The sequence below is a fragment of the Elgaria multicarinata genome, chromosome 13 (assembly GCF_023053635.1).
Source record: "Elgaria multicarinata webbii isolate HBS135686 ecotype San Diego chromosome 13, rElgMul1.1.pri, whole genome shotgun sequence".
Classification (NCBI taxonomy): domain Eukaryota; kingdom Metazoa; phylum Chordata; class Lepidosauria; order Squamata; family Anguidae; genus Elgaria; species Elgaria multicarinata.
In genome coordinates, this window is record NC_086183.1 from 8,968,070 (window position 1) to 9,232,446 (window position 264,377).

General features: G+C 46.3%; 4 protein-coding genes across 8 annotated transcripts; 3 read left to right on the forward strand and 1 right to left on the reverse strand.

Moving 5' to 3' along the window:
* The first annotated feature begins 78,659 nt into the window (after nt 1–78,659).
* GRHL3 (grainyhead like transcription factor 3) lies at nt 78,660–137,036 on the forward strand. The gene is made up of 16 exons (XM_063140812.1): nt 78,660–78,765; nt 102,041–102,227; nt 103,010–103,062; nt 105,689–106,025; nt 107,589–107,668; nt 109,713–109,866; nt 110,740–110,851; nt 111,966–112,060; nt 113,929–114,087; nt 115,983–116,061; nt 118,193–118,326; nt 120,142–120,179; nt 120,893–120,981; nt 122,211–122,296; nt 126,073–126,137; nt 136,526–137,036. Exons 1-16 carry the CDS (start codon nt 78,749–78,751, stop codon nt 136,638–136,640), a joined length of 1,800 nt encoding a protein of 599 aa, XP_062996882.1. The 5' UTR covers nt 78,660–78,748; the 3' UTR covers nt 136,641–137,036.
* A 3,628-nt stretch (nt 137,037–140,664) lies between these two features.
* Nucleotides 140,665–190,013, reverse strand: STPG1 (sperm tail PG-rich repeat containing 1). Its single transcript, XM_063140819.1, has 8 exons — nt 189,883–190,013; nt 186,367–186,470; nt 174,290–174,391; nt 169,225–169,398; nt 163,996–164,107; nt 161,796–161,967; nt 154,124–154,314; nt 140,665–140,873 (listed from the first exon to the last, which is right to left on the reverse strand). Exons 1-8 carry the CDS (start codon nt 189,968–189,970, stop codon nt 140,797–140,799), a joined length of 1,020 nt encoding a protein of 339 aa, XP_062996889.1. The 5' UTR covers nt 189,971–190,013; the 3' UTR covers nt 140,665–140,796.
* Nucleotides 190,014–195,238: 5,225 nt separating this feature from the next.
* NIPAL3 (NIPA like domain containing 3) lies at nt 195,239–222,949 on the forward strand. Of its 4 annotated transcripts, none has more exons than XM_063140712.1 (12): nt 195,239–195,374; nt 200,844–201,122; nt 202,048–202,116; nt 202,236–202,407; nt 206,199–206,258; nt 207,225–207,370; nt 209,398–209,494; nt 210,735–210,870; nt 211,858–211,946; nt 212,660–212,723; nt 214,778–214,872; nt 217,685–222,949. In XM_063140712.1, exons 2-12 carry the CDS (start codon nt 201,030–201,032, stop codon nt 217,882–217,884), a joined length of 1,221 nt encoding a protein of 406 aa, XP_062996782.1. In that variant the 5' UTR covers nt 195,239–195,374; nt 200,844–201,029; the 3' UTR covers nt 217,885–222,949. The 4 variants fall into 4 exon arrangements, with proteins under 4 accessions (XP_062996782.1, XP_062996783.1, XP_062996786.1 ...); XM_063140713.1 differs by having other exon boundaries at nt 207,249–207,370; XM_063140716.1 differs by lacking the exons at nt 195,239–195,374; nt 200,844–201,122; nt 202,236–202,407 and having other exon boundaries at nt 202,080–202,116.
* Nucleotides 222,950–235,738: 12,789 nt separating this feature from the next.
* Nucleotides 235,739–250,297, forward strand: RCAN3 (RCAN family member 3). Of its 2 annotated transcripts, none has more exons than XM_063140821.1 (4): nt 235,739–235,988; nt 246,242–246,415; nt 247,475–247,646; nt 248,992–250,297. In XM_063140821.1, the coding sequence occupies exons 1-4, from the start codon at nt 235,794–235,796 to the stop codon at nt 249,198–249,200; spliced, it is 750 nt and encodes a 249-aa protein (XP_062996891.1). In that variant the 5' UTR covers nt 235,739–235,793; the 3' UTR covers nt 249,201–250,297. The 2 variants fall into 2 exon arrangements, with proteins under 2 accessions (XP_062996891.1, XP_062996892.1); XM_063140822.1 differs by lacking the exon at nt 235,739–235,988 and adding an exon at nt 236,123–236,176.
* Nucleotides 250,298–264,377: the final 14,080 nt, after the last annotated feature.

Below are 264,377 nucleotides of genomic sequence, written 5' to 3' on the forward strand. Positions count from 1 at the left end.
TTTAGCTATAATTTTTGTAATAAACTCTTCTATATCAGAAAGAACAAGAACATAATATCCAGGATAAAAAGTGATTAATGGATTAATTAATTCGTTACAGAGATCTCAGGTAAAAAAATACCTTACTGAATCTTATATAGGGTGACCATATGAAAAGGAGGACAGGGCTCCTGTATCTTTAACAGTTGTATTGAAAAGGGAATTTCAGCAGGTGTGATTTGTATATATGGAGAAACTGGTGAAATTTTTTCTTCAGCACACCAGTTAAAGCTGCAGGTGCCCTGCCCTCTTTTAAATCTGGTCATTCTAGTATAGCTCCTGCACCTTTAGCTGTTGTAATGAAGGTGGAATTTCACCAGGTTCTCCATATATACAAATATATTCCCTTTTCTATGCAATTGTTAAAGATACAGGAGCCCTGTCCTCATTTTCATATGGTCGCCCTATCTTATAGCACTGAGATAATTGTTTCCAATTGCTTTTAACAACACTTACATTTCACACTAGGTCCCGGGCGCTACTTAATATGAAATTCAGGGTCGCTTCCCCTCTAGTTCCATCACAGCTGTTTTAAGGCCTAGTTGTTCAAGGAATCTAGAATACCTGTGACACTGTTAGGTGTTTTTATTTGTCCAAAGTGGCTGGATGGGCAGTATTATGTTAACTTTTCCCCTCCTTTTTGCTAAATTACACTCGTTGGATGGTGACTTATAGGACTTCTTTGATTAAGGGGAAATTGCTTTGCCTTCTCAGGGCTCTGCTTTCTGCTTCTCTTGAGCAATTGTAATGGGCTGCATTACACAGGCAGAGAGACGCCATCATGTAGTCCTCTCCTCTTGGTGCATATAGTCTTGAAAGGGACAGCATCCTCTAGTGGGTGTTTGTAGAACAACTTCAGCTGCACACAGTAGGACATCCCGCAATACTTCAGAAGAATTGGGATATCCAGGTGGACTTCTTTCAGAAGCCTCTGAATGAGCTCTAGCTGGGTCTTGTACAGTATGTGGGCTGGGTGACTTGGCTCTATAAGCCTTCAGTTGAAACCTGCTGGCTGCTGGAACTACATCCTTATTTCAGCTTCCAGTACCTTTACCCTAGCTTTCCTGACCCTGCTTCTTTCAGCTGGTCTCTTATGCTGATGACCCCTGAATTCCTGACAAGACCCTGTTTCGACTGTCTGCCTTTTGACCTTTGAGGTGGATTTGCCCCAAGGATTGCCTCAGGAGTGAGCCTGAACCAGCTATAGCAGGACTGTGGCAGCCATTTTATCAAAGGACCACCCCCCGGCCATTTTGTGAGAGTACCCATGACACTCTCAAAATTCCAAATGTGCCCAATAACCCCCAAAGTTTTGGGATCTCTGGAATGGAGGGTGTTCCTCTGGCAGAGGACTGCCTTCTGTGAAAGAGGACGCATAGCCTCCCTATCTTCAAGGGCAGCCCCATGTAATGAGGCATTACAGTAATCCAATTGTGAGGTTATCAGGGGAGGCCTAACTGCAACCAAACATGTTATGGGTGAACTCTAACTGCTATTTTAAATCTGTATTTTTAAATCTGTATTTTAAATTTCTGCATTGCTGTTTGGTTTTATTCTGGTTGTACTTTTATATTGTGGGTTTATATTGACCCTGTTCAGACAACACACTAAGCCCTGGTGATTAGCATTTTGAACTAAACATTTTGGCTTAGCATGCGTGTGAACTGTCCCTAACCATGGTGGCTACAAAACCATGGTTTAAACACGCTCACTAATCATTTGATGCAAAAGGGTTAGCAGCCTAACCATGGCTTAGTATGTTGTCTAGGGTGACCATATGAAAAGGAGGACAGGGCTCCTGTATCTTTAAAGTTGTATAGAAAAGGGAATTTCAGCAAGTGTCATTTGAATGCATGTAGCACCTGATGAAATTTCGTCTTCATCACAACAGTTAAAGCTGCAGGAGCCCTGCCCCCTTGACCAGAAAGAAAAGAGAGGAGGGCTACTACAGCTTTAACTATTGTGATGAAGAGGGAATTTCACCAGGTGCTGCATGTATACAAATTACACCTGCTGAAAATCCCTTTTCTCTACAACTGTTAAAGATACAGGAGCCCTGTCCTCCTTTCCATATGGCCACCCGAATGTTGTCCGAACAGGCCCAGTGTAGTTTAAGTTTCCATGGCCCTGTTCAGAAGACACCTTAAACCACAGCTTTAACCACTGTGCTTAAGCCAAAAAAGCACTGTGGTTAAAGCTGTGGTTTTAGGTGTTGTCTGAACAGGGCCCATATTTTATACTTTAAGCTGTTCTTTGTGGTTTTAATTTTTGTGAACAGAGAGCTTCGGCTATTGGGCGGAATAGAAATGAAATAAATAAAATGAGTAAATAATAAATCCTCCCTCCCCCACACATGTTTAAGCTGTTTTTGTCCCCCCACCAAAAAAAGTAAATGCTTTGGCCTTCCCTCATAAGGAAGCCAAAGGCCACAACCGGGGAATGCCTTTACTACACCAATCGGGTACTACTACACAACCGGGGAATGCATTTCTACACCAACCTGAAAATGCAGGCTGGTCGCAGCCGAGTCCTTGTGCGTTCAAATGTTGCACAGGGACTCCTGGGAGAAAGGAGGGACGAAAACGGGTTTTCCCAGGGATAAGTGCTCCCTGGGCAAATCTGATTCTTCCTGTGGTCTGGGGATTGTCCCGAGACCACAGGAGGTGTGGCTGCCCGTCCCGGCTTCTTCTCTCCTCCCCGCAAGTAGCGGGGATCAGTAGAGGGAAGGAACTGGGCCGGGAGGAATTGGGGTCGGGGGGGGGGGGGTCGGGCCTTCTTTTTTTAACCCTTACATTTAGTTGTAGTGCACGTGCACTCACCTCCTTTAAAAAGATATATTTTAAATGGCAGGTGCAACACCTTCCTTCCTCCCGGGATGTCACGCCCGCATGTGGACTAAGAGGAGGATCTCGCGGTCAGGATCTTGCGAGATCCTCCCCACTCCCTCCCTCTACACCGGGCTGCTGTAGAAATAGCCTAAGTAAGTCCAGCTAAAGAGCTTCATCCCACGTACCTGCTTCCCTCGGATTATCCCTGTAGCGCTAAGCTTTCTCCTTTGTGTTGTTTTGCTACCAAGCGACAGCGATCATTTGCATACCAGGAAGTGAGTTTAAGGGGGGAATGTAAAAAATCATTAAAAAATCAACGGATGACCCAATTCAATTCAAACTTGGTATGCTTAAAGCTCTCCCTAATATCTATTACTGTGCCAATTTTTGGTGTCTTTATCTTTAAAGCTTATGCAGATGTAAGCATTTCTTTAAAATCCTGCTCCTGCACCCCAGCGGTGGCTCGGAAGATACGCTCAAAAAGTAGGGGTTAAATACGGCAAATCTTTTGGCTTTATAGCATAATTAAGGCAGGATGCATGGGAGTACTTCACAATCCAAGCAGATTATAAGGTGGAAAACTTCGGAGTCCTTTGCATGAAATTCGCAGTGATTGCACAGTGTAACGCTGGTGTGATAAAGCTCAAAATGTCACAAAATAACAAGCAAGCTTTTGCGTCCTCCAGATCTTGCCCCGCTCAGCTTTCCGCTTGCTTCAGCTGCTCCTTTCTGTACATTTTCCAGCACCGTGCAGGCCCGGTGCTGCCATAGGGGCAACTCAGGCGGCCGCCTAGAGCGCCAAGCAAACGAGGGCGCCGAACAGCATACCCGGAAGCTGCTCTCCTAGAGCAGCTTCCGGGTGTGCTGTTCCAAAGCCGCCGCCCCAGCCTCCGCCCAACCCCAGCGTCCTGGCTCCTTCGAAGCCAGGATGCTGGGGTTGGAGGCGGAGGCTTCAGTACGGCGCGCCATGAAGCCACTTCTGGGCGCGCCGCTTCAAAGCCTCTGCCCTGTCCCCCGACTCCAGCGTCCTGGCTTTAAAGCCAGGAGCGGGAAGGAGCGGGCGGTGAGTGGGCGAGCAAGGGGGGAGCCGTAGCGGTGAGTGAGCGAGCGGGCGGCGGGCGAGCAATGGGGGGAGCCAGAGCGTGTGAGCGAGGGGGGAGCCGGAGCGGCGAGCGGGCGGGTGGGCGGGCGAGCGGGCGGGGGGGAGCAGTGAGTGAGCGAGCGAGCGGGTGGGCAGGCGAGTGAGGGGGCGGTGAGTGAGCGAGCGGGGGCTTCAGAACGCGCCTGCCTAGGACGCAATATAGTCTGGCACCGTGCTAGAAAAGAATGCGTTGGGAGGACGTTGTTCCTTGGGAATCCTTTTGCGTGTCTCCCTCCTCCTCTGGCGTTTTTTCCTCCCCGCAGCCACGCAGCAGTGTCCTTAATTCCGGCCATGACAGTTTAATGCTTTTTATCTGATGTGATCCACTCCCATCTCTAGGGCCTGCTTTCGACAGCAAGGCAGGAAAACAGCAACGGGGGGGCGGGGGGCTCATCTCAACCAGCCACCCAAGAACGCACCCCTGGTCAAAGCAGCGAGAGAATGAACTAGCCCAACAAGAAGGGCGACTGTCACGGGAAGAGTGCTGGGAGGAGAACTGAGCAAGCCAAGCTGAACCCTAGCAAGCCAACCCTACTTACGGAGCGCCTCGACCCAAAACCCGAGTGGTGTTTACTAATTTCATTTGGGTTTTGTCTTTCGTCGTGCCAATAATAAGCTTTGCATAGTTTTATTAAAAAGTTATTGTAGAGCTGGAAAAAGAGCAGGAAAGGGCAACTCCAATGATCAAGGGGCTAGAGCAGCTCCCCTTATGGTGGAAGGGGACAACAGCTGGGATTGTTTAGCCTGGAAAAAAGGAGGCTTAAGGGGAGACGTGATAGAGGGGTACATAGCCATGCATGGTGTGGAGAAGGTGGAGAGGGAGACATTTTGCTGCCTCTCTCATAATACTAGAACCCAATGGGGTCACTCATCCCATGAACCTGGTTAATGGAAGATGCAGGACAGATAAGGAAGTCCTTCTTCATACAGCACACTGTTTAACTGTGGAACTCACTACCACAAGATGTAGTGATGGCCACCAATTTGGATGGCTTTAAAAGGGGATTGGATACATTCCTAGAGGAGAAGGCTATTTATTTATTTAAGCATTTTTATGCCGCCATCAGCCAAAAAAGGCTCTCACAGTGGCTTACAAAAGGCTATCAACGGCTTCTAGTCCTGATGCCTCTATGTGACCTCCAGTAATCAGAGGCAGTAAGCCTATCTGCACCAGTTGCTGGGGAACATGGGTGGAAGGCTGCGTTTTTTGCTTGTGGTTTCCCGATCAGTTGCTGCTTGGCCACTGTGTGAACAGAGTGCTGGACTAGATGGACCCTTGGTCTGATCCATCGTGCTTCTTCTTATGCTTTTAGAACATATTTATTTATTTATTTATTTATTACATTTTTATACTGCCCAATAGCCGAAGCTCTCTGGGCGGTTCACAATAATTAAAACCATAATAAAACAACCAACAGGTTAAAAGCACAAATACAAAATACAGTGTAAAAAGCACAACCATTTTTAGGATGTTTTAAGCATGTTTTAATCATGTATACTATGTTTTTAATCAGTTTTTATGTGTTTTGTATTCACTATTGTTCCCCACCTCGATCCAAGTGGAGAGGCAGGTAAGAAATATTATTATTATTATTATTATTATTATTATTATTATTATTATTATCCCATGCACATGTGCTTTCTCATCCCAGAACTATAGCCTTCTTCTTTCTCTCTCTCCCCGCCCCCCCCCCCCGCTTTTTCTCTGATGAGCCTGCACCTGTCCCCTCCCTTATCCGGCACTTCTTCCTGTCTCTCCTTTGGCTTTTGGGAAGCGTGTTCTGTACAAGGATGGGGAACCCTCGTGCTGCGGGCGTCCATCTCCTGGGGCACTTGGGAGAGATGTCACACGAGGTTGCCTCCGGCGCATGGGGGCACATGCAGGACATGGAGGCTCTGACGTCAGTGGGGCGGTGAATCCACTCCGGGTTTCAGTCCGAACTCTTGGAGAGCTCCTTCAGAGTTCCGACCAATTCTGACTAAAACCCGGAGCGGATTCACAGCCCCACTGGCATCGGAGCCGCCAGCCCCCACTGAGTTGGAGGAGTGCCCCACCCCACCCCGCTTGCCACAGCTATGCAATGTGGCAGTCTCTCGTGCAGTAGTTAGCCATGGCTGCTCTCTTACAGATGACGTCTATTAGGAGGGCTGTTTGAAACCGCCCTCTCTTTGAAGCAGTGTCCTCTCCAAATCCTGTATAAAGATTCAGTGCAAAACGGGGTTTAGGGCAGAATTCTATTGACGGCACAGTCAGCTCTTGGAAGCCTCCAAACCTGGGGCTTCCGAGCTTCCTACGCCCGCTTGGGCTGAAGTCAACAGGGTGGGTGGAGCAGCGGAGGTGACCTTCGCCTCCCCATCCTCTGACCTCTGGTGTTTTCACTAGACAGGCTTTTCAGCTTCGGAGGAGGAGGGAAGGAAGGAAGCTGGAGAAGGCTCAGGATAACTCGTATCCTGGCCTCTCCAGTCTCCTCGCCTTCCTGCCCCTCCACGAAGTCGGCTTTCTGACCTTGGTGGTTCTTCCAGAGGGTTGAGCAGCCCTATGGTACCTGGGACATCCTCCCAGGAACCATAGGGTCGCTTTCTCTGAGCATTTTAACCGCCATGGCCTCTACCATTGATTCCTGGGCGTCTTCCGTTTTAATGAGGACGCCTAGCATTCTCCATTGCAAGACTTGCAGTTCTCGGTGGGAAACTACAGCACCTATTAAACTTACGTCTGTAGTGCCATTTTCCCCAGCCCTGCACTGTGAAGATGGCCAGCCTATCTATTTTATTATTGCATTTATATCCCGCCTTTTTCCTCCAAGGAACCCAAGGCGGCGTACATAATTCTCCTCCTCTCCATTTTATCCTCACAACAACCACCCTGTGAGGTAGGTTGGGCTCAGAGTCTGTGACTGGCCCAAAGTTACCCAGTGGGTTTCCATGGCCGAGTGGGGACTAGAACCCCGATCTCCTGACTCCCAGTCCAATGCTCTAACCACTACACCACCCTGGCTCTCTTGGGAAACAAGCCCCTCCCTATGGAACGAGAGGGGCTTGTTTCCCACCCCTTCCCGTGTGCTCCCCTGCTACTGCACTCAGAATTAAGGCTACATGCATATTATGAATCACCAAAGCACGCACTGCACAGTTCCGAAGAGGAGGAGAAACATCCTTGCGGCGATTTTATGAATGAGAAGGGCAGGCTAGAGACTCTCCCTAGAGAAAGCAGCTACTACGGGTAAAAGAGGAAATGGGGGGAGGGGCAGCCGCACCCTTCCACCATGTCACTGCTGGGTCACAGCCATGTCATAGAGGCACACTCAGGACTTAATGAGGAGGGATGCGGCACACTGCAGCGGAACCGCCTGGGAGCCGCTTTAAGTACGGACCAAAAGGATTTTCAGAAAACGTGGCTTTTCAAGAGGGAAGCGGCTGTTTGGCTGCGGATTGGTCACAAGGCCATGCATCACAAAGGACCTCAAACTGCTCTCCCGTCACACCAAACTGCTTGTCTAGAAGGCTCCCAAAGGAGAAGGGATTCTGTTTACCGGCTTGGACTCTGTGTCATTGGGCATATCTACACCATGCCTTACCTGGGGATTGCTCCGGGATCATCCCTGTGCATCCACATGACGCCCAGGGGATTCCGGGGGCAGGGAAAATGATCCCTCCATTTCCCCAGGATAACTGGGATGGATTTTAGTCCGATTTGTCCCGAGACCGTGGGTGGTGTGGGCAGCCATCCCGGTTTCGTCCCGGCTCTTCGTGAGTAAATGCAAGGAGCCAGGAACCGAGCACAGAGCTCTTCAGGCGCTCTGTGCCCATCAGGGTGGGGTGGGGGGTGGAGAGTGGGATCGGGGGGTTGTTTTTGTTTTACCTTGTAATTTTCGCTGGAGCCCTCGTGTGCTCCAGCTCTTTTTGTGTGTGTGACGGCCACGATACCTCGGATGTCATGTCAGCATATCGTGAGATACTCCCCCTCCCCTCCTGTGGTTTAGACATGTCCATTGTCTTTAGAGGGCAGCCACAGAAACAACCTTAGATACCTCTTATTGATGGAAGGAATTACTTAAACATTTGTGTGTGTGTCTGGTTAGTGTGCACACATGTGTACTTGCACTGACAAATGTTTCTATTGACAACAGGTTTCACCTCCCTCTTCCCCGGCCTCCAGACATTAAATCTCTGAGTGTGCAGTACTGCATCTTGATTCTGGTAATGCACAAACTGAAGTTGAAGACAGAATTAACGTTTTGAGAGCAGCGGAGCTGTCCTAGAAGCACCCTCATTGCGCTCAGTTCAAATGCACCTATTCTTCTCGAAAGTCAAACTCTGAGAAATCTGGTTCTGCAAACCTGAAACAGAAGCCAGGTCTGCATAGCGCCAATTTGCTGGCACCTGTGATGTTACCAAAACAAAACAAAAAAACCTTTCCCCACACCCTAGAACAGTTTTGCACTGTTATTAAAAGAAGAAGTGTATTTTTAAAATAAATAAATCATAAGGTGATGATTGAATAGCTAAAGGCATGGCTGTTCTTTTGGCATTACAGAAACATTAAAAGGCAAATTACTTGCCGGAAGTTAGGTGGCCGGGCTGAGCCAGGATTGGGAAAGCAGGCAGGAAGCTGTGCTTCATCGCACCGTGGTTCAGGGCTGTGCAATGAGCTGTTTTGATATTTTGTCTTCCTTTACTGAAAGACTGTGCCTACTTTGCTGCAATTTTGTGTGTTACATCTGAACTGACTCAAACACAACAGTTTGTGCGCAGGGTCTCGTACTGTGGTCCGCGGAAAGGTTGTGGAGCAATCCCGAATATCTGTCCTTGGCATTGCCCTTGATTTCCCCCCTCCCTCTCTCTGATGATTACGGAGATCAAATGCGTTTCAACCACATCTGGATTACCGAACAGGCTAACAAGGATTCATAGAACTTTGCTCACACAAACATGCACATCTGTTGCATTAGGAAGTCAAGGCCACACTTATCAAAATAAGAGCTCCGTATGAACTTTGATTTGTCAACCCCCAAAAAGGTTCACTAAGGGTGCAATCCGATGCACATTTAGACAGGAAAATGTCATACAACTCCCAGCATGCCCCAGCCACCCATGCTGTAATAATTGAGTGTCTGGTTCTAGGACAGGGTTGTAGAACTTCTTTCAGCCTGAGTAGGGTGACCATATGGAAAGGAGGACAGGGCTCCTGTCTCTTTAACAGTTGTATAGAAAGGGGGAATTTCAGCAGGTGTCATTCGTATGCATGCAGCACCTGGTGAAATTCCCTCTTCATCACCACAGTTAAAGCTGCAGGAGCCCTGCGTAGTAACCAGATACAAAAGAGGGCAGGGCTCCTGCAGCTTTAACTGTGATGATGAAGAGGGAATTTCACCAGGTGCTGCATGGTGAAATTTGTATGCTGCATGCATGCATGCATGCAAATGACACCTGCTGAAATTCCCTTTTCTATACAACTGTTAAAGTTACAGGGGCCCTGTCCAAGCCTGAGGGCCATCTTCCGTTTTGGAGAGGCTCTGCAGTGATGGGCGTGGCCAAAGGCAAAAGGGGTGGGGCCAGAAATCCCAAAATACCAGCATACTATAGATTAAAGCTCTTGCTACCAATAACCACGCCTTAGGAGAAGCATTTCAAATGTTTAGAATGGGTGGGGGGAAAGCACGAAAAGCCAGGAAACCATAAAATGGTCGGTGTTCGAGGTTAAGGGGGTGGGGTGGTCTGGGAAACCCCAGAGGGCAGGACTGAGACTCCAGGTGGGGGCAGATTTGGCCTGTGAACTTGAGGTTCTGCACCCCAAGTTAAAAGCCCTACTCACTTGCCTGACAGACAGTGAGCCAGTAGGCCATGGTGGCACCTCCTGTTCCACCACCTTTTCACACCACCACCATTGTCTGGGCCAGGACGAGAGGTGGAGAACAACCAGGTTGCCATGATGAAGTGGAGGAGCAATTCCAGGGTGATCTTGTCAGTGGGCCCCTGATAGGGGATGGGCCCTCAGCAAGTGCCCAACCATGCCTACTCTTGACACTGTTGCTGGTGCTGGGATAAATATTTACATATGCACACACGCAGGGGCCGTTCGCACAGCACACTAACCCACACTCTGTGGCTGAGTGTGGGTTTTTGTTGAACAAAGGGTTACCCTGTTGTCTGAATGCAGCACGTTTTGCGCAGGGTGGCTTATTAATTAATTAATTAATTAATTACATTTTTATACCACCCAATAGCCGAAGCTCTCTGGGCAATTCACAAAAATTAACCATGCAGTTAACCACCCTGAACAACCCAACAACAAATTGTGGTTCTCAAGGTGGCTTGATCGAGAAAAATAATCCACACTGCATGGCTAACAAGCCACTCTGTGGGAAATGTCCTGAATTCAAACAACATGCTAACCTATGGTTCAACAAACAAGCCACAGTTCAACCCCAACCCACATTCAACCGCTGCGCGTGGGCTAGCGTGTTGTGCAAACAGCCCCATAGTGTGGCTATGATGACTCTCATGATGAGCACCTGCATTTTGAAATTTACCACAGAACCTGACTGGAAAACCTCCTCATGATAGTGTGATGGGTGTAGACATTATGTTCTTTCAGTGCCAGGTCAAAACCTATTTGTTTACCCAGGCATTTAAAACTGGGATATTAAGTTGGTTGACATCCCCATTTTATGTGTTTCTTGCCTTTGTGTCGCTGTGGTTGATCAGGTTGTTCTGTCGTTTTATTGTGCACTGTGGTAGGATTTTTTATTAGAAGGTGAAGAGCGGTATAAATACGTTTCTAACAAAATAAATAAATAAAATGCAGCATTGAGAGAGCTGAGTAGTGTACTCAGGCAGTGAATTTGAGAGAAGGGTGCCTTCAATTTCACCAGGAAAACATGTGCATGAGTGCACCAATATACCTTTATGTATAATACATTTGAGCGTGTTCAGAGGAGGGCAATGAGGATGATCAGGGGTCTGGAAACAAAGCCCTATGAGGAGAGACTGGAAGAACTGGGCATGTTGAGCCTGGAGAAGAGAAGATTGAGGGGAGACATGATAGAACTCTTCAATTACTTAAACGGTTGTCACACAGAGGAGGACCAGGATCTCTTCTCGATCCTCCCAGAGTTCAGGTTACGGAATAACGGGCTCAAGTTACAGGAAGCCAGATTCCGGCTGGACATCAGGAAAAACTTCCTGACTGTTAAAGCAGTACGACAATGGAACCAATGACCTAGGGAGGTTGTGGGCTCTCCCACACTAGCGGCCTTCAAGAGGCAGCTGGACAGCCATCTGTCAGGGCTGCATTAAGGTGGATTCCTGCATTGAGCAGGGGGTTGGACTCGATGGGCTTATAGGCACCTTCCAACTCTACTATTCAATGATTCTATGATTTTACTCTGAGCATTTGAAGGAATGCTTCTTCTTCCATGGCCATGGCTAGACCAGGCCTATATCCTGGGATTGTCCCGGGATCATCCCTGTGCACCCAAATGACACACAGGGGACCCCGGGAGCAGGCAGGGAAGATCCCTCCATTTGCCTGGGATAATCCTTAGGTCTAGCTACGGCCATGTTCCTTTTTGTGCTTTAAGAATATTCGGCAGGTTGGGCAGGGTCTGCTTCAGGTGGCTCCCCTCCAGCGAAGTTTTGCTGAACGTCTTCTGGCCCAGCCATGTTTACTTTCTGGCCATGCCATAGAGGTGCGAGAAAAAGCACACCCACGCCCACTCCGCAGTACGAATTCCTGGCCATTTTAAAAATGCCCCGTCTCATTAAAGTGATTGCTTGATTACTTTAATCCACGCAAGCTTGCCTCTGGCACATGGCGAGTCGGGGTGCAAATGTTTAAAATAAATAAATTAAGGACCATGTGTTTCCTCTGTAACCGCTCTCTGTCTTTCTAAAAAAAATCCAGCAGCTTGTACGAGCACCCAATAAGATAAGGGCGTTGTCCTTTATGACGCCCCACAGCCAATATTCTTCAGTCACCTCCAGGACGCTGTAATAATGATCTCAGTATAATGTAATACAGTAATTCCAACTTACAGCAACATCACCTGCTGTTATGCAACAAATTCCTGCTTCCTCCTCTATGCAGATGGCTTTTGTCAAAAATAAATAAATAAAATATGACCCGCGAAGGCAATGAAGCAGCTCATCCTGGCTTTAATTACTGGATTGGTTTTAATTAAGTTGTTTTTTAATCTCTGTACTTTCTTTACCTCCATCATGCTACCTAGATTGGGCAGCAACCGGATAGCCTCAGGTCGGCCTCGTTGCCATCTGCTGATTATGACTGGCTAATGACAGGTTGGGGCCAGTGTGTTTTGGCTCGCTCTCCTTTGACCTTATTTACAGCCCTGTGACTTAACGTTAAAGACAAGCTGCTCTCTCTTGGCCACCAACGGATGAGACTGGCAAAACAACCAGACCTGATTTCACAGGCAACAGCGCAAGGTGCACCCATTTTCTACACAAGCCACTGGATTTAATTGTAGCAGGATAGATCTTGAGTGGGAAAAGATGAAGCCTTGTGGATGGACACCACAGACTACTGCAGACCTTTATTTATTTATTTATTTATTTATTTATTTATTTATTATTAATTCAATCCCACCTACCTACAGAATACCCTAGGCGGCACACAAAATACAAACAATTTAAACAAGCTAAAACAATCAATAAAATACCATAGGCAGCATAAAAATTAGGGCTGTGCACGAACCCCCCGAACCGCTTCGTGGCCTAATCCGGAACTTCTGGATCGGGCCCGAACCGCTTCGGGTTGGTCTGTCCATCCCTGCTGTGCTCCGTGGGGTGAGATCCGGCTCCATCACCATATGGACGGTGGCGGCGGCGCCAGGTAAGCCAACCCCGCCCTGCCCCTTCCCTGCCTCCGTAGCGGTCTGTCACGGGCTTGAATTGAGGCCCCAGTTGAAGCCGGAAGAGAAGGCTGTGGCCTCTTCCAGCTTCAAGCTGGGGCCTCAATTGAACCCTGCGACAGACTGCGATGGAGGCAGATAAGCCCCCCTCCCCCTGCCCCCTTCTCTGGCTTCGCCACCGCTGCACAGTCTGTGGCGGCAGCAGCAGCGGAACCAGGTAAGTGAAACTCCCACCCACCCCCTTACCTGCCTCCATCGTGGGCTTCAACCGAGGGCCAGGCCTCAAAGCGGAAGCAGGCCTGCTTCCACTTTGAGGCCTGGCCCTCAGTTGAAGCCCACGATGGAGGCAGGTTAGCCCCCCTTCCCCTGCCCCCTTACCTGGTTCTGCCACCATTGCCGCATGGACGGCGGCGGAGCCAGGTAAGCCCAACTCCCCCTGCCCCCTTACCTGTGTCCGTTGCGGGCTTCAATTGAGGCCCTGGCTTGAAGCCGGAAGAGAAGGCCGCGGCCTCTTCCGGCTTGAAGCCGGGGCCTCAATTGAAGCCCGCGACGAACACAGGTAAGCCCCCTGCCCCCTTACCTGGCTCCATCGCCGTCGCCGCACGGACTGCGCTGCTGCCACCTCCACCAGGTGAGTCCCCCTCCCCCCCACTTACCTGCATCCGGAACTCTGGATAGAGACGAACCACTTTGCCTTGATCCGCAGCCCCCCGACCCGATTCGTCTCCGCCTTTGTCGGAGGCGAATCAGGCCACTCCGCAAAGCGGAGCACAGCCCTCATAAAAATGTTAAAAATGATTTTAAAAGATAAAACAATCAATAAAACCACAGAGCCGAAAAACAATATATAACAGTCAGCAATAAGATTCTAAAAAGGGAAGTCCTGACAGAATAATAGAGTCTTTAATGCTTGTTTAAAGACATTCAAAGAAGTCAGCAGGCACATTTCAACCGGCAGGTCATTCCACAACTGAGGGGTGGCATTATTATTATTATTATTATTATTATTATTATTATTATTTCTTAAAATATTCCTATCCCACCTCTTCAGATGTGGCTTGCGTTGTTTAAAAAACCCACAATTAATAGTTGAATCCAATAAAAGCTTGCAATGCATCAGGAAGCATCAAGGAGCGTCTCCATACGAGCATTTTATCACACGCTTGTGACTGGCCACTCACAGATCTTCGTGAGTCATTTTGACGACGCAGCGATCCCCCTTTGCGCCTCCCACTTCTAGATCGACCTGTGCGCCGATCCAGCATGGCACTTATGTTCTTATGTTCTTATGTTCTTTTGTTCTGCTGTTTTTTCCGCTACAAAATGCTACCCAGAAAATCCGTTTCCTCTTGGCGTTGACAATAATTGCAGGAGAAGCAGCGGCATTAAACACGCCCACTGGAATGGGCCACGTGACCGTCGCTTGCTTCCTCTTTCTTCCCCGTGTGAAGTAAGAGGAAGCTGCTCATCCCTATTGTGGAACAGAAGCGGGAGGCAAAGTGACGGGAGGGAAACGTGATTCCGCCCCATCTAAAAACACTCAAAGAATCCTTGCCCTGTCAATGATGTTGGGAGCCCTTCAAGATAACTCCCCGCACCCAAAGTAGAATGGGTGATCTCATGAAGCTCATTGGTGAGAGATGCAGGACAGATAAAAGGAACGACTTCTTCACACAGCGCAGTTAAACTATGGAACTCACTACCACAAGATGTAGTGATGGCCACCAATTCGGATGGCTTTAAAAGAGGGTTGGATAAACTCCTGGAGGAGAAAGCTGTCCATGGCTACTAGTCCTGATGCCTCTATTTTGCCTTCAGTAATCAGAGGCAGTAAGCCTATGTAAATCAGTTGCTGGGGAACATGGGCAGGATGTTGCTGTTGCACTCACGTCCTGCTTGTGGTTTTCCTGTGGGCAGCTGGTTGGCCACTGTGTGAACGGAACACTGGACTAGATGGACCCTTGGTCTGATCCTGCATGGCTTTTCTTTTGTTCTTAGATGCAAATTTATAAATATTTATTATAATTTAAATGGAAATACGGCCCATCTCACCATAGTTTGGAAGACTGTGATCATGTGAGCTGTGTGCCTGTCCATGTGCTATCTATGGATGCCTTCAGAGGACGAGTTGAAACAGAGAACAGCCCTGTGTAAAAGAGGGCACACGGCCACCCTAAGCCGTGCTTCTTCCTGCCAGGGCAGATTGTTCAAGATCACTATCACCCTCATGCTTAAGTGACCCTGAAACCAATCCCCCTTTAGCTACGGTGACCCTAAGCACTGCTTCAAGGGGGCAACTAAAGGAAGTTATTATACATTTAAGGAAGGTGCTCATTATAAGCTGGTGAAAACTCCTGAACTTTCAAAATAGCTGTTCTTATCCAGTGTTCTGATCCAACGTGAGCAATTCGCAGATATTAAAATCAACATTTGGGCTTGGTGACAGGGTTGTAGGGTTTTTTTCTGTTCCTTATGAGCAATGTCAGGCCAAGACCTTTTGCTACTGAGGCGAAGGACAAGATGGCGCCCCCTCCCATTCCATGTACAAAAGCCAATTGGACTGGCAGATGGATCTGTCTTCAACTCTGGGACAGGATCCTCCATTGTCCCGGGAGGCTGCAGGCTAATTTAGGGAGCACAGAGCAGGCCTCCAACACCTTGCCGCCCCCTCCCAGTTGCCTACCACCTGAGACAACTGCTTCACTCTGATTAATGTAGGGCCGCCCTGCTTATGAAGCACGTATGGATTCTCCATTCATTTCTGTGGAGCCCCACCTGGAAACCTGGCAGTCCCACGTAGAAGAAGACAGGTTACAGCCCTGCACGCTGTAAGGCGGGCCTCTCTAACTTGGGGGCATTCCAGATGTGTTGGGTTGTATCTCCCATCACATCTGGCTGGAAACGCATGGAGCTGCAGTCAACACATGTGGAACGCCCCAGGTTGGGAAGCTGCCATAAGGTATTACACAGCATGATCATTGCACATGGAGCCTTACGGAGAAATAGCAAAAGGAAATATAAGGTCTCTGCCCATGGGGCTTAAACATCCTTAGAGATTTTTTTTTTTAGTTTTTTTAGGTGGCATACAAGATCGAGCTGACAGCGGTAGGATGGAGGAATCACTACTCATGGTGTGGTTAAGATCCTTTACTCCCATTATCCTTTCTTGCCGAACAGGGTTTTGTTTTGTTTTGTGTGAGGTGGGTTGGTAGTGCATTTAAAAACACAACCCTGCAAAACCTGTTTGATTTACTGACAATAGCGGGACAACAACAACAAAGAATGTGTATTCCGTGGACAACATCACTGTATCATACTATCTTCAGCTGACTTTAAGACTGCAATCCTATGCATGTTTAGACAGAAAAATGTCCTGCGACTTCATGGGACTTTTTCTGTCCTAACTGGCTGGGGAATGCTGGGAGTTGTAGGACATTTTTTCTGTCTTAACATGCACCAGACCTGAGGCTGGTAAGGGAGAAGGCCCTCTCTCAGGTATCCTGGTCCCAAGTTGGTTACGGCTGTATACCCTAGTACCAAAACCTTAAACCTGTCAAGGTAGCGAATAGGCAGCCAGTGCAGTTCCCTCAGCAAAGGAGTGACATGCTGAAAAGGGGCAGCTCCTGACATCAGTCGAGCTGCTGCGTTCTGCACGAGCTCCAGCGTCTGGAGCAGCCTTAAGGGCAGCCCCGCATAGAGTGTATCGCAGTAATCCAGTCTTGAGGTTACTAGCACCTGTACCACTGTGGCCAAGCTATCCCTGTTTTCTTTTTATTATTATTATTTTAATCATCACCAACACAGACATCACATATAATACATATGAACAAAGCTATACATAAAACAACTACACTTACAATAAAAACATTTAAGGGTAAGGTTAAAGAGGGTAAGCCCTCTTCATGCCAGAAATGCTAACTAATTTCTTAATTACCATTTATATGTCAATCCAATTCAGTTCTTTCTTATGACTTATCTGAGTCTCATACATTGGATTCACAGAATCGTACTTCATTTCTCTCTAATCCCTCCTTTTTTCCTCTCTTTCCCTTTTCTACTAAAATCCACAAACAAATACATCATTTTCTCTATCTCTTTCAGAAGTTCTATCAAAGGTTTCCATTCCATCGTAAACATAGTTGTTGACCTTTCTCTCATTATCGCTGTGAGTTTTGCCATCTCTGTGAGTTCCAACATCTTCAACATCTATTGTTGGTATTGCTTCACTCTTCCAGTTTTGTACATATGATTATGATTCTATTACAATGTAAGCCTATGCGGCAGGGTTTGCTATTTTATTGTTTTACTCTGTACAGCACCATGTACATAAATAAATAAATAAATAAATAAATATATAACAACCCTGCTGCTGCTATCATATACAAAAATAAAGTTCCCTCCTTCTCTTTTAGTTGTTTATCCATTAGTACAAGTAAGAAAACTTCCAGTTTCATTTCGATGTTTGTCTTTAATATTTTTTGAATTGAGGAATGTATTTGAGTATTTGATGTGGACCGCTCTGAGTACTATTGTAGAAAAGCAGGTTATAGATTTCTTCGTTCTTTCCTTCCTTTCTAAAGTATTTATTCTGACTGGCAGCAATTATCTAAGGCGTGGGGGTGGGAGAGGACTTGGGCCCTTCAGATGTTTTACCTACAGCTCCCATCAGCCCTCAGCGTTGGCTACGCTGTCAATGGCTGATGGGATTTGTAGACCAAAAACATCTGGAGGGCCACCAGTTGCCCGCTGCTGAACCTGGGGCCTTTCCACTGCTGGGACTATGGCCTCTCCCATGCTGAGCTTCCATCATTGCTCCCATGGGAGTGGTCCTGCTACAGCATGTCCCTGTTCAGACAACACAGGTCATATCTACACCTTGTGTCAAATCATTACGAGTGTGGAATAAAAAGCAGGAAATAATACTATGAAAGCAGAATGTGGAATGTGAATTGTGCCCCAACAGTTATCAGTGCACATCAATGTCGCTATAAAGCAGGAGTGTAGACCTATCCACGCTAAATCATGGTGGTTAAACATTTTGAGCTAAGTATTATGACTTAGTGTGTCGTGTGAACCATTTCTAACCATGGTGGCTACATAACCATGGTTTAACACATTCAGTAACCATTTGCTGCAAAATGGTCAGCAGCTAACCATGGCTTACCGTGTTGTCTGAAAAGGCCCCAATACTCCCTCACCCACCGCTGAGAAGAGGCCCCCACTCTATTGCTTGACACCCAATACTTGGCTTGCAACATCAGCCAAAGCAATACCTGGGGTGGTGTCAGTGATGAAGGTTAAATCCCGTCAGAATCCGCTCGGGCTGTTGAGCAACGGCTGGGCATGGGTGAAGCATTCCTTTTGTGTGCCTGTAGGCTGCCACTACATGCCCCATGGCAGGAGCTTAGGTTGCCTGCTTGAGTTCTTAAGCTAGCCTTTGATCTCCTATACAAGTGTTGTTTTGCGGTTGTAAAAAATTTCCAGCCCATTTTGTAAATCGTGAGACACAGTTCTTGTTTCTGTCTCTCTCGTTGCAGTGACTCTCCTGCGGCTGCGAATTTCACAGGTTGACACGGATGAACTCCACGTGTGCCAATGTTCTTTGTCTACCACCACCATCATCCCCCGCCTCGCTCCGGAACTCCCTTGCTTCAGATCTCTCTCAGGCATTATTGTGCAAAAAGAAGCCAACAATCCCTCCTGTTCTTGTATGATGCTGAGGGAAGATAATGGATATTTCTAGCATCCTTACAAAACAAAGGTCCCCTTTAAGAAATTTGATAGTGGAAAGGATGATCCTAAGAAAGTTGTGGCTGGTGCCCTTTCCAGTTTAGAGAAAGTTGTGCCCTTTCCAGTTTAGAGAATATTAGGTGAAATAATAAGTTTCATCATTGAGAAGGCCCCTCTCCTTTGTTGCCATCCTACAAGCCTCACTCAGAGGCAGACCTGAGATGCTGATGATAATGTACAGGTAGGCTCATATGGGGAGACACGCTCCACCAGGTATTGCATGATGGAGCTGTGTAAAGCCTTATAGGTCAAAGCCAGCACCTTGAATTCGGCTCAGAAATGTAGAGCCAGAATAGGTAACGTATGCTCCATAGGCGTGTGGACGGGGTGTGCTGGGTGTGCTCAGGCACACCCTAATGTCTCGCGAGGCTGCCATACATGCTTCCTGGCTAGCCGGGCAGCTCATAGATGCTCCCTACTCAGCCTGGGTTCCTTCTTCCTGCAGTACAAGGGGACAGAGATAAGCAGTGGCGCTGGGAGACTTGCCACGTTTGGGTCACTTCCTGTGGGCTCCATCGCTGTGGTGGTGATCTCAGCCCTAGCAGAGCTCCAAGTGCTGTTGCAGCAGTAGCTGCTGCTGCATTGCTCCAGTCCGGCCTCTCTGCCACAGTGGCAGGGAGGGGACCAAGCCCCAGCCCCACTCAGGGAGTAGGATGCTTCTCTGGTCAAAGATAAAAATCATGCAAATTGACTGTACCTTTGTATATGCCTGATTATGAATAGAGCAACAATTTGGTATCTTGTGTCTAATTTTTTAAGTTTGTATTTTTTAAGTAAAGATTAAGAGTTCATTAAACACAAGTTTAGTTAAGTTTTAGTTTCTTTAGTTTGATGAATCAAAATAATGTCCTTTAGGACTGAGTATTCAATAAATGTTTGCATTTAAATATATATATATATATATATATATATATATATATAATATCTCCCTGGGTGCACACCCTAATGAAATGTGCTGCGCATACCTATGATATGCTCAGACTTTCTGTTCCCCTTGCTACCAATCTGGCTGACACATTTTTCATAAGCTGTTGCTTCTGAACTGTCTCCAAGGCCAGGAAAATTACTTGTAAATTTCTGTATATTAGGTAAGATTGCATACAAAAATGCATGTATTAAGAACATAAAAACAGAAGAAGATATGTGCTGGAGCAGACCAAGGGTCCATCTAGTCCAGCATTCTGCTCACACAGTGGTCAACCAGCTGTTGACCAGGAACCCACAACCAGGGTACACTTATATTAGGAGAAATGCACACAAAAATGTGTACAAATTTTCATGCAATCTTCAAAATGAAAGTTCTCAAAGTTCAAGACGAACCAAATTTAGGATCGAAAGAAATGAAAAGAAAACACAATTGACAGATACGCCCATATCCCTACCCGAGTCCAAGTCAGGCAAGACCACATTCACTCCAAAGCAAACTCTGTGAAATGGGGGCAATCCGGCCATTTCTAGAGACCAGAGGTGTGCAAACATTGGGTTTGTGGGATCTGCTCTGTTTTTTACTAGAAGCCAAGGAATCACCAAGCAGAGCCAGCTGGAAGGAGGAGCCAGAGGCAATATGGTGGTTAAGGGATGGAAGTAAATTCCGAATGGACCCCATGAGTTTTAAACAGAGGCCTCAGCTAGACCTACGGGTCTAGCGCGACGGAGGGGTGAGGATCTCGCGATATTGTTATCGCGAGATCTGCCCCTCTGTTTACATGTGGAACACGATGACCTCAGAGAGAGAGGACGTCGCGCCCGCCATTTTGTGTTTTTTAAGAAAACAGAAGCCGTGCACGAGCACTCGTGTGCTAAAAAGTAGGGGTTGTTTTTTTTAAAAAAACAATTACCCCGCTCCCCCTACCCCACCTCTGATGGGTGCAGAGCTACTGAGGACCCTGTGCGTGGTTCCCAGATCCTCGTGAGTAACTGCAAGGAGCCAGGACAAACCACGATGCCCGCCAACACATTCCGGGGTCTCGGGATCATCCCGAGACCGCAGAAAAAGCAGGCTGAAAGGGTAGGGCGATATCCCAGGGAAAGGGAAGGATCATCCCTCCCTGCTCTTGGGATCCCCTGTACATCATGTGGACGCACAGGGACGAGCCCAGGGATCACCCTGGGATATCGCCCCATCTAGCTATGGCCTGAGATAACCTGTAAAATAAAATATCTGATCAGGGATTCTAATGTAACTGGCCAGCAGTTCTGTTCACCACTCTGCTGCTAAGATCATCTTCTTGGCTCGCCGCTCTGACCATGTTACTCCACTTCTGAAATCTCTTCATTGGCTTCCAATTCACTTCAGAATCCAATATAAACTTCTCCTGTTGACCTACAAAGCTTTTCACTGTCTAGCTCCTTCCTATCTTTCCTCTCTCATCTGCCCCGCTCGTGCTCTTCGCTCCTCTGATGCCATGTTTCTCACCTGCCCAAGGGTCTCTACTTCCCTTGCTCGGCTTCGTCCATTTTCTTCTGCTGCCCCTTACGCCTGGAACGCTCTTCCAGAACATTTGAGAACTACAAGTTCAATCGCAACTTTTAAAGCTCAGCTAAAAACTTTTCTTTTTCCTAAAGCTTTTAAAACTTGATTTTGCTCTGACTTTTATACTGCCTGTTTGGTGCATTCTCTTCCCCTCCTTATTGTTTTATTATGATTTTATTAGAATGTAAGCCTATGCGGCAGGGTCTTGCTATTTATTGTTTTACTCTGTACAGCACCATGTACATTGATGGTGCTATATAAATAATAATAATAATAATAATAATAATAATAATAATAATAATAATAATATGATTTGCACAAGGCCAGCCATATTTGTTCTTTATCATCAAGTATACAAAATAAAAGGCAGCAGTTGGAATAAACAGATCAAAGTGGTGCTAACCAGCATACAAACTGCAATACTAAATATGAACAAAAATTGGGGTAATGGAGTCAAAGAAATATTTTCATTAACAACAGTGCCACAATTTATTAACAATGTAACAGCAGGGAGTTAACAATAGAGACTTAACCAAACAAAAGTTGTTTTGTGTTGAGAAATGCTTGATAAGACAGTTGTTTAGTTGACAGTATCTGGCACATACTATTTAGTGTTCAGACCAGACAAAAGTATTTTATAGCATTGAAAAGCTTAACATAAGACACTTGTTTTGTTTACAGTATCAGGCACATAGTATTTAGTGTTTAGAACAGACAAAAGTAATTTATACTTGGGAAACGCCTAACAAGAAACATAATTGAACAAAGTCGTTTATAGTTGCAAAACTATAGCTTGATAAGGAGCTTATACAATAGCTTGTTTAATTCAACTAAATAAACAAAAGTTGTTTATGGTTGCGAGACACTTGATAAGAAGCTTGTTTAATTTAACAGGCTGCCGGCTTGATATAAACCCATTTCGCTTAATGCTTCTTCAGACTGAAAAACATAATAAGAGATGATCTATTATCTTATAAAACCCCACCAAGGGTTTTGTTCATATTTAGTACTGCAGTTTGTATGCTGGTGAGCACCACTTTATTCTGTTCTTTATCAGCATCAGCATCAGCATCATTAACTATTGATCAGTTACTGGGAGTCAGAAACCCTTGCCAATCTGGTGAAAATTGTCCACCTTCTTCCCACCTCCGCTTAGAGATGTCAGGAAAATCTGCAATGGATTCAAATGTTCAGATTACTGTGAACAGGACCTTCAGGTTCTGCAGCTGAGCGGTTTTTCTCAAGTTGTGCAAATTCCACAGACTCTCAGACATTTTTTAAACTTTTGCGGGGGATTTGTGTAATTTTGTTCATTTCTAAAGGCAGACTTGTGCTGATCTGCATTCGCGCTAACATGCATTAGTGCAAGTGCTTATTCACGCTATTGCACATCCATGAAAGTGTGCATTAGCCCAAATGTTGCAGACCAGCAGCATCTGGCAGGCCACATGTTCCCTATGCCTGAAATATGGCCGGCCAGCATCAAAATCAGAACGTTTTTACAAGGTCCCTGGTGGACTGGATTTCGTTGGGTTACACAATTGTGCATCGGGACGTTGGCGAAATCCACTTGAGGCTGGAGTTCAACGGGTTTTCCTAGGTTGACCCCTGCCCCTGGACTTCTTTTCAGTTCCTGCTGTGACACCTAGCTCAATCTGCAGTGAATGAGGCCAGTTTACAGATTTTCCAGGCATTTTGTGCATTTTTTCCCTGCAATTTGCCTGAATTTCTAAGCAACTTGCGTACCCAGCTAGCTGGGGGAAAGGTAGCCATGACTGGGGAAGGCAATGGCAAACCACCCCACTACAAAGTCTGCCAAGAAAACGTCAGCGAAAGCAGGCGTCCCTCTAGGAGTCAGCAATGACTCAAGTGCTTGCACGAGAGGTTCCTTTCCTTTCCTTTCCTTAGGATGACCATATGAAAAGGAGGACAGGGCTCCTGTATCTTTAACAGTTGTATTGAAAAGGGAATTTCTGCAGGTGTCATTTGTATATACGGGGAACCTGGTGAAATTTCCTCTTCAACACAACAGTTAAAGCTGCAGGTGCCCTGCCCTCTTTGAAATCTGGTCACAGTATGGCTGCAGTATAGCTCCTGCAGCTTTAACTGGTGTGATGAAGAGGAAATTTCACCAGGTTCTCCATATGGCGCAGAGCGGTAAAGCAGCAGTTTCTGCAGCCGAAACTCTCCCCACGGCCTGAGTTCGATCCCAGCGGAAGCTGGTTTCAGGCAGCCGGCTCAGGTCAACTCAGCTTTCCATCCTCCCGAGGTCGGTAAAATGAGTACCCAGCTAGCTGCGGGAAAGGTAATAATGGCCGGGGAAGGCAACGGCAAACCACCCCGCTATAAGGCCTGCCAAGAAAACATCAGCAAAAGCTGGCGTCCCTCCAAGAGTCAGCAATGACTCAGTGCTTGCACGAGAGGTTCCTTTCCTTCCTTCTCCATATATACAAAGGACACCTGCTGAAATTCCCTTTTCTATGCAACTGTTAAAGATACAGGAGCCCTGTCCTCCTTTTCATATGGGCACCCTAATATAACTGTTAAAGACACAGGAGCCCTGTCCTCCTTTCCATACAGTCACCGTACTGTAACACATCCAGCAACCTGCTCCCAGTGGGGCGGAATTCACTTTCTTGGGCTCTCTTGGCCTTAATTGGTCTCAGCCTGACATGACACAACATTTTGAAAAGGGAGGCGGAAGAAGCCCCACCCAGGCCAACAAGCACCGTCCTGCCCAGCTACCTGAGGAAGTCCACCTGTTGTCGTAGATCACAGCAAGTACTACGATGTGTCATGCTTTGGCCTACGATTGAGGATTGGTCACAGTTCATGAAACAAGGAAAGGGAGGTCATTTAAAAGAATGCAATTTCTTCTGGAACCAAATTCATTAGTACACCTCCCCATGTTTCTTTGATCGTATCAGCTGCTTGCCCCCCACCCCCATTTACCTCTTGTTCTTAGAATCATAAGAAAACAATTATTATTATTATTATTATTATTATTATTATTATTATTATTATATTTATTTGTATCCCGCCTTTTGCCCAATGCTGGGCCTCAAGGCGGCCTTACAAAGTTTAAAATATACATGGGGGGGGGAGGGAAACAAAACCATAAACAATTAAAAAATACACAACAAAATTATAAAACATTAATATAGATGGAGGGCTGGATTATTCTCCAAAGGCCTGCTTGAACAAAAAAGTTTTAGCCTGCTTCCAAAAGCCCATCAAGGAGGGAGCCAGCCTAACTTCCCCAGGAAGAGAGTTCCAGAGCACCGGAGCAGCCAATGAGAAGGCCCTCTCCCATGTTCCCACCAAGCGTGCCTGTGAAGAAGGTGGGACTAAAAGAAGGGCCTCTCCAGAAGATCTCAAAGCACGGGCAGGCTCATAAGGGAGAATACGTTCTTTCAAATAACCTGGACCCGAACCATATAGAGCTTTATAGGTCATAACCAGCACTTTGAATTGTGCCCGGAAACAGACTAGAAGCCAGTGGAGCTGTTTTAACAGGGGAGTTGTGTGCTCCCTGTAACCAGCCCCGGTCAGCAATCTGGCTGCAGCTCTTTGAACCAGCTGGAGTTTCCGAACACTCTTCAAAGGCAGCCCCACGTAGAGCGCGTTACAGTAATCCAATCGGGATGTAACTAAGGCATGTGTCACCGTGGCCAGGTCCGACATCTCTAGGAACGGGCGCAGCTGGCGCACTAGCTTTAACTGTGCAAATGAACTCCTGGCCACCGCCGAAACCTGGGCATCCAGGCTCAGGGCTGAATCCAGAAGCACACCCAAGCTGCGGACCTGCGTCTTCAGGGGGAGTGTAACCCCATCCAACACAAGCTGAATCCCTATTCCCTGATCTGCCTTTCGACAGAGCACTCAGGAGTACTCTGTTCAATTGGATTTCAAATATCCCAGGAATTTAGCAGTGAGCTAAGCTCTGGATGAAAACCAGCAGCAATATGTGCTCTGTACAAGGAGGAAATGGAGCGGGAATTATAGACTTCAGTGGTTTGATGTTCAAGGAGACATATTGATATTATTTATTTTTATTGTGTATTTTTTAAACGTATTTTTATCCTGTTCCTCAGCCAAATAAAAGCTCCCAGAGCAGCTTACATGCAATCAGTGAAACAAGACGGTCCTTTATATCAGGTTTACAATCTAAAAAGACATGACACACAAGGAAAAGGGGATGTGGAGGGAGAAGGGGGGAAGAAGTAGTCTCTCAGCAAGGCTGATGGAACGGCCCTACGTCTCCCTTTCATTTCCCTCTGTACAACCTGCTGGAATGGCTATTGATGGTGACAGTTGAGGGAGGACAAGACTTCATGGTCTTTCAGCAGGGCTGAAAATATCCCTATTATATAATAATATAACATAACATTGGCTCTGAACAGGTTTCTGTATCTCTAGGCCACGACAGCCTGTAAGCTGCCTGATACACTCTAATATTGTATGATTATTAATTCCATTTTTATCCCATCCTAACTCCAATTGGTTCAGGGTGGCATGCAATTTATCCTCACAACAACCCTGCAAGGTAGGTTAGGTTGAGAGACGATAGTGGCCAGTCTAAGGCCATAGCTAGACGGGGCTTTATCCCGGGGTGAACCCCAGGATCGTCCCTGTGCGTCCACATGACGCACAGCAGATCCCAGGCTCAGGGAGGGATCATCCCTCCCTTGTCCCGGGATATAGCTCTCCCTGAGACCGTGGAATGTGTGGCCGGGTGCTGCGGGTTGAACTGGCTCTGCACGATTCCTCGTGAGGAGCCAGGAGCTGCGCCCGGAGCACTGTGCCCATCGGGGGTAGGGTGGGAGGAGCGGGGAAAATAATTTAAATTAAAAAATTACCTACCTTTTGCGCACAAGCGTTCTTGGCTGCTGCCCCTTTAAAAATAAAAAATGGCGGGCGCGACACCTCTCCTTCTGAGGTCGTTGTGCGTTGCTGTAAACAGAGGAGGGATCTCACGTTAAACACGATGCAAGATCTTCCCTCCTCCGTCGCGGGACAACAGGTAGGTCTAGTTACGGCCTAAGGTTGCCCAGAGGGAATTTGAACTTGAAGGATCTCCCTACTTTAAATCCAGCACTCTGTCCAATAAACCACTCTGGCTCTCAATATCTGTGCTCTGTCACGTCCCGAGATGTCATTGTCTTCTACCACCTTTTATCCACCTTGATGATTATGACAGAAACACAGGATATAAATTGAAATAAGTTCTTGTTATTCTAAATAAATATAATAAATACATATATAAATCATTATATTCAGGGTTGCAAAGTCTAGAAGTCAACAGGCCTGTTTGCATATCATGACAATCCACCATGGCTTAATTTACCCATGAGGCCAGTTGTGTGGTGCCTAAAACAAGCCATGGGTTATTTGAGCATCTAACCCTCAAACAACCCCTGCTGGCCGGGTTCACATGACAAACCACAGCAAGCCAGGCACCTACAGGGCCAATGCAGAAATGGCAGCCACAACAGAAGAGCCCCCACGGATACATTAAGCCATTGTGTTGTGCAAGCCAAGTATTTCTGGTGACTATTCCCTCCTCTGGATTGACCAAGAAATATATAACTACACCCTATACACACACACACACACACACACACACACACACACACACACACACACAACTATTTGCAGGGTTTTACACAGGTGTGCCTCCATGTATGTGTCATTTTGGGAGAGAAAGGACAGAACTTCACCTCACACATGCATAAATCCACCCTGTCGCACCCTCAGAGGTTTGTAATATTCGTCGTCTTTATTTTCATGAAGAGATGGGGGAAGGGAGGCTGTCGGTAGCCAAGAAGGGCGTCACCAGCTGCCCTACATACAGCCTCCGTGATCAACAGATTCATGCAGGCGCCTGGGGCGATAGAGGAGAATTTTTCATCTCAGAAAGCTACAAGGTTGTGGTTCGCGATAAATAAGGGCTGGTGTTTATTGCCCCCCTCTTACTACATTCTCCTGGGAACCGTAGATGATGAGGAAAGATGATCAAAGATACACAAGGTGCTTTAGGCACCTGCCTACAAGTCACAAGGGGAGAGAATGCAGAAGCGGATCTCTCATTTTCATGCCTTTGGAAAAAAAAATCCCATTTCTTGTATGTTGATCATGTCTCTTGTCATCACGGCCTGCACCCACCACACAGGCCGAAGCAATGTCTCGCATACAATGACCAGTGGTGTGAGGGAGTTAGTATGCCTTCTTTTTTTTCTTCTTGTTGTTGGCAGCATAAAATAATTGCAGAGCAATTAGTTTTGCTTTCACAAGGGGTGTGTGTTATAGTTCCTGTGTTTATTAAGCATTGTTGGCTGTATCTTAACATATAAATGTTAAAAGGGCTATCATGGATCAGATCAAAGGTCTATCAAGTCCAGCACTGAGATCACACAACGGCCAAACATATGCCCCAATAGGAAGTGCACAAGTAGGATATGAGCACATGTGCACACACACACACATCACACTCATGTTCCCTAACAATTGGTATTCAGATACTAGAGGTAATGTATAGCCATCATGATTCATTGCCACCGATCCTTATCCTCCACAAATTTGTCTAGTCGTCTTTTAAGGCTGTCCAAACTGGTGGCCATTACTACATCTTGTGGTAGTAAATTCCATAGTTTAACTAAGGGCTGTGTGAAGAAGTCCTTCCTTTTCTCTGTCTTGAATCTCCCAACATTCAGTTTTGGTGGACAACCTGCCTGGACCCTAAGGTCATCCTCATGGGTCTTTTTCCGTGAGCCCCTGCCAAAGGAAGTGAGGCAGGTGGCTGCCAGGAGGAGGGCCTTCTCTGCTGTGGCACCCTGGCTGTGGAATGAGCTCCCTAAGGAGGTCCGCTTGGCACCTACATTATATGCCTTTAGACGCCAGGTGAAGACCTTTTTATTCTCCCAGCACTTTAACAGTCTATAAAATTTTAATTGGTGTTTTAAATTTGTAATTTTGCATTGCTGCTGTTTTTATCTGGTTGAGATTTTGGTTTTATATTGTTGTTTTATACTTTGAATGTTTTTAATTTTTGTGAACCGCCCAGAGAGCTTCAGCTATTGAGCGGTATAGAAATGCAATAAATAAATAAATACCAGGTTCTAGAGCATTACCTTGTACTACTAATTTTTCGAGCTCAAGCGAATCTTCACAGCACTTGGAACTGTGCCCAAATTTCCAGTTTTGCCATTCATGTTTTGAACCAAGGAACTGGATTTTTGTGTGAAATGTGAAATTTTACCTCAGAATGTGAGTGAAATGTGAATTTTTGAAACTCAACGTTCAAGTGTGCAAAGCCCAGGTCAATTCTTTGAAAACATTTGTGCTGTGAGAATTTCGACTGTGGACGGCGAGATTGATTTTTCACACATCTAAACATATTCCTTTCAGCCGTTGGCTGGAGTGCGTGACGCATGAGGAAACGCTGAAGGGCACATGCAAGGATGGAGAGAAGATTAATGTGGGGTGGGGGTGGGGGGAGGGGAAAGGTGGCAGCTCTTTGACATATCGAAGAGGATAAGAGCGGCTGTTTACTAGAACCATAGAGGGAAGGACCAGGGGTAATTGGGTTCAAGTTGCAACAGTTTTCAGGAAATGCTTTGTAACACACCAAGGTTGGAATGGAGTCATAGGGAAAGAGTTGTCCAAGGGAACGGTGGAATTACCTCCTCCAGGTCTTCCTAAGGGGCCAGTTCATAGCCTATTCAGGGCTGTAAGTATGGTAGAGCAACAAATGTAGCTGCCCTGGGCAAGGGGGACGCTCTCAGGGACTGGGGTCTGTGAGTGGACATTAGGGAAGAGGAATGAAAGTTGCTGGGGCTGTTGAGTGAGAAATGTTTGCGCATTCATCAGAATTGAGTGTCAAAGCTTTTCCTGGACTGCATTTCTTCAGGCTGCAGGTAGAGGAGAAGAAGGAGAAAGAATGCCTCTCCGCCCATTAAGAACCCAGCCGGTCAAGGAGAAGGATGTATGGCCATCTCCCTGAAGCCAACGGGATAGCCCTGGACACACATGCGTCCATAGACATCTTTGTTGGCATTCAGCAGACTCTCTGCCCCTCCTGGTTTTAATTTTATTTCTTAAGATTTTTTTGTAATTACAAATAATAATAATAATAATAATAATAATAATAATAATAATAATAATAATAAATGGGAAGGGGGCATTCTGCAAAGCCAAATGCTGCCATCTAGCACCATCTTTCTTTGGGTTCCAGAGTGTGGCTTCGTGTTTTGGAGCACAGACCTAACCTCATCCTTTTATTTAGCATCTTGGGGAGGTTAGTTATCTTTTAGTCTTAACAATTTGCCTTCCGGGAAATGAGTGTTTTTATGACCAGTTCTATGCATTATAGCAGCCATTTTATGCATGGGCAAGGTGCCCCACCCCATGGTGGCTATTTTATGAATGGGCAAGCCCCCCTCCATCACAGCAGATGTTTTATGAATAGGGAAACTCCCCCTCTCCCCCATGGCAGCCATTTTATAAATGGCAAAGCCCCTCCTGCCCCCATGGCAGCCATTTTTATGAATGTCCAATTCATTCATTTATTGCATTTCTACACCGCCCAATAGCCAAAGCTCTCTGAGCGGTTCACAGAAGTTAAAACCATCAGACATGAATCAAAGTATAAAACAACAGTATAAAAACACTACATAAAAATACTATATAAAAGCACAACCAGGGTAAAACAGAGCAGCAATGCACAGAAGGTCTTAAAACCCAGGGACATTTTTATGGGAGAAGGTAGTTTGGTCCCAAGCCGTATAGAGAAAGAATCCACACATGTATTAATACCGTTTAAGAAGAGTCCTTTTAATGGTGAATTGAAATGTTTCAAAAGCACTAAAACACTAATGAAGAGACATACCCTGCTTGGTGTGCCCCACCACGCCGGCTGCAAACAGAATTGTTCGGTCGCTTTTCCCTCCCTCCCTCCCTCGGCAAGCCTGCGGCGGGTGCTTCGGTTTTTGAATAAATATTCAATTAATTGTTACTGTTTCAAATTTTATTGTTATTATCTTCATTAGTGGGTCGTTGAAAACCGCTATTCTGGGTAATGATTTTAATAGGGTAGGGTAGGGGGCACTGGGCATGAGTTTGTGGAACCCAGGGGGCAGTTACCTGAAAAAGTTTGGGAACCACTGCTCTAGGGTCATTCCAATGAGCCTTGTTGGATTTTAAGGAGCTGGTGATTTCATGCACAGATTTCAAGTCCTGTAATTTACATCAAAAGGCACAGCTATGCCAGGAGGTGACCACACCTCGGCTTGGAGTGAGCATAGTTTGCTCTGTCCTGCTTTGAGGTTCTTCTGTCAACACTAAATTAATTGTTTGATTTAAAAGGCAGATGGGAACAGTTCCTTCTCCTGAGGTTTCTTTCCTAAATGTTTCATGACTGAGATGACCCAGAAGCTCATTCACAATCCAATCCAATGCCTATCTACTCAGAAGTAAGCCCCACTGAATTCAGTGGGACTTGTTCCCAGAGAATGGGGCTTACTTAGACATGCGCCTAGGATCGCACTGACGGTTACTGCGGGCCTGTCACGCTTTCTTGGCTTGAACTACCTCATAGGGTTGTTGTGCAGATAAAATAGGAATTGTGTTTGCTATCCTAGGGTGGCTATATGAAAAGGAGGACAGGGCTCCTGTATCTTTAACAGTTGTAGAGAAAAGGGAATTTCAGCTGGTGTGCTTTGTAGGCATGCAACACCTGGTGAAATTCCCTCTTCATCACAACAATTAAAGCTGCAAGTACCCTACCCTCTTTTGTATCTGGTCAAGGGGGCAGGGCTCCTGCAGCTTTAACTGTTGTGATGAAGAGGGGATTTCACCAGGTGTTGCATGCCTACAAATGACACCTGCTGAAATTCCCCTTTCTGTACAACTGTTAAAGATACAGAAGCTCTGTCCTCCTTTTCATATAGTCACCCTAATTATCCTAAACACCTTCGATGGATTTTTAAAAAAGAAAGAAAAAGAAATTATAAATAAGAAAACCTAGAGATTTTGTGGTGGGTTTAAGAAGAGGCTCAAGGTGAATTTAAAATAGGTCTAAGGAAAGGGCCGGTTTAATTTTAAAATAGTCTTGGTCTTTGGACTGGGTTTATTTATTTATTACATTTTTATACTGCCCAATAGTTGTGGCTCGCTGGACAGTTCACAATTAAAACCATAAAATACAGCAAGTTAAAACATAAAGCTTTAAAAGTTTTTTAAAAACACACACCATATAAAACCAAAATAAGTTACAGCCCAGGGAGAGCCTGTTTAAAAAGATGTTTTCAGGAGGCATTTAAGGGATGTTACATTTTCCACCTCCCGAACCGCACAAGGGAGGGTTTTCCAGAGGGTGGGGGGCCACTACAGAGAAGGCCCCTCTCTCAACCATGAAACTCACAGGCAGGACATTGGGAGTAAAAACTAGTGTTGTAAGGAGGGGAAGGAGACGGGTCTCCAACAGAACTTCACCAGCATCCTCAGCAAACTGTAATTCCCAAGATTTTATGGGGACTGCTGTGGCTATGAAGTGGTATAAAATGGATGTGTCCTCTTTTACAGTCCTCTATTTGAAGAGCTGGTTTCAAAGTAGTGAACCGTAAGAATTGTTCCCCATCCACACTTAGCACCTGGTCAACAGACTGATGAGACAGACACACAGGTCACCTGGACCCAGCCTTCCACACTATGGCGAGATGGGCTGCATTTCTACTTAAAGTCGATTAACAATTTCTAAATTTGCATCTATACATATAAATTAGCACCTGCAAATTTATATGGTATGCATTTCCTCTTTGGGAGGGGGATTCATAAGTGGCCATCCTACCATGGACTCCCAAAATGTATTCTCTAGCCTAGCCTTTCCCAACCTGAGGCCCTCCAGATGTGTCAGACTACAACTCCCAGCATGGTGGCTGGGGCTAATGGGAGTTGAAGTCCAATACATCTAGAGAATACCAGGATGGGGAAGAACGCTCTAGTCTTAACTATAAAAGGGGGGAATACAATCCTGGGAGGAAAATGTGCAATGAAACGTGTGTGTTTCTCAAACACAGAGGAAAAGTACAGGATCCCTGATTAGCTATTTTCCATTCCAGGTATGGAGCAAGTCTCCATGAGGCCCACTGACTATTTTTGTTGTCGTTGTTGTTTTGACAAGCGTCGCAGTAGCTCCGTGGTTTCGTTGTGCGGATGGAGCAAATTCCACGCAGAGCTTGGAGCTCCTCTGATGGCGATGGCGATTAATTGCCAGCCCTTCCAGAGAGGAAATTCTGCTGGTTAACTCAGTTGAGGCAAATTGCAGCTCTTGCCAAAAAGAAAAAAGAAAAAAGGAAAGGAAAAAAAAAAGAGACGCCCAAATTGCATTGGTGAGTTCAGAGCAACCCTGTGGTACGCCACACCGGAAGTTCACACACCCTCTTGTCCTATTTCAAAATAACCCCAGATGTTTACTCACTGGGCCCAATAACATGTTTATGTTTCTCCCTGGAAATCTTTTAAATACAAAGTTGCAAACAAAGGTAAGAGTGAGATAAAGGGATAGGCTAGGGTGACCACATGGAAAGGAGGACTGGGCTCTTGTATCTTTAACAGTTGTACATAAAGGGGAATTTCAGCAGCTGTCATTTGTATGCATGCAGCACCTGGTGAAATTCCCTCTTCAAAACAGCAGTTAAAGCTACAGGAGCCCTGCTCTCTTTGGTATCTGGTCAAGAGGACAGGGCTCCTGCAGCTTTAACTGTAGTGATGAAGAGGGAATTTCCCCAGGTGCTGCATGCATACAAAAGACACCTGCTGAAATTCCCCTTTCTGTACAACTGTTAAAGATACAGGAGCCCTGTCCTCCTTTCTATAGGGTCACCCTGCTTTAACAGTAGTAGAGTCATTTGTACGCATGCAGCAACGAGAGAGCAATGAGAGTGGGGTTGGAGCAGCGGAATTACATTCGAGCGACTCAGCACGCCCTCCTTATTCGTCAGCAAGACCGCCCTTCAACGCAGACGCCCCCAAGAAGGGAGGTTCTGTGACATAGTACAAGGACGGCAATACACGGGGACAGAAGGGTGATTCTATCCCACGCACTTTCCCCACCCTAGAAAAACAGGGAAAATGGAGGGGGAGAGGTGAAGTGACTGCAGGACAGGGACGGCCTCGTGTCAGGGTCGCGGGGCAAAATGGTAAACAAGGCAGGACGACAGTGCGCTAAAAGGCTGGTGTAATGGAGCTCTTTCTGTCATTTAAACAGACAGAAAATATGTCTCAGTGGGGGAGAGACTGTGACCAGCTGAGCTTTGTGGCTGCTGCCCAGTCGTGCCCAGGAGCTAAGAGTGGGTGGGGGGCGCTTCTCCGCTCTCCCTTCTTAGGGTTCTCTCTGTTTAAACTGGACTTGGACTGGACAGCCCTTCACAGGGAGCATGCCTTCAAATTGTGGCACTATGAAAATATTACATTGGCCCTGTTCAGATGTCACACTAAGCCAGTGGTTCCCAATTGGGGGTCCGTGGACCGCAGGGGGTCTGTGTAACCCACCCAGGAGGTCCGCGGCGCCATTCACATATTCACCACTCATTTCTGGAGTCCACTGACAACGAATTTCTACCAGAAGTAAAATATAACATCACTGAGCACCTGCGACTGGCTTCAGAGATTCCTTCCCTGCACCTAATCCTGAAAACTCATGGAGAAGGAACCCTTTTGAATGTGGCGATGTACAACTAACAACTCGAGCAAGATGCACTTGTTGACGTGACTTGTGATGGTTCATTGAAATCATTTTTCAAAGAATACAGACTGGACCAATTCTGGGTGACGGTTTTTCCTGATTATAAGAAGTTAGGTGAAAAAGCTTTGAAACATCTAGTTCCCTTTTGTGCCACATATCTTTGTGAACAAACATTTTCGACATTTTGTTATATGAAGAACAAGCATAGAAATTGGCTCGGTGTTGATCCAGATTTGAGATTAAAAGTACGAAATATTGAACTGGATGTGGAAGGGATTGTTCGGGACAAAAAGAGGCACGATTTCTCCCATCACATTTAGGTTTAGTAGCTGCTATACATGTCATAATTTTTTCAATTGTAAACTAGACATTAGTAAAATTAAATTCTTTATATTCCTAACTAAATCATTGTCATTTTTTGCATGATAATATCACAGATATCACAAATTTTATGGTCTGTTTTTTAGTATACATAAAATCCTTTGCTTATTAGGGGCTACCCCTTATTTTCTCCAAAAAATTGCTTCACACAGGTAACTACCATAGAGATAACAATTTTTTTCAAAAGTAGGGGGTCCATGGCTTGGCATTTGAAAAACAAGGGGTCCACAGTACATAGCTAATTGGGACCCACTGCGCTAAGCAATGATGGTTAAGCATTTTGACCTGACCATGATGGCTTAGCATGTTGAGTGAAAGGCGCTTTTCCTAACCATGGTGGCTACATAACCACGATTTAACCATGCTCACGAACCACTTGCTGCAAAAGGGTTAGCCACCCTCACCGTGGCTTAGTGTGACATCTTACTAGGCCCAATAAAAACAATAACACTGGAATCAAAATGATACCAGGCAATGCCCTCCCCCCCCCACAAAAAAAACAAGGCCAATAAAAAAAAAGAGGGCAGCCTCCCCCAGTTTTCTTTCTAGGGCAGATGGCAGGACTCCCCTACACAAGCCTGCCCTCTTGCATCTCTTCTGAGTACAGCCCCACCACCTTAGACAGTATTAGGTGAACCCAGACCGTTTCTCTTGGGACACGTGAGGTTTAGAACAGAGGAATCTTATGGACTGCGGGACGGGCTGTGCGAATGAGTCAGGTCCTAGAACAGAAGGCTGCAGCTTCGCCTTCCAGATGTGGCTAGGCTTCCATTCCCATCAACCCCAGCCAGCATGGCCAACGGTCAGGGTTGATGGGGGTTGTAGTTCGACATCTGTCATAGCCCAACGACAGGTTACCCATCCCTCGAGTACGGGGTTAAGGCACGGCTATTCAAGCTTGTTCAGCCTGAAGGCTGGATTCCCTTTCTGGGAATCTCTCAGGGGGTGGGGTGGGGGTGGGGGTATTTTAGCAGTAGGTGAGGCCAAAGGCAAAAGGGGCAGGAATAAAAGCAAGGGGACAGGACCAAAATGCCAAGAAGGCCAGGGTAGTTTAGCTTAAAGCGCTTACTGCCAGTAACCCAGCCTTCGGAGAGGGGTTTAAACGTTTTAGAATGCAGGGGCGGGCGGGGGGGGGACCGTGCAAAATCCAGGAAACCATCCAATGGTTGGTGGTTGGTGGGGGGAGGGAAGGTTTTGGCCAGGAGTTTTACTACCCCACACACACATATAGGGATTGCCAGAAGCTAAACGGGATGAGGATCTGCTTTGATAGTTATGTAGAAGAGGAGATTTCAGCAGGTGTGGCTTGCACGACATGCCAAGCTACAGCGAGAGATGCTTTTTCTGGCCAGCGGGTATCCCTGGAACATGCTTTCTCGGTTGTGGCACCCCGGTTGTAGAATGCCCTCTTGGAGGCCTGACGGGCAGTGACGCTGGCTTCGTTTCGGCACCTAGTTAAAACATGGCTTTTTTTCAAAGCCTTTACTTTTGCCTAAAGCTGCAGATACTTTTAATTGTTTTTTTTTACTGCTTTTTATTTTTTCTACTGTTTTTAGCTTGTTTAATATAGTTTTTAGCTGTGTATATTATTTATTGTTTTATACTTTGCTTTTATCTGTACACCACCCTGAGATCCCACTGATATAGGGAGGGGTACAAATGTTTTTAAGAAATAATCAATAATAATTGGAGCAAATATAATTATACGCACTTGGTTGGTGGGGGTGATAGAGCCACAACACAATTTGATATTTCTCAAATTAAACTTCACCCCCAACTCAAATGGCAGTAATTAAATTCTACAATGAATTTCCCCCCTCCCTTAAAGGTGATGTGTGAAAGGGCTAAGGAAAGCGTTGCAGGTGTCCAAGCCGAGAGGGGGGGATCGTCAGGCTGTGTGTGGTCGTGTGTGCAAGGGTCGCTTTTGTCATACGCTGAATAGAAAGGTTAGTCCCCTAAATTAGCACTAATGTGAGGTCATTTCATTTAACCCCAATGGGAGGTCTTTTGGAAGTGGAGGAAAATACAAATCAGAATCGAACCATGGGGCAGCAAGGCCAAGCCAGAGACTGGAGAGGTGTTTTGTGTGCGTCCCTCTCCAGCACGGGCAAAATTAAATGATTGTCACAGAAGTTTTTAAAAAATGTAGCTACTTAAAACAGCTGTGGACACACCTAGATTCACCTGCTGGGATTAAGCAAATGCAAGGCCACCTACTGCTTAATTTATCACTCATTTTGATATAATTGCATTATCAATTGCAAACTGCCCTGGGTGTTTTATACTGAAAGGGTGGCATAGGAAGTGTGTGTGTGTGTATGCGCACGCATGTGTGTGTGTGTGTAATACTGCATTCCAACCTCTCCACATGCCCTCCAGATGTGCAAGACTACTTGCGACCAATAAGATTCTATATTTCTAATAAAGCATTTGGCAAAACAGGAATACATGGCTTCCCGTACTGTGCTTTCCCTGGCCTTTAACAGCAGTGCTGCAAGCACAAGTTGAACAGAGGAACAAGCTTTATTCAGCAGATGCTGACGAAGTGCCAGGGGAAAAGCTTCCCCTGGTGAATTTTTGCCTGTCATGTCGCAATTAAAGTCACAAGAGTTCCCCCAGGGAAAATAGCAGGCAACCATTTCATAAAATATGGTACGTAACTCCTTCCACATCCTCTCTCTCTCTCTCTCTCTCTCTCTCTCTCTCTCTCTCTCTCTCTCTCTTGCACAGGGTATTTTAATAACACATTCCTGCAAATATCAGCAGCCTCATTCATTTTCTTCCTAGCTGACCCAGTATTGTAACCAGGGTTGGGTGATAGGGGCACTTGCCTCAGGCACAACGTGGAGAAAGACACAGAAGTCGGCCCAAAGGTCACGCATTGCTGTCAACGTGTATTAAAATACTGTTTTCTTTTCCAGCTTGAAATAATTTCCCCATGTTTTCGTTCTGAGGTGGTAGATGAAAAGCTAGATTTTAGAGGCATAGCAGGGGGCAGAACCTGCTCATTGTCTCTATGCCCGCAGCCTAACACAGCCCAGCGCATTTGACCACTGAGTGCGACAACTCCTAGAATACCGCTGGTGGAAGAATGTCAGAGACATGTGACACTGGCTAGTGAAAACGTACGATTTCATCGGGAATATCTCTTAAATGTTTTCAAGAAAAGGAAGAAAAAGGACACATGACCACCCTGCTTGTGAACTTCCAAGAAGCACCTGGTTGGCTGCTTTTGAAAACAGGGTGCTGGACTCAGTGGAGTCCTTGGCTGCCTTCTCCAACACGGCACCCTTAAACCATGATTTGGATCACAAGCCTAGCCATTCCCTTATGAGAGCAGGTTTCAACAGCTAGGATTGTTCAGCTTGGGAAAAAGGAGGCTAAGGGGAGACCTGATAGAGGTGTACAAAATTATGCATGGTGTGGAGACTCTGGGTAGGGAGACATTTTTCTCCCTCTCTCAAAATACTAGAACCCAGTGGGGTCATCCCATGAAGCTGATTGGTGGGAGATCCAGGACAAATACAAGGAAGGACTTCCTCACACAGTGCATAGTTGAACTATGAGATTCAGAACCACAAGATGTGGTGATGGCCACCAATTTGGATGGCTTTAAATGGAGGTTGGATAAATTCCTGGAGGAGAAGGCTATCAATGGCACCTAATCCATTGGTGCCATTGATAGCCTTGGCTATCAGTGGCATATCTTGCAGCCATAGATATGGCTGCTAGAAAGGCAAATGCTATTTCGGGCTGCATTAATAGAAGCATAGCTTCCTAATCACGTGAGGTACTGGTTCCTCTCTATTCGGCCCTGGTTAGGCCTCATCTAGAGTATTGCGTCCAGTTCTGGGCTCCACAATTCAAGAAGGACGCAGACAAGCTGGAGGGGGTTCAGAGGAGGGCAACCAGGATGATCAGGGGTCTGGAAACAAAGCCCTATGAAGAGAGACTGAAAGAACTGGGCATGTTTAGCCCGGAGAAGAGAAGATTGAGGGGAGACATGATAGCACTCTTCAATTACTTGAAAGGTTGTCACACAGAGGAGGGCTAGCATCTCTTCTCGATCCTCCCGGAGTGCAGGACACGGAATAACGGGCTCAAGTTAAAGGAAGCCAGATTCCAGCTGGACATCAGGAAAAACTTCCTGACTGTTAGAGCAGTGCAACAATGGAATCAGTTACCTAGGGAGGTGGTGGGCTCTCCCACACTAGAGGCCTTCAAGAGGCAGCTGGACAAGCATCTGTCGGGGATGCTTTAGGGTGGATTCCTGCATTGAGCAGGGGGTTGGACTTGATGGCCTTGTAGGCCCCTTCCAACTCTGCTATTCTATGATTCTATGAATCCTGATGGCTAAGTGCAACCTCTAAATTCAGAGGCAGTAAGCCTGTATACACCTGTTGCTGGGGAACATGGGTGGGAGGGTGCTGTTGCACTCGTGTCCTGCTTGTGGGTCCCTGGTCAACAGCTGTTCACTGTGTGAACATAGGGCTGGACTAGATGGATCCTTGGGCTGATCCAGCCTCAGGGCTCTTCTTATGTTCTCATGCTGTTCTTCCTGGCCATTGACAGTGCTCCCTTGGTCTGATGGTAGTTGGGTGTCTGAAACATCTGGAGGACACCAGGTTGGAGAAGGCTGGTTAACACAGTCTGACTAGCAGCAGTTCTCTAAGGGAGGTGGGGAACCTGCAACTCTCCAGATGTTGCTGGATTCCAACATCTATAATTCCTGATGCTGTATGAGACTGATGGAAGTTGGAGTCCAACAACATTTGGAGAGCCATACATTTCCCATCCCTGCCGGAGGGACCTTTCCAGCCCTAACTGGAGACGCTGGGCATCGAACCTGGGACCTTCTGCTTGCAAAGCAGACACTCTGCTCCTGAGCTATGGCCCTGGCCCATAAAAATGCCTGCAAAACCTCTGCATAGGAAACTGCCTTAGGCCAAGTCTGACTTTGGGTCCATTTGGGTTACCTGTCTGCACTGACTGGCAGCAGTGGGCTCTCCAGAGTTTCAGGCAGGGGGCGTTTCCTAGGTCTACCTGGTGATGCTGGGATGGAAACTTGGACCTTTTGCAAGCCAAGCATGCACATGCTGTGCCCCTGCATTACCGCCCTTCTCCAAAGTGTTCCCTGCCACCATGAGAACTAGAGACTTGCTTTTTTAAAAAAACAACAACACAAAACTCTGAAAAATGGGGGAAGCAGGCAGAGCCAGAGAAAGGGCAAGGAACTAGACAAAAATATCAGCGATGTTGCGTTCTCCTTCAGACCGAAACTTGAGCGAGCCGATAAGAATCGACGGATGGGATGCTACTTAACGGCTTCCATGCAGTAGGCTAGACCTGTCGCCCAAACGCTTGTTTATATGAAGCTGTTGTCTTGCAAATGCTGCTATCGCAGACTGCATTTGCGTATTACATCAGCTGTTCATCTAAAAAGGAGAGGCAGGCTGGGATGGGCTAAGAAAGAACGAAGTGTGATCATGAAAACATGATAATGGGTTCGCATTTTTAGCATCACGTGATGGCTGCGGGGCCTAGGGCAGATGACTGTAAGAGGAAGGATTTCATCACAGTGCCTTAGCGTGTCACTTTGCCTTTGGTTTCCTTCATATTTGTGACGGCGAGGTTCAGACTGTTTTGAGGCCACGCAAAGGGGTCAGAGAGATCTGCTCGGAAACCACCAGGAGCAGGGCCTTTAGGACAGTGGCCCCCACTTTGCGGAATACCCTCCCAACTGAGATCAGGCATGAACCTATGTTACTTTGTTTTTGGCATTTGCGGAAGTCTTTTCTTCCCAAGCAAATGCCTGCAAAGGCTGCTGAGTAACTTCCAGCCACCGTTTTATTGATGTATTTGCTTTTATGGAGCTTAGATGATTAGGTGGTATAGAAATGTAATAAACAAACAAACAAACCTTTTCTATTTGATTTGGTTTGGTTTGGTTCTGATTTATTTTATACCTCTCCTATGACTCTCAAGTTTACACATTTAAGAATGAAAAAACTAAATCATAAATAAAATGGGTTTGCTGGATCAATCCCAGGTGCATTTCGTACAGCAGCAATGCCAGATGGCTCTCCCATAAGCAAAGCGTGATGGTGATGCACCTCTCCTGCGGTTTGTTCCCAACGTCTCCATCCCAGTACATGGAGATATGATTTAGCTGTCATGAGTAACCATGATTAATAGACCTTTCCTCTTCATGCCCTACATTTAAGGTGTGTGTGTAAGGCACAAGCATAGGATAAAAACCCAAGCCTATGTATGCTTAGACCGGAAAAAGTCCTACAACTCCCAGCATTCCTCAGCCAGCCATGTTGGACTTCTTCTGCCTAAACTTGCATAGGGTTGTGCCCTTGGTGGATGATCACAGCATAAACATGAGCCAGCAGCAAGAGGTGGCTGCATTCAAAGCAAATGCAGTTTGGGTGCATCATAACAGAAGCACAGTGTCCAGATCACAAGTTGTAATTGTTCCACTCTGTTTTGTGCTGTTCAGGCCGCGCTGGTCCACTTCGAGGGGAAAGGTGCCGGCACCTACAGAGGGAATATGGCCGAGGCTGTGGAGGTGAGCGAGGCCACGTGGGTTTGGAGGTAAGGAGTGGGGGGTGGGCTCCCTCCGAGAGCAGAGGCTTCCTGTGCCGTCGGAGGGCTGAGCATAGCAGTTGGCAGCTCGTTGTTGGCAACGTTGCTCCAAGGATGCAACTAGGATCCATCATCCGGGGACCTCCCTGGAGCATCGTGGATGGGACTTAAGAACATAAGAACATAAGACTTGCCATGCTGGATCAGACCAAGGGTCCATGTAGTCCAGCACACTGTTCACACAGTGACTAACCAGCCGTTGGCCAGGACCAACAAGGCAGGACATGGTGCAACAGCACCCTCCCACCCGTTCCACAGCAACTGGTGCACACAGGCTTACTGCCTCGAATACTGGAGATAGCACACAACCATCAGGGCTAGTAGCCATTGATAGCCTTCACCTCCAGGAATTTATCCAACCCCCTTTTAAATGGGTGGCCATCACTACATCTTGTGGTAGTGAGTTCCGTAATTTAACTATGCACTGTGTGAAGAAGTACTTCCTTTTATTTGTCCAGGATCTCCCACTAATCAGCTTCATGGGATGACCCCATTGGGTTCTAGTATTTAAAAAGAGGGGGACAAATGTCTCCCTATCCACATTCTCCATACCATGCATAATCTTGTACACTTCTATCATGTCTCCCCTTAGTCTCCTTTTTCCCAAGCTGAACAATCCCAGCTGCTGTAACCTTCCCGCATAGGGGAGATGCTCCAGCCCCTTAATCATTTTAGTTGTCCTTTTCTGCACTTTTTCAACTCTATAATGTCCTTTTTTAGGGGGGGTGGCCAGAACTGTACACAGTATTCTAAGGCTTCAGCTAGACCTAACGGGTCTAGTGCGACGTAGGGGTGAGGATCTCGCGATATTTTTATCACGAGATCTTCCCCTCTGTTTACACGCGGCGCGTGATGACCTCGGAGGGAGAGGACGTCGCAACCACCATTTTGTGGGTTTTTTGTTAAAGGAGAAGAGCGCACGAACGCTTGTGCGCTCAAAGGTAAGTTTTTTTATTTAAAATATTTTTTCCTGCTCACCCCACCCCACCCCCAAGGGGCGCAGAGCTCCTCAGGAGCTCTGTGCCCCATGCAAGGGTCCCGGAATATCGCCCCGTCTAGCTATGGCCTGAGTGTGGTTGCACCATAGATTTGTATAAGAGCAGTATGATATTTATTTATTTATTTATTTATTTATTTATTTATTTATTTATTTATTACATTTCTATACCGCCCAATAGCTGGAGCTCTCTGGGCGGTTCACTGGCCATCTTATTCTCAATTCCTTTTATAATGCCTAACATGGAGTTTCCTTCTTTACAGCAGCTGCACACTGGGTGGACATTTTCATCGAGCAGTCCACCACAACCCCAAGATCACTTTCTTGTTCGGTCACCGCCAGCTGGGATACCGTTAGGTTATACTTGAAGTTGGGTTTTTTTGCCCCAATGTGCATCACCTTACACCTACTTACATTGAACCGCATCTGCCATTTGGATGCCCATCCTCCCAGCTTGGAGAGATCCCTTTGGTGCGCTTCACAACCCCTTTGTGTTTTAACAACCTTAAATAATTTGGTGTCATCGGCAAACTTGGCCACTTCACCGCTCACTCCTAATTCCAGACTGTTTATGAACAAGTTGAAAAGAATTGGTCCCAATACCGATCCCTGTGGGACCCCACTATTTACTTCCCTCCATCGGGAGAATTGACCATTTATTCCTAGTCTCTGTTTCCTGTGCTTTAACCAGTTATTGATCCATAAGAGGACCTCTCCTCTTATTCCATGACCACTAAGTTTGTTCAGGAGTCTTTGTTGGGCGACTTTATCAAAAGCCTTTTGGAAGTTCAAGTAAACAATGTCCACCGGATCACCCCATCTACCTGTTTGTTGACACTCTCAAAGAATTCTAGTAGAGTAGTGAGACAGGACTTGCCTTCGCGGATGCCGTGTTGACCCTTCTTCAGCAGGGCCTGCCCTTCTATATGCTTACTAATTTTGTCTTTAATAATGCTTTCAACCAATTTACCTGGAACAGATTTCAAGCTAACCGACTTCCATTCCTTCGCAGAGTGGAGTTGTTTTTAACAGACCCTCTGTGCTGATACCATGCTTAATTAAAACACACACACACACACAAATATTTTGGGCAGGTTTATTAAAATTGATAATATTTCTGCTTTCGAAGATGGGGTGGGTGGGTGGGTGGCCTCTTCATTAAATGGAAAATAGGGGCAAATGGTTTCCCAGTTCACCAAAAAACCCAGCCACCATCTGCCCTTGGGGTTTGGGGGTAGGGCGCCAATTGCATCAGCTGCTGGCACCTTGTCTAGGGCTGCCCCTGCTCTTTGCAAACCCTACCCAAAGATCAAACCTGGGACCTCCTTGCAACTCAAGCATGTAGTTACGGTTCCTCCCTCTGTGCCGTCCTTCATTATCAGGGCGGTGTGCAAAAGGCGTTAAGACTCCAATTAAAATGAAGTGCACAGATAAAAGCGATGGTAACGAAGATCTGCCAAGCTAGCTATTAAAAGCAGCTAATGGCCGGGTATACAGATAAGCCTCGCAGGAGCCCTGCCAGCTCTTCCGATTTCCAAACTTTCTCCCAATTTGATTCCCAAGCTGCTGTGTGTCACCATGAGGGACAGAAACTTGGTGTGTGTCTTTTACGGAGGGCCGGGAAATGAAGGTAGAGAACCCGGGCCTGATCCTAGGCTCACCTGTATGCACATCAGCGGCTGCCTCGCCACCTTGGTCATCATTTCTCAGTTGCAAAGCGTCCCTTGGTGGAATATATAGTTGCACAAATTCTTCCCCTGCTATCTAATGTGTGAAAAACGGAGGGCCCCCGTGATGTCACGCTGAACAACACCGATGCAAATGAATTCATGCTGACTAGGAATGAGTAAAAGTATGTCGAAACCGAGGCCTTCCTGGATCGATTCCTAGTATCGCAGTTTGGGAAATGCCAGCTTGCCGGCGACTCAGAAGGGCTGGAGCCTCCAGACACCCTTGGCGCTGGGAAAGGGTTTCACAGCTGCGCAGCAGAAGGTAGAACATATAAATCTACTCCCTATCAGGTCAGATGAGCAGAGTAGTGCTTACTCCAGGAGGTGAAGCTGCAGTCACCATTATTTATTCATTGGCCTGGTCTCCAGCCATTGCCGCCCCAAGCAGTGGAGGCTGGTGGCTCTGATGTCAGTGGGGTGAGGAATCTGCTCCAGGTTTCAGTCAGAACCAGTGAGAAATCTAAAGGAGCTATCCAAATGGGGCTGTGAATCCGCTCTGAATTTCATTCAGAACCCGTCCGAACTGTAAAGGCGCTAGGATAGCCCCTTTAGAGTTCTGAGGGGTTCTGAATGAAACCCAGAGCGGATTCACAGGCCCACTGACATGGGAGCCACCAGCCTCCAATGACTCTCATTGCATCGTAATCATCAGATGAATTAGATGCTCTCTGCCTTCAGGCTTAAAATCTAAAAGACAAGGACACAAAAGGAGAAAGGACTGGGAGGGAGAAGAGGCAAAGTGGAAGAAAAACTCAGGCACCAGTTCTTAGTTTCAAAGCTCTTATCGATGTTCTCTGTTTAATTTCTTTCTAATGAGTCAGTCTCCAGGCTTAATTTCCAAAATGCAAGGTGCCAAGGCTCCTTCATGTCAAGTAAACTTTTCCTGTGGACCAGAAGGCTGTGCGCTCCGCTGTGCTATTGTGCTATTGTGTGGTTCATTCCATAACAATGGAGGGAAGCACTTTACGTACTCTCAGAGGTCCTCTTGTCTCAGTTACGTCACCCATTCCAGCGGTGCGCTCTTGCACTGAAAATAAACCAGTCCCAATGAATTGTGTTTCAGTCCAGTCTCAGAGGCAGTAAGCCTATGTACACCAGTTGCTGGGGAACATGGGCGGGAGGGTGTTATTGCACCTGTGCCCTGCTTGTGGGTCCCTGGTCGACAGCTGGTTGGCCACTGTGGGAACAGAACTCTGGACTACGTGGACCCTTGGTCTGATCCAGCATTAGGGCCCTTCAGCTGTAAGAAGAAGAAAAATTTGCTTGAGGTTTCTCTGCCGGGCTTTAAGCATTCAAGAATGATGTCTGGAATCCCTGCCTTTTTGGCCACGGCATTATCCCCATGGCGGGTGTAATCCTGAAGAAGCAAAATCAGCAAAAACACGATTGATTTATACTGGTAACCTGTTTGCCTATTGAAAGAAATTTATGTCAGCCTATTGAAAGAAAATTCTGTTTAAAAAAGCTTAAAAGTCTATTGAAAGAAATCTGTTAAAAAGCCTATTGAAAGAAAATTATGTTAAAAAAGCCTATTGAAAGAACATTTATGTTATAAAAAAGCCTAAAAGCCTATTGAAAGATGTTTATGTTTAAAAAGCCTATTGAAAGAAATTTGTTAGTTCAAAAAATATTGTGACATTTTGTTATTCTGTGGCCACTGTGTGAACAGGATGCCGGACTACATGGACCCTTGGTCTGATCCAGCATTAGGGCCGTTCTTATGTTCAGTCAAACACAGACTTGATTTCCATGGCAGGGACACATAATTTATTGTACCTGGCAGACAGGTAGGCATGCCTCGCAGCAGAAGGTTGAACACATAAATCTGTCTTATTATCAGGTCAGATTGACAATGTAATGTCTGTTTCAACTGTCTACCATCCTCCAGATGAATTGGAATACAGCTCCCATTATATCAGCCAGCATGGCCATTGACAGAGGATTCACGCAATCTCCTGTACACATTTGAGTCATCAGGTATTTAGGAGAAAGCATTGTGCGGTCAGAAAACAGTGCTCCAGTGGTACAACTAGGACATTTTAGACCCTGGACTTAATGGTTCTTTTGGGGAGCAGAGTGCCGGGGGGGGGGGGATACTTTAGATTTAGACGGCCCATGTGCATGACTTCATTTGTGCAACACACAGCTAACATGTCTCCCCTTCCTCCTGCGTTTTATGCTTCTACTGTTAGAGCTAATCCCCTTCCAAACCCTGTTTGGAAAAACTGGTTGTTGTTGTTGTTGTTTTAAAAAGAAAAGAACATCAGAAGAGCCCTGCTGGATCAGACCGAGGGTCCATCTAGTCCAGCACTCTGTTCACACAGGGGCCAACCAGCCATCGGCCAGGGACCAACAAAGCAGGACATGGTGCAACAGCACCCTCCCGCCCATGTTCCCCAGCAACTGGCGCATACAGGCTTATAGCTTAGAATACTGGAGATAGCACAAAACAATCAGGGCTAGTAGCCATTTGCCTTTGCCTCCAGGAATTTATCCAACCCCCTTTTAAAGCCATCCAGATTGGTGGCCATCACTACATCTTGTGGCAGTGAGTTCCATCATTTAACTACTCAAAGAAATGTTCTGAGCATGTGCAGTTTGCATTTTAAACCCTTTTAAACCATTGTGACTGCAGGAAGAAAATGGGCTTTGCTTCTGCTGCTGGACCCATTCAGTTGAGGGAAGGAGCACCATTTTGTTGCAGAAAAGAATCATATACTTCAAACGTACAGATAATCTGCACAGGCCTGACCGGCCGCACCTTGGCATTAAAACGTTTTAAAACATAAAGAAGAAAGGATGCTGTGGTGCCCGGGAAAAGCTCTGGTGCGTCTCAGTGTGACCATGAAGGCCCAGTACACTAAAGTTCTGGCTGAAACCTGGAGTGGATTCACAGCCCCATTCACATCGGAGCCACCAGCCTCCGCTGTCTGAGGGAGGGGCCTCTTTGCTGCTGCCCCATCATGCTTCCTAGGTGGTCAGCCCCAAGTTCCAGCCATAGCTGCACCGTGAGGGGTGGCCAAGTGTAGGGTGACCATATTTTGGAAACGAAAAAGGAGGACAACATGGTCGCCCCTAAGGGGGCGTGTCCAGTACCAAGGGGACGTGCCCACCCAAACATAGCCTTGGTCACATGTCTGATTTTACAGCACACATTTAAGACAAATCTGTTCTACATAACATCTTAATGTTAAAATCACTGAAATAAAGAACAAGTGAGAGATTCAATGTATCTGAAATTAACTTCACTCACTCCTACTTTTGTAGGTTTTGCTGTACTTGGAACTTTTGCTATACTCTGTGTGTTACATTCTCCCCTTCCCTCAAATATCTTTTCTGACTGTATCTTCACTCATTGCAAGCTGCTGTTTTGTTAACAGGGTTTGCTACTGGCCCCAGATGTTTCAAATTTGGTATGGCTAAAGCTCTACCTAAAAGCTATCATGGTGCCAACTTTCAGCTCTTTATCTTTAAAAATGACAGTTTAAAAAATAATAATTTTAAAACCTCATTTTAAAAAAAAATCCTAAAAAATCAATGGATGAATGGATCTGTTTCAAATTTGGTGTGGCTAAAGCTCTACCTAAATCCTTTCATGGTACAAAGTTTCACCTCTTTATATTTAAAAATGACAATTTAAAAAATAATAATTTTAAAACCTCAATTTTTAAAAAAATCCCTAAAAAATCAATGGATGAACGGATCTGTTTCAAATTTGGTGTGGCTAAAGCTCTACCTAAATCCTTTCACGGTGCAAAGTTTCATCTCTTTATCTTTAAAAATGACGATTTAAAAAATAATAATTTTAAAACCTCAATTTTTAAAAAATTCCTAAAAAATCAATGGATGAACAGATCTGTTTCAAATTTGGTATGACTAAAGCCCTTCCTAAGAGCTACCATTGTGCCAAGTTTCATGTCTTTATCTTAAAAAATGACGGAGTTATAAGCATTTTTGTTAATTCCCATTAGAGCTGTTCTTCGAAAAAAAATCCGGGTTTCCCCTCCCCCTCCCGGATTTGCCATCAAAAACCCGGGCAGATCCGGGCAGATCCGGTCATATGGTCACCAAGTGTCCTCCTTTACAGAGGGCCGTCCTCTATTGGAAGACACCCTCTGTTCGAAGGGCTGTTCTGTCCAAGTCCGGTTTAAAGATAAAGGACCATTAGGACGCTTGCCCATTGCCTGGACAGAAGACTGAACAGGCAGGCGCACAGATCACTCGGGCACAGGGGTCTGCACTAGGGTGTATTCCTATTTAAATTAAAATAACTAGTTCTAATATATATATATATATATATATATATATATATATATATATATATATGCGTATGCAAATATTGTGCAAATGTGTGACTTCTACTCGTTTCTTTTTTGATGATGCGTTCCCTCTTTTGGGGGAATATTTATTTCTTTATTACTAGACTTATATCCCACTTTTTCCCCTCTTGCAAGGAGCCCGTGGTTCTCCTCCTCTAAATCCCATCCTCGTGAGGTTTATTTATTCGTTTGTCACATTCGCATCCTGCCTTTCCTCCAAGGAGCCCAAGGAGCGGTACCTGATTCTCCTCCTCCCCCTTTTAGCCTCACAACAACAACCCTGTGAGGTAGGTGAGGCTGAGAGTCAGGGTCTGGCCCAAAGTCACGCTGTGATCTTCACGGAGACTGGAACCCAGATCTCCCCAGTTGCAGCCCAACACTCTGCACCGCGCTGGCTGCTAAAGCCTGCAAAGGGTCCATGCAGGCAGGTGAGCAGTGGCGTGTAGCAGGATATAGATTCAGCGCTGGTCTCTGAATCCTTGCATCTGCATCCTTGGGACTAGGAGGCTCGATTGCTCTGCATTAATCCCACTCACATCTCAGTGCTTATGTCCTGCAGGCACCCTTCTCCCTGCCCTTTTGTTGAACCAATGCAAGCAGACAGAAAGGCCGATAGGGGCCGTGGGGTGACCCTCCTGGCCACCAGCCTTTCTGTCTCCTATTGAGAGATCAAAGAAAACAGAGTGGACATCAACAGCAACTGTATAGCTGGACCTTCCTATTGCTGTGTGGTATCTGCCATCCCATCTCCCAAACCTTTGGGGCTGTCTGGTCCCAGTGTCCACCCTGTCCCTGGAGGCTGTGGATATCCATCCAAGGGGCTTTGCAGGAACCGAAGCATGGCTGGCTGGGGGACGGTGGAAGTTGTAGTCCATCACATCTGGAGAGCTCATCTGGGCCAGATCTGCACCTTGTGTCAAATTGTTACGAGTGTGGAATAAAAAGCAGGAAATCACACGATGAAAGCGGTCTATGGAATGCGGATTGTGCCCCAACAGTGATCAGTGCATTTCAATACCACTATAAAGCAGCAGTGTAGATCTAGCCTAGGTTGGGAAAGGTTGAGCTGGGTGCAAATTGCTGGATTCACCCTTGGCAGCATAGCTAAAGTAGGGAACGAATCAGACAAGTAGGTAATTAATTCACATAATATTAAGGGGAGTGAGAAGGCTGCAGATGAAGGGTTAAGAGCAACCTAGAAAAACCCACCCTGCCTAAAAAGAAGACTGTGACCCGGTTCACACGACACGGAGGGTTATTTTAGGATAATTAGCCCAGGATTGGCCGCAGTGTGAGTGGGGCACATGCAGCCACAGTTCTGAATATGGGTGATTCGGCATTGTGGCGTGTTGTGCGAACCTGGCCACTGTAGGTTAATCAAACAACACTTAACTCTCGTTTGGTAGATAGCTTAAGGGTGGGTTGTTTAATCTTCAATTAACCTGGGGTGACCCTATGAAAAGGAGGACAGGACTCCTGTATCCTTAACAGTTGGATAGAAAAGGGAATTTCAGCAGGTGTCATTCGTATGCATGCAGCACCTGGTGAAATTCCCTCTTCATCACAACAGTTAAAGCTGCAGGAGCCCTGCCTTCTTTTGTATCTGGTCCCTCTAGCTAAATTCTAGCTATACTAGGGTGGCCACGTACAAGAGAGGTCAAGGCTCCTGCAGCTTTAACTTTTGTGATGAAGAGGGAATTTCACCAGGTGCTGCATGCATACAAACGACACCTGCTGAAATTCCCTTTTCTATGAAACTGTTATAGGAGCCTTGTCCTCCTTTTCGTATGGTCACCCAAGGGAGAGGAGAGAGAGAGAGATTAGCCAGTCACCCAGTGAGTTTCATGGCGGAGTGGGGATTTGAATAAGGGTCTCCATGATCTTAACCTTGACACCCTAACTACTACATCACACTGCCTGTTTGCAGCAGAGTGGAGCAGGGGGTGGGGAACCACATGCTGATGAATGGTTCTGGAGAATTCAAAAGCTTGCACACTCACAGTGTTGTCTAATGGCATGTCTACACCTTCCGGCAATCCGGGAGGGAGGGGGGAGGATCTCGTGATATGCTGATCGCGAGATCCTCCCCCTGCGTTCACACATGGCAACATCCAGGGAGGAAGGAGGACATCAAGCCTGCCTTGTTGGGTTTTTTTTTAAGAATACAAGAGCTGGAGCACAACCTACTCCTCACCCCACCCCCGATGGCCCTGGACCCAGCTCCTTCCCTCAGATGACACCCGCTACTCGTGGGGGAGAGGGAAGAAGCCGAGACAGCCGGCCACAGGGCTCATCCCTCCCTGCTCCCGGGATCCCCTGTGTGTCATGTGGACGCACAGAGACGATCCCAGGACAATCCCCGGGATATCGCCCAGTGTAGACATGCCCTAAGAAATAATGGCTCATTACTGCTGCTGGTTTAGAAGTGGGGAAATTGCAGACTGTTGTTATGTCAATTGTATTAGCTATTACACAAAAGGAAGGGTGGATTCAATAGAGGGTTGCTGGTTTTGATGTGAGCCACAATCTAGGGGTAGATCTACACGTCGTTGTGAAGGCGCTTGCGTGCGTCTGGAGTGCGCCCCGAAGCTCATCGAGACACACAGGCTTACTTTCAAAGCGCATTTTCCCGGCTTTTGGGCGCTGTTATTTAGTCCGTCTTAAGTGAATTTAAGGCGTCCCTTCTTCCAATGTGTGAAACAATTATTCGCTCTTTCCTCCCCGCCCCGCTCCGCCCAGACTTATTTTGTTGCCTTTCGACTTCCGATACCATTTCCGGTGCAAACAGCAGCATCCATCTTTAATCATCACCTTTCCCGCGTGCGAGGACAGGTGAGGTCGGTTCCATTTTCCTCATTGCATTCCTCGGTTGCCTTTCCCATTTTTAATTTTTTTTTTTACTAGCTAATAGGGATGCGCATATGTGCTTGTTTGGTTAGGGTTAATCTGCTTTTTACAGAGCGGCGGCTATTGTGCTTTAAAGTCTATAGCCAACCCACGAATCCGGCGCGAAAAGCATCGATCTTTACTCTTTTATTTATTTATTTATTTATTACATTTTTATACCGCCCAATAGCCGAAGCTCTCTGGGCGGTTCACAAAAATTAAAACCACAGTAAAACACCCAACAGGTTAAAACACAATTATGAAATACAATATAAAAAGCGCAACCAGGATAAAACCACACAGCAAAGTTGATATAAGATTAAAATACAGAGTTAAAACAGTAAAATTTAAATTTAAGTTAAAATTAAGTGTTAAAATACTGAGTGAATAAAAAGGTCTTCAGCTGGCGACGAAAGCAGTACAGTGTAGGCGCCAGGCGGACCTCTCTGGGGAGCTCGTTCCACAACCGGGGTGCCACAGCGGAGAAAGCCCTCCTCCTAGTAGCCACCTGCCTCACTTCCTTTGGCAGGGGCTCACGGAGAAGGGCCCCTGTAGATGATCTTAAGGTCCGGGTAGGTACATATGGGAGGAGGCGTTCCTTCAGATAACCTGGCCCCAAACTCTTCACCTTTCCCGCGAGCGAGGAGAGGGGAGGTGGGTGGTTTCCATTTTCCTCATTCCTTTCCTCTGTTGCCTTTCCCATTTTTAATATTTTTTTAGCTCTTAATAGGGATGCGCATATGTGCATGTTCAGTTCATCTGCTCTTTACAGAGCGGCGGCTATTGTGCTTTAAAGTCTCCCCTCCACACACAACCCCCCCTCCTTACATTACCCTTTAATTTTGATGTTTTTATGTCTGCTGATGAATGCATGTTCTCTTTTTAATGAAGTGCTATTTTTTATTTACGTACATTATTAATTTAAATAAAGTTATTTTTTAAACAAAACTTCATTTTTGGAGACTACTGGTTGAAAAGGGAAGTACAGATGCCAATACAAAAGGTTTTTATTCAATATGTAACAACGTAACACAAAACATAAAGTCGCAAAGAGAGTGAAGGAATATACAGCAACAACATTGCAATTATGTGTTCCATCTGTGGCTCCGCAGGATCTCCGAAATCCCAAAGCTGCAAAGCCGTCCATTACCTGTATTAAAAATTGAAAGACAATGTTTAAACCAACAGGAATGTTTACATTGAAACACATAGCAGTTCGTCTCACATGCGCACGTGTACCGGCAACTTGGGGCCAAAGGGAGACACATAATTCCTATACGTAGCACTAGTTCGTTCATCACACATGCGCACGTGCGCATCCAACTACGGGCCAAAGGAAAAAAATCTTATATTCATAACAGGCATTCGATTGTCTCACATGCACACGTATACAGGCAACTTGGGGCCAAAGGGAGAAAAAGTTTTGCTTTACAAAACTCTCCTTCGATCGTCTCACATGCCTCACATGTGCACGTGGACAGGCAACTTCGGGCCAAAGGGAGAAAAAACCTTCATATACAAAACCCCCGTTCGTTCGTCTCATATACGCACGTGGACAGGGAACTTCGGGACAAAGGGAGAAAAAACCGTCCATAACTTACCACTATCCATGGACTCCATCTTCTCCACAACGACCCAAACAGGGAATTCTGGGATTGGAGGGATTTTTTTAAAAAGGGGGAGGAGCAAGGGAGAACGTCACAAGCATCCCCCAAAGCCAGCCTCTAAGAAACGCCCACTTGCGACGGAAGGGACGGAAGGGACAGAAATTTAGAAGAGTGTGAACCGCTCCGACGAAACGAAACGAAAGAAAAGGCACATGAGGCAGTAAAGAAAGAGGCGCTTCATTTAGGTACGTATTTAAAAACGGCGCACGGAAGCGCCTTCGCAACGACGTGTAGATCTGGCCCTGTTTGGCCCCCTAGAATGTGTAGAAACACAAAAGGAAAAAACAACAACACAGTATATATAGCAAGAAACAGACACCAGAAGCAACCCTGAGCTGAGTTCATGCCAAATTGGCTGTTTATCCCGCAGAATTTGAAAAGAAAACATTCTTTTCGCAACATTGGTAGACCCACAAGGAAGGAAACTTTGAAGGAAGAGCAACCCTGAGCTGGGTTCACATCAAAACCACCTGTTTATCCCTCAGAAGTTAAAAGGAAAAGAAAACATTCCTTTTGCAACATTTGGAAGAGAGGGGAACTATAAAAAAACAGCCGAGGTGGCAGTAAGCAAGTGTCACCGCTGGGCCCTGAGGGAGCGGGGATTTTCCCTCCTGGTGGAAAATGCCCTTTACAGGACAACACAGTCATGATTACAAAACAAGGGTTGCGAGAAAGAGAATGGTTTTAGTGACCTCCATTTTTTCTCCCCATAGGGAAGCATCCTAGCCTGTTGATGAACGTGTTAAGCCTCACCTTTCTGACCCAAGCCCCAAACCAAATGTCCTTGAGGAGAAGCCCACGAACGTTGCATGAAGGTGCCAGGGTTCCTTCCATGACCTGGACTCCATGAGCGGCTCTTTAAGGACCTCTTGCCTCTTTCAGGGCCCCCACCTTCCTGCTTTTTGCCTTCCCTTCCCTTAGGCTGTAGACGTGGGGTGAGCGACCCTCCAGACACTGGTGGCTTAACACAACAGTTTACTAGTGAATTAAAACAACCCAGGCCTCAGTTAGACCTACCTGGTCTAGCACGACGGAGGGGTGAAGATCTCGCAATATTTTGATCATGCGATCTCCCCCTCCGTTTACACGCGGCGCGCAATGACCTCAGAGGGAGAGGCGTTGCGCCAGCCATTTTGAATTGTTTTTTCTTAAAGGAGAGGAGCAGATGAGCGCACGTGTGCAAAAGGTAAGTTTGGGGTGGGTTTTTTTACAATTTCCCTCGCTCACCCCACCCCACCCCCGATGGACACAGCGCTCCTGAGGAGCTCTGCGTCCCATGCGTGGGTTCCGTCTCCTCGCGAGTAACCGCGAGGAGCTGGGAGAAACCGTGACGCCTGCAGACACCTTCCGCGGTCTCGGGATCAGCCCGGGACCGTGGAAAAAGCAGGCTCAAAAGCTAAGGTGAGATCCCAGGGCAAGGGAGGAATCATCCCTCCCTGCTCCCGGGATCCCCTGGGGATCACCCCGGGATATTGCCCCATCTAGCTATGGCCTCTATTGCAGTAAAGGTATTTAGTCAATAGAGCTGAGTGATATAAACGGCATTAAAAGAAAATAAAAGTTGTAAAAACACAAGCTCTTTTACCCTAAGCTGCCTCAATCTGTCCTCACTCGGAGCCACTCTGGGGGGCATTCCCGGGTGGAGGGCGAACTCCTATTGGTTGCCGGAAGCCACGGTAGGGGGAGGGGGCAGGCCTGGTGAAAAGGCCCGCCCCTGGCCAATGGCCGCCGGAAAGCCTCCCCTCGTGAGGCCAACTTGCCGCCACCCACCATGCACCAGCGATAGCGCGGGATTTGGCAGTGGAGTAGTGCCAACCCAGTGCCGTAAATACAGGGGGGCCCACCCGTTAGTCATTTGGTTAGACAAGCAGCTAATGAGAGGTAATAAATGTTGGTCCGTAAATGTTTTATTTAATTTGGACCGTAGCATTTCCCTTGGAACAAGCTCAAAAAGCTGACTTAAGACCAAGGAAAGCGGAGAAGAGCTCACCATCAGGAACTGGGGTATGTTTATCTCCGCCAGGTGAACTAACAGACAGCAGAAGCCAAGAATGGAGCGACCTGCTCCAAAGCCAAAGGGCTATTTCCCAATTGTTGATCCAGGTCCGTTTCCAAGCTTTTAGAAACCCGGCAGAGGGCAACAAATAAGCCAACAATGAGCAGGTGTTGTCCTGTCTTTCCTTTCTTAGCTTTGTTCCAAGTAAAAGTGAAAACAACCAGAACTCGGAGCACCCGCCATTTTGGATTAGATTCTAACAAATCAGTTGGTCTAGAATGACTAGGGGTTTGGGCGTCAGCTGATTTACGTCCAACAATTTAACAGTGCAATCCTACACGAGTCTACTCAGTGCAATGGGACTTACTCCTAGTTAAGTGTGTGTAGGATTGCAGCCTAAATCCGAAACAGAAGTTACGAGTTGCCATTCTGAAGCATTAATAGATTGTTGGGTGTTACCGTATGCAGAAAAGTTGGCAGAGAACAAATAGCTTTTCCTAACCTATGTGGGAGTAGAAGAACAACAGGCTGGCTAAACTATGGACTTGCTAGCTAAGGAAGATCAGTTTGGCCTCCCCTCTCTCTTGGCACAGGCCCACTCAGGCCTCAGCTAGACCTAGTAGTCTAGTGGGATGAAGATCTCATGATATTTTTATCGAGAGATCTCCCCCTCTGTTTACATGTGGTGCGCGATGACGTCGGAAGGCAAGGACATGGCGGCCACCATCTTTTAATTTTTCTTAAAGAAGAAGAATGCTCATGCGCAGAAAGGTACGGTTTTTTAAAAAAAATTAAACTTAATTTCCCCCTACCCCACCCCCGATGGGCGCAGAGCTCCTGAGGAGCTCTGCACTCTGTGTGCGGGTCCCGGCTCTTCACGAGGAACTGCGAGGAACCGGGACAAACCGTGAAGGCGAGCCACACTTTTCACGGTCTCGGGAAAAAGCGGGCCTAAAGTGTAGGGCGAGAACCCGGAGCAAGGGAGGGATTATCCCCAGGCCCGGTGCCAGACTATTTTGTGCCCTAGGCAAGGTGAGCTACTTTCACCACCACCACCCCAAAAAATGCCAACTTTGATTTTTAAGAACGTATGTTTCGTGGAAAAAATAAGAAGCACAAAACTTGAAACTGCTAAATTTATTTTAGAGTGCAAGAAATACATCATGCCAATTATAGCAAACAAATTGGAAAGGAACGTCTATGGGTCTAAAATGCATGATTTAATAGGAATATCACCTCCAAATCATCCCCCCCAACTCACACACACGCGCACACACACACTCAGCATCACTCATTCCAAACAAACACACGCATGAACACATGTATTCACTCAAAGACCCCATGCACCCCATTCACCCACACATTCTCTCTCTCTCTCTCTTCCGGGCACGTTCCGGAAGTCCGAATGTGGAGCTGCCCCCCCCCCCCAGCATCCCTGGCTTTGCTTCGGCCGGGCGGGAGCGGGGCGCCATCTTGCCTGCCCAGGCCCAGCTGAATCCTCGGGCCGGGCTGGCTCACAGACAACGCGCGTGAGTGCTGCGCTTGCACCCGGCGTCCCTCTTAGCTTGGCGCTCTAGGCAGCTGCCTGAGTGGCCTCTATGGTAGCACCGGCCCTGATCATCCCTCCCTGATCCCGGGATCCCCTGTGTGTCACGTGGATGCACAGGGACGATCCTGGGGATTGCCACGGATTTCGCCCCATCTAGCTAAGGCCCTAATTAAAACATTATTGTTTTGGCTGGCATTTAACCTGCCTGGTCTCTAAATTATTTCTTGTTGTTGTTGTTTTATTCTTGGGTTGCTTTTGATGGATTATTTTTGCATATTTTTAAGCTGTTGCAAGATGTTTTAAGTATTGTTATGGCAATAGACGGGTGGCCATGTGTCCTCTTTTATCCGCTTGTTATTAAAGCTCAATTGGAGCAATATAAAGTGACTGTTAATTATAGTGTCAGCATACTATATTTTACTAATGGTTTATGCTTATCCATATTGTTCATAGTTGACAGTTTTGACTGTTTCCATTGTTGGTTATGCTAATCTCCATTGTTTATTGTTTAATGTTTTGACTATTACACAGGCTGACTGTGATAGAGACATATGTACATATTTATTTGTCCATTCATGATAGTTTATTTCGCCTGTTGTTTTATAGTTTAAATCCTATTCAACCTATTATATTGTTTTTTCAATTTTTGATCGCCTTTATACATTCACACATTACGATTCTTAGGTCCTCTCCTTGCGTTTGTTCTACTTTTGTGGGGGCTCCTCTCTTTCTCTGTTCTAAGTATTGCCATGGCAGTAGACAGGTGGCCCCGTGTCCTCATTTATAGAGGACAGGCCTCTATTTGAAGTCATCCTCTGTTTGAACAGATGGCATGTCCAATGCCAGTGGAAAGATAATGATCCATCAGAACTATGGCCAATTCACAGTTAGTACCTGAACAGCTGACAGGAAAGGCAGGAGCACAGATTACCTCGGCAGGATCTACATTACTGCTTTAAAGCGCTTTTTAATAGTTTTGACAACTGTTGGGGCCCAGGACACACTCCATATAAAGTTGTCAAAACTGTTAAAAAGCGCTTTAAAGCAGTAGTGTAGGTTCGGGGCTGGTCACAGTCATCAGCACTACGATGAGTTGCACTCTATTTCTATTTAAATTATACTATTTCAACATTTGCATCTATAGCTACAAATTTATTATTATTATTATTATTATTATTATTATTATTATTTATTTATTTATTTATATAGCACCATCAATGTACATGGTGCTGTACAGAGTAAAACAGTAAATAGCAAGGCCCTGCCGCATAGGCTTACAATCCGTATCCTCTTTTGTCCTCTTTTTTAGGGTTGCATTTCCTCTTTTTTAGCGATTCATATGTGGCCACCCTAATAGAAGGACAAAATATAAAAATCTCACCAAAATATGTAACTCTCATTTAAATGAATGGAACAGAGTAAAGCCTGGTCTATAAGTGCAGGATGATGACACGGTAGAATCCCGAGGTAGTAAAATAGGCTGCATCACTTCACAGTACAGATTGGGGATACCAATTTTGTAGTTCCTTATGTGGGGGGAAAAAATCCTTGAAGGTAAAAATCTAGCCCACCAGGAAGAAAGGTCCTAGCTTAGAGCCTGCTCCTTACATGCTAGTTTTCTACTTGCAGGATGGGTGTTTTTTTTAACCCCAAAATAGGAGAGCATTCAAAAACGTGATCCTCCATCTGCAGTCTGAAATGGTATCATTCATGCATTTTAGCAACTATGCCAATGAGATTTAAGGGCAACTCAACTAGTTTTTTGTGAACTGCCCAGTGTAAAACACTTGCTTCGTGGGAAATGGCTGGTCAAAATGAGAAAGACACTTGGTTTGCGGGGGGGACGGGGACGGGGACGTAAATCGCTAAAAAATTAAGAATGAAAGAGGCCACTGTTTTGCATAAAATTTGCATATGTTTCCGTGTATATATGCAAATGTAGAAATAATTATTGCAATTTAAATCTCACTAGATTGCAGAAGACTGTGGCCAGGTTATGCTTGACTATTCAGCCTGCTGTCCAGGTTCTCACCGTGGATGGGCAACAATGCTTACGGTGATCTTTAATCAGATTCAGACAGGATGGCCCTTCAAATCGAGGACTGTCCTCTGTAAAAGAGAACACATGGCCACCCTGTGCTTGCTGCCTTGCTGCCTTTCTGTCTCATAGGTGCCAGATCAAAATTATTTTATTCTCTTGTGCTTTGAGCGAGTGAGACATCAAGTATGTGATCATGCTGCCATGTTCGGTTGCTTCTTTGTGCCTGTGGTTCTGTGATTCACGTGGGGGTTATTTTACCTTGTTTTATTATTATTAATAATATTTATTTATAAAGCGCCATCAATTTTCATGGCGCTATACAGAATAAAACAAAACAAGACAATCTGCCATATGGCTTACAACCTAAAATCATCGTAACAGACAGGGGAGGGACATTAAAACTAAATATAGACTAGTATGACCACGCTACGGTTAAAAAGCTTTTGAGAAGAGAAATGTTTTCAAGCGAGATTTAAAAACGGTAAAAAAAATTACTTCGGATTGTTCACCGCTTTGAAGATCCTGTGGAGGTATAAAGTCAGGCCTCAACTGTTCAAAATGAGTAGAAAGACATAAATAAATTCACGCCGACGCTGTGAATTTCTTCCCAAACGCCGCTTTTGACCACTAAAATTAGGTGACCTGATTTTGCTCTATTCTGTGTTCTTTGGCCTAAAAGGAATCTGGGATGGATTTCCCAATAATAGCTACATTCCAGTCTCTCCAGGCCTATTTCTGTTTGAGCTGGGAGTTCAGGGTAACGGCTTTTGATGTAAATCAGCCTCCAGCCAGACCCATTATGCCAGAATAAATGTGTTAGTCTTTAAGGAGCCACAAGACTCTCTGTTGCATTTGTCAAAGAATAATTCCACCCCCACCGCCCACCTTCCTCCCAGCTTCTGAGGGCTGCAACACAACAAAAGGGAATTAGACCGAAGGGTGTGAGGACAGAATGGTCCCAATTTGCATGCTTGAGAAAGGATTTGCAAGAGGCCCTTGTCTTCATCTTCTCCTCCTTCCCAGGAGTGGCTGAGGTTTCAGCAATCTGTTTTGTGCTTCCTGATCTGGCTCAGATAGGAACCATCCAGCTGATAAACGTTGCTGATGATGAGTCACCCGAAATCTTTTGCAGGGATTCCCGGGCTGCCGCTTTCCATATGGGAGAGGCAGAAAAGATGATTCAGGGCTAACGCTGCACGTGACTCGATGCCCTTCCTTCCTTCCTTCCTTCCTATCTTTCTTAACCGAACGGCACAGTGAATGGGGCTAATAACAAATCACTGTAATTAATTATGATCGTCATCAGTATTGCACAGGGCTGTCAGTGAATACAGCTCTTACAAAACTGGAGCATATGTACACACTTAATATATATATATATATATATATATATATATATATATGCTTGACTCGCTCAGAGAGTATCGGTGGGCTAGTATTTTATTGCTTAGTATCACAGATTTCTTTATAACCACAGCGGCTGCTGTGGTTTTCTGGGCACCCATGGGGGCCCAGGAAAACCAAGTGTGAGGCGGACTGGGAGTCCATTGGACTCCCTCCCCTCGCCTCCCCGCCATCCCCCATCCCCCCTGTTCCCCCCACTCACTCACCCTACCCCACCCCACCCCACCCGCTCACTTGCCCATCGACCCACAGGACTTAGTAGTCAACCTACTATGGCAGCTCAGAAAGGAGGCCGGGCACTTCGCCACAGAAGCCACAGGTAGGTCAGTGAGTGGGCGGGAGGTTGCCAGCGGCTAACCAATGGGCCAAATCAGCCCGAAGTGGTTCGGCTGCTTCAGCAATGATATGTTTCGATCCCAGCTGGATCAGCTGTGTTTATCGTATTGCTTAGCAACGCAACACAAAGTTCTTCTCACAGTTCAGCACTTCCATTGTGCCACCTATTGCTGTAGCATCAGCCAGCCACGCACACGCACACACAGAGAAACGGTCTGTCCCCAAGGAACTTACAATATAAATGTTGACAACGGGGGAGAGAGGGCAGAGGTAACAAGGGATAGAAATGTGAACAAATGAAGATGCATGGATTTATTTATTTATTTGTTTGTTACATTTATATACCGCCCCATAGCCGAAGCTCTCTGGGCGGTTTATAAAAGTTAAAAACAGTAAACAATAAAAGAGTACTTAAAAACAACAGTTCTGGGGGTCCGTTAGAAAACAAACTTAGCATTGTTAAATGGTGTTAAATCCTGGGAGAAGAGAAAAGTTTTGACCTGGCACCTAAAAGATAACAGCGTTGGCACCAGGCGAGCCTCATCGGGGGGGATCATTCCACAGTCGGGGGGGCCACCACCGAAAAGGCCCTCTCCCTTGTTGCCATCCTCCGAGCTTCCCTCAGAGTAGGCACTCGGAGGAGGACCTTAGTTGTTGAGCACAGTGTACGGGTAGGTTCATGTTGGGAGAAGCGTTCCGTCAGGTATTGTGGTCCCAAGCCATGTAGAGCTTTATAGGTTAAAACCAGCACCTTGAATTGGGCTCGGAAACATATAGGCAGCCAATGCAAGCGGGCCAGAATTGGTGTTATATGTTCGAACCTCCTTGTTCCAGTTATCAATCTGGCCGCTGCATTTTGCACAAGCTGCAGCTTCCGAACTGTCTTCAAAGGCTGCCCCAGGTAGAGGGCATTGCAGTAATCTAGGTTACCACAGTATGGACAACTGAAGCTAGGTTATCCCTGTCCAGATAGGGGCGTAGCTGGGCCACCAACCGGAGTTGGCAGAAAGCACTCTGAGCCTCAAGTGACAGAGATGGTTCTAGGAGAACCCCCAAGCTACGAACCTGCTCCTTCAGGGGGAGTGCAACCCCATCCAGAACTGGTTGAACACCCACCATCCGGTCAGAAGAACCACCCACTGCCTTCTTGAGCAGATTAAAAAAAGAGAGCACGGCTCCTGCATCTTTACCTGTTTGTGATGAAGAGGGAATTGCACCAGGTGCTGCCTGCATACAAATGACACCTGCTGAAATTCCCTTTCCTATACAACTGTTAAAGATACAGGAGCCCTGTCCTCCTTTCCATATGGTCACCCTAGCACTAGCCAATCGGCGGCAATCATAGTTGCGTAAACACATTCCACATAGCACCTATGACACCAGTACACATCCTCGCTGGAGACAGGGAAGCAGGAAATGTACTTTCCATGAGATGCAGGAATTTCTCCACCCCAGAAGTGTTACCTTGAGAAAAGACGCCTGAGTCCTGCAGTGCAAGCAACACAACTAGCTAGAAAGACACTGGCCATTTTCACAGGCAGGAGCCACTTCTGTGTTGAGATCCCATTCTGCTGCATAGGGTGGCAATTTAAGAATCACCCCCAAAAGGGGGGGAATGCATCACCAAAAATAGATGGCAGTGGTTTGCATAAAATTTGCATATGTTAATTTTTAGGTAGATGAAAATTTAGAAATAATGATTGTAGTACATTGATCCATCAATGGATTGAGATTTGTAATATTTATATACCGCGAAATATAATAATTATCCAAGTGGAAATAGAAATACAATCCATCTCACCTTGCTGTAGAAGACTGGCCAGGTGAGCTGTGTGCCTACCTGTTCGGTCTGCTGCCCAGGTGCTCATTGTGGATGAGCATCTTCAAGGCCCAGCTCTTCCTACCGATGGTTCTTTATGTTTAAACTGGACTCTTCCTTACAGGGGAGACACAAAACTATGTTCAAAGGGCCAGACCCAGATATAGTCATAGGGGAGACCCATTGAAGTCAGTGGGACTTGAGTTAATCATCCCATTGGTTTCAATGGATCGGCTGTAGGTTATGACTAATCCCAGATCTGGCCTCTCATCTGCTGCAGCTGCTAAATATGTCAGATGTCTGTTGCCTAGGAAATGACAACACAGAACTAGGGAAAAGTGTGTATCTGAAAGTAACCCTAAACTGAAATGTGCTCCCTCTGTGTGCGCTATTATTTGTTTACACATTTAAACCGAAAGCGGTTGCCTCTAAGACGCTTAAGCTGTTTACAATCCAAACCTTTTACACTATGAAAACTGGTAGAACTAGCTGGGGAAAGAGAGCAAAAAGACACCAGGAATTTTCCTATTGCCAATCTTCTACCTCTAACCCTGGTAAGATAGGAGAGTAGCAAATAGGACATTAGAGCAAAGAAAATGTGTATTGCGTGGGGTGTGGGGGGAGTTCACCATGTTTGTTCCATCTCATAGCTTCTGGCTAGAATTTGTCCATTTAAAACAGCCAGGGCTACTTCTCAGGTTGCATTTTTCAGATGCCAGATCACTCCGAAGTCTTGTGCTTATGTGTGTACATCGGCTTCCCTCAACCTGGTGCCCCCCACCAGACGTGTCGGATTGCAGCTCCCACAATTCCAGCCCCCATGGTCAAACGGCTGGGAATGACGGAGGGTGCGGGTAGAGTTGTACGGATTTTGCTAAATCCTTTCCGTCTGTATTTCATGGACTGGCAAAGTGTCTTTTGTCCACTCATTGATGGGATCGGATTGTTTTGCTGGATGTACGAGAATTTCGTTCCACTTGCACAAGTGCAAATTTGCACAAATCATTTAGGCTGACCATATGGAAAGGAGGACAGGGCTCCTGTATCTTTAACAGTGGTAGAGAAAAGGGAATTTCAGCAGGTGTCATTTGTAGGCATGCAGCACCTGGTGAAATTCCCTCTTCATCACTAACAGGTAAAGCTGCAGGAGTCTTGCCTAGCGTGACCAGAGGGCAGGGTTCCTGAAGCTTTAACTGTTGCGATGAAGGGGGAATTTCACCAGTTGCTGCAGGCATGCAAATGATACCTGCTGAAATTCTCTTTTCTCTACAACAGTTAATGATACAGGAGCCCTGTCCTCCTTTTCACATGGGCACCCTATGCAAATCCACCCAAAGTAACACACACACACACACACACACACACACACACACACACCAGTCTGCGAAATCCTTGTGACTGGGTAAAGGACAGTCCATTGCAGAATCCACAGGTCGGATTCATAGAAATTTAAACTCATTTGAGTCTATTGTGTATTTATCTGACATCCTTAGCGCTCAATCCTATGCATGTCTAGACATGGTCATCTTTTCGGCGCCAGGCCAAGACTTTTCTCTTCTCCCAGGCTTTAAGCAATATGTAATGGCCGTGGGTCTGTGGGGTTTTTTTTTTGGCTCATCATTTTTAAAGTTGTTATAGTGGTTTTAAATGTATGTGTATTTTGCTTGTTTTTGTGGTTTTTAATCTTTGTATATTGTTTTTAAGTGTTTTTATCTTATGTGAACCACCCAGAGAGCTTTGGCTATGGGCTGGTATACAAATGCAAAAATGCAATAAATAAATTCAAAAAGTCCTACAACTTCCAGCATGATCCAGCCAACACACTGGCTGAGGAATGCTGGAGGTTGTAGGCGCTTTTTTACTATCTAAATATGCATAGGATTGCACTCTTATAGCTTCATCCCACAAGCCTTATATTGTGCCATTGAGTGCTCGCTTACAGGGATGGACTCCTCAGGAGAAAGTAACTCCTCATGAGTAGGGCTTTGACCAGAGTGCTCTAATGTACTGCAGCTGAGTCCTGGGTGGGGCTCAGCAGGCTTTAGTGTTAAAAGCCTTCAGGGTCTACCTAGCCAATGCTGGAAATATTATTTTGACCAGTAGCTATTACACAGTATCCTGTTTTCTTGATCTGCCTTGAGATGGAACCTCCATACCAGTGATCTTGGACTCCTGCTTGATTTTGTGTCTTGGGCTAGGTCTGGTGTCTGGCTGTTGATCTGTGTTTTAATCTTGGCTGCTCTTCAGGCCTATCTCTTTTGGCTTGCGTCTTCTTGCCTGATAAAAGTGTGCTTCTGACCATTGCCTGCTGACTGACTTGCTTTTGCATGGCCCCTTAGTTTAACCTGAGCCGGATCCCACCATAGGTAGGGCAGGAGCTACTACAAAGCTGTGTGCCTTACCTGTTCGGTCTCCTGTCCAGGTGCTCATTATGGATGAGCAATTTCAAGGCCCACATCTGGAGAGCGTCATGTTGGAGAAGGCCAGTATACATGTTGGAGCAAAATTCCCAGATCTGATGACCTGTTGACATTTACATGTAAATATTGATGCCGCCAGACAAATGTGAGTTTGGGATGCTCCCCCCCACCCTTTGTTTTTAATCTGTGTGAGATTATTGCTGTTTGATATTGTATTTTTATTGCATTTTACTCTTTGTACTCTTGTTGTAATCTAAGCTCTTTTGGTGCTCTTGCGGTGAAAACCTGTATGCAAACAAATGCAATAAAATACATAAATAGATAAACATTTGAAAACTCAAAATACACACAGGTGAATGTTGATAGACATCTAAATTCCAGAAGGGTAGTCTGGTGTAGCAAAACAAAACAGAGACTTGTGACATCTTAAAACACGTAGGGTGCAATCCTATGCATGTTTAGACAGAAAGAAGTCCTACAACTCCCAGCATGCACCAGCCAGCCATGATGAAAATTGTAGGACACTTTTCGCTCTAAATATGCATAGGATTGTAGAACTTTTTCAGTCTAAACATACATAGGATTGTAAAACTTCTTCTGTCTAAACATGCATAGGATTTTGCCCTTAACACATTTACTTTGGCATAAATCTTTGTAGATTAACGTCTACTTCAATAGAAGCATGGGACGTCATCCTGCGTTGCCAGGCATATACGTATATGTAAATATAGAGGGAGGAAGAAATTAAAAGGTGGTCAAATGACCAGGAAATGCAAGAGGCATAGTAGGCGGTGACGTTTCTTTGCTGAGCCCAAAGATGTACAAGAGAAGCATTGCGGCCAGTCACCCTCCTGCCCTCTACTTTTGATGTTCGGTGCTTATTAGTCACAACAGCTGCACCCATGGACAAGCGGAAAGGCAGCAGGAGCCACCAGGGAGCCCCCCCCCCGACCCAAGTTTGCAGAAGTACTCAAAGAACATTTTAGGGTGGGGAACCCTAAGTAGGGAACCCCAAAAACAACCCAATGAGAATTGAGTTTGATCACTAGCTAAGGAGTGCTAACTGACAGTTTGGGGGTGTGGGGCAATGGAGTCCGATACTGAGTGGAAGGAAGGATAAAATAGTGTTGTTGCTTGTCTGGTGCCAGATAGGCACCAGAGCAACGTCAGATAGCAGAAGCATTGTATTGATGTTGCTTCAATTGAAACTATCGGGGCAAATCCCTGACTTCTTCAAACCGCAGTATCACAGGAAAGCCCCGCAGTGGCTGTGAAGCTGCGCGTGTGTCGTCTAAGCGACGCAGCGCAGATCCGCAGCCCCCGCGGGGCTTTCCCCGCATATAGACAGTCTCTGTGATCGTTAGCATTCACTGGTGCATGTCTGAAAACTAGGGAAATGGAGATATGATTTTTTTCAGGATTCCACAAAATTAATCTAGGAATGGATTGTCAGCATGTACATGGGAATCCCCATGTTCACCGGACATTGGGCTTCTGCTGTCAGTAGAAACGTTATTGCTCACAGTCACTCCTCCAGTAACAGCTCTAATTGAGCAAAATGGCATGGACATGAATACCACAGGCAGCACTTGCAGATCCCCTCCCCTCCATGCAAAGCATGAGTTCGTTCTCTCATTTAGTTGCCAGTCATTCAGGACACAGTACTCAAGTGAATTCCACATAGTGATGGCCACCAATTTGGATGGCTTTCAAAGGGGGTAAGACGAAAGCATGGGGGAGAAGGCTATCAATGGCTACTAGTCCTGATGCTCCTACGCTACCTCCAGTATCAGGGGCAGGATGCCTCTGTACACCACTTGCTGGGGAACATGGGCGGGAGGGTGCTGTTGTACTTAGGTCCTGCTTGTGGGTTCCCCATGGGCAGCCAGTGAGTAAACAGAATGCTGGACTAGATGGACCCTTAGCCTGATTCAGCACAACTTTTCTTTCATTCTTATCTGTGTTGTTGTTTATTCGTTCAGTCGCTTCCGACTCTTCGTGACTTCATGGACCAGCCCACGCCAGAGCTTTCTGTCGGCCGTTGCCACCCCTAGCTCCCCCAAGGTCGAGTCCGTCACTTCCAGAATATCATCCATCCATCTTGTCCTTGGTTGGCCCCTCTTCCTTTTGCCTTCCACTTTCCCTAGCATCAGCCTCTTCTCCAGGGTATCCTGTCTTCTCATTATGTGGCCAAAGTACTTCAGTTTTGCCTTTACTACCATTCCCTCAAGTGAGCAGCCTGGCTTTATTTCCTGGAGTATGGACTGGTTTGATCTTCTTGCCGTCCACGGCACTCTCAGAATTTTCCTCCAACACCACAGTTCAAAAGCATCTATCTTCCTTCGCTCAGCTTTCCTTATGGTCATTCTGTTTTGCCTTTTGAATTGCATGTGGGCATTGCAGGGGGTTTTTTTGTAACCCAAATTCTGCATATTCCTTCATGTGTGAACAGACCATCTCGTGGAACAGAACACTCAGGGCTGGGGCCAGGATACCTGAGAGAGCACCTTGTCCCTTACCAACCTGCCCGGTCACTGAGGTCGCCGGAGGGCATGTTCCTGGTGGTTCCACATGGACCTATGGCCCAGTTGGAATCCACCAGGAGAAGAGCCTTTAGTGTGGTGGCATCAAAAGCATCTATCTTCCTTCGCTCAGCTTTCCTTATGGTCCAGCTCTTGCAGCCATAGGTTACTACGGGGAATACCATTGCTTTAACTATGCGGACCTTTGTTGTCAGTGTGGTGTCTCTGCTCTTAACTATTTTATCAAGATTTGTCATTGCTCTCCTCCCAAGAAGTAAACGTCTTCTGATTTCCTGGCTGCAGTCAGCGTCTGCAGTAATCTTTGCGCCCAGAAATACAAAGTCTGTCACTGCCTCCACGTTTTCTCCCTCTATTTGCCAGTTATCAATCAAGCTGGTTGCCATAATCTTGGTTTTTTTGAGGTTTAACTGCAACCCAGCTTTTGCACTTTCTTCTACTAGAGTTATCCGCTGAGACGCCCAGCTCCACCAACCACCCGTGTATTTGCCCCCTAACTTGGCCAGTGGTTGATTGAAATGCTGCTGCCACTTTTGGGAATGGTACAGGTATCACAACACTGCCATTACCACGGCCTGTTCTTAGCAGCTGCTCCCGCAATGCGGGGTGCCCCCTCCACCCTCACCGACCCACGCTCTCTCGCCTTTGCGTACAACAGAGACATGGCAGAACCGTCCGTGCTGCAATTTGACACGCTCTTAACTAAAGGCCCCGCCATGTTCCGCAGACTTGGGATTTGTTACAAAACGTACCAGAGTGTTTTCATGAGTGTTGAGATTTCCTTTGTACCACCAGCTCTGCCCTCCTGCAGTTCATCTTAACTGCCTGTCTCGCTTTTATTTTTAGAATGTCATAAAGGGCTTTTGTCCCAAGGTATATTTAGCAGGGGAGTGGAAGGGGAGCCATGAGATGGAGAGTGTCTCCTTTGCACAGTGCCTTTCGTCCCACCCATTACCCCCCCCAAAAAAAAACACTCCCAGAAGGTGGAGTATCCGTTGTTGGGTGTGGGTGTGCGCGCGTGCGCGGTTTTTAAGAGAGAATATACTAATTTAAAATGCCAAAATCAGAGAGAGAGAGAGAGAGAGAGAGAGAGAGAGACCAGACCTAGAGGTGTCTTGCAGTGGAGGCTGGTAGCTCCGATGTCAGTGGGGTGATGAATCCACTCTGGGTTACAGTCAGAACTCTAAAGGAGCTCTCCAAGGTTTCCTGGTTCTGACTGAATCCCCGGAGTGAATTCACTGCCTCACTGACATTGGAGCCACCAGCCTCCACTGGTAGCATGGCAGCATTTTGCAGAAGTGATTCCTGCAAGATCCCAATCAAAGGCAGAGCAGGAACAGCCTTGGGTCTGTTTGTCTGTTCCTGAGCGAGTCTTCAATTAACAGTGATTGCAAAATGTTACTTGGATCTCGTTTTTTCCTGACCACAGCTCTGTGTTTTCAAGAGCTGCAGTGTGTGTGACCACACGTGTGTGTGTGTGTGTGCGTGTGTGTGTAAGTAAGTAATTCAACAACCATTGCTTCCTGGACATGGTGGTCCTATGCAGGGGGGACTTCTCCTACCCAAATTCTGCCAGACATGCAGAATGATTGATTGATTGCATTTCTATACCGCCCAATAGCCGAAGCTCCCTGGGTGGTTCACAAAAAAGAAAACCATTCAAAGTATAAAACAAGCAGAATAAAAACATGATAGAAAATACAATATAAAAGCACAACCAGGATAAAATCAGCAGCAGGATGGAAACCACGCCAACTCCAGGTTTTGGAGGGCCTTTGGGTACATAGGTGTGTGCAAAGGGTGTGCCCAGGCACACCCTAATGTCTCAAGCAATAACCGCCGAATTGAGAGGACTATTGTGTAGGGATCCAGAGGGGGATCCAGACACAGCAGGAATGGCCACCCAGCTGCCTTCCAGATGCTCCACTGCTGAGCTGAAGAACCTCTGCCTTCAAGAGGGCACCACTGCTCCTGGCAGCTGGAGCAAAAAGGAATCGTTCTGCTGGGAGCCACGCTTCAAAAAGGCCAGGAGGAGGGCCCCAAAGGCTAACATCGCCTCGTCAGCCCCTCCTCTGGCCAGTGTCACCAAAAAGGCCCCCCAGTGCTGGGGCGTGAGGAGCATCTGCTCATTCCTGCCCCTCACCTGCAACGGTCTTCCTGTGGACAGGCAAGCCGAATACAGTGGTTAATTAAGTAATTAATAAAAGTAATGTCCTGTATGATTGAGTATTCAATGAATGTCCACCTTAAAAAAAAATACCCCTGGGTGCACACCCTAATGAAATGTGCTTCGCCCGCCTATGCTTGGCCAAGACACCCTCCCTGGGGCCCCTGCCTCAGTGCGTCTCCCTTCTCACTGCCAGTGTCTGCATCTGCTCTTGCTTCTCTGCCTCTTTCTCATCCTTGCTCCCGCCTGCTTGCTGGACAAGCAGAGAACCAGGAAGCAAGTAGGCCGCAGCATCCGGCGCTCCCCCTTCTCACCACCACTATGATCTGGGCCAGAGCAGGAGGCAGGTGAACAAGCAGAGTGACGAGGAGGAGGAGCGACTCCAGCGGGCTTTGGCCAATGGTACCCAGCTGGGGTAGTGGGCCCTTGGCAGGTGCCCCATCATGCCTACCCTTGACACCAGTCCTGGTTGTAAGAATACCCTGGCTGGATCAGACCATGGTCCCCCCACCCCATTCAGCATTTCATTCATAATAGAAGCCAGCAGGATACATCTCCGTGGTCTTAAGCAGGGCAAGGAGAAATGGCTTGTCCCCAACTTCTGGCATTTAGAGATATACTGCAACTTTGCAAGGAGATTCTGTCCAACCATTATGACTAATAGCTGCTGATAGATCATGAGCTTACCCCCCTCCCCATTTTAAGCGCCATCTCAGCTAATGGCCAAACCATCACTTCTTCTTGCAGAGTTCTGTGAACACATACATACGCGCAGCTGGGAAAGCCACAGGGGCCGTGTCAAAGGCAAAAAGTTGGAAGCTGTATCCCACAGCCGTAGAAGAGGACGAGGTAGTGTGTCAGAACGTGTTCCGTGTCTCTGCGGCCGCGGGGAGAAACACAGACTTCGGGCCTGTGAGCATCTGACTGGCCGCATTTTCCATAGTTATTTATTTTATTTTTACATTTATATCCCACTGTTTTTCTTCCATGGACCTTCTCCTCTCCATGTTATCTCCACAACAACCCTGTGAGGTAGGTTAGGCTGAGAGACAATGACTGGCCCAAAGTCACCCAGTGAGTTTCATGGCCGAGAGGGCACTAGAACCCGGATCTCCCGACTCCCAGTCCAACACCAAGCACTGCACCACACTGGCTCTGAAATATTTATTTCAGATCTACCCTAGCAACTGGTCTGGCCCTACCATTAGATAATGCTGGGTGGCCAAAACTCTTAAGCCATCCCTGGCCACGTAGGATTCTTGGAGGTACCTGAGGCGAATTCACTTCACACAATGACCAGGAGGGCAAGAAGGAGCAAATAACCCTGAATATTCTTCGCGGCAGGGAAATGCAAGCAAATCAGAGCTCTGCCGTTCCCCTTGGAGCCACACATTGCTCAACGCCTGCTCTGCTCTGCTTCCATCTCACAGCTTCCTGACCAAGGAGCGGAGTGTTCCAAACACAACCGCCCCCCCCCTCCCACGACTCCAAACTCTGGTCCGTCAACAACAACATCACCTCCCTCGCCTGCTGCCGCTGCTTGCTCCTGGGCCTCTTAGGAAATATGTTTTCCTCTCTTTTTGTTTGCCTTCTTTGATCTCTGCACATTCCCACACCTCCGTAGCATAGGTAGATTTCTCCTCAATCCCCAAAGTGGAAGATGAACGCCGGGCCTGAGGTCTGAAGCTGTGAGCTGCAGCTCCATCACACACCCTCCTCCTCCTCCTCCTCCTCCTCCTCCTCCTCCTCTTCTTCTTCCTCTGTTGCTTGCACAGGAATTTGTTCAGTCTGTTCTGTTCGTGTTTTGCAGATTATCAAGCGTCTTTCGTCCCATCGTCCGCTTGTTGACGGAATCGCAATTGCTTTGCAAGAATTTCATTTCTCTTGCGCTAATTCGCATTAGTGCACCTATGCACATTAGTTAATGCAAACTAGCCCTAATTATTATTTATTTATTATTTATTTATTTATACAGCACCATCAGTGTACATGCAAAGGAGCACAAGTCCTTTGCATCCCCCCAAAGTGAAAAACTGGTCCCCAGAATCTGCGTGACTCGGAAAAAGCCAGCCCACTGCCAAAATCCAAACTCATTTGAATCCGTTCCGAATTTCTCTGACACCCCTAACTCCATGTTCCAGTATGTATAAAAACGGCAAAAAAAGCGTTTTCAGTCTGAAGCTGTGTCTAAATGATGCCGCTTTGCTGCCTGATTTCACCTGAACCCCACATCATCCAGGTGAACTCCAGTCGGGCCTCAGGTCCATGTGGATCCACCAGGAGCGTGACGACCTCACTGACGACCTCAGTGACCGGGCAGGTTGGTAGGGGAGAAGGCCCTCTCTCAGGTGTCCTGGTCCCAAGTGGTTTAGGGTTTTTTACACTAGTACCAGAACCTTAAACCTGTCCGGTAGCGAATAGGCAGCCAGTGCAGTTCCCTCAGCAAAGGAGTGACATGCTGAAAAGAGGCAGCTCCCGACAACAGCCGAGCTGCTGCGTTCTGCACGAGCTCCAGCATCTGGAGCAGCCTTAAGGGCAGCCCCGCATCGAGTGCATTGCAGTAATCCAGCCCTGAGGTCACTAACGCCTGTACCACTGTGGCCGAGCTATGCCTGTCCAGAAGAGGCCGTAAAAGGCAAGCCAGCTGAAGCTAGTAAAAGGCACTCTCGGCCCTTCCTGCACATGCTGGGCATTGAACCTGGGACCAGTGAAGGCTGGTGGCTCCAGTGTCAGTGGGGTGGTGAATCCACCTTGAGTTCCAGCCAGAAACAGCCATAACTGTAAAGGAGCTATATCCATGGGCTGACCCCAGTCCTTCAGATCGGTTCAGCACTCTGGATCGCTCCTTTAGAGTATGACTGGTTCTGAACAGATTCACGCCCCCACTGACATCGGAGCCACCAGCCTCCAATGCCTGGGGCCTGCTCTTGCAGGTGCATTCTGGTCTCTCCTCACTGCTGCCTTTATTAGGGGGCTCCGGCCCACCTGGAATTCATGGGAGAGGGAATGGAGCAACCTCTTCCTCCTCCACCAGCCCACTCGTCTGCATGGAAGTCCTGGTCGCCAAAGGGGACCAGGTGAGTCGTTGAATATAAAGCTGATCTACTTTCTGCATCAAAGTGTCTCTTCCTAAGTTTATAAATGAATTTTTAAACTGTACACTTCCTTGCTGCTCCAGCAACTGTAAGACGAGAGATTCAGCAGGTTTTGCCCTCTGAACAGCGAAAACCCGCCCTGGTCTCTGCCCACTGTCCGGGTATTTTAAAAATCTTACGTCGGCAACTCTAGAAAGGTGCTGCTATCCAAAACCCAGCTCTAGCCTGTCCAGCTGTTTCACGAGGCTGCAGGAGTGGGCTCAGCAGCAGCAGCAGCAGCAGCGGACAAACCATCTTCTGCTAGCGAAATAGGCAAGGCTACCAGTTCGAATTCAATACAGGGTACAAACTCAGTGCATAGCAGCAACTTGTAGATGACAGCAGCCATGAAATAGGTGCAGCTGGAGGGTGAGTCAGTCTGTTTAATACAGGGGAATTTGCCTCTTTCAGCTTGGGGGCTGAATTCCATGGGTGGGCGGGGCCAAGGGCAAAAGGGGAGGGCCCAAAACACCAACATATTTTAGCTTAAAGCTTTTGCTGTCATTAACAAGGCGTAGGGGAGGCCTTTCAAACTTTTGTGATGGGTAAAGTGTTTCGGGGGGAAGGGGTTAGGGCCAGGCAAGGGGTGTGATAATAGGGGGACTTCTGGCTCGCTGGATTTAGCCCCCAAGGCTGTGCACCCCTGGTTAAGCAGATGCGGTATCTCTTCTTCTCATTAGACATGCCCATTCGATGTGTACCTACCTCCTTTACCTGTTGGCTATGATACTGCTGCAATGTCTCTCTAAGATAAGCCTGTGTCTGCTGGTGGGGTGGGAAGGGTTTGCAGGTCACAATCCCAAAAAGTTCCCTCTATTTAGAAAACAAGAGCCAGTGTGGTGTAGTGGCTAAAGTGTCGGACTGGGAGTCGGGAGATCCGGGTTCTAGTCCCCACTCGGCCATGGAAACCCACTGGGTGACTTTAGGCCAGTCACGGACTCTCAGTCCAACCTACCTCACAGGATGGTTGTTGTGAGGATAAAATGGAGAGGAGACTTATGTACGCCGCCTTGGGTTCCTTGGAGGAAAAAGGCAGGATATAAATGCAATAAATAAAAGAGATGTTTAAAGCAGTGGATGGCTCCACTTTCAGTGGGACAGTGAATCCCCCACTGAGATTCAGTCAGGACCAGTTAGATCTCTAAACGAACTATCTAAGGTGCTGATCCCTATAGGATTGCTCCTTTATTGCTCTGACTGGTTCAGAGTGAAACCCAGAGCAGATTCCCTGCCCCACTGACTTCGGAGTCACCAGCCTCCACTGGAGGTGCGTTAGGGCTGATTAAACATCTGGAGGAGGAGAAGGAAGAGAAAGAGGCAGAGATGAACTTTTTTCTCCCTTTACTGATGGGGCTTGTTCTGACACATCCTTTGGAATCCTCCGCTGCCGTTCTATCCCCAACCAAAGTGAGTCACACGCCAAGCCCATCAGTTTTTGGCCTGCTCTCGCTGCAACGTGTGGGTGACAGAAACTGCAGCAAGATAGGAATTGCTGGAATATTCACCGAGTTTTGGTTCTGTTGCATAAATCTGGCTTCTCAATAGTAGGGTTGGCTGATGCAAAGCTGCTTTGGGGTCAAGCTCACACAAGGCCAATATTAATATAAATATTAATATTTGAAATCCATTCGCTGTTGTAGAGGAGTGCAATTTATTTAATCGGCTAATCCAATTTTAATGCATGCAGATTTAATCCATTGAGTGGTCCGTGTGCATGTGACTAAAACACTATAGATGGGGGAGGGGGGTACATGCTTTTTTGCTGTTTGGATGGTGTATGCCAGCTTTTCCCAAGTTGGTGCCCTCCAGATGTGTTGGACTACAAGTCCTATCATCCCCATTCACCATGCTGGATGGGAATGATGGGATGTATTGTCCAAAACATCTGAAAGGTGCCAGCTTGGAGAAGGCTGCTATTGCAGCTGACATCACCTTGAAAGAGGTCTTCCCTCCCTGTGAGGAATGCCTCTTTTCCTGTAGTTTTAATATGCAGCGGTATAAAAATACCTTTAAAAATGATATTGCAGCGGTGGAAAAGGTGCTTCAAAGGGCAGCCCAAATGATTAAGGGGCTGGATAAATTGTCCTATGATAAAAGGGTCTCTATTTGGGGCTTTTTAGCTTAGGGGGGGGGGAAGCCAAGCAGGGGAGATATTACAGGGTTATAAAATTAGACACAGTTTGGTGAATGTGGATAGGGAGACATTCTTCTGTCTCCCTCATGAGACTAGAACCTGGTGTTGCCCAATGGAGCTGAAAATTGGGATATTCAGGATAGGGAGGGGAGGAAAGGACCTCATGACACAGCGCGTAGTCCAACCATGACATTTGCTATCACAGGAGGGTGACTGTGGAATTTGCTGCCACAAAATGGCTGCCAAGCTGGATGGTTTTAATGGGCGGTTAGACACATTCGTGGAGGATAAGGCCTCAGCTAGTCCTACTGGTCTAGCGTGACAAAGGGGTGAAGATCTCGCGATATTTTTATCGCGAGAACTCCCCCTCTGTTTACACGCGGCACGTGACGACCTCAGAGGGAGAGGACGTCGCACCTGCCATTTTGTGGGTTTTTTTAAGGCGGAAGGAGCGCAGAAGTGCTCGTGCGCAAAAGATGTGGGTTTTTTGTTTTGTTTTTCCCACTCCCCCCACCCCACGCCCGATGGGTGCAGGTGAGTAACTGCGAGGAGCCGGGACAAACAGTGACGGTGAGCCACACTTTCCGCAGTCTCCCGAGACCACGGAAAAGTGGGGCTAAAGTGTAGGGCCATATCCCAGGGCAAGGGAGGGATCATGCCTCCCTGATCCCCTGTGCGTCATGTGAACGCACGGGGACCCCCAGGGTAAAGCCCCATCTAGCTATGGCCTATGGCTACTAGTCTTGATGGCTATATATTGCCTCCAGTATCAGAGGCTGTATCCCTCTGTATGCCAGTTGCTGGAGAATACTACCAGGGGGGTGCTGTTGTGCTTGTGTCTTGTTTGAGGGGTTCTGGTTGACCACTGTTGGAAAGAATGCTGGACTAGATAGGGGTTGGGTCTGATTTGGCAGAGTTCATTTTATGTTTTGGAGTACAGCTCCTAAAATCCCTAACCATTGACCATGTTGGCTGGGGCTGATGGGAACTGTACTCCAAAACATCCAAAGAGCTCCAGATAGCCTCCCCCTGGATTAATCGAAGAGATCCATCAATTAAGGCCAAGCACCTAAACTCACTTACTAGGAAATGAATCCCATTGAATTTAGTGGGGCTTACCGCTGCTGAGCAAATAAGTAAAGGACTTCACCACATAGATCCCAGCCCTGTTGTGTTTTATTTGGTGTTATCTTATTTAAAATATTTACGCCCAGCCTTTCCACTACCACGCCTTCAAGGCTGCTTAGAAACCAGAATAGAGCCACGAACAATTAAACCGAAAATAACACGATCTAAAAAACAATCAAACATAACAATGGAATGACAAGAAAGAGAGCTCTGACCAGGTAGTCATAAAGGGCAGGGAGGGAAACACCAGAGTGTTGTGCATAAAAGATAGAAAAGCAATTGTCCAACAAATATTCCGTAATTGGGGTGCTCCCACCAAAAAGGCCATGTTTGTGGTCCACCTAAAAAGACCACCTAAAGTGGGGACAACTGGAGCAACCCATTGGATAGGGATGTTAAGGAATGGGCAGTGGGCAGGTCCATGCAGGAAAAGTCAGTCCTTCAAACGCTCTGACCCCAACCCCCTTACAGTTTTATATGGGTGGATGTGCTTAGACCTCCACCACCGAAGGGCTGGCAGAATAACTCCCCTTGGCTCTGCCAGAAATCAGGATGAAATGCACAAGTATCTTTGTTGTCCAGAAGGAAATCCTCATAAACTTTTCGTCCGAACCGGTGGATTTCATAACCAAGTATGCATTCAAAAATGGCATGCTAGTGCTAAAATCAAACGCTCTTTTGATGAAGATGGGGGGGCTGACCCATGGAATCCTATATTTGCCTGTAACACAAACATTAGTTCTGATTTCTGGCCCAGAAGCAGAAGTCGCTTTAGCCCGGCTTTCCCCTCCAGGTGTGTTGGACTTGCAACCCCCATCATCCCCAGCCAAGGAATGATGGGAGTTGGAGTTCAAAACAACTGGAAGGTGCCAGGTTTCAGAGGGCCCTTGGGCAAGACACGTCCAATGCACACGCACACACCCCGGTGTGTCTGCTTCCCAACCCCCAGGGTCACCAGCCACTCCTCCTCCTCCTCCTCCTCCTCCTCCTCCTGGCTCCCACTTGCTGGCTTGAGAGTCAGAGAACCAGGAGGCCAGGGTGTTTTCTCCTGCTCCTCCTTCTCACCACCACTGTGGTCTGGGCCAGGGCAAGAGGCAGTGGAACAAGCAGGTGGAGAAGAGGAGGAGCAACTCCAGGGGGTGGGGGCCCCTCGGCAGATGCCCAAACCTGCCTGCCCTTGACGCCAGCCCTGCACGCTGCACACTTGGCTGCAAGGTCTCTACAAGCCTCCCTTGGCAACGACCCACTGCTGGGGCATTGACGGCCGAGCTCTAGAAAAGAGAGCCATCTAAACGTGATGGTGGGCAGGCTAGAAGGACCTCCTTGTGCGACCTTGCCCGTGCCTGGCCTCTCTCTTTAACGGTGCCCTTGACTGCTGCATGGGCAATGTGAGCGCAACCATATCACACCTGTCCAGGCTCCCGATCTTCACCATGACGGCTCCAGGTTTTTGAAGGTCCGTGGGGGCCCTCTCTCAGGTGCATGTCTACCTTCTCACTGCCATGGTCACCAGCTGCTATTGCTCCTCTTCCTCTTTTCCATCAATGCTGTCGCTTACTTGATGGACAGCCCCAGAACCGGGGAGCAAGCAGGCCGTGGCGTCTCCCGCGCCTCTTTCTCACCCCCACCGCCATGATCTGGGCCAGCGTGAGAGGCAGGTGACCAAGCAGGTCATAACGGAGAAGAGATGGGGCACATCCTGGGGGCTTTGGGCAGTGGGACCTGGCCGACCCTTGGCACTGAGCCTGGATCCCTGGATGTGTGATCGTGCGTGCTCTGGTGAAGCAACCTCGTCCAGACAAAACACGAGGCGGTGCACCTTTGCACGGGGAAGTTCCGGCTAGCGGGTGCTTTGAGACAAGGCTTTTATTGTGCACTTGGCCCGTCTCCTTCATGGAATTTTACAGGGGCTGGCGATGTCCATTGCAGCCCTCCCGTGTTGCCCTGCTGCTTCCTTGGCCTTTTCTCCAAGCATTGAAAACTCCATGCAAGAAGAAAAGAAGCAGTAGCTGCTCAGTGCCATTTGACTGGTAGCGCTAGGAGCCCTCTGTATGGAAGCACCAAAGACACCTGGCGGGCAAAGAGGAGGTGTCTGAAGGAGACGGCTGTTGAGCCACAGTTCAGTGGTGGAGTGCAGGCACATAGAAGAAAGAGAAAGGGTCCCAGGTGCAAGTCCTTCTATCTTCAGGTACAGCTGTCCAAAGCCCATATAAACCAGTCCTTCTCCAACCTGCTGCCCTCCAGATGTGTGAGACTACAGCCCCCATCATCCCCAGTCAGCCTGGCCCTCATGGGAGTCATAGTCCAATACACCTAGGGGGCACCCAGTTGGGGAAGGGCTGATTTACATGGCCTGGCTGCAGCTTCCTAGGGGTTTGGATAGGTACTTTCCCTAGTCGTACCTGAAGCTAGCAGGGCACGGGATAATAGTGAGCCAGGTGGACTAATGGTCTCAATGGGGGGGGGGGAGGGAGGAGCTGATGACAGTGTCTTGTGGGAGTCACCCCCATCGCCCTGCAGATGGACTAGATGCAATGTGGGGCGGAAGAGGGTTGCGTGGGGCAGGAGAGGGTTGCAAGGAGAGGGAATTTCAGCTGGTGCAGCTTCTCCAGTGACAGCACAGAAGAGGTGAACTGCCCCTGTTAAAATCCCTTCTTCCGCATAGTGGGAAAAGGCTCCAGGGACTTCTCTTGCATTGTGTCACTTTTATTCTGCACATGCTGCATGATGCACATGGCTAGGGTGACCATATGGAAAGGAGGACAGGGCTCCTGTATCTTTAACAGTTGTCGGGAAAAGGGAATTTCAGTAGGTGTCATATGTATACGTGCAGCACCTGATGAAATTCCCTCTTCAACACAACAATTACAAGCTGCAGGAACCCTGCCCTCTTTTATATCTGGTCAAGAGGGCAGGGCTCCTGCAGCTTTACCTGTGGTGATGAAGAGGGAATTTCACCAGGTGCTGCATGCATACAATTGACACCTGCTGAAATTCCCTTTTCTATGCAACTGTTAAAGATACAAGAGCCCTGTCCTCCTTTCCATATGGTCACTCTAATGTCGCAGGGCAAATAGACCGGGGACCTGGTTTGTTGCAGGCCAAAGAAGCACGCTTCCTCACCTTCCATGGAAAACCAGCACTGTGGACACCTTCTCTGTGGCATTGTCTAAAATCCATAAAGCCGCTTATTGTTTCTCTAGTCTAGAGCATCCCTTTCTCCCCCCCTCCTCCTCCTCAAGGAATGTCCCTTTCCTGTTCTTCTGCCCCCTCCCCTCTTGGAAACGGTCGGTCCTTCTTGCTGCTCAGTTCAGAAGGGGTTAACTGCTGCACCTGCTGAGGTGTACCTGTCTTCTGGCACCTGTCTCTTGCAGCCAATCAGAAGCGAGCCTCTCGGAGAACCAGCCTGTCAGCAGAATACCTGCCCAACATAAACCTCTAACTTGAATCCAGCCCTTCACTTTACAGGTGATGTCTCTGTTTAGAAGGGACTAGGAGCCGGTTAGAAGAGAAAGTCGGACGGTCTGATTGCTGGCAAAGGGGTTGGAAAACTTTGGCGGAACATGTCTAATGAGATTGAGTAAGTCGATTGCTTTTTCGTACTCTGAGTGGTTCCCTAAAAAGGTACGCGGAGGATTTCCACGGTGGCTGCTCCGTCTCGCGATTTAAGCCAGGCGCTTCTTTAACGAACGATAAAGCAAAAAGGTTTTGCCTCGTTTGGCGTTCTGTGTTATTATCCTTAATCACAGCAAGCATCTGGGACGCGCGCGGCTTCAATACCTCGTTTTCTTCGTTGCAAATATGCAGCGCCAGTATTTTCTGAGCAAAATCCGGTCGAAGCTAAAGACCTTTTGAGCAGTTTGTTCTATGGGAGAAAATCAAGAATAAGTGTCAATCCCCCCTTCTTTCCTTTTGAATGTGGCTTGCGTAGAATTGAAAGAGATGTGTGTGTTTTTCAGTTTCCATCTTCTTCTTCCATTTCTCTGAAATCTTAGTTGATGGTTATTTTCTCCCTAAGAATCCTCATGGATGGATGTAAATTTGGATAGGACGTGTATTTCCCACGCCGACTAAAGCGTTAGATGGGATTTAGGGTTCTTTCCGCTCCACAGTTGAGTTTTTGAAAAGTTGTCGTGGGTTGGTGTGTGTGTGTAGGGCTAATTGGGAATAAATACTTTCAGAAAGTCCATCACAAGGAAACTGTGTGTTCGATTTGAAACACCCTAAAATTTCAGATCTCATATATTGTTGAAAATATGGATTTGGGGGACTCTTGAATCTCACTGCCAGCTAGTCACTGTGAAGTTAACTGGACTGCAACCCTGCTCCCACTTACTTAAGAGTAAGCCCTATTGAACTTGGTGGTATTTACCTCTGAGTAGACATATGCGGTTAAGAGATGCAGGCTTCCTGTAGAGTTGCCCCGATGTCTTCAACAGATCTACTCTGGAGTAGATGGTTTGTGGGTTATATTGATGGGTACTTTTAGGTAAAAGTTTTTTGTTTTATTTAATGAATGGCACGTTATGGACTAAGGCAGTATTTAATCAGAACTAAATTCCACTTGAGGTTAATGGGACTTCTTTCCATATAAATGGTTATAGGACTGCCGCCTTAGCTTTGTTGCAGCCCATTCGACAAAGATCCTTGTGGTACCTTAAGGACTAACCCATTTCTTGTGGCTGGGGTGTTTGTCAGGAAGAGTCCTACTTTATCAGATGCATATGGAATATTGCACTGGCGGAATTCCAGAAGTGAGGGCCCGCCCCCTCTATTTCTGTTGACTCAGATAATAACATCATCTGAAGTCAAAAGCAGATGTGCTGGCAGGTTGGAAGTTGGCTCACATGTGATTCACCCGAAAATACTTCCTTAGAAGAACTGGGCTATGAAAAGTAGGCTTTTAATTGCCGGCTGGATCCATGACATTTTGTGTGTGTGTGTGTGTGTGTGTGTGTGTGATATCATTAGCCGTTTTTGTAGTACTTTGGAAAGTGGTATGTGAAACTTTTGGGGTGAATATCTGTCTCATTTACACATGCATTTGGTATCCGGGTTCCAGATCTGAATGTGGCACTGAAAATTGTGAGTGTTTTATTTATTTGTTTCTTACATTTCTATCCCACCCTTTTCTTTCAAGGAGCCCAAGGTGGCATACTTGATTCTCCTTCTCTTCACTTTATCCTCACAATAACCCTGTGAGGTAGGTTAGTCTGAGAGTTAGTGGGCGAAAGTTGCCCAGTGAGCTTCATGGCCAGGTGGAGACTTGAACCTGGATCTCTCAAGTCCCAGTCCAACACTCTTAACCACTACACCCAGTGGAATTCTTAAATAAGTACGATGCTCTTTCAGATAAGGGGCATCAAGATATTTCACTTTGTATATAAGGTGATTAACCCTAAAGGACAAGGGAGCCCTTCTCATTGGACTAAATGTTTGTTTGTTTGTTTGTGTAGCAACATGCAGAAGTTTCCAGGTTATGCTGTAACTCTTTGTGAGGCCGGGTGGTGGAATGTAGCCAGCAAAGCACAATGGATTCTCCTACCAAAAATGCAATCATTGCTTCAGGTCGCGTGTGGACCAAAGGCAGCAATTCAAAATATTGAGCCTTTCAGGCACACAACACAGTGTCCACCAGGGGGTGAGAGACTTCCTTAACCTCTCAGTCCAAATGACTATCTTGCTGGGTTGCATATTCACGTTCACAGCTGACATCTTGCAGTGCCTTTTTCTTTTCAAGTGTAATTATTATTATTATTATTATTATTATTATTATTATTATTAATTATCCCTCCTCTCCCTCTGGATCGAGGTGGGGAACAACACTAAGTAAAATATAATACGTAATGTTATCTTCAGTCCACTTAATTGGATTTATTTGGATTTTTTAAAAAAGAAGAAGAAAGAAGTCCAGCCAATTGCCAGTTCTACACATAGGACCTGTTCAGATGACATGCTGAGCCATGTTTAGGCCTCTAACCCTTTTTCAGCAAATGGTTAGTGAGCGTGTTTAGGTCGTGGTTATTTAGCCACCATGGTTAGCAATGGTTCACACAACACGCTAAGCCATAATGTTTAGCTCAGCATGCTTAACCACCATGGCTTAGCATGTTGTCTGAACAGGGTCATGGGCAGACCTAACCCAAGGGTGTCTATTTCCCCTCTTTAATCCCTGCTTCTGTGCCTTGGTAAACAGCAGCCCATTTAACCAAGTAAAGCTTTTTCTTGCATGGAGATGAAGTCACAGAAATGGGAAAACGTTGCCAACCCTGCTTTATATGGGCTGTCCTATATGTTGGGTCTTATGAGGCTACTTTTTCCATCTGTGAAATTGCGGAGAATTGCAGTTATCCGTTACAGCAGAGCACCCCAACTCTATCATCATACTTACCAGCCTAGCAGCGACTCTTAAATATTAACATGGCATTCTCCCCACTGTGTGGCCAAACTGTCTCACATATGTCATCACACCAGTCTTACAGGAACACCTTAAGACTTATGCCTCTGTTGTTATGACACTTCATGTCTGTCTATATCACCCTTTCGTACCTTCTCTGGCCTAAACGAAGGCTCTTGCCTGCTTGCATGTACAAACCAGACATTGTGGCACAACGGGGGACAGGAGCAATTGTTGTCTTCTTTCACCTCCAGGTCTGTAGATTTCCTCCAGTGCTCCTTTCACTTTGCTGATGCCTCAGGCCATGGTAACCGAGCATTTGCTGCACCTGCCTCTATGAGGTTCTAACCTACCTCTAAGGGCCCAAACAGTTATTACTTTAAATCCATGCCTAGCAAGTGCGTCTTCTTTTCTTTCATTTTTACTCTAGATTAGATGTAGAGGGTCTGATTGAAATCTTAAAAGGCCCTCTTTCCCACCACGCTAGGGTCCTGATTTGGACTGGAGGCCCTGCACTTACTCTAGAGTAAAGATGAATAAAAGACGTAGTTGCTAGACACGGTTTAAAGTAACTGCTGTTTTGGCCCTGAGCTGAAGGTACAAAATATTTTCCGGATCAGGAGTGACTTCAGCTTACATCCGTTTTGGCATGGGTGCCAACGGCAAGGGCATGGCTGCAAAGTGTGAAGTTGTTTTTCACCTGTAAGATGTGTGCATGTGCTCACCACAAGTATTATTATTAATCTAGTGTAGCTGGTACACAGGACGCCTTATAGAGCAACGTAAATAAAAGAACTGGGTTGGATCCAGGATCTCCTGCCTTTGATGGAAGATGCCTCCACCTTATTTTTGGCAATCCTCCCCCCCACCCGCAACACCACTGCTTTCCCCATTCATTGGGGTCCCCTGACCCTCTGTGTGACACAGCAGTAGGCAACCTGGCATCCCTCCAGATATCTTGAAATCCATCTCCCATAAGCCCCAGCCAACAAGGTTCAATGGTAAAGGATGATGAAAGCTGGAGTCATAATATCTGGAGGGCATGGCGTTGGCTACTCCTGGTATAGTCTTTTCAGTGGGCTGGAGGAGCTGCAATGGAGGCAGGGAAGCCTGCTTCCACCAGCCCAGTTGTGCACACCTAAATCCGGATCCATCCAACCTACAGTCTTGCTCTGAAGATCTACCTGTTGGGGCCTCCGGAATGAGCGAGTGTTTTACCGCATTGTCTCTTGCGCAGTCTTTGTGTTGAAACACTTTGGCTTTCCTTCTGTCTGAGGTTGTTCCCAAAATGGGGGTGATGTGTGTATCATGTGCATGGAGTTGTGGGTCTAGGGGGGGAAGGGTCAGTTTTGTCTTAAGAAAATTCAGTCCAAGAAGACGGTGTGACTCAGGGACTTGGCTCCTTGGTGCTTTCTTTAAAGAAAAAGCTGGCTTTGAAAACAAGAAAGAAAGAAAGAAAGGTGGGAGAAACAGTTGCTGCCTCCCCTCTGATCTGTAGAGATCGGATCTATGGCTTGATGCCTTCAGCTGTAGGAATGCAAGTGAAACTTTCTGCCCCTGCTGTTGGCTTTTGCATATGCTGGCACAAGCCTTTTCAGAATGATGGGTCAAGAAGATGGTGAATGGCTCAGCTTATTATGGTTTTGACCTGGAGGCAGGACAGCCCAGCTTTGTAGATGCCTCCTTCACAGAGAAAAAGCAGGATGCGCTGACGACCATCCCAGTGATCTCTCCTACACACCCCCAGGGCCAAACTGGGAGAGGCAGTGGGGGTGGGGGGAATTAAATATCAAAGCTATGAGACTTAGGGGCAGCAGAGATCAATAAGCATTCCTGGAACAGTCAGACGGACTTTGGTGATTGGCTTCCTTCAGTTGCTAAAAGAGGAAAACACGAGGTAGATACAGATAGCCCTATTCACGAAATGGTGAACGTCCCAAAGCATGCAGGTAACCAATTGCTAAGCCAGCATGGCGTAGGGGCTCTCTACAGACGCGTATTAACTAAAGCTGGAACAAAACGTCAGAAGAAAGTTCTGCGTGTTGGAAAAAACATATACATTTTGAACTTGCAGGTGTTTTTGAGGATTTCCACAAGGTCAAATTTGTTGAGCTGGGTTTATTACGTGTCAGCTGGGTGGAGAACGATGTATTTGGAATGAAAATGGATGTGGACAGATCTTTTTTTTAAAAAAAAAAAAGAAATCCATTGAGAAGATATTTTGCACAGACCTGAGTGAAGTGGCATCAGTCCACACCACAGGGGATGTGGAGCCATATGAGGGAAGGGTTGATTTCACTGTGATCCCAGACCAGTAATTATTGCAAATGAGTCTATCCTGGGTTTTGTTTGTATTGAACACGGAGATACATGCTGAGCTGGAGGAAATAGCTGATAGCCAGCTGGATCTACAGCAGGGCCAGGAAAGTGGTGGCCCTCTAGATCTTTTGGCCTACAATTCCCACCAGCCCTCAGAATTGGCTATGCTGGCTATTGCTGATGGTAGCTGCAGTCCAACGAGTCAGGAGGATGCAAATATGGGAAAGGCTGATCTACAGGTTTGGACTATATTAAAGTTTTAGACTTATTTGGGCCATTAAGTATCCAGGCCCCATGCGTTTTGTTCCAAATATGTCAGAATACCAGAATGAGAACCATTTCGACGTGACATTTTCTGTGGGGTATCTTCAGACAACAGGTGGAGGCAAACTTTTGCTTGCAAAAGCATTTATTGCCCAGTGTCCATACATGCATGTTCATCCTTTGACTGCTGCGAGATCCTGACTTGCTTGTATGAATGAATCATCTTAGATGCAACACCATAAACAGAACATCGATCCAGCCTGCACATATTTAGCCAAATGAGGCAGTGTCTGTACCACTGCAGGCGGGGGCAGGGGGCCATCTTTGAATGCTCCTCTACATTTCCCATTCTCCTTGCAAGTAAAAAGCTAGCACATGAAGGAAGGTTCTGCATCAGCCTACAGCCGGCTGTGCTAATTTTCTACCTGCAAGGAGTTCCTTTTTTCCCCAGGAGAAGATTAAACAATACAATTTTCCGCCTTCCACGTCTCCAGTCTGAACTACAGGTATCCCACCTTATTCCCACATCCTTCTGCTGAAGGGTATAGATGAGGCCTTTCGTATCATCCCAAATGCCGTGCTTTCCCATTTAGTCAGTTCTCTCTCACTAACTGAGCTTATCTGGTGTGATGGCATGGGATGCTGCAAAGTTGATGAAGCTAAGCAGGTCTAGGCCTGGTCAGTTTCTGGAAGGGTAACTACCAGGGAACCCCATGTATTGAGCAGGGGGTTGGACTCGATGGCCTTGTTAGGCCCCTTCCCACTCTGATTCTATTCTATGAAGCCTACAGCAAACCAGTGCTTTAAAAAAAAATCAATAAATGTTCATGCATAAGTAAAACAACCTAAAGTCACTGATGCCCTCCAGATATGTCAGGACTACAAGTCCCATTTCCCCCAGCCTTCAATTTGCATGTTGTGTGAAAAGTTCCTGAGATTCTGGGTGTCAACAATAGCAAAATATGAACGGGTCTCCTCCAGATCTGGTGGGATTACAATCCCATCATCCCCAGGCAGCAGTTTATGGGTGAATTGCCCTGGAGAATCTGGGCGACAGCAATAGTGAAACATGTCATGAGACCTTTTAACTTCCATTCATCAACAGGAAAAATGAATGGGGGGGGAGAGAACTTGCACCTTCACACGTGACCCAAATCAGGCCCAACTTTTCAACATGCAGAGGCTTGCTGATGAACCAGATGTGCGTCATGGCAGCAGGCGGCCCTGAAAGGGTTAACCAAGAGCTGCTCCCTGCTGTGGTTTTGTGGTCGAAACCATGATTGCCAGGAGCAAATTTTTGTCATGCAACAAGGCGTGCTATTAAAATGTTGAGTTATGCTTTTGGTGAATGAAAAGGTTAAAGCCCTTTATTAACGCACACAAGGGCTCGTGCCGACAGAAAGGGATCTATTTCCACCCAAGCTGTTTGGTTTTTCTTTTGTTTTTCTTTCTCCCACTCGCCCTTGTTTTTTTCTTTCTTTTTGTTTTAGAAGAAAATTAGACACAGTTCTGTTTGGAAAAGACATTAAGGTAGTGACTCCGATGTCAGTAAGGCAGTAGAGGCTGGTGACTCCGACGTCAGTGGGGCAGTGAATCCGCTCCGAGGTCCAGTCAGAACTCTAAAGGTGCTGTCCTTTAGAGTTCTAACTGGTTCTGATTGAAACCCAGAGCGGATTCACTGCCCCATTGGCATCAGAGCCACCAGCCTCCTCTTCTCGCAACTGGGCCTGTTTTTAAACTGTTCTCTCATTAGCAGTGCACTGGCTGCTGGGGTGTACTGACTCCATCCCACTGTGTTCCCTGCCAGTTATACTGAAGGCGGTATGTGCTCTCTCTGATGCAGGATGGCAGAAGGCGGATCATGCTTGGGAGGTGCGTCAATTGGCCCATTTTCCGTAGGGCCACTGGGGATTTGGTGGTTGCAAAGCCTATTGGTCCTAGGTGAACTTTGGTTCAATCAAGCACAGCGCTACTTATTTCTTTTTCTTTATTACATTTCTATACGGCCCAATAACCAAAACTCTCTGAATTGCTCACAACAATTCAAACAATAAAATGCAACAGGATAAAATGCCATACAGTAAACATTCTTAAACTAGAAGGCACACAATCACTTCACACAGATTAGTCAGGCTGGCCCAAATCCAGCCTCCGGACAGCCAAAATCCAGTTTGCCTGTGGCTCCAATCCAGCACTTTGGCCTTTCCCCAAAAGGCCACACCCTTCCCCAAAAGGCCACACCCTTCCCCAAAAGGCCACACCCTTCCCCAAAAGGCCACACCCCTTCCCCCAACATCCAACCTGGTATTTTCCCGGCTGAATTCCAGAGGTTTTCAAATTTGGCCTTTGATATTCAACATTGTGGGATAATCTTAACACATGTAACATATAACCTAGTTGTTTTAAAACAAATCAACAAGAGCTAAAGATTGATTGGGTGCAATTCAATACATTTACACCTTTTTCTTTCCTTTTTTTCTTTTAAAAGCATCCAGACACTCAGAAGCATCCAAAATTAGGAATATAAAAAAAAAAAAAAAAACCCACAACCACTCACCCACCCACATAACCTTGTCTCAGAGCAGGAGGATATAAACGTGAGTGTCTGTAATGCTGCAATTTGCTTGAGAATATCTCCTGAAAATTGGTTTCGGCTCTACTGAGAAATTTTAGCCTGTGGTGCAACTCTGTTCTGGGATACGTGAAATTGTTGCCTCTGGGCATGTACAGAGTGCCATCACTGCACCCACATATCTGGGATCTGGATTTTAGGATTGCAATGTCTAGGTCACAATTTGTGGACTTCAGACAGACTTGAGGATTCTTATTGGTTTCGTAGTCTTTTATTTCAAGTGTGTATTAATTAACTTGTACACGTCTAAGCATTTAGCCTTGATGTTTCTACTGTGAGTGGTCAGTAAAGTATAACGCAACCTCAAAGACAATGAGAAACATGCAGAAGTTTGGTTTTTAATAACTGCTCATGTTACACAGTCTGGCTATTACATCCTGTGTCAGTAATAACCTAAGAAGTGTGAACCACATATGCAACTCTGTTCTTGTAAGTTTTGAAGTAGTACGCGTTCTGAGATGAACAGTGCAACCTCATGGATGAGTAACTCCCAGTAGTGTTTCATGGGCCCATACTGTTGGTTAATTCTCAATTAAATTGTACTTGTCCAGCCAAATTTAAGTATTTCTGCCTCGGGTCTCCCCTCACAAGTTGTAATAATAAGTAACTGGATTTTTGGAAGCTGTTTGGTATACGTGAGAACAGCAGTGTGTACAATACCTTGCCTGTAGTAAATCAGCACATCAGGGAAGAAGGTCTATGCTAAAACTGTCTGCCTGATGTGCTAGTTTACTAGATGCAGGGCATTTTAGAGGTTGAAGCCTCTAAAGCTCCCTCACCCCAATCCAAAGTGGTGCTGGACTGCTCTGAAATAGTCAAACATGTGCCAAAGGGGACTTCAGTACCGGAGGAAGTAAACCTATAGACACCAGTTGCTGGGGAACATGGGTGGGAGGGTGCTGTTGCACCATGTCCTACCTTGTTGGTCCCTGGTCAACAGCTGGATGGCCACTGTGTGAACAGAGTGCTGGACTAGATGGACCCTTGGTCTGATCCAACAGGGCTCTTCTTACGTTCTTATGACATTCCTCTGGTCTTAAGGATGTTTTTAGAATGTTTTTAGGCTGTTTTAATAATGTATATTATGTTTTAATTCAGTTTTATATGTTTTATATTTACTGTTGTTCCCCGCCTCGATCAAAATGGAGAGGCGGGTAAGAAATCATCATCATCATCATCATCATCATCATCATTATTATTATTATTATTATTATTATTATGTGAACGTGTACCTCTGAAGTCCCCAGAATGAAGGCACTGTTGCGTAAATGGAACCTGCCTTGATAGCATTGTGGTTCAGAGTGAAATTTCAGTGTGAACCTAAAGATTCTTATTTCACAAGTTGCAAAAAGTGTGCTTATTTGTGTCTCAGCTAACAAGCGATTTCAGGTTGAGATGGCTAACTTGATTCAGGTGGGGTGAGGTTATCAGATTCAATACAAGGTACGGCTCCTGCACCATTTAATAATAGGATGGAAGGGAGCTGCTTTTCCCATAGGTGCAGCACCCTGGCAGCAGACATTGCCTTTGCCGAACCTCTCGCTTAGCCTCAACTCTCTCACAAACCACTATTTCATCTAATAAAACCAGTGGTGCTCCGGATATTGTTCATTCCACATCCCATCGGCCCCAGGCAGCATGGGCAATGTTCAGGGATGATGGAAGCAATATCTGGAAGGCTACCCGCTTCTCACTCCTGGGGGGAAACACGGCACTTTTAACCTATACTAGTGCTCTATATGCAGTACAATAAGCTCTTGTGCACTTTCCCCATCAATCAGATAAACAAAAAGTTTTGTTTGTCTGATTGATGGGGGGAAATAATTTTTAAAACCCCGATGCAATAAACTACGGTTTGCAAAGAAGTGAAGGGGGCACAATTAAACATCCCTGAATTGTGAAATACTTTGCAACGATTTTGCCCTTATTACACACCCGTGGCATGCCTGCCTATTTTGCAATGATTTTGCCCTTATTACACACCCGTGGCATGCCTGCCTATTGCCCACATTCTGATGGTCTGCACACCCTCCTGAAGTTACAACACAGACCCACATAGCACCACCCACACTGTTCTGCCCAAATGGTTCAGGTTTGCAGCAGCGTCCGCCCCTTTCCTGCAGGGCGAAGACCTTGGGACATCATTGGGAAATGGTTTGCCCAGTGAGGTTCAAGCTATGTTTCCCCGCTAAATGGAGGTGATTGGGGCAAGGAGTGTGAGAGACGGCCCAGCCGTTGGGCAGCCTGGATATCTGTACAGCATCTACCCTGTTTGGTGGATAGATACCATAGTTGCAGTTGCAAAGCACATCCATGCTTCCTGTTGCTGCTACTGTGCTTGAGGCCCAAGTTGGCCATTTTGGGGAGGGAAAGGAAGAGGAGTGTAACAGTTGCCATGGCAACCGCCAGCCAGATCTGAGTGAGCTAAGGGCCAAAACAGACATTACTTGAAGACCCTGTTCAGACAACATGCGTTTAAGCATTTTGAGCTAAGTATTATGGCTTAGCGTGTCATGTGAACCATGGCTTAGTGTGTTGTGTGAACCATTCCTACGGTGGCTACATAACTATGGTTTAAGCTCACTAACCATTTACTGCAAAGTGGTTAGGGGCCTGACCATGGCTTGATGTGTTGCCTGACAGGCTTGAAATGCATGTCTAACGGCTGTCTTCTTTTAATTTTTACTCCAGAGTAGGTGTAGGGGACCCCATCAGGACTGGGACCGTAGCAGGGTGGGAGATTTTAAAATCAGGATTGGAGGCCCTGTGCCTACTCTAGAGTAAAAATGAAAAGGCTGACATAATTGCTCTGTCTCTTCATTGCTACCCCTTGCTTGCTTGAACTGCTGAGAGATTTTGCTACATTCAGCAGTATATAAATGCCATAAATAAATAATAAAATAAAAATAAGCAGAGAGCCAGTGAGCAAGGAGGCGGTGGTGGTATCTGCTGCTGCTCCTTTTCACGATCTCCGTTGTCTGGTCTAGATGGTGAAAAGAGGCAAGTGAGCAACCAGTTGCCATGGTGAAAAGGAAGGACAAATCCAGGGGGCTGTCATCAGTGAGCCCCGGCTGCGGAGTGGGCCCTTGGCAGACACTGGATTCTGCCTACTCTTGATGTTGGCTCTGAGGGCGCACAGGCACACACAAAAGGGGGAAGGAAAAGAAGCCCAGTGGCAGCTGGTGGCTCCGATGTGAGGGAGGCAGTGAATCCGCTCCAAACAGAACCACAGGAGTGATTCTTCAGGGAAGGGAGGTTTTCAGGTCTAAACCATCAGGAGGGCACCAGGTTGGGGAAGGCTGGGCAAGCACTAAGCAGGATATGACACTTTGAAAACGGTTTGAAAACGGTAGGGAGGGAGTGTGTCCTGGGCCCCAACACTTGTTGCTACTGTTATAAACCGTTTTAAAGCAGTAGTGTAGATCCTGCCTTAGTTTCCTTTCCAGTCATGATAATCAACCATGTTCCGTTCCCACTGGAATAGAATGTAAAGAAGAGAAAGGAAGACGGACAACAAGACATTTTGGGGAGAAGAGAGAGTTTGCAGCTCTGTGCCTTTCCACAAAAAGGGGAGCAGAGTAGGAAAACAGTCCCTGCTTCCTGTTGAGGCCTAGCCCCTTGACCGTATCTCTAGCACAGTGCTGAAGACCTACGCCTGTCTAGAAGGCCGTTGCGAATCATAGTTCTTGAAAAGCAAGGGAAATGTTGTGAGTGTTGAGCCATTTCTGGAGTTCAATAAGGTAGAGCCAAGGCCCTCCAAAACGCTAGAGCAGGGATGGGGAAACTGAGGCGAGCCAGGGGTAGCAAGCTGGTCTAGGAAGATCACAAGCAGAACCATGCTGGCTGGGAATGATGGGAGCTGCAGTCCAAGACATCTAGAGGGCACCAAGTTGGGGGAGGTTGATCGTCTAATCCAGGCATGAGGAACCTGTAATATGACAACCTTTGGAGGGCCACAACTCCCATCATCCCTGGCCATTGTCCATGCTGGCTTGTGTTCATGGGAATTGGGAGTCCAGCAACATCTGGAGAGCCATGGCTTCCGTACTCCTGCTGTACTCCCTTCTTAAAGCCTTCTCCACTACTGTCATCACCATGTCTTGCAACAGTGAGTTCCATCAGTTAACATTGTGTTTGTGTGGATAAATGCTTCTCTCTGACAGTCCTAAACCTGTTGCCCACTCTGTATACAGGTTCTGTTGACTGTGGGGCAGGTCAGGTCATGCCATCAGGTTTACGGACTAAAACGACGAGGCACGCAAGGGAAGAGGTGTTCCATAAATGGGGTGTCATCACCAAAAAGTTCCTTTCCTGAGTCATCTCTCGCTTGACCTCTGTTGGCAGGGGACCTCAGAGAAGGGCCTGAAGAGTTAAGATTCTTAACAGTCATGCAGGTTCATTTGGTCCCACCTTCCTTCCAATCCACCCCCTTTTTTCCCCACTCAAAAGAAGGTAGGCATTGATGGTGCAGGTCGATAATTCTAGACTCTGAATGGAATGACAGAGAAATGGTTTGGATGCTATTAGGATGCTAATGTGTACTATTGGATTGATTGATTGATTGATTGATTTGTACCCTGCCTTTCTGCCAAAAACAATGGCACTCAAGGCAGCTTACAACAAGATGATGCCCACCAATTTGGATGGCTTTTAAAAGGGGGTTGGATAAATTACTGGAGGAGAAGACTATCAATGGCCACTAGCCCTGATGGCTATGTGCTACCTCCAGTATCAGAAGCAGTAAGCCTATATGCACCAATTGCTGGGGAACATGGGCAGCACCCATGTCCTGCTTGTGGGTTCTTAGTCTGCAGCTGGTTGGTGAGCAGAGTGCTGGACTAGATGGACCTTGATCTGATCCAGCTTGGCTCTTCTTATGTTCTTACAACCATAATTAAAATGGACTAAAACATTAAAATACAATTAAAACCATAACAATGGCAGAATACAAAATAAAAACAGCACCCAACCAAACACATCCACTTACAGGCCAAAGGCCTTCTTGAAAGAAGCAGACTTTGCCAGCAGAAAGACAGAAGAAGGACAACGAACCTAGCCTCTTTTGAGTGGGATTTTCACAGCCTGGGAGCGGTGAGCGAAAAGGCCCTACCTCGGTTCGCTTATTTCAAATGTGAAAAACCAGCCCAGTTGCATTTGGGGGGCTTCTGTCCCATTCTGCTGAGCAAGGCCCCGGGGGGGGGGGGGCTTGCCCCACAGTCCTGCTCTCATGCGCAGTCCTCACCGGCAGGTATCGCTTTTGGCTTCAGATGGTGCAGCTCTCTGACTCTGTCTCTCTCTCTCTCTCTCTCCCACCAACACTTGCCCCCCCCCCCCCCCGCAAGCGGGAAGAAAGAAAGACCGTCTTGTCTGGTGTCTGTGTTTACAACTTGTGGATTTCCCATCCCGCCCCACCTTCCCCCTGTTTCATTCGCCCCTTTTAGTCTGACAGCTGCACAAAAGAGAACAAGCTTGTAAAAAAAATAGAAAGTTTGTTTTACCCGAACAGAATTGCCCACAGACAGAGGAGGCAAGGTTAGCATGACAAATACTGCCCAAGGGAGGTGAGATGGGAACCCTTCTTAAAGAGGATTTGGTGGAGGCCTTACCTGGGGCTCCAGGCCTCCACTACCTGTTTCAGACTTGAAAGGGTTGAGATGCTAAATCTGGGGGGGGGGGGGAGCCCCTCGGTACTTAAATCATTTTATAACCCTCTGAATATTCAGCTGATTTGTCCCTATCACACAACTCTGGATTGGTTTTATTCACGTTTTAAAAGGGGGGGGGTTAGGGCCTGTGAGGGAGATTTTAAAACAACAAGGAAAGCCATGCATTTTATTCTGCACTAGCATTTCATTGAAAAGCAGGAGACAGGTATTCTAACTGGAAAAATATTTATAGATTTCATTTTTATACTGCCCAATTCCTGCGGCTCGCTGGGAAGTTCACAATTTAAAGCCATAAATTACAACAAATCAGAATAAATGGGAAACGTTCAAAGTTTAAAACCAAACTAAGTTACAGTCCAGGGAAAGCCTGGGTAAAAAGAGGTTTTCAGGAGGCATTTAAAAGATGTTACATTTCCTGCCTCCTGAACTGGGGCACGGTGGTAAGTTGTCCTTACGAGGGGAAGTAGTGTGGGCACCGGACCTGCCCCCAGTGACTAATAGGAGGTCGTCTTCTGCCTGGGAACACCACTGCGGTAGCTCTGAGCGAGGACAGACCGGCGGAAGAGCTGGGCTGGAAAATTCATGCTAAGTCTCAAACTTTTCAGCTCAGCTGCGCATCTTCGCCCCAAGCTAGCTTCGAATCTGTGGCTGCGTCATAGAACCGATGCAGCAAGGATCCAGAGCCACCCCAGGGCAAAGACGACATCTAGACGGCCCCCTGGTCCTAGTCCGACACTCAGTGCGTTACTTCACACTAAAGGCTGCTTAGGTGCCAGGCCCGACCATTCTCAAATCATATTTACCACCTTGGAAAAAGGCTTTTTTGACTGGCCTTTAAAACATATTGTAAATAAAGAAATACAGCAAGCAGGAGGTAGGTTGGCAGCCTTCAGCAATGTGCCAAGCACATTGGCCAATTCCGGGGATCCTGTAGTCAGCGAATCCTGTATATGGCACAAATATGTCTATCACACGTAAGCCTCTACTTTCAGCAGTGGAAGCTGGTGGCTCGGTGTCAGTGGGGCAGTGAATCCGCTCCAGGTTTAAGTCAGAACTCCAAAGGAGCTATCCAAGGTGCTGGATCGCTCTTTCAGAGGTCTGACTGGTTCTGATTGAAACTTGGAGTGGACTCACTGCCACCAGCCTCCAGAGATTTTCACTTGCGAAATGTTGGAGGATGTGATCTTGGTCTGGTCTTACAAAACACCAATGGTGCCATCAGGTAGATGTCCAGGGGGCCCCACATAGAGGAGAATGAGCAGAAACCACACACACACACACACACACACACACTCAGCTAGGCTGGCTATACACATTTTGAACTCATACATATTAGCCTCTAAAGAAGAGGAGACCCATCTGACCATTATGTTCAGAGTCTAAAATGATCTAGGGCAGGGGCTGAAGGCCCAGGAGGCAAGCCCCTTCCTGAAGCTATGCGGGTCTAGGTCTGGTCCGTGCTTGGAGGGGAGACCACCTGCGAATGCCATGTGGCCATCTTGAGTTCCACAATGGAAGAGGTGTGTGGGATACAAATGTAAGAAATGAAGTAAATATCTGCCCGCCTGGAAGCTCTTAAGAACTGTACGTTCTTAAATGAGAATTCATAGGAGCACTTAGCGGAGATGAATTTCGCGGTGACTACTGAAAGACGCTGAGTGGGCGCTCTCAGCCTTGGCAATGAAAGTCCCATCAGCAGACCACTGGGCAGCTAATTAAATTAATAAGAGCTGGGCGAAAGAGTAAGAACACGCGTGGCTAAAGTGAGCCCTTTCCTGGGGTAGGCCGGCTCTTCTCCCTGCTTCTTTTCATGTGAACATTTTGGATTCAGTCTAGCTGAAGCTTCTTGTCTGAACAGGATTAAACAGCGTCGACAGTGGTGAAACTTGAGTCATCCTAACGTGTGCTCCTTGGAGACAGTCGGGGCGGCACTGCCGGGGAGGGAGGCCTGCGTGAGAAAATTTTTAAAGGCAACGAAACTCGCACCCAAAAAAAAAAAAGTGCAAAAACCCCCCACCTGGGAAGAGTTTTTATGCAGTGAGTGAAACTAACTAGCATTAGTGTCATGTCCCGGTAGGAGAGGTGGTGGAGGGTGGGGACACACAGTGTGTGTGTGTGTGTGTGTGATAAAAGAAGCAAACCAAACTCTGGAACTTTTTACCCTTGAAACGCAGGGGGAAGAACTGTTGGGTGAATTTGTTGCGGAATCTTTTCTTCGGAAAAACAGAGAGATGTTTTGCTTTCATGCTCAACTGTATAACAGCAAATTACCTTTTTTAAATCAACAATATATATATTTAAAAGCCCACTTTTTAAAAAAATGAAGCTTCAATGTGCATTTTTGGGGGAGGTGGGTGGTGGTGGTGGTGGTGGCCCTAGGCTTGCCAACTTTTTTTTACAGGCCTTTCCTCCTGTGCTTTTAACCACACTTTCATTTACAGACATTAGCTGGTGACCATAACTTCACTGCAAGCTGCAAATAAAGGGCTACCTGCTGATTTCTGCAGCTTTGAGCTGCTCTTAAAGGCATGGTCAGTTGGCAATGCTTGGGGGCGGTCCTGGTTGATTCGGCACTTTCAGAAATATGTGGTTCTGCTGAGGTCTGAATCCTTCATGGAACTGTCGCATGCGAGGAAACGGCGGCAGCTGGTTCGGTTACTCAAGCCATCTGGATTTATTTTATTTAATTATTTATTTATTTATTTATTTATTTATTACATTTTTTACCGCTCAATAGCCGAAGCTCTCTGGGCGGTTCACAAAAATTAAAACCATAATAAAACAACCAACAGGTTAAAAGCACAAATACAAAATACAGTATCAAAAGCACAACCAGGATAAAAACCACGCAGCAAAATTAAAATACAGAGTTAGAATAGTAAAATTTAAATTTAAGTTAAAATTAAGTGTTAAAATACTGAGAGAATAAAAAGGTCTTCAGCTGGCAACGAAAAGAGTACAGTGTAGGCACCAGGCGGACCTCTCTGGGGAGCTCATTCCACAACCGGGGTGCCACAGCGGACAAAGCTTGCTGACCCACCCGGTACTCTCTGCTGCTGCAGATTACATGTAAAGGCCAGAGTAGATCCATCGCACATAGTGCAGCATAAGGTGGGTGAACTGGGTTTCCTCCCCTGTTCTCCGCATGTAGGGATAAGTCTTACTCAGTAATGGAAGCTATTCATCGGCGCTTAGTTCAACCCTAGCACTTTGCCTGTGGCCTGTTCAGGCTGTAAGGGGCTCGTACCCTCCTCGGTAAGTCGATCAGTGGTCAAGCTAATGCAGAGCTGAGCGCTGAGACGCTCCCTATCCCCAAATAACCAGGCTAGCCACAAATGGCTTCTGGGCTGCTGTTAGGGGGACCACTTGTGAATCCCACAAAAAAGAAGAGGGAATGTATTAGCCTCCCTCCAGAAAAAGAGGACTGTCATAAAGTTTGCATGTGCTAATTTATAGGTCTAGAAGCACATTTAGAAATCTGTCCTCTTTAGCAGAGGTCTGCCCTCTGTTTGATGGGCTGCCCTGTTCAATTCAAGTTTAAAGACAGAGCCATCAGAACAGTTGGCCATCCACAATGGGCGCCTGGACCGAAGAGGCAAACTCACAGGCCAGGTGCTTCGCAGTCTTCCAAACTCTGGTGAGATGGCCTGCATTTCTAATTAAATTCTAATTATTATTTCTCAGCTTGCACATATACATATAAATTCGCATGTGCACACTTTATGACGGGCCTCTTTTTTTGGAGGAGTGTGTGACGCGTTTCCTCTTTTTTGCGGGGATTCGTAATTGCCGGCTTTAGTGCTCTGTGACCAGGATACACATTCGTAGAGGAGGGAGGAACTGGAGGGCAGAAGACGGACGTTCACACAAGCACTGCCCTGGGTTAAAACCTGCAAACCAACCAAGCAGTATCTCCATTTGTACCAACGGTGTTCTTTGCCGTCACGGCTCAGTTTAGGGGGTTCTGCAAGCTTTTATAAAAAGATGGCCGGGGTCAGGGAGGGGATGAATTGTGCCCAGCCCACATATTCAAACTAGACGTATTAAAATGCCTGTCCTTAGTTCATGGCTGTTATTAGCAAAATAATCATAGCTGCCGTTTGATTCCTGGATGGCGGAGTCAAGAATGATCTGAGAAAAACTCTCGCCCCTGAGGCCATGGTGCCTCTTAAAGTGCGCACAGGCACCCAAGGGTGGGGCTTGGCAAAGATATATTTGTCTCTGTCCCCTCTGGCAACTTAACTCCATATTTGTTCTGCTGCTCCTGCCTCTTCCTCGTCAGCCTCACTGAAAACAAAACCTCCAAGGCGTCTCTCTCTCTCTCTCTCTCTCTCTCTCTCTCTCTCTCTCTCTCTCTCTCACCTTCCCTCTTTATCATCACACACACCATGAGGTAAGCTAAGCAGAGACAGAATGTGTTGGTCCAGAACACCCAATGAATTCCATGGAATGTGGGTTATTGAATCTGGGGGGTCTCCCAAATCCAACATTCTAGTAAATTAATTGTTCCAGCCATGCACTGGCTGTGTTTTGTTTGACACCAGATCTACACCAAGCAGGATATGACACTTTGAAAAAAGTTTGAAAATTGTACCTGGACTGTGCCCTGGGCCCCAACAGTTGTCACTACTGTTCCTGCCGTTGTCTGTGAGGCAGGAGAGAAGCAAAAACCCAGTCGTAGGTTGCATTGGTCTCTGCAGAGTTGAAGTATTATAGCCATAGTTATTCTATTCGAAAGAGGAAGCGTGGGTTATTTATTTAATTTTCATACCGCCCAATTGCCGAGAGCTCTCTGGGCGGTTCAAAAAAGGTAAAACCATAAGAACAGCATAAAAAATAATATGAAAGCTTAAAACCACAATACAAAAGTACAACCAGAATAAAACCGATCAGCAATGCAGAGATTTAAAATGCAGATTTAAAATAGCAGAGTTAAAAGGCTAGGATAGTAAATTGCTAAAATATTGGGGAAATAAAAAGGTCTACAACTGGCGCCGGAAAGAGAATAATATAGGCCTTAGTTAGACCTAAGGTTTATCCTGGGATCGTCCCGGGGTCGTCCCTGCCTGCTCCCGGGATATCCTGTGTGTCATTTACATGAACAGGGATGACCCCGGGACGATCCCGGGATAAACCTTAGGTCTAGCTAAGGCCATAGGCACTGAGTGAAGCTCTCTAGGGAGCTCATTCCACAGCCAGGGTGCCACAACAGAAAAGGCCCTCCTCCTGGTAGCCACCTGCCTAATTTCCTTTGCCAGGGGCTCACGGAGGAGGATCCCACTGAGGCAAGCCCATTTAGGTTGCCTAAGGTGATTTTGCAGGACCTAATAACACACTACAAGTGTGTAGCAGTTGTTTCGTTTCTATGTTTTAAGAAAGCCACTTCTGGGTGGAGCAACTTGGGTTGAGTTTAAGGTGCTCAGCTGCACCTCCCTCCCACTTCGCTGTTGATTCCTCTCTGGTTTAGGGCTTTACACCAATATTTGCATGAAACATGGAGTTAGCTCCTCAGGAACTGTCCCATAGCTAATATTTTATTTTTATATGAAAATATTTCTATGCCTCCTGTCATTTAAAATAATAATAATAATTGACCCATAACATAGTTCTCTGACGATGTACAGTATTCAAGTTTTAAAACTACATAATGCTGTCAAAATATCACACTACATCAAAGCTAAAACCAGAACACACTGAATAAAAAAATAGTACGAACCATTCACATTAAGTACTATAAGAGCTTTAAAAAATCTCCGGAGGGCTAAAACCCAACTCCCACAAAAGCGGAGACAGAATTATTAATGTCAGACCTGCATGATGTTCAGTAAAAATAGAAGATGTTAAAAGACCTAGGTGAACAAAGACATCTCTGCCTAGCACTGAAAGGATGTTTATGAAGGCAGGTTATATATTCAGTGTATTTCTTCTTGGGAAAGATTTTTAGAGCCTGGTCATGCGCATTGATCAAATTGTTCAGGGGTAAATGTATATTTTATACCTTCTGGGTTTGTTTTGTTTTGTTTTGTTGAGTTGCTGTGGATCTACCCCATACCTTTGGGGTGGGACAAGGTTTAAATCCCAAGAGTCAAATAATCAGCGGAACATTCCACAAACAAAAGGGGGAAAACAAGCCCAGATGCGTTAACTTGCTCCGTTCTCATAGACACATCTTATATTTCATAAGATTTTGGAGGAGCTGTTCCAACGTTTTATTCATATCTAAGATGAATAACTCCATAATGAGATTGTACATTATGGCAATCTACATAATTACAGCTACGATGCAAATAAGTCAGAGGGAGAGAAAGAGAATCTGAGCTGAGCCATCACTAATTAATGAGTGGGAATCAGAAACCAGGCAGGGTGGCCATGAGTCCTCTTTTACAGAAGAGAGTCCTCTATTTGAGGAGCTGTCTTGTCTATTTCCGGTTTAAAGAGCCATACGAGCTGCTTCCTCAGTTGTCACCCAAACAGGCAGGCATCGAAGACACCTGGTCCTTCTAAGCTAGGGCGAGGTGTATTTCTATTTGAATGCTAATGATTTCTAAATTTACATCTAAACTTCAATTAGCATGTATTAATTTTATGCCAATCACTGTCCCCCCCCCCTTTTTTTTTTTTTTTTTTTTTTGGTGATGCGTTTCTTCTTCACGATACATAAGTGTCCATCTTACCAGGGGATCCGAACCAGAGAACCAGCAAAGAGGGAGTAAAATCTGTCATTGTCCAGACAAAATCCCAGCTGGAACAGGAAGTGCTATAGTCCTTTCCGGTTGAGGAGAGCCAGTGGCCAGCTTGGGTGGGCAGAGTCACTCCAGAACCTGGTAACCCTTTACTGCCTAAGGACATGTTCCAAAACGTAGCCCTGGTGGAGTTTCTCATTCCTGTCCCTGTAGCTCCTTCGAAAAGCCAATCACATGTACAAAATGCTAGATTTTGGGGGTCTTTGGGCAAGGCACCATCAGTGTCCCCCACCCACCCAAACTCAGAAGACATGGCTTGTGCAAACTGAGACTTCTCTGCTACTGCGTCTAATGGACTTTTTAGGTGCTCCATACAAAGGGTGCTTCGAAATGAGGTTATTATTGCGCTACTGCCCTGCTTCATTTACTGAATGTTACGGGGAGATCCAGATGTCCTCGTCTTTCGCATCACTTCTTTTGTCTTACCCATTAAGGTGAAAAAGCTGAAAAGCTGCATTGCCTCATAATTTATAGCACTAGGAAACCTCCACCTGGAATCTCCCAAAGTGAGACTAGTTGCTCTGTTGGAAGGTGAACCCTTTACCTGCCCACTCTCCGAGCTTGTTCTCACATGCAGGCCTGATTTGCAAGTGGGTTGTCATTACGTGTGAATACTGCACTATGGTTTAACTATGGGTTGTTAACCACAAACAACCCAGGAAGAGCACCCATTGTTTGTTGTTGGGTTGTAAACTCTGGATTCTTTGTGGTTAAAAACCCATACTAAAATGCAGGGTTCTCACATAACAGTAATAAATAAATAAATAAATAAATAAACCCACGATTCAATAAGAACCTGTGATTCAATGGCAACCGATATTCAACCCACACTCTGGGTTGTCATGACATGCAAACCAGGTCATAGAGTTTTTAATATTGGCTTGTAATTTGACATTTTTAAATATGATGTTTAAGACTATTGCACCCTTCCTTTTAAAAATAAAAAGCCCCAAATAATTCACAAAAGAATCCCTGGAAACTTCGAACTAGTGAATTGTAAAATCTGCTTGAATGTCTCATCAGTACTCGCCCTTATGTTTGTATCCGGGCGCAATTCAAGGTGCTGGTTTTGACTCATGCAGCTTGAAACCAGGGTATCTAAGGATCACCTACTTCCAGCTGAATCTGCCCATCATTAAGGGCTTTATCAGATGCTTTGCTCTAGCTGTAAGAATTTAGGTGGGCGGCAAGTGGAGGTAGGGCCTTTCTGGTATTGGCACACTAATTGTGAAATTCAAAGACAGTTTGCTTGTGCCTGCTTGATTATATGTTTATTTCCAGATGAAGATTATTTTGATTTCCCCAGATTTTCATAAATGATATGTTAATACACTATTTATTTATCTATCTATTTATTGTTTTTGATGGTTTTATGGTTGGTCTCCTCCTTACAGCTGTTTTAATTGTTGTTTTCCTCATTTTTGTTGGTGGTGTTTGTTTTAAATTAACGCTTTACATTTTTGTTGTGAACTGACTTGTTGTTTTACTGAAAGGCAGGACAGAAATATTTACTAACCCCTACATTTAAAAACCAAAACCAAAAACAACCCCAGTTTCCCAGGCGCCAGAACTTCTTTTAGAAATCTATTTTCAATGTGTTTTTATTCTGATTTTATTTTATTTTATCTTGTACACGGCTTTGAAATTTCGAATGGGGAGCGGTGTATAAATATTGTAAATAAATAAAAATAAATAATAGTTATGATCTTGGTTTGTTAACTTTATTTAAATAAATCTCACACTTCCATTCAGTTTGAAATCCTAGGGTAGCTCACAATTATACATTGCAACAATTAAAACACAACAAATTACATGATCTTTGCCTGTGAGGAAATGCAGGAAAAGGGGAGGAGGAGGAGAGAACACAGCATTGACAACATGGGTTAGGTGGCCACCAATAAATCACCAAAAGAGAATACCAATTTGCATATTCCAATTTAGATGTGTAGATGCAAAGTTACAGCACATCTCTGTGGTTTGTGGTTTTAACTGTTGTGAACCACCTGGAGAGCTTTGGCTATTGGGTGGTACAGAAATGTAACACAATAAAGTAAAGTAAAATAAAATCAAAAATCTCACCATAGTGTGGAAGACTGGGGCCAGGCATGTGCCTGCCTGTTCAGGTGTTAAATGCAGATGTACAGGCAGTTCTTACACTTCTTCATCCCTGAACTGGGCAGGGCATCTCTTCAAATAGAGGACGGTCCTCTGTAAAGAGGACACCGAAACACGGTCCCTCCTTTCATCAGCGCATTCATTTCTTTGGGCATGTCTACACCAGTCTTTATCCCGGGGATTGTCCCTGGATCGTCCCTGAGCAGGTAGGGACGATTCCTCCATTTCCCCGGGATATCTGCAGACACTGTTTTCCCGGGACTATCCCAAAAACCGTGGGTGGTGTGGGCATCCATCCCATCTTCTTCCCTCCTCCCCACAAGTAGCGGGGGTCAGCAGAGGGAAGGAGCCAGGACAGGGGAGTCCAGGGACATTGGGGGTGGGTGGGGAGTGGGGTTAGGGCTTTTTTGCTTTTTTTTACTTACTTTTTCGCTAGAGCGCAAGTTCGCTCCAGCTCCTGCCTTTTTTTAAAAAAAATGGCGGGTGCGACATCTTGCTTCCTCCCTAGATATTGCGCGCTGCGTGTGAACCCAGGGGGAGGATCTTGCAGTCAGCATATTGCAAGACCCCCCTCCCTCCCTAGGTGTAGACATGCCCTCCGTCTCTGACCCCAAGTGCATGCTCAGACATTTTCCAACGACAACAGAAGCGCACCTCTGAGTAAACTTCCCCTGGAAACGTCTTGGTGATCAACATTCCCCCTTCCTCTTTCCATCCAGTTTCAGGTCCGTGTGCCTCCTGAAGAATGATGGGATGGGCTTCCAGAAATGCCCCTATGTGAACGAAGATGAAGCTTGGAAGACCTACCTGGAGAACCCCCTGACAGCAGCCACCAAGGCTATGATGAGGGTTAACGGAGATGACGACAGTGTGGCTGCCCTGAGTCTCCTCTATGACTATTACATGGTATGAAAAGCAGCCGGCGTAACAACGTCAGGCGATAGAATGGCTTAACATGGGCTGTCAAACTTTTCAGGTTTTCACAAACTAAAAGTCCATGAATGTGACCAAATTACCTCAGAATTACTGCTCTTATCCCAAGGTAACGTGGTTGTCCTTAACATTTAGCCAACGGATGAGGACAAGGACAACTTCACACCTCAGGTAAAGGTGACTTGGTTGCACATAACAACCACCCAGAGTACAGGTTGAGTACGGATTGTTGTTGCATCATTGGTTATTGAATTGTGGGTTGTCATTGCCTGCAAACCCTGCACTATGGTTTAACTATAGGTTGTTAACCATGAACAACTCCAAGTTCACAATCCAACAACAAACCATGGGTTCTCTTCCGGGGGTTGTTTGTGGTTAACAATCCATAGTTAAACCATAGTGCAGGGTTCGCACGAAATGACAACCCACGATTCAACAACAACCCATAATCAACCCATACTCTGGGTTGTCGTTAGCTGCAAATCAAGCTGATGTGTGGTTGTCTACAACCATCCCCCTAATCTCAATGGGATGTTAGAACTAATTATCCCTCACAAGAGCTGTGGGCTCTTGAGCTTTGTTTGACACCTTTTCTGGGATGGGAATGGCAGGAGTTGCTCTGAGTGTGTGTGTGTGTGTGTTTTAGTGAGCGCTGGCATTGAGAAGAAGGTGGAGAAATGAAAGCATAGCCCCTCCACCAAATGGATCAATGTTTCTTTCTTTTTTTCCCCCTCCACCCTTGGCGGGTCCCAAAGGAAAAGAGGGTCCTTCCACCTGGAACAACAGGACGCAGTGAACTCAGCAAAAGGTGAGAAACAGCGCGGTCCCTTTTTGTGCAAGCGCAATGGGCTTGACTCTGAGCAACTTCCGAGTTACTGAGTTACCAATGGGGGCCACACCGAAACCTACATTGCAAAGGGTTCTGGGTTTTTCTAGTAAAAAGCGAGGTGGGTTGGGGATCCAGATTCTGTTATCAGATCAGAACACACGGCAGTCCATTTCTGGGACAGTGCAGGGCTGGATGACATGAAGGGTGATTTCATCACAGTACCGGGGCAACAGGAAACCTTCTTGGTTCATTGGACTTCTTTCCTACCCCATCCCAAGGGCTTGGGAGATGGTGAAACGTATTACACTATTCTATCCTTTCTGGGCCACACAAAGCCAGACTGATTTTTTTAAAAAATGCAGTCTGCTTCTGGAAGATGTAGCAGCCCTGATTTTGGCAGGTCTCCAGGCGAAGAGAATTCCCCAGCTGAGCGGGCCAGCGTTGAGAATGCCTCTCGGCACTGCCTTTCAGATCTGATCTGGTGCATCGACAGTGTGATTAAGAGAACATTCCCAATCCACCTTGAAGAGGGTGGGGGTGGACTGTAGTGGTGAAAGTGGTCTCTAGTATACTGGGGCCAGGATGTGACCCAGAAGGGTGACCATTTGACAAGGAGGACCGGTCTCCTGTATCTTTAACAGTTGCATAGAAAAGAGAATTTCAGCGGGTGTCATTCGTAGGCATGCAGTACCTGGCGAAATTCCCTCGTCATCACTACTGTTAAAGCTGCAAGAACCCTGCCCTCTTGACCGGGCTCCTGCAGCTTTAACTGTTGTGAGGAAGAGAGAGGATTTCACCAGGTGCTGCATGCCTACAAATGACACCTGCTGAAATTCCCTTTTCTATTCAACTGCTAAAGGTACAGGAGCCCAGTCCTCCTTTCCTTATGGTCATCCTATGACCCATCCCTTGGAACAGGGCTTGGAAAACATAGAGAATGGGTGCAGCAGATCCTGGAGCACTGATCTGTATGGGTGAATTTATTCTGGTTTTATGTGATTTTAAAGTTTTAAATTGGATTTCATGGTTTTAGTTGTAAACTGTCAAGAGAACCTAGGCTGTTGTGCAGTATGCATATGTAATACATTAATTAAATAAATAAATATGTGTGGGGCTCCAGAATATGATTCTCTCTTCCCTCCCATTTCCTTTACTGTGGCCTGGGTGTGTGTGTGTGTGTGTGTGTGTGTGTGTGTTGAATTTCACCCCGTGTCCCCCTTGCTGGTGCTAGCAAAGTACAGAGAGAACTCCGAGGGACGGCCTCCCTGTGGTCTTTCTGCACTTAGTGTAAAGGTGATAAGCCTGCTTCTGTTTCAACTGCTTCCAAAATGAGCCATGTTCTCCCTTTCATCCTCCTTGGCTTCCATGCCTTTCAGATAACTCTCCCCAAAATAAGTAAACAGTCCGTTGGTATCTCTCAGTTCAGTCCCAATTCCTGGACTCTGTGTACCCCTGAACTATGTGATAACACTTCCATTTCTTGCCCACTGCCCCAGCAGTGGGCTCATAAAGCCTTGGTGCTCCCTCACACACACGCATACACCCGATCCCACAATGGCTACGGCGGGAGGCGGGGAGGGAAAGGGCTTGGATTAACCTTTTCCTTGCTTGGGACTGATGGATTGACTCTTGTTTTGCTTCGTTCTTGGAAGGGGTTGTAACGTTGAGGTATACAGTTGTCCCTTGAGTACCGCTCAGAAAGCTGGGTTTGTATTCTTTAAAGTATATATGGAATATTCTCCTTACATAAAGAAGTTAGGAAATGACCAGCAGGAGCGGACAAGCTAGAAGGTAGGACAACAGGGCCGGCGCTACCGTTAGGCCAACTAGGCAGCTGCCTAGGGTGAGGACCTCAGCGGGGCGCAGTACTGCCCTTTAAGGGTCACAGTTTTATACAAATTAGCTGTTTTAAGAAAAAAACATAATAGAAGAATATAATAGTTCAGAAACTCTTCTTGAACAGCTGAATCGAAGTTGGCAGTTTTGGGGTGGGGGGTGCAGCTCACCTTGCCTAGGGTGCAAAATAGTCTGGCCCTGCAGGACAATGCAGCTGGGACATTGGATTGGGAGAGATACTTGCATTGTGGGAGAGGCACTGCTGTATAATGTCCTGTCTGGACATTGTAATGGGTACCATGGTTTCTAGCAGGCCCAATTCAAGGGAGAAGGTGAGGACACTCAAAAAACCTTGGAGAGTACTCAGTTGGCCCAGTGACCTGGCCGTGCCAGAAACGATTATAAGAACCTGAACTTGATGGCGGCTGGAGAGGAACGAGAGGAGCCCTCCTTGTGTGCTGTGGTCCCAGTGACAACTAGTTGTGCGGGGAGCTGTGTTGGTGATTCATCCAGTGGAGGCTGGTGGCTCTGATGGCAGTGGGGTGGTGAATCTCCTCCAGGTTTCAGTCAGAACTCTAAAGGACCTATCAGTGGTAACATTCTCCTTGCCGTTAGGCAGGATAATAATGACCAAGTTCCCCGGGGTAGTCTGAGCGACATGCTTACCATGTTAACCTACCACGTTGCAAATAGGTCCAGGTGTGTAGTAAAGTTGCCTGTCTGTCTTCCATCATTAAGTCCCTTTGCCTGACTTCTTCTTCCCCTCTAGGCACTGCCACGGAATGGACTATGAGCCAGACATTTCCTCCTTTGAAAGCTCTGCTCATCTCATGAAGCTCCTGGCCGAAAACGTTTCCATGAACCAAGAGTATTCCGACCTGCCCAAGAAGAATGGCTTAAGTTTGGAGGGCATCCCTTCGCCTCACAAGCCACCCGCCCTGCCTCCCGGCACCAGCAAACTGGAGACCAATCCTGAGAACTATATGATAACGCCGGGGGACATGTATGACAACGGCTCGCTCAATTCCCTCTTTGATTCGATCCATGTGGCTCCACCACAGCAGAGGTGGCAGCCGGACAGCACATTCAAGGAAGACCCTCAAGAGGTCAGTGAAGGGCCGCCTGGATGGCGCTGTATCAAGACATGATGCTGTGCAGCAAGAAATCCAATCTGGAAAGGTTTGGCGGAACGCAGGCTCAATCATTCAAGCCTGCCAAAACCTTTCTAGAGCAAAACTGTGTGGTTCTGCCCATCTCTATGCAGGATGTGACATGTATGATATAAATGGGAGCAGCCCAAATTGCACTAATTAGGCGTGCAGAGGGCGTGCCCCTTACAAACTCAGTTAGCCGTCCTGGAGATTCAGCAGAAAGGAGTGTTGTTTCACTGGAAGGACTTTGTGACATTCCCTCCTTTGTGATATTCTCTCCTTCGGCTTCCTTAAATCATCTCTCCTTGTACGTAGCTTAATCGTGTTGTTCATCTTCTATGGCTGATTGCGAAATCAACCTTTTCCCATCCCATCAGGGCCAGGCCGTCCACTGGGCAGATGCAGAGCAGCCAATAGTTGAAAAATAAGAGCAGAAGGAGACTTAGGCCATGTCCATCTCCCAGCAATCGCCGTCTCACCCACTATTCCCATCTGCCCCCAGTGGACCACCATTTTGTGTATATACACTCACACACACGGTAGTATTGTAAAGACTATGGAATGACAAAGCTAACAGGAGTCAAGGGGAGATCTCCCAGTCCAAGTGACAGAGTTCTCACAGGCTTCTGGACTAGTGGGGGGGGGGGGTACGGTCATAAGAGCATAGGAACCTTATACTGGGTCAGACCCTTGGTCCATCTGACCCAGTGTTGTTGACACTGGCTGGCAGCAGCAGCTCTCCAGGATTTCAGGCAGGAGTTTTTCCTGCCCTACCTGGAGATGCCGGGGGTCGAACCTGCGACCGTCTGCATGCAAAGCCGGGTGCTCAGCCACTGAGCCACGGCCCCTCCCAAGTCAGCTGCTGTGTCCCTGTTCCCACATTTCGTTTGGCTCCCATTATTCAGATGTTTTGCTTTGTACCCAAAGCAGGAAAAGGAAGCCTGCTGTGGTTCCCTATATACTCCTGAGGTTATTGGGAAGCGGTTGACCAGGAAGAGTTTTGGGATGTGGCAACACTGATACCATGTTCATAAATTGACCCCATCACCATCTGGGCTCCCTCTGTTCCCTGGAGTTTGCTCTGAAGGCTGGCCGGGAAAATATTATTGAAGAGCTGGACTCCAGCATTGTGTCTCTTCTTCAAGGCCTGATCCTGTGACCTTGACTAAAGTCAGTGGATTGAGAGTAGGGAATAGTTCCATTTTCTTTTATTGACTCTGCCGGTGTACTTGTTGAAAACCAGCCTGGCACAGCTAAGCGGCTGAAGCTTTTTCTTAGCAGTTTTATCTCCGTCCCAGCCAAAATGTCACCTGCTAAATTTCTGCATGTTGATGAAATGCTGGGGAGACCTTCCAGTGTGAGCCGTCCCCAAAGTCAGAACGTTTGGGGCGGTTTATTTGGCTTGGTTCCAAAAGGAACAGGACAAACCTTTGGGATGTTGAGTAAGCTGTATTTCCTGGGAAGAGTTTGAATACAAAAAGGTTCATATAGAACTGTTCCGATTTTGTGTTTCTACAGTCACTGATCTTCACTGATATCCTGAAGTCCCAGACGGAAGCACCGTGTTCGGAGGGCTATTCTGTCAATGACGCCAAGAGGTAACTGCTACGGCTTTCTCAAGTGCTGCTTAACCCCCAAAACGTAGGCAAAAATCATGATTAGATTAAGTCTTTATCCCACACTTCCTCCCAGGACATCAGCAATGGTGTACATCGGGCTGCAGAACCTAAGCCCAGAGGCTAAACCTAGCTTGCCTGTGATCCCAATCCAGTCTCCGGGTTTTCCCGGATGGCCATGCTCCTTCCCCTGATGGTACTCCTTTTCCCACACCCATTGATCATTTAGTGGTGTCCTAGCTTTTTCTGCAGATTTCCCCACAATCTAAAACCTTGAAATGCCTCTCCTAAGTCTTAGGCCTTAGCTAGACCTAAGGTTTATCCCGGGATCGTCCCTGTTCAGGTAAATGACACACAGGGGACACCGGGAGCAGGCAGGGAAAACCCCGGGACGATCCTGGGATAAACCTTAGGTCTAGCTAAGGCCATAGTTGCTGGCAACAAGTGCTTCATACCAAAATAGGCTGGTATTTTTTGCCCCTTTTGCCATTAATCTCCGCCCACTGCTGGGAAGCCCCCCTTCCCCCCTCTTCCCCAAGAATCTCTGTAATGAAATTTGACTCTGAGGCGGAAAGAAATTCAACATCCCGTGAAGTACGGTCCCCTTCTTTTTATCCTCACAACTGCCAGATGTGTCAGGCTGAGAGGTGCTGACTGGCCCAAGCTTTGCGGCTGAGCAGGGATTGATTCTAAGACCAGCACCCTCTCACTACACGACACCAGCTGTGTTGAAGAAGGGACGTGTCACGGGCGGCATTTCCTCTTGCCGGCCCAGGAGTTCCGTCGGTGCCAGGGCGAAAGCGGTCGCCCAATGCGTTCCTTCCTACCACATCCTCTCCACCCTTCGACACTGTAAATGAAGTGTATTAGAGGAGGCTTGAAATAGCTGGTTGTCCCTAGGCAGGGAAGCCGTCCTAAACGTGGCTCCCCTTCATTATAGCTGCGTGGTTATTAAGCGCTTGAAGCACCACTAGGCCTCGTGTTAGCATTGCGGTAAAGGCAAAGCTACTCATGTTGCTTCTCACAAATAGTTGTCTGCACACAGCCAGAGGGCCAAGCAAGGTGTGGCTGGCCATGTGTATTTTACCCACGAGTCTGCTCCATTCATAAATTGGATCTGTGTGCGTGTGTGTGACATAAAATGGAGCATGTGGGTGAGGGAAGCGAAACCCGGACCCTCTCTCCTTTACTTTGCTGGGTTTTGTTCCTTCAAGCAATCCTCTTCCCCTCAGGCTCATTTCTAGCATTGGAGCAGGACTAGTAGAAAATTGCCGCTGAGCGTAGTGTGTGGTTAAAAAAAAATATTGGGAGGAAGGCCCAGAGGGGACGAAATACAAAATTCTGAGGAGAAGCAAGCGTTGACCCACATGCGAAAATCCTGAAGCAGAGAATGATATACTTCACATTAACTCTCAGAACCGAAGTGAACGTTCCTTCTCTGAAGTTGATCCTATTAATTTTGATGGTATTGACATCCGAGCAGGCCTACTTAGGGATATGGTCTCATCTTCATTTCTAGTTTATGATTTAGTTGTAATTTGTATGTGAAAAGTGCTTTCTCTTCAAGTGATCACTAGTGTCCAGCATGAGGTACTGAGTGTGCAAGCTACTTGTATGGGGGTGATACACTTGCCACATTCTGGTGCTCTCAAATAGAGGTGAGGCAGGGGGATCAAAATCACCAAAACTGGGCAAGCTTTTGAGATCTCCAGATCTCTTCATCAGACAAGATGCCGCAAAATGCATGTTAGTGGTATGTAGACGGCAGCTAAGAGTGGAATAGGAGTGTGCGTGGTGGGGAGGCTGACTGGATATTGTACTCAGAGGTGTTCAATAGCCAGAGTCTCTCCACCACTAACACCCTACTTCTGCCAACCTGCTTTTTATAACATCTTTCCTCTAGAAGAGTTCTGGAGAACTCGAAAGCTTACACATTTTTTCTGGATTTTGGTTGCTCCTAGTAAAGGTATTTCTCAACTGTGTGTTTATTTACTGTCTTTCTTTTTTCTTGATGGTTCCATTCAAGTGACTTTGAATACACGTTGGGATCCCCTAAAGCTATTCACATCAAATCAGGAGATTCACCCATGGCCTACCTCAACAAAGGACAGTTCTACCCAGTCACGCTGAGGACCGTCGGAGACGCCAAATGTTTACACTTGACCTCAAATAAAGTGAAGGTAAGCGACAGTCTGAGAACCTCACACCCAAACAGCTGAGATGATGGCTACAGAGGCCTAGGCCTTGGGGGAAAAAACCTCCCAGAATAGATTGAGTGGCCAAGATGGAGGCAGTGGTTGCTGCTGTTGCTACTGCTGAAAAAGGTCAAGTTTTTCTCTTCAGGGATTTTTGGAAAATTTGGGCAAGGGGTGGAATTTCCCAGGGATTTTTGAAAAAGCTGAAGAAAGATCTTCCCTTCCCCCAGGGATTTCCAGTCCCCACCCCCTGCCCATTCCAATTTTTCAATTTTTCCCCAGGCCTTCACAGTCTCAGGTTTATGACGAACTTTGTGAATTTTGGTAAATTCTTATCAAAACGAACTGAAATGCAATCTGCCCCCGCCAAATTGAATGCTACAGCTGTCCCCAGCATGGAGAGGGCCGTGATGTACCTGCCTGCCATGCAATTGTAGATGAGGAACCTGTAAGGAAAAAAAAAGAGGCAGAAACCCTAAATTAAGCACTAACATGATTAAATAGGTAGGGATTCAAACCCCAAATCAGAACCCTGGGCCTGGCTGGACGAATCCATCCTTTTCCATTCCTCCCACATTCATTTTTTAAAAATCTTAAATTCTTTTTGTCCTGACGATAGAGAACTTAATGAATTTTCGTGAATTCTTATTGAAACTAAACAGAGAGTAAATTCTTTTTCATCCCTTTTTTTGGTGTTCTGAAGCCAGAGCTATTTTATAACCAATAGTTATGGCAGTTTCAGAAACTGGTAAATCTAGCATTACCCGGAGCCAAATTTGATTTTGCAAATGAATTTAACGACGAACACTGCATGTCGTTTCTCTGAGGTCTTATTTTCGCTTTTCTCCTTTTTCCCAGAGTGTTGTGATGGTAGTTTTTGACAATGAAAAGATTCCAATGGAGCAGCTGAAGTTCTGGAAGCACTGGCACTCCCGCCAACCCACAGCCAAGCAGAGGGTCATCGATGTTGGTACGGAAAACGGAGACGTTATGCGGTTTCTTTTCTAGGAGGGGAAGAAAATTGATAACAGTGAATGCCTTTTCTTCTAGGACAGGGGTGTTGAACCTCTGGCCTGTGGGCCAAATCTGGGCAGTCCCAGTTTGCCCCTTGGGGTTCCCCTATGGTCAACCCCCCTTCTTCTAGCCCTACCCTCTTTCCCATGACCGCCAATTGTTCGGTGTTCCTCGTTTTTGCCGGTTTTCCCCTCAATCTAAAAAATTGAAATGCTTTTCTTAACACTTAGCTACTGGCAGTAAGGCCTTTAAAGTTAAAATTTGCTGCCGGGGGGGGGCAGTTGTATTTTGCCCCCACTCATTTTGCCTTTAGCCTTGCCCATCACTGGAATACAGCCCAAGAGTTTTTCCCAAAATTTAACACAACTTTTGGACTGAAAGGGGGTTGATACCCTGGTTCTAGGGGCCTCACTGCAGTCCTTACCAACACTTTCGATATTGAACTGAGTGGGTTGCCACACAAATTTGCCACGGAAGGTAAATTCCAAGAAGGCTTTCACCATAGAGATTCCTGAGATAGAGTGATGTCACTGGCTATCTATAGACAATCGTGGCAAATGGATGCTTTCATCTGCCTTTTTTTAACAGCAGCCCTCTAAAGCCACTGACCTAGTTTGCAGATAATGGTGGCAAATTATGGGTTAATTACACAAAGAACCCACATTAAACAATCCAAAGTTAACCTACGGTTAGTTCTTAGGTTAACTTTGGGCTGTTTAAACCACAAATAACCCACAGTATCTGGGTTCCCACATTATGAAGCACCTTACGATCAGGCAATCAGAGGTTGCATATCAAAATCGGAAGCAGCTCATTCATGGCGTGTGCAATTTAATTAACCCGCAATTTGCCGCCATTACGTGCAAACAGAGCTGCTTTGGAGTGTCAGTGCATGAGAACTGCGGGGCAGCCAGCAGAAGGAATCTACACACACACACTTTCCTTTCTCCACTATGCATACAAAGACAGGGCCCGTCTGGATCACAAATCTTCAAAATGATGGTAGTTACTTAACTCAACAAATTCTAATTGAGCAATTGAAGAGTAACTGCCTGTTTTGTGCCTTCCAGCTGACTGTAAAGAAAATTTCAACACCGTGCAGCATATCGAGGAGGTGGCTTACAACGCCTTGTCTTTTGTCTGGAACATTGCTGAGGAAGCAAAGGTATGATCTGAACCATGCAAAAGGTGCAATTCCTATCTCTATACTGCAACCCTATAGCCGTTTTATAGGTGTTCAACTGCTCTGGCATCCCCCAAAGCACCCTGGGACGTGGAGTTTGGCAAAGGGTGCTGAGAAATCCTTTAGAGGTCCCTAACCTGTCACAAAGAGCTACAGTTCCCAGGATTCTTAAAGGGGGGAAAAGGAAGGTTGAAATCACTCATATGCAAGTAGAATACAATTCTGTACAGGCCTACTCAGAAGTAAGTGCCATTGTGTACAGTTTTAACCCACCTTTCAGCCAAAAAGTCTCCCAGAGTTGTCTACAGTGGTCAGAAATCCTATGGGTGCAGTGGAGGCTGGTGGCTCTGATTTTGGTGGGGCTGTGAATCCATTCTGGGTTTCGCTCAGACCAGCCAGATCTATAAAAGAGCCATCCAAGGTGCTGATCCGCATCCTCAAAATAGATTTGTCACTTTGGAGAGCTCCTTTAGAATTCTGGCTGGCTCTGACTGAAACCCAGAATGGATTCACAGCCCCGCCGAAATCGGAGCCACCAGCCTCCACTGTATGCATGTCTGCTTGGAAGTCCCATTGAGCTGAATAAGGGTTACTCCCAGGTAACCATGTATAGGAGTACAACCTTAATTTTTTTTGTTCTGAGGTTTCAGCAGGCCCTCTTTCTTTCTTTCTTTCTTTCTTTCTTTCTTTCTTTCTTTCTTTCTTTCTTTCTTTTTAGCCCAATGGCACCCGTGGCCTTTTTTCTCTTTCTTTTTCTATAAAATAACTGCGAGGTTTCAAAACAGCAAGGCAACTTCTTCTTCTCCCCTCCCCCTCCCTAGAAATATTCCAGGCATGCATATCATCCTCTGGGCCACATAGGTTAGGTGTTAGTTACCAGAAAGGTTCTGGCCTGGGGCTGCTGAAGGCGGAGGTGCCAGAGGGAGAGCGAGAAGAGCCCTCTTTCTAGTTCCTTCCACCTATCACACTGTGCCCCTAAACTCTGAGCAAGACTTGGAGGATAGCACTCTAGTCCTCACGGAGGTTAAGGCTCTGCATGGCGGTATATATTAAACCCAGGATCGCAGGCCGTATGCCTCTCAAAAGGCGGAGGCTGCTCTGGCATCCACACCCTGCTTCTTGGCTTCCCGTGGGAGCATTTGGTTGGCCAGTGGGGGAAAAGAACGCTGGGCTAGAGATGAGCCTTTGATCTGATCCAGCCCAGCTGCTCTGAGGTTCTTAAGGCCTCCTCTTCTACAGGCCTGCTGAAATCACTTCCAGGCTAGTGCTGCAATAGTTTGGCAACTTGGAGGCCAAAACATCTGGAGGGTCACAACTCCCATCATCCTTAGCCAGCATAGCCAGCAGTGAGGGATCATGGGAACTGTAGGCCAAGACATCTGGAGGGCCACAATTTGCCCACCTTGGAGAGTGATTTTACTTGCTTCAGAATTAAATTATAAAAGTGTGTGTGTGTGTGTGTGTACGGATATATGTATGTATACACACACACACACACACACACTGGCAACATTTGTATAAAAAGAGGCACCTCTGAGCATATGCAGAGCGCATCCCTTTCACTAAGAGCAAGCGCCCCCCCCCCCCCAGCAATGGGGCTCCCTTCCACAGCTTCTTTCTTGAACTCTAGCAATATATAAATTCAACGCTGCTTCCATCTCTTTTGACCTCACCCGTCCACTTCCGCCACTGCTGCTTCTGCATTCACAATGCAGATGCTCCCCTGAGTGTAGCACATCCTATAATGACACCATCCCAGCGGTCTTGCGTCTGCTGGGATTCCGTGCACCTTTTCAGACCAGTGCCATGGCTGCCACTGCATCATGCGTCCTCCCTGTTCTTCCTTGCAGGTGTTTATTGGAGTGAACTGCTTGAGCACAGACTTCTCCTCCCAGAAGGGTGTGAAGGGCGTCCCTTTGAATCTCCAAATAGATACTTACGACTTCAGCACTGGGACAAACCGGCTTGTCCACCGAGCTGTCTGTCAGATCAAAATATTCTGCGATAAGGTAGAGTGAAGCCTTTTTAGCAAGCTTTCTGCAGAGGCTGGTGGGGGAAGACTCCCCCAAAATGCTTGGGGCTGGCGGTTCAGCCAAAAGTCACATCTGAAGCTTCTAAAACAAAGGCATCACCTTTTCAGAGGAGCTTTGCAAGAGATGAACTGCTAGATGTAGAGTTTGGCTCTGAGGAAGGTGAAAACTATGCCAAGAGTGAGAAACTTCCAGTCTGCGGTGCCTTTGGATTATTATGATTATGATTATGATTATGATTATGATTATGATTATGATTATTTAGCACAATCAGTGTACATGGTGCTGTACAGAGTAAAACAATAAAATAGCAAAACCCTGCCGCATAGGGTTACATTGGGACAAGCAAGCTTAGAGTGGGAGAAAGGTCCCATTAGGGCCGGTGGAACCGTTTTTGAAAGCATAATTGCTGCGCAGGGTGGGATTTTTGGAATTGGGGGGGGGGCAGCTGGGCAAGGAAGAATTAACCTTACCTTCCTTGCATCCATCAAAAATCATGCCCATCCCTGTATGGCAATTTAAATGTAGAAAAAAGCTCCCATTAATATGAATGGGATCTTTTTTCTAAGCTGTGCAAGAGTTCAGGTGGAAATTAGTGAAGAGCTTGATCCAGGCTGCCTCAGATGTGTGTTTATGAGTAAAAATGTTCTAGAATCGGAACATGATTTTAGTCTAGAGGGGCGTTCCATGTTCTGTAGCCTTTTGCTGAGGGCCGAACCAGACATGATGTCTACAAGATGAATGCAATCAATGCGCAGTTGTGTGGTGTGTGTTTTTTTAAAAAAATAATTGCAGGGCCCAGACTGCAGCAGCTGGAGAAGGGAGAGTTTCACCCAAGGGTAGACAACTTGTGACCCCTCCAGATACTGTTGGACTGCAATTCCTATTATCCCTCACCATTGGCTATGCAGGTTAGGGCTGATGGGAGTTGTAGTCCCAGCAAAATCTGGAGGATCACATGTTTCCCTCCCTTGCCAGCCAACAACAATGGCTCCCCTGAAGCGTCTTTTTGCATCAGGAGGGAAGCCTCCATACTAGAGATATAGATAAAGCGTGCACATCAGTTTCATTCACAATTCATATCACATCGAACTTGGCCCTTAGTGGCTGGTTCAGCTTGGCTGTTTTCTCACTCCCGAAACTTTCAGAACTTTGAAATGGGGGATGTCTGACCTGAGGCCACACCAGGGAAATGTTAGGAAAGGACGAATTAATTGCATTCATATAACTAATGTTATGCCTGATTTGGCTCCTATGTCTAATTTGGTTCTAAGATAAATGCTTACATTTGGATTGTAAGCTCCTTGGGGCAGAGACCTCTCTCTCTCTCTCTTTCAGTTGTTGCCTATGCAAAATGCCCTGTACATATACAAGCCAGCTGCCAACATTCCTTCTTCTTTAGGGTAACCGAGAAATGGTTAAAAGGGCTATAATTTGAAAGTCAATGTATTGGCAGGGAAGCGGCTGGAAAACCTACCTTCTGCCTCCGGCACTGAATGCCCACGGGCAGGAGGTGTTCCTGAGCCCCATTCCATTCTCCTATATAAAAGAGCCGTGGTCACTCGCTCCTTAGAAGGAAAGCAAGGCACAGCTCTTTGGGGGTTGGGGGATGTTGCACTGGAGATAAAACCTGCCTGGGTCTTCTGCCCCCCTGAAATTCCTTCACAAACCAGGAACGCCCCAGCGTTTGTGCCTTGTGTTTTGTGACCAGTCTCCCAGGGCTCCTGATGTCCAGAGGCTCTCCGCCCTCTGCATGGACCCTGCCTGCCTGCCTTGTAAGCGGGGGCACTTGCCTAGTGGGAAACGGCCTCCACGCTCAGGGCAGCCACAGATAGCGGGGCTGCGGCTGACCACCCCTTTCCCTTCCCTTCCAGGGAGCAGAGAGGAAGATGCGAGATGATGAACGCAAGCAGTTCAGGAGGAAGGGGAAATGCCTGGACGCCAATAATAACGGTGCGTAGAAGGGGCTGGGTGAGCTGGGGCGGCCCATTTGGAAACACTGCCATCAGGGGAAGGCGCTATGATCGTAGGACCGAGGCCAGGGGCGTCTGCTCCTAGTCACTGGCCACAGGATCCAGGGCTCCTGGGATGTTTGCATTATCTTCACTCCAGCAAGAGGCCTGGTCAGGCCAGACTAGCCTGGCCCCAACTGGATTTAAAGACCTGTTTCAAAAGTGCACCTCTTCACTTATTTTATTTATTTACTTATTATGGGATTTACACCCTAACACATGCCCTCCAGGAAGCTTACAAAACAAATCTATATTCAAAGCATAATAAGTCACATGTCAAATAAAAACACCAATAAAAACTACAAAAGATAGCAGAGGGAACGAGCAGCAAGATGGAAAAAAAGAAAAATAGAGGCTGAAACCAGTTACAAGATCGAAATGCCTTTAAAAGCTTATGAGGAAGGTGAGATGGACGTTTGTTTATTTCTTTGTTACAAGTATACTCCGTCTTTTCCTCCAAGAAGCCCAGGGCAGTGTACATGGTCCTGTTCCTCCTCTCCATTCTATCCTCACAACAACCTTGTGAGGTAGGTTAGGCTGAAAGTCAGTGACTGGCCCGAAGTCACCCAGTGAGTTTCATGGCCAAGTGGGGACTTGAATCCAGGTCTTCCAAGTCCCAGTGCAACACTACATCACAGTGCCTGGGTTTGGAAAACACGCTAACCCACACTCAGTGGTTGAGTGTGGGTTGTTGTTGAAACTTGGGTTATGGTGTTGCCTGAACCCAGGACATTTTCCACATGCAGTGTGGCTTATTTTTCTTGAACAAGCTGTCTTCAGAACCCACGGTTTGTTGTTGGGTTGCTCAGGGTGGTTTAACAAGCCACACTGCATGCTGAACAAGCCTGCCTGTGGAAACTGCCCTGGGTTCAGACAACCTGCTAACCCGCAGTTCAACAAACAACCCATGGTTCAGTGTGTTGTATGTACAGCTCCACTGGCTCTCTTGAGGGAGGCCTAAGATAGCTGTGAGGAGGCCAAGTGCACAAGTCTAGGGTGCAAGTCCCACAGTCTGGGCAGCGCAACTGCAGAGGCGGTCCCTCCAGTCAGCACCTTCTGAACTTCCAAAAGTGCAAAGAGGAGAATCCAAAGGTGCTCTCAGTGGACAGGCAGCTTCACATGGAAGGATGTGGCCCTTTTCAGATGCCTCTTCAAAGTGATTTCAATCTTCTACCATCCTCCTCCACTCCTTTTCTCTTGTTCGTCTAATCATGTGTGCGCCTGAGCAGAGGACAAGCGTCTTAATTTGGATCTCTGTGTGGCACCTAAATATGGAAAGCACTCTAGAAATTATGATGCTGTTGATGAGACAAATGTGCTTCTGGCTTATTCTAGAGTCTCTCTCTCCCTCTCTCTCTCTCTCTCTCTCTCTCTCTCCCTCTCTCTCTCTCTCTCTTTTTCTTTTTAGTTGTCTACAGAGACAATCAATCATTCTTGCTAAGACTAAGATCTGGGAAGTTTCTATAACTCCCTACACAAACCACTCAGTCCCCTTTCTGTTAAATAGCCTCTCAAAGGCCTTTTTATATCAAAAGATTTTAGGGGAACTGATTGCATCAGTCACGGCTGCTCTGTTTCAATGGTGTTCGCTTTCAATGTGATTTTTCTAAAAATTGATTTCCGATTTTGTAACCTGATCCAAATAATAGCTTGGGGGCAGGTATGGGGCAGAAGTGTTTTGCTCCAGGAAACAGGGCAGAGAAAATGGTTTTGTTTGTTTTTTCTAAAAAAAAATTCCTCTAGAGCCATGGCCATGATCCAAAATTCACCTTTTGCAAAGCAGTGGCTTTTTACCAAAGAAAAAGTTGGGAGCCCAGTCACAAATCTCCTATACTAGCCTTCCCCATGCTGGCTGGGGGATGCTGGGAGTTGTAGTCAAAACATCTGGAGGGCATCAGGTTGGGAAAAGCTGCCGTATCCAAGGCTGTCCTGCCTTGTCTCTTTTGGCCCTTAGTCACACCAACGCCGTGGGGCAGGGATGACACGGAGCACCTCTGCCTCTCCTCCGCACCTCTTGTTAAGCCTCCGGTAGCAAACATGGTGGGAAAAGAACTTTCATTTCTGCCTTCCAGGTCTGAAAAGCTGTTTGGTTTCAGGCTTCAGAGGCAACGAAATCACATACCTCAAGCCAGAGGCTGACTTGGAAACGCAGCCTGTCCTGTTTATTCCAAACGTCCATTTCTCAAACCTCCAGAGATGTGGAACGGTAAGTCCCTTTATGGCGTCACACCTCTATCAAAGCGGCTTTCTGCATCAGGATCTTCAAAAGTTCAACCCGTCTTGGTAGTGCTGGAATGGAATGAAGCTTCCAGTGCTGTTGTCTGACAACTTTTAGACCCAATCCGGGGGTGTTGCTAGGCACTTAAAAGGTTTGAGGTCCCCAGCCGCAATAAGAACATCAGAAGAGCCCTGAGGCTGGATCAGACCGAGGGTCCATCTAGTCCAGCACTCTGTTCCCACAGTGGCCAACCAGCTGTCGGCCAGGGACCAACAAGGCAGGACACGGGTGCAACAGCATCCTCCCACCCATGTTCCCCAGCAACTGGTGCACACAGGCTTGCTGCATTTGATACTGGAGGTAGCACAGAGCCAACAGGACTAGTAGCCATTGATAGCCTTCTCCTCCAGGGATTTATCCAACCTCCCCTGTAAAGCCATTTGGTGTACTTTTGCATATGGTGATTTATATCTATATAGGCAAAATCGGAATTAATTACTAGGATTTATTTATTTGGATTTTATAGAAGTCAGAGCCAACCAATTAATTCCTCATTCAAATCATCTCGATTTAAATGCATTCTTCAATTAATTTGCACCCTGCCACAGATCATCCCAAATCAGTAGTCCCTCTTCATTTACTTTTAGCTCGCAGTGGTGCGAAGGCTTTTAGGTTTTTCATGGTTCTTCACGCATATGTACATGCACGCCCCTGGCGTTGGCAACGACGGACGCTCAGGACTCTGAGGAGTAGATCAACCAGGGGAAGCTGGTGGCTCCAGTGTCAGTGGGGTGGTGAATCCGCTCCGTGTTTCAATCAGTGCTCTAAAGGAGCTATTCAACCTTGGGAGCTACCAACCTCTTCTGGATTCAAGGCCTGGGGAAGTCAAGTGAATTTGTCGCGGGATTGCTGTTTAATTTTTATGTAGTTGCTTTAAACCCCTTAATAACCGTAGCAATGTTAGCAGTACACGTCAGTTGCACACACTCTTCTTTTTTTTCTTTTTCCTTTTTTAAAGCGAAAGGGTTTGTGTCTTTGACATGTGGATCTAATGAATATGCCCCTTTAATTGTTCATATGAGCCCTGGCTGGGAATTCTGGGAGTTGCAGTACAACACATCTGAAGAGCGCTAGTTTGGGGAAGGTTGAAATAGTCGCTCAGGGTTTAAACCGATGAGTTGATCAGCAATGGATGTGATCCTGTGGAACAATTTATGAGGTCTGAATACCACAGGGTTTGCTCCTCAGGGGCCAGTTGTGCCAAGATGTGGAGCCACTTTTTATGCCATAGAATCGTAGAGTTGGAAGGGGCCTATAAGGCCATCGAGTCCAACCCCCTGTTCGATGCAGGAACCCACCTTAAAGCCTACCTGACAGATGGCTCTTCAGCTGCCTCTTGAAGGCCTCTAGTGTGGGAGAGCCCACTGCCCCCCTAGGTCATTGGTTCCATTGCCATTCTGCTCTTACAGTCAGGAAGTTTTTCCTGATGTCCAGCCGGAATCTGGCTTCCTGTAATTTGAGCCTGTTATTCCTTGTCCTGCACTCTGGGAGGATTGAGAAGAGATCCTGCCCCTCCTCTGTGTGACAACCTTCCAAGTATTTGAAGAGTGCTATCATGTCTCCCCTCAATCTTCTCTTCTCCTGGCTAAACATGCCCATTTCTTTCAGTCTCTCCTCATAGGACTTTGTTTCTAGACCCCTGATCATCCTCGTTGCCCTCCTCTGAACCCCCTCCAGCTTGTCTGCATCCTCCTTGAAGAGAACGTCCTCTAAATCATGTCTCTCTTGTCTCTTCTCCAACAGGTGTTACCCACTGCTGGTGTTCCACATGACCCTAGCAGGTACGTAGGGGGTTTGGGTGTGGGTGATTTCCTTTGGCTCACCTGCCCAAAATATCCTTGGACACGAAGGGCTTTTCTACATGAGGCATTTGTTGTGCATTCATCCTTCCCTACCATCTTGAACCTCAGCCCACTTTTGTCCTCGGTCCCACTTACCACAGAATGTGCCCCCAAGAGCTTCTCCGAAATGCAGAAAGTTTGAAGACTCCTCATTTAAGGGAATGGTTGGGGATCTCTAGGCCCATAGTCAGCCTAACAGTTAGCGGGAGGGAGCGGGGAGGTAAGGGGGCAATTCATCTGGCTTGCAGACCTTTTAAAGACAAAATTGTAAACTCTTTTAAAATTATTTGTTTCTAAAAAAAATTGAGTCTGGCTACAGGCCCGGGGATCTCTAACAGAGAATTCTCAGCATCATAGGTGTTTCTACCATTAGGCAAGGTGGAGCACTGGACTTGGGGTGCCATTAAGAGTGGCACAGAAGAAAATAGATGGGTCGTAACCACCCAAACATTTTTCGGCATAAGTTCCATTGAAATATATGGAAGCCCTGGTATTATTATTATTATTATTATTATTATTATTATTATTATTATTATTATTTTAAAGAGCACAACAGTCTTACTGACATTTCAGCTGTTTGGGGAATGTGCATGTTCTTTCTGATTATTGCTGCCTGCCGTGGTATCTTCTGATCTCTGCTTTTCCTCACTCAGGTTGCCTTTAAAGCGGAGCTGCCCTTCTTTCCCTGATGGATTTGATTCCTTAGCATCAAAACAAGCCAAAGGAGAGGACCCCCAAAGAGGTAATCTTGCTGCTGGAAATTCGGCCCTCTTTCCCACCACCTCCCCCATGCAAAAAAGAGCCAAGTGACAGGCAATGAAGCGACAGCCTCGGGGTGCTCTTATGGTACATGGGGGGAATAAGTAGAAGAGCCTGTTAGAAATGGGGCTCAAGGCGAGGACTGGAAAGGATCAGTTGACTTGGAGGTCTCATGAAGACGGAGCTGAGAAAAATGGCGGGATCAAGGAGAACCGGCTGGCCGGGGCCGGCATCAAGCGTTGGCTTGCACTTGCCAAGGGTCCACGCTCTAGGTAGGGGCCTTGTTTGGTCACCTGCCTCTTGCTCTGGACCAGAGCAACGGTAGAAGGAGGAGCAGAGATGCCTACTTTGCTCCCTGGCCCTCTGCTTGTCAAGCAAGTGGTAGCAGTGATGAGAATGAGGAGGAGGACCAAGTGCAGATGGTGGCCAGAAGGTGGACTACCTAAGAGGAGGTCCCATGGAGGGTGTCTTGCCCAAAGGCCCTCAGAAACCTGGCCCAGCAGAATGGTGGCCAGAAGGTGGACTACCTGAGAGAAGGTCCCATGGAGGGTGTCTTGCCCAAAGGCCCTCAGAAACCTGGCCCAGCAGAATGGTGGCCAGAAGGTGGACTACCTGAGAGGAGGTCCCATGGAGGGTGTCTTGCCCAAAGGCCCTCAGAAACCTGGCCCAGCAGAATGGTGGCCAGAAGGTGGACTACCTGAGAGGAGGTCCCATGGAGGGTGTCTTGCCCAAAGGCCCTCAGAAACCTGGCCCAGCAGAATGGTGGCCAGAAGGTGGACTACCTGAGAGAAGGTCCCATGGAGGGTGTCTTGCCCAAAGGCCCTCAGAAACCTGGCCCAGCAGAATGGTGGCCAGAAGGTGGACTACCTGAGAGGAGGTCCCATGGAGGGTGTCTTGCCCAAAGGCCCTCAGAAACCTGGCCCAGCAGAATGGTGGCCAGAAGGTGGACTACCTGAGAGGAGGTCCCATGGAGGGTGTCTTGCCCAAAGGCCCTCAGAAACCTGGCCCAGCAGAATGGTGGCCAGAAGGTGGACTACCTGAGAGGAGGTCCCATGGAGGGTGTCTTGCCCAAAGGCCCTCAGAAACCTGGCCCAGCAGAATGGGAAAAGAGGGGGGTTCTGCATTCTTCCCCCGGGAAGGGGCTTCATTTTACACCTGTCCAAACCTCGAGGGCCAAACCCAGGCATGACGTCTGTCTTTTCTGCCTTTCAGTCTTGCTCTACGTGCGGAGGGAATCGGAGGAGGTTTTCGACGCGCTCATGCTGAAGACGCCAGACCTCAAAGGCCTGAGGAATGCGGTGAGTTTCCTCTCACTTATTCTTCTGCTTCGTAAAATTTACTATGCTACCTTGTGAAGCAACAGTGAATTCTTTTAGGGCAGGGATGGCCAGCTCACAGCCTGGGGGTTGGGGTAGATATGTCCTGCTTCCTCCTGCAAAGTAATTTCATCCGATCTTGGTTTTCTCTGCCTATTTTTGTTGAAGTATGGGGGAAGAGTTGCCCACAATTTCACTTGTAAGGTGTGGGGGAAGAGAGCAATGGTTTTAAAGTGGCAAGAAACCCTGCATCTCTTTCTTTTTTTAAAAAAACAACAACTTTATATACAACAGAAGTCCAACGACCCTATGCATGTAATATGTCTGAAGTTCTGTGCCTAAATGCACGGGCTCTGTAACTGTGACACCAACTTTGCCACAGAGCTCAGTTTGTGAGACAAAATACACTTCAGGCTCCCAGGCGGCTGGTCAGGAATATCATGTTCCCCAGACCAGGGGTGCAGAACGTGGTTCACTCTGAGGGCCAAATTCAATTTCAGAGAAGCTCTCAGGGGCCGCATTCCAGTGGTGGGTGGGGCTGAAAGCAAAGGGGTGTGGCCAAAGGCAAAAGGGGAGGGGCCAAAAATAGAAACAAATACCAGCATATTACTGCTAGTAGCTGGGCCTGAGGAGAGGCATTTTGACCTTTTAGAAGGGGGGGGGGGAATGTGCCCAAAAGCTGGGAAATTACCAAACAATAGGTGACTGAGGCCAAGGGAAGTGTGTGACTGCTGTAAAGAAGGCAAACTGTATGTTAGGCATTATTAGACTAGGAATTGAAACTAAAACTGCCAGTATCATATTGCCTTTATACAACAAATCTATAGTGCGACCTCTCTTAGAATACTGTGTACCTAAAACAAGATATTATGGAGCTGGAAAAAGTGCAGAAAAGGGCAACTAAAGTGATCAGGGGACTGGAGCATCTCCCCTAGGAGGGAAGGCCACAACAGCTGGGATTGTTCAGCTTGGGAAAAAGGAGGCTGAGGGGAGACAGGATAGTGGGGTACAAAATTACGCATGGTGTGGAGAATGTGCAGAGGGAGACATTTTTCTCCCTCTCTCAAAATACCAGAACCCAATGGGGTCATTATCCCATGAAGCTGATTGTGGGGGGACGTTCAGGACAGATAAAAGCAAGGACTTCTTCACACAGCGCATAGGTAAATTATGGAATTCACTACCACAAGAAGTGGTGATGGCCACCAATTTGGATGGCTTTAAAAGGGGGTTGGATAAATTCCTGGAGGAAAAGGTTATCAATGGCTACTAGCCCTGATGGCTATGTGCTACCTCCAGTATCTGGGGCAGTAAACCTATATGCACCAGTTGCTGGGGAACATGGTTAGGAGGGTGCTGTTGCACCCGTGTCCTGCTTGTGGGTTGCCCGTGGGCAGTTGTTTGGCCACTGTGAGGACAGAGTGCTGGACTAGTTGGACCCCCGGTCTGATCCAGCAGGGCTCTTCCTATGCTCTCGTGGCAATCTGGGCAATCCCAGGTGGGCCAGATTTGGCCACCAGGCCTGAGGTCCTGGGATTTCCCACTCCTGCCCCAGATAATGCAGAGGTTGGCCATCTCTGCTTTAGGTGGAAGAGGCTGGGTTTTTCTTCTACATGCAACGGCTCACTTTCAAAAGTGCTCCCACCACCACCATTTTTTGTAGAGTCTGTAGTGATCTTGATTTATCTTCTTTTTTTGTTGCCTTTGTTTTCTTAACTTTATTTCAAAATAAAAAAAAAATTCAGAACCTGTAAATAACTCTACCCTGGGCCAGGCTGAGGCATCCGTAGCCCGGGGCAAGTTTAGGTGACTGATCCACAGTGCCCCTGGGCAGAGGAGAAGGAGGCGGCAGACGCATTCAACCCACAGGCCACAGTGTCCTGGCAAATTCTTCTGCCCCCGCCTCACTGGAAGGGATGGGCGCTACTCGAAGTTACGCCCAGCCCCATGAGGCTTGCGCAGAAGCACTTGCCATGTTAACGAATGGAAGACGGGCGCAGCAGTGGGCCAAATGTCGTGGACCAGCCCTGGTGCCCGCGGTCCAGCACACCACTTCTGAGATGTGGCATTTGAATGCAATTCATATATAAAAGGACTATTAGATTTCAACTGCCGCACTGACCCTTTCCCACAATAAATAAACTGTACACTCAAGAAAAAGCTTCAGCCAATCACAGCTCCCTTTTGACTGTGCCTCTGTTGCTGATTTTTAGTTTCTATATATATATATTTAGTTTTTAATGCTGATGGCTTTCATATTTCCCACCATCAAAGGCCCCTTCTTCAAGCAGGTTCCCAGGCTCATATCTCTGGAGAAAGTTTTACTCTTCATTCCACATCTCACCTCCTTTCCCTTGGGCTGGCTGGAAACTCCCCCCCCACACACACACACACGCAGGCACACCCCTTTCTCAATGTTTGAAGAGCACACAATGTCTGCGCATATTTCTGTGATGCCTATCAGCACAATTCCCGATAACCCCGGCTCTTCTTTGCTGAGGTGGGGAATAAAGCAAACAATCTTCTGAAATGATCTGATAGTCGTTTTTATGGCTGTGCCTGTGTGTGTGTGTGTTGGTTTTGTACATTTTCTAATTGGAAATGAGCAAACAGCTCTTTGAGAACAGAATGCCAGCGGATAGAGTTGCCTTCCCTCTGATCCTCTGCGCAGACAGGAAAGCGGTTGGCAAGAGGGCAGCTTTTGCTAGTCCCAAAGGAAGATGGCCGGGATCATACAGCAGGCGTGGGCAGCACGCAGCCCAGGGGATATAGCTGCGGCCCCTGGAGCCTCAAGTGTGCCCCCTCCATGGCAAAAAAAACCCCACCCCTCTGTAGTTTGCCACCAAAATTGAGCAACAAACTGCAGCGGAGGCTCAGAAGTGCCAAATTTAACTTCTTTTCAAACTCAGTATGGATCTTTTGAATCTTGGTAGTGGTTTGCCACCGACTTTCAGCAGCAAAACCAAATATTTTGCTGGTGGCAGCGGCAACAGGGGGGCTGACGGATTGCTCACGGCACCGGATTGGTGCTGCCTGCCTCTTCAACCCTTGCGGGTGGCGTCAGGTCATCCCAGTGCCGAGGTGGGAGCGCGGGGTTTCTGAGCAGCTATCTGGGTCCCAGAGTCACCCCCGCCCTCTCCCTGGTGGAAGGCAACCAATCACTGGTCGCTTTCCACCACGCTCTGCCCCTGGGTTGACCCCAGAGTGACATTACATGACGGAAGCACTGTGATGACGTCGCTCCCTTTGAAAAACTCGGGATAAATCCCCAACTTTTTCCAAATCACAGCGTTGTGGGTAAGCCCTGTGGTGGCTGCGATCCTGTGCTTGCGTTGTCTGTTTCCAGCATGGCTTCTAGCATTCTCTGTTACTGCTAGTACATTTTCCCAGAGGGAAAAGAATGGAGCAAAGAATGGAGGGCGGGTTTTCTGGTGGTTGCCCCTCTGCCATCTCCATGGTTACCAATCACCAGTCGCCTTCCACCACAATCGCTGTACTGACCTCCCTCCCACGGAAAAAAGTCGGGGTAAGTCCCCGACATTTTTTCTGCGCAGTTTCATGGTCAAGTCCTGTTGTGGCTGTGAATCTCCAGCTGCGTCATTTAACAGATGCAGCACAGATTTGCAGCCACCACAGGGCTTCGGCCGTGTACAGACAGCCCCTGGGAGATGACTCCAGTTTGATAATAGTTTCATTTGCTCCTCTCTCAATACATGTGAGATATATTTAATCAATGGAGCTTCCTTGTTCTCTTTCAGATTTCAGAAAAATACGGTCTGCCTGAAGAAAGCATCTATAAAGTCTATAAAAAATGCAAACGAGGGTAAGTGATGGTCCATTGGCGATTGTTTTCCTGGCTCTTTCCCCTCTCTCAAAACAGTGCAGTAAAAACGGCAGCTTCTGTGCTTAAGAACTGTAGGGATGTATGAGAAATTCGTTTCATGTTGGTTTTGACCCGGATTTACCCAGTTGTCACCTTCCGAATCGAACACTGATTCGAATGCAATCTGCAGTCGAAATCCAGACATTTCTGAGCTTGTAATGTGATTCACACCCACCCACCCAAATGCATTAGACAGCATGTGCTGTGCACATGCTGTCTAATGCATTTGGGTGGGTGGGTGTGAATCACATTACAAGCTCAGAAATGTCTGGATTTCGAAAGCAGAAATGTGTACATTTCAAAGATGTATACAATTGATCAGTCCATTTGGAAAAACACATGCGGCTCCTCATGTCGAAAGGAAAAAAAACACCAAACCTTGCACTCTGATATGGACTCGAAGCAGAATGAGGTTTGAGATGGAATTTGGAGATCTTTTTTCTGATTTGCACATGCCCAGAAAACAGGCACAGACTTTTCAGTGTGTCAGTATTCAGGCTTTTGAAATGTAAAGAACTCTTTACTACCAGCCTTCAGTGCTACTAGCGGAGTAGAATTTTGCATGTTTACAGAAACAAGCGCAGAGTCTTGAACGTGGTGGTGGATGGCTGATCACCATAGCCATGTCCATGCTGGCTGGGGATGATAGGGGTTGTAATCCAACACATTTGGAGGACACCAGGTTAGAGAAGTTTGGTCTAGAGTGTTAAAGTTGTAGTGCTTGGGGAAAAGCCAAGGAGAGAACATTTCCCGTTGTTCGGGAGACCAGAAAACCCAGAAAACCGTTTGGCATCTCACTAGGTAGTGATTTTTCCTATGGAAAATGAATTAGCAAGAAGTGTGTTTGTGTGTGTGTGTGTGTGTGTGTGTGTGTGTGTGCGCAGAATAGTCTGGGTGATTTAATGGGTATTCTGTTATCTGCCAAGGCGCTTGCCTGAGGTCACAACAGATTTAGCTTATCTCATTCATCAATCCACCAGAGTTTGTTTCTCAAAGCCAGCAGGGTCAGAGGAACCCTTTGACTTAGAGATGCAGATGACACTGGAATAATGTGGTCTTGGATGGAAAATATGTGCTGGATCTCACCGGTATGACTAATTTTGGGACAAATACACCACTTAGTGGTTTTAGATGCTATCATCCCAGCCAGACCAGCTGCTGCTTGAGGTCAACTGATGTGGCCTACAATCAGTGCCATTCACCTTCATGAGGTCTAGCACCGTGCCATTTTTACTTCAAGCAGAAATCCACAAGCCGAAGAACTGGGATTGACCTCTCCCCGGCAAGTTTCCTACCGCTCCATCCATATCATTTTAGCCCCCGTTGCCTCATAACTTGGGGTCGCTGCATCATAAATCCCCCCATCCCTAGTTCACATCCTTGGTGGCTGCCAGCAGGGTCAAGGAAACATTGCTGCACAATGGCTGCAAATTATGATTGACGTGTGATACAACCCTGGTGGTTAGTTTGTCCTGAGCACGTTAATCCTCGTGGCAAGTGTAACGTGTGGGTGTTTTAAGTAAAAAAAAAAGTCATTAGACTAGACCTCATGAAGGTTAATGGCCCCGAGTAATGCTCAGTCAGGTGATCCCAGGGCAGGGTGGCTACGAAACCTCACCCAAAGCCAAGGGCAGGCGAGAGTCTGGTCTTTGGGAAGATCAGCTCTCAGCGTTGGCCTTGGTGGAGGTGTGAATTTGGTTCCCAGACTGTCTCATCCACCACACTGGCTCTGTGCTTCAAGCCCCACTGAAGTTCTGGCTGGCCCTCTCCACCTCGACCGTCCGTTCGCTCAGACCCTCCGTTCATGGTTTTTGCAATCCAGGCACCCAAGGCTCCTTTTCAGCTCTCCCCCACTTTGGGGGAATCAGTCGATGAACCGTGGGTAAGGTGTTGGTCTGGGAGTCGGGAGGTCCAGGTTCTAGTCCCCACTCGGCCATGGAAACCCACTGGGTGACTTTGGGCCAGTCACAGACTCTCAGCCCAGCCGACCTCACAGGGCTGTTGTTGTGAGAATAAAATGGAGAGGATTATGTAGGCCGCCTTGGGTTCCTTGGAGGAAGAAAGGCGGGATATAAATGTAATAAATAAAATAATAAATAAATAAAATACACCCACCCACGGGGGCTAGAGGTTGGCTTTTTTTCTTTTTAGGTGGAAGTTAGGGTTTTTCACGTTGCTCCCCGGGATCCCAGATCCCTTGCTTGCGCTGTGATGCTCCAGGTGCTCCCACTAGACACAGGCCTCAGTGGGGCCTCCAGAGAGGAACCGTTTGGAACTGGGGGATTCAGGCCCGTTGCTGAGGCCGCCCTACCCCGTCTTATTTGGTCCCAGCAATTTCTGACCAAAGCTTCCCACCCACCTACCCCCAGGCCTAACAATTGAGCAGCCTCCCCTCTGGGGCTTAAGGGTCTTTCACATTCCACCTCGCCATTTGAGTCTGGGGCGGAGGGGGGGGGAGAGAGAAAAGAAATGGACATGGGGCAGGAAGGGGCTAGACTGTTGCTAATCTCCCCCCCCCAACCGCTGCCCCCGTGTTGTTAGACAAGAACTCTGCTTGGCATGGGGGGGTGGGGTGGCAGGCTACCTTTCCCTCCCCTAATCTTGTTGTGTCTGGTCTGGAAAACGGAGATTGGAGGTTTTGTGGTTATTGTCTGTGAGCGTATCACTCTCCAAAGCCCTCCTGGGGCTTTGTGAAAACAGCTTTCCCTTCCTGATGTCACCAGACCCCTGATTTCCAAAAGGGTGTAACCGGGTTAGTTCTGTTGCAGCAAAAAACCAACAACAGGGTCTTGTGGGCACGTTCAGAGACTAAAGCATTTATTATAGCTCAGGCTTTCGTAGACGACAGCCCACTGCATCGGATGTACGAAGTGTTATCCCAATGTGGCAGGTATTTTACTTGGGCTAAAGTGTGGTGCCTGAGACAGGGGATCGAAAGCAGTGAGGGCAGAGCGAAATGGAATGGAAAAAGTACAGACCGGGACATTATAGCGGCCAATCAGAAGCAGGTTAAGTTGTGTTTGCCGTTTAATGGAGACGTGCGCAGGGCTGTTTGGGAGCATTTTTAGAGAAGAATTAATGGCCAAACAGGAGTTAGTCCTTAAAGCAGTGATGGAAAACTTGTAGCCTTTGAGATGTTTTGGCCTGAAATTCCCATCATCCCTCACAACTGACTATGCTGGCTAGGGTTGATGGGAGTTGTAGTCCAAAAATCTAGAGGCCCACAAGTTGCCCACCCCTGTCTTAACAAATTAACTTTTCCTGATTTGCTGATTTACCACTTATTTACCATGGAAGCGCTAAGCACGGCCTGCCTGCCTGCTGATTAATATCTGCAAAGCCCTGCACACACACACTAGTTAACAGGCAAACACATGTTGGAGTTCCCTGAAGTTTCATGCTTGGAGTCCAAAGAAAGTCTGAATTTTCCTCTTAGCTATGCTGTGTTCGAAACAGAAACCACGGGGAGGGGGGTTGTGCTCTGAAAAAGGGCAAGCAAAGCATACCCACCGAGGCTGAAATGTGAAAGTCTTTCGTTTACAAACAAGCTCATTATCTCAATTGCTGTGCTATTAACTTAATGCACATAGACAAGCTTAAATAAATGAAGCTAACCAGAGAGAGAGAGAGAGAATTAAAAAAAAAAAAAACTTAAACGCACACAAAACCCTGACCCTGGTGGGCTGGCCCTTGAAATGGAAAAAGACTTCATTTTGCACGAGGTGCTGAGGCAAAGGCAGCGTTTTTTGTGAGAGAGGACGGAGTGCAAGAAGAAGGTTCGAACATCTTTGTCCCAACTTGCCTTCAAGACCTAAAAAGATCTCACCTGTGAGCGCTGCTGCAGCGTAAAAACTAAATGTGAGATGTGCAGGTCCTTGGTTCAGCTGCCTCCTATTGGATAGTTCCTGGGATGTCATTGATGACAAGAGATCCGTTTCCCCATCCCTGTACTTTTTAGATTCGTAATGATCATTTCTCAAAATGTGTACTTTCCAGGAACTTTCCAGCACTTTTTGAGTGCTTCTGCAGCCCTTTAAAAGGAGGAAAGAATGACAAACTCAAGCCAGGCTTTTCATCCCTTGTAACATTGCCTGGCCATTTCAAAATACACTCCCTTTAATTTTAAATTCATTTTTCCTTTAACTGATATGTTTTCCTATGATGGGACATAGCATAGGTTTCTCTCTTCTTCATTTAAAGCGGGAAAGAAGTTCTCCAATACCTCCCTCCAATATGCTTCAAGTAGGGCTGACATACATATTATCAAAGAGCTCTTAGCTGATTAATTTTCTGCTTATTAATTGAGTGATTGATTGAATTTAAATATATTTGTGTATTCTTCCATCAATATAAGTGCCCTTTTCCTGCTAGCTAAATTTTTAGCAGTCATTGTTAGAAAGGAAGGGCCGTCTTTAATATTTTCCACTTTCATTCCCAGTTTGGCTGTAGCTGGTTATGATCTTTGCCATTGAACACACTGGGAATGTACTCTTCTGGTGGTGTATGGGATTCACCCCACTTTGATCTTCTCACCAATCCTGTGAGATAGGTTAGATCAAGACAGAGAGAGAGAAAGACTGAGACTGGCTGGTCCAAAGTCATTCAGTGAGTTTCGTGACTGCGCAAAGTTTTTAATGTAGGCCTCCAATTCCCCGTCCTTTACACCACATTGGCCATATTTGCACATTTATTTATGTATTTTATTACATTTATTTTATTACATTTATATACCACCCCATAGCCGAAGCTCTCTGGGTGGTTTATAAAAGTTAAAAGCAGTGAACATTAAAAACAAATATGCAAAATTTAAAACCATCAAAAGCCTAAAAACAACAATATCCATTTAAAACAACTATTCTCAGGTCAGTTAAAAACTTAACATATGCTGTTAACTGCCTGGGAGAAGAGAAAAGTCTTGGCCTGGCACCAAAAAGATAACAATGTTGGTGCCAGGTGAGCCTCGTTGGGGAAATCATTCCATAATTGGGGGGCCGCCACTGAAACAATAAGCTAAAATTCTGGAGAATCCTGGCTTATCGTTACCATTATGCACCAATGTGCTGGTGCGTGGTACCCAATAACTTCCGCTTGGCTCCTCCCATCAGTGGGAGCAGTTAAAGTAACCAGAAACTAACCCGGAGGCAGAAGCCTGGTTCGTCAGTTCCCTAATCTGAAGCCAGGATTTGTAGTTGGTTTCCAATTTCTGGCTTGTTTAGGAGAAACAAGCCAGGAGTCCTGGTTCTGATGTCGTGCTAAGGTTTTGCCTCCTGGTGATTATTTTAGGCGCTGGGGGTTGGAGTCGAGCAGGAGCAATCAGGCAGGGTTCATGCAAGGCGGGCTCCAGGTATTGCAAGGGCCCTTGAGCGAGCCTCTCTCAGTGGCCCCCTCCCTCAGTGAGTCCACCTTCTCGCCCCCATGGTCACCTGCTGCAATCGTGCCTCCTCCTCTTTCTCATCCTGGCTTCTGCTTGCCTGCCTGCCCAGCAGAGAGCCAGGGAGCAAGTGAGCCATGGCACCTATGGCTCCCCTTCGCACAACCGCTATTATCTGGGGTAGAGTGAGAGGTAGCTGAAGAGGAGGAGCAGGTTCGGGGCCGGGGTCAGGGGCCCCTGCTGGGGTGTGAGTTCCACCACTGCTACCTTTGATCCTGGCCCCAGGTGCACCAGCACACCGATTATGAACGATAAGCCAGGATTCCCCGGGATTCTGGCTTATCGTTGCGTGTGAACGCCGCCAATGACTTTCAACAGGTTCATGTTCGCAGCCCTCGTCCCGCCGTCATTGCGGCGTCACACCAAGCTTGGGTCTTGATCGCGTGTAGCCCTGGGATGGAAGCTACTCCCATAAGAGTCCCAACGTGAACATCTCGCCAAGACTGGCGGGACTTTTTTGTCCTCCTCCTTCCAAGGCCTGCTGCCAAGCGTGGTTACCTCCCCGACGTGGGTCTCCCTCCCCTGCGGAAGAGGCCAAGAGGCCCTCCAGTGTTGGAGGGGCAGGTATCCTTCCATGGGAACTAGCTAGCTGAGGTTTTCCAGAGCAGCTTCTGAAAGCAACGGCTGTGTCTCTGAACCGCCCCGGGCCCTGCACCAAACCGCAGCCTTCTCTCTCTCCCCTTGCCTGAGAGATGGGGAGCGTCTCCTCCCCCTCCTCCTCCGCTGCTGCTGCCAAACGCTCTCCTCTCCTCTGTTTTCTTGAGGTCTTCCTTGTGGAGTGAGATACCATCAAGCATCCCGGGAGTTTTCTCCCCCGCCCCTCCCTTTGCAGATGAGCTCATTGTTTTTGCTGGCCCAAATCCAGGGCTTTTTCTTAAAAAGAAAGGCAGGCAGGCAGGCAGGCGAGTTAAGGGGCGTAAGAGGGCGGACCTGACGCAGCCCACAGCTGAGCGGGGCGGGAGGCAAGGGAAAGGGCCCCTCGACGAGGATGGGAGTGGTGCACTGTGCTCGATAGGCCAAGGATCAGCCCGGGCTTGACAGCCGCCCTGCCTTTGCAGTCTCAGGAAAGGAGCAAAAGGACAAACCCTAGTGAAGCACCTGGTGGGGTGCTGCGTCCTGCTTACGCAAGCCTGGCGTAGGAAGGCCATTCCGGGTTAGGGAGGGCAAGGAATGTTTGATCTGATGCCCCTGCTATGCCGATAGAGATTTGTGGCACCTTAAAAACTAACAAATGTATTCCAGCCTAAGCTTTCAGGGATGATAAGCTTGCGCCCGAATAAATGGGATGCTTTTCAAGGTGCCACAAGTCCCGTGGTAGTGTTCGCTGCCGCAGACTGACGTGGCTTTCCTCTGGAAATGGATATAGAATTGTATGTCTTACATCAGGGATGGGCAACTGGGCCCCTGCGGTTGTTTTGGCCTACAACTCCCATCGGCATAGCCAATGGCGAAGGATGATGGGAGCTGTGGGCCAAAACAGCCGGAAGGCCACCAATGGCCCAGCCTGTTTTATCTTGCAAGCTGCTTTGCAAAGCCTGCAGTCTTGAAAGGCAGCTAAGAAATGCATGGAATAAACCCGTTCTCAAGACCTTTATTGCACAACCAACGTACGATTGTGACTACGGGCCCGTGCGTCAGTTCAGGCAAGGAGGACGTCCTTCCCAGCGTGGGGAGTTTGGCATGGGCTGGGCTGGCGAGGTGCTACCTTTTGCTGGGCCAAACCGAGCAGGCCGTCTCCACGCGGCTTATGGCTGTTAAGCGCACCGCCAGAGCACACCTGACACATGGGGTGCTTCCGGGCGGAAGGCTCTTGGTGCAGGGGTGCGCAACTTCTTTGGCAATGCTCGGTCAGCGGCTGCACATACCGCCCAGTGATCCTGACCCAACTTGCTCTTTCCAGTGAAAAATGGAGCCTGTGTGACGATCTCTGGAAGAGGGAGCAGAAAACCATCTCTCCACCCCACCCCAGGGATCCTGGTAGAGATCGCTCTTTCCACGCTGCTGCTCCCAGCAAGCAAAGAGCAATCTGGCTCAGGATTGGCGTTGCAGTCAGGGCACCCTTGGAGGCAGGAATTAAGACCTTGGCGATGCCTCCGGCCCCTGAGCTGCCAACAAGAAGGCCCTGCAGCTTTTCTGTCTTTTTCTCCATCACGGATTTTCCGCGGTAAAAGAAAAGGTGGGAGAAGTTTTTGGGGAAACATAGGCAGAGCAGGAGTTGAAGACGACGTCATCTGGATCCCCTATAAAATTCCAGGGATGAGGCAGGGGGGCGGCGCCCACAAAAGCCACATCTGGAAGCACTCTCAAAGTATCCCCATCTGGAAGCACACTTTTTTTGTAGGCTGCAGGCAAGACAGCTTGGGAAAAAGGGAAGAAGTAATACTTGTATTTGAGATGAGGCCCCACTTTATAATGTCACGGTTAAATGAAAGTTCTCTTCTTTTTAAAAATAAAACAAAACAGAGAAATGTCACCGCAATATGTAATTTGTAATTTTTCCAGGGCGACTTATCCATATAAAATGCCCTTCTAGGCACTAAAGAGAAAGGGACAACTGATCAACCAACAATGCAGTGGGGAAATGTCAAATATGACAATAATTTACCCAGTTCCTGATTTTATGAGCCTGGGGTTTCCCCTTGTCTACTTGAGGCTAGCTGACATTCCTTGAATTCTAGCATGACAGGTGCAGTAATTTCTTTAAACCAAGTGCTAGTGTACAGTGGGGTACGGACTCAACCACACGTTACACCTGAGAATTGTGACCCAATTTTCTGGGGTGTGGGTGGGTGTGATATTTACTTAAATGCAGTTTTTTCAGGGCTGCCAATTTAACTGGCGCAACGGTGCTAAGAGGGGAGGGTGTTTTCTCTCCCAGGCTGTTTTCCTGCTGAAAATCGCTCACCTGTATTTGCCCTGTGGAGGAAAACTGTGTTTCCTCCACATGGGGCAAAGAGCAGCTGTGATGTGTGTGATTTTCACTGGAGAAAATAGCATCAGAGGAAGGGTGAAATCTCTCCCTCCCAGGGCTGCTACTCCAAGCAAAGTCAGAGCCCACCATGGGCTCTGTTCATTTCAGTAAAAAACTAAAATAATATTAGGAGGTTGATATATGAATGGCTATGCCTCTTTCATAGGATTTTATTGGGTGGGAGGGGGCATCAAGACAATGTTGCCAGGTGATTCCAGACGGCAGGCTCCTAGAGCTAACACTCAAAAGGCTTTTTTTCCACTATTCCATCTTTCCTACCTTAAAGGGTTCCCCCACCCCACCCTAGTGAGAACAAAAACCAGGAAAAATGGTGGGTAAACCTAGGAGAGTTACAAATGGAAGCCAATGACATCTGGATCCGCCCCCCACCCTATAAAATGTCATAAATGAGCCACTGCAATTTCACAATAGAAGCCTCGCCTAGAAGCACTCGTCTTCTGGTTGTAACCCTCCTGTGTTTTCCCACACCTTCTTACCACAAAAACATTTGTTAAGAAGGGAACGATCGAGAGCTTTTCTTTATGAGGAATTTATTGTGTGTTCACGGTTGTTTATGGCTTTGAAACAGCACTTTCGGTGAGTTTTTTTTTTTAGAGCAGGGGAAAACGGGGTATTTCTGATGGCAAAAGAAATCATTGTTTCCGCTTGTGTGTTGCTGCTATTCTGTTAGACCACAGTGCCACCTAGAGACTACGTGGTGGAAAAGCAGGAAAGGAAACACTCATTGTGTAGCGCTCAGATCTGTGATGAAACTGAAAGCAGATGGGACGGATTAACAGTCTCATGTAGAAAAGTCCATAATATCTGTACAATGCCTTTTGACTGGTGGCACTAGAAACTATCCATCTGGAAGCTCTTTATGACACCTGAATGAAAGAAAGTGGGTTTTGATCTTCACACACAATTCCTTCCCCCCCCCCTCTAAAAATGGCAGATGGTGACCCATTCAAGGACAGCTTCTGTGGTGCAGATAGGGCCGGACCATGGGGTGAAGCCCAGGGGACCCCCAAATGCCTACCCACAGTGGCAGGTAATGGGGGGCAGTGGTAAACAGACCCAACACGAGCAAGGGGCAGACACCAGATCCATCTTACTTTTAAAAGCATTTTATAATTGGTGTGGCTGGCTGGGCATGTACATGTTTACAGATGACGACTTTATTATTTTACTCTAAAATATATATATTATGCTTTTTATTCTTGGCTTTCATTGTTTTTAATTACTATTTTACTGTGTTTGCTTTTATCGCTTTTAATATTTTAACCGTTTCAATGTATTTTATTGTTGTAAGCCACCTTGTGAGGGCTTCTGCCTTAAAAGGCGGCCAAGAAATGTTTTAAAGAAAGAAAGAATGCTTTTTTATAGCACACTAGTGCTTATTCCCAAGTAAACATGTTTAGCAGCAGAAGCAAACTGCATTTTATTCCTGTAGTTAGAATGGAACTATGATTTAAGCGAGTTTAAAATGAAAAACTGCACGTGCTCAGAGTATAATTTAAAAAAAGAAAAAAAAGAAAGAATCCAGTATAGGAAATAAGCCTATAGACACCAGTTGCTGGGGAACATGGGCGGGAGGGTGCTATTTCACCCGTGTCCTGCTTGTGGGTCCCTGGTCCACAGCTGGTTGGCCACTGTGTGAACAGTGCGCTGGACTAGATGGACTCTTGTTCTGATCCGGCAGGGCTCTTCTTATGTTCTGATGGCAAAAGTGGTAGTGGTTTTCGTTCGAACCTGAAAGGGATGCAGAAGCAGTTTTTAAAGCGTGGAACAGCAGTGGGGAGGAAGAGAAATCTCACTCTTGTGTTTCGCAACTGAAGGAATACAAATGGCCCCATGAGAGTGTTAAGTCCAGGGCCTAAAGTATTGGGCTGCACCCCTGACCTCTCCATTCTGTTTCTATTTCAGGATCCTGGTGAACATGGACAACAACATCATTCAGCACTATAGCAACCACATGGCTTTTTTGCTTGACGTGGCAGAAGCCGAGGACAAGTTCCAGGTGACCCTCAAGGAGCTCTGAAGACTCGAAAAGGCTGCACTTCTGCTGGGAGGTCTCTTGTGAAGCTGAGGAGTTCAACCCCACTCCAAGCCAGAACCCATCGGCTTGGAGCATTTGACTCGGATGCAAACCTCTTTCGGAGGGGAAAGAGCAAGAGAGAGACGATAGCATAGCTCCACTTGTGAAGAGTGCACGGAAGGCCCGTTCTCAGCGTGGATGTGGAACTTCTGTCCGTTGAGTTGTCGTTGTTGTTATTATTATATTATTAATAATATTTTATACTTTTATTATTATTATTATTATTATTATCCTCTGCCAGGCAAGGAATTATTTTTCACGGTTTCACACTCAGGAAAGCATTGAGTTCTGTCAGGCGGGACCCCATGTAGGGGAACGTCCCAGAAACGGTTGTAGGTTTTTTTGTAAAAAAAAAAATTGTCTTCGCCCCTCGTGGCCTGCTAGGCCCAACCACACAGAGCTGCCAAACAGCCTTCAAGGAGACTGACACGCAATTGTGTTGAAGTGTTGCCAAATGCGCCACACCTGACACACACAATTTTTCACCCTCACACACTGCCTTCAGAACTTGCCTTCAGAACCCTGGCTGTAAATACTCCCTGTTTCCCTCGCCTCCCGAGAAGGACCTGGCAAGAGTGACTGTTTTATACATTTCCGATTCCTTTTTATTTTGTAAATAGATTACAGTGTGTGTGTGTGTGTGTGTGTGTGTGTGTAGAACTATATCTTGTTTTTTATCGAACATGATGTGGAGAAAGGAAGAGCATTTCAAAACCAGGCTGCTTCACACTTCCCCAGGGCTGAATGTCTTGTTTTTATTTTCCCCCTCTTTTGTCTGCTTTGTTCATTTTTGTAACGTTTGTTTTGTATATTAACTGGTAATAAAGATTCAGAGATGGAAAGAGGGACTGGTGCGGAGTAAAAATCAGGGTTGGGGTGGTGGGCTTCTTCCTGTCCAGGGTCACATTCCCTCAGAGGTAACCTGCGATGGGCTTTGGGCCTGGAGTGGCCCACTCATTTTCTTTCTTTTTTTCTGCCACCCTCTTTTGCCACCCCCAGGGTAAATACCAAGGGGTGGGCTTGTTCCTTGCTTCTTTGACAGTGTTTTTGGAAACTGGTAGCACAAGGTAGACCTTGGCTATTAGAAGTGGCTTCCAGCAAAGAAAATTTGGTAGTAGTAAAACTCCAGGCCTCATCCAGGGAGCAGCACAACTCGAATCTTGGTTGTGTTGTGGGCGTCTTTCCGGATCATGCTAGGCTCATCAGGTAGCACCATTTATATATTTACTTTATTAAACACCTCATGAAGCCCTTTTCTCCAGGTGTTTTACCATTTTAATTTCACTTTTGCATTGATAATTATTCAGTGGGAAAAGTCAACACAAAAATATTAAAATATTTTAGAAGAGGTTAAAAGACTTTAAAAGCCTGGGAGAAGAAGGAAGTCTGAAAAGATAGCAGTGTGGGTGCAAAGGGGTTCTTCCCTTGGAAAAGCATTCCAGTACTTGGGGACACCCTGAAAAAGGCCCTGCACCTCATGTGGCCACCCTCTTGACCTCAGACTGAGGGGCACTTGAGGAAGGTCTTCTGTGGATGGCCTTAAAGTATGAGGAGGAACGAGTTGGAGGTGATGGATAAAACTCAACGAAGAAAGTATGGGGTTTCTTTTGTAATTAATTTAGAGGAAGCAGATTACAAATGGCCCTGACTTCTAAGTCCCTTCCATACATCCAGTGATATAACTGGTGGGGCTGAACTGAAACCAGGGGTGGGACATTTCCTGGCCAGCTTTGCCCCTCCCGCTTATCGATTATGGTGGGCTGGAAACGAACGCAAGTGCTCACAGCGTCCCTTAAGTTCTTGCCTTCACTCTGAATGGGCTTTGTGACCTAGAGCGTCATCGGACGAGTGTGTTATAGCATGCTCGTTACCGGCCACTTACGGATGTCGGTGGGTCCCTTTGACAACGCCGTCTGCCTCCCATGCACATCCCGCTCCTTCTGGTCCTGTTTCCGTGAAAAAAATAAGACCCGGAAAGATCTGTCTTCTTTGGTTGGAAGCGAGACGTGCTGCCACTTCCTGCTGTGTGTAGGAAAGCAGCACGAAAAGGGCGCCCACGGAACGGCCACGTGGTCTTCGTTTATTTCCACAGTCCCACAGCCAGATCTGATTAGCTGCTTGGTGTTATGATGTCATCATGTTTACGATGCAATCCCTGACAGGCAGGAATTCCCCAGGAATGGAGGACAGCCGACACAAAAGGGAAGAAGGCGGCTGTGAACAGTGTGTGTGTGGGGGGGGGGGGGGAGTGGATTTCAAAGAACTACCTTTCTTCCCCCACCAGTGTTGTCTGTTCTTGGGTGGGAGCGGAAGCGTGAAAGGTAACAGTGCGTGGTTGGCCAACTCCATATTGAGGAAGTGGCTGTGATCCCTTTCAAAATACCAAAACGAAAAGGAGGGCAGGATGCCCCAGGCCCACCCAGGCTTTGCTGGGGGTATGAAGTAGCTTACCTGTCCTTCAGCTCCACTCTACCCCTGGGATGTGAGTTCAGCCTAAGATTCAAATTGAAGGGCCGGTCACAGCACCATCATGGGGCCTTCTGAGCTGACCCTCAACCTACATGTGGTTCTAGTGCAGCCTTCCCCAGCCTGGTGCATTCTGGCTGTGTTGGGCCACAATTTCCCTCAGCCCCAGCCAGCACGGGGATCAAAGACTGAGGGCGTGGATTGCCTGGTGGAGAGGCCAACTCAAATGCCCCTGAGCAGTTCACCCAAACTAAAAGTGGGGCTGATGGGGGGGATTGGAAGAAGTTTTGGGAGGCTGGTCAATGACGTCCAAGTGGCGTCTCTTTAAAGAAGACCAAGGCAGCGAGATGCACTTTGCAAAGCAGCTGTCTGTGTTCTTGCCTTCTCACCCGGAACCTGCTGGCGCCTTTCTGAAAATGTAAGCATAACTTACATTTCTTTGAGAGAAGCAGCCAGTCCTGTGGATGCCCAAGGACAGGTCAAAGGGCTTGGGACACTTCTACAGGCAGCAACGGTCCACTGAGAACAGGAGACGACTGGTCTGGCCTGGCTTAGAAGTTGGTTCTTGGCCGCTGCCTCACCAGGCCACGCCCCCGCCAGAGGATGGATGGCCAAGGGAACCTTGACTTGAGTTTCCTTCCCCAGCCCATTCTGTGTGTGGGAAGGCCGGGACATTTCCCGCTCCTCCTCCTCACCACCACTGCCGTTGTCTGAGCCAGAGTGAGAGGCAGGTGAATGAGCAGGTTGCCATGAGGAGGAGCAACTCCAGGCAGGTCTTGTCAGTGGGCCCCTGCTCAGGTGTGGGCCTTCGGCAAGTACCTGGCCATACCTACCTACCCTTGGCATCGGCCCTGATCATGACTAACAGCTGTCCCTCCTCCATGACTTGGTCTTATCCCTTTTCCAAGGCATCTGAGTCAGTGGCCGTCATGCCATCTCGTGGTGGTAGGGTGGATAGATGCAAATGATGGGGCTCCTGCACCTTTAATTGTTGCATGACAAGCTGCTCCTGCTGAAATTCCCTTTTCTGATCAACTCTTAAAGGCGCAAGAGCCCTGTCCTTATCTCCATCTAGCTACACTATGTGGCAGTGAAGTCTGAAAGTTCGTTTTACATTGTTAAAAGAACTTCTGTTTTGTCTATCCTGATTCTACTCCCAATAAATACCATTAGGAAACCCCAGGTTCTAATATTATTCAGATCTCACTCTGCCCACGGTCTCCACAGCATGCACGCATCAGTTTACAAACCACTGTCAACCTAGCCCCCAAAAACATTTCCCCAGTGCTAGGCTTGACTTGAAAAAGCAGGACCCAGGCATGTTAGGCTTTTCTTCCTTTTTATATATAAATATTGGCATGAACAATCCATTGCCAACTTGAAGCCGGCAGTGAAACGACATCCGTTTTCAATCCGTAACTCTTCTTCCGTAACTCTTCTTTTTGTGTGCCGCACACACAAAATGCAAATGATTCAGGGACCCACGCCAAGGAAATACAGGATTCTAAACGGGTGGAGAATTAGGATTGTCTTGTTCACAGGCAAGTGAATGCAATGTTCGTTTTAACAGAATAGTGCAGCACTGGAGGGGGTGGGAGAAATCAGCCAAATCACCGCTGCAGGATCCGCTGCTTCATAATACTGGCACCCATTTATTGCTGGTGTTGTAGATGAAGGATTGCTTCCGTGGAATGGGAAGGGTGTATGCTCCTAGAACGAGAAACAGACCGAAAAGACTTCAGGGGGGGGGGGGGGGGAGATTCAGGAATCAGACGATGCTTTTGAGGTCGGTGTTACATTTATAACGGGTGGGGAACCGTCTTTTGGGGGCCACATTCCAGTGGTGGGCAGGGCTGCAGGCAAATGGGGTGGGGACAAAATACTGTACACCCTCCCCGAAGGCCTAGTTACGGGCAGTCAAGAGCCTGAAGCTGAAAGATGCTTGGGCTGAAACGGGACCTCCAGATAGCCACTGCGTGCAGTCCACTGGTCACCACCACAGGGATGTTTCCCGACCCCAAAGAGATGCAAATCTATGCGGCTACGGTCCCGCTTGTGCATCAGAGCCCCGTGCAGCTTTGTAGCACGTTCCGTGAGGTTGCGATTGGGCTGTGAGACTCCCAAATTGCAGCTAAGGCATTTGGCTCCAGTTAACAGTTGCCTCGGGCAACTCTCTTCACAGCGCGCACGGAGCCAAAAGGGATCTCTGCTGCCCTGTGAGAGAAAGGTGCTGCATGGGGTTGGGGAAGCGGGCCGCAAAGCTCACCTAACGAGAAGAAAGAGCTGGCAAGTTGCGCGGCTTTATAATCTGGGGAAATCAGCCGGCCTCTGTCAACAGCCGAAAACCCCACTTGCGTGGCGCTCTAATTAGATTTCTGGGACAGGAAGGAAGCGCTGCATTCCACCCCACCCATTCCATTCCATTCCCTTGTTGCTCCTTGCCGCCTTTGCTTTGCTTTGCTTTGCTCTCCCCTCCTTGATTTCTTTTCAGCTGACGGAGCTGCTGGGTTCGCGCCTCTGCCTATTGCACAAGGGTTTGGGAGGGTTAAAGTACCTTTGTGTTTCAAAAGCGCTGCTGGGATGAATCATAGAATAGTAGAGTTGGAAGGGGCCTCTAAGGCCATCGAGTCCAACCCCCTGCTCAATGCAGGAATCCACCTTAAAGCAAGAGCTGGTTTACACCACGTAATGCTCACGAGCTTGATTGATATGAGCCAGTCTGTCCCTGGTTAAAATCTTAGCGTGGCCCTCAACTCAGTGAGTGGCTGTTGACAAGCTACCATCTCTCAACCTCAGTTTCCCCCTTCATAACTTGGAGGATCTGGATAACTAAACTACTGGCTCCTTCCCAAAGAACCTGCCTGTGTGCTTCGGAAATCAGAGTTGACCCTGCTCCGCGTCCCACCGTCAGCTAAGATGCAGTGGGTGGTGCGCAAGATAGGGCCTTCTCTGTGGTGGCTCCCAAGCTCTGGCACTCTTTACCCCGGGAGACCCCAGCTGATTTGCCATTAGGTAAAAACCATGCTGTTAAGACATGCACTTCATTGGCAATTGCTGATGTATCGCTGTTACTGCTTGTAAACCAGTCTGCTGCTTTTACTCTTTATGCTGGTATTTGGAAGCTGTTTCTGTTGAAGGGCCAGATTCCATTTTGGAGACGATCTTGGGGGCAGGGTTCCAGTGGTTGGCAGGGTTGAAAGCCAAAGGGGTGGGCCCAATAAACAAGAGTACTGCATCCGGTTCTGGGCACCACACTTCAAGAAGGATGCAGAACCCCGTAGGGGGTTTAGAGGAGGGCAACTAGGATGATCAGGGGTCTGGAAACAAAGCCCTCTGAGGAGAGACTGAAAGAACTGGGCATGTTTAGCCTGGAGAAGAGAAGGCTGAGGGGAGACATGAGAGCACTCTTCAAATACTTGAAAGGTTGTCCCACAGAGGAAGGCCAGGATCTCTTCTCAATCCTCCCAGATTGCAGGACATGGAAGAATAGGCTCACAGGAAGCCAGATTCTGGCTGGACATCAGGAAAAACCTCCTGACTGTTAGAGCATGAGATGGGATGGGATGGGAGGGGGGCTGAGATGGGAGGGGGGCTGGCTTCATGTTAGCATGCTCCTCCCTGACCTATGAGTGTTCCTTTCACACATTGAGGTGAGCACACGCAGGTCAGGGCGGAGGGCCGCTGCAATGCACCCCCCTCCCTCGCATTCATAGAATCATAGAATTGTGGAATTGGAAGGGACCACAAGGATAATCTAGTCCAACCCTCTGCAATGTGCAGGAAAACCAATTCAACCATAATGGGAGGTGGTTGTCCAGCCTCGTCTTAAAAACCTCCAGGGATGAAGAACCCACAACCTCCATAGGTAGACCGTTCCACGGCTGAACAGGTCTTACCATCAGGAAGTTTTTCCTTATAGATAATCGGAATTTAGGTAGCTGTAACTTATACCCAATATTTTGGGTTCTAATTTCTGTGGCCCCTGGAAAATAGTTCTTGACCATCTTCCTTGTGACTCATTTTTATGTCCCTGAACACTGCTCACAGGTCTCCCCAAAGTCTTCTTTTCTCCAGACTGAACATCCCAAGTTCCTTCAGCCTGTCCTCATAGGGCCTGTCCTCAAGGCCCTGTATCATCTTCGTTGCCCTCCTCTGAACCTGTTCTAGCCTTTTGGAAATGTGGTGCCCAGAATCGTACACAATATCCCAGGTGTGGTCTTACTAGTGCTGAGCAGACGATGAGAATAATTTATTACGGTCACAAGACCAGCAAGACAGGACAGCACTGTAAACACAGTAATATTCCCAGGGCCGGCAAAGTACGATGGGGCTATAATATAATGATATAAAAAGGTAATAATTAAAAGTACAAGTAAATAAGCAATTTGTTAAATTGTACATTGTACGTGTTTTGCACGTACGGCTTAATTTGAATGCAGAGGTGCTCAGAAGCATTTGCAGGCAAGGACTGGCGGGCCGGGGGGTGCTGAGCTTCTCCCCACGGCCGTCAGCTCTGCCCTGCAAGTGGCTCTCTGGGGAGCGTCTCTTCGTGGCCAGATTTATCCCAGGCTGGGAGGATACAACAACACAGTGATCATGAGTGGATGTCAGCCTTTACGGAAAGAAGCATGTGGGATAGCTTCATCACACCAGCGTTATACTGTGCAATCACTGCGAATTGCGTGCAAGGGACTCCGAAGTTTTCCAGTTTATAATCTGCTTTGACTGGGAAGTACTCCCATGCATCCTGCTTTAATTGTGCTATAAAACCAAAAGACCCAACCTATTTTGCTACCTCTTTAGGAGCGAATCTTTTGTTGTTCTCCGAGCGGCCACTGGGGGCGCAGGAGGAGGATTTGATATGTTTAAAGTACAAATTAAACAAATGCTTACGTCTGTGTAAGTTTTAAAGATAAAGACATCAAAATTGGCACAGTAATAGATATTAAGGAGGGCTTTCAGCATACCAAATCTGAATCGGATTGGGTCATCCGTTGATTTTTTATGATTTTTTTTTTTTACATTTCTCCCCCTTAAACCCTTTCCTGTTATGCAAAGGATCTTAGGAGCACTGCCAACCGGGGTGTGATTTAGCTAATAACAACAACATTGACAGTTTTATGCTATGGGGATAATTCGAGGGAAACAGGTACGGGGAATGAAGCCCAGAAAGTCCAGAATAAACTAATAAGCCTAGGATCGCTCAGTTTCCTGGCATGTTCAGGTGTCCAACTTTCTCTCTGCTCGTTGGCTCCTAGAATTGCAACATCTCCCCCTCCTGCTTCCACACGAGAGCCCGCTAACACTGCTGCAGTATTTTCCCCCACACAGTCAGCTGGAAGCAGAATTAAAAAGGAGATTCCACCCAGAACTTGATGAAACAGTATTGTGATCCAGTATTATGATCCCTTCCCCAAGGTTAAGGTTGACTATAATGCTGACTGTCAAGTAAGTCGCATTCAGCAAAGGTCTCCTGCAATGTTAATTAAAGGTCCCCTCCTTGAGGTTCTGCCCATTTTATTACCTCCTGTTCAGTGTGGTTGGAGGATTAGTAATTAATTGCCTCAACTGGTCAGCTTCTATTTCCACAGGTTTCTTAGCATTATTTCTCTCCCCTTCCCACACCTCTGCTTTTCTTTCCTTTATATTGAAATTACACTATTAAAAAAATGCATGGAAATCAATAACCCTGCCTTTGCACAGGGAATAGATCCTGACTAATTAAGAGGCAGTCCCCCAGTTGCACTGAACAAGAAGCAGCAGAAACCACAAGAAAGCTTTTAATTAAAAGCACAGTAGCCCTTAAAAGCCTTGATATCACTTTGTCAGTTTATATTGGCCACGGTGGAGCTGAAGATAGATAGATAGATAGATAGATAGATAGATAGATAGATAGATAGATAGATGGATGGATGCATTGTCCTTTGCATCTGGTCACCCATAAAAAAAACTCATGAAAAAATAGCAAAAGTGCAGAAGACGTGGGAATGCTTATTCTGCCTAGACAATTTCAGATACTTTGTAGAGGTACAAATCCTACCAATGATTCATGGTTACTTACTGTAAATAATAAGCAAAATTGCTATTGTCTACATCTCAAGCTCTACATTAATCTGTCAGAGGGACTTAGGTTCATATTTCTTGTATTACTTACTTCCTCCAATAAGTCCCAGTCACTGAGGGAAAGATTGTGTTACAACTGATGGACATGTCTGTCATGAACTGCAGTGAGATTTCGGCCACCCTCAATTACACATAGGGTTGGGTCCGGATTTAGTCATACAGTGGCCAGATCTACACCAAGCAGGATATAACACTTTGAAAATGATATATATAATGTGTCCTGGGCCCAAACGTTTGTCAAAACCAATATAAACCGTTATAAAGCAGTAGTGTAGATCCTGCCCTAGAGTGGACCCATTGCAATCAATGGGACTTGAGTTAGTCATGGGTCTATTATTATTATTATTATTATTATTATTATTATTATTATTATTTATTTATTTATTTATATAGCACCATCAATGTACATGGTGCTGTACAGAGTAAAACAGTAAATAGCAAGACCCTGCCGCATAGGCTTACATTCTAATAAAATCATAATAAAACAATAAGGAGGGGAAGAGAATGCAAACAGGCACAGGGTAGGGTAAACAGGCACTGGGTAGGGTAAAACTAACAGTATAAAGTCAGAACAAAATCAAGTTTTAAAAGCTTTAGGAAAAAGAAAAGTTTTTAGCTGAGCTTTAAAAGCTGCAGTTGAACAGTTCTCAAATGTTCTGGAAGAGCGTTCCAGGCATAAGGCGCAGCAGAAGAAAATGGACGAAGCCAAGCAAGGGAAGTAGAGACCCTTGGGCAGGCGAGAAACATGGCATCAGAGGAGCGAAGAGCACGAGCGAGGCAATAGTGTGAGATGAGAGAGGAGAGATAGGTCTACTCTAAGTATGACTATATTTATTTATTACAATATATCTATACCGTTCAATGTCTAAAAAAGATTCCACAGCAGTGAACAAAGGTATAAACAGTAAAAAGAAAGAAGATTAAAATAAAAGCAAATTAAAAAATTTTAATTTAAAATAAAGGACAAGAAGAAGAAAAAAAGTGGCTGGTCAGATGGGGAAGGCTTCTCAAAACAGAGTTGTTTTCAGGAGACGCTGAAAGCAGCCCAGTGTTGGTGCCTGCCTGACCTCCAGGGGCAGGAGTTCCACAGAGAAGGGGCCACCACACTAAAGGCTCTTCTCCTGGTGGATTCCAACTGGGCCATAGGTCCATGTGGAACCACTAGGAACATGCCCTCCGGCGACCTCAGTGACCGGGCAGGTTGGTAAGGGACAAGGTGCTCTCTCAGGTATCCTGGCCCCAGCCCTGAGTGTTCTGTTCCACGAGATGGTCTGTTCACACATGAAAGAATATGCAGAATTTGGGTTACAAAAAAAAAACCCTGCAGTGCCCACATGCAATTCAAAAGGCAAAACAGAATGACCATAAGGAAAGCTGAGCGAAGGAAGATAGATGCTTTTGAACTGTGGTGTTGGAGGAAAATTCTGAGAGTGCCTTGGACGGCAAGAAGATCAAACCAGTCCATACTCCAGGAAATAAAGCCAGGCTGCTCACTTGAGGGAATGGTAGTAAAGGCAAAACTGAAGTACTTTGGCCACATAATGAGAAGACAGGATACCCTGGAGAAGAGGCTGATGCTAGGGAAAGTGGAAGGCAAAAGGAAGAGGGGCCCACCAAGGGCAAGATGGATGGATGATATCCTGGAGGGGACAGACTTGACCTTGGGGGAGCTAGGCGTGGCTACGGCCGACAGAAAGCTCTGGCGTGGGCTGGTCCATGAAGTCACGAAGAGTCGGAAGCGACTGAACGAATAAACAACAAAGGAGGGGAACCCAGCTGTGGAAAAGGAATAGGGAAGGAACCGTCTGCCAGTTAATGTTGCTGATATTTCCGCTTGAGAGCACAGACTAAAATAGAATGTTTTTTTTAAAAAATGTAAGACCGTCTTCCTTCTTCTCTGCGCCTGCCCTCATCTTCAGAATATGGGGCCTGAACACGGATCTAATGCCTCTTCCCAAATGACATTAGTATTACTGCATTTGAGCTTTGGTGCAGGAAGGAAATGATTTTAAAAAAAGCAATTACTAAGATGGGCTGTAAATTTCAATGATGGGGGTGGGTGGGGTGGGGATATGACAGATAGTGGCGCATGTGATGTGAACGAAGGGCTCTTTGCCGCTCAGTAATGAAGAAGGAGGATGCTGCAATTCTGTAAACATGCCCCTTGGACAACACCCAAAAACAGGCCTTAAAAAAGGTCGACAGTGAGAGAAGCAGTGAAAGAGTGGCAATGTGTCCACTTTTTCAGCCCTCTATTTGAAGGGCTGAAAGAAAACTATCCTCTATTTGAAGGGCTACCCTTTCCAGTTCCGTTTTAAAGATAAAGAGCTCCTTCAAATCAGGGGAAATTGTGTTCCCTTACCATGGCTCTGCTTCCTGCTTCTCTTCCGCTTCTGCTACGAGCTGTAATTACACAAGGAAGAGAGCAGCGACCACATGGCCTATATAATTCAATGGGACAGCACCCTCTAGTGGGGGTTTAATAGCACAACTTTTGCCTGCACATGGCAGAAAACCCCGAGAAATATTGATATATCCCATAACAGTTGGGTTTTCTGAGGTTTTCTTTTTAGCACGGAAACTGGAGCGGGAGAGGCACAGGAGGCTGACGGCGCCGTCAGAATGATCTGAGAACAACCGTGAGTGGCCAGCAATGAGCGTATGATAAAATCTCATTTAAAGATGCTCAAAGAACCCTAAAGCTGTTGCCCATCCACATTTAGCACCTGGACAGCAGATTGAGCAGGCTGGCACACAGGTGACCTGGGTGTGTTCTTTTGTACGACGGTGAGCAGGACTATATTTCAATTTCAATTAAAATTATTTCTAAATGTGCATCTATACATCTCAATTAGCACCTGCAAATTTTATGCAGATTGGTATCCCCTTTCTTCCTTTCCTCTTTTTGGCTCATCCTATGCAGACTCCTTAATTGCGACAAGTCAGCAGCAAGGGCATCGATATTCTCCGTAAAAAACCGAGTGGACGAATTACGTTCCATTCCGAAGGAAAACACAGAGGGTGGAAGCAGCCCCGTCCCCACGAGAGCCGGGCGCCCCGCTGGCAGGCGCAGCTCCTCACCCCTCCTGCGGCCTGGGGATTTTTCGTTTAGATTTAGCTCACCCCATCCTGGAGATTGCGGGCGTACCACAACGCAAAACCCAGCCAGATGGGAGAGAAGATTCCTCTGTTTCGGTGCCATTTCCCCACCCTTCCTCGACATAATCTGATTCCCAAAGAAGCCGGCCTTGCAATCCTTCCGCGGGGTGCTCAAGGCTTGGGCTCGGCTGAGTCGGCAGTGGGAGGGGATGCCATCGTTGGGCGAAGCCATTCGGAGTGCCAAGAGAGGGTGAGGGAAAGGCCCGAGGCAGCGTCAAGGGGAGGCCTGGTTGGGCATCTGCCAAGAGCCCCCCTGGACTTGCCCCGCCTCTTCCCCATTGCAGCCTGCTGGTTCCCCTGCCTCTCGCTCTGGCCCAGGCAATAGTGGTGTTAAGGCCATCAGGACATCAGAAGGGCCCTGCTGGATCAGACCGAGGCTCCATCTAGTCCAGCACTCTGTTCACACGGGGGCCAAGCAGCTGTCAGCCAGGAAGCCCCAAGCACGACACGGTGCAAGAGCACCCTCCCACCCATGTTCCCCAGCAACTGGCGCATATAGGCTTACAGCCTCTGAATCTAGAGGTTGCACTTCGCCATCAGGACTAGGTGCCATTGATAGCCTTCTCCTCCAGGAATTTATCCAATGCCCTTTTAAAGCCATCCAAACAGGTGACCATTGCCACATCTTGTGGTTGTGAAACTCATAGTTCAACTATGTGCTGGGTGAAGAAGCACTTTTATCTGTCTTGAATCTCCCACCAATCAGTTTCACAGGATGACTCCGGGTCCTAGTATTATGAGGGAGAAAAACGTCTCCCTATCTACATTCTCCACACCATGCATAATTTTGTACACTTCTATCAGGTCTCCCCTTAGTCTCCTTTTTCCCAAGCTGAACAATCCCAGCTGCTGTAACCTTCCCTCATAAGGGAGATGCTCTAGCCCCTTAATCATTTTAGTTGCCCCTTTCGGCACTTTTTCCAACTCTATAATGTCTTTTTTTAGGGGTGGTGGCCAGAACTGTACACAGTATTCTAAGTGTGGTCACACCATATATTTGTATGAGGGCAGTATGATACTGGCCGTTTTATTCTCAATTAATCGCAAAGGCAGCCTCGGAAAGGAGGGAAAGGGCGCGGTTCTGTAGGCGGGAAGGAGAGGGGTCTGGGGAAGTGGCGATAGGAGCCTCCCCGGATCTCACACACCTCCTTCCCCCTCCACCTCCGCAGAGCCCTAGCTAGACGGGCGAAAATGCCCGTCTAGCAAAAGTGCAGCGTAGGGGAAGCACGGAGGTCATGGTCGCCTCTCTGCTTTTCCCTCTCTGCACGGGATACCGGTCAGCCTCTGAATTTGGGGGCTGACGGGCATCTGGATAGGGTTGCACCCTTCGACTCTCAAAGACATGCCTACAGGGAGGTTTTGGTAGCACACACAGTGGCTTAAGTTAGGAGGCAGCTGATTCATCAAGCAAAAGTCCCCAAATTGGTTTCCAGGCCTGGCTCATACATTTTTAGAGTTTGTTCGCTGAAAGAATAAGCGCAGACTTAGCAAGCCCTTGAGAAAATAGTGAAATAAAATTCCTGCCCATCAGCTGCCTGGCGGGGAAAGAAGGGCTCCCAAAGAGTTGGCGGACAGAAGTCTTACCTCTGAGTAAGGGCTCTGGGCAGGCGGCCCCAGCTGTTGGATAAGAGGGGAGAACTGGACGCACAGGGCCCGCTTGCACATCTGGATAACCACCCAGCTGGGCCCTGTGCGTGTGAGGCCCTGGCCTAGATTGAAAATATATTGGCAGGTACTTTGTTTTTAAAAGGCTATCACCTGCCATAAGCTTCTGCGGACAGGGCGGGTTAGAAATGTCCTTTTTTAAAAAGCTAAAATAAATAAATATGTATATAGCCTTGAGGCAGCACCTGGCAATAAACACAGCTAGCTATTAAAGTCACTTCTCAGTTGGGCAGGTCCATTATTACGGAGCTTAAGGATCAGCACTTGTCATCTTCCTTCTGCTCTGACGCTCCGTCCGCCCTTCTTACCTCACCACAAGACTTTTAAAGAGATGCCATCGGTTTAAAAGCAGCCAAACAATTGCAGCTGTGGCAATGCAAGGAGTTGAAAGATTGTTTTCCCCCAAAGGTGGTTTATCATCCAACTCCCATAACCTGTTTGTTTGTCGAAGACTACTGTGCCTACCAACACACAGATGGAGATGACCAAGTCTTGTAAAATTAATCACTGGAAGTTGCAGTCCTATAGATGTTTGCCTGGGAGTAAGTACCATTCAACTCACTGGGGCTTAATTCTGAGTAGACATGAATGGGATTGCTGTGGGGCTGTTCACACAATGCGCTAACCCACACTCAGTGGGTTGTTTTGAACAGTGGGTTGTTTGTTGAACCATGGGTTACCGTGTTGTCCGAACATAACATATTTTCCACAGGGTAGGTTATTCTGTGGTCTGAATGTAGCCAGGGTGGCTTGTTAGTCACCCTGAACAACCCAACAACAAACCATGGGTCCTCAAGGGGGCTTGTTTGGGAAAAATAAGTCACACTGCTTGTGTTCAGACAGGACACTAACCCAAAATTCAACAAACAACCTATGGTTCAAAACAACCCATATTCAACCACTGAGCGTGGGTTAACGTGTTGTGTGAACAGCCTCACTGTTTAACAGTTGGGGCCCAGTGGACCAAACCTCCTGCAGTTTGGAGACAAGATAGAGGAGTCCCATTCCCAGGAGGGAGAGAGAGAGAGAGAGAGAGATTATTTCAAACGAAGGTTCCCACAAGAATTCACTTTGAAGGAAACGAATATCAGATCTTGTGCCCTTGGGGAAGATTTTAATTGAAACACATCGCCAGGCTCTTCATTATTTTCATTCAACAAGCATGAACCTTCCTAACAGGCGGATTCTTGCGGATTCCATTTTCTGGTGCTAACCCACTCCCTTGCTTGGCGCTCTTTCCCAGCTCTGTCCAGTTCACTTCACTTTCCAAAGTATCACTTTTCCCTTTCCTCAAACGGAAGGTTATCTGTCTTTTAAAGGGTGGAGAAGAATTGCACCCACAGAATTCCCTGTACTGTTGAAGAGGATCCAAGAGTTGCCTGCCAGCATCTGCAGTGGCGAAGGGCGGCCACTTATGAACCACCCAAAAAGAGGAAATGCATCATCAGAAAAGAGGATGCATAACAGCCGCATCTGCTAATTTCCAGCTGCGTGTGCACATTTAGAAATAATTATTAGACTTTAAATAGAAATACAGTCCGTCTTACCATAGCGTGGAACACTGTGACCAGGAGACCTGTGGGTCTCACCTGTTCAATTCTGCTGCTCACTGTGGATGGACAAACACGTCTTATGGCTCTGGATCTTTTTTAAATTTAAATTTGTAATTTTGCACTGCTGCCGTTTTTATCTGGTTGAGCTTTTTTATCGTATTTTATATTATGGTTTTATACTGTAGTTTTATATTATGAATGGTTTTAATTTTTGTGAACCGCCCAGAGAGCTCCGGCTATTGGGCGGTATAGAAATGTAATAAATAAATACATAATAAATAAATAAACCGGATTTGAACAAGTCAGCCCTCCAAATAGAGGACCGTCCTCTGTAAAAGAGGGCACGTGGCCACCCTACAAAGCTCGTGGGATGTGCCCTGAGATTGTGCTGCAATAATGATGGCCCAAGGAGTTTCAGCGGCTAAAGTAGAAGGCCGGAATGGCATTCTTCACTCATGTTCACATTGATCCCAGCCTGCCCCAAAGTTCTCCTGGCGCAATCCCCGGTGAAACTGAATGGACACGATCAAGAGCATGGTGGATCGTGCCCCAGGGGTCGGCTCGATCTGTGTGTCAGTCCACAAGGGTCCGATCTGCTCTTCATGGTCCTCAGAATCTCTGCCGTAAGTCACCATCTCACAAGGCCTCCTGGTAGAACAGCCTCTGTTTTGTCGTGGCAAAATGTATCACTCCAGAGGACCTAATGCAGGAGTGAGGAACCTCTCTCAGCCCGAGGATCACTATGCAGAGAAGTTCTCGGGGGCCGCATTCCAGTGTTGGGCGGAGCTAATGGCAAAAGGGGTGGGGCCCAAATACAACCCCACCCCCTCAGCATATTTTAGTTTAAAGTTTTTACTGCCAGTAAATAAACCTTAGGAGAATAATTCCAACTTTTTAGAATGGGGGGGGGGGGAGACTGCACAAGAGCCAGAAAAGCGTCAGAAAGAACGTCGTCGCACCAGGCGGGGGGGGAATCGCGTTTCCTTACCGTTGCTTCTCCACAAGCCCGTTTGTCCCTCATTACTTCCTCTTTCGAAAGAGGAAGTAAACAACACGCACCTGGCCCGTTCAGGGGACCGTTTTGATCCCACTGCTTCTCCTGCACACAGCAGGGGATAGCAGCAACCTTCTATCTTAAAAAATAAGTCAGACTTACTGGGGGGGCGTGAAGAAGGCTAGCAGGGGTGGAAGGCATGTGGGAGGCAGACGACAGCGTGAGAGGGACCCGTGAAAATCCGTGAGTGCTCAGCAACGAGCGTGCAAGAAAACACTCGTCTGATGGAGCTCACAATCAGGAGTTGGGGGAATGGGGGTGGGGGCATCCGGGGAACCTTGGAGGGCCAGCTCCAAGGAGGGCCAGCTTGGGCCCCCAGGCCGGCCAAATCTGGCTTGTGGGCCTGAGGTTTGGCACTGCTGCCTTAATGGGTCATGAGAAATCTTTCTAGCTGCACTCAGACCCAACATCAAACTGTCTTTTGGCATTATGAACGAAAGCCTCCTCCGGTCTCCAGCTCCTGCACTCCCCCCACCCCCTTTCCACTTCTTCCGCACACGAGAGGAGGCGAGAAGAAGCTTCTGATTTGTAATAAGACATCATTTATCATTTTGTCCAAGCTCAGTGTTCTATCTGAAGGCAGCCTCTGCTCTATTTGTTTTATTCTAAGCATGTTTACTCAGAAGTAAAATCACCTTCTCTGTAGCAGCACCCACCCTCTGAAAAACCCTCCCTCGTGTGGTTCAGGAGGGGGGAAATGCAACATCCTTTAAACGCCTCCTGAAAATATACCCTTTCACACAGGATTCCCCTGGACTGTAACTTATCTGGTTTTACATTGTATTCTTAAACTTTTAACGTTTTAAATTTATTGTATTGTATTTTATGGTTTTAATTGTGCATTGCCCAGAGAGCCTTGGCTATTGTGGAGTATAATCAGCACCAGCAGCAACCAACCAGACATAACAATTATAGACAAAAAAGAAAAACACACTTACCTCATTGACATAGCAATACCTAATGACAAAAATGTTGTAGAAAAGGAAGAGAGAGAAATATACACCACTGGCCATGGAAGTGGCCAGGACTATGGCAACAGGAAAAGGTCACAATTATACCGTTAGTCACATCGGTCATTGGCATTACATTAAAAAAAAAACTATACAGAAAACGTTCAGAAACAGGGCCTGTCAAAATACAACCACACCAACATTCAGAATGCAGTCGTGCTTAAAACATCCGCAATACTCAGGAAATTCCTGAATCAGTAAAAGACAGCATGATTTGGCAAACTAGAAAAACCGCCACAAGCGAGAAAAGAGCGATGTTAATAATAAATACGTTCAATTAAATTTACTCTCTAGTGAGTGTAGGGTTGCAGCCTCATTAAAGCCACTATTGCCAAATGAAGAAATGTCCTACTTTGTAAGTGCTACAGAAATATTTAATCGTTGTCATCATCTTACCTGGTCCAGGTATTTCTTGGTGGAACTTATCACCTGCCCAGCGACCCGTGTTTGAGACGAATACAGCACTGGAGATGTAATGCTTGGAAGGACCTTCGTAATCAACAATTTCATACTGGCCAGGCCCAGGTGAAGGGGGAGTTTGGGGGCGAGGGGGAGGGGGCGCCGAGAAATTCAAGGTGTACTTTCGCCTAGAAGACAAACAGAGATGCTGTGGAAACGGCCTCTGGCTTGGAGTGAAATAAGGACAATTTCAGTGGCCACGATCCAGCAGTTAGACGCACTTAAACTCGTTGATAACCCTGTTGGATTGTGGTTATAGAAGTCCCCCAAGCAGAATCTCGTGAGATTAGACACGACTAGACCTCAGATTTTTGCTAACGAGTGGGAAACGTGTGGCGATCAACTCTTTGTCATCATCTCTGAAGCTTATATCCCTTGATGTTATCCTAGGATGCATTGCTTTGGGCTGGTGGTGTTCATGGACGCATTGTTCTTGGCTGACTTCTGACATGTCTCCCATTTCGATGATCCTCTGGGAGACTAGATGAGCTTTAAGCTAAAATATGTGGGTATTTGGGGTCCTGCCCCCTTTCTCCCTCAGCTCCGCCCACCTCTGGAATGTGGCCAGAGCTTCTCTGAAACTAAATTCAGCCCCCAGGCTGAAATAGAACAGACACTCCGCTGTCAGAGGCGACAGCACTGATGGCCTTTTGAGGCGAAGGCAGTGGCTTTCAGCCTACTTTACCAGAACCTTCCATGGTGGCGTGTTTTACGGAGAAAGCTCAGTGCCTTGCAGAGGATTCCAGGGGAGCGTTCTTGGAAGAGGCCTCAGGGCCTTCACTCTCTCACCCTGCGTGCCCCCAACCCTATAATCCTGTGTCATCGATCACACGTTCACACGCACAGGCCTGTGTGCGCAAGTCCTCTACTGACGCAGGTTTTTCAGTCCTTGGGCTCAGTGTTTCGTGGGATGTTTACAATTATAACTGGGGCAGGGGGGCGAATTTAGCAATAGATCACAGGCCCAGGCTTACATAAAACGGATACGAATTTTGTTACAAAACTGAGAGTGAATGGAAATGGAAATTTGGCCCCAATATAGGTGTGAGGGCTAAACAAACTTGGATCTGAAGCTAATTTCATTAACCTAATAAAGAGAGGAAGGAAAGGACAGATGAGGGGCTGGTGAAGCAGAGAAGCGCAGAGGAACTGAGAGTCCTAGCATCAAATAAGGCCGTGGAAGGGGCTAAGATAGGGTGGACATATGGAAAGGAGGACAGGGCTCCTGTATCTTTAAGAATTGTATAGAAAAGGGAAGTTCAGCAGGTGTCATTTGTACGCATGCAGCACCTGGTGAAATTCCCTCTTCATCACCACAGTTAAAGCTGCAGGAGCCCTGCCCTCTATTGCATCTGTTCACTCTAGGCAGGGCTTCAGCAGCTTGAACTGTTGAACTTCCCTTGCTTGGCTTCGTCCATTTTCTTCTGCTGCGCCTTATGCCTGGAACGCTCTTCCAGAACATTTGAGAACTGTTCAACTGCAGCTTTTAAAGCTCAGCTAAAAACTTTTCTTTTTCCTAAAGCTTTTAAACTTGATTTTGTTCTGACTTTATACTGTTAGTTTTACCCTACCCAGTGCCTGTTTACCCTACCCTGTGCCTGTTTGCATTCTCTTCCCCTCCTTATTGTTTTATTATGATTTTATTAGAATGTAAGCCTATGCGGCAGGGTCTTGCTATTTACTGTTTTACTCTGTACAGCACCATGTACATTGATGGTGCTATATAAATAATAATAATAATAATAATAATAATAATAATAATAATAATAATAATAATAAAAAATTCCCTTTTCTATACAACTCTTAAAGATACAGGAGCCCTGTCCTCCTTTCCATATGGTCACCTTAGCTAAGGAGGTAAACCAGGAGCAGGCAACATGCAACTTGTCACAGGCATTGTCTCAAGCAATAAGCGCCAAATTGAGGGGGCCATTGAGTGGGGATCCAGAAGGGGAACAGTCCTCTGGCTGCCCTCTGGCTGCTTTGCTGCCGCTGCCCCCGACAGCACACCTTTGCTCCCAGCAGCAGGAGTGAAAAGGAATCGCTCTGCCGGGAGTTTCTCTGCTGGGAGCCATGCTTCAAAGAGGCCAGGAGGAGGGCCCCCGAAAGGTAATATCGCCTCGAAAGCCCCTGCTCTGGCCAGTGTCACCACAAAGCCCCACCTGCAACAGCCCTCCCTGGTCAAGCAAGCTGAACACAGAGTGGGGCCTCAGTGTCTACAGTGCTTTTTCATTTATTATAAATGAATAAAAATAATGTCCTTTAGGACTGAATATGCAATATATGTTTGCCTTAAAAATATATATTACAAAAATCCCTTGGCTGCACACCCTAATGAAATGTGCTGCACATGCCTTATGCAACTTGTGGAATGCATATGGCATCTGCCTTCCCCCCCACCCCATGTGGCTCCTGCCGCCCCTGTCGCCCCAAGAAATCAGTGGTTTGCTGCCTAAATTGGGCAGCAAACCACCTACGGAGGCTTACTAAGGACAAATTTAGCTTGAAAACGAATTTGTCTTTAATAAACCATGGAGGGTTCCCCCCCTTTCCCCCCCCCTACACCGCTGTGGCAAGAGTGAAGCCCATTGGGTGGATGGGGGGGGGGAATTGGCCACCGGACCTCTCAAGGATGCCCAACGCCATGTAAAGAGACAGCCAGGAGGCCTAAGCGTGAAAGGGCAAGTGCTGAGGGCTGCTGATTCCTGGTAGGGCGGGGAATCTATGGTCGTCCCGAACATTAGGATTACAACTCTAACCATCCCTCAGCATTGACCACAATAGCCAGGGCACCAGCATGGGAAAGGGTTGCTCTAACACCTTGCCACTCCTGCAGCCCGCCTCCCCCCTCGCATCTGCCGCCTGAGGCAGCTGAATCAGTCTGTCTAACGGTAGGGCTGGCCCTGGACTCAATGTCTAACGGTAGGGGTGGCCCTGGACTCAATGATGTCTATCTGAAAAGAAGTAGGTTCGTTCTACTGGAGGGGCTTGTCCAACCCATGTCTGATCTAAAGGCAAAGAACCCTCAAAGGGAGAGCAGCCGCCTTGAAGCCTGCCCATCAACGGCAGACTGAGCAGGCACACAGGCACACCTGGTCCCAGCCTTCCCCGCTGTGGGGACATGGGTTATATTTCTATTTAAATTGCGGTCATGATTTCCAAATGGGCAGCCATACACATTTCTATAGGGATGTCAGGGAAATCTGCAAAGGATCCAAATGAGTTCAGATTTCTATAAATATGAGCTGTGGCCTTCACAGCAGACCACCTTTTCCCAAATCGTGCGGATTCCGCGAAGTTTTGGAGCAGTGTTTGACTTTGGAGGGGGATTTGCACCCATGTGTGCTTGCGCAACTGCGTATTAGAGCAGCAGCACATTTGCAAACAGGAATGGAATTCCTGCGCATCCCTATATTAAAAAACACACAGATTCTCTCACTGAGCGGACGACGGAGCGAAAAACTGCTGACAAGCTGCGAAACGCACGTGGAGCAGATTAAACAAAATCCAAACGCTACGCAAATCTGTCTTCCTTTCTCTTCTTTTTTTAGTGATACATTTCCTTTTCTTTGCTAATGTGTGAGTGGCCACCTTGCGCCTAAGGAATAATGACTTGCGATCTGAAACATGGTGCTTGGAAGAAGGCCCGGGCTTTCCAAGGGGTTGCCGTCACGGCGCCGCTTTAGAGAAAACGCCGCAGTTTCGCTGCTGGGGGGTGGGGTGGCAGGAAAACCCCATGGCAGAGGAGAGCGCGGGATTTCCAGGCAGCTCCGGCAGCCATTGAGCTCCCGTAGCCCACCCCCCCGTGCCTTCTGCCCAGCCTTCCCGCACGTCCCCATAGCCTACCGTGAGGCTCGATCCCCTGCTAGCTTCGAGGCATAATGAGGGCACCACCAAACACCGGCACAAAGAAGGTGGCGACCTCACAGTCAGGCACAGTAAGCCCGGGAGAGGAGGTGTTGCCCATGGTGGGAGCGAGTTGGTAGCTGCATCGCAGAAACGATGCTGCGTCACTCCACTGTCACGACGGGGCATTTGGGCAGCCCCCAAGTCGTTCTGGGTTTCAAGGCATTACCACGGATCTGCCATGGAACCGCCTGTGCGCCTTGCAGCTAAGGACTTCTGGGCTGTGTTCTAGGGGTTGAGCGAGAATAAACTGGATGGCAGCCACTGAAATCGAAGGGACAGATGATCACAAGCTGAATATGAGCCAACAGTGCGATACGGCTGCAAGAAAGGCAAATGCTATTTTGGGCTGCATTAATAGAAGTATAGCTTCCAAATCACGTGAGGTACTGGTTCCTCTCTATTCGGCCCTGGTTAGGCCTCATCTAGAGTATTGTGTCCAGTTCTGGGCTCCACAATTCAAGAAGGATGCAGACAAGTTGGAGCGGGTTCAGAGGAGGGCAACCAGGATGATCAGGGGTCTGGAAACAAAGCCCTATGAAGAGAGACTGAAAGAACTGGGCCTGTTTAGCCTGGAGAAGAGAAGATTGAGGGGAGACAGGATAGCACTCTTCAAATACTTAAAAGGTTGTCACACAAAGGAGGGCCAGGATCTCTTCTCGATCTTCCCAGAGTGCAGGACACGGAATAACGGGCTCAAGTTAAAGGAAGCCAGATTCTGGCTGGACATCAGGAAAAACTTCCTGTTAGAGCAGTACGACAATGGAATCAGTTGCCTGGTGAGGTTGTGGTCTCTCCCACACTAGAGGCCTTCAAGAGGCAGCTGGACAACCACCTGTCAGGGATGCTTTAGGGTGGATTCCTGCATTAAGCAGGGGGTTGGACTCGATGGCCTTGTAGGCCCCTTCCAACTCTGCTATTCTATAATTCTATGATCTGGAACAAACTGGTGCTGAAGCCGATGGCTCTGCACCAGCTGGAGTTCTGACCCTAGAGGCATCCATCACCTTGACATAAATGGGAGTTGGATTGGCCTCTAAATGCTGATAGTTCTGGCATGTTCTGCCAGCGTAGATGGATGTTCTTTGCTCGTCAGGTTTGATTTACATCTTCTCCCGGCATGTCAGTTTATGGCACACTACCCAGCGCCAATTCTCCCCCCACCCCGCTCCTCCACAAAGTCTGCACTGAAAAGACATGAGATGTAGTAAAGATACCCCTGAACGTGTGCAGAGAGCTCCAGGCTCCCAACAGTGGGTGGACAGGATGCCGTGCGTGGAGAGGCAAGCTCTGAGGAGAACATGGGCAAGAATTTAGAGAGTAGATCTTAATCTTATCTCAAGCAAACTGACTTTACTGTTTACAGGAGGGTCACCATAAAATTGACTTGGTTGAGTAACTAGCTAACAGTTAGATTTATTGGATCTTAGGGCAGGTAAGAGGTGGAGGGGGGTAGGCAGGAGGGCTTTGTATGGAAGGAAATGTGGGGCTCCCTATAGATTGGTAAAAGGAGGTTGAAACTCATTTAGTACACGTTATTGCAAAACTCAATTTGAAGGTAGGACTTTCAAACGTTAGCTCTCTAAGCCCATTCTCTCACAGCCCTGAAACGTGGGTTGCTATGATAAAGGGTGTGCTCCTGGGCATTCGCGGAAGGCCCTTCCATCACTACTGAGCAGTCACCATCAGGCTGACACGTCTGGGATTAGGGAGAATGGCTTCCCAGGCTATTCCTGGGCGATGCATCCATCCTAGGGGGTACAGTCCCAGTGCAGCCCTTATTGACACGGTCGGCATTCAATGGAAGGGGCGTGACTTTAATAAACTTGCCAGGGCAGGACGCATTGGAAATGTCAATGTAGCGCTGCAGGGATAGAGTGGCAATGACCCCGTTCAGACGACACGCTAAGCCACAGAGGTTAAGCATTTTAAGTTAAACATTACGGCTTAACGTGTCACATGAACCATGACTCAGCGTGCCGTGTGAACCATTCCTAACCACGGTGGCTGCATAACCACAGTTTAAACACGCTCGCTAACCGTTTGCTGCAAAAGGGTTTGCGGCCTAACCATGGCTTAGCGTGTCGTCTGAACAGGCCATTGTTCCAAAGGGTGAAACAGACAAGGACAGTTTTCAAATGAATGGTTTTAGTCCAGCCTTCCCCATCCTGGCACCTTCCCGATGTGTTGGGCTGCAAGTCCCGTCATCTGCAGCTGGGGCGACGGGAGTTGCAGTCCAACCGGGATGATACTAGGTTGCGGGAGGCTGCTCTGGTCTGTCCGATCCAGGCAGGGGCGATTCTTACCCTTGACACCTCTCCTTTATTAGGCGATAAAGCGCTGATAGCGAACCAACCAGTGGTCTCATCATGGCACACGGGCCTTAACCTCCTCCAAATACACTCGCTGCTCTCGCCCCACCGCCCCTTTCTTCCACATCCGCTTGTGCCTGCCGCAGAATGCCAGAGCAGTATTTCTCCCGGGCTCCTTGCGGAAAGAGCAGGAGGCTGCCGATGACCAGTGCTGCGCTGAGTTCCGCCATCCGCGCATGTGTGGCGCTTGACGGGATGACGCAGCCCCAGGGGCCACTCCTTGCCTGCGGGGGCTGCCTTCTGGCGCGTCCCCCCCCGGCTCAGAACTGCCTACGTCAGCCTCAGCCATCCTGTTGCGCCTCTGAGGCCGATGGGTCAGGCTACAACACTGCTGGCTGGGGGTGCTGGGACCTGTAGTCCAGCACATCCGGAGGCCACCAAGTTTGGGCAGGCTCATCGACATTGACTGGCAACAGCTCTCCAGGGGTTAAGGCGCGCAGGGGTCGAACCTAGCCCCGGCTGGAGATGCTGGGGGTGGAACCTGGCATCTCTTGCGTGCACTGCCAGCTTCTTGGGCAGAGCCCTCCAGTGGGCCCCTTCCGCCAGTGAATCTACCCCTCCGCCCCGAAAGAGAGAACTTCCGCCACACCTGGGGCAAGGTTCCGCTAAATCGGGACTGTGAGACCACCCCATTCTGCAGAACTCTTATCAGCGCCGGCTCCACGTTTCAGAGGGCCCTTTGGCAAGACACCCTCCGTGCCCTCCACCGCCCCGGTGGGTCTGCCTTCTCACCGCCATGGTCACCAGCTGCTCTGGCTCCTCATCCCCTCTCTCATCATGGCTGCCACTTGCTTGCCTGAGAGCCAGGGAGCAAGCAGACAAGGACTTCTCCTCCTGCTCCTCCTCTTCCTTCCCCCCCCCCCCGGTTGTCTGGGCCAGAGCGAGAGGTAGGTGAGCAACCGGGTTGCAATGGGGAAGAGGAAGACGAGGAGCAACTCCGGAGGGGGGGAGGTCTTGCCAGTGGGTCTCTGCTGAGGCCTGGTCCTTTGGGAGGTGCCCTACTGAGCCCCACCTTGACACTGGCCTGGCCTACATGCAAAGCAGCGCTGGACAAAAGCCAGGATGATGATGATGATTTACCACAGAGCAGCACCTCTCCCAAGCCCTAAATTACTTTCCCCACCACCATCCGCCGCTATCCTTAATATTAACTTTCCTCAATATTAACTAGCTCTTTAAGTGCTGAGACCGGGTGTTCCCTATTGTAAGGGCTTTGCGGCCCACGCGCTCCTCTCTCGTTTCCTCTGATCGTGGAAGGCTCGTCCTCTATTTAGGACTGGGACTTGGCGACGCTAGTCGGGATCCCCTGAGCAGGGCGGCTCAGAACTCACAGGCCGGGGAACCTCTTGGACGCTCCGACGGGGCTCTCGGCCGGCTGCTGATAAGCCGCGGGCCCCGGGCTCAGCGTCTCCGGCTGGGTTTCACGGCTGGTTCTGGACTTGAAGCAGGACACCAGCACCGCAGGCGACTGCCGTATCAGGGAATCGTTGATTTGGTAATGACCTGCCATTTAGAAAGGGAAACAGAAACGTGGGAAGGCCGGCAGCAAAATGGACCTCGCTGTTTGACGTTCTAGTTGCAATGGAATGAAATGGGCGTTTGAGAGCCTGTTATGTAGAACAAGGGCGGGGAACCGTCAGGCCCGGGTCCCAATTTGGCCCTTCGGGGTTTGGGCCTCAACACCCTCCCCTAACCTACACACACACACACACTTTGCTCTGACCACTGGTCGTTTGGGAATTTCCCAGCTTTTGTGCAGGCCGTATGACATTTTAAGCTACAATATGGTGGCATTTTGGCCCCGCCCACAAGAGCATCTCTGGAATGGACATTTGACCTCTGGGACTGAAAGAGGTTCAACACCCCTGGCTTAGAACAACCTCTCCCAATCTGGCGTCCTCCAGGTGTGTTGGACTACAACTCCCATCATCCCAGCCAGCATGGGGCCATACCAGCTGCATTATGAGAGTTGTGGCCCAACCCATCGAGAGGGCACCAGGTCGGGTGAGGCTGAAGTAGAACAAGGCAAAAGAATGGAATGTGGTTCAGGGTCATGGGAGGCATGTGATCATCCAGCGATGGAAGGCAGGGAGCCTCTCCATCCTCCCACCCTGTGGATTTTGCTAGGTGGGCTTTTGAGCCTGTGTAGTGATGGTGCTTCGGAGGCGGAGGGAAGGAGGCTGGGAGAGGCTCAGGATAAAGCATATCCTGGCCTCCCAAGGCCTCTCCCCACCCATCAGAAGACACCCCCCTTTCCTCCTCTTCCGAGGTTGCTTTTATGACCTCAGAGTGCAGACGGCGCCATTCTTTCTGCGGCAGCTGCGAAGGGGCAGGGGAGGGAGTCAGATCCCCGCTCCCCCTTCCAAGGTCGGGGTGCTAATTCCAACCTCAGACAGGGAACTCCCAACAATCCTACGGTCCTTTTAACACTCGCCCAAGGACCAGACTAACTCTCTTAGACTATGGGAGGCTGCTGAATATTCTGGGCAGGAGAAAGAGAGAGTAGGCAAGCTGTCTTTTGCAGAGAGCGGCTTTGGGTTTCTAATAGCTTGGTTGCCCATAGTGAATTAAGAATTGCTTCCAGGCTACCTGGTAGGAAAATATTTGTAAAGTAGAAGAAATTTGGGGCTCCCCCCCCGCTTCCAGGTCGCAAATATTTTTGTGTGTGTAAGCAGGGTGGCCACTTATATATCAACAACAAAACAAAAAAAAGCGGGGGACAAAGGCACAGATTTGCATAAAATTAGCACTTGCTCATTTATAGGGATAGGTGCTACATTTAGAAACAGTTACTATAATTTCAATAGAACTGCAACCCATCGCTTGCCATGAGTGACCAGGTGACCGGTGAGGCTGCCTGCTCCATCTGCTATCCAGGTGCTTGGTGGGGATGGGCAGCTTCAAGGCCCTGATCTGCTTTCCCTTCTTATGATTCTACATCAGGGGAAAACCGCGCTGCCTTATCGGGGCTGCTCCTTTGCATGATTGTGATGGGCTTCATTGCACAGGCGGAAGTGGGGCGACCATGTGGTTTGAATTGCCAGCCAGCGGTTTGTAATTGAAAACTCTCCCTCCTTTTGGTTCTCATAATCTTGAATGGAACAGCACCATCTAGTGGCTATTTTATAGCACGACTTTAGACACTGGGAAAACCCGTGCTATTTCAAAAGAACCAGAATATCTCAGGGTTTTGTTAGTGCGAGATTTCTGAAGGAGCGGGAGACATCCTGGAAGTTGATGACATCATCTAAAGGACCCGCAAACTTATCACTGGAGTAGAGAGGCTCTTAATCTTTAAACCAGACTTGGACAGAACATCCCTTCAAATGGAAGATCCCTTTGAACAGAGGCGCGTCCTCTGTAATGTAGGGCACATGGGCACCCTCTGTATCAGCCTAGCTTATACACCTGCAGGGGAGTGGGAATGAAACCCTTTCTTTGCATTCTACATCTGATTTCTCGCACATCTTTGGGAGCTACAAAAAGAAGAGTTATTTGGAAAGGGCAAAGTATTGAGATCCGCTTCCTTACACGGAGAAGGCACGTGCTGCTTGTTGTTGAGTGATATCTCTCGTTTAGTTCTGGACGAGAACACCGACTTGGCACCAGTGTTGTGGCTTTGCTTGCCGAAGTCTGCTGAGACCTGGGAATGAAAATACTGTAAGTGTTTTTTAAAAAAACCAGACTTTTGCAGTGGTGGTCACTTCAACTTTAAAGATAAATAAGGGTGCAGTCCTATCTTTAGACCGGGGGGGGGGGGGAGTCCTACAACTCCCAGCATGCCCTAGCCAGAAAAGACCTATAACTCTCAGCCTGCCGCAGCATTTTTTCTGGCTGGGGCAAGCTGGGAGTTGTAGGTCTTTTTTGTTGGATGAAGAATGCTGGGAGGTGAAGGATTTTTTTTTCTGTGTAAACATGCTTTGGATCACCCTCCCAAATCAGATATTAAATCTGCCTAGTTCTAATGCAAAAGCATTTGCTACATGGTCACCCAGCATGAAAGATTGCAGAACATGAGCCAAACTTAGCTGGCGGAAGAACACTGTTGTTGTAAAATACATTTCAGGCCTCCCCACCCCCACCCCCCAGCCTACTACGTGATTTCCCAGGAGCTGGCTTCAGACAATCCACCCCGAGGACCTGGTCCTTGGACACAACTAGGTAAAAATATCTCCTGTACAGCCCATTTTAAAACCGGCTATTCCACCGTTTTGTGTAAGTACAAAATTGGGCGTGGAGGATGGGTCAGAAGCTAGCGTTTTGAGAAACTCAGCATTTTGTTTTCTAAAGCATGTTTCTAGTCCTTATGACTATACCAATGGGTGTGAAAGTGGTTGGGCAACGCTCCATGAACTCAGGCTTTTCGTTGTGGTTCTTTCCTTTCCCGTCTATGCAGCCCTGTACGTTGGTGAGTGCAAACTGGCTGTATATTACATTAAGGCAGGGATGGGGAAATGGTGGCCTTCTAGGCGTTGTTGGAATAAAACTCCCATCATCCCAAACCAATGTCCATGCTGGCTGCTGTTGATGGGAGTTGGAGTCCAACAACATCTAGAGGGCCAAAGTTGCTCCACCCCTGTGTAAAGGGCTCACTGTCCTACCCTAAGGCTGCCATCCTATGCTCACTTACCTGGGAGTAGCTCCAGACGAAGTCAATAAAGCTTACTTCTGAGTAGACATGCATAGGGTTGCACTGTAAGTGACTTGCGCATGACATAACCAAGGGAAGGGTGAAACCTGTCGGTTCTGCTCTACAATGAATCCTTTTTTGAAAACTGAATTATGGTTTCTTAATTCATGAACGACTCGGTTCTGCTCTATAATGAATACTTTTTTGAAAACTGAATTATGGTTTCTTAATTCATGAAATTAAGCAATGCATCATTCATATGAATCACACGTAGGTCCTTGCACACCATAGGTATCTCGGGAACATGGGGAACCCAAAGCAAGGTTGGGCAGCTTGAGGCCCTCCAGATGTTTTGGCCTACAACTCCCATAATCCCTTGTCATTGGCTATGCTGGATGGAGCTGATGGGAGTTGTAGGCCCAAAAACATCTGGAGGGGCATAATTTGCCCAACCGTGACCTCAAGGCTCTGAATCACCCTTCCCTGACCTGGCATCCTCCAGATGGTTTGGACTACAACTCCACAGAAGGCCTAACTATTAGCTATGTTATCTGGGGGTGATGGAAGTTGTAGTGCAACACATCTGGAGGGCACCGGGTTGAGGGAGATGAATCTAGAGCCTAGGTTCTAGGATTGAGAGTCTGCTAGACTGTATAGCCGGCCAATGACCTTGATAACACTCACCAGCATAGAGACACCATGAAGCAAGTCTGACCAGTCCCAGACTGGTCTAAAACAGAGCCAGGGATCCACACCACCAAAATAGCCAGCCAGCGACATCTAGGATTCCCAATTTTTAATCTATTCCCTAAACTTCCTGTAAGCATAGTGATAATATTTGGGTATCCTTCTTTAGAATATTACTTCATTTTACTTCCAATCCTTCTCCCAACTTGCAATTTATTTATTTTAACTAAGGCTGATTTATTTTAACTAAGGCTTAACCTAGCAGTCCTAAAATTCACCTGTTGCCTCTTTCCCTCTCTCTTTTTAACTGCAGACTTTACCTGAGTTGGGATTGCAAACCTGGGCCCTTCGTTTCTTCCCGCTACGTCTCCCTTGCCTGTAGCCGTACATTCTTGAGCCTGTCTTCCTTTTAAATGGACCGTTGGCTCCTCCAAAAGTTAGGCATTATCTCCGAGACTAAATCATGGGTTAGTGATTAACTCAAGAAGATTCTTCCCAGAAGAAATCCTATTTATAATATTAAACATAACCTATTTTTTTTTTATTACTGGGGTGTGGATGACAGATGGTAATAATGTCCTGAGAAGCAGGGAATGACTCTGGGCGAAGGAGCGAGAAAGAGACATAGACATGTGCTCAGGGTTAACTCCCTTTCCTTGAGGGTCCTAACAATGAAGAGGTGGTTCTGCCGGACAGCTGCCTAAGATAGGGTGACCATATGGAAAGGAGGACAGGGCTCCTATGTATAGAAAAGGGAATTTCAGTGAACTTCCCTCTTCATCACAACAGTTAAAGCTGCAGGAGCCCTGCCCGCTTTTGTATCTGGTCACTCTAGGCAGGGCTCCTGCAGCTTTAACTGTTGTGATGAAGAGGGAGTTTCTCCAGGAGCTGCCTGCCTACAAATGACACCTGCTGAAATTCCCTTTTCTATGCAACTGTTAAAGATACAGAAGCCCCGTCCTCCTTTCCATGTGGTCACCCTAGCCTAAGAGGTTTGCCAGGTGCAGCATGAACATGGCATCATCACAGCAGCTTTGAAATGGTACAAGGACAAGGTTCTAATCTAATGTGCTTCTTGGCATCCTTCTTTCACATCAGTGGGGGACGTCTCTTGGATGAGGCAATGAATCAAGGCCGCCATCAAGGGGAGGCATGGTTGGGCAGCGGCCGAGGGCCCACAGCTGAGATGGGCCCACTGACAAGAGGCCCTTTGGGCTCTCTCTCTCTCTCTCTCTCCAATCTTGTAGCTTTGCTTTTCCTCTTCCTTCATCTTGGGGGCTGTCTAAACGCTTGGAAAGCCCCGGGATGGCGTGGCGGCGATTATAGGCCGCCGTTGCAATCACACACCAGGCCGGGACTTTCCGCCGAAGCTGCGGAGAAAAAACGTTGAGGACTTACCCTGACTTTTTTCTCCGAAAAAAGTCAGAGCGTCATCAGGCGAGCATTTTATCGCATGCTCATTACCGGCCACTCACGGATTTCCGCGGGTCCTTTTCGCGCCACGACTCCTGTTCCTTCTGCTCGTTTTTCCGTCACCAAAAAATACCCGGAAAATCCAATTATATTTGCTCCACCCCTGTGTAAAGGGCTCACTGTGGTACCCTAAGGTTGCCATCCTATGCTCACTTACCTGGGAGTAGCTCCAGATGAAGTCAATGAAGCTTAGGGAGACATGCAGTTGCACTGTAAGTGATTTGCGCATGACATACCCAAGGGAAGGGCGAAACTTGTCGGTTCTGCTCTACAATGAATCCTTTTTTGAAAACTGAATTATGGTTTCTTAATTCATGAACGTTTTCCCGTCACCAAAAATAGACCCGGAAAACGTGCCGCCATTTCCTGCTGTGCGCAGAAGCACCGGGATAAATACTCCCATTATAAGCTTCATCCCACGTACCTGCTTCCCTCGGATTATCCCCATAGCACTAAGCTTTCGCGGTTGTTGTTGTTTTTGCTACTGGGCGACAGCGATCCTTTGCATACCAGGAAGTGAGTTTAAGGGGGGAATGTAAAAAATCATTAAAAAATCAACGGATGATCCAATTCAATTAAAATTTGGTATGCTTAAAGCTCTCCCTAATACCTATTACTGTGCCAATTTTGGTGTCTTTATCTTTAAAGCTTACGCAGATGTAAGCATTTCTTTAAAATCCTGCTCCTGCACCCCAGCGGCGGCTTGGAAGATACGCTGAAAATGTAGGGGCTAAATAGGGCGAATCTTTTTGTTTTATTGTACAATTAAGGCAGGATGCATGGGAGCACTTCACAATCAAAGCAGATTATAAGGTGGAAAACTTTTGAGTCCTTTGCATGCAATTCGCAGTGATTGCACAGTATAACACTGGTGTGATAAAGCTCTGAATGGGCCACCTGGGGGGAATCCGCACGTCGTTCTGAGATCGCTTCTAAGCGACCCCAGTGCGGCGTGAAAGCGATCGTGTACCTGGCCTTTGGAAGAGCCGACAAAGAGACATCCTTCCCGCCACCCCCCGCAGACCTCTTCACCGGCTGGGACGGAGAGCTCGGGGGAAGAAGGCAGGGTGGAGAGCTTCTTCCCCTCTCAACCCCGCCTTCTTCAGCCGAGCTCTCCTCGCCGGTGCGGATTCCCCCCTGGTCCTTGCTTGCTGCTTCTTTCTTCCCTGTGTGAAGAAAGAAGAAGCTGCTCGTCCCTACTGTGGCCAGGGTGGTGGTGGTGAGTTGATTAGCCTGCTTATGGGATGGGGGATCATCAGTTATTTAAAAAATAAGCAACTGTGAGTAGGTTATTAACCCGTCATGGGCTGTCGTGATGTCCGAACTCAGCCTGTGTGTGTGTGGTATGGGGAGTGAGTGGGAGGAGGCTGGGGAAATAATAAGAGGTTGCTAAGGGAGAGAGGAAAAGTCAGCTTTTGGGCTTCTCCAAAGATCCTCAAATTAGTTGGGGCATAATGCACCCCAAATGAAGCACTTTCAAGCCACATTGTGTTTAAGCAGTTAATGAGACTTCAAACATTTCTTTACGCTCTTTTGTTCAATGAAAAGGGTGAGCTGATTGCACTCAGGGACAATAAAACAGGAAAAACAAGTGAAATCTAAAATCCACCTCCCATTTATAATTTTTAAGCCACTGCAGCTCTCTGTTTTGCATTTCCCTGTGCAGGTTCTTCATCTGGGGCTTGTTTGGACCGTCTGGGGTTTGCGCAGTTTTTGCTTGTGAAAAAACAAATCCCCCTCTGCCCCGGTCGCGATGAATGAATATTTTCAATGCAAATAGTGTATGAATGAACGTAATCAATGAGAGAAACGTCAGTTGCTCAGGGAGGAACAGCAAAGACTCTCCAACTGTTTCCCTCCACCACCACCACCACCACCCACCCACCCTTCTTGCTAACATTCTGAATTTGAGAGACTGCCTTTCATCTCTCTCTCTGGCTTTCTTTCCCTGCTGCTTTAGGCCATCTTACATTATATTGGTTGGGGCCTGGGGTGGATCTCTTGGAAATCTTCCTGGCGATTGGCTGCTGAAACATGCTGGAATAGCCCAGGCTAAAGTCTCGCTTGGACTGCAGAGCAGGCGGGAGCTTGTAGGCATTTGCGGCCGGATAGCTGGGGATCCTCTGGCGGGCGATACGGGTATCCTGGGAAGGAAGGGAAAGGAGGCTTGTTTACACGGTTGGGCCTTGGCGATCGTCAGGGAAAGAGCCTTCCTCGTATCCATCTCTGATTTGTCTACCTCAGAGCTGCCAAATTTCTTTCAGCCTAATGGCGGAATTCAATTTCTGAAATGCCCCACATTCCCATGGTGGGCAAGGCCAAAAGGGTTGGGGTCGATATGCCCAAAATACGAGCATACTAAGGCTGCAATCCTATGCTGATGTTCGTAAGCCTCCGAACTCAGTGGGAGCAGTGGAGCCATCTTTGCTTCCATGATTCTCCTGCTCTACGCTTTGGCTAGATGGGCTATTTTCTCTGTCTTTTTTTTTTTTTTTTTTGCCCATCTAGCTTTTTTTGGGTGCATCCAAATGGAAGGGAAGGAAGCAGAGGAGGCCTCAGGATCTGTCATGTCACAGCTTCCCCAAGCCTTCCCCTCCTTATACCCCATTTAACCCCTGTCCAAGGTCGCAGCTGGTGTGATTCTCTATGCACTGGCTGCAAGGAGAACAGATTCTTGGCTCTGATATTGGAGCGCTGTCTCTGACCTCATATCCAGGCATCTGAAAATCCTTTGCTCCATCCCAGCCAATATGCTGCCTAGAAGCCCTAAGATTGCTCCCTAAAGCTCTTACTGCCAGTAATCACTCCTTAGGAGAGAGATTTCAACCTTTTAAAATGGGGGGGGGGCATGCAAAAGGTGGGAAACCACTAAACGGTTGGACTGGGACTTGGGAGATCTGGGTTCTAGTCCCTACTCAGCCATAAAGCTCACTGGGTGACTTTGGGCCAGTCACAGACTCTCAGCCCAGCCTACCTCACAGGGTTATTGTGAGAATCAAATGAAGAGGACGGCCACCATGTAAACCATCTTTGGTTCCTTCCAAGATGAAGAAAGGTGGGATGTAAAGGCGGTAGTAGAAATAAATAAATAAATAAATAAATAAAACCCATCTTCCACTGCCAATGCTATTTTCTCCTATTCTCCCTTCCATTTCAATTGCAATGCAGGGAGGGGATCCAAGAGGAATTCTTCGTGCTGAGCTGCCTGTTTCTTGAGTTGCTCTTGAACTGCTTGGGGGCTTTGGGCACTCCCCGGACACAGGTTGGCTACACCCATTCACTACCCGCCTGCCACTTCAGAAAGGATTTGCCACCCAGTTAGGACCGGCTCCGATGCTCATATTTGAAGCGGTAAAACCATCACCACCTGATTTATCGCATCATTTTCATGCAGTGACTGTTTACTTCTATGAGTGTGCCCTGCATGGTGAGAGATGCTATTTACCATGCCAGGGTCAAAGCCTGAACAGTTTGTCTCCAGGATGACAGCTCCAGGAGCTGTCACCACATTCATAAGAATATCTGCCATGTGAATACAAAACCTCTCGAAATTCAGCAAGCTGGTACGCTGGATTAGCTCAGAGTGTGAGTTACAAGCTTGGAAGTCCCTGGTTTAAATCTGATCTCAGTCCCCCCACTCGGCCCAGATACCATATGTGGATTGTAATACTGGTCTGCATTACAAGGTTGCTGCAAAGCTTGCTGAGATAATCATCTGACCTGAAATCTCAGCCGAGTAAGAATCTCTCACCCACCTACACACTCCTGCTTTCCCCTCAAAGTAGGATTGCCAACAAGACTCTGAGACTTTGAAGTTAGCGCTTGGGAGCTTAAAAGTGGCACTTGGTGGACAAGAGGGCGGATTGTGGCTCTGTATTTCCCGATGTCTTTCCAAAGTATATTGATTATGCATTATTGGGATCTACCTCTTCACCACTCTCTTCTGCAGATACTGAAACTGAGGAAAGGAGATACAGGAGAAGGCCTGAGGGGAGGGGGGCAGCGGCTGTAGAAATAGCCTGCCTTTGACTTCTAACTCCTCCATCTGAGATTTAACTCTTTGTCCTGGGGATGCTGAGAACCCCTGGAGGACTGGAAACCCAAGGTCACAAAGAGGAGAAAGTAGCGAGTGAACAAGGCCGTACTGTATTCATTTAAACACGGTGTCCTCTTTGCTCCCTCACCTCTTCTAATAGGTGATGACCTCATGGTGTCAGAGAGCTAGAGTGGCTAGCCTCTATTTGAAGGGCTATCCTATACAATTCCAGTTTAAAGACAGAGAGCCATCGCAACGGTTGCTCATTCACAGGTAGCACCTAGACAGCAGACTGAACAAGCAGGCACACCCACCTCACCTGGCCCTGTCTATATGATGGCGGGGGCGCAGCTGCATTGACACTCCTTCCCAGCGTCTATATGGGAAGGAGCGCAGTTGCGCGTTTACAGGTGCCGCCGCGCCCACCCACCCGAGGCACCTGGGAGCATCTGCGCCCCCTCCTCTCTGGCAAGTGGGGTGTTCTTTAATGGGGAAAGGGTTTTTTGTTTGTTTGGCTGTAAATGTGAAGAATCGCATTTGCAGCTAACTGGGGGAAAGGAGGGGATATGTGATGCTTCGCAGCTAAAGATAAAATAATTTTAAAAAACGGGGACGGGGGGAGGGAGAGGAACGGGGCAGCCAGAGCGAGCTCAGAGGTAGGAAGAGCCAGCTGCCCTGTTCCGGCCCCCCTCCCCAGTGCTCCTGGCAGCTGACTCCATGCTGCTCCGTTCTTCTCTCCCCAGCTGCCACTGCTGGGAGCATCAGAGAGGGGGGAGGAACAGGGCAGGCAGCTCTCCTACCTCTGAGCTCGCTCTGGCTGCCCCATTCCTCTCCCCCCTTAAATTTTTTCCCCTTAAAAAGCCTCCACAGAGGCGCGGAGCCTGGCTCTAAGCTAAAAAAGTCAGGGTAAATCCCCGACTTTTTTAGCGCAGAGCTTTGGGGCTTTGCCCCTGGATCCCTTCAGAGTGGCGGCTGCGTCATGTAACTCACCTGCCACCACTCCGAAGCTACCCTGGGGTAAAGCGCCCGTGTAGATGTCCCCCTGGTCACTGTCTCCTGTATTAATAACAAATTATACATTTGCATCTAGGCCTAAAATTAGCATATTAAAATTTTATGCAAATTAATGCGCTCTTTGGGGGCTTTTCTACATGCTCAAAATACCCCATCGTGGCTGTGCAGTTGCGCCCCATCGTTTATATGATGCAGCTGCCAGTTCACAGCCCCGTTGGGCTTTTCCCAAGTGAAACTGCGCTTTTTCTAAGTTTCGCTTTACCGCGACTTTTACCATTGCTCCGATGTCCCCACTGTTGCTTATTTGTCTACCGGTGGTGGCTTCAGTTCAGGTTTAGAAAGTGGGTGTGCCATGGGTGGATCCCAGAGCAGGGTAGGCACGGGAAGGCAGAGCAAGCGGCGGGTTTGACAAGCCCAGAGGAATGGCCACCATGGCAATATGAAACTCCGGGGGAAGTAATGAAGAAATTAAATGAACTGTATCAGCGCTTCTGTATTGTTACAGGTTTCAAAGTTGCAGGGAGTTGCCCCCTACCCATCCACCCCAAAAAAGGTTTTCCAGTCCCTCCATTCCTTCTCCATTCCTGCCATCTGACAGCGGTGCAGCATTTTTTCCTGGCCGCCCAGCCCATGTTCCCTCCTGCCCTGTAAGCCTATTGACGTTACCGCACAACAGCAATGCTGTGGAGTTTTGGGGGAATAAGTGAGCAAAGCTGCATTGCGCAGACGTCCCCTTTGTCCTCTGTTTTGGTGATGCGTTTCCTCTTTTAGGTGATTTGTAAGTGGCCACTCTAAAGGCATATTGTGTTTAATGGACAGAGTACTGATTGGGGCCAGAATCTAACAGACAGTGAAGTGTGCTTAATCCCACTGATTTCATTAAAACCGCTGAAATCAATGGGTTTAAGGATGCCCAATTTTCCATTTGAAGGTGGCCTAGCTCATTTGTTACTTGCTTTTCAAATGGCACATGTGTTCTTATGTGTGTTCTTATGTCCAAGATTCCTACCATACTGAGATTTCTTTGTAAAAGGGAACAAAGGGGAAAACTCGATACAGACTGGCCTAAGATTTGCATGTGCTCATATATGTAGAGAGATGCCCATTTAGAAATAATTTCTATAATTTAAACAATTATACATCTCACTAAAGTGGAGAAGATGTGACCAGGTGATTTATGCACCCAGATGTTCATTGCTGCTGGGCAACTTCAACCGCCTTGCCAATGCAGAGAAACCTGTCTGTGGCCCTCCAGATAATGTTGCACTTCAATTCCCATCATCCCTGATCTCTGGCCATGCTGGCTGGGACTGGTGAGAGTTGGAGACCAAAAAGATGGATGGCCACATTTTCCACACCCTTGTTTAAAACAGACTCGGGCAGGACAGCCTGTCAAACGGAAGACAATTTCAAACAGAGAATGGTCCTCTGAAAAGTAGGCCACCCTAGTACTCCAGTATAGTCCTTTTCAGTAGGTATGGTTACCACATCTGCGGTTCACATTGGGGGATTTGGGCCTCTGTGAAGCCACATGGCCTGTAAAATCTACCCTCTTAGCCAAGATGGTGCATATTTAGGCTTTTGTGAATGAGCACTAACTGTGCAAATGAGTTGCACCTATTTTGATTTCTCAAAGTCAAAAGGAACAAACTCTTCCAGCCCTAAACTCATTTACCAGGAGGAAGTAAGTCCCATTCATTTTAAAAGAATTGGCTTCCGAGGCTACGCTCCAGGATGGAATCCAGGTTTAATTACAACTGTGACTGTTTGTGGGTGAATTAATATTTATCTCTCTATCACAGATATTTTCCAGACAATCATTAACTCCCCCTTATTATTACTGTAGCTCAAAAATAGCAGGAAGAACATCGCTGAAAAACTTCACTGGCAGAAAAACTGACAATGACTTCAAATACATTTTCAGAACAGGCCTCTCTTTTTATCTCACCCCTTGTTAATAAATATATATAAACCACTTTCCTTACCAAGGAAGGGAAAAAGCAGGTTCCTTTCCGGGACTGGGAGACGTTGTTGAGAAGTGCAGATTGATGAGTGACATTATAGAAGCCCGGACCTGGGTTTTCATTCTAGGAAGAACACAACACATGTTAAGGATGACGAAGTGGGATTTGCCACACAGGGCTTCTTCTGCCATTGCTTGGGAAACGGCATCAGAGAGCTGTGACTGAAGGGATTCCCAAGCCAGGTTAGTCAAGGGAGCCATTGACGGCAGAGCCACGGAGGCAGAGTTCTGGGCATGCCAGGAATTTGCAAAGGTTCCGAGAAATTGAAACAATATGGCAGCCTTCCCCAACTGAGCAGACTCCTGAAGTGCTGGACTATGGCTCCCATCATCCGCAACCACCATGGCCATTGGCCATGCTGGCTAGGCGTGACGAGAGTTGTAGTCGAACACACACACAGAGGTCACCCAATTGAAGAAGGCTGGAAAATAGTCTCCGAGGGGCCATTTTGAAGCACTTGTGTTAGATTGTAGTAATCTGAAAATTTGTTTGAATGTAATCACTCAGTTAAGTGATGGATCGCTTAAGAAGATGGTGGTTAATAAGAAGAGCCCTGCTGGATGAGACCAAGGGTCCACATCATCCATCACTCAGTTCATACTATGGCCAACCAGCTGTCAACCAGGAACCCACAAGCAGGACATGGGTGCAACAGCACCCTCCCACCCATGTTCCCTAGCAACTGGTGTATGTAGGCTTACTGCCTCCGATACTGGAGGTTGCATTTAGCCATTGGGACTAGTAGCCATCGATAGCGTTCTCCTCCAGGAATTTATCCAACCCCCTTTTAAAACTATCCAAACTGGTGGCCAACATTGCATCTTGTGGTGGTGAATTCCACAGTTGAATTATGCGCTAGTGTGAAGAAGTACTTTTATCTGTTTTGAATCTCACACTAATCAGCTTCATGGGATGACCCCGGGTTCTAGTATTATGAGAGAGAGAAATTCTCCACACCATGCATAATCTTCACACCTCTGTCGTTCTCTTTCATACAAGTGCTTCCAAATCCTTGGTGGGTAGGCCCCATGTTGGAAGAGGCATTCTCCCCTCTCTCTCCCAAACACACACACACACACACACACACACACACACACACACACACACGATGCTTCTTTCAAGATGGTGCTAGTTTTGACACATCATCACCATAAAGCAAAGGTTTTTACCCTCATGCAAACGTATGCAGATTTCTTCACTTGACTAAAACCTGTCCAATGAATTGCCCACAATTCCTTTAACTCAGGGTCACGGCCCTACCGAGGCATCCGCTGCGCACTTCGTGTTGAAGCGAGGGCATGCGTTTTCCTCCACCTGGCAGCGGAGGGCAGGCATGACATGAGCGTGACCTCATGGGCGGAGAGGCACACAATGGCCCTGTAATGTGGGTTCAGCGCTTTCACCCTCCCACTCCTTAAGCCTCTGAATGTTTTGCAGCTTTCCGTCAATTGTCACTGTACACTAAGCAGGCTCTGCTTTGCTGGACTCAGAATCAAAATAATCTCGTTTTAATGGGGGGAGTCTCATGTTGCATGGCAAAGCGGGTCCAAAACGCAGGATTAGGTTTCCCTGGTGTCTGCCGAGCCGCGTATAAAGACGTGCGGAACTCAAATCCATCGCCTGCCTAATACCACCTATACATCTGATTTGGCCCGGACGTTTTCAACGTGTGGGCAGAGTGCATTATTTCAAGGCGCCGCACCCCTCCTTGACTCAACTCTCTTTCCAGAATGGCTGTTCTTTTATTCCAGAGCCAGGGCTGGGCGGAATTTTCTATTTATAGAATGACAGAAAAGCAAGACACGCTAGCTGTCCGGGACGCCACCTTCAATCCGCAGCGGATGACAAGCCAGGCTTCATCTGAAGCTGGGCTCCTCTCCCCTGATAAGTGAGGGATGGCGGTCTGGGGTCAAGTAGGTGGTGAAGTTGGCACGCGACTTCTGGGCAGTGGTGTAGCACCGGGGCGTTTTATTAGCGGGGACGCGGTCTTCCTTAGAATCCCTTGATCCTTCAGAGTGTAGCTGCAATCCTTACAGTAACTGGGAGGAAAGGAATTTTCCAACAACCATGTATTGTTTCCAGTTCTGATGCAAAGGATTTTGAGGTGGTCCGGTGTGGGCAATTAACAGCCATTCACTTTGCAAAAGGCCTGCTCTTGGTGGAGACAAAACTGCTAGAACTGGTTTGTTGATATGGATCCACAGGGCGCTGCCTACACCTCAGGATTCGCCTTCGGAACATGGCTGGGTGGACTGTTGCAATGAGCAGAGCTGTACTTCAGAATTGGCCGCTGCACCTCTTGGTTCTGGGGCACTCAGGTCTGGAGCTAAGCAGCAAGTCGCTCAGACCTTGAAGACCAGGCCAAAGCTGGCAGTTTTATAGGACCAGGTGGGGCGCTATTGGGCTGTTGTGTCACGTGATCCCTGTTGAAGGTGCAGTTCCGAGACGTCAATTTGATCGCATGCGATGTTGGTGCCACAGTGCAGAAGAGAGGAGTTGCCCGCTTGTGGGCTTCCCAGCTGCACCTGGCTGGCCACTGGGGGGAACAGCATGCCGGTCTACATGGACCTCTTCTGTTTAGTTGAATGGATTACATTGAGCCAATTCAGCCTTCCCCAACCTGGTGCCCTCCAGATGTGTCAGGCTGCAGCTCCCATAATCCCTCAACCATAGAATCATAGAATAGTAGAGTTGGAAGGGGCCTATAAGGCCTTCGAGTCCAACCCCCTGCTCAATGCTACCAGATCTGCTGGACTACCAGTTGTAGTCCAACAGATCTGGAGAGCACCAGGTCAGGTAGGATGGTTTTGCTTATTACATATCGCTTCACGCAACCGAAAGGAACCCCAAAGTGACTAACAAAGATATAATAATACATTTTAAAAACCCACTCAATGCAATACGCAACAATTACATTTGTTAGAACAGTACACATTTACAAAAGTATCTATCTCAAACAGGAGTGGGCAACTTTTGCCCTTCCAGATGTTTTGGCCTACAACTCCCATCAGCCCTTAGCCACCACAGCCAATGGTGACTGTCAATGGGAGTTGTCGGCCAAAACATCTGGAGGGCCACCAATTGCCCACACCCATCTAAAAGATCACCTAAAGGACAAAAACCATCCCTGTTCCAGCACAGGAATAAACAAGAAATATAACTACCAAGCCATTAAAGTATCAAAATGCCCAGGGAAAGAGAAATGTCTTCGCCCGGTGCCTACAAGATGGCAAACTTGGTGCCAGGTGAGCTTCTCTGGGCAGAGCATTATATAGTGTGATCCAGAAACGCTCTAGGATCCTGACGCAGGCCAACAATTCCCTTTCAAGAAGATGCCAAGGTGGTTCAGTGCAAGATACACTGCTAAAGTTCCACCTCACTTGAACATCTTTTTAGCACAAAAACCTTTATCTCCTATTATCATCCATTACCTGAGATTTATTTTTCAAATATTTGCCATCTGGTTTTTTGTTTTTTTTTAAAGTGCTTCTGAGCATGTGCAGGTTTACCCCACATTTACTGTAGATCCAATCTACAACTACTGATGATCCCCTTCACAGCAGAACCAAAGCGCTTTGGGCAAAACTTCCTGGACAGAAGCGCACAATGGGCATCAAAGGTCAGATATAATGACTGTCATTTACAGGGGAATAGGTGAAAAGGCAGATGTCAGCTTGCGCAGAGGCTTAGAAAGGGCAGCAGGCTGGCCAGACAGATTGCACTGCAACTTTTCATTTTCGCTGCATCTTTTCATTTTCTGCAGCCTAGCACAGTAAAGCACATCCAGTCACTGCTGCTTTACTCCGCTGGACTGCTTGGGCTGTAGTTGGCATAGGGGGATGGAGGGGCCTTCCTCACCTCAATCCACCTGTGCTAACTACTCCAGGCCATATCACATAATATTCCAGGCCACGTCACATAACATTAATGATAAACTGTACAACGCAATCCTATACATGTCTAACTCAGAAGACCGGTTGATTTCTCTGTGACTTACTTCCAGGTAACTGAGTACGGGACTGCATCAAATTAAGATTTTGTTCATCTGGATTTTATTTTTAGCCACTTTGAGTGCCATTGTTTGGGCGGAAAGGCAGGAGAGAAATTAATTACTTAAAAATAAATAAATAGTAACCCATAATTTCAGAGACACAAGGGAAAACCTTCAGTCAATGTTCACCCAGCTGCTTAGCATAAGTGCATTAGGCACAATTTTATTTTTGTTAAAACCGGATATTTTATTAAATAATTGTCATGTATGAATGGCCTAATGAATTGTTTACTTGGAAGTTAGTTGCTTTGTGTTCAATGGCACTTACTCCCAGGTAATCGTACACTGGACTGCAGCCTAAATAAAACCCTAGGAAATGACTTCCATTTCGGTTTCCGCTGTTTTACTTTGGCTTACGATTTCCACACCCCCAAATTCCTAGGCATGGGCCTGTCGCTTGTGCTGCCCATGACCATGCTGAGCTTCCCAGGACTACTGGAAGGGTGGGATGCAAAGCTCCCTTCCCCCAACCTGATTCATGGGAAGAAGCCACCGTTCTCTAGGGATAATCTAGAGTTTGCTAAACCTTTGTATTCCTTGTGGCTTGGCTTGCTGCCTGCAGGAGTTACAGAACAGGAAATTCTCGGGAGGAGAAAGGGGCACATTGTGGAACTGACTCCAGACGTTGCAAATGTTGCCTTTTCTGCAGCGGAGGCTGGTCAGTGGGGCAGTGAATCCGCTCCGTGTTTCGGTCAGAACTCTAGAGCAGCTATCCAGAGTGCGATGACAGTGGGGCAGAGCCCCTTAGATAGCTCCTTTAGAGTTATGACTGCTTCTGACTGAAACCTGGAGTGGAATCACTACCCCACTGACCTCAGAGCCACCAGCCTCCGCTGCTTTTCTGGTTTCTGCTTTGAGAGCTTAGCAGCAGGGCCAGCTTGTCAGTTACGTGGACGAGAAATCCTGTCCAGATGAGATGCCTGCATTGGCTCTTGAGCATTTGGCCGGGAGAGTGGGGTTTCTAAGGCCAGGTCTACACCAAGCAGGATATAACACTTTGAAAACAGTTTGAAAACTGTATATGGAGTGTGTCCAGGGCCCCCAGCAGTTCTCTATACCATTATGAACTGTTTTAAAGCACCATTAAACTCACTCCACTGGCTGCCAATTAGTTTCCAGGCAAAGTACAAAGTGTTGCTTATTACCTTTAAAGCCCTACATGGTTTGGGTCCAGGTTACCTGTGGGATCGCCTTCCCCTATACAATCCACCCTGCGCACTCAGGACCTCTGGGAAAGATTTACTCCAGTCAGACACAACTAACCTGACAACTGTTACCCAGAGGACCTTTTCTTCTGCCACTCCCAGACTGTGGAACGGCCTCCCGGGAGAGATTCGTCGGTTTAATACTCTCTCTGTTTAAGACAGCCATAAAGACTAATCTCTTCCGGCAGGCCTGCCCAGATGAATTTTAAACCTAAGAATTTTAAGATGTCTTGATTGTTATTTTAATATTGTATCAGTTTTGTATGCTCTTTTAACCAGTTTTTTGTATTATATTGTTGCATTTAATGTTGTTCCCTGCCACGATCCAGAGGCGAGTAATAAATTATTATTATTATTATTCAATCCTGCCTAAAAGCCAGCTATTAGAAGGGGAGGCAGAGGGGTGCTTGATGATGCAGGAGGAATAGGTGGAGAGGCAGTCTGGGTGCCTGGTAGTACCTGCAGGAAGCCGGCACAGAGCCCAGGAGGTAAGTGGGGATGGGGAGGTCATCTCCTGCTCACACCGGGATTCATGCTGCTCATTATGGCTAAATCGTGTGCACCATTTTGTGGAAACCTGCTCTGTGCCGAGCCGGGCATGCGGCCAGTTGTGGCTCCCTCCTGAAACTACACATGGAGGATGCACATCCCCGCACAGCTGCTTCAAACGTGACAGCAACCTCTCCATGGACACCGGGGATGAGGAACCTCCGGCCCGTGGGCCTCGCCTGGCTCATGGAGATTCCCCACTCAGCCCACGGAGGCTCGGGTTCCCTCTGCGGGCCGCTCCTCCTCAGCTCCCCAAGCTCCTGCCCCTGGAGGCTTGGGGAGGAGGCAAGCAGAGGAAACTCCACTGTTATCTCCAATCACAGGCTGGAGATAACTACGGTGATTCCCCTGCACGCTGCTTCTCCTCGTGAGCGGGGATGTGTTGGACTACAACTCCCAGAATGCCCCAGCCAGCTCTGCAGTCAAATGTGACTGCATGTTTGTCAAATCGTGAACACTTCCTGTGTTCCAGCTCACATTTGCATTCAGGATTGCAAACGGGACATCTTCACATGATTCGTGAACAGGAACGAAATCCTCGTGCATTCCTCTGCAGGCACTGCTCATAGCCATGCCCCGCAAGCGAAGTCGAAAATGCAGGCAGCTGTGTTGGCCCGTGTGTGTACACTTTCACCCCGCCCCAAAGAGCAGCAATACATAACACAGTACCCCATTTATTAGGATCAGCTGACAGTCGTGGAACTGTGAGCTGGCATTGGGTTTAGCATTTTGGACTTTGGCTGACTTGAGAAAAGGAAAGGGAGGGATACAACATGTCCCCAAATTCCATAAGGCTGCCAGCTCAATAGTTTCCAAGAGTTTATTTTTCCCAGCAGCAGGGAGAAAAGAGTTGATCTCAAACTCAACCAACCCGTTCCAGCAGTGTTTGATCTCCACAGGGGAGCAGGCCTTTTGTAGAGCTGATGGGTCTTCATTGCCCATTCAAGCCCAAGCCATCCCAAAAATGCTTTGCATTACAAGAGGGATCGCTTGTAACCATCCATTTCCCTTAGCTGCTTAGCAGGAACAGGGAACTCCCGAGGGAGGGAGGGAGGGAGGGACGGAGGGGGCTGGCTGGCGGGCTGGCTGGCTGGCTGGCTGGCTGGCTGGCGACCTTCAGCATTCCTGGTGATAAAAAGGTCCCGGCCCTTTGACCCCGTGAGCCTTGGCTCCGCTACACCACTGGTGTTTGGTTATGTGGCTGTGTAAACAGTCATGGCACTGTATAAACCAGGTCCGGAGATCTTTTAGACCCTCAAGAGCTGTGTCTCCCCCCTGGCCAAGATCTCGGCAGCCACATTCTTGCAGTAGGTGGAGCCAAAGAGTTACACACACACAGGCATGCATTCTTACATACACACACACGTCCACGCAGAGACACACATAGGCAAACACACACAGCAGTTGGCTGAGGAAGCCACACTGAAGAACATTGCCCCATAGGACCTTCCTTTGCAACCACCAACGCAAGGTAGGGTGGCCATATGGAAAGGAGGACAGGGCTCTTGCATCTTTAACAGTTGTATAGGAGATGGAATTTCAGCTGGTGTCATTTCTATGCCTACAGCACCTTCATCACAACAGTTAAAGCTGCAAGGACAATACTAGAGTGACCAGAGACAAAAGAGGGGAGGGCTCCTGCAGCTTCGACTGTTGTGTCGAAGAGAGGGAATTTCACGAGGCGCTGCAGGCATACAAAGGACACGTGCTGAAATTCCCTTTTCTATGCCACCGTTAAAGATGCAGGAGCCCCGTCCTCCTTTCCATAGGGTCACTCTACGCAAGGTGCTGGAGAGATCTGCTGCCCAGGCTTCTTAGGGGGCTCCGAAACCTGCTGTCTGAGGCAGGCGACTTCTTCCTGCCCTGTGGGTCCCACTGGGATGGAAGGTGCAGGCAGTCAAGGATCAGCGTGACGGGGCATCTGCCCAGGGCCCACACCCAGGCAGGCGCCCACTGCCAAGAGCCCCTGGAATTTCCCTCCTCTTCATCCTTGCAACCTGCTTGTTCACCTGCCTCTTGTGCTGGTAGAGGCCACGGCCTGCTTGCTCACCAGCTCTCGGCCTGTCAAGCAAGCAAGTGATAGCCATGATGAAGAAGAGGAGCAATAGTGGCAAGACCCCCTCTTTCCACCCCCTCTTTCACTGGGGGTGGAAGAGGCACATGGAGGATGCCTTGCCAAAGCACCCTTAGAAACCTGGAGCCGGCATCAGCTGCACTTTCAAATAAATAAAGATAGGATCTGTTTAAGTCATAGAATAGTAGAGCTGGAAGGGGCCTATAAGGCCATCGAGTCCAACCTCCTGCTCAATGCAGGAATCCACCATAAAGCATCCCTGGCAGACAGTTGTCCAGCTACCTCTTGAAGGCCTCTAGTGTGGGAGAAACCACCACCTCCCTAGGTCATTGGTTCCATTGTCATACTGCTCTGTCAGCATGTTTTTCCTGATGTCCAGCCGGAATCTGGCTTCCTGTAACTTGAGCCCATTATTCCGTGTCCTGCACTCTGGTGTTAGACTCGATAGCAGTCCCATCCTATCAGGGGACTGCAAAGAGACTGGAAGCTGAACTCCAGTACAGAGGTCATGAGGGCGGACCCTCAGGAAGTTCAGCAGATCCTGTCTCATTCTGAATAAAGCTTTAATCACAGCAAGTAGGCCTCTGTCTTCTGTGGGCTAAAGAAGCACTACTAAAACATGGTGTCAGAAGTAAATATATTATTCTGAAGACAAGGAGGGCCCAAGCAGCACTGCTTTCAACAGCAACAAGCACGCTGGAAGCAGAAGACAACATTTTGATGATGGCAGCCAGTATGATTCCAGTTCCAGGGCCCATAGCAGGTGATATTTGTAATAACTGGACATTTTTCAAAGCACAGTGGCAGAATTATGAAATTGCAACAGGTTTGGAGAGCAAAGATAAGAAGATTAGAGTTGCAACACTGCTATCAGTAATGGGGAAAGAATGCAATTCACTCCAGCAGCACCTTGATATTCCAGCAACAGACAGACAAGATCCCTCCAAATTACTAGAAGCGCTTCAAAAGCACTTTGAGCCTACTAGAAATGTTATATATGAACACTATCTCTTTAACAAATGCACACAAGAACCTGGTGAAACCATAAATCAGTATGTTGCTAAATTACGCAAAATGGCAAATTCATGTGCATATAGCACTTTGAAAGTAGGCCTTTGTCTTCTGTGGGCTAAAGAAGCACTACTAAAACACTGGGAGGATCGAGAAGAGCCCCTGGCTCTCCTCTGTGTGACAACCTTTCAAGTGTTTGAAGAGTGCTCTCATGTATCCCCTCAATCTTCTCTTCTCCAGGCTAAACATGCCCAGTTCTTCCAGTCTCTCCCAATGGGAGAGATTTGAGCACATCCTTAGTTCTCCTTTTGAAAACAATGAGAAGCGTGAGATGATGTGATTCAGCATTACTTTCCTGCATTACTGGGAATTATGGCTGCTTGGTCTATAAAACCACATCAGGGAAAAGAAAACGTAAACACTTTTGCTGCATTGCATTTGTTACAAATGCATACCTTTTCTCGCATAAATATTTGTCTCCATGTATTGTGACATAAGCTGGCCCTTAGAGCAACCACATAGAAAAATAAATAAAAATAAAGCATCACTCAGCCTGTACTTCTGGAAAAATCCGGAAGACAAAATTGGCTAACTGGCCCAGAGCGAGGTTGCTTTCTCCCTTGGGACTCTGTATTTTGCAGTGAAATTTCGAATAAAAAAGAAAACCCAGTTCCGTTGTAGTCTGGGAGTGGCACTAAAGACCCCAATGGTATATGAATCTAGGGTTTTTTTCTAACTGTACGGAAGCATGAGTGTGGAAATTTGCACTTCCAAAAAGCAAAGGGCTAACCGGTCTTGTACATTCACCTGCTTTTCCTGGAGAAAACCTATATATATATGTTTTTCCTCCAGCCAAGACCTCCTTCAGATGAGCGTTTTATTGCACACTCATTACTGGGCACTTGCAGATTTTCGTGGGTCACTCTCATGACATCGTCTGCCTCCCAACCCTTCTAGCCTCCTTCGTACAACAACAAAAAAGATCCCAGTAAGTCCTACTTATTTTTCAAGACAGAAGTTGCCACTATCCCTTGCTGGGATATGGCCCACTGAACGAGCCACATGCACATTGTTTACTTCTTCTTTCAAAAGAGGAAGTAATGAGGGACAAACGCCCAGGAGGAGAAGTGATGCGATCTCCCCCCATGTGATGACGCTCCAAAGCAGTTAGGAAGTCCTTGGCCCTCCTTATCTTATGAAGTTCTGCTTCCACCTACTGGCCAAAATGGAAAATGTGACACAGAGAGAGAGATTTCTCTTTCTGTTTAGCTACCTTAAGGCTTTTCCAAACGATCACTTTATCGTTCAATAAGCACTGGTGAAAAAGTGAAAGTATACAGACCCAGTTTGCAGGTAACAGCTAACAATTGGTGATGGCCACCAATTTGGATGGCTTTAAAAGGGGGCTGGATAAATTCCTGGAGGAGAAGCCTATCAATGGCTACTAGTCCCAATGGCTAAATGCAACCTCCAGTATCAGAGGCAGTAAGTTTACATACACCAGTTGCTGGGGAACATGGGTGGGAGGGTGCTGTTGTACCCGTGTCCTGCTTGTGGGTTGCTGGTTGACAGCTGGTTGGCCACTGTATGAACTGAGTGATGGACTACATGGACCCTTGGTCTGATCCAGCAGGTCTCTTATGTTCTTATGATTGGTTATTAACCCATAATTACCTGTGGTCATATGCCAGCGAGTGAGCGTGTTGTCTCCTGCTTGCTCATTGCTTCCGCTTTCCAAAACAAACCATGGGTTGAAACTCCAAGTTATTTTACCCTATACTACCCAGAGCGCTGGGTTTGAACATCGTGACAACAACCCAGGAATGTCTATTACTGGGTTGTATTGGAAAGCGAAGGTGTCAAGCCCATCGGAACGAGCAGTTTCACTCCCTCACAGTCAAGTAGGGAGTGCTGGTGTACAGCAGCCTTCTCCCACCTCATGCCCTCTAGAGGTTTTGGACTGCAAATCTCATCACCCCAACTAGCATGGCTGATGGTCAGGTGTGATGGGAATTCATGCTGCGGTGCTGCCTTCCCCTACAGGGGCCTGCTTTGGGGCACCGCTTTGGGGGACAGAACTTAGGCCCTGCAGATGGCTTGGACTACATCTCCCATAATTCCTGATGATTGGCTGTGCTGCTGGGGATGCTGGAGTTGTAATCCAAGACATCTGGAGGACAGAGGTGGGAGAAGGCTGCTTTATGCCAACACTCCATATTGACATTGATTCTTAGGGCTGAACTAAATGCTACGTCTAACTTCCTTTTTTTACCCTCAATAAGTGTGCAGGCCCCTGATCTGCATTGCAACCAACATGCATGGGTGGAGGTTTAAACCTTCCCATCCAACTTCTCCCACCCCCTCACCACTAATCCTCCCTCCTCTATATGGAGGCTTTAAAAGTGGGGAGGACACCCTCCCTTGGTACCAGTGGAGGGTTTTCCCCCCTCATTCTCACCCCTGCACAGTGGAGTGGGGTTGAATTTATAGGTGGAATTGCCATGTGGCTTGTAGGAGCTGGATTCTCCAATTCAGTGGCTGGGTTCAGACAACACGATAACCAATGGTGGTTTAAATAATCAACGGTTGGTTATTTAACCCACCATGGATTATCATGTTGTGTGGAGGAAGTTTTTTTAACCAACAGTTGATTATTTTGCTGAAATAACCAATGCAAATAACCAGCGCTGTGTAGCGTTAGCTATTTGAACCACCATTGGTTATTGTGTTGTGTGGAGGGTACCTTTCGTTATTTCCTCGGCTACCATTGTTTATTTTGTCAGCCACAGAGTCGCAAGGCAAGAGAGGTCAAAGCAGTAGCTGCCACTCTAGTCCAGCCAGCAGGATAGATTTTTTGGCAACAATGGCTGATGGGATATTAGCAGGAGGACTGAGGGGGGAGAGATGGTGGGGGACGAGTGAATCAACTCAACATGGAGTAATAGTCAACTCAACGCTGATCCTAATCCACACCAGTCAATTATTATGTTGTAGGGGGAGTATCCCCTAGATAAACAACCCTTGAGTTGATTATTACCCCAACGTTGGCTGTTGTGTTGTCTGAACACAGCCTAATCAAACCCTAATGAACCTCCTGCGTGTTTATGCCCTAACAAACAAACAGCTGCACAAGACTCAGGTTTCTTACCTCAATATACTGAAATCTTGTTGTCTGAGAATTAAAGCCTTTCCTTTCGGAGCTGGGGATCCATTTGGTATGGAATTTGAGAGGAATGGAAGATTGATGGTATGCTAGAAAAGAAAACCAACGAAAGCCATATATCTTTATCATCATCAGACTTGATTTCCATGTGGAATGTCTAATTTAAATACACAGTTCAAAGATGTGGTGTTTCAAGATACCTGCCATTTTACAATTTTCCTATTTTGCTTAGAAAGCAGAGTGAAGATGCTGTGATACTGTCCATGCTATGCGATCTTCTATGAATCTGTATATTTGTTTCTTTAAATCAAGTATTTTGGACCTGGTCTATATATGCAGCAGATTGAGCTGGTAGAAAAGACTGTACCTCTTCGGACTATAGGTCAATGTTCACATTTTAATGCTTCTCCAGCCTGATCTACACCAAGCAGGATATGGCACTATGAAAGTGGGATATAAAAGGCAGGAGCCACACTACTGCTTTGTAGTGGTATTGAAGTGCACTGACAACTGTTGGGGCCCATTGACACATACCACAGACCGCTTTCATAGTGCAATTATCCTGCTTGGTGTAGATGAGGCCTCCATGTATATCCCTCCATCCAAGAAGAAAACTAGCACATCAGAGAGAAGGTTTCTAATCCATACCTCTTTCTGCTGAGATAGCTTTCTACTTGCATTGGGTTCTGAAGGAGCTTCTTTTTTTCTTTTCCTTTTTTAATAATAAAGGAGAGCATTAATTAATTAATCAATTTTTTTAACAAAAATTATATACCGCCACATAGCCAAAGCTCTCTGGGCGGTTTACACAAGTTAAAACAGTGAACATTAAAAAGTATACAAAATTTAAAACCATCGAAAATATAAAAACAACAGTATGCATTTAAACAACAACAGTTCTGGGGTCCATTAAAAAAAAACTTAGCCTATGTTGTTAAAAATGCCTGGGAGACGAGAAAAGTCTTGGCCTGGCGCCGAAAAGATAACAATGTTGGCGCCAGGCGAGCCTCATCAGGGAGATCATTCCATAATTGGGGGGGGGGCACCACTGAAAAGGCCCTCTCCCTTTAAAATGTGGCAATCCCCCTGCAGTCTGAAGTGGTCCTGTCATTCTACCACTTCATAATATTGCATATATGGACCAGGCCATAGAAACAGTCTACTCTGTTTGGAAATCCTCAGATATATAGGGTGTCTTAGAAATATCTTAATTCATAAATCAGTGATAAATAAGGCAGTATCCAATTGTGCCATTCTGCTAGTGTGGATGAAACTGCAGTAGTGGAAATTAGGAGTGTCACCAGATGAGTGTTTTTTTTATAGCACACTCGTTACTGGGCACTCACAGATTTGTGCAGGTCCTTTTCTTGACACCATCCGCCTCCCAGGGGTCTCCTGCTCCTTCTCCTTTTCCCATCACAAAAAAAAGGCCCGGAAAATCCAATAATTTTTTTGGCTGTAGCGAAACGTGCCACAATTTCCTGCTGCGCGCAGGAGAAGCAGTGGGATAAACATGTTGCTTCCTCTTTCTTCCTCGTGTGAAGAAAAGAGGAAGCTGCTCGTCTCTATTGCGGGACAGAAAAGCAACGGTTAAGGAAATGCGATTTTCCATCCTCTGACAATGCTCTAGATTTCAAACTATGTGCAAGAGGAGAATCCAACTGAAGTTACTTTGGTGCAAGCGTGGTTGCTCATCTGGTTGCTCTGAAAGCATTGAGCGCAAGTGTGTGTGTGTGTGCGCGTGTGTGCGTGCAGTGGAAAGATTTGGCAGAGTTCCACTAGTGCTATTTGAGTTTGCAGAACAACACTGTTGGGATACTCCCCATTCATACCCGTTTACAGCACTCCGATGACATCCCCAACAGGACTGCAAACTAGATGGCATCTTATGGTTCTGAAGAGCCAGTAAACTCCCTGGATTCCACCCATAAATTATCCACCTCCAACTTACCCCTGCCTTGGGGGAGAGCTGGATTCTGACAAAAGAAGTCCAAGCTCCTAGGCATGTTTACTTGGAAGTAAGTCCTTCCATGTAAAATGTAGTTCACTTCCAGGTAAGTGAATTGCATCCTTAGTACTGGGAAATATGGCAAATTCTTACAAGACGAGGGAAGCAGGTTTGAAAAGGCCTTTAATCAATTGTCTACAGCTGCAAAGGAATGTGTAACATGTAATTGTATTTATTTATTCAATTCATATACCGCCCCATAGCTGAAGCTCTCTGGGCGGTTTACAAAGCAACCAAGACTCCAAAGCAACCAACTAAACAACAAAGGCCCGGGTGGCTCTTTCGCCGGCAAAAGGAGGCCGGCAGGTAGGTGGGCGGCAGCTGATTCCCCGGCGAAGCCGCCGGGCGCGGCAACTCTTCATCCCGTCCCCGCAAGGGGCGATGCGGGGCCGCCTCCGCCTCCTCCTCCTCCGCCTCTTCTTGGAACGGTTAAGGTAGGGTCTACATCATCGATTTCGGGGCGCCCTAAAGCGCCTTCAGGGCGTCCCGAAGCCTGTGTGTGGATCTGGCCCAAGGAATCTTAATTTTAAGGAAGTTATTATGGTACCACAGTTTATTTCCATTGTGGAAGCCCTTCAAAACTTTAATCAAATTCCAACTGAATACAGGTGTGTGTGTGTGTGTATATTCTGATACACAATAACACACATGTACATACTCCTTATACAGGCTATTTAACTTGCATTTTCATTAGATAGTGAGCTTCTACTTAGCCTGTTTCCTCTCACTGTTCCTCAAACATATTGGAGATAGATATCGTATTTCTTACTTTCTTTAGTGATCTTATATTATTATGCGTGTTCTTTCGTTTTGTTGACCTTTTTAAAAAACTTTATTTCAAAATAAAATAAAATTTCTTAGGAAAAAGGCCTTTTAAAAATGTGGCATACTTCATGGAGTATCTCTACCAGTTCTGGTTCTCTGATCCAACCATCAAGGGCTCAGAACTTTTAAAATCAAAAGGTGGCAAACACAGACACAGAGGGCAAATCAGGAGGGTTCGTAACTTTCAGAAGTATAGGGTCCCATCTGCTGTATTGTATCCGGAAACCCTGTCTTCACCCATGCCTCGCCCACAATTCAAAAAGGAGGGGGATTTATTCATTTATGTATGAATACATTTACATCCCACCTTAGACAGTCTACATGGCCTTCCTCCTCTCCATTTTATTCTCACAACCACCCTGTGAGGTAGGTTAGGCTGAGAGTCGGTGACTGGCCCTATTTATTTATTTATTACATTTTTATACCGCCCAATAGCAGAAGCTCTCTCTCTCCCTAAACTACCCAGTGAGCTTTATGGCAGAGCGAGGACTAGAAACCAGATTACCGAGTCCCAGTCCAGCACTATAACCGCTACACCACACTGAGCCTCTGGGATGGAAGCCACCCATTTCATTGACATGGATGGAGGCGTCTTCCAAGTTTGCAACTCCCCTGCCTGGTTTCCACCAAGTGCATCTTCACTGAGTTGCCCAGACTCCATTCCATACCTTTAACCACACTTTCAGGACTTGAATTAAGGGAGCCCTTCCTTTTGACTCGGCTAGCAGCACGAAATGTGTCAAAGATGCTCGCCATGTCACATAACTACTGCAAGCCAGATGAATAATTCCATCTTCTCAGCTTCGCCGTCTTCTTTCTAAAACAGGAAGACATGCAGTACTTTAAACTCCCAAAGATGTATGTTTATACGCTTCCGGAAAACTAAATAATGTGACAACAAAAGGAGCACTTTAGGGACTTAAGGCTAGAACTGCAACGTAAGTTAATTGACCAGTCAATTATTGACAACTGGGAGGAAAATAGTCTGCTTGCTATTGGAGTTGACAAAATGATCAAATGTGTCTTTTTAGTTGCATCATGGCATCATCTGAACAGTAACCTCTTTTGTTACAACTCTAATAAATTAATGGTTTTCATACTGGGCTTTCATTTAACAGTGTTGCTTATCGGGTTCAGAGGATTTTGTTTATTTTTTAATTTAATTTATTACATTTATATACCTCCCCATAGCTGAAGCTCCCCAGGTGGTTTACAAAGATTAAAACAGTGAACATTAAAAACAAATATACAAAATTTAAAACCAAAAAAAAAAAAGGATAAAAACAGACAATATTCATTTTAAACAACTATTCTGGGGTCAGTTAAAAAAACTCAGCATATGCTATTAAATGCCTGGGAGAAAAGTCTTGACCTGGCACCGAAAAGATAATGATGTTGGCACCAGGTGAGCCTCGTTGGGGAAATCATGTCATAATTGGGAGGCCACCACTGAAAAGGCCCTCTCTCTTGTCGCCATCCTCCAAGCTTCCCTCAGAGTAGGCACCTGGAGGAGAACCTTAGATGTTGAACGTAGTGTTTGGGTAGGTTCATGTCACAAGATGCATTCCATCAGGTATTGTGATCCTAAGCCATGTAAGGCTTTACAGATTAAAACCAGCACCTTGAATTAGGCTCAGAAACGTACAGGCAGCCAATGCAAGTGGGCTAGACTCAGTCTTATATGTTCAAACATTCTGGCTCAGGTTATCAAGTTGTTCAAATACCAGCCCTGATCTATATGTTTTTTCTTATTTTTTTCCGGAACTTTCCTTGCCTATACTTTTTAATTGTCTTTCATTCTGGGCCATAACATTCTTTTGGAAATACTTTTGTCAGGTTCATATTTAGGCATGCTGCACATATTTAGGCATGCTCCACCACCCATAAGAGAGGAGCAAGGAGCCACCATTACTTCTGCATACTGATAGTAGAGGGAAATTAGGTAGTTGATGGTCACTGAGACCCAGTGTGGTGTACAGTGAGAGTGCTGGAGGGTCCTGCACTGGCCATAGCAGTCTTAGTTATACAGCTGACTACAAGGCCATGTAATACCCCAGACCGATGTTTCAGCAGACAAGCATTAAGTTCAGGCAAATGCAGCAGCAGTCCAGATAACAGGCACAGGGGTCAAGGTACAGGCAATCAGTCCAACATATGAAGTCAGACAAAGCAGGAGCGGTCAAACAGGCAAAGGGTCAAACACAGCAAGGCAGTCCAATACATACATCATCCAGTAGCAGAGGTCCAAGGTCATAGCACAGAGGTTCAGCGACAAGAGAAGCTGGCAAGACATTGTTTCCAGCAACCAGCAAGCTCTTGCTTCTGGCTTTTATTAACAAAGGCTGCTGAGCCCCACCCAGGCTCAGCTGCAGTTCGTTAGAGCTCTCTGGCCAGAGCCCTACTCTGGAGGGGTTGCTTTCTCCCAAGAAGACCATTTTTGCAACCAAGCACTCCTCACAGGAGGCCTACTGGCTTGTCGCTTGAAGCGATCTCGCTCCCGGGGATCAGGGGGTTGCTCAGCCTCTGCTCCAGAGTCAGAGTCCCCTCCCCCTGTCAGAGAAGGACCCAGAGCCATCTCTCCTGAAGGCCCAGGCTCCTCCTGGCCTGGGGCCAGTACATCCTGGTTTCTGGGGGCTCTGCTTCGTCCTCTGAGGAGGATTCCTCTAGCAGGGGCATGGCATGGATTGGGACTTGAAAGATCCAGGTTCTTGTCCCCACTCTTCCATTAGCTTACTGGGTGACTTTGGGCCAGTCACTGACTCTTAGCCTAACCTACCCCGTAGGTTTGTTGTGAAGATGAAATGCAGCAGAAGGGAATCATGTACACTGCCTTGGGCTCAGGCTATTTTGAGTTCCAGACAGACTCCGGTGTGATGGGGGGGATGAAATAGGACACTGATTTTCATCAAACATGCTAATTTCTACAGATACGGTAGATACAAGTTTAGAAATGATTATTATAACTTCAATAGAAACGCAGTCCAACTCACCAAGTGTGGCAGCCTGTGACCAGGTGGCCTCTGTGCCTTGCCTGGTCAGTCTGCTGTCCAGGTGCTGCTACCTGTGGATGGGCAACAGTCCTGATGGCTCTTTATCTTTAAATGGGGCAGCCCTTCAAATAGAGGATGCCTTCAAACAGAGGAGAGTCCTCTATAAAAGAGGACACATGGCCATTGGTTTAACTTGTGTCCCCATGTAACTTCGCAGAATAAATATGTGGCCGGGGAGGGAAGATTAGGAAACTCCTGCAATTATGTGGCCGAAACCATGGGAAGAGCAGAGTCTGGGAATCACATCTCCCAGACTCTGGTGTGTGCCTGAATCTACTAGCACAGAACCAGTGTCTAGATATGCACTGCTGTTCCCACCTGTGGGATCTATGCGCCAGATGCTCTGGTCACACACCACCAATAGGATGGAACAGCCTACCCCAACCCTGTGCCCTCCAGGGGTGTGAGACTACAACTTCCATCAACCTTCTGCCAATGGGCCTGCTGCTTGGGGATAATGGGACTTGTGGTCCAGCACACATTTGGAAGGGGGCAGGTTGGGAAACTCTGGATTAGAATGAGTCAAGAGGTACCAAATCACTCCCGCCAATAATTCCAGGACTGAGCGAAGAGAAGGCTCCTATTTTGTGTGTGAGGGAACACCTTGAGGCTGTCTATACGCTTCGAAAGCCCCATGCTGGCTGCACGGTGGCACTACATCAGTTATACGATGCAGCAGCCAGCATGGGGCTTTCCTGCAAAACTGCAAATTTTAAAAGTCGGGGAAAGTCTTACCCTGACTTTTTCGCTGGAGCGAGGCGAGTACAGTGCAGCTGCCATCTAACCTCGCTCCAGCGTTGCAGCGGAGGTGTTCCCGGGCAGGTGGCAACTCCTGATCGGTCGCCTTCTGCCTGGGTGGAGGGCAGGGGGTGGCCCCAGCCGCTGGAAAGTCCATATCCTCCTTCTGCATCGGGGTTACCACCGCCACCCCACAGCAGAGGAAGCATGGGGTTTCCTCAAACACAGCGGCAATCGAGCACTGTCAGGTGCAACACTCAACAGGACAGGAAGAGAGGATGGGATGTCATTGTTGTTATGAACGTGATGGCAAAATAAATGCATCTTTGCTTTAAAGAATAAAATAATAATCCCATCTGATAAGGGCCGTATTGACGATGCAGGCCCTGCATGGCTTGGCTCGTTTCTCAAGGCCCCACGGCGCTGCTCGCCTTACCTGGCTCGTAGGGGCTGCCCTAGACGAGCATCTTGAGCAAGTTTACAACTTGTTGCCCTGGGCAACAAAGAGAACAAAGTTCTCGTCTCCTCCAGTCATTTTGCCCGTCACTTTAAGTGGCCTACATGTCACCCAATCACAAAGAGGCTCTCTGAAGCAGCCTTTTGTTCCATAGGGTGTATGGAAACCAAGCTTGAAGTCATGGAGGCCTAGCAGTTTTGGCTGTGTGTGCCCTTTTGCTTAAGGTGGCAAAAGGCAGCGGCATCTTTTTAAAGATGATTTTTGCGGCTGGCTTTTGCACGCTTCATCTTTACTAGTGCAAAAGGTTGAGATAAAATGCTCTGAGTTTCTCACTGTGTGCAGGAAAACCACTTTGTCCCTGTCTGTGGCGAGCAAGTTGGGCTGGCATATTTCTGTTTATATTATATACATGTACACATATAATTTCCCAATTTCTCTCCAGAGGAGAGGGCAACATTTTATAATGTTTTTAAAGACAGCGAGCCTCTGGAGATGTAAAGAGTGCTTCCATTCTACACTGCGCTTTTTTTTTCATGCTTTCATGTAATTGTCACAGCATGCATGTTTTGCATTTCATTTCCCCCATTGCTCACTTCCCCCCCCCCATATACCCATGTATACAAAAATGTGTCAGCTGAGAACTCAATGCATCTGAGGCTATGATAAAACTTTATTTTAGTTGAAACCCCTTATGTGCTGCAGTAAATGCGTGAGTCTATAAAGTGCCACAAGGCTCCGCTGTTTTGCTGCAACAGGCTAACATGGCGAGGACCCCTTCCTCTGGAAAGTTATAAAGAGCTTTTAAGTTCTATTATTTATACAAATTGCACATAATACAACCTAATTAGTACTAAACATAATATAGACTCCAAAATCCATGGACTGTAACACCTTTATTAGGCTAATTGAAAGTTTAAAAAAATGTGCAAGCTTTCAAGTTTGCCAGGTCTCTTCATCAGGCAAGATGTGACAAAAAAGCAGGTGAGGGCGAGAGGCAGTGTGGATGTTGTCAGGATGTCAGCATGGTCCTGACAACAACATCCAGTCAGCCTCCTCACCGCCACCTGCTTTTTGTAACATCTTCCCTGATGAACAGATCTGGAGATTTCAAAAGCTTGCACATTTTTCGTGAACTTTGAGTTGGCCAAATAAAGGTATTACACTATATAGATTTTAGAGTTTTACTTATGCTTTACAACATTAGCTACTGTAGTTGTTTGTATGATAAAAACAAAGGGTGCAATCCTATGCGTTTTAAGATGGGGGGGGGGAATCCTACAATTTTTAGGATTCCCCCAGCCAGGAATGCTGGAAGTTGTAGAAATTTTCCCCGTCTAAACTTGCAAAGGATGATGCCCTAAATTGTATACAACCCACAAGGTCCCTTGTTACTTTTCCTGCAACAAACCAGCAGGGGTAGGAGGATTATAATAATAATCCAGATTATTTTGGACAACTCCCATAATCCCTGACCAATGGCCATGCTGGCTGGGGCCTATGAGAGTTGTAGTCCAAAACAAGGAAAAGCCATCGAGGCATCATGCCAGACTGTGACCACTAGGGGCCCCCGCACAAACAAGAAAGCGTGCTGTTCGTGCCGCAATTCTATGCCGGCCCTCTGCGCCTTGCGCACTCCAAGCAAGCAAGCTCCACCGGTTACCGCGAAGAGGCGCTCGGCTCGCCCGTCCACCCAGCTTGCCTTCCCTTTCCCTTCTCCGGGCGAGCCAGTCGCCTGCAAGAGCCAGGTTTCCGGGGCGGTGAGTGGCAGCTTCCGGATCAAATCGGACGCTTGTTTTGGAAGCTCAACAACCCAGTCCGGAGAAGGAGCATTCCAAGCGATTTCTGCCTCCAGCTTGCCCGGCGTTTCGGTTGCAAAAGAGACAGCGGGGTGTCCTTCAGGTGGAAACAGAAGCAGGTGAGTGGTTTGGGTGGAGGTGGTTGTGACCTGGGAAATAGAAAGAAACGAGGAGGCTTGAACGATGCGGCTTCCTATTTTCCAAGATGTTTGTGATCTGATTTAATATTCTCGTTGTGCCTGTTAGATGCCACTTTAAAAACAACAACAACAACAACAACTATATTTTAAAAAAGGGCAATGTGTTTGCTTGTTAGTGGACTACAAGCTTTGGATCAGGGGATAAGTTAAACGTGGGGTTTTAGATCAAGCAGGAAGTAAGGTGGGAAAACTTGATTCGCAAAGATTATTATTTCCCCCGCCTCTCTCTCTCTCTCCCCCCCTCTCGCCCCCTCCCCAGTTTAATTCTGCCTTTGAGAAGTTTCCATAATCTAGATCAACGCATTTATGTTGGCATAAGCTTTCGTAGGCTATATCTAGCCTGCTTCATCAACCTAGTTCACTATGAAAACTTATGCCAAGATAAATTTGTTAGCCTTTAAGGTGCCAGAGGGTTCTCTGTTTTTGCTGTGATGCACTATGGTGCCTGGCCTCTAGGATCAAAACCTTCACATGACGGTCAATTCCATGAGGAGATGGCGCTGGTAGTCTGCTGCAGTTAAAAAACAGATGTGTCTTGCGGTACCTTCAATGCCTGCCCCATGTGTTGGACTACAACGCCCATAATCCACAACCAGCACAGCCAGTGGCATTGTACTTCTACACATGGGGAAGGCTACCTTAGGGTGCGATCCTATGCATATTTAGACAAGGGAAAAGGCCTACAGTTCCCAGCATGCCCCAGCCAGACATGCTGGGAGTTGTAGGCCTTTTTTCCTGTCTAAACATGCATAGGATTGCGCTTTTAAGGATTTAACAAGAGTGATTGTGTCTTTTGTGGGCCAGCGTTTAAATGATGTAGTACAGTGCATGAAGTGGCCGGCTAATTGCATAAATATGTCTCTGTGTGTTGTGAGTACAGGGAAGAAGACGAAAACTATGCAATAGGGTAATAATAAAATAAAAAGAAGATTTATGAAGTCAGTCTAAAATGGGTGGGCAACTTGTGGCCCTCCAAATGTTTTGGCCTAGAACTGCTGTCATCCCCTGCCATTGGCTATGCTGGCTAGGACTGAGGAGAGTTGTAAGTCAAAACATCTGGAGAACTACAAGCAATGCAAGAGAGGAATGCACATATATGTATCTTAATACTGTGCAGAGCACAAACCGAAAACCAGCTCCAGGTTTTTGAGGTCCCTTTAGCAAGACACCCTCAGAGCTCCATCGGATGAGCGTTTTCTTGTACGTTGTTTACTTACTCTTTCAAAAGAGGAAGTAATGAGGGACAAATGCATGGGCGGAGAAGCGACGGTACGCAAATGCTATTTTCCCCTGTGTGATGATGCTCTTAGTGGCCCCCTTCCCTCAGTGAGTCTACCTTCTCACCGCCATTTTCACTAGCTGCTCCTCCTCCTCCTCTTTCTCATCATGGCTACTACTTGCTTGCCTAACAGGCAGAGAGCCAGGGAGCAAGCAGCACGCGGCATCTTCTGCCCTAGCCAGCACCAATATCTGGGCCAAAGCGAGAGGCAGATGAACCACCAGGTTTCAATGGTGAAGAGGATAATAACAAGGTTACATTATTATCCTAGAAACAACTTGGGACCAGCATACCTAGCAGACCGCCTTCCCTTTTATACGTCCAGACGACAGTTATGACCTTCAGAGGAGGTCTTGCTGGCTTTTCCGAAATGAATGGAATGCTGCCATGAAAGACCTCGACAGCAGGCCTTCTCTGTAGTGGCACCCAGCCTCTGGAAAAAACTTCCCTTGTGCAGTTCTGGAGGCGGAAAATGTAACATCCTTCAAACGCCTCCCGAAAACATAGCCAGTGTGGTGTAATGGCTAAGGTGTTGGACTGGGAGTCGGGAGAGCCGGGTTCTAGTCCCCACTCAGCCATGGAAACCCACTGGGTGACTTTGGGCCAGTCACAGACTCTCAGCCCAGCCTACCTCACAGGGTTGTTGTTGTGAGGATAACATGGAGGGGAGGAGGATTATGTATGCCGCCTTGGGTTCCTTGGAGGAAAAAAGGCGGGATAAATAAATAAAACATACCTTTTCACACAGGCTTTCCCTGGACTGCAATTTATCTGATTTTATATTGTATTCCTAAACTGTTAATGTTTTAAATTTATTGTATGCATATTGTATTTTATGGTTTTAATTGTGCACTGCCTAGAGGCCCTTGGCTATTGGGCGTTATAAAAATGTCATAAATAAATAAAATTAGAAGGGGGAGCAACTCTGGCCGGCTTTTGTCAGTGGCCCCTGCTGGGTGGTGGTGGTGGCCCTCGGCAGGGGCCCACTCGTGCCCACCCTTGACTGCCCGCCTTGCCAGACCCCGTCACATAAACGTGCACACCTAACTTGGAAGTAGGTCCCATTGAATTCGGCGGAACTTGCTTCTGAGGGTGCTTCCGGACGGAGGGCTCCTAGTGCTAAGGATCGAAAGCCATCGTGCAGCGTGGTTTTTACTGGCAAGAAAAAAGAAGACCGAAGAGATGGTGGGAAAACATGGGAGGGCCCCAAATGGAAGAGGATGGCGTCTGGGCCCCAGGTAAAATTCCGTGAAGGAGGCAGGACAACGGCACCGTTGAAGTCTTGCCTGAGAGCTGCCTGAGTAAACCTGCGTAGAATGGTGTTGAAAGGGTTTGCGATACCATCACGTGCTTTCTCTACATCCCATTGCGTGTGAATGGGGGTGGCCGGAGGAGTCTGCGTTTGGCATGTTATGTAATGCAGAGAAGCAATATTCGAGAAATGTCGGCTTATGAAGGGCTTGGAAATTTGGCTCGAGCACTGAGGCAAGAAGAGCCCACACGTTCCCAAAGGGTTAGCCAGTGGTGTTAAGATGGAGTTGCGGGCTTTGAGATGTGAACTTGGATCAGTGGCTTTTTTACGGTGTGACCTTGGATCAGCAATTATTTACTGACTGATATCGATGGCAGCGTGGAATTCTGAACTAGGGAGGGGCAAGGCGGCAATGAATCATGCAGCTTCCCTGTGTGATACTGGGGGGAGGAGGAGGAGGAGGAGGAGCAGCACAGTTCTAGGCCCTCTCTTGGTCCACATGATTGTAAATGCCTAGACCAGCTTTCCCTGACCTGGCAGCCTCCAGGTGTTTTGGACTGCAATTCCCATCACAACCATCGGCCTGCGTCAGCTGTGGCTAATGAGAGTTGTAGCCCAAACCCATCTGGAGCAACCTTACCCCAACTTGGTGCCCACCAGAAGTGTTGGACTGCGGCATGGCTTGCTGGGGATGATGGGAGTTGCAGTCCAAACACATCTGGAGGGCACCAGGTTGAGGAAGTCTGAATTGGGGGCCATCGGTGGAGGGGAATCTTACCTAGACTATGGTGAGGCCTGCAAGCGGTATTTCCCCGTTTGCCCAGTAGGAAGTAAATTGAATCCCATCTTCTGGTTTTCTAGTCATTGAGTGCAAAGTGCAGGGGTGATTGAGAAGTGCTTGGCATGATGCAGTGTCTAGATTTTATTTTAAATCATTTAATAAATGACCTTAATTTGAATCCATTGGACTGCTCTGGGGTAACAGTTCATCCTCCCAACACATCTGGGGGGGCAGGTTGGAGGGAACCTGCATGGACTGATGTCAAACTATGGAACTCACTACCACAAGATGTAGTGATGGCCACCAGTTTGGATGGCTTTAAAAGGGGGTTGGATAAATCCCTATCAATGGCTACTAGTTCTGATGGCTTTGTGCTACCTCCAGTATCAGAGGCAGTAAGTCTATATACACCAGTTGCTGGGGACCATGGGTGGGAAGGTGCTGTTGCACCATGTCCTGCTTTGTTGGTCCCTAGTCGACGGCTGGTTGGTCACTGTGTGAAAAATGTGCTGGACTAGACAGACCCTTGGTCTGATCCAGCAGGGCTCTGGTGTTCTTACAATGTTCACGACTAAAATCCTAGCCCTGCTGTTGTGTCAGTCTCTATGCAAGCTCCCAGATGTGCATGGCTTGTGTGCTTAAAAGCCTCCTAGCCCTGGAACTGCATATGCAAGCGAGCCTAGCTTGAGTGTAGTACGTTTCATAGGGCACCTTCAACAAGCAATCGTTCATACCCAGTGGGATTGTAAGGCAGCAACGGAAGCTTAAGGGAAGAACAGCTGTCCGGAGGGGCGGGAGCCTGTTTACCATCACCTACTGCCTGCTGCTGAGTTGCTAAAGATGGGACGCCGTTGCTGCTCTCAAACCAGCTATACTACCAAGAGGCAAGATTCATGGGAAAGGCCTTGGCAGTGTTTGTGAGCTGCAGAGAATAATGGGTCTACATCATAAGGTTGTTGTAAAGACTGCAAGTCTGTAAAGACTAAAGTCTGTAAAGACTTTTTAGTCTGTAAAGACTAAAAAGCAGCTATATTCAGCTTTGGGGCTTAGGACGGCCCAGGTAGGTTTACAAATAAAACTCAAAAAGCAATAGCAGCACCTTTAATGTTGCAGGTTGAAAATAACCTGAAAGACCAATGGTCTTGCTGGCTGGGGAGCATGGGAGTTGTAGTCCAAGCACATCTACAAGGCACCAGGTGAGGGAAAGCTGCTTTACTGGGTGTTGCTGGTGCTTGTACTACTTCACTCTGTGTGTGTGTGTGTGTGTGTGTGTGTGTGTGTGTGTATACACACACACACATGTGTTTGCCCTTAAAAAGATGAGCCATTTTGGAAATTGTGGGTTTGTTTGGAGATTGTGAAGCTGTTACTGCACTGAAAATAGATTAATGTGTGTGGGTTTAAAACTACAACAACAACCCTGGGGTGCACACTCTTAGGGTCCTGTAAGTATGCACGCTAAGTTTCAGGTATCTAGGTTTCATGGTTTTGGAGCTATGGGGGTGACAGACGGACAGACACGCATGTTCTTTTGTTGTCATAGATGTGGGCAGCTGAGGGGTGAGGGAGAGAAACTGAGATAATGGTGGCAGGGCTGTTTATTATGTATTTATTGTATTTCTATACCTCTCAATAGCTGAAGCTCGCTTAAGGGGTACGTTTGCGGCTGAGATGAGAATTTGAGCCAGCCTTGTGCTCTGGTCTCCGTTGCTACATCGGTGCTCTCTTATATCTGCTGGGAAACATAAGCTTTTCAGAAACAGCAAGTCATTGGGGCCTCTTCCTGGAGGAGACGCTGGAGGCTGGTGCTCCGATGTCAGTGGGGCTGCGAATCCGGTCCAGGTTTCAGTCAGAACTCTAACGCAGCTATCCAAGGTGCAGTGACAGTGGGGCAGACCCCCTTAGATAGCTCCTTTAGAGTTCTGACTGAAGCCCAGAGCAGATTCACAGCCTTACTGTCATCAGAGCCTCCAGTGGAAGTATCTCTCTCTCTCTCTCTCTCACACACACACACACACACACACACATACACACACACACACACACCTCCCTTTTTGTGTTTTTATTTTTGTATAGGAAGGAGAATGCCCACGGACAAGGAGGCCGGTTCCCACCGCTTCCCGGCTGTTCTGTAGCCCTGCAGCAGCAAAATGGAGAGGTGGAACAAGGTGGGCCCTGCCGTTCCCTGGTCAATTTGAAGCGCTGCTGCGGTTCACGGAGCAGGTTGAACACACTGGGCAGGGAATGCGTGGATAAAACGAAATGGAAATAGCAAACGCCCCCGGCCTGCAGCTCCAGCTGCTTGCTACTGAGGCGGTGCCCCTGCAAGCCCACGAGGATTCCTTCTCTTACAAGGTAAAGTTGTCTTGTCATCCAAAATTTCTCCCCCCCTCTCTAAAGTAGCCTTCCCCAGCCTGATGCCCTCCAAATGCTTCAGACTTCCAGCACCCTTCAGCCCACGTGAGTTACAGGGCAGCACATCTGGAAGGCATCAGGTTGGGGAACGGTGATGGAGGGTGACCCAGGAAAGAGCAAAGTGCCTGTTTGTTTATTTGTCTGTTTATGAAACGAAGACCCAAGAAAGAGAGGGTTGTCTCTGGATGCTGGACAAAGTTTTGTTAGTAAAAGGCCTGATGCATTTTGGATTCTTTATTTTTTGTAAGGCCTTCTTCAGTGGGCTGGAACAACAGTAATTAGAAGTCTTACTGTTGTTACACCCCTTGAAGAAGGCCTTACAACAACAAAAAAGAGGCCGAAACCGTGTCCAGCAACCTGAAACGATCTCCCTTTCTTGGGTTCACCTTGGATACTCATTCACTTCTGTGCTCATGAAAGAAGGACCACAACTATGAGTTGCTACACAGCACGTAAAACTAACATTACATTTAGTAAGCAGAACTAAGAAAGGACGTCAAATAAATGTGAGAAATCAGATCTCTGTCCATTTGGGTTGGTGGGAAATGTTCTGATTGGGAAAGTTCCAGAAAACTCTCGTTGCAAGCCAAAGCCAAATGCAAGAACCCTTCTTCCTCCAGTGCTTTGCGGCTTGCTGAGAGCTCTAGTCCAGGGCAGGGGTGGGATGGGGGAGTGATCTTTGTTTCGGCCAGTTGTGGGAAGGAATGGTAGCCCTGGGAGAGGGAATATCCATTGCCATGGCTGGCGGTTGAATTTCTGGGCCTTTGGCATATTGACTGCTAAGTATTATTCACCTGGCAAGTGTCTTTGCCACCTGTACACCCTGGGCAGAAAGTTAATGCCTGCGTGCGTCTGTTTCTTGCAGGAAAACCTGATTGGCGCATTGCTGGCTATTTTTGGGCATCTTGTTATCAGCATCGCGCTCAACCTCCAGGTGAGCAGAAGGGAACAAAAAGTACACACACACACACACACACACACACTACCCATTCCCTAAAACAAGCTTTGGCCAAAACGCCAACCTGACACTTTGTGGCTTTTTCCTTTCCCTAGAAGTACAGCCATCTCCGGTTGGTGGGATGTAAAGACCACCGGGCCTACTTCAAGACCAAGACCTGGTGGTGTGGCCTCTTCCTGCTGTTCCTGGGGGAGCTGGGGGTCTTCTCCGCCTATGCCTTTGCGCCCCTTTCCCTGATCGTGCCACTGGGCGCCGTGTCCGTCATAGGTCAGTTCCTCTGCATATGGTTTTATTTCATTTGAAAAGCTTTTACAGTGGCTTTCCCCATGCTGGTGCCCTTGAGGTGTTTTGGACTACAACTCCTAGCATTTTTGGTCATTGGCCAGGCTGACTGGAGATGATGGGAGTTGAAGTCCAAAACATCTGGAGGACGCCAGGTTGGAGACAGCATAGAGGACAGGAGACTCAGCGTGGCTACTCTTTTCAGTAGAAAACTAGTAAAATGCCCACCATCAGGACAGGCAGTGTGTCTAAAGAGAAGGCCACGGTCTGAATCTCACCTGTGCTATGAACTCACCAGGTAGCCTTTGGCAAGCTTCTCTCTCAGTGCATCCCTTCCGTTTACAATATGGGGATAATTACGTGGCCTATCTGGCAGGGTTGGTTTTAAGGACTACAGCAAAATTATTTATTGTCTTTAAGAACATAAGACGTGCCCTGATGCTGGATCAGACCGAGGGTCCATCTAGTCCAGCACTCTGTTCCCACAGTGGCCATCCAGCCATCGGCCAGGGACAAACAAGGCAGGACATAGTGCAACAGCACCCTTCCACCCATGTTCCCCAGCTACTGATGCATACAGGCGTACTGCCTCGAATACTGGTAATAGCATGAAACCATCCGGGCTATTTGTCATGTTTGTACCCTGCCTTTCCTCCAAGGAGCCCAAGGTGTGGCACATGATCCTCTTTCTCTCCATTTTAGCCTCACAACCACCCTGTAAGGCCTGACAGGCCTGAGGTCATCCAGTGAGCTTCGTGCCAGTCTAGGGTCTAGAACCCAGGTTTGCTCCGTCCTAGCCAACACTCTAACCCAGTGGTTCCCAAACTTGTTCAGATAACCGCCCGCCCCCTTAGTTCCACAAACTCATGCCCAGCACCCCCTACCCTACCCTATAAAAATCATTATTCAGAATAGCGGTTTTCAACGACCCACTAAGGAAGATAATAACAAATTCAAAACAGTAACAATTAATTGAATATTTATTCAAAATCCAATTACATTTTTTTTAGTTTATTCAATTAAACATAATTGATGAACTTGATTCAGTGATATCATCTTTTCAAAGTCTGATAGTCATTTAGCAAGAATATTAGATAGCACATTTAGTAACTAGGGTAGATAAGAGTACCTCACTATTCTGTAAATTCGTAATGTGATGGATGGGCTTGATGAAGTGATACCAGTTTCCCAGTGTCTGGTTTAAAGTCACTTAACGTGAGTCTTAAATCACCACGTTTAGTAATCTGGAGTCGATTTCTTTGCTTGGAGAGAAGTAGGCAGACCACACTAAAACCACGTTCCACCAAATATGATGTTGGAAATGCAACCAGGAGCTTCTGAACCACGCTCCATAGTGCAGGAGAGCGATCAGAAATTTCCTTCTGTAACCAAAACTCCTGGTACGGAAAAGACCACCTCGAGCGCCCCCCTGCTGCCCCTTTGCCTCTTAGCGCCCCCCTGCTGCCCCCTTGCCTCTTAATGCCCCCCTATGCAATCCTACCGGGGGCGGTGCCGCCCACTTTGGGAACCACTGCAGTCTAATGGCTACACCACACTGGCTGCCTAAAATCATATAGGTGAAGTAATTTGACCATGCAATAGCGCTTCGTTAAAGTGATTATTAGGATTATTACTGGAAGAACACCTGGTGCTCCATGGTGGCAGGTGGGTTTTGTCCTCACTGCATCAGTGGCAATAACTCTAGCGCTCTACCCCTGTCCGTAGAAGTGAATGGCAACTTGCATGGAGGAAGTAAAGCCGTGTCCTCCGTGCACTGCTGGAGCGGGGGCTCAGCAACGCTGCTCCTGTCTGCACAGCTGCATCTTGTGTTCCCTTTCTTAGTCAGCCCAGAGCAAGGGTAGCCAACCTGGAGTTCTCCAGATGTTTTAGACTACTGACTCCCATCAGGCCCAACAATCATGATTAGTGGCCAAGGATCGGGGAAGCCGTCGTCCAAAACAACTGGAGGGCGCTGGCTTGCCTACCTCTCCTCATTGGAGTATGATGAAATATTGGGAACATATCGCTCCCTTTAATACTGAATCTAGATGCTGAGTGCCGATGACTATATAGCCAAAATGGGGCAGCTGAGAAACGAGGGTATTGGTAAGCCCCAAGGTTTGCAGAAGTATAAAAAACAAAATGAGGGGGGACACACCATCATACACAAAAAGGTGGTCACACAGAGGAGGGCCAGGATCTCTTCTCGATCCTCCCAGAGTGCAGGACATGGAATAATGGGCTCAAGTTAAAGGAAGCCAGATTCCGGCTGGACATCAGGAAAAACTTCCTGACTGATAGAGCAGTACGACAATGGAACCGATTACCTAGGGAGGTTGTGGGCTCTCCCACACTAGAGGCCTTCAAGAGGCAGCTGGACAAGCATCTGTCAGGTAGGCTTTAAGGTGGATTCCTGCATTGAGCAGGGGGTTGGACTCGATGGCCTTAGAGGCCCCTTCCAACTCTACGATTCTATGATTCTATGAATAAACCCAGAAACCTAAAACATCTCAAAGAGGATGAGCATGCTCAGTGTCTGTAGAATGCTCAGGGTTTGTTGGTGGGTGGGGACACCAGAAAACCAGGGTGGGAGTGGAAATAAAATGGAGTATCATGGTGGAGGGCATGGCTGGCTGGCTCAGATACTTAACCAGAGCCCTCCACACTGCAACATCCCACGTGTATATAAGAAATAATGGAAGAGACATCAAAGTCTTGCTTTGTGGTAGGGCCCAAGCATAATTTTGGGGGGTGGAGTACAGACTACTCTCTCATGCACAGGGTGATCCCATAATACAATCTCTAGATACATGAATCTCTACATTTCTGAAATGACACCACAGCCCACACTGGGGCTTTTCTATGGCGTTCCAAAACACCCCGGCCCACTTTTTGCTATTTTTGTTTAACATGACAACCACAAAGGTCGCTGACTATTTTGTAATTTTGGAGGTTGATCGTAATACAATTTTCTTTTCCTCCTCCCTCCCAATCCCCTTTCCTTTTGTGTCATGTTTTTTAGACTGTAAGCCTGTGGGCGGGGACTATCTTACGAATTATTTTTGTAAGCCGCCTTGAGAGCCTTTTTGGCGGGATAAAAGTACTACAATAAAATAAATAAATAATAACAGCATTAATGATGATGATGAGAATGGCTATATTTTATTATGTAGTAATAGTAATATATTATTATTATTATTATTATTATTATTATTATTATTATTATTATTATTATTATTATTATTATTATTATGGGCCCAACACAGGTGCAAATATTTTATAATTAGACCAATTCACTTTAGTGTTTTATTTTTCCCTGACCTTTTTCATTGCCAAATCATAAATTATCACTCCAAAGTCAATTTCTCTTGCATGGTCACAGTCACTGGTGGTGTAAAAAATGAATAAATCCCTAGGTCTATGCAAGTTTCAGTGAAAATGAATTGCAATTGTTTTGCTGATGTTGTAGTTAATCTCACTTAATAGAATTGATTGGGTTACTTTATATTTTGTTTCCTAAATGTAGATTTGAAGATTTATTTATTTTTGTTGCAAAGTACATAAAGAAAATTGTCAGAAAGATCCGTAGGATACTTGCAAGAGCGGAAAGGTGGGATAATAAATAAATAACACCAAGAACCCAATAAAACAATAATCAGCAAAACTAAAATAATAATCCACCTCTACAAACCAATCAATAAAAGTCTAACAAGTATTAGTAATATTTAGTATTAGTAATATTTCTCACTTGTCATCTTCTTCTCCTCCTCACTTAGCAAGTGCAATTATTGGAGTCATATTCATTAAGGAAAAATGGAAGCCCAAAGACTTCTTGAGTAAGTTCCTGATGCATGTTTTAAATAACTTTTTAGCTTCACCATTGCACGTGGCTTCCCTCCCCAAATCCTCTCTTTTCCTTCCTAGTTGTATCCTGCACGTACTGTACAAGCCAACAAGAACTGGCTCTTGACACTGCATGCTAGAATTTCCTGCTGTTCTTACAAATTGCTTTCCCCCCTGTTTCTCAACTGCTAATTTGTTAGGACTGGTCTTGTAAGGACAGGCTAGAGTGCCATTATGTCAGAAATGCAGAGTTTAAGTCCATGAATTCTACTAACCCACCTTCCTGCATGTAGGAGTAGTTCTATGGCACGTCAGCAGACCGAAAAAAGGAAAGAGGAACCCCCCCTCCCAGTTTGCATAAGCTCACCACTACCCGAACCTGACTCTTGGATTTTACCTTTATCTGGATTTTTATCTCAGCCCCTTCTATGCTGGATGGCATGGAGAGGCTGTTCATACAACACGCTAACCCACATTCAGTGGTTGAATGTGGGTTGTTTTGAACTGAGGGCTAGCGTTTGTATGAACAAAGCTGGTTTTCTGTAGGGTGGGTTATCAAGTTGTCTGAACGCAGCCAGGGTGGCTTGTTCACCACTCAGTGTGGCTTGTTAACACCCTGAACAACCCAACAACAAACCATGGGTTCTCAAGGTGGCTTGTTCAAGAAAATAAGCCATTCTGCATGGTTAATGAGCCATCCTGGCTGCGTTCAGACGACACACTAACCCACGGTTCAACAAGCAACCCACAGTTCCAAACAACCCACACTTAACCATTGTTGTGTGAACAATCCCAATGATTGCAAACGTGTTGTGTGAACAGCCCCAATGTTGGCAAAAGTCTAGCCTATAACTCCTCCCGCTGCCCTGCTCTTTGTGCGCATGTGTGTAGAGCTCAAGGCTGCAGTAGGCCTCCAAACTAACCCACTAACGCAACCTCTTCTGTCCTTTCCGCCAAAGGACGCTACGTTTTGTCTTTTGTAGGCTGTGGCTTGGCCGTTGTAGGAACGTACCTGCTGATAACCTTCGGGCCAAACAGTCACGAGACCATGACAGGCGAGAACATCACTCGGCACTTAGTCAGCTGGCCTTTTCTCTTGTACATGGTAAGGAGGCCCATCGGGGCAAGATGACCGGGAGCTGCCCGACATGCCTCCACAATTTCCTTTCGAGGTGCCGAGGCAGGAGAGGTGGAGCTCAGAATCATGATGGCCTGATCTAGCCTGCTGGGTCAGACCAAGGGTCCATTTAGTCCAGTACTCTGTTCACATATTGGACAACCAGCTGTTGGCCAGGGACCAAGAAAGCAGGACAAGAGTGCAACAGCACCCTCCCGCCCATGTTCGCCAGCAACTGGTGTACAGAGGCTTACTGCCTTTGATACTGGAGGTAGCACATAGCCATCAGGACTAGTAGCCATTGATAGTCTTCTCCATCCAAATTGCTGGCCATCACCACATCATGTAATAGTGAATCCCATAGTTTAAGTCTTCACTGTGTGAAGAAGTCCTTCCTTCCATCTGTCCTGAATCTCCCACCAATCAGCTGTTGGGTTATTGTGCCAGAACTTTTCTCTCTCTGGAACTCTGTGCTCAGAAACAAACACACATCACGCAGGTCTTACACAGCAGAGCTGGTTTATTTCCTTCAGGCTTCTGTGCAGTTCAAATCAGATCAGTTCAGATCAGCACACTGAGGCATACACAGAGAGCAGTGATCAGTAAGCAGTGATCAGTTCCATTTTACACAAGTGAGAAACTATATACACATCTTACACCATTCTTATCTACATTACATACAGCTGTGATGAGGCTAACTTAGAATCTTGGCAAGGTTCCCAGAACAGCCTCTATCTCAAGGTAATTGCCCACAGATAGACTTTCTCTGTTTAACCCTGAGATAGCCATACACACACAATTTTAATGACTAAGCAAGTATTTCTTTTCAAATACTTAACATCAGCATCATGGGATTGGGATTAGGCCAGAGCAGATGGAATAGTGGGATCATGGGATTGAGCCACATCAAATGGAATAGTGCAATCGCTTAGCAAGGGGACAGAACCTCAGACCCAGGGTCCAAATTCAGTCCCCTGGGAGGCCCTGTTTGGTCCTCTGGGATTCCGCAGAGGGCCACTTTTCCACACACACCCTCCGCCAAGTCTTGTTTTGGTGGTTTTGTGACTTCCCCCCCCCCCCCATTCCAAAAATATTGAAATGCCTCTTCTAAAGCTAGGTTACTGACAGTAAAAGCTTTCAGCTAAAATAGGCTGGTATTGGGTGTGTGTGTGTGTGCTTGAACTCGCCCTTTTGTCTTCAGTTCCTCCCACCACTGGAACAGCCCCCCCCCCGAGAGCTATGCCTTTGGGCTGAAAGAGGTTCAGCACCCCTAATTTATTAGGTGCCCCTAAAATACTACTGGCTGCTTGGTGCAGTTGGGCTGGCCTCAGTCCCTAGGCATCTTCAACTGGTGCCCCATACCTGAGGGTGTAAGTCAGCTTCATCTTAAAAAAACTCACCTAGTCGCTATAGGTGAACAAAATTTCCATGCAGGCGAGTGACCGAGCTGGTGGAGAAGGGATGAATTGATGGAAGGCAATTTACTAGCCCGCTAATGGATATTATTACTTTGTGTTTCCATGTGGGCTACGGAAGAGGGGACAGTAAAAATGTTCGGAGGACTAGCAACTTTTGTAGGCTTATCAGTCCTCGATTGCCTAATGAGAAGTAAAATTCACACTTGGATTTCGAAGAAAAGGTGAAGAGAGTACAGGGGATTCATGGCAGCTGCCCACACACTTCCTGAAAAGGGCATCCTTAAAATTTGGAGATCAGAACCTTTCAATATCTGTCCGAGGAAGAGTTTGAAATATCTCCTCTGCTTTTTGCCCTTCACCGGCAAACCTAACTGCAGCCTGAGGCCCGCGGAGCATTAATATCCCAGCTTTCGGGATGGAGTAGAAATCGAAATAAGAAATTCCAGTTCCCGGGTTGCAGGAGAGCTAAGCTGAAGCAGCCTGTTCTTCTTCGCTTCCCAAATGGAGCTCCCTCTCCAGTCTCCAAAATCCAGGACTCTGCTGATGGGCTGATTTAAAACCCAGCCTTATTTATGCTCTCTTTTTGTTTTTCCTTAGCTGGTGGAGATCATCATTTTCTGCCTGCTGCTGTACTTCTACAAAGAGAAGAAAGCGAATTATATTGTGGTGATTCTGCTCTTGGTAGCACTCTTGGGTAAGTTTGACATGTGTGCATTATTCATGCGCCGTCCGTTCCGTATCCTTGGTTAATTTTCAAACTATTGCTCTCACTGTTTGGCTGTAAGGCGACTTTCAGTAGCAATTTGTGGGTTAATTAACCCATGGCTTGTTCTTCTGTTCAGTTGGGGTTGTTTAACCCACAAACAACCTTGGATTCTTGGGTTCGGATGTCACTGTAACAGCCCTCCAATGCAGCCTTCGAGGGTTGTTACTGGAAACAGGAAGCAGCTTGTGCATGGTGCACGTCCTCACAATTTGTGGGTTAATTAACCCATGAATTTCCACAAATAGCTAGTGTTACTTCTGAACACGGTCTCTGTGTGTCTTGTTAAGAAAGCAAAGCCAAACTAGATGCATCACAGCTGTGTGCATCTTTCCTCTAGTTTGTGTGTTTGTCTTGAAACAAAAGCAGCTTTGGGAAGCAGCAAATTTAAGGGGAGGGAGACACTGCTTGAACCCTGGTCTGCACTGACTAGCAATGTCTCCCTCGTGCCTGCCGGCAGATGCTGGGAATTGAACCGGGGTCCTTCTGCTTCCAGAACATGTGCTTTACGAGTGAGCTATGCTCTCTTCCAGGCAGACGCACTGAATTGGCTAGTTGCTCTCTCGGGGTTCCAGTTCTTCACCCTGTGTATCAAATTTGCCAATGCCGGGAATTCACACAGCTTTGCTGCTCACACAGCACAATCGCTGTTGTCATGAGCATCGCTGGGGCTGAGTCATTCCTATAGCCGGCAGCGGCTTGTTTTTTAAATAGCTCACGGTCCTCCACCACACAAGCAGGCTACTTTGCGTCATTTGACGAACCCCCTGTCCCCGTGTCCTGCTGCAGCCCTCCCGCCCGCCCGAGTAGTGGTGCTGTTTCACCTCTGAAGAACTGGACGTTGGCAAGATTGGGACAAAAAACCCTCACACGCTAGGTTGATAAGCTACTCCAGCACGATTGGTGTGCCTGGCTCTTTATAGCAAAACCCAAAGGGGGAAGTGAGTGTGCGTTCCTGCCCCAAGGAGCTTACAAAGCAATTCTAGTTCCTGTTGGAAGGATTTTTGTGAACCGCCCAGAGAGCTTCGGCTATTGGGCGGTATAAAAATGTAATAAATAAAATAAAATAAAATAAATTCATGCGGTGCCTCGCCGTTGCTGTTTTGCTGGCGATGACCTTGTTCTCTTAACAACAGGAGGATTGCTGGCTTCAACGGTGTTGTTTTTTCAGGTTCCATGACAGTCATCACGGTGAAGGCGGTGGCGGGCATGATTGTGGTTTCGATCCGAGGGAACTTGCAGCTGGGATACCCGATTTTCTACATCATGGTGGTTTGCATGGTGGCCACGGCAGCCTTTCAGGCAACGTAAGTGGGCCAGAGTTTCCTTCCTTCCTCCCTTCCTTCTTTTTTCTGTATGCATTTTCCAGTTGTAGCTTACAACTGAATGTCAGCAGAACTGAAATTTTAATTGAAATGAATGATACATTATGTTAAACCGCCTCGGGGTGGGCAGGAAAAAGCTAGGGAATTGTACTGTTCGTTGTTATTATCGGCGTTTGGCAGAAGGTGGGCCCTTTTAGGAGCTGTTAAACTGTTTCCCGTTTTATAAAATGCTTTCGTGGCATTTTAAAAGGAGGCGTTTGAACAGCAGCTTCCCAGGCCTCTAGTCATACGCTGCAGCGTAGCAGAACACTCTGACCCAGCAGGAGCAAAACAACCACCGAGTCTGGCGCTCTGAGTCCTGTCTGTGGCCAACCAGGTGCCTTCTGGGAAGCTTGTGAAGAGGGCACCGGTGCCAGGTCCAGGTTTTCGTAGGCCCTTGGGCAAGACTCCCTCGCTGGGGGCCCTCCCTCAGCGAATCTGTTTTCTCTCTGCCCATGTCCTGTTCCTCTTCCCTGCCAGGTTCCTGCTTCTGGTGTATTTAAAGATTTTTTTAAGAAGTGTTGAGAGGTGGAACCAGAAGTTGTGTTCTGAAAGGATGTGTTATTGCCGACACGTTTCGGGCTAAATCCAGTCCTTCATCAAGGCAATTCTTATAACAATATAAAATCACTTATCTCCTGAGCGCCAGCGCTCAGGAGATAAGTGATTTTTATATTGTTATAAGAATTGCCTTGATGAAGGACTGGATTTAGTCCGAAACGCGCCGGCAATAACACATCCTTTCAGAACACAACTCCTGGTTTCACCCCTTGCCTTTGGCATTTTTTCTGCTCACTTGTTATCTGGGGTTTCCTTTCTCTTTCGGCTATTTTTAAAAAATGCTTGGCCTTAATGTTTTTAGCAACATGTTCCCCTTTTCTTTTCTTTTTTTGCACCGCTGTTTAATTTTTATTTTCTTTTGGGCTGTAGGTTCTTAACCCAAGCCTCGCAGCTGTATGATGCATCTCAGATTGCCAGCGTGGGCTACATCTTGTCCACCGCAACAGCAATTACAGCAGGTAAAATAAAGACATCAAAACAATGAAAATGATGAATGGAGCAGGGCCTGAAATGGGCTGTTTTCCCAATCCCACCGCAGTAGAAATATACCTGCAGTTTTCGGTACCCGTAACGTGAATTGTATTTTTAATATATGAAACCAACAGTGCAAATGGCACAAGAGTGTATGTTTTCCCTCTCTTTTGAAACTGCTTTGCCAATAAGATGAATACTTAAAACAAATCAAGGCCATGGTTTTTCTGCATAGGAAATCTGCTGTGCTTGTTAAAAGAGGGTGGCTGTTCACACAACACGCTGACCCACACTCAGTGGGTTATTTTGGACTGTGGGTTGTTTGTTGATCCATGGATTAGCATAGAATATAGTGAATTTTCCAAGATTCTGAGGCTGTTCGAACAACACCTAAAGCCCACACTCAGTGGTTGAGTGTGGGTTGTTTTGAACGCAGTGTTGTTTGTTGAACCGTGGGTTAGCATGTTGTCTGAACCCAGCCAGGGTGGTCTGTTAACCACCCTGAACAACCCAACAACAATCCATGGGTTCTCAAGGTGGCTTGTACGAGAAAATAAGCCACATTGCATGGTCAATGAGCCACTCTGGCTGTGTTCAGACAACATGCTAACCCACAGTTCAACAAACAATACAGTGTTCAAAACAACCCACACTCAACCACTGTCTTTTTTCCCCCCCTCTGTTTTTCCTCTGGGGTCAGGTGCAACTTTCTACTTGGACTTCATTGGGGAAGACGTACTCCATATTTGCATGTTTGGCTTGGGGTAAGCTTACAATTTTTTTATATACATATATATATATATATATATTATAATAGAATTTATAAACTCCTCCACATTGACAAATAGCGCAGTGGTGTACAGCAGATTAAAACACAAAATACAAAAAGTGGCAGTAAAAACAAATGCATCAGTAAAACAGCGGCTGAAATTTATTCACCAGTCTGCAAATGCTTGCCTGCGAAGAAAGGTCTTCAGCAAACTGCGAAAACCCTGTAGAATTATCCCCCCTCTGAAGTCCGTCAGGCCTCTACCCTGGCATGTGTCAAGGTGTACTCCTACGCTTGTTTAGATGCATGTTTAGACGGTGTAATCCTATGAATGTTTAGATGGTTGATTAATACGGTTGATTACAATCATGTTGTGTGGATAGTACCCCCTAGATAAACAACTGTCAAGTTGATTATTACCCCACCGTTGACTATCGTGTTGTCTGAATGTGCTCTCTGTGTGTATTGGGGGGTGTGTGTGTCTTCCTTGCTAGTTTTTGTTTTGGTTATTCTTTTGGAAGCCACTTTGGGATTTGCTTCAAATGTGAATGGCTGGGGAATGACGGGTGTTGTAGGACTTTTTTCCTGTCTAAAAGTGTGTAGGATTGCACCCTTCAACTATAATAAGTGGTATTTTGGGCCCCACCCATTTTGCCTTTGACCACGCCCATTTTTGCCTTTGGCCCCACCCACCACTTAATTGCCCCCTCCGCCCGAGAGCATCTTTGAAATTGAATTCAGCCCTGGAGTGGAAAGAGGTTCCCCCTCCCTGCCTCAGGGGCCAAGCATGGTTCTTCTCGCCAGGTATCAAACTTCTTGGGAGGGAGCCGTTTCGCTTGTGGCCATTTCACAAAACCTTTCAGGAGCTGCAACAACATGGAACGGTCATGCTTACATCCTTCTCGCCCCTCCTTCTGCAATGCCTTCATCAGTCACCACTGCCTTTCAGTAAATAAATAACCCATCATCTTGCTATTTTGCTAGTGGCTGCGTTCAGACAACACAATAGTCAACAGTGGGGTAATAATCAACTTGACAGTTTATCTCGGGGGTTCTTGCCACACAACATGATAATAATCAACCATGGTGTGGTTTAGGTTCAGCATTGAGTTGACTATTAGTCCACGCTGAGTTGACTCACTCGTCCCCTACCTTCTCTCCACCCCCTAGTCCTCCCGTTAGCATCCCATCAGCCATTGCTGCCGAAAATCTATCCTGCCAGCTGGGCTAGAGTGGCAGTCGCTGCTTTGACCGCTCTTGCCTTGCGACTCTGTAGCTGACGAAATAACTAACGGTGGCTGTGGAAATAACTAACAGTACCCTCCACACAACACAATAACCAATGGTGGTTCAAATAGCCAATTCTGCACAGCGTTGGTTATTTGCATTGATTATTTCAGCCAAATAACCAACCGTTGGTTAAAAAAACTCCCTCCATACAACATGATAAGCCATGGTGGGTTAAATCACCAACCGTCGACTGTTTAAACCTCCATTCGTTATCGTGTTGTCTGAACCTAGCATCTTAATTTTATCCTTGTCACCTGCCTTGGAAGTTTGTTTTTAGGTAGAATGGGCAACGCACAACTGTTTTGAGTAAATAGTAAGATTTCCTGTGCGGGTGGGTTGCGGGAGTCTTCAGCACTTTAACGCTCCCCATGCTTAGGGCAAGCAGAAATTTATGCAAGTTGCAGAACTCTGATCTTGTTGCAGGACTCCTTGAATTTTATTTTTGTGTAGTCTACAAACAGCTCTTGCACAGTGGGATTTTTTGGTGACATTAATGAACTCTCATGGATGCATCTGGAACTGTTTATTGCATTGCTTTGTCTTATGAACGGCGTTGGTGTGTAGGAAAACTTAACAGCTTGCTTTGTGTGTGTGTGTTTAAAAAATAATCCTGAAAGCAAATGACTCACATTCCATGTGGTCAAGTTGTTGTGTTGTTGTTGTTTAAGGTTCTTCGCTGTCAACCACTCCCTCTTTTCCTTCTGCTGTTTCACAAAACCATTCCCCCCCCCACCCTCTCTCTCTCTCTCTCCCTTTCAGGTGCCTCATCGCATTTTTAGGTGTCTTCTTGATCACCAGAAACAAGAGGAAGTCAATCTTTTTCGAACCGTACATCTCCATGGATGCTATGCCAAGTAATGCTCCAAATCCTTTCTTCTTTTAAACGAGCTGGTTGAAACAGTTTTTAAAATGTCAGCGCATGCCCAGGAACACCACTGCCCTACGTATTTGGCTGCCATCAATTGCCATAAGCCTCACAAGGGAGAAAGACGAGTTTTCACAACCGTTACCCTGAACTAAACTCAGCTTTCCAATCCTAAGAAGGAGACGTGGAACACTTGGATATATAATATATATCTAGATATTAATATCCTCCTTCTTTTGTGTGTGTGTGTGTGTGTTTTGTATTTATGCGTATAGATACACACATTCACACACAAACAAAGCAAGAATTTTAATATCTCTTTATATTATATGGTGTGTGTGTGTATGTGTATATATTATGCATGTGCACACACACATACGCTCACATGTGCGTACACACGATAGTTACCTCCTTGCCCCTGGGGTTTTGTGGGCGGTGATAGGGGAACATTCAAAACTCTCAGGCAATTGTATTTATTTCATTTGTTTATGCCACCTTTCCTTCATAGACTCCAAGGTAGCATATTTGGTGCTCTATCATTTTACCTTCACATCAACCCTGTGAGGTGGGCTTAGGCTGAGAGAGAGAAACTAACCCAAGGTCACGCAATGACCTTCATGGCTGAGTGGGGATTTGAACCTGGACCTCCCTGGGCCTGTTCCAGAGCTCTAAACCTACCAGCTACCATCAGAAGGGAAGGATGGACATTTCTCCTTTCTAACGAATTCTCTCTTGGTAGTGTCTGAGTCATCTGAGCTATACAGGAAGAGCGACTTTTCAGATGTTCGGTCATCTTGGGATTATTAATAACAACTTATAGGAAACATTGCTTAATAAGATGACTTCTGTTTGTTCGTTTATTCTGTTGCTATGACTTTTAGTTATAACAAAAGTAGTTCGGATAGATTTACAAGCCCTTTGATAGCAACTGTCTCTGCCCCTTCCATGTGTTTTTGCAGTAAAAATTTCTCTTGCTGTAATTAACAGTCATAGCCCCAGAATGACTATGAAGATGCTTTTTGTGGGAGTGATATTCCCTCTGGATGACTAGAATTGGTAGAAGCTGAGTTGGGGATCTGGAAGTCGCCTGTTTCTTCCCTGCAGGGGGACCATGATCTATTGCAGAGGTGGGGTGGCATTACTCAGAATGGCCAGGATCTACACTACTGCTTTAAAGCACTTTATAACAGTTTTGACAACTGTTGGGGCCCCAGGGCACACTCCATATACAGTTTTCAAAACGTTTTCAAAGTGCTTTAAGTTGCTTTAAAGCAGTAATGTAGATCCCCCCCCATGGTCACACCTCACTTGCAGTACAGCCCAGGTTCAATCCCTGACACTCTCTCGAGTTAAAAAGGATCTTGGGTGGCAAGTCTGGGAACGGACTTTGTCTGAGACAACAGGAACAACAGAATTTTATTTAAAACAATCACAAGTGTAACTATATGCTTTAAAGGTCTCAGATTCAAATATTACAACATTCTAAAAAGAAAAAAAAGAATGGATTATACATAAACTTCAAAAAAAGTGGACCAAATATCCAAATATAACTCCGTTCGCAAGTGGCATCTATACCACTCTTTTGAATGTTGCTAGTGTTGTTAGGTCTTCAATCCATTGCATTATGGAAGGTGAGCATTTATCCTTCCAGTATTGTAGTATCAGTAATTTGGCAGTCAAAAGGGCATGAAAAATCCATTCATGCTGACCATGTGTTAAATTCCAAGAAGCGGGTAAATAATTTAAAAGAACATATACATCAGTAAATATTAAAGAGTATTCCAATACGAAATTTATCCACATGATAGCTTCCTCCCAAAAGGAGCAACTATCAGGCATTTCTAAAACATACAATTAAAAGAAGCACTATGTCTCCAACAATTAGCCATGTTAGACAAACCCTTATTAAAGAGACATTGGCCCTGTTCAGAAGATACCTTGACCCACGGCTTTAACTACGGTGAATAAGACAAAAAGCCTTATTCACCGTGGTTAAACCCATGGTTGAAGGTGTCTTATGAACAGGGCCATTGTGGTGTCCAACAGACAAGAGCTTTTGCTGAATAAGATGTAACCAAAGACCCACAGACACATCAGGTACAGATGCAAAATGCCAATGGTTCCATCTTTTCTTCAGTAGAGGTTGGTTCCACTGCCCTCCCCTGCTTTTTTTCTGTAATGGATTTTCTGCGGGAAGGAAAAAGTGTTGGGGGAAAGTGTGAGGGTTACAAGTGCAAGATGACCATGTCTAGACACCCACCCTTCCCCATGTAAAAGTCTGTGAATGATTCAGGACAATAGGGGGATAAAATCACCCATAGGGCCTGTTTGCACATCATGGCAGCCCACCTTCGGTTAATTTACCTGTTGAGGCTGTTCTGTCATGCTGGGCACCCAGCTTGCTGCGACTTGTTGTGTTGTGCAAACCGTGGTGGCAGGGGTTGTTTGAGGGTTAGACAATCCTCAAATAACCCTAAAACAAGCCATGAGTTATTTGAGAGTTGTCTAACTGTCATACAACCCCTACTACCTGGGTTTCCATGAAATGATAAACCACAGAAAGCCGGATGCCTAAGGGGCGCCATGCAGAAATGGCATCCGCAGATGTCCAGCCTGACACAAAAGCCCCCACTGGTAAATTAAGCCATGGTGGGCTGTTGTGTCATGCGAACCAGGTCACTGTATAAAGCGAATACATGTGATTGTGTAGATTGGGCTGGGGAGTGAAAGCAAGTTTAACTCACAAACAAGCACACCCCTGCAACATTTGAATCCTGGGTTTGTTTCTTCCTTGTCTGCAGGCATGCAGAATTTGCATGACAATGGAACTGCGGTTCAGCCCGACCTCAAAACTTCCTTTTCCTATGGTGCCCTGGAGAGCAATGACACCATCTCGGAGATCTATGCTCCCGCTACATTAACAATTGTCCAGGAGGAACATGGTTCCAAAGGAGCATCCCTACCTCCGTACCGGGTCATGGAGCATAGCAAACGGGAGTGAATCCCCTTTCAGGGACTGGCATGACGCCTCCACGTGTGCACTCTTCTTATTTATTTATCTCTCTCTCCGTTTTCTCCACTAAGACAAAAAGCCAGCTCAAGTATGGATTAAATAAGCATCAGATGATAACTTTAACAACTGAACTGTGTTAATAAAGGGTCTCGTACTTGTGTATTTGTATACACGCTCCTCGCTAAGCTAAATCATCCAAGGATGTAAGCAGCTACATCAAAGGAAATGCAGAGGGCATTATGGTCTGTAATATTACTGGCCAAGCAGCAGGCACAAATGGGTGAGTTTAGACTCTCTGTTACCTTGAGAAAACACCCCCTTTAGGACCAGTTGACACATAGACCCAGTGTGTAGACCATTGGTGGGCAACTTGTAGTCTTCCAGATGTTTTGACCCCCATGATCCCACACCATGGGTTAGGGCTAATGGGAAATGTAGGCCAAAACATCTGGAGGACCACAGGTTGTCCAGCCCTGATGTAGCCTGTGTGGGGCAGAGGTAGAGCTCTGGATTTAGGCCTCCTGTCCACCGCACACGGAACCTTTTCATGTGAACTAGAGGTTGGCCAGTAAAGTCCTGTTGAAATAGATACATGCTCCACCTTCGTAGCACAAGAGAGAACTTGCAAAGCGCTGAGGTTTGAAGATATCAAGTAAGACTGAAACCACTTTGGCTTCCACCGTTTGCCTCACAGAACAGTCATTCAGACCTTTCCTAAAAATACAGTATTTCATCTCTCTTCACTGGTTTCCACGGCTGCAGGACTTCCTGCATTTCCCCTCCGCCCTCAACAGGATCGCTTGATAATAGCATTTCTCAAGTCCCAATCATACCCAGATCTGTCACAGATAGTGTTTCAAATCTATATGCATTAATGGAATGAAATGAAATAACACATTCGAGGCTATTTTCAGTTGGCATTCCCCAAACCCAAATTTAATGTTTTCCTGCTTTCTCTTTCCACGCCCAGCCAGAGAAGGATTAGTGCAGTTCAGTGCTTTAATATAATGCGCCGCATGTGCTGCTTTCTATATAACATGCTCTATGTTCCTTTCCTACAGAAGTCACTTTTTCCCAGATTGGGGAGAGGTGGGGAATTGATCTCAAATGAAATCCATGCTCTTGGTTGTCCCTGTCAAAAGTTTGCCAAATGGCTCAGCATTCTGTCTGATGATACCCATTGAAGTGGATGGCGCAACATGATGATCAAAGGCACTTGTGAATCAGGGACCCAGCACTTTTGAGTGGGGGCATTCTGTAGGTCAATTAAGCCCACGTTGCAATGCAATTGTTTTGAGATCTCCAGGATGCGAGAAAGTTGGGACGCTAGCAAATCTGGATTTGCGAAGGGCTTTGAACAGTGCTTCTCATATTTGTTGTCATCCGATGTTTGCTGCCCTTCCTTTCTACATAGGTTGTATTGTACTTTCGGGTTAGAATACCCACCACCGCCACCTTTATCCATGTGTCTAAGGCCTGGTCCGTACATTCAGCAGAATGAGGTGGTACAGTAGCTTATCCCAACCTGAGGTATGGGATTACAATTCCCATCACCCCCAGCCAAGCCTGGACCACCTCTGGAGGGTGCCAGCTTGGAGAAGGCTATGCTTCATACTGCCAATTGGAGATTGCATTTGAAATGCTCCCATATGAGGCAAAGACTCCCTGCAGATAGAAGAATTAGCACAAAAAGGAGTGGTCTGGGATAGAAACGTTCTCATTGATTTGTTCGTATGTTTGGTTTGATTTTTTTTTTTAATTTGCAGGGGGTATTTCCACGGGGGAACATTAAAAAATGCGCTCCCCATACACACATGCAGTATGAAGTAATACTGTCCATTCTATCGCATTCTGCTGCATATGTACACAAAGTCTTAATCAATTTTCAGTGAGGAATTAAAGACACAATCCCATGCATGCCAATTGGGGAAAGCTGGGAATTGTAGGTCTTTTGTTTGTTTGTTTGTCTACAGATGCATAGGATTGCATCCTAAAAGATGTAGTGTTTGTTTTAATTAGATTTGTATCCCACTTCTTACTCCTCTAATGGCTCTTGGTAGCAGATGGATTTTGACCCAGGTTTCTTGGCAGAATTAAAACCTATCTTCTTTATTTCAAATCCCAGGTTACAATTGCTCCCTGAATCCTGAATATGTCAGATAAGATTCTCATGGAAATCAATAGGTGAAGTTAATCGCAACCTCTAACAGTTGTGAAAATGGATTCGTGTGTATGTACATCTGTGAATTGCGTCTTCTAATGAATTTGCAAACATTCTTGGAAGCTTCACTAACTTGGCAGTAGTTAAATTCTGGTGTAAGATAGGACCTTTAAAGCTATCCTTTCTGTTGTTTCATCCACTGTACCAATTAGGCTCATTTCATGATGGGTAGCTTCTGAGTTCATCCCACGAGTGAGAACGTGAAATCGCAAATTCTACCATTTTCAGCTCAGGAAGTAGCTGGAGGAGATGTGGGCTATGAATAGATGTCATGGACTCTCCTGTAGTTTGTTTCCTTTGGTTAATGCCAGAGTGCTGCTTATGTTCTTGAGCTGTCTTGCCATAGGAGAATGCAACAGCGGGTAAACTGGAAGTGTATTAGATGTGGGTCTGGAACCAGAAAACCAATTGGATACTTTCAGCATTCCAGCAACCTTTCAAGCTCTTAATACATTCACTTTCAAATACACAATCAAGTTAAAAGCAGATATTAGTCCTATAAAAATAGGGTGTTGCTGGCCGTTAGAGGTGTGAACCTCTACACAGTTGTGTTAAACTTTTGATTACTTTAACTCAGAAACAAAACTCAGATCTTTATCTATGGCGTACTTTGCTTTTAAGGATCTCTTTTGCTACAGTGCATTGTGTACTTCTGGCAAGGTTACATTATTATTAGATTAATGCTTCGGGAACAGGAATCTTATTAAGTTACTTGTAAATGTTGACCCAGCATCATTGTCTTGGGGAAACTTCACAAAGTCTGTTTTGTTTATTTGTCGAATAATGCATCACATTTTGTTCACTAAAGAGCTACATCATAGAGAAGATGAAGTTGTGTGGGGGAGGAATGGACCTTTATATCTCTTTATGGCCTTTTGATAATGAATGCAAGAAGTCTAATGGTACAAGAGTTTTGGGAGTCCTCTGTGCTGTATAACCCAAAATGGCAATTATGTTCTTAAACTTCCTGATCCAACCACAGAATACTATACCTCAGTTATTCAAGTTGTTTTTTGTTTTTATGGTTTCGTAAGTGGTATTTATTGAGTGCCATTTTGGGGTAGAAAGGCAGAGTATGAATCAAATGAATTGATTCAATTGACTATAATCTGCACCTTTTCTGTACGAGCTCTGGGCAGAGAAAGTGAGTCATTACTACAAGAAAATCTGCATTTAGTCTTGTGATGGCCGGGCCTAGGGCCTTTGGGTCAAAGACAGGCACGTCAGGGGAGATCACTGATTATGGGCACAATCCTTTGCGTGTTTAGACAGGAAAAAAAGTCCTACAACTCTCTGCATGCCCCAGGACTTTTTTCTGTCTAAACATGCAAAGGATTGCACCCTAAGAATGCTTCCAGAAGGAAGGTTTCTAGCACTACCAGTCAAAAGGCGTTGGGCCACTATTCCGTCTTTTCCTCTTTAATTAATTTTGGGAAAACAAAAGATGGAATATGCAGTAAGAAAACACAGCACAGCACATTGAGCAGGGGGTTGGACTCGATGGCCTTATAGGCCCCTTCCAACTCGACTATTCTATGATTCTATGAAATGGAAGACTTTCTCTGTAAAATTCTGTTTTTGAGACGGGACGATTATGTGTTTGAAGGAGCTACGGAGGGGCCCCACTTTTGGTTAGAGCATTGGCCTATTGAGGACAGGAGTAAGTTAACCCCTTCAGCCTGTTAAAACTTGAGAAATCTAGCCATAGGCCTCTTGCATCATGTCTGTTTTGGCACATTCTCTTCCATTTCCAATATTATTGGCTTTTTAGGTGTTTGTCCTGACTTTCTAGTGAGGTTGCAAACAAAATAACCCTTTTGCAGTCACATTGTTGTGGGTGACTTTGGCATGTGGCATGCATGAACTTCTTTTCTTTTATTCCCCAGGATGGTTGTTAAATTGGAAAATAACTTTGTGGTAGGGGATATTTCTCATTGTCTATAAGGAATGGCAGAAAACAGTCATCTTAGAGTGCTAGCTTTTGAGAGCTAGCAGGTATTTCCTACAGCTCTTCCATTTAGACATTCCACTTGAAGATTTTCTTGACGTTTCTTTTTCCTTTCCCAGTTACTAAACACTCTTTTGAATAGTGGAAAGAGATGGTCCTTGTCATGGAGGCTTTTCAAGCGGTGTGTGGGGAAGGCACCGGGGCAGCTAATGCAGTTCTGAAACATGTGGACAACTTTTGTGTAGTGTCATTGAAAACCAACATAGGAATGTGTGGTGTTATGCACTGAACTAACTCGGATTCCTGGGGATGAGGATGGCATCTTCTGAAGGGTCTCTTTCAATGCTTTGTAGCAGCGGAATCCCAGGATGATCCAAACACATAGCCATGCAATACCGAGACTCTATCTCTGTTCTGAGCAGCATTATAGTCTGATCTCAGGAGTGGGGTTGTTTCCTTACCTTAACTTGTGCATGCTTTTCCTTGCTAGCTTTGTCTGAATGGTAAGGGGAGTGCAGAGAAGCCCATCACAGGTTGTTACTTCTCTTCTCCGGCCCTGCTCTGATATTCTTAGTAGAGTTTTGTAGAGAACAGGGGCTTTTCCCTGGCCATCAAGTCCCTCAACAGTGTCCACTGCGCAGTAATGCAGAGGAGGAGAATTGGGGGCCTTTTCTGAGCATGGATTATTTGGGAACATCTAAGCCCTTTCTGCGGAGATGGCTGACAAGTCTTAATCCAATTTCTGTTTTCAGGATTATGGCTGATGGTATACTGTAGCTCTGCGTCATTTAATTCTACACTGTCAAATAGATTTGATGTTGGCTGAATGTACAGTCTGAATGTCTTCACAATAGTATGTGTAAATAAACTTGAGCTTTATGATACACCCAAAGAAGGACAATGGCATTTTTCCCCCAATGCGAATGTTGCACATTGTGGGAGGGTGATTAAATCGGATAAAAATTAATAAGAGCAAGTGTGAAAGTTTAATTGACCCTCCCTGGGACCTCATTACAGAGCTGACAATAGTGTGAGTTGCATGGCAATGCAGAATTGTGATGTTCTGTGAGCCTTGAATATGGTGGCTCACAGAGTTTGTAGCAGGGGTGGGGGAACTTTTTTTGGCGTGAGAGCCAGATTGCAACCTGGGGAACCTCTTGGAAACCACATGCCAGCATTGGGCATGAGCAGAGTCTAAAATGGGCACGGCCATCTCAGTCTTGCATGCTCAGCTCACACACACACACACACACACCATTTATGCCAAGGGTAGCAGGCTCAGGTGCCAAATCTGGCCCTTCGAAGTTCCCCAGATGGCCCCACCCCTTTCCCCAACCACTATTCGATGAGTGGTTTCCCAGTTTTTGTACATTCTAAAGGTTGAAATGCCTCTCCTTAGTTACTGGTACCAAGAGCTTTAAACTAAAAGATGTTTCTATTTCGGCCTTGCCCCCTTTGCCTTCAGCCCTGCCTACCATGGGAACTTGGCCCCCGAGAGCTTCTCCGAAATTAAATTTGGCTTTTGGGCAGAAAGAAGCTGCTCACCCTAATTTATGCACACACACCGCCTCTTAAGTTGATCCATGCAGATGAGCAGGGGAAAGCTCTTATCTCTGAGAAATGAGCAAGGGAAAGCTCTTATCTCTGATCAGCAACTAATATGGTATCCAAATTCTGTACAATCTGGTGACATTTGCTGGAACCAAAAAGGCAACATTCTAAATAGTGAGCTGCTGACCCAGCCGTTCTTTAGCACACACGTGCGCACGCACACACACACACACACACACAAATACCTAGCAGTTTGATAGAGCGCTGGTTCGGACATGATGCTAAACAATAATGTCATGTGCATTGACCACAAGCTTGCACCCTCCGCCTCTGATGTGGCTACAGGGAGATTAGGAGCATCTGTTTCTTTCAAACTAACTATAATTCCATTTTGAACAAGCTAGGATCATAAATCACATTTTGTTCCTAGCTTCTTTGGTCATAGTTTAACCAAATTTCCTCAGAGTGCAGACGTAACGGGGAACTCTAGCTATTTAAAAGCAGTTTCGACTGATCTCTTCTGTGAGGCTGCAACAGAAGAGCGGGGAGGTGGCTCAAGGGAGTCCTAGTTTTGCTGTGGTCTCTGCATGGAATGCTAAACTGTGTTTTTAACTGTAGGCCCAGAGAGATTTATTCCACCCTATATTGCATGTTCTCTCATGAACTTCAACTTTCAGAGTGCTTTAGTTCTTGAAGGTATTTCTTGTGCACAGAGAGAACAAACCAACAAGATAGGGCATCTGGCCATCAGCACAAGAGAAGAATAAGCACCATAAACGTGGACACTGGGATCCTAGGAATAGTGGGAACTATTTATTTATTTACATTTTTATACCGCCCAATAGCCGAAGCTCTCTAGGCGGTTCACAAAAATTAAAACCATGAACAGCATAAAAACAACCAACCAATTTAAAATACAAATACAAAATACAATATAAAAAGCACAACCAGAATAAAACCACACAGCGAAAATTAATATAGGTTAAAATATGAGATTAAAGCAGCAAAGTTTAAATTTAAGGGATAGACAGGCCTCAGAGCAAATGAGTTCGGCCTCAGATCTCCAGAGAGCATAGAAGAAGCAACCCTAGACCCCAGGGACAGGAATCATACTGTAAAGGGTTTTTTTTTAATCACATGTAAAATAAACATACATGCCATGCTACCTTGTCTGATTCTAAGTACAAATTGGACCAGAAATAAAAAAAAGAAACTAAAAAAAACGGGGGTGGGGAAACTAAAGCTATCAGTTCTCCAATTTCTCAAACGAAGTCAAGGGGAGGTTGAGGAGACATATGAGGAAAAGGTATCCTGAACCTGTGGAACTGCATGTTAAGGCTTCCAATCCTATGTTCCTAATGTGAGAAGTGTGTGTGTGTGTGTGTGTGTGTGTGTGTGTGTGTGTGTGTTGCTTCATGCTTTTCCAATCTGCTGATTTTCCCCTGCAGATGTCCTTCCGAACTGTAAGTGCTGCTGGAGGAAAAAGTACCTCAGTTGGAGTTATTTGTATGGGAGAATTGGCAGAATTCAACGCCTCCTACTTTAACAAATGCCAGCTACCCCTGCATTTGCTTTAATTCTGCAAATACAGGTTTGGTAAGGCACATTTGCTAAGGTAATGTATTGCTCTACCCTTTTAGAATGAAGTTAAAATGTAATTTTATTATTAAACACATGAGCTGAGATGCAGCCCACATATACTAATAAGAAACTGATAATGACCCACACAGAGGTTTGAGCTCTGCGTGCTTGACAAGATAAAAGTTTTTTTAAAATGAAAGTCTCCAATGCTCACCATTTTTGGCCTGTAAAACCATAAAGATATGAAGGCTTGCAACGAATATATTTATGCAATTGACTTGACTGTCGCCTCTGCGTGCTGCCAATGAAGCCTTGCCAACATAATTAACACTCGCCATATGGATTTTATTCCATTGAAGTAAATAGAAACTAACCCTGAGAACATTTTTCATTCATTTATATTTGGGCACTGAATTACCAGTCATGGGGGGGAAAGCAACTGATGCCATCTGTTATCTGACTAAGGGGGCGCTTGGTTAATAGTAGAAGAAAGCGTGGTATGTATGGAAAAATACAGGGAATAAGGAAGAAATTATTATTGCACATTTGAAATAATGCACATCTAGGCAAACATGCTTCTGCATGAAGGAAAGCATGTAATCTGGAAGCTGCATGCAATATCTGAAATGAGTACGTGGCTTAATAAAATGTATTGATTCGTATGCTGTTTCAACGACATTGTGCCATTTATTTATTACTTTATTTATTTATTTATTTATTTATTACATTTCTATACCGCCCAATAGCCGGAGCTCTCTGGGCGGTTCACAAAAATTAAAACCATTCAAAGTATAAAACAACAGTATAAAACCATAATATAAAATACAATATAAAAGCTCAACCAGATAAAAACAGCAGCAATGCAAAATTACAAATTTAAAACCATGTTATTTAAAATTTATAGATTGTTAAAATGTTGGGAGAATAAAAAGGTCTTCACCTGGCGTCTAAAAGCATATAATGTAGGTGCCAAGCGAACCTCCTTAGGGAGCTCATTACTTGTATTTGAGATGCCTATCAAATTCCCTAGGCATTGTACAATCATTTAAAAAACACACAAAGAATAATAACACAGTGAAATTGAACAAATCTAAAATTTAACAAACAATATAACCAGTAAGAAAACATTGCAAAGCCTACACAAGAAAAAGCAGTACATAACTGCCAACGTGTACAGAGAAAAAAAGTAAGTGGTAATTATACATTGCATTACTCTGTGAGTGGTGCATACAGAGTGGGAATCCACAAGCAAGCATGCTGCAGTAGTGAGAGAAGATTATTTATTTATTTATAACATTTTTATACCGCCCAATAGCCAAAGCTCTCTGGGCGGTTCACAAAAATTAAAACCATGAGGAACATAATAAAACAACCAACAATCTAAAAACCCAAATACAAAATACAATATAAAAAGCACAACCAGGATAAAACCACACAGCAGAAATTGATATAGGATTAAAATACAGAATTAAAACAGCAAAATTTAAATTTAAGTTAAATTAGGTGTTAGGTGAGAAAAAGGTCTTCAGCTGGCAACGAAAAGAATACAGTGTAGGCACCAGGCGGACCTCTCTGGGGAGCTCATTTCACAGCCGGGGTGCCACAACAGAGAAAGCCCTCCTCCTAGTAGCCACCTACTTAGGCCACAGCTAGACCTAAGGTTTATCCTGGGATCATCCAGGGTTCGCCCCTGCCTGAGCACTGGATCCCTTGTGTGTCACCTAGATGAACAGGTTTGACCCTTGGACGATCCAGGGATAAACCTTAGGTCTAGCTATAGCCTAAGATGCACTTGCCTGAATTATCTTTCAACATAAGTCTGGCAGTCCTAAGTACAATTTTTGAAACGTATCCTCTACTTCCACATGAGTTGGCCTTTCTCGTTAGTAAGAACAAGTAGGACAATGAGAACAATGAAGCACCCTCCTGCTCACTTCCTTCAGCAACTGGTATTGAGAGGCATGTTGCTTCTGATCCTGGAGGTAGCACATATCCATGAGGACTAGTAACCATTGGTAGACATGAACTTGCCTATTTTAAGGCCATCAGAATCTCATGTGCTAGAGAATTCCATGCACTAAGCGAAGAAGAGTTTCCTCCTCTCCCACCATTCAGCTTCATGGGTTGATCCTAGATTGTATTATGGGACAGTGATTTAAAAGTCTGCATGGAACTGAGAAAGCATGATATGATAACAGCTGGGAGAAATGTTGATATGAACGAGAAACATATTCAGCTGTATGGGAGTATTGGGTAAAAATATGTTTTCTGTTCAGTACTGGAATTGTACTTTTTAATGGTGAGGTCCCTCAAATTCTTTAGTTGATTATGTCCACTACCAGAATTCATGGGCCAGGTTTGTTGTCCATTCAAACCCTTTAATGATAATGAATTTACTCTCCAGAGAGAATATCCGTGGAAAATCTACCCATTTGGTGTGACTGATTCTGATTCATGGGCAAAGGGATGGCTTCACCAACAGAACACTTCCGATAGTGGGGTGGCAATGGTGTGGTATATATATGGCTTAGGTTCTGAGCTGAGTGAAATGTCCACAAGATAGTTCTCACTCATGCCTAGATGCACTAACGTCACATGATAAGCCACAAATATGGTCATGTTAAATTTGGCCCTCTGGCCTGATAAATTTCTAAGTGGTGGAAACAGTGAGTCATTGGCTGTGTGACTTAGCCATAATTCCCATGGTGACATTATAGAATTGGTTGATGTAAATGCTAGATTCCTTTATCAGAAGCTTAACTTTCTACATTTACACCACTTCGTAATCCACTGCTAGTATAATTTACTATAGCCTGCATCACTCCAGCCAAACCACATTCTCAAAGCATCCGTGTGGTTGTGTGTGTGGTGCAGCGATGTCTCAGAGTTAGTGTGAGGCTAAGCATTTTGTGCACCAGAAGAGCTGTTGTTGCTAGCTAGTCTCACGGGTTCAACATCCACAGGAGTGTTTGTTGAGCAAACACAGCAAAGCATTTTGTAACACTGTAACAACTTCACATTTATTGTGATATAAACTTTTATGGACTAGAGTCCTCTTCATTAAATGTGTGAAGTGAGGATAACCCTTCAGCTCATCTCCAAAGAGAGCTTCGGCTATGGGGAGGTATATAAATGTAATAAATAAATTATGCCAAACCAGTGTGAGTCTTTAAGGGGCCACAAGATTTAAGTTGCTTCTGTTCTTGTGCAATCTTAAAACAAGTGTGCCATGTTAAAATGAGTGTGTGTTTCCACATGAGAGCATTAACTTTGAAGCAGCAGCAGCAAGAGAAGAAGCAAGTAGAAGATAAGACAAAGATGGGTGTGGGTGTGAAAGTGTTTAGGGTGCCTGGTTGAATAGATGGGGGGGGTGTTGGCAGCATGCTGGCAAGTGTGGGCAGTATGTGTGCTGGCAGTGTGTGTGTGTGGGAGGGCCGTGGTTTTCTGCGTGTTGATGTGATGATTTGGAAGTGATATTCTTATTAAATAATGCATTTTTACCCATAGACCTTACTATCCAATTTGTTTTATACTGTAATTTCAACCTTTTACATGTAAGCTTTATATTTTTTACTTTTTATATTGTATTGTATTTTATCTTGTATTTTATGGTTTTAATTGTTGTGAACCACCCAGAGAGCCTTGGCTGTTGGGTGATATAAAACTGTAATAAATAAATCCAGATGTTTTGAACTTCAACTCCCATCGGCCCTAGCCTGCACGATCAATACTCAAGAAAGCTGGGAATTGTAGTTCAAAACATCTGGAGGCCACCAGGTTGGGGAAGGCTGCTTGAAGTCTGAGATGGAAAGGGGGGGGTTGAGAAATAGTGGGGAGGGAAGAAAAGCCGCCTTCTCTTCACCACGTGACCTAAGCTACCAACTCTAGGAAGCCAAGAGGCAGTTACGGTAGTTCCCTCATTGAACCCCCGCCCCGCTTTCTCTTCTCCTTCCTCCATCCGGGCCACTCATTCCTAGGGGTGGGGCTCAAGACAGGAGGGAGCAGATGCGCGCGCACACTCCCGAGAGTGCTGGAAAGCACGGCCTCAGCAGCGACACTCGAGCACGTGCGCATGCGCGGCCGCTCGCTCGCTCGCTCGATCGTCGAGTTTTCTGTCAAGGAAGGGCGAGCAGCAGAAGCAGCAGAAGCAGCGGCAAAGGGGGTGGGGCTCGGCTGGCTGGCTGGCTGACTGGCTGGCTGAGGTGCTGCCGCTTCTCCGCAGACTGGTCGTGCCCGGCTGGTCTTCTGGGGCGAGTCTGAGGGGAGGAAAGCGGCGACGGCTCTGACCCTGAGGTGAGGGCGACGGTGAGTGCGAGAGGGCTGAGGCGGCGCGGAACCCCCTGCCCGCCCCCTTTGCTCCCCCTCAGCCGTATCCTCTTGCGCCCCTGCCCCTTCTTATACCCTCACACGCACTCTTCGGGGCCCGGGTGGGGCTCCCTAGCCCTGCCTCGCCTCTTGGTAGCCCACTGTTGCCCACTATTTTTTCATCATCATTATTATTATCCTCTTTTCTTGCCCATTATTCGTTCTCCCCACCTTTACCATTTTTATGGGACACCTGCTTCTCTCCCCTCCTCCCCCACCCGTCCTTATTGTCCTCTGCCAGGATTCCTTGGCCCCCACGTTAACCCCCTCGTGCTTTGGGGGGGGGGCTGTGGGCTGGGCATATGCACGCGGACATCCACCGCCACCCAGGTGGAGCCTCCACGGACAGAGGCAGTCTACCTCTCCGGAGGAGACAGGCAACAGTAGAGAGAGACCCGGTCCCGCCTTCGCGCCCTCTTGGCTGGCCGCTCTTGCAAACGGGATGCTGACTAGGTGGACCTCGGGGTCTAACCTCACCTAGTAAGGCGACTTTGCACTCTCTCTCTCTCTCTCTCGCACGCACCCAGCCACCCACCCAGAAGGACCTGTTCTCTCCCCTTCCTCCCGGCTTCCTGCTCACCCCTCGGAAGGGCATTGTGTCCTTAACTCATCCCTTTATCAGTTCTTCACTTAATATCTCTTCCCAATGTCGCTGCTGTCTCATGGATTTAATTCTGAGACATAAAACCACAGAACCTCACTCTTCCATTGCAAAGGGGATGTTGTCCTTCTGCTGACTGCCCGCCCCTATGTGCGCATGGTGCCAGCAGGTTGCGCCCTTCTGTTACCCCACCGTCCAGGAATTCTCGCCCCCCCCCCCGCTTCCTTTCACCTTATTCTCACTTTGCAGGACCTGTTACTGTCCTTCCTTTGTTGCCTCCTTCTTAGCAGTGCCCCTCTTCCCTTGCTCCAGGACCTGTTCTTTCTCTCCCCCATTTTCACCTCAATGTAGCCCTTGCCCTTTCTTCTGTGTGTTTCCTGTTGTCATTTATGCTAGGCATTTCTTTTACTGTTTATTTTCAGTGCTCCTAAAGCAACTTGTTGCCCTGCCTGTTTATTCTATTATTCCCATGCCCCCCTCTTTTCTCTAGTTTTCCTATCCCCTTCCATTTGCATCTTTACTGCTTGTTCTTCTCCTTGTGCTTTGCTGAACCAGCCAGTCCTTTCTTCCTGTTGTCCACCTCCATTTTCAGAATCCTTTCATTTATTTTTATTGCTTCCCCCCCACACCATGCAGATCCTGCCTTATTGCTGCTTTATTTGCTTCTGCTCATCCCCATTCATATTTCTTGTCGACTTAACCTTTGTTTGTTGCCCTGTCTATTATCCTACCTGCCCCTGTTCATCTTGCCTGGTTTAGACGTAACAGGAACCTGTGATTTCCCACTACATGAACAAGCCATGACATGCCAGGCCCTGGGCTTGTCCACCCTTCTCCTTTTTTGCTCCTTTTCCAACAAGGAGGTTGGAAGTATCCATTTCCAGCATTATATTCTTTGTGGTGGTGTTATAATACTAACTGCACTAAGATAAAGTTTTAATGATATCAAGCCAAACATGGCTTCAGATCCTGTCTTGTTCTGAAATTATCCTTTAAACAAACCATAGTTTAAAATTGGAAGTAGATGTTTCTGATCTCCTTCCCTTGCATGTAAAGTGGGGGGGGGGGGGAGTGGAGGGTGTGTACACCAAACCCACAGCTCTCAGCAGCTTGTTCATGTACTGAGAAATCATGGTTTCCCATTACATCTGAACTTAGAATCTGATAAGGTGATATACTTCATCCCAAGACATGTTTGTGGTAACAATGGGTGCATTGAAGAGAACAGTGTTCCTTCCATTAGGGAAGAAGTGGAGTATTTTGCCTGTCTCATTTGGAATGCATACTTCCTTTATTGATGGGTGTGGATGGGACTGTCACCACCACCAAGTATGTCATAACACACAACAGATTTATAACAACAGTGGCATGGTTACATGCTCTGTGTGGCCTCCCCGAGGATTCAAAACGTAAATGCTGGCGTTAGAGTGGAAATGGAATATAATATTTAACATCAAACCACTTTAGTTGTGAATACAAATATTTGTCATTGTGGCTAAGGTTTGGGCAAATCTCCATTTAAGGCTCAATCCTATGCATGTTTATACAGAAAAAAGGCCTACAACTCCTAGCATGGCTCAGCCATGACTGGCTGGGGCATGCTGGGAATTGTAGGCCTTTTTTTCTGTATAACCATGCATAAGATTGCATCCTTAGTAGGAATGAACTTTGGAGATTTTTTTTATTATTCAACTTCATCAGTTTACAAATTTGGTATCCCGAACTCATGAATATGTGGAGGACAAGTCCTGGTAGATTAACAGCACAATCCTATGCTTGTTGATTTGGAAATAAGCCCCATTGTGTTCAGTGGCACTTACTCTCAGGAAAATGTGCATAGGATTGTAGTCCAAATCTGCAAACCTCTTCATTTATGAATTATTTGCATATTTTCTCACACACTTTATTATTTTTATTATTAATCTTCCTCGTTCTTTAACCCCTACCAATACAAACAAAAGCTAAGGCTACTCTGGGAAAATGCTTGACACCATATTACTTCTGTTAAAAATACTTCTTTTATTCCTTTCTTTCAGCATCTTCTTTAGAGCAAAATGTTCAATATGACAAATTTGCTTTTGTAAACACTACAGTTTACTTTATAGAAAGTCTACCCTAGTACATCACAGAGTATGATAAATCACTATGTCGTATATAATCCAGGTACTTAAGCTTGATGGGACTGGAAGTTTTGGCTTTCTCTAGAAGTCAACTTTCCCTTTTTGTGTGTGATTTTAATCATGAACGTAAGAAGAGCCACATTGGATCAAACCAATGATCCATCTATATCAGCATTCTGTTCACACAGTGACCAACCAGATACCTATTGAAAACCCGCCAGTAAAACATGTGGAGCAGTAGCTTCCTGCTTATGTTCCACAGCAACTGGTATACAGGGGCATACTTCCTGTGATACTGGAGGTGATATATGGCCATCAGGATTAGTAGTCATTGATAGCCTTCTCCTCCATGAATTTGTCTAATCCCCTTTTAAAGTCATCCAAGTTGGTGGCCATCACAACATCTGGTGGTAGTAAATTCCATAGATTAGCTATGAACTGTGTGAAGAAGTGTCTCCTCTAAAATGTCCTCAGTTTTCCATCAGTCAGCTTCATAGGATAACTCTGGGTTCTAATATTATAAGAGACGGAGGAAAGGGCCTCCCTATCTACTTTCTCCATACCATTCATAATTTTGAACACCTCTGTTTCCTGTGCATGTTAGCCTCAGTCAAAGGCTTAAGTTATCTGTTAAATTCTAAAATATATAACAGAATTTATATAAACCTAAAAAATGGGCTCTCAAGGCAGTTTAGAATGCAAGGCTTTAACTGGATATTATTATTATTATTGTTGTTGTTGTTGTTGTTGTTATCTCGTCTTTTTCCCTCCTTAACCTTACATAATCCTCTTCTCTATTTTATCCTCACAACAACAACCCTGTGAAATAGGCTGGGTTGAAAGTCTGTTGGCTACTAGGTACTAAGCATATCCTTATCATTTATAGCAGTGCTATGTTTGGTTGCAATGCCCTAACATATATAAATATAATTTCAACATGGTCTGTTTTTCTTTTCTTTTTCTTTTTTTTTAAATCTGTTTGCTAAAAAATAATAAATTGTAATATTGAAAACAAAATACCTGTTATATTTCCTATGTGGTTTTGATTTGCAAATCTTAAAAAAGCATGAGCCATTTCATTTCAAACTTCTTTATCATATATTTTTGCTTTTAACTCTTCATTTGACTTAATTTTCTGCAATATTCGCAATCAATCCTCAACACAAGGAACTTTTGTCAATTTCCAATACTTCGTCACAAAAATATTATGAGCAATCTGTAAATTCATAAAATTCCAATCTCCTGATTCAATCTGTTAGTCATTTTATTAGATTAAAAGAGCAAAAGATTCATGAACCAATTTATATCCTATTACTGGGTACTGGTTCTCTTGAAGAACCTTGCAATTGTCAGTCTATTGTTATCTGTTTGTAAATGGAAAAACTGAAACAGAGGTCATTTGAGGTTACTTATGTCATCTCAGTTCAACAATCCACAAAGCTGGAAGCCAGTGTTCTGTATTGGAGCTGTAGTGTCCTTTTCATTGGATAGCACAATGTATTTTGCTGCATTGTAGATTTCTTAGTAGATCAGCATTTTTCTTTTGTTAAAGGTCTTTATGCTGGAAATGTTACTTTGCAATCCTTCTTTGTAAAGGGGGAGATACTGTTACAGAAAGCAGGAAACACTGCTCTTTAATTATAGGCTTGATCCTTTAAGTAAATTATTTCAGTTTCTGTGTGTCCCTCTCTGCCTCAGTGTCCCTACCCCACAATTTAAAGACTATGCAATACAATATTGGGGCTTCTACGACTTCGTACTAAAACTCTCAACTAGCAATAGGAACCCCCAACATTGACAGCCTTCTGTGGAGATTAGGTTGGCAGATTGCTTGTCAGTTTGGCCAATTAAGGTGCATCCCTGCACCTTAACAGGTGGGTGCAAGGCTGGTTGCTCATCATACTTACCAGAGGGCAACAGTTCACATGCCAAGGCAAGCAGAAAGCTTGAAGCTTGAATCATATTTAATATTGTGGTCTTCCTAAGGGATACAGGGATTAGCAGGTTTTACCAGGATCATCTATTTTATTTTATTCATTTATATCCCGCTTTTTTTTCCCAAACAGCCCAAGGCAAATTATGTGGTCCTCCTCCATTTTAGCCTCACAACAACCCTGTGAGGGTAGGTCCATGGAGCCCATGTGGGTAATCTTATATTCCTATTTTTATGTCATCCAACAAATGTGTTCAGGTCTCAAAATATTCATTTTTGCCAACCAAACATCATGGGCATTTATTTACCTTTTTATGGAGAAACACTATTTTGCTCATCAACTACCAGTCATTAGTTCTGCACTGTTATAGCCCATTCCTATGGTCGTTAATCAGCAATAAGTCTCCTATACTTTTTAATCAGAAGTAAATCCCTCTTTGTACAGTGGAGCTCTCTTCCAAATTAGTGCACATAGGATTGCAGCCATAGTAATCAAAAAGCAATTTTCCTTAGTATCCTAAGCTTCTTCACTTACTTGTGAATATGATTCCTCCTAACATCAGATTTGGGAGATCCTGTTCTGAATGTAAGCACTGGATGGGGCAAAATACAGGGAATTTACAGTGGTTGCTCTGGAGGAATTTGCCTTCTTGAAAAGGTCATCATTGCTCATCCATAATGTCTTTTTGGAGACAAAAAAAAATTTTTGATTTTAAAAAACTTGTAGGGTTTATTGAGCAATTCAATGGGGTTGGTGTTAGGATAATCCATGGCAGAGCTGTTAGCATGTTCTGTGTCCTGCCGGACTCATCCCTTCCAGGGCAAAAAAGATGTTTGCATTGGGCATGGGGGTTGACTGTTTTCTGCTCTTTTTTTCTTCACTGTTTGTCCTTTTTTAAAAAAATCCTTCCTGTCACTGCTGTAATTGTCCTCCCTTGACAGGGGAAACAGGGGGCCTTTGTGTTATGTGAACCCAAGGCTTTCCCTAGATCTGCCCTGGCCTGTCCTTCCCTCACCCCCACCATCAGAGCATGGGCAGAGGACAGATGGCAGCAGAGGGTTCTTTTGCTGCTGCAACAAGGGACCATAGCCTTAGTGTGATTTGGCCTAGATCTGTTAATTTGTGATGCTTTGCTATTTGTTTTACTTTTTTACCTTTTTATTAATTTTTATTAATTTTTGGAGGCTGCCTAAAGGGAGAGGGCATTGCATAAATATGTTAAATGGCATTCATTAATTTCAGCTGTTTGTGAACCTTGTTTTGGTTACCCCAGTGATAAAATATTGAGTACAGTGTGAAGCTTATCATTCATATTTGAGTAGATGATGATGATTCCTCACACTTTAAATCCTTGAACTGTAAAAATTAACCAATAGTACCTTTGGGGGTGGGGGTTAAAGCATCAACCTTCACAAAGATCTTGTTTCTTGCATATAATCACTACTTATTACAAAACAGTAATAAGTACATTCTAGCTAATGTGTTCCTTAACTGTTCTCTTGTTCATTTCTTTTTGGAAAGGCTCCTGCCACAAGCCTGGAATACAGGGGGGGTGGAAAGTTGCTTTGAATGGACAATGATTAGAGATACAATGAAGGCTTGGAGTGACAGTCAGTCAGATCTTTACAGCAGTGACCTAGAAGAGGAGGAAGAAATGATTTTTGGAGAAAATGAAGAAGACTTGGAAGAGATGATGGATTTAAGTGACCTGCCTACCTCACTCTTTGCTTGTAGTGTTCATGAAGCAGTGTTTGAAGTTCAAGAGCAAAAGGTAAGGGGTTATGCAAAGGAACAAGGAAAAACCAGTGCCGATCTATTAAAGTGGGTATAAAATTAACTAAAAAGTGTGGCCTTGAGCTTTTCTTTGGGACTTAAACAACTGCATGGAAGGATCTTCTGCAGCATTGACCTTTATCCAGTATGTTGGAACCCCACTACTGGATTGCAGCCTCACCTAAGGTGGGTTGCAACAGCAGCTCTATCATCATACAAGTACATGCTAAAAATAAAAAACGAGTCCCCAAATTAATATTTGAACAAAAGGAGGGTTGTAGGCCTGAAAAGGCTGAAGACTATTTGTTCTACAATGTCTGGTATTTAAGGACTATTTAGGGTGCAATCCTATGTGCTGCACCCTCGGTACTCATAAGCCCCTGAACTTGGAGGGTTACAAGAATTCTGTGCAGAGCAAGAGATGCCTCATGCCTGCCTTTCTTCAGTTTAGCTAGACGGATGATTTATCCCATCTAGCAGAGGCTTTGGGGAGGGAAAGAGGCTGGGGTAGCCATGGGAAAGATGGTTGGACTGCTGCCTTGGTCTCCTCTCCTCTCCTGTGAACACCCCTGTCTCCGTGCTCCCTTTTATGAGTACAGAGAGGCAGCTGTCGTGGTTCTCTCCGGGTGGGCAACAAGGGGGAGGGGAGCGCAGTTTCCTGGCTCCGAACTGGGGACATAAGAAAAAATCTTATGTCCCCAGGAGACATAGGATTGCTCCCTTAATCTATCAGTCATATGCACAACAACATTCTTAATTGAGGAATCAAAACCCTAGTTCATAGGCAGTGAGTGTACATGCAGTGAAATCCCCCAAAGTTTCCCAGCTTAAAGGAAACTGGGAAGTCCCTTATTGTTCCAGACGCATGTACTAATGCACGTAAAGAACTTCCCTATTCACTTTAGCGCAGGAGTTTACTCCTCATGTACAGGGAATGGATGTTTGTAAGGAAATCCACTCTGGGAGGATCTTTATGTGCGTTTTAGGGTGCCTCAAGGTCTTCATCTGTATTTTCTTCTAAACTTAATGCACTACTTGTTTAGAGATAGCTAAATATTGTTATGAAAATCAGGAATGTTAGCTGGCATGAAGAATGGCATGGGTAGGGTTCCGTGCTGTGCAATCCTATGCATGTTTACTCAGTGGTCAGTGGGATTTACTCCCATCTAAGCATTCATATGATTGCAGCCATTAATACTGGCCTCAGTTGCATGTAAAAGTAAACCATGACTTGGACTGATCTCTGCGAGCCCAAGTGAGGTCTCAGGTTCTTGCACTTTACTCTCCTCCCACACAGCTAGGAGGAAGAATAAACTCTGATTCAATTTGACTTTGCCCGATTCTGGGCTGGTAGGTTACATACAAACCAGGAGGTGTGGATTAAAACCACGCTTTATATGAGCTATCAATAGCCCCTTGCATTATCTAGCTGGCTTGTTTAACAAACCAGAGTTTATTTTATTCCACAATTCCTAGTTCATATTTAATGATAAAATAGGAATTGGGGAAAGGGAAACTAAACTCAACATGAGATCTCCTCTTTGCCAAGTGGGAGCAGGGAGCATGTGAGCTCATAACTTTGATCATGTTTGCAGAGGCTCATGCAAGTCATGCTGAATCCTGGCTTTGAGTTACATCCAACTGGCCCACCACTGTGATTTACAAGGAAGGGCAGTTTGGTTCCACAATGTTATGAGGTGTCTGTTACTCTACTAATGTAGAAGGGATTAATTTGGGTTCCACTCAAGCTTGGGATTTAAACATCTCTTTCTTCCCCACCCCTTGCTTTCTTTCCAGTTTGGTATGAGCAAGCTGGAAGAATTCCTTTTATTCCACATTTCCAGCCTTGTAAATAAACCTACAAAATTTACTAGACTGCAAAAAGTAAAATAAACTTATTAATCTGCAAGGGGAGGAGGAATAGCAGAGGAGGAATGGTCGCCATCTCTTCTGCATTAGCCCACTTGGTTTCTATGCTAGACACAGAGGAGGGACAGAACGCTTCATCCCCGCTCCAGAACACTCACTTACCTGCATAGAATTCCTTGTTGCCTATGGCTACCGGGCTAGTGCAAGCCTGCACTTTAAATAACAAGACAGATAATAAAAATATGAATGCTGGCCTTTGAAATAACCTCATTACTCAAACAAATCAGCTTCCATAGCATGCTTTAAAAGTCTGTTTTTAATATTTGAGAATGGTCCTTTTTGGGTGACCTTAAGTACCTAAATGTTTCATTTGGAATGCAATGTTTTGAAGAAACAGTTTTTATACATGCTAATAGTCCTCTCTTTCAGGGAATGAAAATGCTAAAATTGAGATCTGATCCTTTTAATATTGAGGTGTGTTATTTCCTGGTACAACAATGCAAAATTCTTCTACCTCTCTGTCATTTTTGTCTAAAACAAACAGGTTTTATTCAAGCAGAGAAAGAATAAAATACCATTATTGCTTTTCATTGTCCTGACAATCATAAAGCAAGGTTGATCATGAGTAGGCAGGCATGTTTCCATGACAGCTCTGTGTGAGGCTGAATGTGCTTCTGAAAGAATTCAGATTTATTTTTTTTCGGAATATGCACTGCTGACAAAACATGTTTCTTCCTGCTAGTTTCAAGTGCTGTGTGAAATATCAGGTTAAAATCTCTTAAATAAATAATAAATGCCTTCTTTCGGATATGAGTTAGAATATCTGAAATCCATACACCAGATTTGGGGAACCGTGGCCCTCCAGAAGTTGAACTACAATTTCCAGCATTCCATTTGCCATGCTGGCTGGGGCTGATGGGAGTTGGAGTCAACAACATCTGGAGGGCCATGCTATAAACCTTTCTGTTGCAATCAAGTGTGTATAACAATTGATCAGAAGTATTTCTAAATGTCTAGTCATCATTATCAAATTTCTAGAGGGTTAGGTAGCATGTTCTCCTTCCCCTGTCACTTTCTCCCCACAGCCTATAATTCAGGCTGTCCAGATTTCCATTGGCAGGTTGCACGTTGGTTGGGGCCAGATGCAGCATTTCCAGTCCAACTAACTATGGTTTGTTGGAGATGGAACAAGCATGAGGGCTTGCCTCCCTCTTCCCCACATGGTTAGTAGGAAGCACTTCAGCCATAGTTTCCTAAGTGGGAATCTGATTTCACAAACCAGGAGGTCTTGTATGCAGCCAGGCACACAAGTGGAGAACGGGAGAAGGCGCACTCAGGCTGCTTCCCTCTCCAATAAACCATAGCTCATTGGAACATTATGTGTTTTATTCTGCTTTTATTGTATTTTATCTTGTACGCCGCTCCAAAATTTTGAATGGGGAGCGGTATATAAATATTTTGAATAAATAAATAGAAAAATAAATGAACCCAGTCATTGTCTGTTATGGGCAATAAACGTTTTAAGCAAAACGGCATGCCCATCATTATGCTGACTAAAACAATTCACAGTATGGTACAGATAAAAATCAGAGACTGAATTACATTATTCCAAATTATATTTTCCAGCCCTGTGACAGTAATTATTAAAATAACTTGTATCCAATTACATAAGGTAACAACATTGAATGTTAACTAAATACCAGTTTTTAAAATTTTCTGTGATGTGCCAGAGGTTACTCTGGCATTGTTAGATCATGCATACTTTTTAGCTTAAAATAATTATAGCTGCTACTAATGAAATGCTAGCATTTGTCTTAGTTCATATAAATATTTTAATATCATTTACTCAGACTGCAATCCCATGCACAGTTTACTGGGAGTAAGTCCCATTGAATTCAGAGGAACTTTTATTTTTAATTTTTTAATTTTTTTTATTTATTTAAAGATTTTTATTTATTTTTTTATTTTTTTATTTATTTATCATATTTATACCCCGCTCCTCAGCCAAAAAAGGCTCTCACGGTGGCTTACAAAAGTATTTCTTGACAGTCCCTGCCCACAGGCTTACAATCTAAAAGACATGACACAAAAGGAAAGGGGATTGGGAGGGAGGAGGAGGAGGGGGGAAAGGAAAGGAAATTCAGGCACTACAATCTTAGTTGCAAAGTTCAGCAGTTACAGGTGACAGCAGGAGTTTGGGGGCTCTCAGCTGGAGCTGGACCCAGGCACGGTGGAGAGGGGCCTGGCTGCTGCTTCCTCCCTCACTGGTGGCCTCTGCAGAGACAGTTGGTAGTAGGATGGAGGGGGCTCTCAGCTGGAGCTGGACCCAGGCACAATGGAGAGGGGCCTGGCTGCTGCTTCCTCCCTCACTGGTGGCCTCTCCAGAGACAGTTGGTAGCAGGAGGGAGGGAGCTCTCAGCTGGAGCTGGACCCAGGCACGGTGGAGAGGGGCCTGGCTGCTGCTTCCTCCCTCACTGGTGGCCTCTCCAGAGACAGTTTTACCTCTGAATAGACATGCAGAGGATTGAATTGTAAGAAACCTAAACCTGGTAACTTAGATATGGCATTGAGGATATATGAAAGGGGTATTTTGGGTGAGTAGTGCCCTGTACCCCACCCCCATGTAAAAAGGGAAAAGTCATCTAGAACTGGGGAAAACAAAGTATGCAGTATAGCACAGGAGGGATTTTTTTTATTCTGTTGCTCTTAACGGGGCTAAAATCCTAGTTACTAGGAAAGGGGTTCATTGGGTAGGATTTACTATGCATCTCGCCAAACTGGGGAAGCCCTCTAAAGTGTCACACAACTGCTGAAAGGGTGGAGTTTCCCACTGCAGTGGGGTGGGGGTTGAATGCTTATGCCTGAAGGATCTATTTAGTAGCTCTACCATGTTGCATCTGGATTAGGATTAGGGAGAGGACTCTCGAACCATGAGGCCATGGGAGTAGAACTGGGGGCGGGGCAGAGAAGATGAGATGAGTTGAACACTTGTCTAATTTTGGTTTTGTTGTATATGTTGTAATCCACTCATAGCCTCTGGGATTGAGTAGGATAAAAATCCTAATAGATTCATTGTACCAGTACATTTGAAGCTAGTCTGTGCGACTACTGCATATGTAGAAAGAGAAATAAGTTCCTAAAACCACATTTCCACATTCTGCAAGTATTTTTGCTTATGTCTTATTTAATTGTTCTGGTGTTTCAGACACCTTTTATATTGAGCTTCCTTTAATATTTAAATATGAGGAAAACGTATTGATCAATAGTAAACAAAAGTTCCACTTGTGGGTAGGTCTCTCCAATTTGACTGTTGTTTTCCATTAGTTTTTTTTTTTAAAAAAAAATATGTCATTGCCTGAGGTTTCCAACTTACTATAATATTACTGACACATGCTGGTCTGACCCCATCATGGAAATACTTATCTCTTTCCGCCTTGTATTCTGCCTAGAGCTCATTTGCTTTCTAGTCCAGCCCTGTGCAGTTGTTGTTTCTGGCTCGCTGCATAAAGCAGCAGAGGCAGGGACCCATCCCAGGAATGTTTCACTGCAAAAATAACCTGGTATGATTATTTTGGTCTTGTTTCCTATAATCCTTATTATCTCATCTCAGTAACTGCCTGATATGTTATCCCATAAGCCTGATCTATTCATTTGGCTGCCTCTGCATGTTCATTTCCCAATGTCCTGAAAAACATGGTGACTTAACGAAACCGTGCCTCCTTTGCACAAGGTCATCTTGAGCAAATGTGACTGCCCATGATGTAGCGCTGCCTGCTACGCTGCGTATTTTTCTTTTATTGCAAGCACTTCTCTCAACTTACTGTTCTCAGCCCCCACCCCCTGACCTTGGGGGTCCTTCTGTGCCAGAGTACTAAGGCTGAAAGGAGGTTAATGGAGAAAGAAGGCATTTATTTTTGGCAGCGAGCAGCCCTCGGCATCCGCAAATGAGAATGTTCTTGCCTCAGTGGTTCCAGCAAGGGCACATACCAGACTCCCCCCACCTCCAAATGTATTGAGCTACAATCTCAGCATCAAGCCAGCATGGCTGGCAGAGGATGCTGGGAGTTGTAGTCCAACACATCTGGAGGGCACTAGGTTGGGGAAGACTGGCACATGTAATAGGTGTGCATTGTAATTCCTGATGTCAAAAATACACAAGGGGTGACTGAGAGAAAGCCTGAGCATCTGTCCACCCTCTGGGAAAGGGGCTGGCAACATGCTGTCATAAATCAGATATGCATATAATTTTCAAAGCAGCTTACTTAACAGCTCTTGGATAGAGGAGGGGGAATTATGCAATAGCTGTTGTAATAACATTCCTATTGCTGCTTGAAAGGGTGATGGTGGAACGCAACAAGCTGATGTGTGCTTGTTCTTGTGGTGGGGTGAGGCATGTCCTTGGTGGGTTTGCCAGGTTTGCTGTCAGTGGAGGTGAGGCAGCCTAATTCCTATCAAGAACATGGACATTTCTAGTGTGGAATATTGTTTAGAGTCTATCAATATACTGCTTTATAAATATGTACTTTAGACACTGAAGATGGGCCTTTCTGCGTTCTGATCATGTTTTTCTTAAGTCCTACTTTAAGTGGGCAACTTCAGGCCTGCCAACCAAACCCAGTTTCCCCAGATGGCCATCTCCCTTTCCCCTTGATTGCACAGCATTTGGTGGTTCTCTTGCTTTGGCACATGTTTTTCCCATTCTAAAAGTTTGGAACATCTCTCCTAAAGCTGAGTGACTGGCAATAAGAGGTTTAAGTTAAACTGTGATGGCATCTTTGGTATCTGGGCTCTGCCCCTTTGGCCTTTGGCCGCACCCACCACTGGAATTCTCCACTCCTGCCCTACATAATTCTACATTGGCTGTTAAGATCCAGTATAAATAAAGTATACAGATTACAAAACTGGATGTTCAGGTATCTTTCCAGATGGACTTAAATTTTATTAGCTTCAAGGGATGTATATTTTATTAGCTTCAAGGGTATTTCTGCCGTGCTTTAAGCAGAGCTGTTGACTGACTAGTTTGTCTCTTCCCACCACTCCCTATCTTCTGACTGTTCAGGATGAATTATAGAGCAGGGCCCTAGCTTAGTGGTCCAGCAGATGCTTTGCGTGCAGAAGTTCCCAAGTTCAATTCCTGTCATCTCCAGGTAGAGCCAGGAAAGGTCCCTGTCTGAAACCCAGAGGAGCTGCTGCCGGTCAGTGCCAGTTAGGTGGACCAATGGTCTGACTCAGTATAAGGCCACTTCCTATATTTCCTTTCTACTGGTGAGTTCTCCTCTTCTGGGCAGTATCTCCAAATCCTTGGCTGGAGAATATCCTGTCTCTTGGTGAAGCTGGATTATGCTCGCCTGGTGTAAACTCCACCCACTTAGATGACATATTGGATGACATATTTGCTTATGCATATGGGAGGAAAGAAAGTGGCCCCTGCAGTTCATGCTTCTGGATCCGCCAGCAATTCCATCTTTCCAGAATAAGAAGCCACAGATGACGGGATAGGAGAGGAGAGGCGTAGCTTGTCCTCCTGAGGACCAGACTTCATGTGGGAAATCCATGTTTAGTGTCCTCAACAGGAAATGCAGACAGGGGTGGGGAACCTGGTGCCCTCTAGCTGGTTTGGACTACAACTCCCAAAATCCCTGGCTATTGGCCATGTGAGCAAGGCCTATGGGAGTTGGAGCCCAAAGCATTTGGAGGGTACTAGATCGTCTGCCCCTGGTTTAACCCTTTCCCCTGTACCATTTTTCTGATCAAAATAGTCCTCCTTGGTGATGCTTCTGGGTTGGGAATGAGGGTAGAATTCAAGAGTCACTAGCAGAACATATGACTCTGTGTGTGTGTGTGTGTGTGTGTGAGAGAGAGAGAGAGAGAGAGAGAGATGGTAGTAATGGGTGAGAGCATTTTGTTATGTTTACCATTTTAAAACTATCATCTACACAGTCGTGGACAAATCCACTCCCTGTTAACATAGATGTAGATGACAGCATAACATTGCTAACAATAACAATGTTGTACTGCCATCCACATTCTGCTGATATTAGTGGAAGTACGAGTTTGTTAATGTAACGTCCCTGCAGCTTTTCTACATGGGAGTACTTAACTTCTAGTAAAAATGAGTCAGGGGAAAGTATTCAGGGCTGGCTGGGCGAAATACAAGGTCACCAGTGTGACTGAGCTCATCGAAAGGGATGATGTTTTGTTGAATCCCATGAACTAAGCTTAATTTGAAATAGTACTGGTTTTTCGGTGGCATTTTCAGAACAATCAATTGCCTTCATGTAGAAATAGAAGTAGTGTGCACATCAACAGGGTAATAATGCCTATTAGCTTTCTCAAGAAAGCCACCTAAAAGCTACGTACCTAAATTCTCCATCCATCTGAAAGAAGTCGGTATAGCCTTTGCATCCACAGGGTTATTTGTAAATCCAGCTTACCTGGGGTGCAGAGTTTAAGCTTTCCTTGAATGCCTCTCTCTAGTTAATATGACATTAACATGCTGAGTGTCCTTGAGGTACTGACCATTCTAATGATGCTGAACAAGTAGTCTGTTTGTGAGCCAGCCACATAACATGTAATCCATAATAAGCGCCCAGATCTCATCTGTAGCAGATTCTGTAGCCTCTAAAATGTACTTTGGGGATCATGCCTCAAATATTAGGTTACCTCATGAATAGATTTTCTGCATGGTGAATGCAGCCAAAACTCAGATCTGAAGTGTCAGCTCATATAAGCTTGGTTTTGTTTTATTGGATGAATTAGAAAACTTGAAATGTATGTTAAGCACACTTTTAAATTACAATATAGGACTGGCATCTGATTGGGCAAAATTGATTTTAATGTTTAAACATTAATTTCTTATAACCGTAACAAAAAATATGATTATGCGACTTCCAGCAATGTCCTTTGAAAGCCTTCAGAGTCCGTTTGATTTCAGAAACTTTATAAATTTGTAATACCATGCCCAGAAAGAGGCCCTCTCCACAGCGCATGCCATTGACCTGGTAGCCCTGACTCCTGGGTGTTTGTGATCTGTGCCCCTCTCTGACTCGTGTCCATGTCCTCCTCTACCCACCCCCATTTTATCTTCACAACCCTGTGAGGTACGGGAGGCTGAGAGATGGTGACCGGCCCAAAGTCACCCAGTGACCTTCCCGGCTGGGGAGAGATTTGAACCCATTCCTATTCCGACACCTGAACCACTATACCACATTGGTTCTTCCATTCATTAGCATTGAATGCATAGATATTGAATGCTCAGTAATCCAGTCCTCAAAGCACTTCACTATAATCTGTGCAAAGTGGTGGGGGTGTGAGTATGTGGTCAGTTGTGTTGATGGAGCAACTTGCAAATCAAATTACAAAAGTGGGGAAAGATGGCTCTAAATATTGTTTTCTTATGACAACCATCACACAACCCATGGTCTGTTGTTAGGTCATGTGAGGTCATTTAACCCTTGCACAACCCCCACTGCCAGTGTTCACATGCCAAGCCGCAGCCAGGTGTTGAATATTCAAAATGGTTGCCTGAGTTACAGCACTGTGGTGGGTTGTTCTATCATGTGAACTGGCCTACTGATGTGATTCTCACAATCGTTGTTGCATGGCTTGTTTAAGCCACGGTGGCCTGCGGTGCATTCCAGGTGATTCTTGAATATTTAAGCTGCGGCCACAAGCTTGTCATGTCATCCAAACTTGGGAATGATGGGTTATGCAAGGGTTAAACATGGTCTGTAGTAGGGTTATGTGAGTTGTTTCATCCTCTCATAACCCATGGTCCCCAGGTTCAGATGACATAATAAGCTGTGGTTTAAATATTCAAAAACCAGTGATCATGCGAATTGAGCCACTGTCTCTTTTGACCTCATAGGATTGCTATGAGTTCAAACAAAATTGTAAAGCATTATCAGACTATGCATTCCATATGAATTTTCTATAATATTAAGAGTATAAAATCCATGAAGGATTTTTTTTGAAGATGGAATTAATTCTTTGGTTTTAAAGGATTCTTATTACGTTTGGTTAATCAGTGAAAGGGTAATTCACTCTGAAGTGTTTAAAAGCAAATTGTAAAGCAATTTGTATTGTATCTTGTCATGTGGCAGTTTTAGATTTTACCCTGAAATACTGGTAGCAGCCACTAGATGGCCCTGTGAGCATTACATTATGTGCTCTTTTCTGTATGTCTTTGTTTAAAAGCAAGAAGAAACTAATATTTACATGAAATTTAGGCTGTTTGTTTTGTTTTTCTGCTGATGCTAAAGACAGTTGTGATATAGCTCTGCTGAAGGACATTTCACACAGGCATTTATAGTGGTAGCCTGCAGTAGTAATCTTTGAGAAACTTTTAACAGGAAAAATGCTTTCTCTTTTTTTTACCCTTAGGAAAGATTCGAAGCACTTTTCTCAGTCTATGATGATCACATTACATTCCAGCTATTTAAAAGCTTTAGAAGAGTAAGGATAAATTTTAGCAATCCGGAAGCAGCAGCAAGGGCACGAATAGAACTGCATGAGACAGACTTCAATGGGAAAAAGCTGAAGCTGTATTTTGCCCAGGTATGTTCTTGGTTATTGAGATTTGTATCCGGACTTTCTATTTTAAAAAAATCCAGGATGGTGTCCTGATTTCTTTTCCATATGGCCTAGGAGTAAAGCAGCTTACATTGGGGTTCATGCCCTCCTGTCCAACTCTTTGTGGATCAGTTTTGAAGTTTGACGTATATTTCTCTAGTAGCATTTTTAAATCCCTGGTGGAAAACTCTGCCTGTCTTATGGATCTCTCTGGGCCAAAGAGGCTGCTCTTGTAGGTTGCTCGTCGTCCCATTAATGCAAATATGGGCTTAGCAAGCTGAATATAGCCTGTATATAACTGTTGAATTACGGCAGAAGCTTTCATAGGCACCGTTCACTTCATCAGATGCAAGTGACTTGCATAATTTCTCTCACTTTAGCATAATTCCATTTTTATTTACTCTTTTGCATAATCTTATTTTGGCTTCACCAATAATGGGAAGGGATAAGGATGTGTGCAGGGCACGGACATCTCCCCCTTCTACCACTACTGAATTTCTGAATTTCAGCCTTACTCAACTTTCAGCAAGCACTTTCAGAACATCTGCTTAGAGCTAGAACCTTTTTTTTTTTAACATGGGAAGTTTCCACTCTGCTACTATATTGTGTGCTCCCACAGAATCACAGCACATGCACAGCCCTGGATGTAGTTATGATAATAGGCATGAGGCCGGGGGTCAAATCCTTCCTCAGCCATTGATTCAGTGAGTAACCTTGAGCACGTTGCTCTATTACAAAATGACCTACCCAGTTGAAAGAATGAATTAGATATGAATTCTGAACTCTTTTGCACTTAAAGTAGGTGTTTGAGTAGGGTTCAATCAATGTGTTCTTTATTGACTTGCATGGTCAATGTTTAGCTAGAACAGCTAGAGGGGAAGCAACTATGCATTTAATAACCAGATTTCTTCTCCAGTCAGTGAAAGAGTTTCCTCAAGTTCTGTTGCTATACTGGATGAAAAGCTATAAAGACATTTAAGAACAATCTAAAATGGGAACGTTGTTCTCCTTCTCTTACTGTTCTGGCTACATTTTTTCTTTCAGGTTCAGACACCCAGTGAAGTGGGAGACAAGTCTTACCTCTTGCCCCCGCAACCTACCAAGCAGTTCCTGATATCGCCACCTGCATCCCCACCAGTAGGATGGAAGCAGAGTGAAGATGCCACTCCCATGATAAACTATGACTTGCTCTGTGCTGTTTCAAAATTGGGGCCTGGTAGGAGTGTTTTCTTTCTCCCTTCCTTTCTCCACCTCTGAGTTAGTAAAAGTGGCTTGTAAATTTCCATGTGTGATAACCTGTGGCATGTAAGACTGGGATCCCATCAGCCATTGTGAGTTCTGCTGGTTGGACTAGAGTGGCAACCGCCACTTTGGTTGTTCTTGCCAGGAGACTCTATAGTCGCCCAAAATAACCAACTGTGTGTAACGAAATAGTCAATGTTGCCCGACACATGACACAATAATCAACACTTGTTCAAATAATCAACTCTGCACAGCATTGGTTATTTGCATTGGTTAATTTGGCCGAATAACCAACGGTGTGTGAAAAAGCCGTAACAGATGACACAGTAACCAACCGTTGACTATTTAACTCACCGTTAACTATTTAATGTACCATTGGTTAGTGTGTTATCAGAACCCAGTCAATGTGCAATGTTGGGCCTTGCCACGATATACATAGTGTTAACAATTTAATTTGGTTTCTGGCAGGGAACTCTCCCACTTATATTGAAAGAATCAATACACTAATGACACCTGGCACTTTTTATCTTTGTTATCTTAGTCAGGCAAAGCTGAATTGTTGACTGGCTGTGGTAGTTGGCTGGATGAGGTTTAATAAACCAAAGCGGAATCCTGACAAGATGGAGGCATTTGGGGTGGGTGATCCTTGGGTCTGGAAAATCAGTGTTCAGCTGGATAGGTTTGTGCTCCTGAAAGAACAGGTATGCAGTTTTAGGGTGCTCCTTGATCCAGCATTGTCACTGGAGGCCCAGAGTTTGTTGTATTTATCAGTTCTGAATGATTTCCCAAGTTTACCTAGACATGTATAGTTTGGATCCAGTGATCCATGCTCTGGTAGGTGCTGGTACTTACCTTTTAAAGCCCTAAATGGCTTGGGACCCAAATAATTCAAGGACTGCTTCTACTCATACCACCCTGCCTATAAATTAAGATCTTCAGATGAGCCTTTTCTCTGAGTACCATCAGAGGTACGTTATGCATAAGAGGGCCTTTTCTGTGGTAGCTCCCCAAATTTGGAATGCTTTCTCTAAGGAAGTTTCGCTGTTGCCAACACTGCAGTCTTTTCAGCACCAAGACATTTTTATTTGCTCTGGCATTTTAAGTTGGTTTTTATTACTTCTGTTCTGCTTAGTAGTTTTATGGTCTTACTGCCTTTTAATCTTGCTTTTATTTAAAGGTTAATGTGCTGTGTTGTGTTATATTGTCTTTATAATATTTTACAATTGTATGTCACTCTAGAATCCGTTAGCTTTTTGAATGTTTTAATGTGCTGTTCACCATGCAGGCATAGTAATGCTGTAACTTGTCGCACCCTGTAGGGGAGAAGTATGAGCTTCATGCAGGAACAGAATCCACTCCCAGCGTTGTCGTCCATGTGTGTGAAAGTGAAACAGAAGAGGAAGACGAAATTAAAAACCCCAAACAGAAGATTGTGCAGACGAAGCGCCCAGATCCGCCGCCAACATTATTAAACGAAACAAAAACTCTTGAATGTACACTAGAGGTAGGGGGTGGGATGCACTACTGATTTGAAGCTATCTGATAATGGCAGTGGATGGTAGTCATGTTTGCATTGCTGCGTTGCGCATAGCGGCAACAGACTTCTCTTGTAGTCGTCTCGCATCAAGAAGACTTTAGATGCCAACATTTTGAAGAGCACTTTAATTTTTAAGGTTAACTTCCAAGATGTAGCAAATCCACCAGGTTTCAAGTCCTAGCATACTAGGAGAGTGCCATTTCTGGAATATGTGTTACCATTTTCTTGGTGTTCAGAAGGCTGAAAGGAACGTGGCTGCTGCCATCTCTATATGAGTTACCACATGGTTTTGTATGTGAGTCTCTCATGTATATTTTTGTGTGCTGATGTATAACATGATCTGATTAACATGATGTTCTAAGTACTATATTGATGAAATATAAATGTAATGTACAATGTACATTGTTATCAGTAGAAGAATCTCAAACTGGTTTGGGGTGATAGAAACAAATTTCCAAACAGGTTTGTTTTTTGTGTGTGTGTGTTTTCCTTAGAAATGCCATAGTTGTGTGTGTGTGTGTGTGTGTGTGTGTTGAATTTCAAGGTACTCTTGTGAATTGATGTGAGGCAAACAAAATTGGAACTGCAACAGGTTGTCTTTCTACTCACTGTAATTATGAAAACTGAATTGTATACAAGGAAGGTGCAGATTATGGATTGATTCCCTCTTTGGCGCATGCTTCCTAACTTTTCTTGGCTGGTGAAATGCCTTCTGCTGTGGCTGTTCCTAATGCAGGATAATTTGTTTCTGTGTTCATCTCGTCGCTCCAACAGCAAGAACGATGCAGCTAGGGAGGGTCCTGTAGCCATATGGCTCCTTGAAAAACTTAGCCCTGCAATTTTGCACCACTTGTGAAACCAACTGGACCCTTTACCCTGTCTCTGGGCTATAGTAGGCATCCCACAGCAAAGTTACATGAGATGCAGAAGTGCACAGTGGCCCTCTACAGCAGTCACACTGTTGCTGTCTCCCAATGCAAGTCTGGGAGACCATTTCAGATCTTTCCCTCATCCTTTCCTTAAAAGCTCAGGCTTTATAGTCTGCTATGTCCTGGAGCTGGTGCCCCTCCACACTTACTCTGCATAGTACTATAGTATTGTAGCTCTCCCCACCATCCAACTATCTTCCATTTTGGTAGTTGTCCTCTTTTCGAATCCCCGGCTCTTCATCTGCTAGTCAGCAGGTTCCAGTGAGCTTCTGGTTGGATTGGTTTCTTATTGCCTGGTCCTTCCTTTACTCTCCTGGCATCAAATCTTTTTCCTTACTCTCTGAACCTTCTTTCTCAGGAAGGGAGGGAAAACCTGCACCAAGATAGCTTGCTTTCTGGTGCTGCAGGAAAAGTGCTGATCACCCAGCTGCCTCAACTTGACAAATAAGGCTAGACCTGTTCATTTGTATAAGTCTCTTACTACTTCCTTTTCCTTCTCAATGTCTTTTAGCAAAGCAGCACCTTACGATGCCAGATACTCAATTTTCTGTAACACTACATGTCAAATAGCTAATACTTTTTTATGATTGAACTTAATGTCAGAAAGGGAAGGGTGGGAAGTATAAGTGTTGGTTTCTATCTTACGTATTAAATCATCAGCTATACCAAAATCTCTGTAAATCATATTGGACTCGGAGAGGAAGTGTTTCCCTTTGCGTCCAGTGACAGAAACAGACTGCCTTTTCCCTCCCCCACCACAGATTCTGACATGTACAGGCAGTGGGTGTGTCACAGTCTCACTGCGCCACACTATAGAGATGTTCGAAAGAAGCACTAATTGCTCGTGCTTGAACATCTTCAAAGCCTAATGCACAGCCAAAAAAAAAAAAATGTTAGAAGCCACAGGGGAAGGGGGCACCCACAATCAATGGCTAACTACTGAGGCCAGTCCAAATGTGTGGGTCCCTATTTGTAGTGATTCAAAATGGTCTACATCCACCTTTCTCAAGCTGGTGCTCTCCAGATGTGTTGGACTGAGTTGTAGTCCAATACATCTGGAGGGCACCATGTTTGAGAAGTCTGGCTTATAGAACGTCAAGTTTAATCAGAACTTTGGCCTGGCACTGGATGAAGACTGTCTTGGCTTGGGGCCAGGTTTCAGAAGTATAGTTCTTACTAGTGAATTGAGTATTGGAAGTGGACCAGTAAGACCCATTTCAAAACTCACATAGCACTAAAATTCACTGGATGGCCTTGATCCACTTAGACTGTCAGCCTTACTTTTCTCATGGGCTTGATAGGAAAGTGGAATAACTCCATGTATGCAAGCCTAAATTCTGTGAATGAAAGTGTGATGGATTGATAAGGTGAAGATTAAAGACAATTGCTGTTTTCCCAGAATAACACTTAATTCTTGCCAGCTTATTTAGAACAAAGGCATAGGTACTTATTACTTGATGTGTCATAAGAGCTGTTGACATTTCCCATGTTAACGATTTTGTTCTGTTGACATTTAAAAAAAACGACTTGATACTTTCATTCTAGAGAAAATTATTGGTTATTCCCAATAAATGGTCAAAGCCCTGTTTCATGTTTACTGTGGTATGATCAGGACGGAATATTAAGTTACATTTTTACATGATAGAGTACACTTGGCGAAGCCATGTCGCAATGAATTCCTGCATGTGAATCATAATGATATGGAGGCAGTATAGATCTATGTGTGAGTCTTAAAACCCTCCATACTTCAACTAGTTTCTCCAATAGCTGGCATCAAACTCCTGTTTAAGGATCTCATTTTTCTCCATCTGTGAAGTTGCAAGATTTGATCTATCCATTAGCCTTATGTAGAATAGTGAGATCAACTATTAGTATACCTGTCACAGAATTAATTGCATAGTACCGCTCCAATTTCTAGGCCACCTGTCTCTTAAAGCAGTTGAAAGGCAGTCAACAACTAGCAATCCTTGGGGCCAATTCTGCTCCCCTAAAAGGGGCTACTTAGCCTTCTTGTTGCCCATGCAGGGAGGAGAGAAAGTGTGAAGAGCTCAGCAGTTGTAGTGATGGAGCGTTTGAGCAGGCTGCTTTAGAAAGTGGCCACCACCCTACTTTCTTAGACTGGGTGCCTGATAAAAACTAGTTGGGGGACCAGGGCTGTAGAACTTTGAGATTACTGTGCTGTCCAGATGAATCGTCAAAGGATAAGGAGTTGTCTATAGCCGCCTGGAGTTGCAACAGGTGGTGATGAACAGTGTTTTCCAAAAGGACAAATATTTTGCCATTTCTATGCCTTGTTTTCTCTTTCTGAAACAGAGGCAAGCCCACCGTGTGGTGTGTGGAGGTGGCCTCTATCAGGCAAAAGCTTTTAGGTGCTCCCAAGGACAGCAGAGTTGAAAGTGGAGAGAGGTGACCTCTTGGGGCCATGAACTATTGTAGTGCCCCCATGTTAGCACGGCGGGAGAGTGATGTTCTAGATTTCCTGCGACTGAAATTTCAAGGCACTCAGGTGCCTTGATTGAGCTTGCCCTGCTGTGAAACAGCAAGGAGAGGCAGGGTTTGGAGGAGGGAGTGGGTGGACTGCTAGCAGTAAACTAGGCTTCACCCTATGTCTACCACCACCACCACGTCCACCAATAAAAAGAGAGGCGCAACTTGTGTTAGACCACTGTGAAGATGGTTCTCAGCATGGGGCTGAGGGGTGCAGAAGTTATACTGGCTTGCAGTAAAATAGTGTTAAAACTTCATGTATTTGGAGTATGCTACCTGTTACAAAGTTGGCTGTTTAAATCTATTTCCAGAACATTAAAAACTCTTATGTTTAACATATAAAATCATAATTCATGTGAATGTGTCTGTTTCTTCCCTGGTGATCCCACTGTCACAGTAGAGATTGGGTGCCCTACTCTTCCTTCTGCTTCTGTTTCTCCATTTCCCTAGAAAAGACCTGCTGTTACCTGGCTCTAACTACTTGATTTATTTCCAAGCAGGCAATATGATCTACATGTCTCAGAGTCTGATGCATTTTTCCCCTTCCGCGCTGATTGCCGGACAGGTTTATCTGGTGATAAGGGAGGTGTGTTTGCTTAGGCAATTAAGTACTTGGAAAGTTTCAGGGTGGGCGGGAGGGAAGGAATCCAGTATCCCAAAGCTTTGTAATATGAACCATCAACAAATCAAAAAGTAATTCCTTTAGACAGCCACAACAGGAAGGTGTAAACTTTACTTACAGTTTACTCCAGTGTACACTTTTATTGCAGCTTCAGCATATTATTTTGCTACCTCATTGAACAGCTCAGCCTCTACTACAGCTGGGAAGCCCTTTATTCCGTTCATGAGGCTGAAGTTGGTAATAGTTTTATATTTGAAACAGTTGCATGAACAGCCTGAATAAAGAGTTGAAATTTATATGCCCCTGCACCCGAAAATAAACTTTGGACTGCATCATACATCTCCATGATTAGGAGATTATTCTCTCTGAGACATAATGCACATTCACCAATCAAACATGGGCTTTGCACAAAGCATTTTAACACAGGATGACTTCAGGCTGCACAAATACAATACTGGGGATGTTTCATTGCAAAATAAATTTTGAGCCGCCCCAAATGTAATATCTGCCACCCGCACCACTGGGCATCTTCAGCTTAGCCCTTCTATTGGCTGAACCCACACAGCTTTGAGCCTCTGGTTTCCAATCTACATTACAAAGTGAGGGGTGGGGAGAAGAGCAGAGAAATAGCTACGAAGATTATGACAAGACACGAATATTATAATTTGCCAAGTGGACACCTGCTACAGTGTGCATTAAGCCACTTGTGCGACATTTCTTGACTTGATCAAAAGTGATTCTTCTTCTTGCCAAAATAATGCAGGCAATCAGCTTACCAAATGGTCTCATGTACTCTATGGTAAGTTAACTACTTGGTACATGGTCTTTCCTATTTATTCTTTTGTTGCCATCTTTTGAGCGGTTTCTTTGCCATCTGTCCAGTAGAAAGGTTGGGGGCAGTGGTGGAGCACCCCCCCCCCAATGCAAAAGGTCCCAGATTCGATCCCCAACATCTCCAAGTAGGCCAGGAAAAACTGCCTGGAGAGCCATTGCTGCCAGTCAGGGTTGGTAATGCTGTACAGAATGAAAGGAACAGCTCCTGTGCCTGCCAGATTCCCCACCACCTGCAAGAAGGAGACCATGTAGCTGGCACCAGCATTGCCATCTTTTCAACACCAGGTTAAGCCTTTTCCTCTAAATCATTTCATAGATTCATAGAACAGTAGAGTTGGAAGGAGCCTCTAAGGCCATCGAGTCCAACCCCCTGCTCGATGCAGGAATCCACCTTAAAGCATCCCTGACACATGGCTGTCCAGCTTGAATGCCTCTCGTGTGGGAGAGGCCATGACCTCCCTAGATCATTGGTTCCATTGTCGTACTGCTCTAACAGGAAGTTTTTTTCAGATGTCCGGCCGAAATCTGGCTTCCTGTAATATATAAAATATATTTATATATGCATAACGAATGCATATGCTACTATATATGAATAGACGCAAATTCAGAAATAATGACTATCATTTAAATAGAAATAAAATACATCTCACCATGATGGGGAAAAGTGAGAATGGGTACCCTGTGTACCAGCCTTTTTAGTCTACTATCTAGGTGCTAACTGTGGATGGGCATCTCCAAGGCCCCTCCTGCTCCACCTTTTTAGAGTTCTTTATTTTAAAACTGGGCTTGGACCTGACAGCCCTTCAACAAGAGGACAGTCCTCTAACTGATTTTCAAATAGAGGACTGTCCCTTGTAAAAGAGGCCACACTAAGCTTCATGGCTGAAACAATACTTTGCATCTAACCAATCGTGTGCATATCACATGAGAAGTAGCGGAAGTGGCAGCAATGCGGGACAGTCAATCTCATTATGCAACCAAACAGTAAAATAATTTATCTCCATTGTGCCATAGATCCAAAGGCATTGCTAGAAATGAGGAAGCGGCTTTTATAGGCTGCATGGTGTAATTGTCTGACTTATGCAACTTTCATTACCTGGAAAAAGAGGTTTCTAATGGAACAAGGAAGAGACACTGTAGAGAAGCGGCTAACTGAGCAATACTTTCCATGTTGACTCAGAAGTAAACCCCCACTGTGTTCAACGGGGCTTACTTCCAGGTAAGTGCCCAGAAGATACCAACGCAAGACTGACCATTTTCACTGGTTCAATTTGTGTCAGATCAAGTGTTGCCTCTATGCCATCCTGTGGTTTATTTTGCCAAAGAGATGATGGGGCTTAGGGCTGTCTGGAAGCCTTTCCCCTAACCCCTTGATGGGTGAATGAAGACTTCCTCTGTACTTACTCCAAGGTGAGAAAAAGCCATCCTCAATCTATTCCAGGGCATTTTAATCTACTCGTCTTTTAGGGTGACCTTATGGGAAGGAGGACAGCGCTCCTGTATCTTTAACAGTTGTATATTTAAGCAGGTGTCATTTGTAAGCATGCAGCACCTTGTGAAATTCCCTCTTTATAATAACAGTTAAAGCTGCAGGAGCTCTGCCCTCTTGACCAGATGCAAAAGAGGGCAGGGCTCCTGCAGCTTTAACTCTTGTGATGAAGAGGGAATTTCACCAGGTGCTGCATGCATACAAATGACACCTGCTGAAATCCCCCTTTCAATACAACTGTTAAAGATACAGGAGCCCTGTCCTCCTTTCCATATGGTCACCCTACTTCCTTCATATATTCTAAGATTAAGCCCTAGCCTTGTAACAGATGCTGGGGCAGACCTCTGATGATGATTTCCTGATACTTGAAGGGTCACTTCCTCCGATACCATCCTGCCCACTCTCTGTAAACCGCCAGAGAGCTTCAGCTATGGGGTGGTATATAAATGTAATAAATAATAATAATAATAATAATAATAATAATAATAATAATAATAATATCATCAGAAGAAAGGGCCCTTCTCTACATCCCATCTAGATTGGAGGTTGAGTTAATGGCAACAAGAGACAGGGCCTTCTCAGTGGCTGCACCGATATCGTGGAACGCCTTTGAAGTGCCGGTGCTCTCCCCTCTGGCTCTCTTTTGCCAGTTAGTAAAGCCATTTTTTATTCCAGCAGGCATAAGTATCTGCTGTTGTATGCTAAGGTTAAATTTTATCTGTGGTCTCTCTGTCTTCATTGAATTCTTACATGAACATACATATATCCATAAGGACTAGCAACTCTTTTAAAAAAAGCAAAAGAAAGTAGACAGATTATGGGTTTATGCAGAATACGCAGTCCCTGGCTGTCGCAGCTTAGTGATTCACCTCCATGTGTATTGATTGATGGGATTAGGGACTACTAGCTGTCTTTTGGGGGGGGGGGGGTGTAAGGTAAGAACTTGTATTCTTCTTTCTATGTATAAGGATGTGTATTATGATCATCTGAGACCCTTTGTGGTTTTTTTGTAGGGGGGGGGCTGTATTAATGATTGTGTTGATTTCATGTTACTAGATGGCATGATAAAATACATAAGAACATATGAAGAGCTTTGCTTGTTCAGACCAAAGACTTTATTCGATCTACTTTTTTTAATGCCTATATGGCTTCTTCATCACCAGAATGTACATAAAATTATAAAAAACAATATCCAAAAACTAATAATTAGGCAGAGGCATAGAAACCATAAACCCAGCAAACTAAACATAATTTAAAATCCATTTAGGACACACTCCTATGCATGTTTGCGAACCCCCCACAGAGCTTCAGCTATTGAGTGGTATAGAAATGAAATGATATAAAATAAATAAAATGTTTAGACAGAAAAACGTCCCATCATTCCCATCATTCTCCAGCCAGCCATGCTGGGAATTGTAGGACTTTTTTCCCTGTCTGAACATGCATAGGATTACATAGGACTATCCATTTAATTCCATTTACAAAAATTCTCCTCAAAATGCCTGGACAAAGAGCAACATTGTACTTTGGCACCGAAAATATTACAAAGCCAGTGCCAACCCTGTCTCCCTCAGGATGGCATTCCAAAGTCCACATAGTTCAGCATTCTGTGCCTCACAGAAATCCTCCCCTGTTGTTGTTCCCCAGTATTCGGACGCCCTGCATCAGAGCTGGCCTTCCGTGAGGCAGGGTGAATCCCCCACCTCAGGCAGTGGAATTGGGAGGGGTGGTGGACTGCGCACCTGCCACCTCACAAGACATCAGGGGGACATTGCAGAGAGACCTGCCAGCTGCTCTCCAGAGCAGCTACTTGCCTGATGCCTCACTCTGAGGGCAACACCAAAGCAGCTGGTACAGCTCTACAAAGAGGCCCCAGGCTCAAATGCCGCACTCTGATGTGACCTTCCTCAGAGCAAGGCACTGTAGGAGAGGTGGCCACAGAGGACCACCTCTCCGACAGTGCTTCACTCTGAGGAAGGACCCTTCCTAGTGTGTGTTCTCCTGCCTCAGGTGGTGGGACTCGTAGCCGTATCGATAGCCTTTCCCTTCATGAATTTGTCTAATCTTTTAAAAGCATCCAAGCTAGCGGCTGAGGTTATTATTATTATTATTATTTATTATTATTATTTATTTATATAGCACCATCAATGTACATGGTGCTGTACAGAGTAAAACAGTAAATAGCAAGACCCTGCTGCATAGGCTTACATTCTAATAAAATCATAATAAAACAATAAGGAGGGGAAGAGAATGCAAACAGGCACAGGGTAGGGTAAACAGGCACTGGGTAGGGTAAAACTAACCATGGAACTCCCATGGAACTATCCATGGAACTCCCAGCTCGGCCCAGGGGAAGATGCCAACGCCTTCTCAAACAGCCCTGTTGTTGCCTGCCAGTGAAAAGAATATTCAGATGTGGCCAAACACTTAAGAACATCAGAAGATCCAGGCTGGATCAGACCAAGGGTCCATCTAGTCCAGCACTCTGTTCACACAGTGGCCACCCAGTTGTTGACCAGGGACCTACAAGTAGGACACAGTGCAACAGCACCCTCCCGCCCATGTTCCCCAGCAACTGGTGCGTATAGGCTCACTGCCTCTGATACTGGAGGTAGCACATAGCCATTGGGACTAGTAGCCATTGATAGCCTTCTCCTCCAGGAATTTATCCAACCCCCTTTTAACGCCATCCAAATGGGTGGCCATCACCACTTCTTGCGGTGGTGAGTTCCATAGTTTAACTATGCACTTTGTGAAGAAGTCCTTCCTTTCATCTGTCCTGGATCTCCTACCAATCAGCTTCATGGGATGACCCCAGGTTCTAGTATTACGGGAGGAGGAGGAGGATGTCTCCGTATCCACATCCTCCACACCATGCATAATTTCCCTCAGCCTCCTTTTTCCCAAGCTGAACAATCCCAGCTGTTGTGGCCTTCCCTCATAGGGGAGATATTCCAGTCCCCTGATCATTTTATTTGCCTTTTCCTGCACTTTTTCCAGCTTTACAATATCTTTTAGGTGTGGTGACCAAAACTTCTCCTTGGACAGAAAGTTCCATGACGTCAGTACAACAAGCGCCATCCACATTCGCCACCTTCTCTCCTCTGTGGAGGTGGGGAAGTGAGGTATGAGGTGTGCCAGGCTCTCTGGTAGTTTTGGGTGTTCCATAGGGGTGCAAGAGAGCCTTTCCCTCGCATGTTTCCCTGGGGTGAGGTAGTCTCAGCTGATGCAATTGCTCTGCCCACGCTCAGAAACATCTACGTTTTTTTCTCTGTGTGTTGTTGTTTTGTTTTCGTTGTCTGGAACAGCTCGCCTGACTTCAATCTTTGTCAGGAATGTTTCTTTTAAAGTTTTGTTTTAATCTTCGAATAAAAGAAGCCAACTTTTTGCCCCGAGAAGACACTGGGCGGCGCATTTAGGTCCTTGCAAACGCAAGCTGACATGGCCCAGTGAAGTTTGCTCCTGGAGTAAGGGTGAGAAGTTGTATCGTTTTTATCATGCGCAAGGATTCGTAGTATGATCGGAGATCTTTTGCAAATATTTTGGGCTGAGTGAATGCTCCATGCTGCTTTCATGTTCCTAGATGGCATGGTAAAAGATGTAACAACACACAAAGAGTTTCACTTGTTCAGACCCAGGGACTTTAGTCTATCTACTTTATTTTTATTTTTTAAATATCTATACCGCTCCATCACCAAAGGTGATCTCAGGGTGGGAAAATGGGGCTGTTGCTTCAAGCCTCCGTTCGTCCTCTGTAAAATGGAAACAATCGTGACCTACCTCAAAGACATGAGGGGAAACAGAACACACACTGCGAGCGCTTCTAGACCGAGGGATGCTAGTGCCGCTATTCCATTTGTTCCTCCTTAATGGATTTTTTTCTGATAAGGAAAAGGATGGAAGAAACGGTGGGATACCACTGGAGTGTTACAAATGAAAGACGATGCAGAAAGATTGCACCATAAATGCCTCACCTGGAAGCACAATAGCAGAACACAGATACAATGACCAAAAAAAGAAGTCATTTAAGAATTAAAAATTATTTATTTGTTTACAATATTTATATACTGCTCCCCATTCAAAATTTCAGAGTGGTGTACAAGATAAAATACGATAAAAACAGAATAAAACACCTTATAATTGATTTTTAAAAGCAAAATGAAAGGTGAACTGTGAACCGTGGCTGGTCATTAAAGAAAGGCTTCCTGGAACAATGACGTTTTCAGGAGGCGCCGAAAGGAATACAAAGTTGGCGCCTGCCTGACCTGCAGAGGCAGGGAATTCCATAGGAGGGGGGCCACCACACTGAAGGCTCTTCCCGTGGTGGACTCCAGTCAGAGGACGGGTCTATGTGGAACCACCAGGAGCATGCCCTCGGATGCCCCCAGTGACTGGGCAGGTTGGTAGGGGAGATATAGTAGTTATCTTGGTAATCCAAACAACAACCCTGTAAGGCAGGCCAGTATTCTTATCACCTTCTTATAGATGGAGGCCTGAGGCTAAGGGCTCGTCCACACGGGCGCTTTGCCCCTGGATTGCTTCGGAATGGCGGCTGGTGATCTACATGATGCAGCCGCCACTCCGAAGGGATCCAGGGGCAAAGCCCCAAAGCTCCGTGCTAAAAAAGTCGGGTACTTACCCTGACTTTTTTAGCTCGGAGCCAGGCTCCGCGCCTCAGTGGAGCCTTTTTAAGAAAAAAAAAATTAAAGGGGGAAGGGGGGAGGCAGGGAGCTCCAGGCTCCATAGTGATACATTTTAAAGAACGAGGGGAGGGGAGAGAGGAACGGGGCAGCATGGAGTCAGCCGTCGCTGCCGGGAGCACCGGGGAGGAACAGGGCAGCCGGCTCTCCTCCCTCTGAGCTTGCTCTGGCTGCCCCGTTCCTCTCCCCCCCACCCCAAGTTTTGTTTCATCTTTAGTTGCAAAAGTTCACATCTAAAGATTATTATTATTATTATTATTATTATTATTATTAATAATAATAATAATAAAAACTGGTGCAGATGTGTGTGTGGGGGGAACGGGGCAGCCAGAGCAAGCTCAGAGGGAGAGCCAGCGGTGTCGTTTTCTTCCCTTGTTTCTCCCATTAGCTGTAAATGCGATCCTTCGCATTTACAGCTAAACAAACAAACACACTTTTCCCATTAAAACCTCCCCCCACTTACCAGAGAAGAGGGGGGTGGATCCTCCGAGGCACCTCTGGCACCCCTCAACTGCACTCCTTCCCATATAGACAATGCAGCTGTGCCCCAGCTCGCACTGCCAGGCGTAGCATTACAGAAGCAGTATAGACAAGGGCTGAGAGTGACACTTAAGGTGCTCCGTGAATTAAGGGCCAAGGGACATTTGAATCTGTGACTTCCCACCCCACAGTTGGCTTAGAGCAGGAGCGGTGCCAGACTATTTTGCGCCCTAGGCAGGTGAGCTGCTTTCACCCACCCACCCCCACCCCCACGTACCTGGGCGTGGGGTGCCATCTCACCTGCCCAGCTGAGGCGAAGCCAGGATGCTGGGGTGGGGGGTGGGTGGGCCTGGCTTTGCTTTGGCTGGGTGGGCGCCCAGCCGAAGCAAAGACAGGACGCTGAGGTGGGGGGGCGGGTGAGGGGGCAGCTTTGGAACGGTGCGACCAGCCAGAAGCCGCTCTGGGAGAGCGACTTCTGGGCGCACCGTTCCGAAGCCGCCCGCCCACCCCCCTACCCCAGCGTTCTGGCTTCACTTCGGTGCCCACCCAGCCGAAGCGAAGCCAGGATGCTGGAGTGGGGGTGCGGGCGTGGCTTCGCTTCGGCTGGGTGGGCGCCCAACCAAAGCGAAACCAGGACGCTAGGGCGGGCAGGTGGCTTCAGAACGGTGCGCCCGGAAGCCGCCCTCTCAGAGCTGCTGTGGGAGAGCGGCTTCCAGGTGCGGCGTTCAGTGCCCCCTTACCTTGGCGCTCTAGGCAGCCGCCTGAGTGGCCTCTATGGTAGCACCGGCCCTGGCTTAGAGGGATTTGACCAGATGGCAGAGTGATTTCGTATTATTATTATTTTTTACCATACATCTCCTGCTGCCCCGAAGTCAGGAATGGGAAAATAGGGATATGGTTAAATTTTCCTCACCATGTGGCCTGCAACTCTCCTTGCTCCGGTGATGTATGCATCATCATGTGATTATATTGAGTTATTATTGGAGCTACAGTAAAATAAGGCAATCATTAAAATAAGAGTTCCGTAAGTTTAAATGAAAATCAGGTGGGGTGCTGATTGTTCTAACATTAATAAAACCGAGAGGGTTTCACCAATATTTCTGGAGTTTGCACGTGCAAGAAAGAAAGGCCTATTTTACATAACCTGAAAATATCAGGAAGACTGGTTAAAAACTCAGGGAGAGCAGTTAACAGAAAAAAAGGAACAACATCCTCCCAATTTGGATTTGGGACTGAAAGACCCAGGAAACTATGGGTGCATGGAGGGTGAGTTGTAAGCGACCACAATTTGTGACATCGCACAACTTCCTGACTGATCACGGAGCATCAGTTTTAGCTTTCAATTTCCTGGCTTTCTGGAGTTTGGACCAAGGTGAGAAAGCCTTATCTTCTGGTCTTTTAAACCGGCAGGTTTTTTGAGATAGAATTTGATTGATGTCTATGCTGCCTTTCCGTGAAACTGGCCCTCAAGTTGTTTGCAAAAAGAAAACATACAGCACAATGGAAACGGAGAAGGCCAAGGATGCTGGCAAAGCAAAGGGACCTCTGGCTGCAGCGGTGAACGCAAAGAAGGACGTCCGGCGGGCCCAGCGAGAATGAGCAGGAAGAGCCCAAAGCGCAGCAGGGCTGGCTGACCACATTTTGAAGCCAGCAAAGTGAGGAGTGACTTGTAATTTTGTTTGCGCAGAGCTTAGATATATACATGTGTTGTTTGGAGTCCTGTGTTAGAAAAGCTTAAAATACATAGTGGCCGCTTACAAGTCACCAAAAAAGAGGAAATGCATCACCACAAAAAAAGGCAAAAGAGCATACGGATTTCTGTAATGTTTGCATTTGCTAATGTATACATATAGGTGCAAGTTTAGAAATAATTATTTTATTTATTTATTTATTGCATTTCTATACTGCCCAATAGCCGGAGCTCTCTGGGCGGTTCACAAAAAATAATAATAATTACTATTAAATAGAAATACAGTCCATCTCAGTGACACTGTGTCCAGGTGAGGTGTATACCTGCCTGTTTAGTGTGCTGTCCAGGTGATACCTATGGATGGGCAACAATTCTTAGGGTTCTTTATTTTTAAATTATGTTTGGGGATGCCTTCGAAGAGAAATTGAGGATGCCTTCGAAGAGAAAATGGTCCTCTTGCAGCCCTTCAAAAAGAGGACCGTCCTTGGTAAAGAGGACACATGACCACAGTAGGTCATCTGCAGCCCTCGTGTACAGGGGATTCAGGGGCCATAGCTCGCACGCATACACACATTACCCAGAGAGCAACAGATGATGTGGGCAGCAGAAGTAAACTTCATTTTATTCCTCTAGTCATGAAGGGGCTGCTCAGAGGATCTATTTTTAAAATAAATAAATAAATAAAGTCAGGGTTATTTATTTATTTACAATATTTGTATATCATTCCACACCCAGGATTTCAGAGCGGTGAACAGCAAATAGGATTAATAAGAACAACAACAAAAATAACAACAACACCATGTTAAAATTACTATATGGTTTGCAAACAGATTGTTGTTGCATTTGTCTTTCTGTTCTAACATGCGAGGAATGTGGAAGCAGTTGCAAAGTGTGCAATAGCAGTGTGGGGAGAAAAGTATAACCTAATGGGATCTGAGCTGGGGGTGACTGCGCAAGAAAGAGATCTTGGGATCGTGGTGGGCAGCTCGATGAAAATGTCCACCCAGTGTGCGGCCGCTGTAAGGAAGGCTAGGCATTATAAGAAAAGGAGTTGAGTATGAAACCGCCCGTATCGTACTGCCCTTATACAAATCTATGGTGAGACCACACTTAAGAGTACTGTGTACAGTTCTGGTCACCACAACTAAAAAAGGCTATTATAGCGCTGGAAAAAGTGCAGAAAAGGGCAACTAAAATGATTAAGGGGCTGGAACATCTCCCCTATGAGGGAAGGTTACATCAACTGGGATTGTTTAGCTTGGAAAAAAGGAGGCTAAGGGGAGACAGGATAGAGGTGTACAAAATTATGCATGGCACGGAGAATGTGGACAGGGAGATACTTTTCTCCCTCTCTCAAAATACTAGAACCCAATGGGGTCATCCCATGAAGCTGATTGGTGGGAGATTCAGGACAAATATAAGAAGTACTTCTTCACACAGAGAATAGTTAAATTATGGAACTCGCTACCACAAGATGTAGTGATGGCCACCAATTTGGATGGCTTCAAAAGGGCTATCAATGGCTACTAGCCCTGATGGTTGCGTGCTATCTCCAGTATTCAAGGCAGTAAGCCTGTGTGCACCAGTTGCTGGGGAACATGGGTGGAAGGGTGCTGTTGCATCATGTCCTGCTTACTCATCCCCGGCGGATGGCTGGTTGGCCACTGTGCGATGGACCTTTGGTAGGGTGACCATATGAAAAGGAGGACAGGGCTCTTGTATCTTTAACAGTTGTATTGAAAAGGGAATTTCCGCAGGTGTCATTTGTATATATGGAGAACCTGGTGAAATTCCCTCTTCATCACAACGGTTAAAGCTGCAGGTGCCCTGCCCTCTTTGAAATCTGGTCACTCTAGTATAGCTCCTGCAGCTTTAACTGTTGTGATAAAGAGGAAATTTCACCTGGTGCTGCATGCATACAAATGACACCTGCTGAA

What these genes read in the sequence shown, in the direction of transcription:
- GRHL3 (XM_063140812.1), top strand. An exon ending in CGCAGTGAACTCAGCAAAAG is followed by an intron (nt 103,063 to 105,688) that starts GTGAGAAACAGC and finishes CTTCCCCTCTAG; the next exon opens with GCACTGCCACGGAATGGACT. An exon ending in TGACCTCAAATAAAGTGAAG is followed by an intron (nt 109,867 to 110,739) that starts GTAAGCGACAGT and finishes CCTTTTTCCCAG; the next exon opens with AGTGTTGTGATGGTAGTTTT.
- STPG1 (XM_063140819.1), bottom strand. Translation starts at nt 189,970, where the DNA reads ATGGCGAGCATCTTTGACACATTTCGTGCTGCTAGCCGAGTCAAAAGG. An exon ending in TCCTGAAAGTGTGGTTAAAG is followed by an intron (nt 186,471 to 189,882) that starts GTATGGAATGGA and finishes TTTCTTTTCTAG; the next exon opens with CATACCATCAATCTTCCATT. An exon ending in GCAGCACGTGCCTTCTCCGT is followed by an intron (nt 161,968 to 163,995) that starts GTAAGGAAGCGG and finishes TCTAAATGGCAG; the next exon opens with GTCATTACCAAATCAACGAT.
- NIPAL3 (XM_063140712.1), top strand. Translation starts at nt 201,030, where the DNA reads ATGGAAATAGCAAACGCCCCCGGCCTGCAGCTCCAGCTGCTTGCTACT. An exon ending in ACGGCAGCCTTTCAGGCAAC is followed by an intron (nt 210,871 to 211,857) that starts GTAAGTGGGCCA and finishes TTTGGGCTGTAG; the next exon opens with GTTCTTAACCCAAGCCTCGC. An exon ending in CGCAACAGCAATTACAGCAG is followed by an intron (nt 211,947 to 212,659) that starts GTAAAATAAAGA and finishes CTCTGGGGTCAG; the next exon opens with GTGCAACTTTCTACTTGGAC.
- RCAN3 (XM_063140821.1), top strand. Translation starts at nt 235,794, where the DNA reads ATGATTAGAGATACAATGAAGGCTTGGAGTGACAGTCAGTCAGATCTT. An exon ending in TTGAAGTTCAAGAGCAAAAG is followed by an intron (nt 235,989 to 246,241) that starts GTAAGGGGTTAT and finishes TTTTACCCTTAG; the next exon opens with GAAAGATTCGAAGCACTTTT. An exon ending in TGAAGCTGTATTTTGCCCAG is followed by an intron (nt 246,416 to 247,474) that starts GTATGTTCTTGG and finishes TTTTTCTTTCAG; the next exon opens with GTTCAGACACCCAGTGAAGT.